Source organism: Taudactylus pleione, unplaced genomic scaffold, assembly GCF_031769625.1.
Source record: "Taudactylus pleione unplaced genomic scaffold, aTauple2 ptg000070l, whole genome shotgun sequence".
NCBI classification, from domain to species: domain Eukaryota; kingdom Metazoa; phylum Chordata; class Amphibia; order Anura; family Myobatrachidae; genus Taudactylus; species Taudactylus pleione.
This window is the reverse complement of record NW_028284472.1, coordinates 18,508,818-18,797,175: the sequence shown is the minus strand read 5'-3', so window position 1 is coordinate 18,797,175 and position 288,358 is coordinate 18,508,818. Positions and strand designations below refer to the sequence as shown.

Here is a 288,358-nt window from a genome sequence, read left to right as displayed (position 1 = left end):
TCTGTATTAGCCGCTCAGGGGCATGCTCACCCTCTGTAAAAGCTGCTCAGGGACATTCTCACCCTCTGTATAAGCTGCTCAGGGACATGCTCACCCTCTGTATTAGATGCTCAGGGGCATGCTCACCCTCTGTATTATCCGCTCAGGTACATGCTCACCCTCTGTATTATCCGCTCAGGGGCATGCTCACCCTCTGTATTATCCGCTCAGGGGCATGCTCACCCTCTGTATTATCCGCTCAGGGGCATGCTCACCCTCTGTATTAGCCGCTCAGGGACATGCTCACCCTCTGTATTAGTCGCTCAGGGGCATTCTCACCCTCTGTATTAGTCGCTCAGGGGCATGCTCACCCTCTGTATTAGCCGCTCAGGGACATGCTCACCCTCTGTATTAGCCTCTCAGGGGCATGCTCACCCTCTGTATTTGCCGCTCAGGGACATGCTCACCCTCTGTATTAGTCGCTCAGGGGCATGCTCACCCTCTGTATTAGTCGCTCAGGGACATGCTCACCCTCTGTATTATCCGCTCAGGGACATGCTCACCCTCTGTATAAGCTGCTCAGGGACATTCTCACCCTCTGTATAAGCGCTCAGGGACATGCTCACCCTCTGTATAAGCACTTAGGGACATGCTCACCCTCTGTATTAGCCACACAGAGACATGCTCACCCTCTGTATAAGCTGCTCAGGGACATTCTCACCCTCTGTATAAGCGCTCAGGGACATGCTCACCCTCTGTATTAGCCCCTCAGGGACATGCTCACCCTCTGTATTAGCAGCTCAGGGACATGCTCACCCTCTGTATTAGCCGCTCAGGGACATGCTCACCCTCTGTATTAGCCGCTCAGGGACATGCTCACCCTCTGTATTAGCCGCTATGGGGCATGCTCACCCTCTGTAGTAGATGCCATGGGGCATGCTCACCCTCTGTATTATCCGCTCAGGTGCATGCTCACCCTCTGTATTATCCGCTCAGGGGCATGCTCACCCTCTGTACTATCCGCTCAGGTGCATGCTCACCGTCTGTATTATCCGCTCAGGGGCATGCTCACCCTCTGTATTAGCCGCTCAGGGACATCCTCACCCTCCGTATTAGCCGTTCAGGGACATGCTCACCCTCTGTATTAGCAGCTCAGGGACATGCTCACCGTCTGTAATAGCCGCTCAGGGGCATGCTCACCCTCTGTATTAGCCGCTCAGGGGCATGCTCACCCTCTGTATTACCCGCTCAGGGGCATCCTCACCCTCTGTATTAGCCGCTCAGGCGCATGCTCACCCTCTGTATTAGCCGCTCAGGGGCATGCACACCCTCTGTATTAGTCACTCAGGGGCATGCTCACCCTCTGTATTAGCCGCTCAGGGGCATGCTCACCCTCTGTATTAGCCGCTCAGGGGCATGCTCACCCTCTGTATTGGCCGCTCAGGGGCATGCTCACCCTCTGTGGCCGCTCAGGGGCATGTTCACCCTCTGTATTAGCCGCTCAGGGGCATGCTCACCCTCTGTATTAGCCGCTCAGGGGCATGCTCACCCTCTGTATTAGCCGCTATGGGGCATGCTCACCCTCTGTATTAGCCGCTCAAGGACATGCTCACCCTTTGTATTAGCCACTCAGGGGCATGCTCACCCTCTGTATTAGCCGCTCAGGGGCATGTTCACCCTCTGTGTTATCCGCTCAGGGGCATGCTCACCCTCTGTATTAGCCGCTCAGGGGCATGCTCACCCTCTGTATTAGCCTTGTCAGGGGCATGCTCACCCTCTGTATTAGCTGCTCAGGGACATGCTCACCCTCTGTATTAGCCGCTCAGGGGCATGCTCACCCTCTGTATTAGCCGCTCAGGGGCATGCTCACCCTCTGTATTAGCCGCTCAAGGACATGCTCACCCTTTGTATTAGCCGCTCAGGGGCATGCTCACCCTCTGTATTAGCCGCTCAGGGGCATGCTCACCCTCTGTATTAGCCGCTCAGGGGCATCCTCACCCTCTGTATTAGCAGCTCAGGCGCATGCTCATCCTCTGTATTAGTCGCTCAGGGGCATGCTCACCCTCTGTATTAGCCTTGTCAGGGGCATGCTCACCCTCTGTATTAGCCGCTCAGGGACATGCTCACCCTCTGTATTAGCCGCTCAGGGGCATGCTCACCCTCTGTATTAGCCGCTCAGGGGCATGCTCACCCTCTGTATTAGCCGCTCAAGGACATGCTCACCCTTTGTATGAGCCGCTCAGGGGCATGCTCACCCTCTGTATTTGCCGCTCAGGGGCATGATCACCCTCTGTATTAGCAGCTCAGGGGCATGCTCACCCTCTGTATTAGCCGCTCGGGGACATGCTCACCCTCTGTATTTGCCGCTCAGGGGCATGCACACACTCTGTATTAGCCGCTCAGGGACATGCTCACCCTCTGTATTAGTCGCTCAGGGGGCATGCTCACGCTCTGTATTAGTCGCTCAGGGGCATGCTCACCCTCTGTATTAGCCTTGTCAGGGGCATGCTCACCCTCTGTATTAGCTGCTCAGGGACATGCTCACCCTCTGTATTAGCCGCTCAGGGGCATGCTCACCCTCTGTATTAGCCGCTCAGGGGCATGCTCACCCTCTGTATTAGCCGCTCAAGGACATGCTCACCCTTTGTATTAGCCGCTCAGGGGCATGCTCACCCTCTGTATTAGCCGCTCAGGGGCATGTTCACCTTCTGTATTATCCGCTCAGGGGCATGCTCACCCTCTGTATTAGCCGCTCAGGGGCATCCTCACCCTCTGTTTTAGCAGCTCAGGCGCATGCTCACCCTCTGTATTTGCCGCTCAGGGGCATGCTCACCCTCTGTATTAGTCGCTCACGGGCATGCTCACCCTCTGTATTAGCCGCTCAGAGGCATGCTCACCCTCTTTATTAGCCGCTCAGGGACATCCTCACCCTCTGTATTAGCCGTTCAGGAAAATGCTCACCCTCTGTATTAGCAGCTCAGGGACATGCTCACTGTCTGTAATAGCCGCACAGGGACATGCTCACCCTCTGTATTATCCGCTCAGGGACATGCTCACCCTCTGTATTAGTTGCTCAGGGGCATGCTCACCCTCTGTATTCTCCGCTCAGGGACATGCTCACCCTCAGTATAAGCTGCTCAGGGACATGCTCACCCTCTGTAGTAGATGCTCAGGGGCATGCTCACCCTCTGTATTATCCGCTCAGGTGCATGCTCACCCTCTGTATTATCCGCTCAGGGGCATGCTCACCCTCTGTATTATCCGCTCAGGGGCATGCTCACCCTCTGTATTTTCCGCTCAGGGGCATGCTCACCCTCTGTATTATCCGCTCAGGGGCATGCTCACCCTCTGTATTATCCACTCAGGGCATGCTCACCCTCTGTATTAGTCGCTCAGGGGCATGCTCACCCTCTGTATTAGTCGCTCAGGGGCATGCTCACCCTCTGTATTAGTCTCTCAGGGGCATGCTCACCCTCTGTATTAGCCGCTCAGGGACAGGCTCACCCTCTGTATTAGCCTCTCAGGGGCATGCTCACCCTCTGTATTTGCAGCTCAGGGGCATGCTCACCCTCTGTCTTAGCCGCTCAAGGACATGCTCACCCTCTGTATTAGTCGCTCAGGGACATGCTCACCCTCTGTATTAGTCGCTCAGGGACATGCTCCCCCTCTGTATTAGTCGCTCAGGGGCATGCTCACCCTCTGTATTAGTCGCTCAGGGACATGCTCACCCTCTGTATTATGCGTTCAGGGACATGCTCACCCTCTGTATAAGCTGCTCCGGGACATTCTTACCCTCTGTGTAAGCACTCAGGGACATGCTCACACTCTGTATAAGCGCTCAGGGACATGGTCACCCTCTGTATTAGCCACTCAGGGACATGCTCACCCTATGTATAAGCTGCTCAGGGACATTCTCACCCTCTGTGTAAGCGCTCAGGGACATGCTCACCCTCTGTATTAGCCACTCAGGGACATTCTCACCCTCTGTATTAGCCACTCAGGGACATGCTCACCCTCTGTATTAGCAGCTCAGGGACATGCTCTCCCTCTGTATTAGCCACTCAGGGACATGCTCCCCCTCTGTATTAGCCGCTCAGGGACCTGTTCACCCTCTGTATTAGCCGCTCAGGGGCATGCTCACCCTCTGTATTTGCCACTCAGGGGCATGCTCACCCTCTGTAATAGCCGCTCAGGGACATGCTCACCTTCTGTATTATCCGCTCTAGGACATGCTCACCCTCTGTATTAGCCGCTCAGGGGCATGCTCACCCACTGTATTAGCCGCTCAGGGGCATGCTCACCCACTGTATTAGCCGCTCAGGGGCATGCTCACCCTCTGTATTTGCCGCTATGGGGCATGCTCACTCTCTGTATTTTCCTCTCAGGGACATGCTCACCCTCTGTATTAGCCACTCAGGGACATGCTCACCCTCTGTATTAGCCGCTCAGGGGCATGCCCACCCTCTGTATTTGCAGCTTAGGGGCATGCTCACCCTCTGTATTAGCCGCTCAGAATCATGCTCACCCTCTGTATTAGCCGCTCAGGGACATGCTCACCCTCTGTATTAGCCGCTCAGGGGCATGCTCACCCTCTGTATTAGTCGCTCAGGGGCATGCTCATCCTCTGTATTATCCGCTCAGGGACATGTTCACCCTCTGTATTATCCGCTCAGGGACATGCTCACCCTCTGTATTAGTCGCTCAGGGGCATGCTCACCCTCTGTATTCTCCGCTCTGGTACATGCTCACCATCTGTAAAAGCTGCTCAGGGACATTCTCACCCTCTGTATAAGCTGCTCAGGGACATGCTCACCCTCTGTAGTAGACGCTCAGGGGTATGCTCACCCTCTGTATTATCCGCTCAGGTACATGCTCACCCTCTGTATTATCCGCTCAGGGGCATGCTCACCCTCTGTATTAGCCGCTCAGGGACATGCTCGACCTCTGTATTAGTCGCTCAGGGGCATTCTCATCCTCTGTGTTAGTCGCTCAGGGGCATGCTCACCCTCTGTATTTGCCGCTCAGGGACATGCTCACCCTCTGTATTAGCCTCTCAGGGGCATGCTCACCCTCTGTATTTGCCGCTCAGGGACATGCTCACCCTCTGTATTAGCCTCTCAGGGGCATGCTCACCCTCTGTATTTTCCTCTCAGGGACATGCTCACCCTCTGTATTAGCCACTCAGGGACATGCTCACCCTCTGTATTAGCCGCTCAGGGGCATGCCCACCCTCTGTATTTGCAGCTTAGGGGCATGCTCACCCTCTGTATTAGCCGCTCAGAATCATGCTCACCCTCTGTATTAGCCGCTCAGGGACATGCTCACCCTCTGTATTAGCCGCTCAGGGGCATGCTCACCCTCTGTATTAGTCGCTCAGGGGCATGCTCATCCTCTGTATTATCCGCTCAGGGACATGTTCACCCTCTGTATTATCCGCTCAGGGACATGCTCACCCTCTGTATTAGTCGCTCAGGGGCATGCTCACCCTCTGTATTCTCCGCTCTGGTACATGCTCACCATCTGTAAAAGCTGCTCAGGGACATTCTCACCCTCTGTATAAGCTGCTCAGGGACATGCTCACCCTCTGTAGTAGACGCTCAGGGGTATGCTCACCCTCTGTATTATCCGCTCAGGTACATGCTCACCCTCTGTATTATCCGCTCAGGGGCATGCTCACCCTCTGTATTAGCCGCTCAGGGACATGCTCGACCTCTGTATTAGTCGCTCAGGGGCATTCTCATCCTCTGTGTTAGTCGCTCAGGGGCATGCTCACCCTCTGTATTTGCCGCTCAGGGACATGCTCACCCTCTGTATTAGCCTCTCAGGGGCATGCTCACCCTCTGTATTTGCCGCTCAGGGACATGCTCACCCTCTGTATTAGCCACTCAGGGACATGCTCACCCTCTGTATTAGTCGCTCAGGGACATGCTCACCCTCTGTATTAGCCGCTCAAGGACATGCTCACCCTCTGTATTAGCCGCTCAGGGGCATGCTCACCCTCTGTATTAGCCGCTCAGGGGCATGCTCACCCTCTGTATTAGCCGCTCAGGGGCATACTCACCCACTATATTTTCCGCTCAGGGACATGCTCACCCTCTGTATTAGCCACTCAGGGACATGCTCACCCTCTGTATTAGCCGCTCAGGGGCATGCCCACCCTCTGTATTTGCAGCTCAGGGGCAGGCTCACCCTCTGCATTAGCCACTCAGGGACATGCTCACCCTCTGTATTAGCCGCTCAGGGACATGCTCACCCTCTGTATTAGCCGCTCAGGGGCATGCTCACCCTCTGTATTAGTCGCTCAGGGGCATGCTCACCCTCTGTATTATCCGCTCAGGGACATGTTCACTCTCTGTATTATCCGCTCATGGACATGCTCACCCTCTGTAATAGTCGCTCAGGGGCATGCTCACCCTCTGTATTCTCCGCTCTGGGACATGCTCACCCTCTGTCAAAGCTGCTCAGGGACATTCTCACCCTCTGTCTAAGCTGCTCAGGGACATGCTCACCCTCTGTATTTGCCGCTCAGGTACATGCTCACCCTCTGTATTAGCCGCTCAGGGACATGCTCACCCTCTGTATTAGCCGCTCGGGGACATGCTCACCCTCTGTATTTGCCGCTCAGGGGCATGCTCACCCTCTGTATTGGCCGCTCAGGGACATGCTCACCCTCTGTATTAGTCGCTCAGGGGCATGCTCACGCTCTGTATTAGTCGCTCAGGGGCATGCTCACCCTCTGTATTAGCCTTGTCAGTGGCATGCTCACCCTCTGTATTAGCCGCTCAGGGACATGCTCACCCTCTGTATTAGCCACTCAGGGGCATGCTCACCCTCTGTATTAGTCGCTCAGGGGCATGCTCACCCTCTGTATTATCCGCTCAGGGACATGCTCACCCTCTGTTTTATCCGCTCAGGGACATGCTCACCCTCTGTATTAGTCGCTCAGGGGCATGCTCTCCCTCTGTATTATCCGCTCAGGGACATGCTCACCCTCTGTATAAGCTGCTCAGGAACATTCTCACCCTCTGTATAAGCTGCTCAGGGACATGCTCACCCTCTGTAGTAGACGCTCAGGGGCATGCTCACCCTCTGTTTTATCCGCTCGGGGACATGCTCACCCTCTGTATTAGCCGTTCAGGGACTTGCTCACCCTCTGTATTAGCCGCTCAGGGGCATGCTCACCCTCTGTATTAGCCGCTCAGGGGCATGCTCACCCTCTGTATTATCCGCTCAGGGACATGCTCACCCTCTGTATTAGCCGTTCAGGGACATGCTCACCCTCCTAGCCGCTCAGGGGCATGCTCACCTTCTGTATTAGCCGCTCAGGGGCATGCTCACGCTGTGTAATAGCCGCTCAGGGGCATGCTCACCCTCTGTATTAGCCGCTCAGGGGCATGCTCACCCTCTGTATTAGCCGCTCAGGGGCATGCTCACACTCTGTATTAGCCGCTCAGGGGCATGCTCACCCTCTGTAAAAGCCGCTCAGGGGCATGGTCACCCTCTGTATTAGCCGCTCAGGGGCATGCTCACCCTCTGTATAAGCCGCTCAGGGGCATGCTCACCCTCTGTATTAGCCGCTCAGGTGCATGCTCACCCTCTGTATAAGCTGCTCAGGGGCATGCTCACCCTCTGTATTTGCCGCTCAGGGGCATGCACACCCTCTGTATTAGCCGCTCAGGGGCATGCTCACCCTCTGTATTAGTCCCTCAAGGGCATGCTCACCCTCTGTATTAGTCGCCCAGGGGGATGCTCACCCTCTGTATTAGCCGCTCAAGGGCATGCTCACCTCTGCATTAGTTGCCCAGGGGGATGCTCACCCTTTGTATTAGCCGCTCAGGGACATGCTCACCCTCTGTATTAGGCGCTCAGGGGCATGCTCACCCTCTGTATTAGCCGCTCAGGGGCATGCTCACCCTATGTATTAGCCGCTCAGGGACATGCTCACCCTCTGTATTGTCCACTCAGGGACATGCTCACCCTCTGTTTTGTCTACTCAGGTGCATGCTCACCCTCTGTATTACCCACTCAGGGGCATGCTCACCCTCTGTAGCTGACGCTCAGTGGCATGCTCACCCTCTGTATTAGCCGTTCAGGGGCATGCTCACCCACTGTAATAGCCACTCAGAGACATACTCACCCTCTGTATTACCCACTCAGGGGCATGCTCACCCTCTGTATTACCCACTCAGGGGCATGCTCACCCTCTGTATTAGCTGCTCAGGGGCATGCTCACCCTCTGTATTAGCCACTCAGGGGCATGCTCACCTTCTGTATTAGCCGCTCAGGGGCTTGCTCACTCACTGTATTAGCCGCTCAGGGGCATGCTCACCTTCTGTATTAGCCACTCAGGGGCATGCTCACCCTCTGTATTCGCCACTCAGGGGCATGCTCACCCTCTGTATTAGCCGCTCAGGGGCCTGCTCACCTTCTGTATTAGCCGCTCAGGGGCATGCTCACCCTCTGTATTAGCCTCTCAGCGGCATGCTCACCCTCTGTATTAGCCACTCAGGGGCATGCTCACCCTATGTATTATCCACTCAGGGACATGCTCACCCTCTGTAATTGCCGCTCAGGGGCATGCTCACCCTCTGTTTTAGCCACTCGGGGGCATGCTCACCCTCTGTATTAGCCTTGTCAGGGGCATGCTCACCCTCTGTATTAGCCGCTCAGGGACATACTCACCCTCTGTATTTGCCACTCAGAGACATACTCAACCTCTGTATTACCCTCTCAGGGGCATGCTCTCCCTCTGTATTTTCCACTCAGGGGCATGCTCACCCTCTGTATTAGCCACTCAGGGGCATGCTCACCCTCTGTATTAGCCACTCAGAGACATACTCACCCTCTGTATTACCCACTCAGGGACATGCTCACCCTCTGTATTAGCCACTCAGGGGCATGCTCACCCTCTGTATTAGCCACTCAGAGACATGCTCACCCTCTGTATTAGCCACTCAGCGGCATGCTCACCCTCTGTATTAGCCTTGTCAGGGGCATGCTCACCCTCTGTATTAGCCGCTCAGGGACATACTCACCCTCTGTATTAGCCACTCAGAGACATACTCACCCTCTGTATTACCCACTCAGGGGCATGCTCACCCTCTGTATTGTCCACTCAGGGGCATGCTCACCCTCTGTATTGTCCACTCAGGGGCATGCTCACCCTCTGTATTAGCCACTCAGGGGCATGCTCACCCTCTGTATTAGCCACTCAGATACATACTCACCCTCTGTATTGCCCACTCAGGGGCATGCTCACCCTCTGTATTACCCACTCAGGGGCATGCTCACCCTGTATTGTCCACTCAGGGGCATGCTCACCCTCTGTATTACCCACTCAGGGGCATGCTCACCCTCTGTATTGTCCACTCAGGGGCATGCTCACCCTCTGTATTAGCCACTCAGGGGCATGCTCACCCTCTGTATTAGCCACTCAGAGACTTACTCACCCTCTGTATTACCCACTCAGGGGCATGCTCACCCTCTGTATTAGCCACTCAGGGGCATGCTCACCATCTGTATTAGCCACTCAGGGGCATGCTTACCCTCTGTATTAGCCGCTCAGGGGCAAACACAGGATTTGCATGGGGGAGGTACCTTCAGAATACTTCAAGCAAGTGATTGAACACCAAGTAGACACTACATTTATTTATCACAATCTGCATCTCACTAGCCTAAATTCCCAATGCCATATTTGAATATATTGCATGAATGTATCAAATATCACATTTAGAGACAGAGCTTACACAAAAATTCCCTGAGACTGTGCCGTCGGCTACCTCTCCCCCTCCCCCCGCTCTGCTCCGCTAAGCTAATATACTTCCCTGCACCCAGGGACCAGTGATCGATGAGATCCTCAGTAATCCGGTGATCTGGTGGCTGTGCTGCTGTTCTGTGACTCCCGTCATCTGATCGGTGCCGGACAGGACTTCAAAGCATCTCAGTTCACTTTACAGATCAGATGACCGGGTCACCGAGGCGGTCACTGGATCACGATCACTGGTACCTGGGTGCAGGTAAGTGTTATATATATATAAAAATTATATAAATACTGATGTGTGTCCTTTCGTATTAATGTGTGTTCATAGCCAGAGTATAATATTGAAAAACTCCTTCCAGTACTAGAATCATTCTCAGTCTTTAGGACTGTAGCTCCCTTCTCTTACATATAGAACCACCGTAATCCCACGGATGAAAACACTAAAATAGAAGATCAGACAAGGGGCGCTCCATAGTGCATAAATGTTTAATTTCTTAAAAAGACATACAAGGGATAAAACTTGGTAACAGATGTACTCGTACCAGATATATAACGGCGTGGGCTGGTTCAATACAAGGTATCCATCGGCACAGCAGCTTGCCACCCGCTTCGAGGAGAACACCAGTCCATCATGCACGTTTACCGTTGAACGAACAGGTGCAGCGTCCGACGGCCCGCTGTCCACCAGGGTCAGAGCCAAATACCGTTGATGGAGGAAAATAGATCACCTAGACCACGTACTAACGCGTTTCGTATCTTACTTCGTCAAAGGTGAAACTACTCTTTTTAAAAGAGGCTATAGCCAATCGTATTACAAACATTCTCATTATTAATCACATTTCTGGTAACTGAACATCAGCCGCCCTACTAGTACTCTCTAGCATAAGCAAATACATAGACTTAAATGCAGTTATAGTAGCTACTTTATCCACGGAGTATACAAGGAGGTTTTTTATTTATTTAAAACTTCACTCCGTGTACGTAGTTACAAATGTAACATATAATCATAAGTGTAACGGATAATCGCTGCAAGCTTTGAAAGTTATCTACAAGTTATTACACCATAAATAACATATATATACATTATTTATATTCAGAATGACATATTAATACACTCATTATATTACATGATAATCAGTCTAAAGACTGATTGTTAGACTGATTATCATGTAATATAATCAGTAGATACGTTTCAAAGCTTGTCCCTTGTCTGATCTTCTATTTAAGTGTTATATATGTATTTTAATTCAAACTTTTGTCTCTCTCTCTCTCTGTGATCAGCCTGTGGTCAATCAGACACACAGGCTTATCACAGAAGCCTACTCCGGGCTCTATTCTGCCTGTCAGCAGGCAGGGAAGACTGAGCTGGGGTAGGTGAAATAGGGTAGGGGAGGCGGGGGCTCCCTCCCGCAATTTTTTTAGCAATTTACTAAATTTGAGCAGATCACATTTCCCATTACAAGTATGCGCAAAAGGACGCGCACTGCAGGGGGAGCTGGGAGGGATCCAATTGGATCCTTCTCAGGGGGCATCCCAATAAGAAGCCCATAGGCTTCGATTGGGTAACTCCATCTGAAGAAGACATTACCCACCGGGACGAAGCACCAGAACGCATCGCATTCCGGTGCTTAGTACATATATGAAATATAGTAAAACCCCCGACAACTGCACCCTCCAAAAAATGCATATTTTAGATGTCTGACTGTGCTGAGAAATATGTATTTTGAATACTACAGGGGATATACCTGAAGGTGAACATATCCCCCCCCTGTGTTCGCCACTGCAGCTATATGCTTTGAAAAGCCAGTGATGATTTATTTCAGTGTATATACACAAGATATTTATTTACAAGTATTCTAGCAGATGGCACATGTCTGACAGAAGCTCGCACCATACATATGTTTCATGTATGATGTATGTTTATTACAATGCACTGATGTGCAGCAACTCCTCATGTTATCTGAATGCCGTTGTCGCCAATATGTCTGCAGATCACATTTCCTCCTCCCGGAGATAACGGCCTAAAGAAAGAAGGTCCGAAATATTATTATTATCATCATCATCATCATCATCAATATACAAATGTTTGTCTTCCCAATATATGAAACGGCCAAAGAGGGACACTTATAATTGGGATATAGAAGAAGATCACACCAGGCGCTCATCGTGGTAGTTTAATAGGTACATTTTTACTCTGGTATACTCAGATATGTTCGGTTCTCATAAACGGCATCATATTGGCTACCCGGCTCTCACGTGTTATGGATAGCCAATAAAATAATCCGAACTAATCCAAACTTGCGCTAATTTGGCGATAAGAACTGAATAAAACCGAACCCGCACTTCTCTAATTTTAATTGTATGTAAAAATAAATAAATCAGTGTCAAATAAATGCAAAAAAAATGTCAAAAGACCTTTTTACAATGATATTTTCTGCCTTATATAAATACAGTATATAAGTGTTATTGGTCCACCTATAAACCTGTGCCGGAGTCCTTGAGGTAGATTTACTAACAGTTCTATAAAGGAAAAGAGAGGTGTTACCCTAATATCAACCAATGAGATTCTAGCTATCATATATTTAGTACATTCTGAGGAATGATAGCTAGAATCTGATTGGTTGCTATGAAGTGTGAGTAAATCTATTCCCTTATGTTAGACCATGACAGACATTTACTTTGCTGTCTCTGAGAAATGTGATGCAACCGGTCATAGAGGAACATTTGTGCCTGTGTATTAAACCAGGGAGTGCTGTTAGTGCTGCAGAATGTAACAATAGAAAATGCTGCATGCTCACATCAGACATTATCAGTTACATTCTGTGGGAAAAATATTATCATTCTCCCTCATTGTTAATGGTTTCATCCACCGGTGTCATCACTGTTTTAATACTGTCTGGGCAACGGCCAATCAGGGAGTGGAGAGGGGCCAAGCGCCATGTCCCGGCACATGGAGGGGGAAAAAACCCTATTGTTTAGCTCTGTGCCATCAATGGCGATGAACCATTGAATTACCGTCATTGATGCAAAACCTTTGACCATCTGTGGTTAACCATCGATGTTTGTTAATCATCGATGGTCGATGGCCATCCCTATATTTAAGCGCTATTGCTATTTTGTTCTGGTGTTAAAATCTGACACCATTAATGCTTAAGAGGACTTTTTTTTTAACTAGGCAAGGTAAAGTGGGCAGGTTTAGGTCCCATAAATGACAAGTTGATTTAAAAGTGAGAAAAATTATTTTATGCTTTTTCGATGGGCCTCTTAATGTAATTTAAAAAAAAAAAATTTCTTGAGTTCTAAGACAAGCTCACGGTATCACGGATGCAAACATTCAAAGAAACCATAGCTTCATATACACTAAAAGGTGAATAAAGCACATGATATATAACAAATAGGTCCCAAACCGTGCAAATCTGTGAACAAATTAATTAGAAGCGACCTACCTAGCGTCTCCGTGGCCTCTACGCACACACTGGGATACATGCCTTCCCGGTATGTAGTAAGCAGGATGTTGGACTTTGTTTTCACCAGCACGATTCCCTCATTATCCTGATTGGAGAAAGAGAAATTAGACTGTGGGCCTGATTCAGACCCGTTCGCTAGATGCGATCGCTCGCTCCCTGCGAATGGAAATTCAGCTAAGTGACATCAGGGCAGCCGCTCGCAGGGCAAGTCATAAGCACGCCCACTATGTCTTGGCGAGTGATCAGCCTGTCTTAAGATGCCCACTTGCGCACGTCATTTCCAGGAAGTGCATGAAACCATTGGTACATCGAGCACCATCAGATGCGATCGCAGCGCTTGAGGTTGACTATACCCTGCCGCCAGCACTGCGAGCACTTCAGTGTATTTTTCAACCAAGTGACGTGTCCTATGACGCTGGCTGTGAATTATGCACGCCTCTAAAACCGCGTTCGGATTCTCAGGCACACCTGCGTTCACACCTCCACTCCCCCAATTCCAGTGGCCTGCCCCTGTTACCACCCACAAATGGCTTGACCTGTCACTCATTCAGCTGGGCTGTCTATGCTTGGCGAGCGACAGTTTCCCCATCGCTCCTACTAGTTCACTCACGCGCAATACAAAGCGTACGCATGCGCACATTGAAAAACATCGCTCGCTCCGAGCGATCGCTTGCTAGCAAACGGGTCTGAATCAGGCCCTGTGTGTGAACTGAAAGCTCCCTCTCGTGGCACAGGCAGTTTTCTGTAGGTAAGCATATGATTAATGCTTACTGAAAGTCAGCCACCAGGGGGCACTAACAGTACAAGCAAAGGATGGCACATGTATTTAATAGTCAAGATGTACAGTACTTAATTGCCAGTTTAATTTGTACATTCAGGGGCTTACATGCAGTAAACAAATACTGGACAGCTTTAGTTTTAAACTGAAATCTAGAATTAAGCTATGACACACCACTTCCAACTACTGTATACATCTCACTGCACATTTAAAATCTTAAAAGTGAGCTGAACTATAGCTGCCGACGTTTCGCTTCACCAGAGTGGGCAGCTTGGCTGGAGGGGGGGGGGGGGGGGGGGCGTGGTGCAGCTAGACGGAAGTTGCTTGCATGCGTGCGTGTATGAGAAGAACCACTCATTCAACCACTAAGGGGTCTATTTACTAAGCAGTGTTAGGAGAAGTGAAAAGTGAAGAGTGATAAGGTGCCAACCAATCAGCTCCTAACTGTCATCTCACAGGCTGTGTTTGAAAAATGACAGTTGGGAGCTGATTGGCTGGCACCTTATCACTTTCTTATCACTTTTCACTCTGTCTCCTAACACTGCTTAGTAAATAGAGCCCTAAATCACTTAAGTAGTTCTAATTAGCTTTGTAAAATAATGGCGACAAAAATTATAGGCTTATATCAGATCTCAACGGAGGTCACATGACTGCAGGGTGCCCGAAACAGCTTCTGCCAACTCACACATTTAGCATAGAAGGAGCCTTTATCAGCGCGGATGCATTTGTAGTTCTTGTCAAGAAAATGAAGCCCTTCGCGTCTTACAGCTGGCGGGTTACTGAAAGCCCCGAGAATCACTTGGATTTGCTGAGGCTGCAGCTGCGATGAGAGAAATAGACAGCTTAGTGCACTGGCAGAAGATTCCATAATTCTAGTACAGATCAGGATCAAAGATGCCCCTAACGTGACATAAAGCAACATCATAGATGATCCCGTGTGATCACAGAGGGACCTCACATGAAATCTGGGGGGTGACGTCACTGCGATTCCCTCTTTTATCTTGATAAGAGCGGCACAGTCCACATGCTGAGTTCCTATCAGGGAATCATACAATAAGCTCTGTATCTGGCTCATGGCTGCTTGCTCCTGAAAAGTAAAATAAAGTATATTAGCAGGGCCCGGAGTCAGTGCTGAGACGCTAGAGCACTTTATCAATAGATGCTGAGGGTTTTCCCAGAATCAATTTAAATGTTCACATTGCGGTTCTTAGTGAGTATATTTACAGCCAGGGGCTGGCTCCATAATAAATGACAGGAAGGGCACCAAACTGGCACCTGGCACAGACTCAGCCACAGTGCCAAGGGCTCCTCTACCTTTCACACATATATATATATGGCACATGTGCTCCACCTGTCATTACTATACAGCAATCTGACCATCAAACAAACTCAGACGGTTTCTTCCGATGGGCATAGAGATGTATGGAAACGAAAGGCGGAGAACGTTCCATTCTAAAAACGATTGTTGCACCATACATACAAGTGGGAAGGACATTTGGTGGAAGACGTGGTGCACACGTGTGGTAATCTGGCGTGCCGCCCACAATCCTATTCTCTTTTTGTACCTTATAAACAACATTGAGATACAGGGGAAATCTACCAAAGCTTCTAAAGAGTGGAGAAGTTTCCCCTAGCAACCACTCAACTTCTAGATAGCATTTATCAAGTACATTCTATGAAATGGGGATGGGTACTGGATGCTGAAGCTCGGGATCCCAGTGGTCAGAATCCCTCCTCGGTGCCTGATCCTAACCTCCCCCTCCCTGTCCCCTAAACCTAACCCTCCCCGCTTAGTTCCTAACCCTAACCCTCTCCCTAGTGCCTTACCCCATACATGCCTACCCTCCCGGTTTTCGCGGGAGGCTCCCGATTTTTCGGGTAACCCCCCGCACCCCCGGAAGGGTAGGCATTTCTCCCGCTTTCTGCCCACTTCCTACTCGCGTGTCTCTGTGTAGGGGGCGGGGCTTAATTACGCGATTCTGCGGGAATTGCGTCATAATGATGCAAGATGTCAGGCCCCGCCCCCATCACGACCCGATCTTTCTCCTCTCTCCAAGTCTCCCGCAAAAGAGTACTACAATGTAGGCAAGTATGCCTTACCCTAACCCCTAACTATAACCGACCCCCTAACCCAGCTACTTATTCTGACAGGTGTTGGGATTCCGGAACCGGCATTCTAAGCGCCGGCATCTTGACTGTCAGGATTTTAACCGCATCCCTATGAAATGAAAGGTGCAAGCTGTTTGGTTGCTATGGGCAACTTCTCCACTCTTTAGTCGGTTTAATACATCTCCCCTTATACCCTTATTCTTCTTACCCTTTCAAGCATACTTGTCTACTTTCTTATTTTCCTCTCTGGAAGAAGCCTGGAGGAGATGCAGGTTAGCGGTGATATTGGGGCCGGACTATCTGCATCACTAGACCACGCCCCCTCGCAGTTAAATGCCATGAATCCAGCCTATTTAAAAAGCGGATGGGACCAAATGACACAATTCTCAGAGAATGGCGTCATTAGGCTCCGCCCCTTACTCGCATACCGCCAATCCCTGGGAAAATTCTCCCCATTCTGCCCACTTCACTAGGAAGGTCGCGGGATGCGGGAGAAGTGCCTACTCTGTCGGGGGTGGGGGGGAAAGTGGCAGATGGGGAGGGGGAACCCGAAAAATCGGGAGCCTCCTGCAGGTTCCCGGGAGAATAGGCAAGTATGCTTTCAAGTTGGTTTCATAGGCACCAAATGGCAGCCCTTGTTATAACCCCTGACATATAAACAGATATTTACTTTAATGTCTAAACGTGTTAGAAATATGATGGAATGTGATTGGTAGCTATATAAGATACAGATGCAAAGTGAGAATAATGTGCACTGCCGTCTGCAGGGTTAGTTTGCCCAACACAGGAGGTATCTCTACCCATACTTACCTACTCTACTGAATTTTCACCCCTGGAAGAGTATTCAGATCTCCCGCATCCCACCCACTTCGTAGTGATGCCGGCAGGATGGGGAGGTGACTGCAAGTGCCCTAGATGAGCTATGATACATAGAAAGACTTTGGGGCTATCATCAGCAGCGCATTCACCCAGCTCACACCCGGCGCACTACAACACCCAGCATTACCCTAAGCCCCAGGCAGCTATATTCCACACAGATTGTCTACCACTGTTACACCTCTGATATCCCTGTGCCCTATGTTACTTGCTCTTCTGGCAGATTACAATAAATCTAAGAGCTGGGTAAGCTGTACCACGTGTGGCCTACCCGCCACCAGCACCAGCTCCTGCGTTACACACACAGCACCATCAGCACATTGGCCAATACAAGTGTACCTGGGTGTAACTCCGTATGTGGAGGACTACTGCACCAAGCACAATCTGCAACGCATATCTGTGACAGTACACTCTGCTATTACTATCTGCTGTCACCCTACACTCTGCTATTACTATCTGCTGTCACCCTACACTCTGCTATTACTATCTGCTGTCACCCTACGCTCTGCTATTACTATCTGCTGTCACCCTACACTCTGCTATTACTATCTGCTGTCACCCTACACTCTGCTATTACTATCTGCTGTCACCCTACGCTCTGCTATTACTATCTGCTGTCACCCTACTCTCTGCTATTACTATCTGCTGTCACCCTACGCTCTGCTATTACCATCTGCTGTCACCCTACGCTCTGCTATTACTATCTGCTGTCACCCTACACTCTGCTATTACTATCTGCTGTCACCCTACGCTCTGCTATTACTATCTGCTGTCACCCTTCACTCTGCTATTACTATCTGCTGTCACCCTACACTCTGCTATTACTATCTGCTGTCACCCTTCACTCTGCTATTACTATCTGCTGTCACCCTTCACTCTGCTATTACTATCTGCTGTCACCCTACAGTCTGCTATTACTATCTGCTGTCACCCTACACTCTGCTATTACTATCTGCTGTCACCCTACATTGCATCAGGTGCAATTTATGGATAAAATAGGGGATGGTGGCAGGACAATGAGTGACTCTGCTAACAAATCAGCATTAATCTGTGGCATACTTACCGACATTTCTGCAGGGGGCTTCGGGAGAAGGCTGCCAGGTCCCGTCCAGCAGGAAGGGTGGGGGCGGTTCAGGTAAGCGGAGCGGGGACGTGCTGACACGATCACGTCATAGTGACCCCGCCCCCTGCTTTATAATGCCAATATTACCGGCATTATAAGGCAGGGGGCGGGGCTATGATGACGCAATTCAGCGCCAATTGCGTCGTCGCACCCCCGGACCACCCACTTTTGTCCCGGGTGCTGGGGTCTGTGGGGTGCCGGCGGCTGTTCCCGGGGGACTTTCCTAGTCTTGCGGGGTGTTGGGAGCGGCACCCGATTATCGGGATGCTCCCTACAGTCCCGGGAGGGCAGGCAAGTATGATCTGTGGGGGTTGGGTACAGGATAGACGCCGGCGGTCAGAATCCCAACGCTGGCATGCCGACAGGGTTAGTTTACCGACACCTGCCGGTAAGTATCCTAACTCTCCCCCTTTCCCTACTCCTATCCCTCCCTCCCTGCAGCCTAAACCTAACCCTCCCCTAGTGTCAAACCCTCCCAATCACCCCACTACTTACCATTCGGATGCCGGCGCCGGGATTCTGACAGGTCATGGGATTCCGGCACTGGCATTCTGAGCGCTGGCATCCCCTACAACCAAAATTTAAACTACATCCCCCCTGTGATTATGCCTGATCCATATCTCCACAATGAATCAGTGTGACACAATTAATGAATGAAGTGAGCATTCACGTGCCAGCAAAAACTTGACACATGTTTACTAGAGAGATAAAATGGATAGCGATAAAGTACCAACAATCAGCTCCTGTCACTTTACAGGCATTGGGGCAGATGTATGAAGCTCTGAAAAGTGATAAACTGGAGAGTGATAAACGATCAGCCACTCAGCTCCCAAATGTCATGTTACAGGCTGCGTTTGAAAAATGACAGTTGGGAGCTGAGTGGTTGGTGGTTTATCACTCTCCAGTTTATCACTTTTCAGAGCTTCATACATCTGCCCCTGTGTTTGAAAAATTACAGTTAGGAGCTGATTGGTTGGTACTTTATCGCTCTCCACTTTATCTTACTCCAAAGCTTAGTACATCTCCCTCAGCTGAAATAAGCTTTGGGGGTCTATTTACTAAGCAGTGTTAGGAGACAAAGTGAAAAGTGATAAGGTGCCAGCCAATCAGCTCCCAACTGTCATTTTTCAAACACAGCCTGTGAGATGACAGTTGGGAGCTGATTGGCTGCCACCTTATCACTTTCTTATCACTTTTCACTCTGTCTCCTAATACTGCTTAGTAACTAGACCCCTCGGTATTAGAATTACAGCCATAAGTGGCTCTGTACTGCACAGCGCTGGTTATTCGGTATCAGTCTCACCTCTCTCCCTGCTCGGCTCCTGTCCTGTGATCGCACACTGTATTTGTGTATTGTGTGTGTGACACTGGTATGAATTCAGCAATAGGGCCGGCAGGGCTCCTGGGTACGGGAACCTCCATTGGCTGCCTTTGCACATTCTCACGTTGCAGGTTAGCCGTTGCCTCTGCCACTCAGTCAGGGGACAATAGTAACTATAACAATGCGTTGCTATGTTAACCACATACACAGGGTTTCCACTTACAGGGTTTTGCCTCTGTTTACAGGGAAATGTGACCACGGTCAGGAGCCCTGTGTATACTTACTGCTGTTTTCTCCTGATTACAGGGAGATTTCATTCTGATCAAGACTCGGTTTCCCTTTAAATCTGGTCAAAATCACCTTTCCAGCTTTTTTTTCTGTACTTGGCGTTGTTGGCTCTCATGTTATGTACGTACCGCGGCACTTTCGGTGCAAATTGTGACCGGGAAGGATACCCAGCTAGTGACCGCGCAGACAGAGCACGGAGAGCTGCCAGCTGGTAGGTGCCAGTCTATCTGGTAAGTACCTGTGTTGGTGCATGAGATAATCTACATTTGCACCACTTTGCAGAGTGACCAGCGTTGTGCATTTGCAGGGGTCTGTTAGCATTCATTACAGCAATTGGAGGATTTGCCCACATACATGCAATCTATATACCTACATTAATATATTTTATATGGGACCAGCTAGCATCCTGTCTACATTCTTATACCATGGGGGACATGCAGTTAAATGTGAGGTTCTGTCTGCGCACATAGGGCCTGATTTAGAGCCGCTCGCAAAAAGTGAGCGCTCGCTCTGAGTCAGGGCGGCCGCTTTTTAAAAATAAAACGGCCTCCTGGCCACTCGCTAAGCTGTGGGTGGCAACACACAGCTTTTGCGAGCGGCCAGGTGATGGTCGTGATGGTCGCGACCATCGGGCTTGCGACCCTTGTGGTAGAGTCTCGTCTGCCGCAAGCCCCAGTGAGCTTCCGGCTCTAATAGAGCCGGAAGCTCACTACTGACATCACTGGTGATGTCAGTAAGGCCGCACTCAAACGGCAGGCGTTCCTTTGAGAGCGCCTCCATTTGACCAGACACCCCCTTCCCCGCATACAAAACGGGATGAGCTGTCGATCAACATCGACAGCCGTCCTGTTTGTAGCGAGCCCCGGAGCGAGTAAATTTCTCACTTTCTCCAGGGCTTGCGCATGCGCATTGCGCACGCCGCAAGCGTGCAATGCCCCACCATCGACACGCTTGCGAACGCATAGCGCTTGCGAGCGGGTCTGAATCAGGCCCATAGTGCCTGACTCCGTTGTATGCTGTGCTGATATTTATGCAGGTGACCGATGTTTTTATTACAGAGTCTAAGTCGCACAGCGCCTGCGTCCCGGTGTCTACGCGATGTCGCTTGCCGGATTTGGACACAGAGTGATTGACAGCCATGGGCCGTTTGTGGGTGGTAACAGGTGGTGACGGAGGGGTGGTTAGAAAAGTGCAGGCGTGTTTTATAGGTGCGTCGGATCCAGCGACGGCGCCTTTGTGCGCCATTTCACTGGTGCCAACGCCTTAGTTCCATCATCCATTCTGAGTAGCCATTATTCATAAGGCCGATGACCTACTGATACGCAATAGATGCGTCTTTGTACGAAGCTGCTGCAACTTTTTATGCAGATGCTTGGATGTGCAAAGCCGCAGGTGGGTGTCTCATACATACATAGGGGCATATTCAAATAGGTGTGCGTGAATTACAAAAATATCCGCACCTGCATGGTTTTTCACACAAGTGCGGGTTTTTTGCAATTCAATTAGGTACGGGGTTTTCAGAGCTGAAAACCCTGCAAACACAATTTTTTTACTTGAATACCGCGGGTATCGGGAAAGTGCATACCCGCGGTATTCCTAAATTAGGATAAAGAGGCGCGAGGTTTTTTCCTCGCTAAACTTCATGCCCAATCGTGTATGCCCCATAGAGGGGAGTATCAGTCCCAGACAGTGACTGATAATTTATCTTTTTACTATAGAGGTGGACACTACATTTACTCTATAATAGTCAATGATTTGTCACTGATATTAAGATGCTGGAATATTAAACTAATAAAGGACAAATAAAAACACTTTAGGTGCTAGTGCAACGTAACTGCCCTTGAATTTGTCAATAAATAAACACAGATATGTTCACTGTATATAATTGTATCACGGCAAATCTAATGAAAGACACACTCCGGCCTTTAGGAACGCCTGCCGTTTGGAGGGAGGTCTAACTGACATCAGTACTGATGTCAGTAGTGGACGTCCTGCTCTATTAGAGCAGGAAGTCCACTCGGCCTTGCGGCAGCTAGACCCTACCGCAGGGTCTCGTCGCAAGGCCAATGGTTACGATTATCGCGATGGTCTCCTGGCCGCTCGCACAAGCTGTGGGTGAGCTTTGCGAGTGGCCGGAGAAAAAAAAAGATACATTTAAGAAACGCCCACAAACCCTGCGAGCTGCCAGCGGCAGCGAGCGGGTCTGAATCAGGGCCTCAGTCCACACATGAATGATAACTGGCATTGCAGGGCCTGGGCCGGGCAGCTGGATCTCTTTCAGCTTGAATATCACAGCACATACAGGCCAATAGAGGTCATCTAAAGCCAGGTTGCGACTTTAACAGCGTCTGCTGATGGCCCCATCAATTTTGATCAGTTTGTTAACGGGCAGGCCGGCTAGTTTGGAATCAAACGTTATTGGTAATTTGACCAATATTGCTGTGGTAGTGTGTGGAATGATCATATAGTTGTCTGGAAGATAAATTTGTCTGAAGGTTTGCTTTCACTTCATGGCAGCCATGTTTTCCAGATCATCAGAAGCTGAGGTATCTTAGGGAGTCACCGTAAAAGAGCTGCCTGTGGTCGCTGGTACTTCTCCTGTGAGGAACACGAAAAAAACATCCCCTGGTCCTCTACATTAGTGCAATTCTCTCATATTCATTATAATTATCCAGTATATCTGATATGTGAGTTGCCTTTAGGGCAGAACGTGCCCACATCCTCTAGGGTAAAATAAATCACTTCTGGCTCTGAGGCAGGAACAGAACAATTGATTCTTATTGTCACTAGAGATGTGCGCCGACCCCCGTGTTTTGGTTTTGGATCTGGATTGGTTTTGCTAAACCTCATCTCCGTGTTTTGTTTTTCGGTTTTGGTTTTGGATCTGGATTTTTTCTTTAAAAATCATAAAAACAGCTAAAATCACATAAAATGGACCTGTTTTTGTTCCTACAGTATTATTAACCTCAATAACATTTATTTCCACTCGTTTCCAGTAAATTTTGACCATCTCACAGCTCACTATATTGTTTTCATCCACATGAGGCCCACAATTTGCACCAAGCTAGCTGACTGACTAAGTTAAGCGGCAGCAGTGGGCGGCACAAGCACGTGGCAGTTCAACTTCCAACATGACACATCAGGAAACAAATGTTTTTATTATTCAAGAGAGGCCTGAGGGAGTTGGAGTATGTATGTAGTTGAAGGCTGGGCGGGGACAGGAAGGGTTGATTAAATTTACTACCAATTTCATTTTTTGATTCCGAAGAAAATATATGAGGGAGAAGGAGAGTGGGGGAGGCATTTACAAAAAAAATATTTGACACATTCACATCAGTCCTTGTCCCAGAAGAATCCTTGCGCGCCATGCCTGCTGCTGCTGGAAGACTTCTAGTAGTGCTTTCCACATGAAAAAGCATTTCCCAACCTGTACAGGGACATTAAAAAAACATAGGCCCTGATTCAGACCCACTCGCAATTGGGCGTACGTACGTTCGGTGTACGTAAAAAAATATTTAAATTCAAGCACTCGCTCGTATTTTCGTACGCAGCTAAAAATCCGCCCCAAACTCAGGCGACCCCTCCTCTAACTAACGAGCGTGCCAAATAGCGAGCGTACATCCCCGAAATGGCTTGAAGGGAACGCACGCACAAGTACAAACCGGAAGTGGGCCTGTCAGATTCCGATTACCTGCTCGTTTTTGCTGCCTACCTCCCTCAATCGTATCATGCCAATCAATGTATCTATCAATTAGCTTAATTGTTTGTTTTTTGTTTGAGCAATAAAAAAAAAAAAAAAAACTGACATTGTATTCTCACATTATTGTCAAAATGGATTACATTTAATCCTGGGCCAAAAGGCACAAACTGGCAAAAACCACACTTTACATGCCCCCCCAAAAAAGGGCTCTTTAAGGAACGTTTCAAATTTAAAATAACGATGCAAATTTAACAGGCCAAAAGAAAAAGGTAAAAACCAAAAAAACATGATGACATTATTGTTACAATAGGCCCTAACCAACAAATTGAGCCCAAAAGAAACTACCACAAATGTACGTAAATTGATTGTGTAATCATCACATTAGCAGCTATGATTTCCACCTGCGTACGCTTTTGTGCTAACACAAAAAACTACTTTCTAAACACATACCAAGCCGGTTTCCAATCCACCACTTATTGCTGTTCAGACCACCCGCGATTAATCGCAGCAACATCGAGGAGTGCCGGGATGGAGGAGAAGGCCACCGCCAATGTGGTCGAGTAATCCAGACCCTAAGCTGTGCGAGCATTTTGAAGGGAAAGAGGATCATCCAGTGACGTATGAGTCGGTCCGTACACATTTTACGCTCGCATCTGCTAATGTATGTACGCCCCAAAAACGCCTCGCCTGCGTTTTTCCATCTCCACCCCCGTCAACAGCCAAAAACGCCCTGTTCTGTCAATCACATTTGACATGTCACTTCCTGTACGCTATTTGACGAACGAGACCAAAAAAACTCGCAATCTGCCGTACGCACATGCGCAGTGTTACACCGACGCAGGCGCGGTTAGTCAACGTCGGAACGCAACGAGCGTACTGCTGTTTGCGAGTGGCTCTGAATGAGGGCCATAGTTAGTTAGTGGCCTTAAAGTGCCACTGAACCAACACAGATATGTGGACAAGCGTAAGATCTATTTGCTGTGGTATCCCTTGGTTAAAAATAGAAATAATAAATCTAATACTCATACCAATAGATATAAGATATAATACATGAGGTGACAATTAACCAATAATTACAAGACCACGTATTTGGGATTAATATCCTCCCCCTTTTTCTCATCTAAACCAGAGGTATAATATCCTTAATATGCTGTGAGATATGATGCACCATACATACATTAACCATAGTACTCAATGCATTAATTATGTGTGAGATTAATATGTAGGTGGTGATTTTGTCCATATTGACATTTATAATAGGACATTCAGTGGATCAGGAGCGTACACTTTTTTAAAATACAGTCATTCACACTACACACACCAATTTCTTTTTAAATATATTTTCGCTTTTTAGTCTCTTGACACTATATAAAGTTATTAAAAGTTATGTTTTATGTATTATTTGTTCAGTGCACCACTATGGATATTTAATAATAAATAATTAACTCCACCTGTGGATCTTTTCAAATGTGTCACTGAGTAATGAATACACCTGTGCACCAGCTAGGTGGTCTGGAAAACGAGAACTGTTAGTAGCTCTCGAGGACCGAGGTTGGCTACCCCTGATTTAAGGCCTTACGGTGTTTCTTTCTTGAGAAACCTGCACCTGCTTCGGTGGCTAGGAATGGATTTTTATCATCCCAGAAGGGCACCAGGAAGAGTGCTTTCCAAAAACAATTGACTTAAATAATCCTTTGCAAACCTTCCGTAAAGGCATTTTCCAACCTGTTCAGGGACATTAAAAAAAACATAGGACCTGATTCAGAGCCGCTCGCTAGATACGATCGCTCACTCCCAGCATATGCAAATCCACCGCATGCCCAGCAAGGCAGACGATCGCACGGCAAGGCATTAGCACGCCCACTATGTCTTGGCGAGTGATCACTTTGTCTATGCAGATGCCCACCAGCCATTCATAAGACGCCTACTTGCACACGTCATCTCCTGGAAGTGCATTAAACATTGGTACATCGAGCACCATCGGATGTGATCGCAACACTTGAGGTTGACTATACCTGGCCGCAAGCACGTTCACTTCAGTGTGAAATACAACCAGGTGACGTGTACAATAACAGTGCCTGTTAATTATGCACGCCTATGAAACAGCGTTGAAACACACAGGCACGCCTGCGTTCGCACCCCCACTCCCCCGTTTCTAGTGGACTGCCCCTGTTACCACCCACAAACGACCTCTCCTGACACTCATTCAACTGGGCTGTCTATGCTGAGCGAGCGAGTGCTTCCTGATCTGTTGCTGTGATTCACGCACGCGCATTATGATGCATATGCATGCACAGAATGCAAATATCGGCCAGCTACGAGCGATCGCATCCTAGCGAGCAGGTCTGAATCAGGTCCATAGTTAGTTAGTGGCATTCGAACTGCCGTTGTTCCCACTGTCCACTTAACCAGATCAAATATGTGAACAAACGGAACAGAGCATTAAATGCAACATTTCAGATTTAAGGTTTAAGTCTTTCGTTGTGTCTTTCGTTGTGTCTTTCTTGGGAATTCTTGAGTGCCATGCCTGCTTGCTGGGAGTGGATTTTCATCCCAGAAGGGGACCAGGAAGACTGCTTTCCAAAACAATTGACTGTAAAATAATAATTTGCAAAGCTCCTACATTGAACATTTCACAACCTGTACAGGGACATGAAAAATAACATAGGTAGTTAGTGGTCTCAAAGTACCACTTAACCTGCACAAATATGTGGACAAGCATAAGCTCTATGATTTAAGGCAGGGGTAGCTAACCCTGGTCCTCGAAAGCTGCCAACAGTGCATGTATTACAGGTCTCACAGAATCACAACTGTAATAATTAACTCCACCTGTGGATCTTTTCAAATGTGGTACAGAGTAATGAATACACCTGTGCACCTGCTAGGTGGTCTGGAAAATGTGAACTGTTAGTAGCTCTCGAGAACAGAGGTTGGCTACCCCTGATTTAAGGCCTAACGTTGTGTCTTTCTTGAGAATCCTGCACCTGCTTCTGTGGCTAGGAGTGGATTTTCATCCCAGAAGGGGACCAGGAAGAGTGCTTTCCAAAAACTATTAACTGTTAAATAATTCTTTGCAAACCTTCCGAAAAAGCATTTCCCAACCTGTACAGAGACACTAAAAAAAACATAGTTAGTTAGTGGCCTACAGTTCAAACTGCCGTTGTACCCACTGTTCACTTAACCAGAGCAGATATTGTGGACAAGCGGAACAGAGTAGCAAATGCAACATTTAAGATTTAAGGTTTAAGTCTTATGTTGTGTCTTGAGCGCCATGCCTGCTGCTGGGAGTGGATTTCCATCCCAGAAGGGATGAAGACATTATTTTTTCTTCCCAATGGACACAGATCTGAAGAGATGTAAATAACTACTGACAGAAAAAAGAGGCAATTTGGAGGCCCTTACACAAAACTGCCTTTGGTTTACTTGAGCTGCCCACCTTCCAGTGTGTACTCAGAAAGAGTTTTCAGCACAGCCGGGAACCTTGTCAGTGATCGGCCTGAGACTACTTCCCCAAAATGTGGAAAAGAGGATGCCCATCAAAATGAACTACAAATTCTACGAGAAAGACCTTTGCCATCAATTACATGCAAAAATTACAGAGGCACCTGTAATGGTGGATTCCAGCGGGGACAAATTAATATTGTGTGAAGAAGATGATGTATACGTCACACCAGATTATACCATCACCCAAGTCTATATCGTCATCCCATCCTGTGTTGTGTATAAATTACAGCTGCGCTCCCTGTTTGATTGGGGATTCATGGTCCACTTTAGTGGATGTGAGCTCCATTTTAGTCCGTATCATCACCACACCCCCTACACATCTTCTGACCTGGGCTACAGGAGGAGCAGCTGCACTCTGGAATACAGTTGCATGGAGTTGCCCCTCTGTCTCGCTGAAATTCAGGTAGAGGGGTCATGGGTAGGGACTAGGGACACTATAATCAGAGAACACATGGCCTGATTCAGAGCCGCTCGTAAGCGGCCACTCGTTCGTTCCGAGCGATGTTTGCCCAACTGCGCATGTGTACGGATTTTAATATGCATGCGCGAACCAGTCAGTGCGGCCAAAAATCGTTTGTTCGCTAAATAGCGAATGCCTGCTATTTTGAGTGACAGGAGGAGGTGTATGTGGGTGGTAACAGGGGAAGGTGCTTGAAAACGGGGAGTGGAGATCAGAACGCAGGCATGCTTAAAGGTCAAAACGGGTGTTTTATGGGTGTGCATAATTAATACAGCAGCGTCATTGACCACGTCACTGGGTTATTTTATAGTCAGAACTGCTCGCAAGATTGTGGTAGGAAAAACCAACCACAAGAATAGCGAGCAGTTCATCCGCTGGTCGATGTACTCTATTAATCTAATAAATAGCGGACATGACGTAGTATGCGAGCGGCCAGGGGGCGTAGTTATCCAAAAAACGTCCGCAAGTTTTGTTCGCTCGTTCAGACATGGAGGCGTCAACAGACCGCAAAGAGCGAACGGTTCATTTGAATAGCCACCCCCTTTTCCTGAACGACCGTCCGCAAATAGCGTCCGGCTCTGAATCAGGCCCACAGTTTTAGCTGCTTTATTCCATTTTTTAAACCATATCCTCTAATTTCACCATTGAAAATGTTTATGCAAATCTCAGCAGAGGCGCTTTGTGATGCCATGGCTAACGTGCGCACAAATAGATTGATTGATTGATTGATTTAATTAATTTTTGGGGGGCACTTGGGAGGGTGAGCACCCAAACGAGGCAGCAGCCTCTTGATAAACGACACAGTCAGCACAGCACCCCTGCGCACCTACGTTGCTGATAAATGTGGCTAACACGCTCACACAAAAAAATATTTTTATTTTCTCACTGGTGGTGTAGCTAACACGCACACACAATTTTCTTTTAATTATTTTTACACTGGGGGTGAAGAAGAGCACCCCTGATGGACAGAGCACCCCTTGGACAACACTGCAGAACAGCCAGCCAGCCCCAATGGACAGGACAACCTCAAACAGCCAGCCCTTATGGACAACAGCCAGCCAGCCCCTATGGACAGGACAACAGCCAGCCCCTATGGAAAACAGCCAGCCAGTCCCTATGGACAACAGTCAGCCAGCCCCTATGGACAGGACAACAGCCAGCCCCAATGGACAACAGCCAGCCAGTCCCTATGGACAACAGTCAGCCAGCCCCTATGGACAACAGCCAGCCCCTATGGACAGGACAACAGCCAGCCCCTATGTACAGGACAACCTATTATGCACAACAGCAGCGCAGCACAGCTCCCAGCACAACCTCACAAATCACAATTATGCACAACAGCAGCACAGCTCCCAGCTCCCTTCCTCTGCACTCTCCACAGCCGGAATGAAAAATGGCGGCGATCGCTGAACCTTTATAGAATCCAAATCCCGTGAAAATGTGACAGCAGGATGATGACGTTTTGCCTCGTTTTCAGATCCGAGTCAGGCGGGAAAACCCGAGCCAACTCGTATCTGCCTCCTATCTGCTAAGTTCCGGTGGGTTCGCTCATCTCTAATTGTCCCAGGGCTGTTAGATAGACAGTACCGTTGTGAGCTGAAAGGCCTGAGTAAGAATTTAGAGGGCCTTTGTCACACCTGTCATGTAATCCTTTTCTACAGTATGTTATTTTCAGCCGTATTTTGATAGCGCTTTCTATTGGCGATGTGCACTCAGAGCCTGATTCAGCAAGGAACGCAAGTGTGCGGACCCACGCACCATCCGCTGCAAAAATATGCTAATGAATGCATGCGCACGGCAATCGTGGCAGTAAAAAGTAGACGCCCAGCACTACATAATACCACCCACTCCTATCCACTTTCACATAACCCACATTTTCTTTGTAAATTTCTTAAAACGTTATAGTCAAAAGTGATTTTGTGTAAACACCCCAATGCAGACTGCCTGACCCCAGCGGAATAATTCCGTTGCCCATTCAGCTTACTCAGATGGGCGAATACTGCGGCCATTGCGACCATCCAATGCTGCATTGTGGGACGCAGCACTCGGATCGCAGGTGCTGGAAGGAAACACCACCTGCCCTGTGGAATTACCATATGTTGGCATCTCAATGCTAACTACGTCCACCCTCTATGATGACGATTTCAATTTAGCAAACTCATTTCTCAGTGTAGTTACCTATAAAAGTCACGGTAGAATAGTATTTTGATGCCGCCTTCCTATCTCTTTTCATTATTTCTGATCTTACATTATTCCACAGGGAGTAACAGTCAGGACGCCACAGAGGATTATGCCATCACGTCCAGCAGCACTCTCTGCCATTTCCCTGAAGAAGACCAGTGACTGGCTGGCACAGAAACCACATGTCCAGGTAAAATGACTCAGATACAGTGCGTTCTTCCGCCGCCAGGACCAGTCACACAGGAGAGATCCCCCGTGTTCTAGGTGTATATAAAGCTGGCTTATACTTAGCATCAGGGCCGTAACTAGGGTAGTGCGGCCAGTGCCATGGCACAGGGCACCGCAGGGCAAGGGGCGCTGTTTGGGCCTGTCAATTTTCCTGTTTATTATCATTCTCACTTGTAGCTTCCTCTTCTTTTATCCACAGCATCTCCTGGCCTCCCCTATCTCTTCCCTTGCCCTTCCCCATGAAGCCATGGCCCCTTTTCAAGTGCATTATCTTATGTCCCTATTTAAAAAATGGAGGGGGGGGGACGACAATACTCTCTCATATAGAATCTTAATAGAATAATGGGGCTGATGCATAGTTGGCAGGACCCCAAATTGCAGGCATAAAAGACATTTACTTAAATAAAAAATGCAATTGGGTAATTAACAAAGTTGCAGATATTGCAAGATGCGTGGTCATCCAGAAAGAGGAGTGAGCTACTAGGCCGACTCCATCTTAGTGTCCCTCCAGGGAGGCTTCATTCCCTACACAAAGATGGCCACCGTAGGTAGTACTGTGCTTGCGCGGGCACCGTTATGGCACTGTGTAGGGTGACCTGATGGGAGACCTGATAGATCGTGAGAGACCCAGTGTAATACTTGCATTAAATGCTGTACCAGCATCCTGCACTGCTAGCCGCAAGTGTCATACACTTACCGGCTGGTGAGGTGTATGAAACCCCGCTCTGCTTCATCAACACTGTGCATGTAACAGTGAGTACGGCTGTACCTACTACTTATCAATAAACCAACACCACTAGTTAAATACAAGGGATGTTCGTAATTGGAATCATCTACTGGTGTGTGCTGAACAACTCTGCAATATAAACACCTGTGCACATATCCTTTCCAACAATATGTGCCCAGGTTGTGCCAGACACACGTCACATACACTTACCCACATGTCTTTAAACATCTGTTTTGTTTGCAAAATACACATTCGCCTTCAGACTTCAATAATATTAAAACAGCAGAAACAACACTCCATCCCATGTATGGGGAAAAGACAAAAACAAATCCAGAATCGTATGAGTCTGAATGTGCTGATGGGTCAAAACACATATAGGAGCAGATGTACTAAGCTCTGGAAAGTGATACATTTATAGTGATAAACTACCAACCAATCAGCTCCTAACTGTCATTTTGCAAACACAGCCTGTAACATGGCAGTTAGGAGCTGAGCGGCTGGTAATTCATCCCTTCTAATTTATCACTTTCCAGAGCTTAGTACCTTTCCCCCCATAAGCTTGTATTTTTGCAATGTACAGCCATGGCCAAAAGTTTTGAGAATGACACAAGTATTGGTTTTGACCAAGTTTGCGGCTTCAGGGGCCTATTCCTCATAACTAAAAATTCTCTGGAGGTAATTAGGTTTAGAGCTTGCATGGAGTTCTACCTAATTACTGGAGGAATCCATCATTCCTCCTCCCTATAACTATCTATTCCGAAAAGCTGTCATTTTTGCGATGACAGCTTTTTGGGAAATAGATAATTTTCCCTACCTGCTCTAACTTACCGCAGCTGTAATCAGTGCTGCGCATGCGCCGTTACATCCGTAAAAGCAGCGAATGCGCAGCACTTCCTTCTGCTGCGGTAATTGTGTCTGCACACATGAATGGTCTCAGGACACTTTTACTGTTGGCGTGACACAGGACTGATGTTTTTTCCAGATGCCCTAAACAATCTGAAAGGGGATTCATCAGAGAAAATAACTTTACCCCAGTCCTCAGCAGTCCAATCCCTGTACCTTTTGCAAAATATCAGTCTGTCCCTGATTTTCCTGGAAAGTGGCTTCTTTGCTGCCCTTCTTGACACCAGGCCGTCCTCCGAAAGTCTTTGTCCTGTGTCATGCCAACAGTAAAGCATCCTGAGACCATTCATGTGTGGGGTTGCTTCTCAGCCAAGAGAGTGGGATCACCCACAATTCTGCCTAAGAGCACATCCATGAATAAAGAATGCTACCAAAACATCCTCCAAGAGCAACTTCTCCCAACCATCCAAGAACAGTTTGGTGAGGAACAATGCCTTTTCCAGCATGATGGAGCACCTTGCCATAAGGGAAAAGTGGCTCGGGGAACAAAATGACGAAATTTTGGGTCCAGGGTCAGGAAACTCCCCAGACCTTAATCCCATTGAGAACTTGTGGTCAATCCTCAAGGGGCGGGTGGACAAACAAAAACCCACAAATTCTGACATCTCCAAGCAGGCAAGAATGGGCGGCCATCAGTCAGTATGTGGCCCAGAATCTGAGTGACAGCATGCCAGGGCGAATTGCAGAGGTCTTGAAAAAGAAGGGTCAACACTGCAAATATTGACTCTTTGCATAAACTTAATGTAATTGTAAATAAAAGCCTTTGACACTTATGAAATGCTTGTAATGTTACTTCAGTATACCATAGTAACATCTGACAAACAGGTCTAAAACCACTGAAGCAGCAAACTTTGTGAAAACCAATACTTGTGTCATTCCCAAAACTTTTGGCCATGGCTGTAGTGTGTATTGCACTTAGAAAGGAGTGATGCATTACAGAAGCTGATGGTGCACAGCAGACGCAGAAAAAGCCATCGGAGGCGCTATCATATTTATTTGTTGAGCCATTGTTCATGTGATGACATTTAGACAAAACCCTATTGCTAACGTAAGGACCCCTTCAGATCTTTCTTTACTGGATAAACTTCACTTTTGTTGTTATCCATATCGGGGGCTCCTGTCTGGCAACAACCCATCACATACTCCAACAGCAGACAACATGCTGCTATCCAGCTACTGTGGAACTACACATCCCAGCTTACCGTGCCACAGATTTGCTGTTAGGACATGTGAAAACTGTGACAGGGCATGTTGGGATGTGTAATTCCACAGCAGCTGAAGGGCCACATGTTGCATACACCTGTCACATACAATGTCGTATTGCTCTGAGATGTGATATTACTGTTTCTGCTGTAAGATTTTTCACAGTATCTGCTGTAGTAATACACAATAATTAGAAAAGTGTCCTCATCCCATGTGGACAGGTGTAGGCTACATCTTTACATGGATGTCCTTGGATTTCCTGAGGCATCAATGTTTTTTTTTTTAGGTTTCCCTTTGATTTGCTATTTACTTCATAGCTTACACAGTGGTGTAACTAGGGCAGGACCAGCGGGGCACGTGCCCTGGAGCGCCATGGGACCGGCGGCGCGGTTGGCGCACCACCGGCCACGATACTGGCCCGCTCTAGTTAGCCAGTGTAGTGCCGACCACAGTGTGTGTGGTCAGTGCTACACATTTACACGGGACCGGCGCTAGGCTTCCAGCGCCAGTCCTGTGCTGCACAGCTGAGCCCCTTCCCTCCCCCTGAGCGCTTGCCCAATAGCGCCAGGAGCAGGGTGGCAGACGGGCTCAGGCTGTGCTGACACACACATCGCCGCCAGCGCTGGCGGCGATGTGTGTGTTGACCAGCAGCCAATGAGAGTCAGACAACTCTCATTGGCTGCTGCTTCTGCACACACATCACTACCGAGCGTCAGCGATGTGTGTGTGAATCAGCAGCCAATGAGGTCAGACAGACTCTCATTGGCTGCTGCGCGCACATCACCGCCAGCGGTGATGTGTGTGTTAACCAGCAGCCAATGAGAGTCAGACGACTCTCATTGACTGCTGCTGCTGCTACTGCACACACATCACCGCCAGCGCTGGTGGCGATGTGTGTGTTAAACAGCAGCCAATGAGAGTCAGACAGACTCTCATTGGCTGCTGCTGCACACACATCACTGCCAGCTTCCGGCTCCTGCAGTGGGTAATAGGAGAGACGTCATGACATCTCTCCCATAATGCAGAGTGCGCCAGCCCGGGAGGACTGACGTGCGGACGGCGGCGTGGATTCAGGTAAGAAATTTTCCTTTATTTATTGTTTCATTTCAGTGTGTATTTATCGGGGGGGGGGGGGGGGGGGCTAAGGAGCGGGTTCAGTGGCCACAAATTGCTGATCATCAGTTACTCCCATACGTTACCAGATTTTCATTCCAACCAACTAGTTGGATGGTTGGACAGAAAATCTTACCATGTATGGCCAGCATTACACAAAATGTCCGGATTCCCCACTGTCCCGTCGTGAATCCGGACAGCACATGTGCGAGCCCAAATGCGATGGGGGTGGGACGCGGATGTGACTGGGATCAAGGACAAGCAGGTAGAGCGGCACGTCAGGCAGGTGCTGCTCAGTTTGCTAGCTGCGGGGAGGACAGGCTGCTAGGGACCATGCACATGGATGAAACAGAAACAGTTGGAAAGCAGCTCCACGGCCTGGCTGTGGGCAGCTCAGTGCAGCTTTAACTCGGATTGGATGCTATAGAGAGCAGCTGTAGTGGGGAGAGTGACAGTGAGGAGGCTACTGAGAGCTCGGAAGAAAGACTGGAGTAGAAGTGCCTGGTCCCGGAGTATCTGCGGTTTTACCCGCAGCGGCTCCATGGGCTATCACTGCCTCCTGTGTGTGTAGGCTGGCACTGCCCAGTGTGTGTGTGTAAGCTGGCACTGGCCCCAGTGTGTATAGACTGGCCCTGCCCCCAGTGTGTGTGTTTGTGTAAGTTGGCATCTGCCCCGTGTGTGTAGGCTGGCACTGTCCCCGGTGTGTGTATGTTGGATGGCACTGCCCCCCCTACTCCGTGTGTGTGTAGACTGGCATTGCCCCCCCTCCTCTGTGTGTGTAGGCTGGCACTGCCCTCCTCCTCCATGTGTGTAGGCTGGCACTGTCCCCCTCCTCCATGTGTGTAGACTGGCACTGCCCCCACCCTCCCCTTTGTGTGTAGGTTGGTACTGCTCCCCCATGTGTGTGTGTTGGATGGCACTGCCCCCACTCTCCCGTGTATGTGTAGGCTGGCATTGCCTCCCCTCCTTTGTGTGTGTGTGTGTAGGCTGGCACTGCCCCCCTCCCCCATGTGTGTATAGGCTGGCACTGGCCCCCTCCTTTCCCCCGTGTGTGTGTTGGCTGGCACTACCCCCCTCCTCCTTGTTTGTGTAGGCTGGCACTAGCACTACCCACCCTCCCCATGTGTGTGCAGGCTAGCAATGCCCCCCCTCCCCCATGTGTGTGTGTAGGCTGGCACTGCCCCCCCTCCCCATATGTGTAGGCTGGCAATTCCCTCCCCTCCCCTCCCCCATGTATGTGTAGGCTGGCACTGCACGCAGTGTGCCCAAATAGCGGAAATTTTAAAAATACTTTGTCAGGGTACTAATTTTGGCTATACCGTATGTACTACACCAAACTGATGGAATGCTAGAGGTGCACAGGAGGCTCAGATGACAAACTGGCGTTTGTATGCTACAGAAGCTGTGGGGGAGGCAAACTATCAACAAAATATAATTGATCTAATCAGCATTTAAATATATGTATTTACAGTTACACATAGACCTGGGATCTGGCCGCCATGATGCTAGCTGTGGTCGTCCCCTGATCAGGGACATTTCCTGACATTTGCTGTTTGTTTCCCCAGCTATCAGGTGATGAAGGCACCATGGAGCTGCTGGACAGGGAGAAGTGCTGGAAGCAGGTACAGGAAACTACTGCAGCGCACAGAGGCCCCTTATTCAGGGGTAAACGCTGACTGCGCGTAATGCCGATGTTCACCTAGTTAACCGATTATTTGCAACTGCGCATGTGCGGAATGTCCTGAAAACCCCTACGGCGCATGCATTACCCTGAGTGTACGCACACTGGACTGTTGCGTACGGGAGCGCTGGTATCAGAGATGGCGAGAGAAAACCATGGGCGTTCCCGGACGGTGACTGGGAGGTGGCTTGAAGTACAAAAAGATCTGCCACTTGGGCGTGTTATGGGGGCATCAGGGGCACGTCAGACACAGCGATGCAGCCACTGAGGCCATGTTCAGATGGAGACACAATGATGCGCTGAAGGTGGATTGTCCAGAACCATTGACGGTGTTACAGTGGGCACAGGCGCTAACACTGGGAGTCTCAGCACTCGCACATTCTGGCGCACGCTAGTACACAAAGGGAAGGCTGAAACGAGCATTGGCATATTATTGCCGCCGCGGCTTCATAAAAAGAGGCAGCCGCAGCCGTAACTGAGTACACCTCTAAATCAGGCCCAGACCAGGCTACATCATAATTCTCACAGACATAAGGAAGCCGGACTGCAAATGAGAGGGGGACTTTCTGCAGATACAGCTAACATAGGTGGCTGTGTATATTGGGCCTGATTCAGCAAGGATCGCAACTGCGTTTGCACACGCAATCGGCAGATTGTTGCGGTCTGCACATGCGTATGCATCGCAGTGCGCGTGCACGAACCGGCCACTGCGATCGGGTCTGCAATCGCAGTGACTACACAGACCCATCGCAGACTGATTGACAGGAAGTTCCGTTTAGAGGAGGTGACGGGGGGGTGGTCGGTGAAATGCAGGTGTGCCAGTGCGCTTGAACGCCGTTGTAGGGGCATGCATAAATTAGCCATTGCGATGCCCTACGCAGCTTGGGCTTTCACTGCATGCGATGAAGTTAGCAATTCCTGACTAAGGTCAGACCTTGTGCAAGTGTGCGTGAGGCTGCGATGGTACTCCATGTTACCGATGGTTTCGCAGACTTGCTAAGGATTACGGATGTGTGTAAGGTAAGGTGGGCGTCCTTATGTTGTGCTGCGACGGCATAGCGATCGCAGAGGCTTAGCATATCACCGCAGTTAGACTGCGTGCATAATCGCAGCCGTGATCCTTACTGAATCAGGACCATTGTGTATTAAGGGGTCTAGTTACTAAGCAGTGTTAGGAGACAAAGTGAAAAGTGAGAAGGTGCCAGCCAATCAGCTCCCAACTGTCATTTTTCAAACACAGCCTGTGAGATGACAGTTAGGAGCTGATTGGCTGGCACCTTATCACTTTTCACTCTGGACCTGATTCAGACCCGCTCGCGAGCACTGAGCGCTCGCAAGCGGGTCGATGTTGTCCTTGTGCGCATGCGCACGACGGAGGGAGCTATGGGTCTCGCACCAAAGGGGGCGCGCTGTCGATGGTGAGTGACAGCACGCCCCCTTTGGTGGGCGTGCCGGGGGCGTGGCTGCCCAGACGGAGGCGTTCCCATGGGAACGCCTAACGTCTGGGTCCGGCCCCACTGACAGTGGGAGTGCTTTTGGCTCTGATAGAGCCAAAAGCACTCCTGGGCTTTCGGCAGCGAGACCCTACTGCAGGGTCTTGTCGCAAGCCCGATGGTCGCAATGGTCTTGACCATCGCGACCATCTTTTTGGCCGCTCGCATAAGCTGTGGGTGGTCACCCACAGCTATGCGAGCGGCCAGGAGGCCGCTCCAATAATAGGTAGGATGGCCCTGATTCAGAGCGAGCGCTCTTATCAGAGCGTCCGGCTCTGAATCAGGCCCTCTGTCTCCTAACACTGCTTAGTAAATAGACCCCTGTAGTTCTGTCTCTGTACCTTTCATGCACTGTTAACTGTTTATGGTGGTCGTCCATTTTAATGTGAAGTCCCATGTGGCGGACACTAAACTGCGTCTGCTGGTACAGAAACTGGGACATGAGGGGTGATTCAGTTACTACAAGGTCATGTCAAACCGCACTGGAACTGCAGCGGCAGATTCCTGGCTGTTGCGGCATGGACATCACGCTTGTTACTGCCGGCACTTCTGGTGCGAGCTGAAACCAACAAGATTCCCTGGGAAGAACCTTGCAGCTAATTGAATTGTCCCGATGGAATGTGATCAGCCCCATGTTTTTACTTAGGCGTCATATGTCGCCGGTCTTATCCCCACTTCCGCAACTACTGACCTAACTATAATATTCAATTTCTAACATCCAGGCCATATCCATCCATTTAGGCAAATCAGTTAGAATGAATATATTGTACATACAGTATATCAAATAAGCCAAAATAATAAGTAAAGACAGTATAATAAAGTAAATAGTATCCGCGGTCCTAATTCAGAGGTGAGCGTCTTTATACGCAGTGCTACTTAGCATTTATCCTAATACTGAAACGGCGGTAATCAGTGGCGCCTCTTACCTGTGCTCTTATGGGGGGCAGCCAGCACCTCCGGCTGCTCGGTCCGCACCGCTGCCCACTGCATTGCAGCACCGTTAGGGAAGGGAATAAAGAGCAGGCTTGCGCAAGCGCAAAAGCCTCAGTCAGTGAAGGGGGGGAAAAAAAGACCGACAGACGCACACGCACTGGCTTCTACAGACTGCATCGGATGCAGCCCCTAGAAGCCCATTACGGCTGGCAGAAAGGCTTCCCATTGGGGTCCAGCATGTGATTAGCAGATAGAAGCCACTGCACTCACTATGGGCGCACTGGTGGTGGCAGATTTTTACTGGGGCGGCTGCAGCCCCTAGGTAAAATCCTCCTCTGGCTGTAATGTGTAGAAAGACCGCCACTGTCTGTGTCTCTAACCCGTCACTTGCGTACAAAGACGCACCATCGGTTAAACACCGGCCGCACATTGAACTTCTGTGCAAACCTATGGCTGCTCACAATGTCTGTCGGAAGTGAGCCGCCCAGACCAGTGATGCTGCATACAAAGACACCGGGACTGGCTGCGTCACACCCACAAAACGCTCGTGACATTGCCCGCGTTTGACTAGCCACCCCCCATTATCTCCCATAAACTAATACTGACTGTCAATCACTCTGTGTTCAAATACTCAATACGGCCGCCATCTGTAAACCGTTGCAGCACATGCGTGGTGCAACTCAGACGCATGCGCAGTACAGAAAACATTGTCCAACTGCACAGACATCGGCACTGCATCCTCCTCTGGTTCAGGCTCTGTCATCTATATGCAACTACATTACTTAAAAAAGAATAGTCCAGTCCAGACACTCCCAGGGGCCTATTCATCATCACTTCATTTTTACCAAAGCAGGTGACAATCTACATCTTCACCTGCAATTGTAAAAATTAAGTTATCAGGCCATTCATCAAGAGGGTAAAGCAGGAGATACAGATATCTCCTACTCACCTTCCTCTGGCGGAATGGCCCGCTGTTCCCATACACTAGTATCACAGATATCTCCTACTCACCTTCCTCTGGTGGAATGGCCCGCTGTCCCCATACACTAGTATCACAGATATCTCCTACTTACCTTCCTCTGGTGGAGTGGCCCGCTGTCCCCATACACTAGTATCACAGATATCTCCTACTTAACTTCCTCTGGTGGAGTGGCCCGCTGTCCCCATACACTAGTATCACAGATATCTCCTACTTAACTTCCTCTGGTGGAGTGGCCCGCTGTCCCCATACACTAGTATCACAGATATCTCCTACTTACCTTCCTCTGGTGGAATGGCCCGCTGTACTCATACACTAGTATCACAGATATCTCCTACTTACCTTCCTCTGGCGGAATGGCCGGCTGTCCCCATACACTAGTATCACAGATATCTCCTATTTACCTTCCTCTGGTGGAATGGCCCGCTGTCCCCATACACTAGTATCACAGATATTTCCTACTTACCTTCCTCTGGTGGAATGGCCCGCTGTCCTCATACACTAGTATCACAGATATCTCCTGCTTACCTTCCTCTGGTGGAGTGGCCCGCTGTCCCCATACACTAGTATCACAGATATCTCCTACTTACCTTCCTCTGGTGGAATGGCCCGCTGTCCCCATACACTAGTATTACAGGTATCTCCTACTTACCTTCCTCTGGTGGAATGGCCCGCTATCCTCATACACTAGTATCACAGATATCTCTTACTTACCTTCCTCTGGTGGAATGGCCTGCTGTCCCCACATACTAATATCACAGATATCTCCTACTTACCTTCCTCTGGTGGAATGGCCCGCTGTCCTCATAAACTAGTATCACAGATATCTCCTACTTACCTTCCTCTGGTGGAATGGCCCGCTGTCCTCATACACTAGTATCACAGATATCTCCTGCTTACCTTCCTCTGGTGGAATGGCCCGCTGTCCCCATGCACTAGTATCACAGATATCTACAGCTTACCTCTCTCTCCCGGAATCGCCCGCTGTCCCCATACACTAGTACACTAGTATCACAGATATCTCCTACTTACCTTCCTCTTGTGGAATGGCCCGCTGTCGACATACACTGGTATCACAGATATCTACTGGTTACCTTTCTCTCCCGGAATGGCCCGCTGTCCCCATACATTAGTACACTAGTATCACAGATATCTCCTGCTTACCTTTCTCTGGTGGAATGGCCCGCTGTCCCCATACACTAGTATCACAGATATCTCCTGCTTACCTTCCTCTGGTGGAATGGCCCACTGTACCCGTACACTAGTATCACAGATATCTCCTGCTTACCTTTCTCTGGTGGAATGGCCCACTGTCCCCATACACTAGTATCACAGATATCTCCTGCTTACCTTCCTCTGGTGGAATGGCCCGCTGTCCCCATACACTAGTATCACAGATATCTCCTGCTTACCTTCCACTGGTGGAATGGCCCGCTGTCCCCATACATTAGTATCACAGATATCTCCTGCTTACCTTCCTCTGGCGGAATGGCCCGCTGTCCCCATACACTAGTATCACAGATATCTCCTACTTACCTTCCTCTGGCGGAATGGCCCGCTGTCCCCATACACTAGTATCACAGATATCTCCTGCTTACCTTCCACTGGTGGAATGGCCCGCTGTCCCCATACATTAGTATCACAGATATCTCCTGCTTACCTTCCTCTGGTGGAATGGCCCGCTGTCCCCATACACTAGTATCACAGATATCTCCTACTTACCTTCCTCTGGTGGAATGGCCCGCTTTCCTCATACACTAGTATCACAGATATCTCCTGCTTACCCTCCTCTGGTGGAATGGCCCGCTGTCCCCATGCACTAGTATCACAGATATCTCCTACTTACCTTCCTCTGGTGGAATGGCCCGCTGTCCTCATACACTAGTATCACCAATATCTCCTGCTTACCTTCCTCTGGTGGAATGGCCCGCTGACCCCATGCACTAGTATCACAGGTATCTACTGCTTACCTTGCTTTCCCGGAATCGCCCGCTGTCCACATACACTAGTACACTAGTATCACAGATATCTCCTACTTACCTTCCTCTGGTGGAATGGCCCGCTGTCCCCATGCACTAGTATCACAGATATCTCCTGCTTACCTTTCTCTGGTGGAATGGCCCGCTGTCCCCATACACTAGTATCACAGATATCTCCTGCTTACCTTCCACTGGTGGAATGGCCCGCTGTCCCCATACACTAGTATCACAGATATCTACTGCTTACCTTTCTCTCCCGGAATGGCCCGCTGTCCCCATACATTAGTACACTAGTATCACAGATATCTACTACTTACCTTTCTTTCCCGGAATGGCCAGCTGTCCACATACACTAGTACACTAGTATCACAGATATCTCCTACTTACCTTCCTCTGGTGGAATGGCCCGCTGTCCCCATGCACTAGTATCACAGATATCTCCTGCTTACCTTCCTCTGGTGGAATGGCCTGCTGTCCCCATACACTAGTATCACAGATATCTCCTACTTACCTTCCTCTCGTGGAATGGCCCACTGTCCCTATACACTAGTATCACAGATATCTCCTACTTTTCTTCCTCTGGTGGAATGGCCCGCTGTCCCCATACACTAGTATCACAGATATCTCCTGCTTACCTTCCTCTGGTGGAATGGCCCGCTGTCCCCATACACTAGTATCACAGATATCTCCTGCTTACCTTCCCCTGGTGGAATGGCCCGCTGTCCCCATACACTAGTATCACAGATATCTCCTGCTTACCTTCCCCTGGCGGAATGGCCCGCTGTCCCCATACACTAGTATCACAGATATCTCCTACTTACCTTCCTCTGGTGGAATGGCCCGCTGTCCCCATACACTAGTATCACAGATATCTCCTACTTACCTTCCTCTGGTGGAATGGCCTGCTTTCCTCATACACTAGTAAATAGTATCACAGATATCTCCTGCTTACCTTCCTCTGGTGGAATGGTCCGATGTCCCCATGCACTAGTATCACAGATATCTCCTACTTACCTTCCTATGGTGGAATGGCCGGCTGTCCTCATACACTAGTATCACCGATATCTCCTGCTTACCTTCCTCTGGTGGAATGGCCCGCTGTCCCCATTCACTAGTATCACAGATATCTCCTGCTTACCTTCCTCTGGCGGAATGGCCCGCTGCCCCCATACACTGGTATCGCAGATATCTCCTGCTTATCTTTTTCTGGTGGAGTGGCCCGCTGTCCCCATACACTAGTATCACAGATATCTCCTGCTTACCTTCCTCTGGCGGAATGGCCCGTTGTCCTCATACACTAGTATCGCAGATATCTCCTGCTTATCTTTCTCTTCTGAAATGGCCTGCTGTCCCCATACACTAGTATCACAGATATCTCCTGCTTACCTTCCTCTGGTGGAATGGCCCGCTGTCCTCATACACTAGTATCACCGATATCTCCTGCTTACCTTCCTCTGGCAGAATGGCCCGCTGTCCCCATACACTAGTATCACAGATATCTCCTGCTTACCTTCCTCTGGCGGAATGGCCCGCTGTCCCCATACACTGGTATCGCAGATATCTCCTGCTTATCTTTCTCTTGTGGAGTGGCCCGCTGTCCCCATACACTAGTATCACAGATATCTCCTGGTTACCTTCCTCTGGTGGATTGGCCCGCTGTCCTCATACACTAGTATCACAGATATCTCCTGCTTACCTTCCTCTGGTGGAATGGCCCACTTTCCCAAGGAATAGTATCACAGATATCTCCTGCTTACCTTCCTCTGGTGGAATAGCCCGCTGTCTCCATACACTAGTATCACAGATATCTCCTGCTTACCTTCGTCTGGCGGAATGGCCCGCTGTCCTCATACACTAGTATCGCCGATATCTCCTGCTTATCTTTCTCTGGTGGAATGGCCTGCTGTCCCCATACACTAGTATCACAGATATCTCCTGCTTACCTTCCTCTGGTGGAATGGCCCGCTGTCCCCATACACTAGTATCACAGATATCTCCTGCTTACCTTCCTCTGGCGGAATGGCCCGCTGTCCTCATACACTAGTATCGCAGATATCTCCTGCTTATCTTTCTCTGGTGGAATGGCCTGCTGTCCCCATACACTAGTATCACCGATATCTCCTGCTTACCTTCCTCTGGTGGAATGGTCCGCTGTCCCCATACACTAGTATCACAGATATCTCCTGCTTACCTTCCTCTGGCGGAATGGCCCGCTGTCCCCATACACTGGTATCGCAGATATCTCCTGCTCAACTTTCTCTGGTGGAGTGGCCCGCTGTCCCCATACACTAGTATCACAGATATCTCCTGCTCACCTTCCTCTGGCAGAATGGCCCGCTTTCCCCATACTCTAATATGGGGACAGAATTCATCAAGCTCCAAAAATACAACATTTACGGAGCTTGATTGCGGGGCCATTCGCCATCTTCAGATGGTGGGTGCTCCAGCTACCCGCTGCTTCCTTATGGGAAGGAGTCCCAGGTTACCGCCCCTGTCTGACTCCTTCCGCTGGACGTCGGGGCACCTGTACGCATGCACACTAGTGTCACTGCTCCAAAAGGCGCATTGAAAAGTCTTTCTGCTCTGAAAGGAGCAGCTAATTTTTGGTTCAGCTGTCTCCGCGCCGGAGCAATGATGAAGTCTGCAGCAAGTTAGAATGGTAATTATAATTAACATGAATAGACTCCCCAGGGAGCTCCTCCCAAACACCAACCCAACCAGCCCAGTTCCCTAGCATTAAGCAGGCTGCCATGTCTAGATTCATGCTAGTGCCCCCATATATTGTGATATTTAGGGAGCAGGAGGGCGGCCACCTTTGACTGGATGATATGGCTAAATAGCCAGCAAAGGCTAGCCTATCACCGAGTGTCATTCCTTGTCTGTAAAAGCCCCCCTGCCCCTTACAAGTCCTCCCGGGTAAGATGTGATTTATCGCAGAGCGGTGTCTGAATGCAATAATCACTCAGTCTTCGCTCCTGTTCATTTTGCTTTCAAAAAATCATTGTTTGAGGTATTTTTGTGGCTATTGAGGTTTTACTATTTCTTTTGTTATTTGTGGTGTGCTTTCTTAGAGAATAGATGAGTATATCAGACAAGCCATGCTCACTGAGCTACGCCGCAAGGAGATGCAGCACAAGCGTTGGACGGAGCGGGTGGCGGAACCTCTACAGAGATCCATTCAGCTCTACGTTGATGGCCAATCCGATGAGGATTTAAATAAAAGGAAAAGAAGGCTTCAAGAGCAGTACCTCAATTACTTTAATAAAAAGGTACAGACCAGGCAGCTGCTTTTCTATTACACAGTAACATTGTCTAAGGAGAGATGATATATCAGTAATTGTAATACATGAGACCCTACACTCATTAGTGAGGAAACTTTGCCAAAAACTGCTGAGGTTCAAAAAGTTCAAATAAAGCCTGATCAGTTACTTACCTGGTGCATTGTTTATACATGGATTTACCATGGTCCCATTCCACACTATGGGCCTGATATAGAGATGGACGCTATAGCATAGTCGCTGAGGGGTCTATTTACTAAGCCTCGGATGGAGATAAAGTCCCAACCAATCAGTTCCTAACTGCCATGTCACAGGCTGTGTTTGAAAAATGACAGGAGGTGATTGGTTGGTACTTTATCTCTGTTCACTTTATCTCCATCCAAGGCTTAGTAAATAGACCCCTGAGTCTTTGTACGCAGCAGCTGTGCTAAAATATGCAAAATCCACAGGAGGCTTCTTAAGTTAAAAGACGCCCACCGCCGGCTTCAGTGATCTGCCGCTGCGTCCGAGGGTGCAGCATCGAATCAACAGCATGACCTTTGGACATCTGAGTGATCATCAAGTTACTAAGGGTGACTGGGAAAACTCACGCTGCCGGGGACACTGAAGCTGCGTACAAGGATGCAGCCACAGGCTCTGACACGCCCCCCACCCCGTTTTCTGGAACGCTCCCTGTCGCTACACAGAATGACCACCTCATCTCCGCTGCCAAGGCCGGTAAATCTTCATCAGAACATGAAGACACTAGCCTCGGCATGCCTTCGAAAACGGGCCGACCCTCCCCCACTTTGGAGAAAGCAACCTGCCCCCCCCCCCTCCCCTCCCCCGAAACAGCCACAGCCTGGCAACCAGGCTGCGGGGTCCGGGGCACTGCACCCAGAGACGCAGCACCATCGCTGGACATGCGCACTGCGGCTGTAATGCCCAGACGAATAATAACTGCGTAAGCGTCCACCTCTGAATCAGCCCCAATGTGTCAGCTAGTGTCCACTTTACAAATGTGATATCTGATGTCACAATACAGTGTTTTTAATCTATAATTTATCTTGGAGTATAAGCATTTGTGCTAGGCCATTGATAAGCACTTGATGTGATGTCTGTTCCCCCTCTAGGGTACTGCATTTATGAGCGACTACGATCCATCTGAATACGACCCTTATACTAATCGCCGCAGCAAGCAATATGGCCGGGTAAGAGGAGCCTAAAAGTATCATTACATCCTCCTCAGAGGCCTCAATACTCTGGGCGCCATTTATCATCGAGTGATATTCTTGTGATCACTCGTTACTAATCTTACATGGTGCTCCTTCCAATCCGCTCCTAACTGTCATGTGTTTGAAAAGTGTCAGTTAGGAGCTGATTGGTTGGAGCACCATGATGTAAGATCAGTAACGAGTGATAACAAGAACATCACTCATTGATAAATGAGGCCCTAGAGTATGTGAGCTCTTAGTAACAATGCTATAACTATCACATTGCAAAATAATCTTTAGAAAACATTCCTATACCAACAGCTCACATTGGGTAATAGAACATTGCTTCCGCATCCCGAGCAGTGAGAGTGCTCTCATCATGTTAGAGCCCAGTTCAATTTTATTTTAGAAGTCTTAAGTGGATGGTACATTTCTGTCTTTGCCATAAGAACTGTATACACATATTACCCATTCTTACTAATACGGTGACAGTGGGAAAATCTAATTTCCTAAAGCTTGGCGCACATGCTGACATATTGGATAATTGGCCTGATCATGCCAAATAAGTGAGAGCAAAATGACTGCACTACCTGATAATAAATGTAAGTTGAATGGATCGTTATTGGGCATATGTCACAAAACGCCTGTCATGTACTTACCGGGTCTGGAGCCGGATTCCTGGCTCCCCATGGGTGCTTCCTAGTCCTCTCTCTGGCTTTCAGGGCCATGCTAGGGTCATCGAATCAGTGCCATTCCACTCAGTCTGTAGCAAGATGGCCAATTATTCCTGCGGTCATGCTAATTTCACTTTGATGCCAGATTCAAACGAGATTTGAATCTGGCGCTGCTGAAACGATTTTGGCACTATATGGGCTATTCAACTTTGCAACGTCAGTATCAGTAATTATGTATGCAGTACCCACACAAATTATACCGTGGCGTTTGTTTTGGAAGACTTTGGATGGATTTACAGAACATATCATTAGTTTGCTTATTTCTCCTCACACGGCAAAGTCCATCTAGCCGAAATTGCCAAAACTAAGGGCCTGATTTAGCGCTGGCAAGAATTGCAAAGCTGCACATAAGCCATACTTGCCAACTCTCCCTCATTGTCAGGGAGTCTCCCTGAAATAATAGCAATCTCCCTGTCTCCCTGAAAAGTCCTGCAATCTCCCTGATTGCACCTTACCCCATTATGTAGCTGTTATATTTAAAAAGAGATATATACATTCAAATTGGATGATTAGTATAATTTCCCTGCATTGGTTGTAGGGCACAATGATCCCTATGGCTACATGCATTTTCTGAAAAGTATCAGTGTGTTTTCATCAACAAATAGATCTTACTAACTGCTTTGGGGGCTCATTTACATTTGGATGTAAGTCAGTATTATGATACCCCCCCTCAGATGTAGCAGTACACCTCCATCACATGTATGACACGCCTCTCAGATGTAGCAGTACACCTCCATCACATGTATGACACGCCCCTCAAATGTAGCAGTACACCTCCATCACATGTATGACACGCCCCTCAGATGTAGCAGTACACCTCCATCACATGTATGACACGCCCCTCAGATGTAGCAGTACACCTCCATCACATGTATGACACGCCCCTCAGATATAGCAGTACACCTCCATCACATGTATGACACGCCCCTCAGATGTAGCAGTACACCTCCATCACATGTATGACACGCCCCTCAGATGTAGCAGTACACCTCCATCACATGTATGACACGCCCCTCAGAAGTAGCATTACACCTCCATCACATGTATGACACGCCCCTCAGATGTAGCAGTACACCTCCATCACATGTATGACACGCCTCTCAGATGTAGCAGTACACACCCACTTTACCGTCACGCTCATAGGTGTTACTTTCACAATCTCCCTGACATGCATTTTGAAAAGTAGGAAAGCATTACATAAGCAGCTGCAGTTCCGTTTTCACCATTATGTAAATGCAGCAGGAGGCAACATGCCTCCTGCATGCATTAATGATTCGACCTGTGTCCACGGAAGCAGCATCTGATCATCTGCGTGATCCTTGGCCGGCTGAGTGACCCTGGGGTCACGCAGGCCGGCCATCGCAGATGTCCAACAGAGGCCAGGAAATCTCTGTATGCCGACGGAGATTCTGGGCCTCTTCCCTCTCCCCCAACGGCAGAAACACCCTCCTTTTTTGGAAAACGGAGGCCGTCACCGCCCCCTCCTTGCCCCCAAATGGCAGCAGACTGTCAATCACTCACAGTCTGCTGCTGCTCTGCGTCCGATCACACAGAACCCGTTCCGCACATGCGCAGAATGAGTCGTGCGCACAGCATTGCACTTACTTGTAATACTGAATCGCCCCCTAACTAAGAGCAAATGTGCATATTTTTTTTCTAACCGCTACCAAGAAATACTTTGCGGTTCTTGCCTCAGCATTAATCCTCCTTTCCAAAACGGCAACAATTGGAAGCTACACCCAGGTTTTCATAATACAATCTGAACTTGAAGATGTTAATCACATTCACAGGTGATCCCCAGACAATTATTACTAAGAGGCCACATTATTCAAACAATGGTGCCCCTGTGTTTGATGCCAGGATGGGGGAAATATTCCTGGAAGTGCCCCTATAGCAATGCCCCCTGTAGTAGTGCCCCTAAAGAAATGCCCTCTGCAGCAGTGCCCCTATAGTAATGCCCCCTGTAGTAGTGCCCCTATAGTAATGTCCCCTGCAGCAGTGCCCCTATAGTAATGCCTTCTTCAGCAGTGCCCCTAGAGCAGTCCCCCATAGTAATGCCCCTTGCAGCAGTGGCCTTATAGTAATGCACCCATAGTAATACCCCCTGCAGCATTGCCCCTATGGTAATGCCCCCATAGTAATGCTCCCTGTAGTGCTGCTTACACAGGAAAAACAAACAAACAAACCCCGCTCCTGCGTCCGCTGCAGTCCGGTCTGCCCGGCTGCTCCTCGGAACTATATTCTGTTTGCATGTGTGTGCCACTGAGTCAGTGCATTTGAACACACAATGAAATATACAGTATATGTAACACAGAGAAAATGGTGCATTATAGTGTTATTTTTGATCAAAAAATTATGGATTATCTTCATTTTTGTGGTGGACAGGTTTTCACCCCAGTGTTACACGACCCTCTTCAGCAGATCGAGGAGAAGAAGATAGTCCTGCTCTGTCAGACAGGTACCTGGACATATTTTGATCTGGCTTTTAGCTCTATGACCATAAAGAGAAAAACGAGAGATAGCGATTGTATTGAATGGGCGCACACAGAGAGTATAAGATATTCAAAAATTTTACTTTTAATTCAATTTAGATTATCTTCCCAAAGATTGGGACCATTTTAAAGTGAAATATAGAGGTTAAAAATTAGACATACATACAAAATATGTGCAAAAGCTTAAGCCACCTCATTAACCTACAAATCATATTACAGATCACACAGCGGACCTGCTGAAACGCCAATGTGCACGTTTCACTGTGTACACAGATTTATCAAGGCTGAGGTGACAATTATCCTACCTATATCATAGTATCAAGTTAGATTTCTATATATTCCACCTTCATTTGTGATTTATTGTGTTACAGGGCAATATTAATCAAGACTAATTAGTGAACCGTGCTTTTTAATATACTTACATAATTTCTATCTTTTTGCACATATTTTGTATGTATGTCTAATTTTGAACCAGAAAACATGTGAGGTGCTAAATGGCGCTTATAATACAAGATATGAACACTCCAAAATGTTAGCCGTTTAATAGTAAATACATAGAGTCACAATTGAATAACTCCCGGGAGTGAAAAATCTGAAATATGATAACATACATAAACAGAAAAAAGTATATTAGTAGTAGGTCTAAAAATGAGAATATCAATAAAAAATAATAATTAGCACAAAAATAAATGTCGCTACTATCAATAGGAAAACATGTTACTTAGAAATTGTGTCTTTAGTCTTCGTAACAAATAGATCTACTATTAAACTTGGATTTATATCAACATGTATCCCCTTTGGACTGGGAGATGACTGCCGTTTTTTTGCCTTAATCTATCTATCACCGCTAGCCAGCTCATGTGTTGCGGTGCGTTATTTTTTATTGATATTCTCATTTTTAGACCTACTAATATACTTTTATCTGTTTATGTATGTTATCATATTTCTTATTTTTCACTCCCGGGAGTTATTCAATTGTGACTCTATGTATTTACTATTAAACGGCTAACATTTTGGAGTGTTCATATCTTGTATTATAAGCGCCATTTAGCACCTCACATGTTTTCTGGTTTTTAGTTTTTATGTGTGGAGTTGGCATTCTCCACGTGGATGGTACTTAGGCAGCTATAGATACTTGATATTACTACCACAGGTGTTTCTTTTTAGCGCAAGACTTATTCTCTTGTATGTCTAATTTTGAACCTCTATTTTTCACTGTATCTTCCCAAAGATTGGGACAATTTTAATCCAAATTGAATTAAATATATGACAATATCATATTAATCATTACAGTGTGCGGACAACTCCTTTTTTATTTTATTTTAGCTGTATGACCAAGGTCAATGCGTAATTCCAGGGCACCATTTCCATGGGGTGTACAGCACAATACGTATGGAGATGGTGTCTTTCAATGACTATGGGAAGATAATTGTTGCAACAAGTAACCGTAAAGTTACAGCTTGTGGGGCCTGGATTATATATCACCAAATCTTTACCTCCTCAGTACCATCTGTGGGCAAGGTATGCAGTTGTCACAGGTTTGGGAATATGTGACATAGTGGATTTGGCTATAGGACTTGACGTTATTAGAAAAGCAACTGTATGCTTTAACGATAAAATCCGTTTCTCCAAATCCATCTGGGGGAACATCTGACATGGGTTCCGTTGAGGGCACAGGAGCTGGACGCTTAAAAGGTTAACTTTTTTCTTTGACAACTGGAGCGCCCCCCCCCCACAAAATGCTTTTTTCTCTATCATCCAATTTGGGTGACACAGCACCCTCAAGGTTGTTCCAAAGCTGCCCCTAGGGGAGGGTATGCTGACATGTGGCTGCACATAAAGCTTTGTGTCCAAAGATCTCCTCCTGTGTGGTGGGATGTACCAAAACTCTGAAATCTGCAGTCTCCTGAGGTTTGCCGCATTCCCCCATATGTATCAAGCTTCGGAAAGCAAAACTTTCCGGAGCTTGCACCTGATAGGCAACGCCATCTATAGATAGCGTTGCCTATAAATGTCCTTTTGAGAGGTTGTGTAAGCCGAAGTTTACTCCAGCCTGGCCAGTGCCTAGTCACTTGGGAGGCCAGGAAATCTTCATCCACCGGCGCAGACCCTGGCCTCTTCTGTCCAGAAAATGGGGGGAGACACGCCCCTGTTTCCGAGAATGGTGGCCAGTCACGCCCCTGCTCCACACCCAAACACTGCAGCATAAGGTGGGGACTGTGAGCAAGATCGTAAGACCCATTTGGCACCTGCGCAGACCCCTAAACATCGGTAATGTACGCTAACCATCGGGTTAGCGTGCATCTGTGGATCAGGCCCAGTGTGTATGTGTCTTATATTGGGAAATAACGTCTCTAATAGATGAGGATGGTAATATTCACAACATGTGATGTGGCAAAGATGTAAGGTCCCTGCTCCATCCCCGAAGACTTGCGCCTGTCATTAGAATGGTCCGGTTGAGGAAGAAACATGGGCAGCCCTCGCACTAGTTTTCCACCTTCAACCATTCCTTGGGGGACCGATGTGCCTCTGGTGATAATATGATGATTGGACCTCAACCAATTCCTAAGGTCCATCGAAGGACCAGCTACCCCATTAACTGTATTCAAAGGAGAATAGATGGACTCTGAAGCTTCTGATCTTGTCTTCTGGCAGGAGAACTTTCTGCAGCCTGGCACTGAATATCAGACCCAGAAACAGCCTCTTACAGGTAACCATGGTTTGACTTATGGCACAGTACTTCTGAATCCAACTACCTTGGCGGTCCATCAAAGATTCACAGTAATGGTGACCCCGTGAGATCTCAGCAAGGCTGCCATGACTTTCCCTTGGATTTGAACCCACTACCTGGTGAAAAAATAGGAACTCTTTCACCATTTGCATGACAAATCATTATGTCAAGCTCTGTCCCAAACAAAACTGGCCCTTCAAGAGGCAATACCACCAAAGATCTTTGTATCCACCTCAGTAGTCCAAGACCTGCATCTCCAAGGTAATCCCATCCTGCCAAAAGCTGAGACCTAGGACAGTTCAGCTGCAATCCAACCAGAAGTAATTCTGACCGTAAAAGCTTTTAAGTCGACATTGATGTAAGGTTAGGCCTGAGTGCTGCCATCACAAACTTGTCAGTGCTCTGATTCCTAAAAGCTTCATCTCCAGGGGAGGTAGAATGCTCTGGGCCAGAAGTACCCTGATGTTCACCCTCTTGCTGTGAGAACTCAAAACCCAGGTTTCCTGCAAAGTGGACCTGAGCACCCTGCTGTCAGTTGTGCAACCTGAAGACACCTGGAACTTCTAAGAGTCTTTCCAAAGAGGACACACTCACAACAGCCCCAACACCAAACTTTCCACTGCTCTGATCCATGATGACGGTTCATCTTTATCATGTTCCAAGGAACCTGATGCAATTAGGCAGTCGTCTGCACTGAATGGGAGAGCTTAGCTGGTGCTGACTGACAAACAGTAGGGTTCACGCCGTGGGTTCTCACCCAAGCAGGCTCATTTATCATACCTCATTGGCATTGTAAAGCATGTAGCCCACAAATGCTGGACAGCTTTACTCGCACACTGCGATTTAGATTTGAGTTTGTACAGGCCTCTCTCAGATCTAAAACTCTCTGCACCATTTTAAATCTGCCCTCACCCCCTGCGGTGCAGCATGGTTTTGCCAAAGAACAAAGGCCCTGATTCAGAGCCGCTCGCTCTGAATCAGGTCCCTCCTCCATTAAAATGGAGCATCCTCGTGGACGCTCGTATAGCTGTGGGTGACCACCCACAGCATATATATACGAGTGTCCAAAAGATGGTCGCGATGGTCTTGACCATCGCGACCATCGGACTTGCGACAGAAACCCTGCGGTAGGGTTTCCCAGCCACAAGCCCTGGAGTGATTTTGGCTCTATCAGAGCCAAAATCACTCCCACTGACATCACTAGTGATGTCAGTGGGGCCGGCTTCAGACGGTAGGCGTTCCCATGGGAACGCCTCCGTCTGGCCGCCATGCCCCTGGCACGCCCACCAAAGGGGGCGTGCTGTCAGTCACCATCGACAGCACGCCCCCTTTGGTGCGAGACCCGGAACGACAGCTTGGCTGTCGCAGTCCGGGTCTCGCTCATGCGCACGACGGAGCTCCCTCCGTCGTGCGCATGCGCAGTGGGGACCATCGACCCACTTGCCAGCGTACTGCCGCTTGCGAGTGGGTCTGAATGACCCCCAAAGTTGCTTGCTCTTTTTTTTTTGCTTTGCTCCAACCTCAGATTCAGACTCTAAACCTCCATTATACTTAAACAAAATATCCCAGAAATAAGCGTCTACAGAATGGAATAAGACGGTACCCGCTAGACAGAAAGAAAGGAGACTTTTGCTGTTGTCATTATTAAAGTTTGGTGAAAACCTGTTTGTGACCTACATAGTATGTTCTGGAGTGGAGAAAGGAGTTCATTACATTATCGTCTACTCTTCTTATGTAACCTAAGATATGTGCTGGAGTCTATTGTGAGATAAGAGATGGAGCCCAACTAATCGTATGATCTATTGTGCTGCAGCACTTCATTATACACCCGTGTCTATGAGACTCTGACGTAAGACCCGTATGACCCCTTGTACACTCGGGGCCTGATTCCTCAGAGGCAAATCCAAATGAGGGATGGTATCTGCAAACGGTGCATGCGCTGTAGATAGCGGTCACCGTTCATACGCACACAGGTGGAGAGTGTAAGCGGAGACCGATCGGTCCATACACTGACGGACCACCCTCGTAGGGGTGTCATGATGGGAATGTAGTGGGCATGTAAGTCGGCTTCCATGCTCGTTTATAGTGTGTGGATGGAGATGGGACGCCTGTTTTTCGACTGATCTTTTGCAGCCAGCATGGGGAGGGGCAAGACTTACAGGGGTATTCAATATGGGTGTGATAACATCGTTTTTGCGTTAATATCGCAATTATGATGTCATTATCGCAGGTTTTACTTTTACACCCCATTCAATTTCAAAGACTTATCGCAGTTCTGACAAGTCTTTGATAAAAAACGGTGATAAGTTTTCACCATTGAATAGGTGTCGAAAAAAAGTGCAGAATTGGGGTTTAGGGGTGCCGGCTTAAAAAAAAAATAGCCTGCACCCCTGAGAATGACATTTAAAAAAGAACTGTGTCAAAAAAAGTTTAAAAAAAAAATAGGGATACCCCAAAAAATTAACTTAAAAATTGGGGTGCAAAAAAAAAAAAAAATGGGGAAAAATTGTTAAACAATAGGGAAATAGGTTCAGGGCTATTCTGCATGTATGCGGCCGGTGTTTTCTAGAATAGAATTATAGCGGCAGGTGCACAAATGCAGAATTTTTAAAAACTAACTTTAGGGACATCAAAATATGCTAGTACCCATTTTCATGTACCCCAAATTTGATGGGACCACTTAAAAAAATGAAAAAAATAACCTAAGTGCTCTTCTGCATCACTTCTGCAACGTCGGGAAAAAAAACACCTGCTGCGGCTATTTAAATCCCCGACTTTCAATTAAAGGCTAAAACGGGGGTACCCATAGTGTTCCCCCATGTTTTTACAACTTTAGGGAGGTCTTACAATCATTTTAAGGAAAAATTCGTAACTTTACGCAAATCCAACTTCGAAGTTTCCCGTTTTCGTTAATTTTATATTGAATACGGGGATAAGCGGGAGCACACACCAGACTTAACGCAGAAAAAAACTCCGATATGAAACGTTAACTTCGACAGTGAAGTTAACGTTTCATATTGAATACCCCTCTAAGTACTACTAATGAGAACGGCTGCGGACGGCTATTTGCATGAAGACAGATGGGTAATGGGCTTAGGCCAGTAGTTCTCAAACTCTGTCAAGTTTTCCAGTTCTCCTGGCAGGTGCACAGGTGTAGTCATTACTCACTGACACATTTTTAAAAATCCACAGGTGCAGCTAATTAATTCACTTGTGATTCTGTGAGGAGACCTGGAAAACACACACGGTTTGAGGTCCTGAGGACCGAGTTTGAGAACCTGTGGCTTAGGCTGTTGTATACTCAGATCAGCATAAGATAGCATGCAGGCTGTCTGTCCATATGGAAAAACGGGTGCATATATACGGCTGGCTCAGGTGTCTGGAGCTAGTCTGGACAGAGGAAATTGGTTAGGGAGAGTTGTATCACATACACAGACACCTCATATCATATGCACAGTGCTGGGGTTACACTAGTGCAGAGGTTCCCAAACACGGTCCTCAAGGCTCCCTAACAGTTCAGGTTTTAGAGAGGTCCATGGTTAAGCACAGGTGACTTAATTAGTACCTCAGTCAATTAGATTTAACCACCTGTGCTCAGCCATGGATATCTCTAAAGCTGCATACACACACAACGATTATCTGTCAGATTTTTTAAAGTGAAATGAACGATTTTTTTGAACTACAAATGATTTTTGCATATTAACTTAATGAAAATCGTTGAGTTGGCCAGTCTGACTGAACTACAAACATGAACGCGCATGAACGATAAAAGAAGAGAAAGAAAGTGAACGATTTTTTCAACGATTGAACGATAAATGATATCGTTAACGATAATCGTTCAAAAAATCGTTGTGTGTGTGTGTATGCACCTTTAAACCTGAACTGTTGGGGAGCGTTGAGGAACCTCTACACTAGTGTGATTGAGCCCTTTGAACAAATGCTGTAAACTTACAGAATTAAAATCACAAACAGTACTAATGATTGGTGGCCGACTGCCCCCCTGCATCACCATAGCAACTCAGCTTGTGCAGGGGCTACTGAGAGGCCTGGGATGTAGACTCACTGACAAGCACAGGTAGCAACACAAGCTGCACTGAGGGACTGACCCTATAGCAGTGCTACGAGGCAGACGCCCTGAGATGACAGACACAAACAGTGCTGAGATACAGGCACACAATATATTCAGACAGTGCAGACTCACAATACAGACACACATACAGATAAGCTCACAGGATAGACACACTAGCAGTGCTGGAAGACAGGCACACAGGATAGTCCCACTACAGTACTGGAAGACAGGCTCACAGGATAGACACACACTGACAGTGCTTGAAGACAGGCTGACAGGACAGACACACTGACAGTGCTGAAGACAGGCTGACAGGACAGACAGACAGTGCTGGAAGGCAGGCTCACTGGACAGACAGACAGACATACTGATAGTGCTGAAAGGCAGGTCCCAGGACAGACAGGCACATATATAGTGCTGTAAGATAGGCCCACAGGACAGACAGACACATTGACAGTGGTGGAAAACAGGCTCATAAGATAGACACACTGACAGTGCGGGAAGACAGGTTCACAGGATAAACAGACACTGATAGTACAGGAAGACTGGCCAACAGGAGAGACAGACTGACAGTGCTGGAAGATAGGATCACACTACAGACAGACACATTGACAATGCTGGAAGACAGACTCACTGCACAGAGATACTGTTGCTGAAAGACAGGCTTGCAGGACAGAGAGACACACAGTGACAATACTGGAAGACAGACTCACAGACAGCAGCGGCTCCTGCCCTCTCACTTGAGGGGGTCTACCGCTGCTTCTGCCAAATGCCTGCACAATAAATGTCAGGCGCCAGGACATGCGCATGAGTGGCGGTAGCGCCACGCATGCGCATAACACTAGACCAGCTTCTCGGGGCTGCATTGGTAGCAGCCCCAAGAAACCTGTAGGCTTCCACTGGAAGCCGCTCTTTGCTTATGGCAGCCCGGACTGGCAGTCCCAGGCAGTGTTGCAAACTCTGAGATACAAAACAAGCAACCTATAAGCAAAAAACAAGCCCAACCCAATCCTAAAAAGCCCAATAAAAAAAGCCCAATTTATTTGGGTGTCTCTTTGTCCTCACTCTCTACCTGCCTAACTTCCTTTATTCCCCCCATTCACTACCCTAAATATGTTAGTGTATGCACAGCCTTATTATCTGCCTATATTGCTTTTCTCCCTCTACACCAGCCTCCATATTGTTACCTCCTCCCTCTTTTCATACCTCATTCCCTTGCCAGTCTTCAGCTGGGTACACACTTGCTGATGTGTGTACCCAGTGATGCGACGCCCGACCACGCAATATATATATCGGGCGGTCGATACATACTGCACAATGTGGTGTCCAAACGTCCGATATGTCGGGCATGGATCCATCCACTATGCTAGCATCGGCATCTGGGTCGTTCCATCGGCATTACATGCAGGCCGACAGAACGATCCCGATGGACGACCCGCAGGAGAGCGCAGGGTCACGCATAGTGGTTACACACTGGACGATGTGTCAGCCCAATCCGCAGGATCAGGCGACATATCGTTTAGTGTGTACCCACCTTTCCTGTACCTGACACTTCTTCTCCGCATTTTTCTCACCCTCTTCCTTACCTCCTTCATTCCTGTCACCTGTCTAATTCCATTATCCCCTCTTTTTAACAGCCTCAGTCATTTTAACTCGCCCCCATGTACCTGCCTCATTTCTGTCATCTAGTTTACCTCTCCTTCTTGCCTGCCACCTACAACTTCACCCTGTACACTGGCTGCTGCCCTCTATTCCCCAGACACAACCTTCCCCCCCTCCCTCAGTCACTACCAGTGCAAAACACACGCACACACATACATACACACACACACATACACGGGTGCCTTGGCAATGCACACAAAAAACAAGCAACCTTAAAAAAATAAGCCCAAAAACAAGCAACAAGCTACTTCCAAAAAAAAGAAGCAACTTGCAAAACAAAAAAAAGCCAAATTTGTCTTGTTATAAGCGGACTTGGCTACTATGGTCCCAGGGGGAGGAGACACCCCCCAATAGGAAGCCACCTCCAGTCACAGTGTAGCCTCACGGACTGCACTGGCTCAATGAAGTGGAGGATTTTACTGGGGGAGCTGCAGCCTCGCGGTAAAATCTGCCATGGCTCACAGGACACTAACACTGTACTGTGGCACAGGCTCACAGGTCAGACAGACACACTGGCATCACTCACCAGGGGCATATTTATAACGAGTGCAGGGTGTACGGTGCACAGGGAGCCCCTGCACCACACACCCAAATTTTATTTTTTTCATACTTACCTCTCCGATGTACCACGTTGTAGCGCTACAGAAAACGCCTGGAAAATGGCCGCCACCGCCATTTCCCCAGCGTTTTGCGCAGTAGGAAATCACATTTTCCTGGTGAACTGCTGCTGTCAGTTTGCTGACGGCAGCCGAGGAGAGAGGAGGGGGCCCCCTCCTCTCTTAATACGCCCGTCACTCACCCTCTTTCCTCTGCGGATCAGGCAGATATAGATTTTAAATCATATTATTAATTAGGGCCCTTCGACAGCTGGTTTAATCCACTTAGATCAGATCTCCAGTATGATAGATGGGAATGGCTTCTCCGGGGTAACTTTGCTCATCGCTGCTTATAGCGGCTGCGGGAGACGTAGGAATAGGAAGTACTTTCCAGTAATAGTAGGAGCGCAGGATAAAATCATGTGAGTTGACAAGTAATCTTGTGTGGTGTTGACTTTTGTCTTATTTTATTTTAATGAAGGCCGGATATTTTCTCCAAAGGAAATCCGTGAAATGAATCTGCCTCGGGTTCCACTGGGTCGTCAGACGATGAATGGACTTGAATGGTTGAAGACTCCATTTGGATACATAGAGAGTGAAACCAGGCAGAAAAGCAGGTGAGCACCCTATGGGATAAGGCTTATATAGGCACCTGTGCTTATAGCATGCACTCAAAGGGTAACTGCAATGCAGGGAGATAGTGACTTAACTAGCGGAAGCAGTAGATGACATTGAGCTTGGACTGGAGCCTTCAGCAAGTCTGTCACTGTCATTGCAGCACAAAATACTCCCCACACCAGAATATCACATTGCTGACAAGGACAATGGAACCATTGACTTAGCGGTATCTAACGCTTCAGGCTTGATTAGGGCAACTGGGAGATTTATTGGACCTAGGTACCATCGGGTATGGTCAAACATATTAAGGTGTGGCCTTGATATGCTGGAAATGCCGGGGCCTTCTTGTATGCTGCACCACTCACAGAAAGGGGGGGCGTAGTCACATTGCCTTAGGGGTGTGGCTGTGTCTTCTCATTAGCCCAGGTACTTTTTTTTTTTTTGTACTGCTTCCACTCTTCTCAGTGCCTATGTGCCTGGTTAATCCCAATACAGCAGGGATGGGGAACCTCAGGCCCGGGGGCTGTATAAGGCCCGTGGAATCATTTGGTCTGGCCCTCTGAGCTTCTTTCTGCTAGCCTCATCTGGCTATCAGGGTGCTTAGTATGACACCCTGCAGCCAGAATCTATGCAGCAGTGCCGCCTGGAGCGTCCGTAGGACGCTTCAGATGGTCACACCGCTGCCCTTATAGCTCCCCGGAGCATCCTCAGGATGCTCTGAGCATTGTTATCACCAGCGATTGTGGCTCTGTCCCCGTGTGACATCACACACAGGGGCGTGGCCTGCACCAGGCCCGCCAATAATATTATATAGATCAACGTTCCCCACCCCTGCAATACAGGGTCCAAGTGAGCGGTTGCGTAATTGTGTGCAAAATATTGTTAGATAGATCCCTTTTAAAATGGACCTGCCCCCTACACACAATGCAGACTTTTTTTTTTTTTTTTTACGAGACTGTAGCCAATGACTTCATTTGGAACCAGTACCTCATGAATATAAGTTAGATCTCATGAATATTAGCTGGTCAGTGCCTCAGTGAGATCATTGGCTCCTATCAAATTGAGAAGCAGCATACAAAATGGCTGCCTCCTCTCTTTGTATAATGACAGGTCCACTTTAAACATTGATTGCTGAGCTTTCTTTCCCTCTGATGTGTTACAGGCAGAGAGTAAGAAGCTCATTTAACCAAGGAACTCTGGATTTTAAAGTCTGGACAGACAGCCAAGGCCCACCTGATCTTGGCAGGACAGCGTTGAAGACCTTTCATAAGAGGAAGCTTCCAGAGAGATTATCATTGTCCCTCCCAGAATATTCTAAACAGAAGGGTCCTGAGCAGGCAGATAACATGGTCACTGTATGAAGAGCAGGGACTCGCCCAGCACATTCCAATGATTAGTAGGACAATAAGCTTGAGGGTGTTTGTGGTAAGATTGTGTTGGTATCCAATAAACAGGTGGTTAGATTCTCGTGCTGCCGTTGGGGAACGTACGTGTTCTTATATCCGGATTATTCCCCATCGGCAGCACAAGAATCTACCAATCAACACTACAGAACAAGGCTAGTGGAATATTCCTTTATGCATTGCAGCCTTCTATAGATTCTACTTTCTCCGGAGATGCCTTATAAGCTGATTACTGCAAAGCACGCCGCATTAGGACTACTGGCAATGCCAACCACTACATTGCATCTGGTCCTGGTGTTAATCGTGATGATCACTCAGAGTGCATCTTAATAGAGAAATGCTCACTGCCCACCAGCACACTGAATCGGTTAAAGACAATGGTGGAGGGTGTGGTCGGCTGAGAACCAATGTTCCATCCAAACTATGGTGTGAGACATCTCCGTCATTTCCTGACTCCTCCTTGTCCCGCCCTGCTTGATTTTGTGTACATGTGCGGAGCTTGGCCCAGGGCTATACTGACCGTCCTCAACCGCAGAATGTTGTGGACTCTAGACCCTAGTCGCCAAAAATGGAGAGGTAGAGGGGAATTCAATTAGAGGCGAAGTTTTCGCCTGTCCGACTTTTCGCTTCATTTGCCTGTTTCAGAGGCAAATTTATTCCGTGCTCGTCCCCGCTTTTCGCCTAATTCAATTGCAAAACAGGCAAAAACGGAAATAGGCGAAAAGTACTGAAAGATTTGGGGAAATCAGTCTGTACCCCAGAAAAAGATACATTAACATAGGGAATAAATATAGATGTGTACTAATAGCCCTAATAAGAGTATTTGGGGTACTTAAGTTGTGTAAATTGCTTGCTATTAGCGTCTTTGTAAAAGTGGTGAAAAATGGCATAAAGCTGTATTTTTTGGTGGAAATAAGTAGTCTTGTCAAATTTGGGCTACTTGAAAATGGGTGCTAGCATATTTTTATATCTCTAAAGTGAACTTTTTAAAAACATGAAAAATCCACCTGCTGCATGCACCTGCAATCCCAAAAACACCTGACCCATACCTGGGGACCCCCAAGAAGTCTATTTTGCTACTTTTTATGTTTATCCCCCCACTTTTTAAATTTTCACCCCAAAAATTACATGTCTTTTTTGGGGTGTTCATAGGTTTTTTGTTTTTGCAGATTTGTCCTTTGGGGGCTGTCCCAAGGGTTCTGAGTCGTTTGCACCTCAAAATAAAGATTTTGCATTTCTTTTCACCTGCTATTGATTGGAGACTGTGTTGGAGAACTGTTTCCGCTTAGGCGAAATTGTCCTGGAATTGAATTTGGCGAATTTTTATTAGGCAAAATTTTCGCAAACAAAACCAGGCGAAAAGGGCTTTTCGTCCCTTATTGAATATGGCATCTAGAGTGAAGTGCTCCATCTCAAAAGGCTGGCGTCTGTTGAGGTCAGTGTCCAAACAGAGAAAAAAAGGAAGGATTGCACTGGATAATTCCAGGGTATGGAGACACCACAGGAGGGATTGGCGCATCTGATCTAGTAGTCTGAAGAGTTGCTTGTCCAGATGTGATCCTGTCCTGAACCAAAGTTGTAGGCTCTACTGTATATCTGGAAGTCCTAAGGGATTGATAGATCAGATAATTAGATCCACCATAGTTTCCTGTAGAGGAAGTAGACAACTACTTGGATGATGTGGAACAAAGGCATCCTTTCCGTAGAGAACCAGTGAACAAGTAGCTACTGCCCTACTGAGCCACCAGAGAGCAAAGCTTGTAAGAGTACCATACTGAAGGCCACACACCTGCAACCCGGATACGGTCAGGGGTAAAGACTCAGACCACCAGCAGCCAGGGAAGAAAAGAACCCCTAACTTTTGACAAATAGAAGCTCTAAGTCAAAACAACTGAATAGGCCCTTAGGCCTTAGTGTGGTTATGACTTGAAGGCTTTGCATGCAAAGGCTGACCATTCAGAAGGAAGATAACCCCAAAGGTAGGAGACCAAGCGTGACCCCAGTACATTACAACTGAGAATCCAGGCAGCTGGACAGAGCTGGAGGCAAAGTCCTCTTACAAGTCACTGCTAAGAACAGCCGTTACTGTTCCGGACAGAAAAAGGTAACGCCAGGACCTGGAAAAGAGCTGTGAACCCTGAGACACACACTGTCACTGCAACTGAAAGCCTAGGAATGGGAATGGTTACACATTCTATGGCCATGCCCTTTCACGAATGGTAAGACAGAGCACCGCCCCCCCCAGTCTGAAACTCCATCTCAGCCTGAGAATACAACCTACATAATAGACACGAGAGGCTCACTGCAAGAGTAGACACCCTAAATGTGCTCCCTGTCGTGTAATGGACCATTGGGGAATCCCAGGGAGTACCCTGTAATGGAGGAGGGGGGAAGAAGAGGCGACTCAGTGTCCTTATGACCTGCCGGGAAGCCTGGACACCAACCTGCTGTCACCTAGGTAACCTCTGCTCTAACCCTTGCAGTGTCATACCGAAACTGTCCTAGCTATATGAGCTTACCTCATTGAATGTCCCCATTAGGGTCTTCATTTCCACACCTAAATCTGTGAAACTAAAAAAACCAACAATGGGGAAAATTCAATTGATCACAATGTTGAAGGGAAGGAGGTCCCAGAGCTATTCAATTGACCACAATGTTAAGCCAGCCAAGGAAGAGTTCAGCTTGCAACCTCCTGAGGGGAGAGCAGAAATCAGACTACAGTGGTGGCCGCGATGCTGTTTTACATCTTAGCATGGCGCCTACAGCATACCGGCCGCGAACTTAAGTCGGAAAATGCCGGTTCTTGCGACTAAACACCCTGCTTTAGTCGCGCTAACCAGCATTCTCCAACTTCAGGGCTTCTAGACAGATTTAACAGCGCACTGTTAAGTCCGACTAGAAGCACTTGAGTCGGTGAACTGAATAGCTCCGGGGGCTATTCACCATCGCGATCAATTGAAACCGCCCCCAATGGGGTTTGAGTGAATGGATATAGTGTTGTAGGAGTGACCAAGAATGTCCATATATAAACGTTCCTTATGTCATACATGGTAAATATAAGTATTACTATGAACCCGGGTTCCCAATTGGCTGCACAAATACTTTTCATCTCTATCTAAGTCAAGGGTGTAACGATTGAGGAAACAGATGCTGATCGTGCTACTCTGGGTCCTTCTCCCGTTGTCATTATTATTATCTAGTTTTTGCTCAATACCGATTGGTCACAAACAACAAAAGGCGTAATGAGTAGTGTACATGGCTTCTGTGGGATAATGGTCAAATTAGGGGCGTGGATCGGCTAATCATGAATGGGTTTGTATTGTCCTGACAATCCAATGCTGGGGAGGAATTTTCAGGATTCCCACATCACAACAGATTGTATAACACCCGCACAGAAGAAAAATAAAAAAGGACACGGACATCACAGTTTTGTATTTTATATACATTTTAGCATCAATACAACAGTGTGCAGGACAAACGTAAAGATTAGCTTAAAAATAGTTATGCACAAATTTTACATTTGAAACGTAGGATTGCAGATTATTACAAGTCACAGCATGTAAAATAAACCATTACCTCGATGCAACACCTGATTATCCAAACTGCCTGAGCTTCAAATGAAAGTCAAAACATTCAGTCAAAAAGAAATAAAAAAATATATATAATAGGATTAAAACCAGTGTAAATTCAGGTCAGGCCGGAAACAATGCTAATACTGTTTTCCGCCCACATTATTAAAACCCTGTTTGTCAATTAAGGCTTCATATATTCGGCAACATATTGGTTTATAAACACAGTGCAAATCAATAAACAGTATATACACATTTTCTGGCAATTTTAATATTGTAAAGCTTCTTCAACAAATTGACTAGTTTGAGCCGCTAGAAACCAATGTTTGCGTTCTATATCAGGCGGTACATTGATATAATATATCCTCATTATGGGGGTCATTCAGACTCGGTCGTTAGCGCCGATGCGCTCGGACCGGGTCGATGGCCCCCCACAGAGCATGCGCACGACGGCGCCGGCATGCGCATGCGTGAGACCCGCTATGACCGACAGCGCCGGTCATAGCGGGTCTCGATCCAAAGGGGGCGAGCTGTCGATGTTGATTGACAGCTCGCCCCGTTTGGAAGGCGGGCCGGGGGGGTGGCAGCCCAAACGGAGGCGTTCCCATGGGAACGCCTACCGTTTTGGGGTCGGCCCCACTGACATCACTAGCCAGAAGCTCTCTGGGGCTTACGACAAGGGAGACCCTACCCTAGGGTCTCGTCGTAAGCCCCGATGGTCGCGATGGTCTCTGACCACTGTGTCCATCACCGGAGCGGTCGTTAGAGCTGTGGGTGTTAACCCACAGCCTAACGACCGCAACAGAGGCGGGCGGTCAGGATGCAAGTGGCCGCCCAGTTTCTGAGCGACCGCTTGCATCCTCCGACCGCCTCTGAATGAGGCCCTATATCCCTTCCCAACGAAGAATCATCTCTATATGGCATATTCTGCTGAAATATTAATGTTATTGGACCACAGCTTCAAGTAAATGTCGATGTCTCTGATCAGAAGGATAAGATATCGTTATGAAAGGCTTTGGAGTGGAAAACATCCTAGATGAGATGTAACTAGAGCGGGATGGTGCTCACCTTGTGGATCTATGGTAGAGGTTTGTTGGCCATCTGACACTTGTAAAAAAAGAATAAAGAAGACCTTGGTGGTCTAGATAGGCCCCCTCCTTTATGCTGACCACACAACAAGAAAATGCCAAGTGCCCACTATCACCCCTACCAAGAGGTGTGGCGGGGGAAAGGCTCTCCTGTTCTCTCCAGCCAAGGCGCTAACTGTCTAATTACTGCTCTGCAGCTCATGGTCAGCTGAGAATATTTCCAGCTATCCTGTAAATGACTGACCAGTGTATGAAATACTGAAAGTGTACAGTGCGTCACATATTGGGGGCATTAAATTACCTTTAGGGGGAGAATATTTCTGTTTTTCAGTTTGTTGCTGCTAGAGAGGGGGATATATGGGGTAGAAATCAAATCATCGGGACAATGAAGCCAGTAAAATGGCACATGTACCTCCAACTTTTTGCAGCAAAATTAACAGGGTGACCAGAGGAGGACGAAAAAAAAAAGATGAAATAGAGGAAGAAGATCCCACGGAGCGAACAAAGCGAGAGATTCTCAATGCGCAAGGGGCCATCCTAATGTTAATTTCTGCCCAATCAAATACTTAGGAGATCACAAAAGGTTCAGCAGAACAGTTGTGGGGACTGGGGCACCTTGTGCCAACCTTTCCCTTCATCAAATGAAAGTCTGAGAAAGGGATCACTAAGCGTTCCCATTGCGGTTACTGCATACAGACAGCCAAATCTGCTTAACTCCTTCATTACAGAGATCTGATGTTACAGAGTCCTGCTATGAGACACACCTCTCGCATTCCTCACATTGCATTTTCACTAGGGATGGCCATCAATGGGCGATGGCGTTGCCATGGATGGTGGAGATACAATGGTTCTACACCATCGACAGCACAGAGCCTGGCAATAGTCTTTGTTCTTTCATTCTCCCTGGCGCCAGGACACGGAGCATAGTGCCATCCCTGACACATCCTGTGAAGTTTCACCCCCAACTCCGATTGGTCCGCTGCCCCGTGAGTCAGAGAACAGGGATGACCATCAGTGGGTAAGAACCATCGATGGTTTACTGCCTATGGTGTAATACCATCGATGTTAACCGCCAATGGTACCATTGATGGTTAACCTACCGATGGCCATCCGTAATTTTCAATGGTCACACAGCAGCCGTTTCTCTTTCATAGATATCGGGTACAGAGAGAGCAGCGTATAACGGTGGTGCAGTAAAACTACAGTACAGACCAATTAATGACATATTTAATAATATTAATAAATTGCTGTTAAAAGGCACAAAAGATTATTAAACATGGACAGTGATGGTTCCTGCTTATTCCCACCGTTACTACACCAGCAGATTGTTCTGCCTTTCTAGCTGTTGTACAGCGTTCTGCCCCAACAAAATTTCCTTTAGCTTCAAGTACTTTATATTCTATACATATGAGTCAGTATTTACATACTGCAACAGCTTTTTTCCCTTCACTGACAGGAGAAGGGGGGAGCCTGCAAGTTACCAACTACCATGATAAATAATAATAGTGGTTTATTATGGGAGAGACTATAGGAAGTCATACGGAGCCAAAGAGCAAAATGTGTAATTAGACAAGTTCTATTACAAAGATTCATAATAATTATTTTGGTGTAAGCGAGTGCACCCCACTATTCCCCTATAAAGCAGGGCAGGAGGATAAACAATAGGCACAGGTCACATGGACAGCTCCAGCCTCTCATTACAAACGCTGGCCTACAGGACCAATGGCCAAGTACCTGATATTGGCTTCTCCTAACCTGCGGGGTCAAGTTAGACCATGGTGCTTTGTGATCACATGTACACCAACCAAATGTCTGATTGGTTCCTGTAGCTTACAACACATGTATGCACATTGTACTATAAGTGTAATAACATAACCCTTGTCATAGGAAATTGCAGACTTTACTCTTGACCCTAGTTTTGTCCATCAGCAAAAGCAAGTCATGCTTTTGTTAATTAGCACCAGTAACTGCCCATACTGCACCCGAGTGGGGAAATATCAGATATCAGGACTTCTGCTGCATTTACTACAGGCTGGGTAACAAGGATATCCCTGAATTCTAGAAAAGCCCACCTTGATACATGTTCCAGATTACAGGTACAGCCAAGTTTTAACAGGACCTCTGTCTAAACCTCCCTTCATGCAGTGCAACAACATCTGACCAGGCTGCACACACGAGACTCCTGGATAACAAAATAAAGACAAGGTAGTGTACTACCGGTGTGCACTAAGGTGCTGTCAGGCAACAGCCATTGTAGTAACACAGACATGGCAAGCCGTGCATCAGGTATCTCATCAGCAGTACGAAAGCTTATTTTACAGCAGGCTTAGGCCACTTGTGGCTCTCTCCAGCTTTGATCAAGCTATATGCTGGGACTTGTGGTCCCACCACAACTCGCCACGCCTGCTCCTGAAGATGATCGGGCTTCCACAACCCGAATATAGACCTGTAACTTAAATCACTATCGCATTTCAGTGACGGTCGCACAGCAGCAAATGTGAATAAAGGCACAGCAGCATTAAATATGACCTTTCGTTACCTAATCTGGCTATTCAAAAGAGAATACAAACATGTGTAAATGTGTGATTCATATATTCTTATCAATTGTTTTTTAATTAAAATTTTGCCCTGTGTGTGTTTCCTGGCAGAACCCACATTACACTAACACCCTTCCCTTTTATGTTCCTAGGTGTATGGGCAACATGTCAGGAGAACAGATACGTCCACTGACAAAAACATGGGAGACAGATTAAAATAAAATAATACCAATACACGTCAAGGGATGGGCCATGGGGTATAATCTTCTGGTTACCGTGATCTATAACTGTAAAAGAAGCCCATATTATTAAAAAAAAAAAAAAAAAAAATTATAGTGTTCCTTTCAGGGTAACTACTTATTTTTAAAATAATGTTGGTAAATTTTATGATTATCAAATAGAAAAACACAAAAAAAAACCCCTGCCAGTGAGTTTGCATAGTATTATAAAAATGTACACGTGACTATTAATATATACTTCTGTTTCCGTATCGCTCGCTATGCGCTCATATTTCTACTGAATTAAAAGATATTCCCTGAATTACCACCTTATTACACAATAAACATTTACAGATCAGTGTCTTCGAGACGAGCGTTTGTAAAATGTTTTATAGATTTATATATTTTTTTTCTTTTTTTTAATAAATTTTATATAATACAAAAAAAAAATCTCCACAATTCCAATGAAATTAGGTCATAAATGATTCATTTTCCCATGGGGAAGTATTTTAGGTTCTTCGGAAACTCTCCAATGGACATGGCACCGTGTTTGATAGCTATGCCACATGTAGTGAAAAAAACAAAAACATTCGCAGATCCAAAATATACTGGTAGAACGTGACTTCTTTTCACCTGGCACCAAAATAAATTGTTAAAATGACCTTAAAATCGTCGCAAAACAAAAGCACAGCAGTTTCGCTTGGTTAAAGGCACAGTAACCGGGGAACCTGGGCTTGCATAGACAGGCAGCAGAGGACCTAGCATGCAGGTCATGTTGTGTCTGTGATGTCTGGAGTGAATGCCGAACCCGAGGTTCTAAGTGCGCACAGATAAAATCCAGCCGCATGCTGCGCGGTGCGTCCCCAACTAGAACAGCTGCAGGTCAAAGCGCACCCACACCTCCCCTGTTGGCACTTCGTGTAGTAGTAAACGTTTGGTGGATGGGCCCTTGCTCTCTTGTTCAGTCCTAATTTTCGCCACTGGGACTTCAGTTCGGCCAAGAAAGTCTGAAAAAGAAATGAAATGTAAACATTAGATTTAAATGACATTGAAAGTCTTCTTCTATGTTGAATTTAGCGATTATTTTTTCTAAACTCTCCCACACGACAATTTCAGTGGGCGTCAGTCCCAAGGCACTTTCACATACACTAAAAGATCACTGGTGGAGAGCTTCTGGAAAGGCTGTGGGAGCTGGAACAGGGGTAGATCTCGAGCACTGGCTGGAACAGCTGGCTGTGATGGTTCCGGAACTGTTCCATCTGATGAGATAACATCGGCAATATGGACTCACCATCAGGAGAAAACTGGTCTCGATCAAACACGGTGATACAAAGTACATCTTGGTACAGGTCCTTCAGGAAGAATTGGCAGTTGAAATTCCATTTTGGGCTGAGCGTATCGGTCATTGCCCGGCTCGTGTAACTCTGGGAGCCCATGCTGACTTCACAGTATGGGTTACTCTTCCCTGCATGAGAAAAGCATGTACATAGGTAAGTACAGCATTAACCCCAGAGATTACATGGACTCACTACAGCATTCTTCTCCTGCCACCTGTTCTAATTATCCAAGGGACCACCAGGAATTACACCAGCCTAGGGGCCCCACAGGGAGAAGTTTGAAGGCACACTCGTAGTCAGCTGAGGTTTGCTTTGAGACAACGGGCAAGGCAGGAGATACAGCGGACCAATAGTACACTAGCGTCAGGATTGTTACACCTCCATGAGAGAACACGTGACAGTCGCCATTACCGCTGCTGTCCCCCCCACACTACCTGGAGGGAGTTCTCTCTCCTCCAGACCTCAGCAGACACAGGGACAGGAGATTCTGCAGGACATGCGGCGATTCCGGACACCCACTAGAGAACCACTACCGAGTGCAGAGCAAGAATACCACAGCATAGGGGTGGAGCCAACTGGATGAAGATCCGAAATGCACACACCAGGACGGACGCTGTGGCCTCCTGGTAAGTGCATAGTGCGAGACGTCGCCAACACACACGAACAAGGACATCCAAAACCCTGACGACCACCTTCAGGGTGAGGTAGGCGTATGGTGTGCACACCATAATATGGCCCTGGGGACCAACTCACATCACACTAGAGCACTTGATCTCGTCTTGGCTGAGAAAACCACCAGTATATTGGGTATCTATAATAATCAATAATTCTAGAAGGAAATTGTGGTTTTTCTTTTGGACTGTTGTATATCTGTCCACTCCCTTTCGTGCAAGCAACTTCTTAAAGGGCCACTAACACCAAAATGCAAACTGATAAAGAGCCATTAATAATGTTGACAAATAAATAAGGAATAGCTTCCTGAGCTTATCAAAGTAAAACAAGTCAAGGTCTGACACTCCTTTTACAGTCACAGCCTGGCCTGAAGCCCTAATCCTGAGACTGTCATGTTCCATCGTTTCAGTTGTACTCTCAAAACTTTCATCAGGGATGAATAGATAGTTGTGGATATTAGTAGCTCTTGTCTAGAAGACATCTTCTATTTTGTGTAACATCTGTTTTATGAAATTGGGATAATGAAACAAATACAGCAATATTCTACTACACGAGAATCTTTCCCTAAATTCACAAGGCTTCCTGTATAGAAGCCAAATGAACAACTATTTACATGCATCTCTGAATGTTAGAAGGAGCCTTTCATTATCCTTGCTGGCTTCACAGGCAACAGGAGAAGACGTGCTCTTACCATTGGGTTTACAGGCCTTTAGTTCTGCTGCCTCGATGACTTGAACCATTAGACGCCCAATTCCAGATGACTTCTGAGACCTTGCTGCATATAGAAAGGCAGGTAAAATCTGTATCAACGCTACCATACTATAATAAATATACTACAGTATTAGTTCTGCAATTAACCAAACCCTAGCAACAGCCCTTGACCAAGTGGCTCCAGCTAATCTTCATACTCTTCATTGACTTTGATGTCCGCCATAGCATTAAAGTAAAAAATGCTCTCTTCTTAGTCTTCTAACCAAAAACCCCCTTTTAATACACTGAAATTTATTCTCAGCCCTCCTACACCTAGCCAGACTACAATCAGTCCCTAGGATCTTGCCTCCTAGGTTAAGAACATGTTTTACCAGAAATTTCATGAAGAGGTGTCATCGTCCTCAGCCAGCTCCACTCCACCCTCGAACACTCATATTCATTTCATCCACACATGAAGAGTATACAATCTCTCCTCTTGTTCCTATACCCTCACTAATCAGTTGGTCCCTGTCCCTGTGCTTTTTCCAAACTGAACATCTGTAATCTCTCTCGCTCTGTTGCAGACCCTTCAACAAGACCCCTTCCATCAGGTACAAAGTGCTCTGCTCCTGGGCTTCCCACCTAATGTATGATTGTCGTCCCCTGTGTTGTACTAGTCAATTGATGAGACAGACGTTTCACCACAGGTGACTGCAATCATACATTAAGTGAGAAGACCAGGAGCGGAGCATTTTGTACCTGATGGAAGGGGTCATGTTGAAGGGTCTGCTATTGGTATCTTCATATCATTATTCAAACACTCAGTGATTACCCAAAAGTGGAGACCCAAAAGCCCCCTCAAATTACTGTCCCATCCCTCAGATCCCCTCCCCCTAGAAGTTACTCATAGCACCCAATCAGCTTCTAGCCAGTACAAGCATTTGATGCAGAACGGACTCTCAGAACATTGTTGCAAGAGTGTCCAGTCTTTTAAAACATTGTTACAGGACAAGTGTTATTCATTTTTTCATTCATGTTATGCAAATATGTTTGAATTGCTTAATTAATCTGAATGTACAGTCTGCAAACCCGGAAACAGGCAAGTGACGTGTGCTGTGTGTACCTTGATAAGCTTTCTCTCTCTTCTTCTTCTCTGTGTCAATGAAATTCTCAGAGGCAGATTTGATTTTTTGAACCCAGGCGGTTCTAACAGAGATAACAGACAAAATCCATCAGATAAGTCACCCAAATGTAAGGTGAAACAAGTTTCTATATTTATTATAAAAGGCGTATTTGACACCAAAGATTTCCTACACCAATTTTTCAGTCACCTCTGGACTCGCTCTGTGCTGCTGAGGACCCTGCTTCTTACACTATGTAACTCTCAGCCTGTGGCTTCCTGCTGCCTCCATATCCCTCCTCGCATCATGTCACTGCCCCTGTCATATACAGCCCTGTCCTCACAGACACATCCCTCATCTCCTGATATACTCTGTGCTGCTGGGGACCCTGCTTCTTCCACTATATAACTCTCAGCCTGTGGCTTCCTGCTGCCTCCATTCCCCTCCTCACATCATGTCACTGCCCCTGTCATATACAGCCCTGTGCTCACTAACACATCTCTCATCTCCTGATATACTCTGTGCTGCTGGGAGACCCTGCTTCTTCCACTATATAACTCTCAGCCTGTGGCTTTCTGCTGCCTCCATTCCCCTCCTCACATCATGTCACTGCCCCTGTCACATACATCGGGGCTGATACTGAGTTGGGAGCACATAAAAAAAAATGATGTGCAGAGAGATTTAGATGTGAGAAATCTAAATTGCTGTCTAAAACTAAAGCTGTCCAGTATTTGTGGGTTACATGCAAAAGCAGCCAGTATTTACACTGCAAGCAAAAATAATAAATGGATTTGCAACCGTTGTATTGCAGCATGGTCTGTTCCAGATAAAAAGTAACTTTTTTGCTTTGCTCTCAGCACTGAATTCACACCATTATGTAATTGCCCCTATAACATACAGCCCTGTGCTCACTAACTCACTAACCATCTCCTGACATACTCTGTGCTGCTGAGGGACTCTGCTCCTTCCACTATACAAAACAAAATATACCCAAGCGCTGGAACGAAAATGTCATCAATGTATCAAACAAATGTATTTAAATCTGCCTTGGTAATGAATAATAGTAAGTGAATCCAGCTGCTGTATTAGATGGTAGCCGACCAACAAGCAGGCGAATATATAGAAAAAGGAGGGACAGCTCTACAGTCACTTAATTACTCGAATTTATAAAAGAGAATGCTTTGACCGCATTAAAAAAAAAATTGATAGTTTAATAAATAAGCAGTAAGTACACACTGATCGAAATAATGAATAATATATCTCAAAAATATAAAGACAATCTATGAGCACCTTTCAGCAGGAAAAAAGTATATAAAAAAATCCTCCATCAATAAGGTAAAAGTACTGAAACAATTAGCAGCAATGTCTCACCATAATGGTATCGATCTCCGGTGGATACTTTTGGAGATGTAAGTCTATTGTGCAAATAGTATGGTTGTTACTCTGAGCAAGAATCAGATGGAGGATATACATATATTAGTGAAGTCTCAGAACCACGATATGCTGACAGCTGCAGAAACTGGATCCACTATAAACAAGGAGCGCGATGGCCATTACTGAGCTCTCTCTTAGAGATCCCACCGCAATGTTTAAAGGTGGTGTCCGAATCCTCCGCTGTATGGGACATGCGTCGGAGTTCCACAGACCGGGAGAGATTTGCTAGCAGGTAAAGAGTCTGGTTGAGCAGCTCCTTCAGCTCTGCCCCCCTTACACTGTGCAGCAGTGTGCAAGACACAGGTGCTCGCACACAGGGGAGCACAGGAACACCGGGGCTCTATGTGCAAATCGGCATAAATGTCAGCTGGGTTCAATTGACAAAGTAGCAAAAAGGCACCAATATAAAATTCTGACGCGTTTCTCCCTGGGACCGGGATTTCTTCAGAGGGGTGTGTCAACTATATAAATCACAGTCTCTCGCTTCTTATATTCCCCCCTCCTCACTTCATAACACTGCCCATATCATATGCAGCCCTGTCCTACTTGTCCAGCTCATCCATTTTCTGAAATACATTGTGCTGCTGTGAATATTCTGATGATCTAATTGTGGCTACAGGTTGTTCTATTCCCATCCACTTCCAAATGAAGGATAACCAGAGGGGCAGGAGCGGTGATCTAAACATTGTGCTCAGCCCCTAGTAACTGTTCATTCCCAGGAAGGGCTTTACCATCCACAGGATAGATTCCTTGCCTGTGAGAGTGATCTTAGTGATATCCTGTGCTGCACTGTACAACCACACATCCATCAGTAACATGAAACCTACCTCTCATTTATGTTGTCTGTTCTTAACGTGTACACCCGGTCTATGTGGGAGATGTGGAACACGGGCTCATCGCTGGACGGGTCACTTGGCAATTTCACCAGCACCTCATTTAGAAACACCGGCTGAGGAAAAACAAATAAAATATAAATAAACACAGAAATTAGAAGTTCGCAGGCTCCGCCTTATTCATTAATTCCAACAGACGTACGCAGGTACAATGCTGCGGGTATAGGGATCAATGATTTTTTGGGTGGGCCGAGAAGTAACAATGACTAGGGGGTGCTTGGAATGTGGGGATCCCCGCTGACCGTTTAATGAGTTTCCTAAAAGTGAGCAGTTGAGCTAAGTGGCTGTTTCTCTATTCTGATAAGTTTTTAGAGAAATTAAAGAAAAAAAAAAAGTCGTCACATCATAAAGATAGCATAGAACAGATTTAGCAGTAAAGCTTTATACAAATATATAACGGGATCGGCATGAATGACCGCCAGTTCAAATCCTGACGCCGGAAGACTGGCAGCAGTGAAGATCCTGCTATGTAAGTAAACTAACTATACCTAACCCTCTCCCCCCCTTCTCCCCTAACCCTCCCAGGGGGGTGCCTAACCTAACCTCCCCCCCTAGTGCCTAACCCTCCTTCCCCTAGCCTAGCCCTAACCCTCCCCCCCCTAGTGCCTAACCCTAACCCCCCCGTCCACGGATCCTAATCCTAACCATTCTGGGGGGGTGCCTAACACCAACCTCCCCCCTTCTCCTAGCCTAACCATCCCAGAAGGGGGGTGCCTAACCCTAAGTCCCCCCCGGAAGCCCTTAACCTAACCCTCCCCCCCACGGCTGTCCGCGCTCACCATCCGGTTTACCTTCGTTTGGTAAGCAGGGCGTCTGGCTCCCGGCGTCGGGATAATGATAGGCGTCTGGATTTCACCGCCTATCATTAGTCCCGTCGGGACTGCATAGTCGGGAAGCCGGCTGTCGGCATTTCGACCGTCGGCTTCCTGACTGCATGCCATATATAACAGGCTGATTTTATATTGCTCTACATTTGCAGCTGTCTGTGGTTTCAATGCTCGTCAATCATTCAATCATGGAGAACTGAGCATTACCTGTACACTGAGGACAGGCAGACAGACGGCCGTGCACACAATAAAGGGGTCTTCATAACAAACAATGGAGCAACTCTCTTCAGCTCTGTAATCTCAGGATGTTTCAGAGGGACCCATTCTCCATTCTTACCGTTTTGTACATCCTGTACTGGGCGCTGGTTTTAGGGCTGAAAAGCTTGTCTGACCCAGAGGACACAAACTGCTTTACCATGTAAGTCAGGAGCAGGAAGTCATTGAACAGGAACCCATACAGCTCCTTGTTACTCTTGGTCTTGTACAGTTTACCGCTGTGCAGGATCTTCCGAGGCCCCAGGCAGTTTGTAAGGGAGTTAAAAATGATCTGCTGAAAAATGGACAGCACATACACAGTGACTGGCGAGGGCAATGGACATAATAAACTGTAGGTAATTACACAGGACACGGGTTAAGTGATACACGGGCAGGTAACATGGCATGAAGCAGGATTTCAGACGGAAATACAGAAAACAACCTGCTACATAGACTGTGTGACTGCACTGTGCTCCCTGTGACATCACCATACACTCACAGGCTAACCTGCTACATAGGCTGTGCAACTGCACTGTGCTCCCTGTGACATCACCATACACTCAGACTAACCTGCTACATAAACTGCGCGATTGCACTGTGCTCCCAGTGACATCACCATCCAATCACACACACACACCTGCTTCATAGACTGTGTGACTACACAGTGTTCCCTGTGACATCACCATACACTCACAGACTAACCTGCTACATAAGACTGTGCTCCCAGTGACATCACCATCCAATCACACACAAACCTGCTACATAGACTGTGTGACTGCACTGTGCTCAATCTGCATTAGGAAGATGGGTGCAGCCTGGACAGCCACACAAGACTGGTTTGAAAATCATGCTGCCACATGTTATATGGTTTGTACAGAGTGGCAAAAAAAAGTATATTGTGCTTATTCCAGGAGAGTTTGCAGTGTATAAACAATCACAGCACATTATAGGTTATAAGAAACCACAACATATAGTATGTGATGTATAAATAAGCATGGTACATTACTATTGTGTTTTTTTTGTTTTTTTAGAGAGGGGGGAGGGAAGCTGTGGTCCCCACATGTCACTGAGGTGTTGTTGGGGAACCCAAGTGTCAGTGTTTAAATGCTGGGTAATCCAAAGCATCAGTGTTAAATCGTTGGGGAACCTGAGCAGAAGTAGCTCCCAAAAGAATGTATTGCACGCTTGGTAACAATCGCATGTCCCAAACACAGATTCTTGGATGTCACTTGAAGCCCGGCCCACACGGTGCTCACGTCTGGGTTATATGTCACAGTGTGTCGCAAAGCTAAAAGGTGCACATCATGTATACGTAAAAACAGTGAAGTATATGGTATATAAGCAAGCACAGCATAAAGTTGCCAGGTGTCGGAGAACCCGCCTGTACACTTCAGACTAACATAGTGGGTGGTACATGCACTAACCTCGATAAGTCCCTCGCACTGGACGTGGGCCTGGATCCATTCCAGCCTGTCCGAGTTCTCCTTTTCTCGCACCCCTTCATTAACCTGAGAGCACAGTTCCTCTGCCCGCTCCAGGGCGAATTTCAAGTTAGCATGGTCAGGGTGGGATTCCTGGGTATTCTCCAGGATCTGGTACCAATGTAAGCAACACAGGTTAGGAGAGAGGGGACTATTTGTTTTTTTTTTTAAACAGACTATGCATGGACTTGGCTGGGTACTCACGTTCTTTATGATGAGGGGATAGCGAGTTATCCTTTGCATGGGTTTGAGCAGGAAGCTGGATAGAGGCATCCCCTTACAGCGTGGGTCAGTGGCCAGTCTCTGGGGAGCAGCCAAAATAACCCATTAGACAGAACGGTCAGGAAACGTCATAAGCCTACATTGTGTAGCAACCATTACAAACCCGTATGGGCATATGTCATGGGCATTACAAAGCAGATAAGATACAGATTGTTTCTCGACGCCCTCTTTTCCTCATCACCCAATATTGGTCATGGGTTGAGCTAGTATCATACAAAGGATACAGAATATGGGCAGGGAAATGTACATCATATTGCTCAGTTACAGTTTTGTGCCCTTTAACTATAACTCTCTTGTATTACTGCAACTTATCCCCACTGTAACCATCATTTCTCAATTAATTTTGCTACATCTGAATTGTGATCTTGATTCCCTGGCAGCCATAACTAAACTTTTTGGAGCCCTGTGCCAGAAAGAGCCCCGGCACCCACCCCCCCCCTCGCTATTTTTCAAATAAGGACATAAGACACGTGCCCGATAAAGGGACGTGGCCTCATGTGGAAGGGCCATGACAAATCTGATTTGCCCCGTACGATGTTGAAGGGGTACCGATCCTGTATTACCACTGTTATCTAAGTGTCAGTGCCAAATACAGTCTGAATCCAATGGCTGCATTGATGATGCCAGGGTGGAGATAGGGGCGGCCAGGAGATGTCGGGGATAAATGAAGAGGAAGCTACAAGTGAGAATGATTATAAACATAACATTGACAGGTCCAAACAGCGCCCCCTGCCCTGTGCCACGGCACACGTTGCACCACCCTAGTTGCGGCCCTGCCTGGCAGATATACTAGGCCCGCTTATTGCTGATGGCATTTGTGTCAGTGGGCAGACAAACTCTGGCTGGCAGTACACTTGTTTGTTTTATTAACTTTGCAATGGTTTGCTCTGTCTGACAATATACCCGTATGTCCCTACCAAAGAACACTAGGGACAGATTTTTTAAAAAAAATTTATTTTGGATACAGTTAATTAAGTTTTTGCAAGACAGAAATTTTTTTTCTTAACATACTATCACATTTGTAAAGTTTTAGATCATGTGCTGCACGGCAATTCTGCAGAACATAAAAGAAATTGAACATGTGAACAATATATTCTACCAATATTCCCAAGATCATATGGACACGCCAGCAGACAACTAGTAGGGGATCGTGTGAGGCCAAAATCTGTTCATGGAGCCTTTGCTTACAGGCTGCAAAATATACCCAGTGCATACTTATTATAGAAAAATAACTTTACAAAATAACCCCCAAGGCAATAACAGACCTTACAGTCAGGCATGACGTGCAGCTCACATTTCTAATCTTGGACTTTGGCAAATCTAATGATGACAGGTTAGCAAGTATCACGGCTTCTAAGATTTGAACATGCGTCCGGCGGTTTTTCATACCGATCCGGCGGTTACACACCCGTCGCCGGAAGACCGGCAACAAAAGATCCGTTATGTAAGCTTTTATACTATTACTATCCCCCCCCCCTAACCCTCCCCCTTAGGGGTGCCTAAACCTAACCCCCACCCTTCCCCGCAGCCTAAACTTAGCCCTCCCGAAAGGGTGCCTAACCATATCCTCCCCCCAGGGTGTGCCTAACCCTAACAGCCCCTTCCCCTAGCCTAACCCTAACCCATTTTGACCGTCGGCTTCATAAAGCAATGTCTGAATGCTACCAGATTAACGTGTGGTGTCCACGTGACCCATTAAGTCATTTAAGGATGCAACAACCTGCAGCCCTTGATTTTTTGCAGCAACAAATACAGCAACATAAGACGGTGAGGATTTTTTTTCTACATATGCAAAGAAATAAAATAGTAGTGAAGTCATAGTGATTTGTCCTCGAAATGTATCATAGGGTAAACCAACCTTTAGGTAATCTTTAAATTCTGGTTCTTCATCGGTTCTGGACTGTAACAGAGAGGCTCCATTCAGCTGACAGCTGCAGAACCGGATATAAGCCTGCAAGTGTGACAGCTCTGTCGCCAAAATGTCCCCAATCATCGGAACTGGCATCTTTTCACCCCCGGTCTTCTTACGCACCCGCAGTGCCCTGCAGCCGGAGCAATGGGCGCAGGTTATATAAGAATATCCTTTAGTAGTCAGTGTAATGACATGAAGGTGTGAAGAATACAGAAAAACACAAAGCAATACAATATTTTGGAGATGTCTGCAAAGATGCAATGCAATTCAATTATATATTTGTATATAGGTGTGTGTGTGCGCAATTTCAGGGTAAGGTGGGGCGTAATGGCGTTGAGGTGTCCTTGCTGGTGTTACCACGCCGTCGCAGTGGTCCTTTGCAAGGGTCGCAGCTAGCTGAATCGACCCCTTAGTGTTAAATAGGCCCTTCCTACCTATATACTGTATCTGTCTGTTATAACCCAGTTTTGTTTTATTAATGTTTCCAATTGTAAAGCGCAACGGAATAAGCTGAGCTATATAAGAAACGGTTAATCAATAAACAAAAGAATAAACATTTACTTGTACATGGTGACGAAATCTATTCTTTGGTCTGGACCAATTTTTACCTTAAGAAATCCTTGAGGTATTAAACGCTAATTTATACAGGTCTTCACACACAGTAGTATCATTTTGTAGGTATAACCATTCCCTGCTTGTGAGTGACATAACTTAGGCAGTCTCATGACATCACTCTGTGCCTTATACCTTGGCTATGGCACTAGTTCATAGTGAAGTGATGGTCTGAATCAAAACTCATGTGAATGTGGACTATCATATGGCTGCATCCAAGTGCAAGGTACACTTTTAAGAAGTAAAAAATACAAGACATCCAGTGTGGATCAAAATGCTATTTTATACATTAATACACAGGGTCCCAAACGCGGTGCTCAAGGCTCCCCAACAGCTTACGTTTTAGAGATATCCATGGCTGAGCACAGGTGGTTAAATCAAATTGACTGAGGTACTAATTAAGACACCTGTGCTCAACCATGGATCTCTCTAAATCTTGAACGGTTGGGGAGCCTTACTGGACTGCGTTTAGAAACCTCTGCCCTAATACCACTTTCAGACCAAAATCCCGGGTCTGATCCGGGTTTTGAACACAAGTTCAAGCCGTGTTACAGCTGCTCACACCCCTTTGACACCGCACCTTAGACCTGGGTTATTACCAGGTCGACCACTTTCACACTGGACCAGTGTCTGCCAAGTGTGCGAGTCATTAAAGTAAACGTTTTTACTGGCTCACAAAGAGGACTCATCTCCCAGTGCTCCTCCACCGCCAATGAGATGCTCTTAATGCAACCCGGGTTAATTAATCTGGGTTGCCCCTATCACACTGTAGCTGACTCCTGAATAACCCTGATCTTGACCAGGGTAGACATTCTCGGACACACAACACGTGTCGACCCTTTCACACAAACAGATGACCCCCGTTGCCATGGCACTATATAGGATCCCAGGTGCGATGTTAAAGGGGTAGAAGTTGCTAAATTCTTAGAAAGTTTATTTTAATGAGTATTAAACATTAAATACTGTAATGTTCCACTGTGAGTCCCATGTTGTCTTGCTAATGACTGGCGATTCCCGTCACTGAAGACAGATAAGACTCGGGCAGTATTGGGGTTGTACCTTGAAAAGTGCGTATTAGTCACACAAATGTCCCTACTTTAGTGCATAAATGAAATTTCAACTTATAGGAGCGATTATTTAAATAAAATAAAGGACAGGGGAGTGTACATTCACAGGGGCATTAATTGGATTACAATAGGGTGTACAGCCATTTTTCCACCTTGTGAATGGGCTTGGATTCTTCACAATTGACGCATTTCGCACATTTTAGTTGCATTTCAGACCAATTTAACAAAAACTTTAAGACACACAAAAGGGACAACTATTAATCATAACAAATTTAAGACCTAAATTATGCTAAACCAAAAAATACTTTAAGAGAAAATAGGAAACCTCAAGTTGGCGGTGATTCTAAATTCAGTAATAGGTTGGGCCTTGATGTTTTTACAGTTTCCCACCTGTGCATAGACTATGAGCTTGGCTGCCTTGTGAAATGTGCTTGGAAGACAATCAGGAAGACATATAGGAGCATCGCTGAGGGGTAGAAATGGATTTCTCTGTCCTTCTGGGCATTTTACAACAAAATAAAACAAAACTTTAACCAGCTTCAAATAAACATTGTACTCACTTGAGCAACTTTGTGTTGGACATAATGAGCTCTTTCCAGTTGACAAATATTAGGCCCATTTCAGACTCCTTTAGGACTCCGGAATTTGCCATCGGGTTCTGGAAAACCTGAAATAAACACACCCCGATAATAAGGCCATCTTTATGATAAATAAGGAGTAGAAATGACAGATTCACAAAACCTTCAAATTTAAACACAAACATGACATTTTCGAGGAAACCAGATAACCAAAAGCACGCTAACGTATGCACAACCAAACATCACACACACACACATGTGCTAGATCATCATCTCATTCTAAAACCATGAGTTGCGCCCAACCCCCCCCCCCCCCCCCCCAGCAAAACCATCAACCCAAGCTCTCAATAAAGGTACACTTGAATGGCTGACTGAGGGCCTGATTCAGAGCCGCTAGTAAGCGGCCGCTCGTTCGCTCCGAGCGATGTTTGCCCAACTGCGCATGTGTACGGATCGTTATACGCATGCGCGAACCAGTCAGTGCGGTCGAAATTCATGTGCTCGCAAAATAGCGAATGCCTGATAATTTGAGCGACAGAAAGAGGCGTATGTGGGTGGTAACGGGGGAAGGTGCTTGAAAACGGGGAGAGGAGATCCGAACGCAGGCGTGCTTAAAGGTCAAAACGGGCGTTTTATGGGTGTGCATAATTAAAACAGCAGCGTCATTGACCACGGCACTGGGTTATTTTATAGTCAGAACTGCTCGCAAAATTGTGGTAGGAAAAACCAACCCCAAGAATAGCGAGCAGTTCATACCATGGTCGATGTACTCGATTAATCTAATAAATAGCGGACATGACGTAGGATGCGAGCGGCCAGGGGGCGTATTTTTTCAAAAAACGACCGCAAGTTTTGTTCGCTCGTTCAGACCTAGAGGCGTGAACAGACTGCAAAGAGCGAACGGTTGATTTGAATAGCCACCCCTATTTTCTGGACGAGCGAGCGCTAATTGCGTCCGGCTCTGAATCAGGCCCTGAGTGAGAAGGATTGAGTTCTCCACTCAACGCTGGAAAACTGCCCCGAACGCCCTCTACTGTAATCCTCCATCGCTGAGAACTTCTGCTGGAGAGCCGCAAGAGAGAAGAGCACTGCAACAGTCACCCGTCATTACATCCTCAGCTCCTGTATGCAGGGTCACCTGACATTACACCTTCAGGTCCCATCTGTCCAATGCCGCTCTCTCACAGTCTCCAGCAGGGGGCGCCAGGATAAGTATTAAGTCAAAGGCAGCAGCAGCGCAAAAATGGTGGAGTTTTTACTTGTCTGAGCAAAGGTGATGGTGGGTATACAAACCTTTGTGCCCCCAACTTTTCTGGCGCTGCCAGCTGTAAGAGTCCTTATGGCCCCGGCCTATACTTGTACGATTTCACTGCACTCCAGGATATTTATACAGAAAGCAATTCTGTTGTAAGAGAATGAAGCTCACCTCAATCACAAGCTGAAGGTCGTCCATGTACCTCTCCTCTGTCTGGATCAGCTCATGTATGTACCCCTGTCTCTTCCTCTCCATGGGCTGCATGGTATCCAAGGACTGGAGGTCAGCACACCCTACAAGAAGGGGCAGGTGGCACAGCACAGTGTAAAGTATCATCTCAGGGGAAGAGCTACTAAACAAAATGTATTCGGAAATAATGAAAGAGTTGGCTATAAAGTTTAAAAGATAGAAGAGATGGTGATATGAAAGAAGCATTCAAATGTATTAAGGAGCTTTGGGATAGAGCAGTAGTCAGGGAACAGGGGTAAATTACCCCACATGGTGTAAAAATGAAATTCCTGGGGGTAATGGACGGACAGCTGGGCATGCATATGAATCATTCTATATGCATGCCCGGCGGTGCCGCAGGGAGGCTCTAAGCCAGTCGCCCGCTGAGTTGTTATTACCAGCGGGCGCCCGGCACCTTCCCTGCAGCGCCGCGTTAGCCGGAGGCTGGAGTTCTCTTCTGAACTCCAGCTTCCGGCTCTCTCTATGCGCACTATGGGAGAGACGTCATGACGTCTCTCCCATAGTTCCGAGGAGCTGCCGGGTGGACAGGACGGCGGCGGATGCAGGAACGGGGATTAAGGTAAGTGGGTTTTTTTGTACAAGCGGCACTACAGGGGCATTATATGGGGGCACTACTACAGGGGCATTATATGGGGGCACTACTACAGGGGCATTATATGGGGGCACTACTACAGGGGCATTATATGGGGGCACTACTACGGGGCATTATATGGGGGCACTACTACAGGGGCATTATATGGGGGCACTATTACAGGGACATTATATGGGGGCACTATTACAGGGACATTATATGGGGGCACTACTACAGGGGCATAATATGGGGGCACTACTACAGGGGCTTAACTATGGGGGCACTACTACAGGGGCTTAACTATGGGGGCACTACTACAGGGGCATAACTATGGGGGCACCACTACAGGGGCACCACTACAGGGGCATTATATGGGGGCACTACTACAGGGGCATTATATGGGGGCACTACTACAGGGGCATTATATGGGGGCACCACTACAGGGGCATTATATGGGGGCACCACTACAGGGGCATAACTATATGATTTCCTTCCTTTCAAATCAAGGGGGTATCGTCGGCGTATCTAAATATATTTTGGGGTAAAAGGTAAAAGAGTTCCCTGACCCCTGGGATAGAGGGTCCGATGCAAGTCAGACATTCTCACGTCAACAAAACATACTGAACCCCCTACTCCCCTGCACATCATTACAATAATGTAGTCCTGGGGGCAGCGTGAGGTACTGGGGGTTATTACGGGAGAACAAAAAAATCTTGCTTGGGTTTTTCTTGGCACCGCTATGGGATGTCAGCAGATACAAGCAAGGCTTTCCTGTCTGGATAATCTGCATTGTATCAGCATGTGAGCTTCTGTTGCACTTATATGTATATATAACCTCCAGTGGAGGCAGCAATTTGTACGATGAAGTAATATTCATGAGAGTGTGTGTCCCATTCCTCAGTGATGTCATTAGTTCCTGGCAAGCTGATAGGCTGCAGGCTCATGAATGTTCTCTCCACTGTGTGTAAGCGACAGGTGTACTTTCATTATCTTATTCAGAACATGTTACATAATCTATCTTACTATACACTGTAATGCATGATTACTGCTTCCTGACTGGACACAGAATGCGAGACGTGACTATTTGGAATGTTCAGGAGTTGTTACCTGGTAATCACATAAGACATTAATAGACAGGAAAGGGACAATTATTATTCTGTCAGCGCCTCTTCTACACAGACCGAAACATAACAGAACAACATGCTAATATAATTTATGGTGTATGTATATATGGTTAGAGAGGAGGACTCAGCGTGCATTCTGGTAGCTTAAAAATAATGTGATGCAACTTTTGGAAGGCAGCTTTTAAAGATCATTGTAAAAGTTACCTTTGTACATATAGATGATGTAAAATACCAGATAGCAAGTACAAGAATCCTTGCTTGTACTCACGCCTCAATTTACCAGAGCACCAAAGAATGACCTTAAAGCTTCCATGCTAAATAGTATACTGTGTAGTAAAGGAGTGCTCCAAAGGAACTCAATCACATTATACGAGGTGGCTCACTTTTGCATGGAAGACCCCATCATTCCCCCACCCCCTGGAGGAACATTCATGGCTGCACCCACCATCTACTGTCATCATTCACTATGTCATCCCCACTGTACTGTACACGTTCAGCCCCTACTGCTGTGTGTTAGAGAAGCTGTGGGGGCGTTAGGGCGGATACATTATGGGATGTGGGAGGGCTAGGCAGATACGTTACAGGGGATTTCGAAAAACAGGGGGTATGGGTTCATAAAGAACCACAATCTAAGACTCTATAAGGGTGCACTCTAATAGCTCAATAAGTATCAGTTAAAACAGAACTCTTATTAATATCTGTAACAATGTAAAAAGGACTTACACAGACATCCAAGAGATCTGACAAAAGATGTGAAAAGAAGTGAATGAATAAATCTCGGTTAAAATAACCCAGATAGAGTAGGTGAAATATAGAAAAAAACAACATATACTGGACAATACAACATAAAACATGTACTTATGATAAAAAACACCAGGTCAATTGATGTTGATGGTTGTATTCAAAAGGATATTAAAGTGACAGTGTACTCTAATAGTTCCCAATCAGGGTAATGACAGAACAATGGAAAAATAGAAAGTTTTAGGGTATTAGTTTAAAACTAGGCTCTGCTGCTCCTTTCACACTTCAATAAGTGGAGGAAGAGGAGTGAGAGATCTGCTAGTATTGTAGCCCTTAAGATGAATAGTCAACGGTGGTCCTAGTCTTCAAACCAAATTACTGCTGTTTGCCGTCATGCCCATGGTATAGGACAGCGAATGAGTGAATTTACAGGTTGAAATAGGGACCATTGGGAAAGTACAGGATATTGTAAGATGAAGCTATAGAAAACAATTGATGCGTCTCCGATGTATATGATCATAAATTGGATATATCACACTCAAGGTGTGAAAACAATAAGGGAGCTAGTAGTGACACAATCTGGAATACTGTTGGAATATAAAGTGTTGGTAAACAGAACTACAGAAAAGTGGGGGCTAAAGAGTCTACAACCAGGCTCTGCTGCTCAGTCTCATACCTAATAGTAGAGAAGGAGGAGTGAGAGATCTGCTGGTCTAGTAGTCCCGAGAAAAATAGTCAAGAAGAGGTTCACGTCATCAACCCCAATTTCTGCTGTTGGTTGTCATACCCATGGGAATTGGACACCATACCCTGTTTTACGAAATCTCTAATTTTACTCTAGGTAGCACCACCACCATGTTACATATATGGTAATGTAATACAGATATCATTGGCGGCGGTTATAACATTTTTTTCATATTATTTCCCTTCTAAATTTCTATTTAAGATCAGTGCGGTGAATTTGCCCTCCTTCCGCTTTTTTTTGATCTATAATACGTTACAGGGGAGGTAAGAGAGAATGATGTACAGAGGAGGGAAAAAAAGGAAGAATGACTTATAGGGGAGGGGAGGAAAACTGAATGGAGTACAGGGAAGGTGAGGAGAGAATGACGTACAAGAGAAGGGAAGGAGAGAGAATGACATGCAGGGGAAAAGAGGGAGAGAGAACGACGTACAGTGGTAGGGATAGAGAGACAGAGAGAGAGAGAGACTGAAGCACAGGAGAGGTGAGGGAAAAAGAATGAAGTAGTGGGGAGAGAAGAAGAGGGAGAATGAATGACAGAATTACAAGTGGGAGGGAGAGAATGAAGTAAAGGAGAGGGAAGGAAGACAAGAGGGAGAATTAATTTCAGGTAATAAAGCACTTTTGCCTACTCTCTCAGAATGTCTGGGAGACTCCTGAACATCAGAGAGCTGACTGCAAATTGTGTCATCATGACTGTGCCCCTAGCATCTGCGACATGCAGAACTGCGCAACTGCGGATGGGGCCATGATTACGCAAACTCTGGCTTCAAGTCCCATGCACTGGCCCCCTGGACCTCCCTACTGCGATCCTCCTGGATGTAAGGTCAAAAATATTATTAAGTATAGCCGGAAGAGAGAATGACATACAGGGGAGGACCACTACCTATGTGACTGGGAACCAGATCCTTGTTCTCCCCAAAGAGAGTTGGGTGTCACTACGGGAACTTCATCAGAATACTGGATTTTACTGGCTGAAAACTAATGGTTTCTAAAATGCCCGCGTTTAACCAGTCTAAGTCATTGAAACCATTAAATTAACAAGTCTACTGTAAAACAAGTACAGTAGATTACAGCATTTCCGTTCAACCTAATATATTTAGGGAAAGACAGAAATTTACAAGCAGAGAGATCCATTATAATGCCATATTGTTTTATATCATGCTATAAATGCTGAATGGATTTGAAAGATTGTAGCAATTACTACAATTAGCAATTTCAAAATGATGAGATCACTATGCACAGTACATGTGCCACTATTCACAGTACTCTGCACTGGCAGAGAGAGAGAGAGAGACCAAGAGAACAATTGTACATGCTTCATCCTGGACCCTGAATGCCATCAAAGTAACACGAAAACCTTTATCGGGACAGTATATGGAGTCACTCTCTGAGTACCCAGCATCACGCAGAGTTTTTAAAAGTCCCGGAAGGAATGGTTTACCGTAGTGACATTTTTATGCTGTGGTATAGAAACAGTTCACGTACTTGAATAGTAAATGTCCCATGCGTTACACAGAGAATCACCCTAATGCTACAACACATCCACAGGGCAGTGTATGGTGTCACATAGTAATATGTAATGCTACAACACACCACATGGCAGTGTATGGTGTCACATAGTAATAAGTAATGCTACAACACACCACAGGGTAGTGTATGGTGTCACATAGTAATAAGTAACGCTACAACACACCACAGGGCAGTGTATGGTATCACACAGTAATAAGTAATGCTACAACACACCACAGGGCAGTGTATGGTATCACATAGTAATAAGTAACGCTACAACACCCCACAGGGCAGTGTATGGTGTCACATAGTAATAAGTAACGCTACAACACACCACAGGGCAGTGTATGGTGTCACATAGTAATAAGTAATGCTACAACACACCACAGGGCAGTGTATGGTGTCACATAGTAATAAGTAATGCTACAACACACCACAGGGCAGTGTATGGTGTCACATAGTAATAAGTAACGCTACAACACACCACAGGGCAGTATATGGTATCATATGTAGAGCCGACAGTAGCATAAATGAGAATTCATTACTTACTAATAATAATCGTCAATGAGCCTAAATAGACCTCATTTCAAAACAAAACATCTATAATTATATTACTGTACTTGTATATATAATAAAAAAATTACTAAAATGTGAAAAGGAAATGATTGATGAAGAGAATTACCCAGGGATGGTAACGATTAGGCTGCTCAGACAATCAACTTTCATTCTGCAGCCAGACTAGTGCACATCACCGCCCCACCCAAAGGGTCCATCGCCTGAGCCGAAAGAATCAATCAACCGTATCTTGATTCTAAACACGTTCAACTTCAAAATCTTCAAATATAGGCAAAGCGACAAAGTCTTCTAATACCAGATATCCCTCTGACAAGTCCAATGCTAATTCACCTGCCAGTCCTATTAACAGCTCCACTTAGTTGCTCCGAAATCCAGTTGCAAATGGAGGTTTCTCCAGCCCCACTCCAAAATCAACCTATACCCACTGGAACTCCCACCATTAATATATTATCCAGTTCACCACGAACCATTACACGTTTCACATCTACTTATATCTCAAACAAACCCCTCTTTAGCCTAACTCCCACACACAAGTGCACCAACAACAAATCCTGAACACACAAACTCCATCCCACTACACCAACATAAATGGTCCAATCTTCCATATTCCCGCTCCATTGGAGCAGCGGGTTACAGGGAGTTAAGTCATGGGCATGATCTGTGGCCAAGGCAGTATAGGGGGCATCAGAATGGTAGGACGTACAGGACAGAGAGAGGCTGTTATCATATTAGTATTGTGTATTATTTATTTATTGACTACCAGTTATTTATATAGCGCACACAATTTACACAGAGCTTTATAGAGAATAGTTGGCCATTCATAACAGTCCCTGCACTCACTAGTGGGAGGGCAATTCACTTGAGGTGTCATTCAATAATAACCTTAGCAGATGGCCAGGACCGCATGGATAGACCACAAAGTTCTTACACTACCACTCGGCCCACAAGAAAGATCAATTACCCTTAAGAGAAGCCAATTGTTTCCATTTCTCAATAAAGTACATGTGAAGGCGACACTTGGGCCAAAACCCAAGCAACAGGATCACTGCACCAGCCGTTCTGAGATGGGATGAGTGGCTATATTACTTCTGGCATCAGTAGGACCTGCAAGATGACCCCGAACACATGCTGATAGAGGTCCCTTGCTGACTGCAATTATTTATATGCCTGGTAATGAGTATATCAATCTCATCAGGATCAATAATGGGCATTGCAGTTGTTTATAGGACCAATAAATAGAAGTAGGGTAATACAAAGAAGAATACTATCACCCTATATTCTGTCCCCCCTACTCCTCAAATGCTGCCAGTCACCACACTTGCAGAAAGGAGCACAGGAGACCTGTTTCACTCTGCACTCCTTCACTCCAAAATAGCCAGTAACAAGACCATCAGGTTAACGGATAGACAGCTCTCTGCAGAATTACACGAGGGTGTCTGTTCCAGATTTACACCTGACTTTCAGAAGCTGGTGGACAAGCTGGTCACCCAGAAGCCAAGTTAAATTGTCAGATTTGTTATAGCTTGTAATATATGTAATTTACAATAAAAAAAAGCCCACAGATACAGATGTGTCCTTTTATACTGTGGCTTCAGTCGATAGCCCCTTTTGGTGCAGCAGGTCGTGGGCGACTCGCCGCGCAGAGTGTCTTTCTCACTTAAAACGTGCGTCTTATTAGCACAAATTAGACTAATGAAAGTGTAATTACTGGAAGCGACTAAGCTGCATTGCTAGCGTACACGGACCACTGGGAATAGCGACATTTATACATCTGTGTGTGACAGAGTCTAAATCTGTACAAAAAAGGGCACCGATGCGAATAGCCGCAGCTCTCCTCACTCAAAGTTCCTTTGTGCGGTCAAAGTCTCAGCCCAGCTTTTCCCTGCGATGCTCCTAATGCGCAAAATTTTAAGTAAAATACTGTACACTACGAGTCTCGGATCGTCTCAGTTGTTGCGGGCATCTCGCGCCGTATGGCGTACAGACGCTTGGTGGATACACACTTGTATGTTATTAGACATATGGGTCTTTAATTTAATCAAGCATATTTCTTACAGTGCTGCCCTTTAAAGTATTAAAGGGCAGCGTACGAGTCTTTCACAACATTTATAAAATATACAGTGAGAAGAAAAAAAATCTTATTCAGGCAACAGAGGAACAACAATTCATTGCCTTTAGGTTATATCAGTCAGCCAGCATGATAAATGATACGGCGGTGAGGTGTAGACGGGATAAGTACTTACAGCTGCCGAGACTTGCCCTTAAATAAGCAACATCCTGACACAACAGCTGCAAAGCCTCCTTCTCCTTCAAGATGTACGGGTTGTTTAGAGATTTCAGAGACCGACGATACATTTCATCACCGTCCTTCTCCGCTACAATGCAGAGCATCTGCTTCATGGTGTTGTCTGACCACCGAGAAGTCCTCCTCCTCCTCCTAGAGTATTACTACATGAACATTGAAGGTGTCCACACATAGGAATGCAGCTAGAGATGTACCTGCACATTGGTATGAATCAGATTCACCTGTCTGGCAGAGGCCGGTACACGGAAACAGCACTCATGGCATCTTCAACGTGACAGCACCCAGTCATCGCTACAGGAATACATGGCATTCTAAACACTCGTCCAGGCACAGAATGTCCAGTGATTCCCATCGTTGAAGGCATTCAAGTGAAAGTGCAGTTTTGTGAACACACCATTAATAAAAATGATTCATTTCCACTTTTCGGAAAACATTTTCAATTCAAAAGAGGACAGGGGTACATATATTTTTATGGTTTAATAAATATTTATGGATTCTCGAATGTTCTTCAGCCATTTAGCTACGATCTGAATGTCTCTTCTTGGTCATGTTTTCTTCTTCCTTAGTCAACCACTCGTACTCTAAACGCAATCTCGGCACAACATTTTTTAAAGAACTATAGCAAGTTTCTGAATTCATATTCCCCAAAATATGAATAATGTATAATGTACATGTATAATATGAAACATTTATAATGTACATCAGAATGCACAGCGTATCTTGCTTGAATTCACACTGTGTTCGTCAGAGCAGGAGCACACAATTATACAGCCAAGCAAAGTCAAACACGTTATGTCCTCATTAACTTTACGACCAAAGAGGCAGAACTTGGGTGGGAAGAGGTGTTCTCAAAGAAAATTCCCACCTTCACGCAAAAAGTGGCACATATGCCCTGTAAATATTCACAAACAAGCATGCTGGAAGGCTTATTATTTAGCATCTGCTACAAGGCAGGTGCAAGCACATGCGGGTAAGGATTACTAGTCGGAAAAGATCTGTACATGCTGCCTATGTAAAGGTGAATACATTTCATTGGTATCCTGATGAAGTAGAGGTCCAACGAAACGCGTTGATGGTTCCTGTTGTATAATCACTACTTGGGAGGCACAAAAAGCATTGGAGGATCAGTATACTAAAAAAAAACCCGCTACAGCGGTGAACTTTGTTGCTGCTGTTATCCAAGTCCTGTTTCTACCCATTTTATATGATTTTTTTTTATGTTTATTATTATTAAATATCAAAATACTTGTTGTGTTTAGTGCTGGGTTCAAAGAGTGACATCAAAGGTTTCAACATCAGAGTTGGAGAGGGAGACCTTTTACCATTACAGTGAATGCAGATCAACCTCAAAGATTTTATTCCATGTACAAAGATGATTATCAATCTATACCTATTTTACACATAACTACTATACTATTAGCACTTTTCCCGTGTTGTGCATATATAGCCCAGAAACTGCACTGAATATGCAGAAGAAGGAACTTTATTGCTCAGACCATCAGTGCAGAATAATAGTGACATTTACAGCGACAAATATTTAAAATCTGGGATTGTCTCTGGAAATTAACATTAGTTGGCAGCTACAGTACTGTATGTGCAAGCTGTGAATACATTACTAGCATTTAAAGGTGTAGCGTACATTAAGGGCAATTTAACCTCAACAGGGGGAAGCATATACTGTACTAAACGCAGCTTATGTTCTCTCTAACTATGAGAAAACTTGGGGCCGCGTTTGTCATCTCTGTCTGCACATCGACTTCTGTGGACCTTTAGTACAGGTACATCGACGATGCCATTTATATCTAAAGGCGATTTTAATGAATATTAAAATCTTTTACAATAATGTACTTCCATACTAAGCAAAGACAATACAGTTTTTTTTTTCTAGATCCTGATATGTATATAGATGGGACAGAAAAACTCGCTTTAAAACAAGTAGATGACAATAATTAGACATACCCAAATGTTGCCATAACCTGTTCTGGATTAAAATATTCCTAAAGTTCAATGGAGAATTGAGAAAAAAAAATACAAATAATAATAATAATAATAATACCTTCGGGTCACAAGCAGAGTTTCTCACTAACGGTTTTCTGGAAACAGTGGTTCACCAAACTGTGCACCGTGGCACCCTGGGGTGCCTCAGGACACTTGCAGGGGTGCCTCAGGTTTGTAATCCAGCACCAAATTAAATTATTTATGGTCAATGTAATGTAAATATGTGACCAAACAGAAGTGCAAACCAGTCCACCACCACACAAATGAACTGATGACAGGTAAGCACAATTTACTTCACTTTACTATTTAACTAGATTTTGTTTCTGAATTTCTCAATAACAAACTTAAACCTAGGGGTGCTGTGAAAACAGTGCTGATACTCTAGGGCGGCGTGATTCAAAAAAGTTTGGGAACCACTGGGTTAAACTATGGTACTACATAATATCTGACTGAATGAATGTAGGACAGAAATATTTAATACTGGAAAAGGTAGCAACTAAGGAGTCACTCGTTTCTCTACTCCTCCATTTATTACACAAACGGCACGTGTTTTTAAATGATCCTATTTTAAAATCTTCACCTCCTCAAACATAATAGGGAATCATCAGCAGACCCCAAACATTATCAGTTTAGTCTATAGTACCTAAAAATTGTAAAGATGAAAACTAGCAGGGTTCCTGGAAAAACAATTTTTTTCTTGCTCCTTATGCAAATTATGAAACAATTTTGAATATTTAATAATTTACCTATTTAAGTGCCTCCCGTGACTACCAATATGTATTGAAGACGTCATGTCCATTGAAAACATGTATAATAGAAGGTTTATTTATTAACACCATGTGCCCTGTGACTGTGGTTGCCATGGTAGTCACATAATACCAGGGAATCTGAATAATTACTGATCATTTTAAGCAGTCTGAAGACACAAACCAAGGGAAAAAAAGTAATTATCAAGTGGCTTCTGTGTTCATTCTAGCACTCTGCACCTGTTAGAACCCGTGCAGTTCCTCTTTCTTGCCTGGGGTGTCGCTCTTTATTCTTGTGCTTCTAGCACACTCTGGTCTACATCTCAGCAGTTTGTTGCATCAGCTGAGTGTGCTAGAAGCACCAGAGTAGGGAGTGAAACCTCAGGCAGGAAAGAGGAACTGCACAGGTTCCGACAGGTGCAGGGTGCTAGAATGAACACTACGGCTTCTTATAGTCTGCCTCAGTGATTTATGTAGAAAAAAAAAATTACACCTAAAAATTCTCCCAGTGGTTTCAGTGGGACCTTCCTTCAGTTTCCCAAGCAACAAATGCACTGCCAAAAATTAAAAATTCTGACACATAACTTCCCGCTTGACCTTGATGTTTAACCCACAATTTCCGCCCTCTCCATGAAACTCTGGAAAAGAACAGAAACACTTAGGAGTTGGTCAGTTGGGGATATGGGGAACGATGGGTCAGTTTGCAGACATTTAGTATCGACAAAACTTTCCTGCTCAAAAATTCTGGACTTATCGTCTTAAGTTCCTCAGCAAAAAAATTATACACTGGAAAGAGATTTAACCCCGTCGTAATTGTGGTATTCCTCTAAGGAACATATTCAACATTCTATTTCTCCTATATGAATTGATAGCAGAATATCATATTACCAGAAGTTTTTCCTACTTTTATATTTTTCTTTTACATCAGTGTTTAAGTATACTTACCAGACTGTTGGAGTGGGCAGTGAAGACTTAAGCTGGGCATAAACTATACCATTTTCTGTCAGATATCTGTTCAATCTAGCTGGTTGGAATGAAAACCTGGTAATGTATGGGAGCAAATGACAATCGTCCATTTGCTCACAAACACTGGAAAATAGCCAAAAATGGTTGTTCGGACAAATTGGTTAAAAAAACACAAATGTAACCAATTTGAACAATTTTTTTTGCCCTTTTTTCAGTGTTTAAAACCATATGATCGACTGTCATTTGCTCCCATACATTACCAGGTTTTCATGCCAATCAGCCAGATTGGACAGATATCTGACAGAAAATTGTATAGTGGATGCCCAGCTTTAATATGAATGCCTGTGCGTACAAGGCTTAACCACACACACAATAAAAAATGACACGCAGACATCTACAATGAAATGACCTTTTAATAAACACATTTGCATAGTTACATAGATCTCCCTGTACAGCAGAATGCACATTAGCCCATGCCGTGAAGAAAATTGCAAGTGCGTGATTGTCACAAATAATACATTTCCAACAACAAAAGTAAATCACTAAAGCGTCACTAAGAGCCAGACACCATTAACCCGCCTGCGAGATAGCAGCGTTAGCAGAACAGCTAAATCAAAGTCACCTGCTTTTCAGGTCTTATAAATGATCAGTACAGAAACGGAATGAGGATATGGAATATCGTACAGATGGAATGTTGGGTTAAACTTTGCAGAATCATTTGGAATCTCTTATACTAAAACTGTAGCTGCGGCCAAAAATACTTTGGTGTTTTCAGGTACCTTGCAGCACCATCAATAGAATTAAATATTATAGGGGAATAATTAAAACTGGCGCACAGAAAAAAATGGGACTGTAACCCTCAGCAACCAATCAGACGCTAGTAAGCAGTATCCTAGTATAGTCTGGTGGTTCTTTTATATATAAATTTTAATATCTACTTTCCTGCTTATAACATAAATAAAAATGTAATTCCCAATAACGAGAACGATATTCTCTATGGAAGGTGTCTCAATAAACAATCATTTGTGCAACTACAAGTCCCAGCACTCTACGTCAGCCTGAAACTAGCAGGACATGCTGATATTTCCAGTTCCACAGCAGATGTAGGGCTACAAGTTACAAAATGCAATCATATAAAATATCTCCTCTCCTAATGATGACCCTAACACCCTAACATGCTTAGGGGTAGATTTACTAAAGTGCAGGTTTATAGAAGTGGAGATGTTGCCCATAGCAACTAATCAGATGCTAGCTATTATCTTCTAGAGCAGTGGTGTCAAACTCGGGTCCTCCAGCTTTTGTGAGAATACATATCCCAGCATGCCCTGCCACAGTTTTAGAATGCCCTATTAGCAAAACTGTGACACTGCATGCTGGGATGTGTAATTCCACTGCAGCTTGGAGGGCACCACTGTTCTAGAAGGTGCTAGATAATTAAGTAGAATCTCTCTGGTTGCTGTGGGCAACAACTCCACTTCTAAAAACCCGCACCTTAGTAAATACACTCCTTAACATGTAAAGTCAACTGCTTTGGCCGTCATGAATGATATTTATTATTGTACAAGCAGCTCTCGTTTACACGTTTGGAACACACGCGCTAAATTGTTCTGCCGTTGTTTATTCTGCGTGGAATGTTAATGCATGGGATTATAAAGGATAATAATATAACTATGGAAAAATTTTAGATCAAGGACCAACCCTAAGGTGTTTGGGTTTGAATACATATTATGTATAGTCCTATTTAATCGAAACATAACTGGCTCTCAGAGAAGGTCTACAAAGTGCAAATCAAATGTATTATTAACACGTACATTAATTAGTGCAGTAGCGAAGTACATTCAATATGCTGTTGGATGGTACAAAAAAAGCACACTATATAAGAGATCTGGTTACATGCTCAGTGTTTATCTTCTATTTATTACAACAATCAATGTGGGGATTTTTACGAAGAGCGTGGGCACTGGAAAAGTTGTGCGTATCTTAAGGACGATAAAAGTGTACTCACTGAATATAGACAATGGTGCTGTCTGGCCACACGATTACCTTATGTCTACATTTCAACTGGCCCCAATAGGCACCCCGATAACCTGTGTAAGCCATATGCAAACCCTTAAGTCAGCGTTCATCTGCTCATGAGGCATTTTTTGCCACTACTCAGTGCCTCAGTGTTCACTAATTCCTACTGAACGGATTTTATTGGTCGAGCACACAAACCACGGGTCTCCATGGTGTGTAGGTAAAGCTTGGACCTAAAGAAGATACATACAACAGCTGCTTTGCCCCAGAATGTGCGGACGTTTTATTTAGAATAAAACAACGCTACGAACTTCTTACTTGAGTCACAAATGGAGATTACGTTCCACCAATAATTTAAGGGCCGGACAGTCATTTTCATAAGACTCAAGATTAAGTGCTAAATTGTCAATCGACTAAAGCAAAAATAATCCTAAAAAATAACAAGGGATTTATGCAGCGATCGTGTACAAGTAGGACCGCAGCGGTAATAGACAGCCGCATTTCCTGCCCCTCTCGCATTCAATGCCAGAAAGAACAAGGAAATGTGCACTTGGGGGTCCTGCGTAGCACCCCCACAGGGTACTGGGGTATAATAACATACCTGCTGCTACTATGATGCAGGGAAAGCCTATTCACTATACAGGTCTATACAGTAATGATCAGCACTTTCCAGAGGGGCTTTCCTCACTAATAGTTACGATGTCCCATGGTTTCCATTTAACTAGACGTGAGGTAAAATTAATTATGTTTTTATAATAATCTAAAACATAGAACATTCACCAACACATTAAACATCAAAATTCATATTATATCTACTTATATCATCTCTTTTAGATCACAATCAATAATAAATTAGGAGTTTTATAAATATTCTGATTTCAGTGAGATTATTTTATCATCAAGTGCACAGAAATTTAAGGCCTTGGTACCGTCATGTTCCAGAATAGTGCAGACCCTAGTATTAGAATAGTGATAAGAACAACATTTCATACATTGGATTTCTGAGGGAATTCATAATATTTGTACACAGCGTTAAATGTCTTTCTGCGCATGATATAAAGTTTTACACGTCAGTACATGGAGCCAACACAGAGGATGTCACCTATCACAGAAGCCACCATTTTGTTGGCAGAAGCAACGCCCATCAAAATGCGGCCCATGGACTTACTATGAACCAGGGCTTTCTATGTCTCTTCCTATTATGGGAGTCATCCATGTCACTGACTCCATAGGCTGCATTTTTCATGTATATTTGTTCAGCCCACAAAATGGCTGCCTCCTCTGGGCATTGGTGACCGGGCTCACACATATGGGCGTTTCCTGCTTTACTCCATTGTTTATGGTCTGTTCTCTGCAAGAATAGCATCTTGTAGAGCTTGCAGAAGGGTGTATTAATCCCCATGAAGAGTGAATGGGACATAAGCATTCTAGTCAAAGCATTGATAAATCAGGTCGATGTGCAAATGCGTATAAAACTATAAATAGGACAGATTGTGTTTAAGCTTCACCCATTGTCCCTCAGGGGTTGCACTGGACGCCTATATGCATGGCTAGTGTGCTCCGCTGATAGAGCACCAATTTAAGTCCCATCCAAGGTGCTTTATTTTGTATATTATAAAGCAAGCTGTATAGAGCCCAGATGAAAGCAGTGTGAGCGCACATATGCCTAATCCCGTGTTCCTTGCAGGCTGAATGGTCTCAGTACACTGACAGGAAAGTTTATACTGTGATGATAGCAATGTGCAGGGGTTCAATGAACTATAACATTAATATATCTCCAGCATGATTAATGCAGAGTATGTTCCCCTAAACGACTGGATGAATTAGGGGTACACAACCTGTGGTGTGCCACCTGTGGTAGCACACTGGATCTTCTAGTTCTGCCATAGCTGGAGTTCCGCCTATACATTAATAGCAATAGAATTATATTCCTATGTTGGTGCACGTTTGATAATATCGCAAAGCACTGGGGCATCAATTTGCCGAATCTGCTCGCGAGTAATCTTGAATGAAACAAGTGAGGCAAAAACACTGACATTGAGAAGACGGGAGAGAAAGAAAAAAATGAACACGACTGAATGGGCGCAACACTACAGTGGAGGAATGCGCGGAATTTATACACCGCTGCTGTCTGCGCGTAAACGGATATGAATCTACAACACAACACGGGACGGGTAAAATACTGCTAAATAATGACAGAAACAGACAGCGGTGTTACTTGCTCCTTGGCTAGACTTATTGGATATTGTATACATCTATTTATAGTCATATAAAAATGGAATGGGTCACAACGCCCAGCAGCTGCTGGCACAAAACATTCACTAATTTTTTTTTTTTTTGGCGATATGTTTACCGTACCAATCATTCACAATAGCAAAGCCCGCAGGTCACGGAAAGTTCCTTTTTTTCAAAAAGAAAAGAAAAGAAAAAGGAAAGCAATACTATGACCATACCCCAGCACAGCAATTAATACTTCCACATTCTGAACATACAGACAAATATGACCCAGTTTATAAAGGCTGTATGCACTTCACAACCTCCTGACGCGGCCTGTGACTCTGGAAAGAGGAGAGGGGACTTTGCCGTCGGAGGAGGCGGCAGGATATTGTGAGCCCCTCACGGCCGATCACGTGTCGCCCCTTCCACGACGGCGAACGCCACCCTCTGTCGTCGGACCTCCTGCGGACGACGGTCAAAAGCAGCGTTGTCAGGAGAAGGCATGCAACCCCGTTTAACACACAATAGCGAAAACAAGATATTGCACTTGTGAAGTGCTGACACATTCACTTTGTAATAATATACATATTTTGGTTGCGACTGCGGACAAGCTAATTAAAAAGAAAAGTCGGTGACTAAACCGAACCAACGCATCTGCAAAAAAAAAAAAAAGCAGCAAAATTTTAGGCAAGCTGCCGCTCTTCAGCTGTTGGGGAACTACAAGGACCAGCACGTCCCGTCAGATGGCGGTTGCCCCAACAATTGTTGAGTAACAGCTTACTTACATGTAGGCGTCGACTGTTGTATGTGATAGTGTAGCTGTAATACAATTTTTTTTTTTTTTTTTTTAAACATTGTGCATTATTACAAAACAACATCCCCCTAAATCCCCATTCATGTCCAGTGAGATCGGACGCGTTAATTAGTGGGTCTTTGTGTGCCCAGACCCCCATAGTGCAAGCTACAGCTAAAGCCCAGGCAGCGAGTGAGGTGTGCAAAGCAGTGCCCAGCAATGCATCACAAGCTCATTCAGCAGCGTAAAGTACAGACGTTCCGTCCTGAGGTCTTGGCTTAGTATGCAGCCCGAACGAACCGCACTTAGCCAAGAGGGAAGCTATGGAAGACCCACAAAGACCCACTTTCCTTTCATACACAAAATGAATACGCAAAAGGCAACATGGTAGAATTGACGCTAGAGTTGATCTCGTCAAAGGACTAGGAATGAGCGGATTTAGCCTTCAGACGAAGCCTCTCTCCACACTATAGTCATACTGGGATAGTGGGTCTCTGTGGTGCTTTCATACAGGCAGACAAGGCTCTGTCCTAAAAATAAAGCAGAGAACATACCAAGAATGAAACCATAAAGCTTTGCATCTCGGCACAAAGCATAACACAACTGGAAAGAATATGCAGTCTTCATGCATTAACTCTGGGCGTGAAATATAAAAACAGCAGAACGCTGAGTAGCACGGAAGCCGTCTTTGTACACACTGTGCTTTTCCGTCTCTATGCTCCGAGAAACTTACAGGGAGCTAATACAAAAACCAATAGCAGGATAGATGACCATAGTCTTCTACTAGATTCTGCTAAATTGCTCCAACAAGTAACGCTGTAATATCTGGTAATCCCTCGTCCCCCCAATGTATTGGCTTAGGAGCTGTAAACTGTATCAAGGATTTTACACCGCACGCTGGGCGCATATCAATGACAAGGCTGGGGTGCCACGCACGGGACTAGATGACAAAAATTGTGCACCATAGGAGACTATTCACAGCAGAAGTTACTTGAAGGAGGTAGAGGTGAGGGGTGTTATTAACTTACTGGGGAAAAAGGCTTTAAAGTTCCCTCTGTGGGATGGGGAAATATTGATCATTAATCACTAAGTTTTCACACGGCCGTTTACAGAAGCTCAAATAGGAAAAATACACCCCCCCTGCCCCCGGTGTAAGAGAGCCCTCATTGTTCAAAGTCACTACACTAGAGAATGAGGTGTTAAAATGTTCCCCCCCATCACCTACACCAAATAAAGCAGACATTGTGTAAGCCGGGCCTAATAAGAATCCAGCCTATGAGTTTAACTAGTGACATCAATGAGGTATGAGGCATATAAAAGGTGCATTTTGGTTTAGACAACAAACAACATGAGCTAATATCAAAACTAATAGGGGGCAATTCAATTCAAAGTGATGACTGCGACGTGCTATTCCGAAAAGCCACATTGCGGCCAGCAAGACCAGAAAAGTGTCCAGGAAAACATTTTGCGGGTCCCGTTTATGCCGTATATGTGCGCAGCTGAGCGCCACATCCCACCAAACTGAATCGCCCTCTTAATCTTCAGATCAACCCCTTGAAAATTATTCAATTTAACAACAAGAACTAGTTTTAACAAACCATAACCGGTTCCCCCAGTTCACACTGCAGTCTTCTCAATTTGTTGAACTTGTCTAGGCGAATGGTCTTGGGGACACCTGTGACTGTCAGACAACCCCCACCATGGTTTCCCATACACCACAATTCATATTAGGCAAATTACAGGGACTTACTAAGGACACTATAGAAACAGACTGGTGTTCACCAAAGTCAGTCCCAAAGATGAAATCTGAGCGGCAAAGTGCGTTACACCACTATATACTAATATGGTTAAGTCAAAAAATCATTAACAAAGAAATAAAATTGTTACATTTTTGGGGGCGATTTATTCTCAATTTATAGCAATGGGAGGGCAGCACCAGCTCAGATTACTTAACGGCTCCAACACTGAAATGCCCCTTTATACATAGCAAAAGCACCAATGATACATTTGGATTTCATAACCAACCAATATATCAGATTACAAGATAAGACTCCATAAAGAGCGGAATCAGGGAACCGGTACTCACACTGCTGGCTGGGGTCACATTCCGTGGTCATCTTGACGTAGTTGGACGGGAAGAGCCCGGTCACCCCGTTGACCTCTCCTTGCCACCAGTCCACATCGTCCTTGCTGATCACGTTGATGAGCTGCCCTTTGCTGAAGTTGAGTTCGTCCTCGTTATTGGCTATGTAGTCGTACATCGCTATAACTTGACACACTAGGGAGGAGAGAGGTGGGATTTCAGGATGGAGAACGGACTTCAGTGCTCGAAACCTTTAATAAAAGCCATAAGAGCTGCCACACCAGTCACAAGACAAACGTCTACAGACGAGGACTGCTGGGACGTGGAGATCCATGGAGAAAGAGGACCACAATCCTTCAGTGTAGGCAAATAATATCCCATCAAAGAGTCTGTGCTAGGAGCATATATACAGCTAAGCAGGATCAGGATTGCCAACTGCCAACAACTAATACATTTGTAATTATACAATGTGTAACTCCTTAGCTGGTGTGTAACTACAAGTCCCAGCATGTCCTGTCAGCCAGGACAGAGGTAGTAAACTTTTGTCTCTCTTATATCTGATCTACTGTTATCACTAATCCACCTTGCGTGATTATAGGAATAGGACACGGACAATGTTTTCCAACACATCAAGGCAATCCTCACCTGTAGTGAAAGTAGGAGCTGCCTTGTCGTTACTTGGTCCTAATAATTTCACATGGGTAGCCGGGAACCAGCCCTTCTGCCTTTTCTTTCCTCTGGCCTGAAAGAGTCACATGGCATGAACATAACCCCTACGACAGGCTGTATACTACATAACAGCAACAGATTACCTTGTCACATGTATGATAATTATAATTGGAATTACTGATCAGGATTTATCCTAATTACTTCATTATTTTCCATAGGTCAAAATGTTAATTTTGTCTTTTATTATCTCCCTTTCCTTCCGTTTCTTACTTACAAGTAGGCCCCCCGAGAAGAGCAACAGGGTAATCGGAGAAACTTTGCGTTGTCAAACCACAGCTTGATTTTACTTATCACTAATGCGGGCGGCCACACATCTACGACCCCCGATTCCTTATTCGGCCAATCCACCTATCGGCGGACAATGATGATCGACAATTCATCGGCTGCTTGGGGATATTCAACTTGTTAAAAATCCCAGTTGTGCATTCCAAGCATTTTCAGGGTCAGCATCGAGGAATCGAGACTGTGCTAAATATCCCCAATTCTCGGCAGAATTGCGGTAATCAGCCGCAGATGTATGGGCCCCTTAAGTCGTACCTCTTCTACGGATGTATCCTTGCACATATTTGCTGCAGTCGCGCTAAAAACACCCTCTCAGCTCACCAGGTCCCTTGATACTATGTGTTGGCATCTTTTTTTGGGGTGAAAATTAGTCTAAGTTGCAATGTGATGAGACTAGTACGCAGCAGCAGACTGTGCTGATTAATTTTATATGCACTACTTGTATACTGTATGCGACTGAGTCTCAGAATCGGTATACGAAGTGCTACAATGTAGCGGACGCAGTTTTTTTTCATTCCAAGTTCCTTTGTTGTTCATCTAAAGACTCAAGTGCACACAGATACACAAGTGTCGTATATCTAATTAATCAGCACAGTCTGCTGGTGCTTCATAGTTCACACTAGACGATAACTATATTGTTCATCGCGTTCAATATCGTCCAGTGTGTATGCAAGATATCGTTAACGATGCGCGCTCCTGCGGATCGTTAATGTCTTTCATCGCCTGTACTTGCAGGGCAACCTGACGATATCGTCAGGTTGTGCAATTTCGGGGATGAGACAGGGTACCGTCACTGAACGATATCGTTAATGATATAGTTCAGTGTGTATGCTCAATGTCGGGAACCACATTGTACCCGGCAGTGCAGGGGAAACACCTAACGATAACGCTTATGGAGCAGATCGTTAAGTGTGTATGAGCCATTAGGCGCATTTTCGGCAAAACAAAGATGCCCGATGCTAGCAGGAGTAACACGGGACCTGGCAGCTCACTTGCACCAGGCAAGTCACGCTGCGTATCTGTCTTTCTTCTGCATTTTCAGCAAGTAAAGATATTTAGTGCACTTACATAAAAAAAAAAAAAACAGCTCAAATCAAAGCGGTTGTGTGTCGTATCCAAAGGCAACAAAAAATAACCAACGCAGCTTAAGATGATATAAAAGCTCCTGCTGGACAATAGCTGAATTGGAGCCAGAATGATGAAACAATATATGCAGTAGATGTTGCAGGAGGAGCCCAAACCAGCCACTGAATTAAAGTAATTTGAAGGTGGTGCACATCTGCATGAGGGCTGACATGATTGCACTTCTAACATTGGTAAATATCATATTGATATGTAATGAAAGATATCATATTGGTATGCAATGAAAATACAGTGTTCCATACCTCCAAGCTTAATAAATGCCTCCTTGCTTATCACCAGGCATTTGGTTGGCACAAAAGTGCATTGAATTCCTTTATAGGTCATATTCTTTCTACCACTATCTTTGTTATAATGCCAAGTCTGTATTTCAAGCAGCATTATAGCCAGTCACATTTCTAAATTATTTAAAGTGCCAGGCTCTACTCTACCACCATCTATACCCCACTGTCTGGAGCTCCAGTGTCCCGTAGTAGATCAAAGAGAAAGAAAATGGTTCTTCCGGCCAGTCTCTGGGCACGGACGCCGTTTCCATCAGTTACCTGCAGTTCCCCTTGCCACCAGCCCGACGCGTTCTTTTTTAAAATGAGTATCAGCTGCCCTGGGGCCAAGCTGAGCTGCTCCGTTCCGGTCGCTGTGTATGCTGTGGTGACCTGGGCGATCTCTGGAATAAAGAAAATCATTTTGTGACAGCATAGACAGCAAGCTCCAGCTCTGAGGCACAACAAGACTGATGCCTCTCACGTAACACAAGTTACAGGAACATAATGCATGCCGTTTCAGTGCACTGCTACGTACCAGGTCTCCTGGTTAGAGTTCCAGTTTTGCCAATGCCGCCCAATCCCTGAAAGTATGAAAACAGCAAATTATTGGCAGGGTGCAGGGTAGTAAACCAGGTTTGAGAGGTGGTGTGGGATGATGTGGTTCTATTCTCTTATTAGGACTTTTAAGGAGCTTATGGAAATGATTCTACAAAAGGAAGAAAAAAAGAGTAACGATTCGTATAGAGGATCATGCGTTCACCTCCTGATCACGGGTGCGCACGTAGTTCGATGGGAATATTCCAGTCCGGTCACCGGCGGTTCCCGTCCACCACTCGCCTTCTTTCTGTGTCACTAAGATGATGTCGCCTTCGTTAAATATTAAGTCTCCCGGTTCTGAGCTGGAATAGGAGTACAGAGCCACATGTTCTGTAAAAAGAGGACACGTTACAAATCACAGGGTTTTAATATGAAGGGTACGGGTCTTCATCATGTCTAGGGTTTTAGATCACATACTGCATATTAACCCCTAATTCTGAGGTTCTGGTCAGGTTTGTTATTAATGGATGGTTCCCACCACTATACTGTATTCGCCCAATGAGATGGGTAGAATGTCAGTACTGTGGAATACAGCGAGCCATGGGGGTAGATGTACTAAGACTTGAGGAGAGATAAAGTGGATTGAGATAAAGTACCAGCCAGTAAGCTCCTGTCACTTTTCATGACAGTTAGAAGCTGATTGGTTGGTACTTTATCTCTCTCCAAGGCTTGATACATCTCCCTCTTGACGTGATGTGAAGCAACGATGTGCCACAAACTACAGTATGAAATGCTGCCCCCTCTGCACTTCGTGCCCCTGGATTGCCATCAGGACTTTAATGATCAGAAAGCTACATATTAATAGTTGCATATTTTACCACCTCTACATGCAGAGCTACAGTCTGAGGTTTGGCAATCAGGGAGCGCCCCCCTCTGCACCCGTGTACAGCTGTTTAGTGCATCTGCCAGTTATTTGTATATTTAGATCACTTTGCGTACTGTTCCTTTTATATCTACATACCAGTAACGACTGGTTACTCTGAAAACGAAGCAGGAGCCGCTCGCTGCGGGATTTCCGCGTGCGGAATTTGTCTGTACTGGACTATGAAATGCCTGGCCAATCATTTCATCTACCTGAACGCATAATTCTAGCGATAGGATGTTGTAGGTCTGTCGGTAAAGATGCTATGGATTTATTATTTTATTGTATTGCAGATTCTTACTAACACATTTCCCGTCGCCAAACAGCAAGGACAAGCCTGAAGGAGTTAAAAGTAGATATGGAATACAAACATGAGGGCTCTAATATGCCAACAATACATCTCGGAGCGGGATCTATCTGGATAACACATTTCTAGCGGCCTCACCTTCTGCGGCGTAAGTCGGGGTTGCAGCTTTCTTCTTGAGCGCAGCGTACACAGGTTCAGGTCTGCAAGAGACAAAACAGCTATAGGTGGTATCACATTCGGTTTGAAAAGCCGGCTGCCGCATGACCGGCAGTTCGATTCCTGGCTGCGGCAGCCCGACAAAACAGCAGAGGCCGGCAGCGGAAGCCCGACAGCGCTGGAAATCCTGATCGTCCCTAAGTTAAGTATAAACTAACCTAACGAACCCCCGTAACCCCCTCCTTAGTGGTGCCTAACCTCCCCCCCAAGTGCCTAACCCTAACCCCCCCTTCCCCGCTGCCGGAATAGGTATGAAATACCGCCGGCCGCATCAGCGGCAGTCCGACATGAGCAGAGTTCTGAGCAGCGGAAGCCCGACAGAGCTGGAAATCCCGATCGTGGATAGGTGAGTATCTACTAACCTAAGCCCCCTAACCCTCCTTAGGGGTGCCTAACCCTAACTTCCCCCCCAAGTGCCTAACCCTTATCCCCCCTTCTAAGTGCCTAACCCTAACCACCCCCTTCCCCGCTGCCTAAACCTAAGTCCCCCTGGGGGGGTGCCTAACCCTGTCCCCCCCGGGGGTGCCTAACCCTAACCCTCCCTCCCCCAAGCCTGACCCTAGCCCTCCCGGGGGGGTGGCCTAACCCTAAGTCCCCCCCAGGAGCCCTAAACCTAACCCTCCCCCCCGCGGCTGTCCGCTCACGGCGCCCGGCATCAGTACGATCGGGATGCCTGGTGCCGGTCTCCCGGCGTCGGGGAAATGCGGGCGTCTACATCTAGACGCATGGCATTTCACCCTTGCCGGGATATGACAGTCGGCTTCCCGATTGCATACCCCGCTGCCTAACCCTAACCCTCCCGGGTGCCCAACCTTAATTCCCCCCGAGGTGCCCTAAACCTAACCCTCCCCCCCCCCCCCCGCAGCTGTCCGCTCGCGGCGCCCAGCATCCCTTTGACCGGTATCCTGGGCGCCTGTCTCCCGGCGTCGGGAAAATGACAGGCGTCTAGATTTTAGACGCCTGTCATTTACCCCTAGGCGGGATAGAGGATTCGGGAAGCCGGCGGTCGGGATTGCGGGATTCCTAAACGTATCCCAGTGGTATCACATGACGTGCTGACAATAACGTATATATATGCTTAATTCACGGCATAGTACAGTCTGCAGAAAGTGGATGTAATCCATAGCAGCCAATGAGATGTTGGCTTTTATTTTATAAGATACGTTACAAAAGGTCAGAATGATTTGCCGCAAAAATTGTCTGGTCACATTTGCACCAGTTTATGAAATGAATCCTATGGGGAGAATGGATTACATTTTCATCAGAAAAAGTGTCATTTTCTGTATCTACTCACTCCGGGGTTTTACTTTCACTTCCGGGAAGAATCTTCACGTAGGATTTGGGGAACCATCCCTTCTGTCCACGAACTTCCCCGAACCACCAGTTCTCCTGCTGCTCCAGCACAATGATGGTGTCGTTTTTGGTAAAATTTAAGTGGTTGTCCTTTTTTGCAGTCCAAGAGCACAGTGCTTGGGCCTTCACCTCCCCCGCTGGCTGACCCTGAATGGGGGTACAAACGGAAACATGAACCTGGATTGCATGCCAAAGGAACTTTTTTTCTGAAAAGTCTATTAATTCACAACAACTTAATATCTTATATCCTAAAGCTTCCATAAAACGGGTGGAATGCTCCCTGGAAACAGCTCCAACCTACCATCACCCGAATTGCAGTTGTTCGCACGCCCAGCCTGCTAAAGGTTCTACAATCATTACACATTCATATGACAAAAAAACACAACAGCACCAGCAAACAAGACAGATCTAAGGGTACAGACAGCTGCGAGGAGACATGCGGTTGTTGCCGACACCTACCTGACCGTGGATGGGAGAGATGGAGCCTGGGGAGACGCAAGAGGTAAAAGCAGAGGTTTTCTGCCACGTGGAGTTCAAGTTAAGGCTGGAGAAAGGTAGATTTTGATACTCCATATCCCCCTCGGAGGTCTTAGTTGGTGAAAGTGACCTGGAGGATTTAAAAACTAGATTAAACCAAATAATGCAGAAGTATATTTTAGAGGAATAAATATTGCAATTGGATATTAATATATACAAGAGCCAATTGATATTGCTGAGATAGACTAAGGCCCTCATTCAGAGCCGGACGCTATTTGCGGTCGTTCGTTTAAAAACAAGGGGTGGCTATTTAAATGATCCGTACGCACATTGCAGTGTGTTCACACCTCTAAGTCTGAACGAACGAGCAAAACATACGCTCGTTTATTTGTTAAAAACGCCCCCTGGCCGCACGCATCCTACGTCATGTCCGCTATTTATTAGATTAATCGAGTACATCGACCAGCGTATGAACTGCTCGCTATTCTTGTGGTTGGTGTTTGCTACCACAAATTTGCGTGCAGTTCTGGCTATAAAATAACCCAGTGACGTAGTCAATGACGCTGCTGTTTTAAATATACACACCCATAAAACGCCCGTTTTGACCTTTAAGCACGCCTGCGTTCGGATCTCCACTCCCCATTTTCAAGCACCTTCCCCTGTTACCACCCACATACGCCTCATTCTGTCACTCAAAATAGCAGGCACTCGCTATATAGCGTACAAAGGATTTTCGGCCGCACTGACTGGTTCGCGCATGCGTACTAAAAAGCGTACGCATGCGCAGATGTGCAAACATCGCTCGGAACGAGCGTACTGCCGCTAACGAGCGGCTCTGAATGAGGGTCTAAGTCTGCATACTAGCTATCCCATTATTTTAGTGAAAGCTGGCAAACTGTAAGAGCTGTTCAGTACGCGGGACACTGGGCCTGATTCAGATCCGCTCGCAAGCGCATCGATGTTTGGCCACTGCGCATGCACACGGCGGAACCGGCTCCCACGTGCACATGCGTGAGACCCGGCTAGCGACGGGCTCTCCATCACTCCGGGTCTCGCACCAAAAGGGGGCGGCTGTCGATTTTGATCAACAGCTCGCACCATTTTGGAGGTAGGCAGGGGGGGTTGGCTGGCCAAACGGAGGCGTTCCCAATGGAACGCCTGCCGTTTGGGGGCGGCCCCACTGACATCACGAGTGATGTCAGTGGAGAGCTTCCTGCTCTGTTACAGCAGGAAGCTCTCTGGGGCTTGCGACGGACGAGACCCTACCGCAAGCCCAGATGGTCGCGACCATCACCTGGCCGCCCGCAAAAGCTATGGGTGGTCGCCCACAGCTTAGTGAGCGGCCAGAGGGCCGGCTCTAAAAAAAAAAATAAAAAAATGCCACCATGATTCAGAGCGAGCACTCTCAGGCCCACTGAGTGTAGTGAAGCAGTGGGATACTTGCCGTCCCATTAGGGGAAATTTATCAAAGTTTAGAGAGAATTTAATTGTAGAGAGACAAAGGACCTCATTCAGAGTTGGTCGCAAGCGCCGATACGCTCGCAACCGACTCGATGGTTAGTCCTGCGCACGCGCAGTGACCGCACTGTGCGTGCGCAAGCCCCTGAGAGACAGAGAAACTCTCTCGCTCCGGAGCTTGCTACCAAAGGGGCGGCTGGCGATGTTGATCGACAGCTTGCCCCGTTTGGTAGGCAGGCCGGGCGGGGTGGTTTCCAAAACGGAGGCGTTCCTTAACGAACGCCTACCGTTTTGTGGGCGGCCGCACGGACATCATCAGTGATGTCAGTGGGGAGCTTCCTGCTCCATCAGAGCAGAAAGCTCCCTGGGGCTTGCGGTTGCTGAGACCCAACCTTAGGGTCTCGTCGCAAGCCCCGATGGTCGCGATGGTTATCACCATCGTGACCATCAAGCTGGACGGTCGTTAAGCTGTGGGTAGTAACTAACGACCAGGAGGCCACACTTCAAAAATGAAGCGGCCGCCCTCATTCAGAGAGAGCGATCGCTTCTTGCGACCGCCTCAAAATTGGGGCAATCAGCTCCTAACTGTCACTCTACAGGACATGTTTGAAAAATTACCTTTATGAGCTGATTGGTTGGTACTTTTTGCCTGATTCAGCACGGATCACGCGGCTATGTTCGCACGCAGACGGACGATGTTTGCATTCTGCGCATGTATCGCAGTGCGCGTCTGCGAACCGGCCGCTGCGATCGTGAAGCGATCGCAATAAGCACGCAGAGTCTTCACTGAGTGATTGACATGAAGTGACCATTTGGGGGTGTTCGGCGGAACGCGGGTGTGCCTGTACGTTTGAACGCAGTTACAGTGGTGTGCATAATTAAGCCCCTGCGATAGCATACGCTGGCAGAGGTCTAGATGGCAAAAAGAAGTTTAGCAGTTTGTGTGGTAGGGTCAGGTCAACAACAACTGTGCGAACGGTTCCGAAGTTACCGATGTTTTCGCTGACTTGCGGATGCATGTCATGGGAAGTGGGCAGGCTTTATACAGAGATGGGCGTATTGGTATAGTGCTGTGGTTGCCGTGCGATTACATTCATTAGCATATTTTCGCAGCTAGGTGGTGCGTGCGAACGCAGCCGTGCGACCCGTGCTGAATCAGGCCCTTTATCTCTCTCCAAGCTTTCATAAATCTCCCCCTCAGTTACAGAAGTGCTGGAAAAATCTTACAGTCACACAGAAGAGCACAGCGACATCAGGTGAAGCTTAAAGAGAACAGAAAGCACATGCTAGCCAAGCCCATCAATGCCGCATCTGGTCAGCTGCATTACAGCCCCTGGGATAGTCTGCCCCCATAGGTCATCTACAGGGATTGATTACCCTTAAACTAATGCGCTTGGTCTTACTTGGCAGGCGGTGAGGTAGCGGACACAGAGATGGTGGGAGGCAACAAGGCTTTCTTCGGAGATGGCGCCGATTTCTCAGTCTCTGGAACTCTTTCAGCATAGTTAGATGGAAACCAGCCCACATTTCCCTTTAGGCAGCCATAAAGCCACCCGGGCTCCCCTATATTCTTCTCATCCACCTGGTGATCAGAGAGAGGAACATTAGTCATCTAAATCATTTTATAATAGAGAATCAAGCTTTCTTAATAAAAAGCCGCCAACACCTAGATCCCTCATCCGGCATAGTTTACCCATTCCGGAGTGGCCGGAATTCTGACGTCAAGTTTCAGGGCAGTGACACCCGCTTAAATGCGTGGGTCATCATCAAAGTATTTGGGGGGGGGGGGGAATACGGTCTTATTCTGCCCTAGCGATTGTCCGTGTTATACTCTATATACTAGGAAGCAAACTGCAGGCATCGGCAGGTTCCAGATAAGTCTGGACGCTGTTTTAATGTACCAATCAGGATTTAAGGCAAAACCAGCCGGTTTTACCTATTAAATAATTGCTACTTTAAAACCGCGGCCAGACTGGCTGGGTACCCGCCGATGCCTGCAGGTTGTGGACTATTACATGGGTGTACACGGCATTTCCCCAAAGTCTCCTAAAGAGGAGTTGTTCACTTGTTGCAGAAGATGACCAAAAGGACCAAAACAGAGAAGCAATATAAAAAGCAAACAAAGAATTCCATAGGAATCGGGGCACAAAGCCATGACCGATAAATGGACAATGGCTTTTATCGTCTGACCCTCATAACTGGGGTCTGCTTTTACTGATTCACCTACGTTTACCTCTCCCCCTCCGGCTTTCGTCTGGGACTCTAATGCCAGGTACACACTAAATTATTATGTCGTCTAATCCCAAGGATCGGGCCGACCTATCAGGCACATTGCTAGCGTGTACCCACTACGCGCGTCCTCGCTGCCCGACACAAGTTTCGTCGTCAGTGCATGCATGGACGACCGGAGCGACCCAGCTGCCGACCCCAAGTTCAATGGTCCCAGTGAAAGGCCTATCGGACGGTCAGTCACCGGATCGTGCAGTGTGTACCGCCCGCCTGCCCAATATGTCGTTCATCTGCACCATCGCCTAATGTGTACCCACCTTATGAGGAAAGGAGGAGCCCTGGAGAAAATGCAGACCGTCCAGCAGGGCTCCATCTACAGGGGAGGGGCACATTTGGGAATATTATGTAGTAATTTATTATACATAGATTCACCTGGGGAAAATTTACCTGAAGTATATCACCAGCATTAAAGCCAAGTTCATCTGCATTTCTGGCCTCAAAAGGGTACAGGGCTGTGTAGTTCACGAACACTGAGGACTTTCTGTTCTCAGAGGCTCCCACAGCAGCGGCTGGTAAGTACAGAGAATAAGACACATTACAGAGGTCTGCGCTTTACACCAGCTGCACCGTACATGTGACTACAAGAACATGGAGGAACATGGACAATGTCAGTGAGGTTTAATCACTAGCAACGCTGAGAAGTGCAAATATGCCCCACAACAGTCAGACCGACCTTTCCTTTCCGTAAGTAACTCCACCCAAGGGTCATATTCAATTACCGGTGAAAAGTCTGGAGCTTTTGATGGGGATAAAGTATCGGGTGCGTGCCCGAGTATCCACGAATTCAATTTGGAATTGGCGACAAACGGGAGCCAGCGGAAAGGTAAGTAGTGAAAAATCCTGTCACTTTTGGAGAAATCAGCCTGTCACCCCCCAAAAGATGGTCTCACATGGGGATTCACTATGGGTACCCTCAAATTGCCGTGCTGAAAGTATTTGGGGTTTTTAAATGGTCTCAACAGGTGTGTTTTTGCGCTTTTGAGATAGTGGTGAAGAATAGCATTTAGCTTAATTTTTATTGAAAAATAACTAGCCCCATCAAATTTGGGGTACAAGCATATTTTTAAGCCCCTAGAGTGAACTTTAAAAATTCTTCAAAAAAACACCTGCCACAATCAAACTCAACCAAAAGAACACCTGCCGCATACTTGGGGACCCATCCTGAGCCTATTTCGCTAGTTTTTAAGTTTGTCCCCCAACTTTTTTTTGCCCTCAAAACGAAACCACTTTTTTTGGGGTGTCCTATGGTAGTTTTCAATTTTTTTTGAGAAACATTACTTTCAGGGGACATTCGAAGGGATGCGGGGTACTTTTTTTTTTTTTTTTTAAGTCTGTACCCCAAAACCCCAATTCTGCACTTTTTATGGCTACCTATTCTATGGTGAAAAGTTATCCACGTTTTTTGACAAAGACTTTTCGCACCTGCAAAAAGTCTTTGAAATTGAATATGAGGAAAACAGGATTTTGGTACTTACCGATAAATCCCTTTCTCCGATTCCACAGGGGACACTGGAGTTCAAGACAGTGGGGTATAGACGGTGGTAGAGCAGAGCCTGGCACTTTAAATAATTCTGAAGTGTGACTGGCTCCTCCCCCTCTATGCCCCATCAGCCCCAGTTTTAAGAACAGAGCCCGAGAGGAGACGGTAGACAACAGGAAAATGAGGAGAAGGAGAAGACCACAGAACGGAACAATACCGACTGAAGGAGAACAGAGGAACCCACTGCAGGGAACACATGCAGTCACACAACTAGATAAGGACCCAACAAAACGGCAGGAACGCAGCGCTGGGCGGGCGTCCAGTGTCCCCTGTGGAATCGGAGAAAGGGATTTATCGGTAAGTACCAAAATCCTGTTTTCTCCTTCATCCACTAGGGGACACTGGAGTTCAAGACAGTGGGGACGGCCCAAAGCCAACCTCCCGGGTGGGAAGCGCGGAGAACCTGCCGACCTTTCGGCCAACCGAAACAGGGACAGCCCAAGACTGGAGGCATGTCGTAGAGCCAGGAGACAATCAGAGCTCCTTGCTGAACAATCACAGACATTCCACAACTTACAGCGTAAATTCAATGGAATACGGCTAGAGAGTAGCCGCAGATGAGAAGCATCAGAACACCGTAAGCTCAGCCAAAAACAGACCAAGCAAGACCGCTGGGAGCAGAAAACCCCAACTAGAATCCATAGAATGGCAGTAACATGAGAACAAAACTCGAGAAAACCGTACCAGCGACAACTACAGGAAGCTGCAACAGTCTCAGACAGCAGAATCCCAGCACTGCGGGACATCAATCATATAGATAAAAGTATAATGATACCAATATACAGAGACGGAGCTGAACCCGTCCACAGACTCTTAACCAAGCAAACAAGGAGGCAAGAGTCACGACCTAACAGTCGCCCTGAACCATTCTCGAGGTCCAACTATAACTACTAAAGGGTTGGTAACCAGTGGAAGGTTTAGACCATAGAAGTTGTCAACGAGTGGCGATCCCACTGGGCATGAGACGGATACGAGAGGATTGAGACTACAATTCCTTCCAGTGGGTCAGACGGCAGTACCACCCCTCCTGTCAAACAGCAGACAACTTCCTACATGATGGTAGAGTGTAATCAGTACCAACTACTGGCCTGAACATAGTATGAAAACACCCAGGATACCCTTAGCAGAAAAAGAGCACGGATGCCACCTCCACCCAGGGAGAGTTACCAATATAGGGAAGTATCCCATCCGCAAGGCTAAAGCACTAGGACAACTATGAAGGTACCATTCAGGTACCTGTCAGTGTGCTGAATTTATCAACAGATACTGAACAGGAAACTAACCAGGCCCTCTGTATGGAACATAGAGACTGTCACACTTTATAGTAAAGATGTGCATTAGCCCATAGATGCGCTTCAGTCCATAAACCCAACAGATTCCAGTAGAATAGGGTCACAAATCTCAATGTTACAACTATGCACCTACACACCAGGAAAGCTCTAAAGTGTACAGCCAACTGATTTAAAAGAACTGAAGGCTGCTAGGACAGCAGCTAGGGTGCGTAAGAGAGAATAACAGCTATGTCAGGATGCATGAAAAGGAAGCATCTTCCGAGGCATTAGTGGGGTAAGCCCGCTTATCTGCGAGCGACCAGAAGCCCTCTGGACGCTATGTAGAATGTCACTGACCTTATTCATCTCACAGCAACCCACCACGACAGGTACAGAGAGTAGCCTCAGTGGGCAAAGATCAATGCTCTACAGCACGGACTTCAGTCTGGAGATGCTGCAGAAGAAAATACTGTAGAAACTAGCAAATTGTTAGTGGAGACAAGAAGGCCGTACAACAGGACGCTATACCTGAGCCTGTTCCATTAGGGATATGTATCCATATAGAGATTACACATACCCCAAAAACGGTCTGCTAGTGTATCCTTACATTAACACTTATAATGGTGAAGTGTGTATTACGCCCACAATCTGATACAACCCAGGCCAGACCCTGCCTATATCGGCGGGTGGCCCTAGGCCTCATGTAAATTAACTAAATAAGCCATGAGGATGGAATAGATCCAGGATTCTCTATGTACTGATAGGAAATGTACCCAAGGGACCATCAGATACCCATTTTATTGAGATATGCGACAAGACAATAATATAAAGTACCAGAATCGATGCTGGGAAAGGTACCTGTACATAGACATAGAATGCGTTAATTATCCCAAGTAAGAAGAGATATATATATATGTAGTGATAACGCCAGTCAGGGCCAAAAACAGATTTCTCCAATTATTAGGAAAATTCATACAAGGAACGGGAATATATCAGTATATATACACATACACACACATAAACATAGCTGCATGAAAAGGCAAACTCTTTGAAAGGAAGAGTTAGTACCGACATAGTAAGTCACTTGTCAAACTCCTGCACCAGGAGATCAGCACGCTACATACATATACATATATACACACACACACATATATCCCACAATAGGAGATCAGCATGCTATATCTATATATACACACACTGCATTCCTAGTGTCTTACAAGTTGGTTACTAAGTGCGCCCTAGAGTGTAGTTGTAATTAATAGGTCCCCCGAAGTGGACGCCGTAGATATAGACTGATGGAAACAGGACTATAACCCGAGGCGGGTGTAAGTACATATCCTTATATACATATGTGGACATACAGGAAGGCCCCAGGACATGTATAGAGTCCATACTAGAAGCAATGCCGTAGGAGCCTCTGACTATCCTATGTAAGCTGCAGAACATGACTCTAGTCTATAGAGCCACCATATAATATGTATGTATATAACAGACAGCTTCTGGTAAACCCTGGCAGCTTTCCAGACGTGGAATAATATGTACCTTAATGATTGTGGAAGTATAGGCATACCTACACATATCCATAATTATATACATATACACACACACCACCCAATCCCTAGGGAGAGATGGTGTAAGCGGAGTTATAGAACAAACTACCGGATCAGGAGAGTCCAGCCTCTCATCGCAGCATCCTCTTTAAATATGCTAGGTATCAGACATAAAACTGAGAAGAACAAATCCTACCCCTGCTTTAATGGTAAGGATAAGAAGCAATATATATATATATATATATATATATATATATATATATATATATATATTACATATATATACACATATACACACACAAATCCCCACATGCCTACGCGTACCTACATACAAGATTAGTAGGTGACGATATAATTTGAAAAATATAACAAGGGCAATAGTTAGAGCCATGGAAGGAACTGAGCCCCAGGTCTTAACGCCGGGTTTAGTATAAAATACAAGTATATACATACATGTGGCTTACCTCCACGCAGGGAGACTGCTCATGTGCCGCGTGTGGCCGTCATTCTGCTACGGCGTTGGGGCAGGAAATGTTAGCAACGTACTATCCCAGACTGATTGCGATCCTGGGACCCTTCCGTTACCGGTGTACTCGCCTTATCAGGTGTGCCCCAGATGATGGAAATCAAAAGATGACCTCAGTGATGCGAGACAGCAATGCCAACCACCACAATGGCCATATGTTACTACTTCGTGTTGTGTGTGCTGCCGAAGGGAATAAATAAGATATAAATCCATATAGATGCACAGATGCATACCTTCTAAGGTAAGCACCGAAGGCTGTTGAGATGTGCAGCCACATATATGCATGAGAACAGTACGGCTCATTCTTAAGGTGAGCCAATGTGAGGCATAAGCCTGAGGATGGGACGCACCCTTTTTGTAACCTTGAGTTAAAGATATTCAATAACCGTAATTTCTGGCAGCAGCCAGAACAGTGGCCCCGACTATGCATACCATACACATTTAGGCAGAGTGATCTCTGGCAGCTATAGATGCAAGAAACACACTGCATTATTCTGTTACACATCAAGCATATTTGCCCCAGATGTTCAATGTAATAAGCCTGCCGCACCTGGTATACCCAGGCGGTCTCCCATCCAAGTACTACCCAGGCCTGGTGCTGCTTAGCGTCCAAGATCAGACGAGATCGGGCGTGTGGCCATAGGCGCTGATAGATATGTGGTGGGCAAAGTGGCATGGACACAACCTCTATATTAGGCTGTGGCATGTTCCTCCCTGTGCTTCATTTTTTTTTTTTTTTAAATATAATATTAAACCAGTACACTGCCCAGTTCCGTAGGGGAACTACCGACGTGCAATATAACAGAGATGAAGCAGAGCCAGATCTATATAAAGACTGCAGGTAAATTACAAACTCCACAGTTGTGTCGTTAAACCTAATAAGACCAGGTGCTGTAGGTTTAAGTTAAGAAAAAAACGGGAGAGGCCATATGCAAGCACAGGGAGAACATACAAACTCCAAACAGCTAGGGCCGTTCTGGGAATAAAACCCCCTGTTAAGGGTTGCACCCCCCACAGAACTCCAGAGTGAGGATGCAGGAGATGCTGGCAATAAGCCCCAGCTCCTTTTAAGGCAGGTGCATATGCTGTTTTAAAATACTCGCTGGAGGTAATGGCGGCATCTGTGCACGCCAGCATGGACTAGACTCCGCCCCTTATCAATAAGCGGGCGGGGCGCAAACAATGGCTGTATAGCAGGCATAATGCGAGTGGAGGAGCGGGAACGTAATAGCCAGCGCCGGTGCATCTTCATACAAGCACCGGCGCCGCAACCAGCAGCCGAGAGCGCTGTGAATAACAGCCTCGCTCTCCGGCGGCTGTGTGCAGAAGCCAGCGCTTCTACAAGCACCAGCGCGGCAGGGAACAGCCGCTCTGGGCAGCTCCATAAGCCCCGCCATGCGGCCAATTGTAGCCAGCGCCGGTGCAATCTTCATACAAGCACCGGCGCCGCAACCAGCAGCCGAGAGCGCTGTGAATAACAGCCTCGCTCTCCGGCGGCTGTGCTCCTCCCCCTGCAGAAGCCAGCGCCAGTGCTTCTTCAAGCACCAGCGCGGCAGGGAACAGCCGCGCTGCTGCGCAATGTAGACTCCCTTTTGGGAGTAGCGGGACGCGCAGGCTCCCTCCCCGTGGGGATAGAGAAGAGGGAGGATTCGGCTCTCGTGAGAGCTGACAAACAGAGCGCTGTCAGCTCTATTAAGTCAGACAGCGCTCAGTGCAGGGATATCAGGGCTCGCTGCTAGGCAGCAACATTACAGACTGTCTGAACAGTCTCCCTGTACATGTATCCGCGCTCTATGCGCGGTAGCTCTGCCCCTTGTAATAACGCTAGCGGCGTTATAACAGGATTCCAGGAGGGGTTATACTACAGTGTATACCACCTGAGCCTGGGAGGGGGCAGAGGGGCCGCAGATTAAACTCCGTTCCCCATAAGGGGAACAGAGCTATACTTACCAGCTGCTGGCATCAGGGCTGCGGCTAGGCATTCGGAAGCACGGACACAGCCTCTATATTAAGCTGTGGCGTGTCCTCCCTGAGCTACTGCCAGGGTGCCTTGGACTCCGACACACACTCTTATTTAGTGGTGGCGGGTCTCCTGATGCCTCCATGTAGCAGGCTGACAGACGCAGCACTCTGTCAGCCTGTCCTCAATGCTTTGTGAAAGCTAGAAATTAAAATAAAGTTGAAATAAAAGAAAAAATACTAAGTGTGGGCTGGAGCTCAGCCCTATGTGACCGGCTCTCTCGGGCACATTCTAAAAACTGGGGCTGATGGGGCATAGAGGGGAAGGAGCCAGTCACACTTCAGAATTATTTAAAGTGCCAGGCTCTGCTCTACCACCGTCTATACCCCACTGTCTTGAACTCCAGTGTCCCCTAGTGGATGAAGGAGAAAAGGGAAAACAGCGAAAATGACATCATCGGCGAAAAATGATTGCCGATAACGAGTTTTCGCAGCCTAACGGAACATGGCCCCTAGACAGTGAAAAGAGAAGTGCTGATTGGCTGCTGCGGCTTCATTGCTAATGCACTCTTTAGTATAGCCTGCGCCAGCATCTAGTGTGTCTGTGGGGTAACATTACCCGACATGCCACTCAGCACTGGGCACAGCCTTTACTACTTCCACAGCTCCAGTAACATCATGGGGGTAGGCTGTGTACCTCTCATGGGGGCACACGCTGGCCCAGTGCTTGCTTTTGTGGAAGCACAAGCTGTAACCATACTATGTGCTTGGCACAGGCTAATGCAAGGTATCAGCTGCAGGCCATGTATCAAATGATGGCTATTCTGCCCACTTACCATAGTTTTTGAGCAATCTTTTGTTGTTCTATGTATAAATGGCGCTATTTCACCCCCTACAGATTTCTGCCTGTGTGAACAGAAAGCAATAAGTAGGTGTGATCTAGTTTACCTTCTCTTCCTTTGTCAATGCTTCCGTGGTTCCCACCAATAAATTTCAGCTTGTCTGCAAACTTCTCATCTAAGTTGAGTTTGGAGAAGCGCCTCTCTGGGTCTCTGGTGGTGCTGCTGTCCTTCCGTCTCTTCTCCTCCTCCTGCGCTCGGCTCTTCTCCTCCGCTTCTCTCTTCAGCTGTGCCTGCTTGCGTTTCTCCTCCTCCTGTATCCTTCTCTGCTCTGCCTCCCTCTGTACCTCTGCCCTCTTCCTCTTCTCTTCCTCCTCTCGCTGCCTCTCCTCTGCCAACTTGTGCTGCTGGGCCTCCCGCTCCTTAAGCATGGCTGCCGCTTCCTCTGCCCGCTGCTTCTCCAGGAGCATCTGCTCCTGCCTGCGCTCATCCTCCAGCCGCTTCTGCTTATCCTCTTCTTCCCGCTTCACCTTCTCCTTCCACATGTTCTCCTTCTCTTGTTTGGCTTTCCTATCGGAAACAGAATCTAACTCATTTCATTTTGTCAGACATGTTATATGAAATGTGTCAGTCATACAATACTGTACATAGGAGGTGACAGGATAATGTGTCAGTCATACAATACTGTACATAGGAGGTCACAGGATAATGTGTCAGTCATACAATCCCTGTACATAGGAGGTGACAGGATAATGTGTCAGTCATACAATCCCTGTACATAGGCAGTGACAGGAAAATGTGTCAGTCATACATACTGTACATAGGTGGTGAAAGGATAATGTGTCAGTCATACAATATTGTACATAGGAGGTGACAGGATAATGTGTCAGTCATACAATACTGTACATAGGAGGTGGCAGGATAATGTGTCAGTCACGCAATCCCTGTACATAGGAGGTGGCAGGATAATGTGTCAGTCATACAATACTGTACATAGGAGGTGACAGGATAATGTGTCAGTCATACAATACTGTACATAGGAGGTGGCAGGATAATGTGTCAGTCACGCAATCCCTGTGTATAGGAGGTGACAGGATAATCTCTGTATGTAAAAGGGGACATAAGGTGTCAGTCATGTTACCTTGCAGCCTCCTCCTCTTCCTTCTTTTTCTGTGCCAGCTGCGCTCTCTTGCTCTCCACGTCCCTCAGTTTGTCTTGCTTGATTTTCTGCAGTTGGTGAAGAGCCGTCTGCTGTTTGTTGTAACTTTCTCTCAGTTCCTAATAAAGAGAACCAAGCGATCAGACAGAGTAATTGCAGGAGACGGAACAAGGACAGGATGGAGAGCTGCGTCTGTGAGATGCACTGACATGACTGCACATGGGGAGAAGAGAAACACAGCATACAATGCATGACAAAATTAAACAGGGGTCTCCTGCGCACAGCATTACATTGGGCTTACACAGCGCAAGAAATGTGGCCTTTGTTTTGCCTTTAAGTTCTGTTCTAAATTCTATAAAACAGGATAACGAAACAGGACAGTCACAAAGCAATGTTGCATACAATGCTGAGCCTAAAAAGACAAATTTGTAAAGTAATTGTATTTTATAGCCTGAAGGTGGCGCTGTTTATACTAATGTTTCCAAGGGCTGTCAGTAAAACACCTTCTATACACAACCACTGCAACAGTGACAACTGTGTTACCATCTGCCGCTGTTGCGTAGATGGGATCAATGCGGGCAATATACCGTTATATGCCTGATTTCATCCATTTTAATAACTGGTGCATTCTACTATGATGTGAGTGCACAGGTTTTATCTTACTTAATAAAACATTTTTAGCTATTTCTTCTTCTCAGCAGACATTTTATTTTTGAGTTCTTTGGAATTCTACAGACAATTCTATGATGTGGGACCAGAATATGGTTTAAGAAGTTAAAGATACCACGAAATGCCAGGTCTACAAGCTCATCCAAGGGCACATCCAAAGGGGAAATCTAACCCCCATCAATAGATTTCTTTCCTGGAAGGTACCTTGGTATCTGAACGTCAAGACACTATTTTCTGTTTAGGACACAAAACGGTTTTATGGGGATGTAGTTTCAATCTCAGCTGTCGGGACGCTGGTGCTCAGAACCGGCAACCCGACGTTAAGTAGTGAGGTTAGGGGGAGAGTTAGGCACTAGAGGGAGGGTTAGGCTGCGGGGAGGGAGGGTTAGAATACTTACTGACTGGTGTCGGTATCCTAACCCTGTCGGGATGTCTGTATCGGGAATCTGAACGCCGGGATCCAGAGCACCAGGCACCCTGTACCCGAGCAGTGGGCAACCCTGTACCCAACCTGTTTTACGTACTAAATGACACCGCACAATGCTTGTTTTATATTTTTATTCACATATTTGAACCTGTGGAAAACTTCATGATAATTTCAATGTATGAATCTGCTGATCACTTACTATCAGAGGGAGCACCCAAATGGGAGTACTTAACCTTTTCAGAAATTGCCTATTTTAAAAGATTGGGTGATCTCTTCTAAAGTAATCACAGGCTGCACCCATCAACCGGACCTAGGGCCTGATTCAGATCCACTCGCAAGCGGCTGTCCGCTCGCAAGTGGGTCGATGTTGTGCACTGCGCATGCGCACGACGGCGGGATCTCCGTCGTGCGCATGCGCCAGACGCGACGAGCGAAGGACTTTCCTTCGCTCGTTGTGTCTGATCAAAGGGGGCGTGCTGTCGATGTTGATTGACAGCACGGCCCCTTTGGTGGGCGTGCCTCCCTGACGGGGGCGTTCCCAAGGGAACGCCTACCGTCAGAAGCCGGCCCACTGACATCACTAGTGATGTCAGTGGGAGTGATTTTGGCTCTGATAGAGCCAAAATCACTCCGGGCATTGCGGTTGAAAACCTCAACCGCAGGCTCCGGCTCGCAGTGGCGATGGTCGCGATGGTCAAGACCATCGCGGCCATCAAACTGCATGCTCGTATAGGCTGTGGGTGGTGACCCACAGCTATACGAGCGTCCAGGAGGACGCTCCATAATTATGGAGGGCGGCCCTCATTCAGAGCGTGCGCTCTGCTCAGAGCGTACGGCTCTGAATGAGGGCCCTAGTGCGCAGGAACTATTGTCATTTGTTTTCACTTCTTGTAGGGTGGGATGTATCAAAGCCATTTTAATGGTAAAAACCTCATCATTACACATACATGCAGGGACTGCAGCAGAAATCAGAGATATCCTGGGAGGAATCCTATAAGAACTGCAGTCCCGCAGCACAGCAGTCCTTATAGGATTCCGCAAAGCATAGGTCTAAGGGCATCTTATCATGAAATTCACCGGAGAGGGATCTTGTGACCGCACATGCGCATCTGGACCCCGGGTTATTAACCCAGAAGTCTATACAATATACACAGCCGGGAAAGCTCTATATCAGAAGAAAGTAATGCTGCATACTGGTGATCAAAGGGGGAGAGGATCACAATGGACTTCAGAGACTTTACACATCTTCCCCCACAGAACTATACATTTATAAAAGAAAGAAAGAAAGAAAAAACCGCCACAGTAAACCACTGTCCTTGAGTATCTCTTTGCCAGCCTCCCCCTGCCATAAACAACCATGGAGTACAGGTCGAGTCCCCCATATCCAAATATTCCGAAATACGGAATATTCTGAAATACGGAATTTTTTTGCCATGACTGAGATAATGAAACCTTTGATTTTTTGATGGTTCAATGTACACAAACTTTGTCTAAGGCACAAATTATTACAAATATTGTATAAAATTACCTTCAGGCTGTGTGTATAGGGTGTATATGAAACATAACTGAATTTTATGTATGTACACAAAAACTTTGTTTGAGCCACAAACTTATTGAAAATATTGTATGTAATGATCTGCAGGCTGTGTGTATAAGGTGTATATAATACATAAATGCATTCTGTGTGTATATTTGGGTCCCATTCCCAAGATATTTCATTATGATATGCAATTATTCCAAAATACCCCTGGTCCCAAGCATTTTGGATATCGGAGACTCAACCTGTATTAAGATGGAAACAGTAGATCTATCACTGTCTGTGTTAAAACCTGTGCTGAGCCTATTTTGTTACTTTTCACGTTGGTCACATTTCAGTATTAATATCAGTCATTTATTTATTTTTAACATGACCCAGACAAATTATACCCTGGGTTTTTTCTTTAGAAGACTTTACATTTTCATAAAATTAACACGGCAAATAAAATCAACCAGAATGTGAAAAAGTGTATATATTTCCTTTTTTATACACAACACAGACATATTATGTGGTTCTTGCTTCAGCATTAATCCACCTTTATAAAACTGCAAAATGTAAGATTTTATACCTAGTTAATTAGGCTTAGGAGGGGCACAGTCCTTGATAACAAGTCTCTATATGTGATCCTCCCTGTAGATGTGTCTCTCTATAGGTGATCCTCCCTGTAAGTATGTGATCCTTCCTGTAAATGTGTGTGTGTATCCTTTATAGGTGATCCTCCCTGTGGATGTGTGTCTCTCTATAGGCGATCCTCCCTGTAGATGTGTCTCTCTATAGGTGATCCTCCCTGTACGTATGTGATCCTCCCTGTAGATGTGTGTGTCTCTAGATGTGCGTGTCTCTATATGTGATCCTCCCTGTAGATGTGTGTATCCTCTATATGTGATCCTCCCTGTAGATGTGTGTGTCTCTATATGTGATCCTTCCTGTAAATGTGTGTGTATCCTCTATAGGTGATCCTCCCTGTAGATGTGTGTGTCTCTATAGGTGATCCTCCCTGTAGATGTGTGTGTCTCTATAGGTGATCCCCCTGTAGATGTGTGTGTCTCTATAGGTGATCCTCCCTGTACGTATGTGATCCTCCCTGTAGATGTGTGTGTCTCTAGATGTGATCCTCCCTGTAGATGTGCGTGTCTCAATATGTGATCCTCGCTGTAGATGTGTGTATCCTCTATATGTGATCCTCCCTGTAGATGTGTGTGTCTCTATATGTGATCCTTCCTGTAAATGTGTGTGTATCCTCTATAGGTGATCCTCCCTGTAGATGTGTGTGTCTCTATAGGTGATCCTCCCTGTAGATGTGATCCTCCCTGTACGTATGTGATCCTCCCTGTAGATGTGTGTGTGTCTATATGTGATCCTCCCTGTAGATGTGTGTCTCTCTATAGGTGATCCACCCTGTAGATGTGTATCTCTATATGTTATCCTCCCTGTAGATGTGCGTGTCTCTATAGGTGATCCTCCCTGTAGATGTGTGTGTCTCTATAGGTGATCCTCCCTGTAGATGTGATCCTCCCTGTACGTATGTGATCCTCCCTGTAGATGTGTGTGTCTCTAGATGTGATCCTCCCTGTAGATGTGTGTATCCTCTATATGTGATCCTCCCTGTAGATGTGTGTGTCTCTATATGTGATCCTCCCTGTAGATGTGTCTCCCCTCTGTACGTATGTGATCCTTCCTGTAAATGTGTGTATCCTCTATAGGTGATCCTCCCTGTAGATGTGTGTGTCTCTATAGGTGATCCTCCCTGTAGATGTGTGTGTCTCTATATGTGATCCTCCCTGTAGATGTGTCTCCCCTCTGTACGTATGTGATCCTTCCTGTAAATGTGTGTATCCTCTAAAGGTGATCCTCCCTGTAGATGTGTCTCTATAGGTGATCCTCCCTGTAGATGTGCGTGTCTCTATATGTGATCTTCCCTGTAGATGTGCATGGACACAATTAATAATAAGTAATAATTGTTTTTATACATGCAGGATGAGAGACAAAAGACGCAGCTGACCCTGGCATTACATACAATAAGGAAAACCCATTGGGACACATCACCAGGGCTGCTTTACTCACCTGTAATCCCTTCCCTGACCACAGACCACACTCACACCAGACATGGAAAAGCAAGAAATGGAAATACAGGGAAAGATGAAAGAGCGGACAGGTAAAGAAGACATAGAAATTGAATTAACCTTAAGCAAGAGGAAGAGATTGTTGAGACAGCTGAGGAGAGACAAAAGGCACTGCAGGACAGAGTCATCCATAGCCTCACACTGCAAGATAAGGCAGACAGAGAAGGCACATTACGTAATGCACTCCGCAGCCACTAGGGGCCGCCAGAAGCCATGAGGAACCAGAGCAGAGCTGTGTGGGGGAAGTTACTGCAATTCAGAGAATTTATTATATTAAAGAGCAAACACATTGTACACAGTTCTTGTCAACTCCTGTTCATGCAAATCAATGAGTAGGCTTTATCCTGACACATGGTACAGTCACAGAACACTGCTTCCTATTCAGCTGAGGGATTGAACAATTATTCAGTGTTAAAGAGCTGGAAAAAAACCTACAGCCAGAATAGAATATTTTACTTCCTTATATGTAATTAGTGTGAGTGGGCCTCTAAGGGTAATGATGTGACCATCAGTTTACAGCACTTTACCAGCATTTATTTTATATTATATACTTTTACCAAATACGATATAACTATATTTCACCTGTTTTATGACCCCGATCAAACTGGACTGTTCAACCCTATTTTTATTACAGCAAATTGTTTGGACATGGGACATCTCTTCTCCACCTCCATGAAGATATCATTATAGTATGCTCTATTTTCCCCCATGTAATATCTATATCGCACCGTCCCACTAACATCTACCTTCCCCACCTTGATCTGGTTGTTGAACGAGTCCATCTCCAACAGCTTTGCGGAAGTCTCTTTCTCCAGGGCGTCCAGCTGCTCCCGCAGCCTCTGGCATAGCCCGTCCTTCTCCATGGTTTTCTTCTGAAGCCCCAGCAGACCGGAGTTGGAGCCATCTGTTGGACAATGCGATCGCACGTTATCTGCAGCACCTCTAGAGCTGGCGCGGTTCTCCGGCAGGCAGACATAACGCAGAGACCACACACTAATGGTAACCCCTGATACTGGAGTGTAGTGATTGCCAATTGCAGAGTGAGAGTGATGGGTGCGCTGCCCTATGGCCTGAGCGGGCTATATTATATGTGCCTCAGTCATCTCAATGGTTCTTAGTGAACGGAAAGACTACATCCCCCCTGTCTGTGTAGCGCTAGAACCACCCAGAGATAGAGGAATGAGCTGGAGAGGAGATAACACTCACCTGAGGAGCTGACCATCTGAATCTGTTTGATCTTCTCGTTTAAAGCTTGTTTCTCCGGGACCAGACTGCTCAGCTTGTTCTGATATTCCTGAAATACAAAAGTGACCACGTGGGATAACAAGATTGAGATGAACGCCCAATTATTCTTATCTGCTACGCTGCACCCCATCTCTTTCTGCACTACGTTCCACCTCCATTATCACATCTGCACCACTGCGTTCTACTCTATAAAAGGAAAAGCCCTCACCCTACTACTGCTCATACAGATGGGTCCACATACATCTAGACGCCTTGGGTGTTAAACAGCCCTTCTAGTCGCGCCATGCCATAGCGTGACTCGGTAGCGCTAAGCGTCTTTTCGGCGTTTCTTTTTACTTACAAATGCGTCTTATGCGCACAGCGATGCGGCTAGAGCAGCACAAGCAGCTACTGCTGATTAAAATGATATGCGGCATACCTGTGTTCTGTGAGCGACTGCGGGTGTATCTGCATGCGAAATGCTGCATGCGCGAGACCCGGCTAGCGATGGGTGCTCCGTCGCTCCGGGTCTCGCACCAAAGGTGGCGAGCTGTTGATGGTGATTGACAGCTCGCCCCGTTTGGTAGGCGGGCAGGGGGGGTGGCTGGCCAAACGGAGGCGTTCCCGAAGGAACGCCTGCCGTTTGTGGGCGGCCCCACTGACATCACCAGTGATGTCAGTGGGAGAGTTTCCGGCTCTATTAGAGCCAGAAGCTCTCTGGGGCTTGCGGCCACGGGACCCTACCACAAGGGTCTCGTCGCAAGCCCGATGGTCGCGATGGTCTTGACCATCGCGACCATCATCCTGGCCGCTCAAAAAGAAACGCCCAGATTCAGAGCGAGCGCTCTTTCAGAGCGTCAGTCTCTGAATCAGGGCCTGATTTCCCAAAACATGCTCTTTATAAAATGGTACCATTATACATCTAGATGTGCCTCATGCCTCGGGGGTGTCATCTCCAGGATGTTATGTAAGGGGTATACTATGTTTAATTGTTCCTGCAGTAGGAAAAAAACTTGTCCATAACCAGTTATTGGGAGATGTAACGTTAAGACGGGTTACGTTTCCATATATACTGATTTAGAGAACTACCAGGCAGTCTGCCCTTACCTGCAGCTGCTACTGAAGTTGTCGGATCGCTATAATTATTTGCCCGTACCTGCAGCTGAAGTTGTTTGATCGCTATAATTATTTGCCCGTACCTGCAGCTGAAGTTGTTTGATCGCTATAATTATATGCCCTTACCTGCAGCTGAAGTTGTTTGATCGCTATAATTATTTGCCCGTACCTGCAGCTGAAGTTGTTTGATCGCTATAATTATATGCCCTTACCTGCAGCTGAAGTTGTTTGATCGCTATAATTATTTGCCCGTACCTGCAGCTGAAGTTGTTTGATCGCTATAATTATTTGCCCGTACCTGCAGCTGAAGTTGTTTGATCGCTATAATTATTTGCCCTTACCTGCAGCTGCTGCTGAAGTTGTCGGATCTCTATAATTCCTAGATCACATTTTTTATCTACAGCTTCCATCTCGTTTTTCTTAATTTTCTTTCGCCCCCGGATATCCTGGACTCTTAGTGTGATTTGCTGATGTTTCTCCTCCTAAAACGGGCAAAAACACCCCTTAGTCACATACAGGTATTGGCCCTATGTGGGGATTTTACACGATTTAGAGCACTGTGCCATGAAACATGCTAAATGACATAAAAAAAATTACACGTGACCTTCCCGCACTAAGATGTATGAAGATGTTTAGCAGTGCTCCTTGGCCCTAAGTTATTTATGTATTTTTCTGAACTGTACGGGTAACTGGTTTCCAGGCTAGATACATTTTGTGGGTTGGGTATTATAGAATCCCAACGCCGGAAGCCCGCTGTTTTGAATCCCGACGCCGGCTGGTAAGTACCCTAACCCTCCCTTGGAGTGCCTAACCCTAACCTCCCCGGGGGGGTGCCTAACCCTAATCTCCCCCTGATAGTGCCTAACCCTAACCCCCCCATCTTTAGCCTAACCCTAACCTCCCGCCTGAGCCTAAGCCGCCCCTGGACACCTAAACCTAACCCTCTGCCCCGTGGCTAAGAGCTACCCGGCCTCGATGTACTTTAGTTCGGGATGCCAGCTGTCAGTATTTCGGAGTCCGCATCTCCAGCTTATCGGGACCCCGGCAGTTGGCATCCTGGGCGTTGGTCAATTGACAGCATCCCACATTTTGTTACATTATGTTTCATCACTAAGAGAAGAACAGATTCTTCCTCTACCTGACAACCATCCCTCACCCTAATTTACCCCTAGACCAGCAAGGCGGGGTAGCCTCCTACAGAATTGGAGAAAAATTAATTAACACTGACCACATAAGTCAGGTGTCCTGGGCATCAGACCACTTCCGGTTAAAGTGTTTAATATGTAAAAACGTGTTCGGATGTAAGCCTTCTTTAAGGTTATGAATACAAACCACGTTCTGGCTGTCAAAATACATAAAGGCTCATTTATCAATGAGTTTTAAAACTTGTTGCGTATAATAAATGGCGCACAAGCCAATCAGCTCTCAACTGTGTTTATTTCAAACAGATGACAGTTGGGAGCCGATTGGCTGCAGCACTATTATCATACGCAACAAAATTTAAAACTTGTTGCATCTGATAAAACTTGTTACTCAATGGGCTCCATAATAGCAGATATTCATCCTGAGGCAGATTGGCAGAATAAATAATCCAAGACAAGGTACTTAGAGAAGCACCAGACATAGGGCTTGATTTAGAGACGGACGGAATGGCGATTTTTACGCACCTCGAGCGTTTGTTTGCCGTTGCACATACGTATAAGCCGCCCTGCGCGTGTGCAGCAATCGCGTTGAGATTACGGACGCATACAGGAGTCCATTGCACAGTGAGTGACAGGTTGCCAGTGTTTGGGGGTGGTAACAAGAATTGGGGGTCAGAAAAACGCAGGCGTGTCTTACGTTTGAATGCCCGTTTCATGGGCGCATATACTTTTTCCACTGAGATGGCAGCATGAGAGCGCTCTGCGTGTCAGGAGAGCTGCAGTGTCTGTGGTTGGTCAGACTTGCCGCACAGCGCAAGATGACTGTTCGTTGTGGTTTGAAGTCACCGATATTTACGCTGGTAAGTGACGTTGTACGCAGATGAGAAGGCAGCAGTGGGCGTCCCTATGCGCGGGTGATCGTTAGCATATTTTCGCAGCTGCAATCGCATTGGCGCTCATCTCTGAATTATGCCCTTAGTCTACAATCTGCTTATTTGAATTGTTTTCTGGGACATGTAAGATGTACATCACAGTATTCCCACCAGCGCTTCCAATTCCAGCTGTAGGCCCTTCTTCTTAGACTTCAGCTTCACAATCTCCTCCTGCTCCCTGTTCCTCTGGTTAAACAGCTCTTGGCGGCGGATCCTCTCCATCTCCTGTTGCCTCTGGCGTTCCAGTTCCTGCTTCGCTGCCTGTGGGAAGAGAAACAGGTCATCATCATTGAATGAGCCCCTTAAAATCAGGTGATCCTCATGTCGAGGGTTGCTTTGCTTTCCCTGACTTTAGCAGGCCATCATGGAACACTCTTATATAAAGTCCTGTGACAGTAGAGCGCAGGGGCCAAATTCTGACATTACAGCAGAAGACTGACTGACTGACGGGGTGAGTACAACAGGCAGGTCTGTGGAAAAAAGGTGTCCCAGTGATGTCTGCAAAGCTCAATAGCTTAGAGAGATAGTAATGCTGCCCACATCATCTTTAATAAAGTTATGTCAGCCAAGATCCAGGCTACAGGATCATGGTTTTATTGATAGGGGGCGCAAAACACTGTCAGAATGACGAATCATGCAGATCACAATCACACAGGAAAGAGGACTAACATAGGCGAGGCTGAACGAAGGAGGCGCTGATTTTAGAGAGAGAGCGAGCCCGGCTCATGAGAGCTTACTTTTTGTACAATTGCCCATGACAAAAATCCATCAGGATTAATTTGTGCCGGCGCCCGGGCTGGTGAGACAAGCAGATACCAGAAGGATGATATCACAACAGAGTCACAATGACTGTGCAGTCTGCAGCGTTAAGCATCTGAACGCCAAGCTCAGCAGTGACTGATGGAAGCTCACAGCACGCCTGAAACTTAAATTGCCGACGCACGCACGTTCTGAGGAAGGGAACCATCTCCAGTCTCCTAGAATATAGGGAATGGGACCCTATTAATGAACTGGCAATCAGTGAGATCAGGAAGGTATAAATGTTCAAGCTCTCTCTTTTTCTTTACTAAGATTCATCGTCATCAGTGAGAAATACGAAAGGGCCTGTGGATTTGCTAAGTAACTGCGAAACTCTGTGCCTCGTGCCTCAGTGATGTCACAGCAACCCAGTGAACCCATAGGCTGAATCTTCAGGATTATTGGTTCCGCCCATAGAAGATATCAGCATTCATTCAGGCTAGTGAATTACAGTGAGATACTAACCTCCCTCCTCTCGATTTCCTTCCTCTTCTCCTCCTCCCTCATCCGCTCCAGCTCGCGTTGTTGCTCCAGGCGCCTCTCCATCTCCAGCTGCTTCTTGCGCTCCTGCTCTTGGCGCTCTCTCTCCCGACGCTCCTGTATTTCCCTCTCCTTCTGGGCCTTCCGCTCCGCCTCCCTCTGCTGCTGCTCCTGCAGGACCTGCCGCCTCTTCTCTAGCTCCATGTTACCCCTCTCCATGTTTTCCTTCCTCCTCTCCTCGAAGGTCACTATAAATCATAAAAGCAGACTAGTATTATAAAGAACAAACCAAAGCAGAAGGGTTTAAAAAAACACAGCTGAACTGTACGGGTGTACACTGTGCCCTTCCCAAATGGCTTCACTACCGAAAGACACGTTCCATGGCGAAATGCGCCAGTATCACCTGCATCAGAACAGATCGATTTCTTACTAAATCATTATTAACTTCTCTGTTACGTACCTACCATTTTTACTCCATAAAGGGGAGATTTATTATTAAAGCACATACAGTGTTGCTAAATCAGTTCCTGCTTCACCTCTCATGGAGGAGTAACAGAGAGCAATAATGATGTATTAAAATCTCAGCCGCCGTGTGTGTGTCTGTGTGTGTGAGATGATCGAGATATATATATATATATATATATATTTATCTCAACACACACACACGAGAGAATAGGTTAATAATTTATGAAAGTATTTACAATGGGAACTATTAAATCACTTAGCACATGTTAGAGTGGCAGATTTATGATCAGCTTAATACATAGCAGGGCAATAAACCATATGTGAAAGGCTCAACTAGTGACACACGGGTAGAAATGACAGATCGCTCCTGATTGGATGTCCGCTGCACTGGACTTGCCCTGTAATTTCTGCCTATGGGACAGATCTGTCCGTACCTCTGATGCCCATAACATAACTGGACATATAGCTTTAAAGAGAGATCAGATATTACAGGATGGAAAATCCTGTCTCCCAATGGCAACATTTATTATACTGACATGTCGTCATCGTTAGAATGAGAGCTGGTTATTCTCTGCCAAATGCAGTGAAGAGAAGAAACTCCTTTTTGGGGGGACTCTTGTGTAAAGTTATTCAAATAAAATGTAAATTTTATTCAAGTAGCAGCAAAAAGCAATATTTAGATTCATACATGATACATTGTTCCTTATACAAATATATTGCAAATATATTGCAGGAAAAACTTTTTCCACTGAATTCTTGAGATGTCTTAAGGCCCCCATACACGGTGCGATATAGCAGGCAGATCGCACCATTCAGTCGGTTCGCCTGCTTTATCGCCCCGTGTATGGGGGCCTTTAGAATAAACAAATCGTGATTTTTACCATAGAGACTGCATACCCTTTGTGTGCCCACAATGACCTAAAGGAAACATGGGGCACATGAGCCAGGCCCGACCAACGTATGAGTGGGCAGCATAAGCAGAAATTCGTCAGTGGTAAAGCCATACAAGCCCCGTATCCGCTCACCTGCTGACTTTTTCTGGGGCGGCTCCTCTTCCTGCATCTTCTGGTAGTTCTGGTAGACCGGCAAAGTTCCATTAATGGGGTCAGTAGACCTGGGAGGAGACGTACCAATTAAATGAAACAACACCAAATGAACAAACTTTAACAAACATCAATAGGCATAATACAATAATACTGCAGAGAAGTGCAACAACTGCAGGGAACCTCATCAGCCAATCACATGCGTGCTCCAGACAGGTAGAGCTCACTTGTGATTAGTAGTTGTGGCCAATTTTGCCCATAACAGCATTCTAATAAAGAAGTCCTAATATTTTCCAAGAGTTTCTTTTTTGTTTACTGAAGGCGGAGGGGACTATCCAATTATGTTAACATGTAAAAGACTACTGGGAATCTTTAAGAAATCCTTAGTCTATGAAACAGTTAATACATATAGGGGGGTATTCAATTACAGGCAAAAAGTCAGAGGTCGGACTTTTCGCCATCATTGCCGTTTTTTTGGGATAAAGTACCAGGGTCGTGCCCGCTTTATCCCAGTATTCAATTAGGATTCGGCGAAAACGAGACCCGGTGGAAAGATACGTATGGAAAAGTCCAGGGAATTTTAGGGAAATCATCCTGGCACCCCCCTAAAGATGTCCAGACATGGAGGGATCACTATGGGTACCCCTGATTTGGGCTGCTGAAGGTAGTCGATTTTTTAATAGCCGCGGCAGGTGCATAAATACGGCTTTAGAAGAAGGGGTGAAGAATAGCACTTAGGGATTTTTTTTGGGAAAAAATAACTTGTTCCATCAAATTTGGGGTACATGAAAATGGGTGCAAGCATATTTTTAAGTCCCTAAACTCATTTTTTTTTAAAATTCGTCAAAAATGCACCTGCCGCATACATGGGTACACCCCCTGAATCAATATTGCTAGTTTAAAACTTTGTTACCCAATATTTTTTTTTCAACCCCAAAATTAAAGTCAATTTTTTGGGGTTTCCTGAGGATTTTTTTTTACATTTTGTTTTGCATTTTTTTTTTACACAGATTACTTGAAGAGGACCCCCCCACCAAGGCTGCAGGCTATTTATTTTAAGCCTGCACCCCTAAACCCAAATTCTGCACTTTTTTTCACCATGTATTACATGGAGAAAAGTTATCTCCGTTTTTTAACAAAGACTTTTCGCACCGGCGAAAAGTCTTTGAAATTGAACACTGGGATAATTGAAATAGGTGAAAATGACTTTTCGCCTCTATTTGAATATGGCCCATAGTCTTCATTCTAACATCCCGCACCTATCAAAAACTTTGCAGTTCCTCTTTCCTGTCTAGGGTGTCGCTCTCTGTTCTGGTGTTTCTAGCACACTCAGCTCATGTAACAAACTGCTGAGATAGGACACCCCAGGCAGGAACTGCAAGGGTTGTGAATCGGTGCAGGGTGCTAGAGTAAAGACTACACGTACATATATAACATCAATACATATTGGGAAAAATAAGTGCCCACGACACTACAAACAAAAACCCACAAATTCTGACAAACTCCAAGCATTGATTAGACAAGAATGGGCGATCGGCAGTCAGCATGTGACCCAGAAGTTGACTGACAGCATGCCAGGGCGAATTGCAGAGGTCTTGAAAAACAGGGGTCAACACTGCAAATATTGTCTCTTTGCAGAAACTTAACGTAAATAAATATATATATATATATATATATAGTTTCTTCAAAGTTTTTTAGGTGTACTTAATGCTAGATGACCCTGGCTAGGGAGTAACACACACACACACGCTATCCTATTAGGTGATACATTTCTTACATGCTACAATGTAACCAGGTATGACGGTGTTTCAGCAAGGATACATACAGCACATAACTGCACATTGTTTTTACAACTCACCACCATAGGGACAACCAAGCTTTACATAAACAGCCAGCTGGGGAATATGTCATACAGACCATAATTTCTTGCCCAGTCTCCCCAACTCTATCTTACTAATAGATATATGATGCTGCGCTACAAACTGGGGACTGGCCTCTGTTTCCTACGATAAGAGGTCGCTCATTTTCTACCTAGAGTGCGTTAGTAAGGGATAAAACCCCTTTACAGTCTTGGTGTGAGAGTACTTACCTTACCTTCCTCATAAACCCAGCACAGCCCATGCTATACAGCGGCGTCCTGCCACCTCCTGATCCATGTATCTCTATTGAGCAGGAGAAATACAGACGGTACTGAGAAGAGAGGGTGCCTTCATCTAATCTGTCCGGAGCTGGGCATCCGTTACCAACGTCTGTTGTGTAGATAAGCTGGAGGCCTGACCTCACACTGTGGCATGACTCAGGCATGTTCTGCATGGCTGGCGTCTATAGCCACACTACACCACAATAGAGAGCAGTGCTAGGGGACCTGAGATATTTGAAGTTCACTTTAGGACTTTCTTACCAGAACTAACTTCTTCCAAGTAATTCTGGGGATAAATAATATCTATCCTCTGACTGCGCCTCCCGTGTGATTGCCCATCTAATGCACTGTGTGTATGGGCACCGTGCAAGATCCGAGCGCGTTAATATTGCTCTCTCAAATTCGGACAATCGGTCCGAGCGAAACTCCTGGATCCATCAGATTTGGTCATGACCGTCCAGGTACGTGTATGGCCAAATCTGACAAAGATCAGGCTGCTGGGACGATTAAAATATTATGAGGATGAGCATCATAAAAAAAAACAAATTAAATCATCAATAAAAACATTTTTCATCATTATTAAATTTCATATATATTTTTACGGTTACGCAACATTATAAAGTATGTGCAATCATGGTAGCAAAACCACGTGTAAACACATTTATACAAAGTAAGCAAGTGTCACCCCCAGCTGCCTGAGCATCTATGCATCGTAGTTCCCTTACCGGACTGAAGGGGGCACTAGTTCAGGAGGGAGAGTCAGCGGGAGGGGCTGCCCGGCTTTTGCCATGTCCGTTAGATGCATGGCCAACACAAACTCATCCGCCTTCAGCTTCCCATCTCGGTCAACGTCAGCAAGAGACCTGAGGACAGAAGAGAAAGCCAATGGGCACTTTAAGAACTACAATCGGATTTCTTTTTTTTTTTGCATGTAATCATCTTTATTTATATAGTGCAGCTCTTTGATGGTTACTCAGATGCCCGATGGTCTGGTGAGGTTTACGCAGTGAATCCGAAACATCTTTGGATGCAGGCATCGGCTCACTGAACCCTGCAATGGGCGTCTCTTTTGACACAAGACGCCTCCTGCGGCATTTTAGCACAGGCGCTGCGAGCGGTGCCTTTACCGAACATCCGTAAATCAGGCCCTTACGAGTGCATTTACGGTGCATTTCTGCACAGCAAGTCTGGAAAGCGGTCAGTCAAACTGCCTATTAAGTTAAGAAATATGTATTGATCTATAAAATCTCCCGTTAATTCACGCATATTACAAAAAATAAACCACAAACACTAATGGTAAAACAGGGAAAAACAAACCCTGTTCTTGCAGTGCCTAACTAGTGTTACTCTACTTTCTATCCATGTGTGGCTGTGTGATTGTACATGGATAGCAAAGTGAGAGTCAGCCATGAGGACAACCATTCAGTATAGTCATAGAAAAGAGCACTGTTCCTCACACCCAGTGTCTTTTTACCCGCACTGGTTGCTGCTGTCAGTATTCCAACAACTAAACCTAGATTATTTGTTACCTCATATTTTTTTACCCTCCAGATGAGCCACCATGGGCACAGGTGGTCGGTTACCCATGTGAAAAGATCCTCAGATTACACGCCTAAAACATAGATTCACGTTGTTTTAATAGTAATCCCATAGTATGTGCTCTCTTCACCTAAGTGCATAAGTGCCCAAGATAACAAAAAAAAAATGCACAAGTCCACAGGCCCTTCTGTAAAAATAAACCAGGTCAAGAAGGCTCTGACAGGAACAAAGGTCTTTAAGGCGTCCCTGTCTCCGCAAAGCCGGTTAAAGTTTAAACATGCCACACAGCAGAACAGCCACCGATCAGATGTCGTGGCGTCTCCGGTAAAATTCCTGGGTTGGAGAAATGTGCTCTCAGGAGCAGGAATCAATGTTGAAACTCTAAATTACACTGGAATCAATGCTAGTCTCTGTTACAGACCACAATCAAATACTGGACAGAAAACGGTAAAGAAAGGCGACCTCTTATTAGCCTATATACAAAAGGTTTCTCCTAATATTGCAGACTCTTAAGGCGCACATCCACTAGCAGACTGTGAAACGGCTGCACGATTACGACATTGTTCAGTCGTTCAGTGTAGGCACAGCAATCATGCCCGAACCTGGGCAATCTGATGTTATCGGCAGATTGACCAGCATGTTCGGGTGATGATTGATGTCGGAAACTAACGGCGGGAGCGCGCAACACTGTTCGTTACCAAAATTAATGTGCACGAATTGTACCCGATTGCACGATTACGATGTCATAATCGTGCAAATCGTTCGATAATGTTGTGTAGTGTATACGCGTCATTACTTTGCTGGCAAAGCAAACCATTTCCAGTAACTCCCCAAGTAAATAGATTACATTAATCAATAAAATGGTGCTTTATCTATTGATTGATTCAGAAACTACAGCTGACTGTCTATTAAAAATCACGTTTTCATATATATATATATATATTTTTTTTTTTAACAATAATTTGATTAAAAATGATCGGCTTGTAAAGAGTAAGCAACCATTAATACAAAACATGATATTCATTTATGAAAACGACATTTATACGCACTGAATGTGAAACACTAAGCGTGCCCCCAGCAGCCCTGGGCTCAGAAACTAACAATCCATGTTGTAGCTTTGAGAGCTGCTCGCCCATTAAGATAAAAGTTAGTTTTATTGTGCATCTCTCTGCAAGAAACAGCAGAGGATTTCCCTAAGCACAGTCTGCTTTCCTTCCTCTGTTTGTAATCAAACTATGCAGCGTACAGGACACTGCCCGTCCACATCCGGTCTTGTGGCTGGGGTCTGTGACTGCTCTCGGTCCTGCTTATCGGTACAGAGAAAGAGAGCAGCACTCAGCATCCCTCTGTCTCGTCTCCACTTATTACACAGCGAATTTCCAGTGACAACTTAGGGGATAATACAAACACAGAAGAGCCAGAGATATTAATGGTTATATTGTATTATATATCCTTGTACTCTTGTTGTGCATTTAGAAAAGACAACTCTAGAGGGAAGGTTATGCAAATGGTGAGAAGGACATAGTCATGTTGGCCATAAACCCTTTGATATCACGGTGGATAATGGGACAATTGTCCCAATGTTGCCTGAAAACGGCTTGTGACTGATAATACGATCTATCGGGTCATTACAGGGTATGTTGGTTAGATGGGAGTGATCGGATCGCTTGGATCAAAGGGTTGGACTTCAACCTATTTTGGGGGGAGATGTATCAAGAGACTCCTAAAGACTGGAGAAGTGTGCCGGTGGAGAAGTTGCCCATAGCAACCAATAAACCTTCTAGCTAGTATTTATCAAAGTAAATTCTATAAAATGATAGGGGGAAGCTAATTGGTTGCTCTGGGCAACTTCTCCACTCTTTAGAATGCTTTACACATCTCCCCCCAATGTCTCATATGTGTATTGCCCACCTAGACACTAACCGCATTTGTAGCCAGTGACATCACAGGGGCATGATGCGTTTCTGTACAATCCCAGTGATGCTACTGGTCTGCAGGGAAGGCAGACAGACATTTGAATTTTATCGTGAAACTAAAGCCAATCAGCGGACTAGAAATGACTGAGATCAATGAGGCTTGAATACTGAAAATACAGCGTGAATCAAGATCCAGTATGATTGCTAAAGGCCTGACAAAGCGGCCTCTGCATTCTCTAGGTAACCATCAAACTTCATATCTCAGTGATGTCACTGGTCTATATTCTACAGTCTACAAAATGGTTGCCTCCACCGTGCAGGGATAGCTCAATGTCATCTACTACAGCACCATGGAAAAAATATATCAATGCTAGACCAGGATTACATCTCCCAGATCCTACATGACTCCAATCTAACGCCATTTTGTTAGGTGGTAGCAGAACTTACCATATCGTAGCCAGCTGAGTATGGGAGAGATTGGACTGTACTAGTGCATTCTTCACTTGGGATCCTGAAAATAGCAGAAGGAAATCTGTGACATTTTCAGACTATTGTAAAGACATGAACTTCCAGCCATGGGGACAGTTTATTAGCCCTGTCGTACTACCGTTATCTGACCCTCAATCGATTACTATTCCTGGTAGCGGAGGTTAGACAAGGAAAAACCATGGAAAAATTTTAGAGATGTTTCCATTTAAAATGGTAGACTCAAACGATGTGTGGCATTTGTGGCAAAAAGGTTAAAACACAAAAATAAAGCACCAAATTACATAACAAAAGCAGTGTATTATGGAGCTGAACAATATGTGCAAAGAAAAAGAAAAAATAAAGGTGTCCTACATGCTCGCTTTTTTATCCATCTGCAGCAGGCTAACATGTTGGGATAGAGATGCTTCTCTAACAGAGCAGGCACAGAGTGACGGACTTCCTGGAAGACTTGTCTTTGCTAAATTTTTGTTTTTCTGTGTGTGGATTAGTAGATTCATACACATGGACAGGTCCTGTTTTGGGTTTTTTTCAGAGTGCATCTGTGCTCAAAAAGTAATAGTAGGTGTAGATTTAGAAAAATTGGGTCACGTGAAACTGCTATGGCCAAAGCGAGCAGACAAATTGGCAAAGAAGGCATAGACTGAACCAAACAATAGGAAATACAAGATGGCGAGAAAAGAACTCCAATTGGAAACAGACATGTTTGTGGGCTGAATTTATGAGAAAGTAGGCTATTAGTAAGCATTTAGTGAGACTCTGTGTCTCATGTCTCAGTGATAATACTTGTGCCAGAAGAACAAATTGGCGGAATATCCGCTCAACCCACAAAATGGCCGCCACCACTGTGCGATTGTTACACTTTAAGTGATTGGATAAGAAAGTTAAAGAGAGACTCTGATATTAGATCATTTATGCCACAATTTTACCTCAACCATTCACAATGTAAAAAACAACAACATACATTTCAGTCACCAGTTACATATTACCTCGGCCTCCCACTTTAGAAGGTCCTGCTCAAACATGGAAAAACCTTAATCCCTCCTGCATGCTAGACAGGTTGCACCACACACCACGTGGTGGCAACAAGAGAAGCCTGGCTGCCGGCAAAGCCTGAGCCGTCTCATAGGGACGTGCGGACCTTCTGGGGGAAGACTAACTCAGGCTGTGTCGAATGAGCCTGCCTAGTTTAAATAGTATTTAAAAGTAGCACCTTGGTGATGTCATCGTTTCCTAGTGGATTGATATCTGCATTCTCAGGACTACTGGCACAATCCACTGGCTGTTCACACTGTGTCTGACTGGTACACTAAAAGGCCCAACCATACAGATCAGCTTCGGAGACCCTCATCTCATAGCACATTATTTATGTGCATTCATAAATTAATATAAAAAGGGAGAAGAACACACAAAGATGATTTTACAGTACAAGCACACAACAAAACTCCAGAAACAATGATAATAAGCATCTCTGTAGAAGCACTGCTATATGGCATGGTATGTAATACACAGCAGAATAAAGACGGTAATCAACAGTAACCCATGTATCTGTAACTAGGAGTCATCGTGTCACCTTAACTGGTTATAGGTTTACATCAAAGTAATATATGCATTCAGTAGAATTAATTAGGCGATTGAATTACGGTGTTCATTCTAGCAGCCTGCACCTGTCACAACCTGTGCAGTTCCTCCTTCCTGCCTGGGGTGTCACTCTCTGCTCTGGTGCTTCTAGCACACTAAACTGATGCAACAAACCGCTGAAATACAGACCAGAATGTGCTAGAAACACCAGAGCAGAGAGCAACACCCCAGGCAGGAATAAAGGAACTGCGCAGGGTTGTGACAGGCACAGGGTGCTAGAATGAACTCTGCAATAAACCCTTTTGAAATAGTTGGTTTGCTTGTTAGAGTTCATAATCATTGTTGTAGCATTATAATGCTACAGAGAGATTCCAGCGATCGAGGGATAAGAGTCAACCAGAAGCGCAAATAGTTTTACAGACCAGAAACAGAAGCATTACTCTGGAAATTCAAATATCTACACCCAGAAATTATCCAGCAACTAACATAGAAATGAGCTACTGAATTATCATTTCAAAAGGGGTTTACAAAAATTGTAGATATCAAACTAGCCTAGGACACAGATTTTAGGATCCAGAGGAACTTTACATGTAAATACCTTCTCTGTAACCCACAACTGTGCTGTTCAGTAACGCTAACAAAACATAATCTCTTCATAAAGGACGGGTAGGACCACTACCCATAAAGTCTACCCTGTAGAGCAGTTTCCCCCAACCTCGGTCCTCGAGGCACACTAACAGTCCATGTTTTAGTGATATCCATGCTTGAGCACAGATGGTTATATCAAAATAATTGAGGCACTAATTAAGTCATCTGTGCTCAAGTATGGCTATCCTTAAAACCAGGACTGCGCATGTGCCTTAAGGACTGTGATTGTGGAACACTCCTGTAGAGCATCGGGGGCTATAATACATTCTGTATAATATGTATATGACTATGCAAGTGATTAACAAAGCTTTATGCACAATAGCCACTCTACACTGAAGTGCCAAAAGTCAAGGGGTACATGCCTAGTATTATGTAGGACCCCCTATTGCCCGGGGAAGTGCAGCAACTTGACGTGGCATCGATTGCACAAGTGTCGACGGAAGACCTTTGGAGAGATGTTGACCCATGCCGTCTAGATAGCTTCCCACAGCTCCCTGATATTTGTAGGTGCAGGACCTTGGGTGCGAATGGCCCTCTCCACCACATCCTATAGATGCTCGATTGAGTTCAAGTTGGGCGAACGTGATGGCCACACCATTCGACGGAACTCTCCATCATTTTCCTCAAACAATTTCTGGACAACTTGTGACCAATGACACGGTGCAGTATCCCGCTAGAATATTCCAACGTTGTGGGGGTACATAAAGTCCAGGAAAGGCTGCAAATGATTATCAATCAATGCAGTTTAATGGTTACTGGTCAATGATATGTTCAGGCAGACCAGCGGACCCAACCCATGCCATGGGACCACACCCCACACCATTATAGAACCACCACCAGCCTGCATGGTGCCTTGTTGACAACTGGGGTCCATGGCCTCACGGGGTCTGCGCCACACCCGAACCCTACCATCAGCCCGAAACAACTGGAACCGTGACTCATTGGACCATGCCACATGTTGCCAGTCCCCCAGGGATCAAATAGCGATGTCACGAGTCCAGGTGAGGCGGTATGACCAGTGTCGTAGTGTTAACAGGGGCACTCTGGTGGGTCTTCTGCTCCCATATCCCATGGAAGCTAAAGAACGCTGCACTGACCTGCTGGATATGCATCTGGTACCTCCTATTATTGAATGTGGATGTGATTTAAGCCAGTGTCACTTGTCTGTTACCATGGACAATTCTGGCCAGACGCCGCTGGTCACGATAGTTAAGCACCCATGGTCGGTCACTGCGATGTCCGCGGTGGATGGTAATGCCTTCCATGAGGTATTCCAGGTACACACATGACACTAAGTGAAGGACAATTGAATGTCTGCACAACCTCAGAAATGGAATGTCCCATTCGTCGGGTGCCCACTATCATGCCCCGTTCTAAGTCAGATAAAATCACATTGACTGGCAACCTAGCCAGTGTTCAAACTGACTCAGAAGATGTCTGGGCATTTCCAAGACGTCACAGTAAGATGACGCCACCTACCATTACCTTAACATACTGCTATGCCATGACTTTTGGCACTCCAGTGTATATAGGAATTACTCAATAAATAGGTTACAATCTCCTTCCATTTTTCTCTTGCTGCCCACGCCACCTTTTAAAAAAACACAGTAAGCCCCTGAGGAGGTCATTTGAGCCCTTCGGTGGTCTTGCTATCTTCAGGCTTTTAAATCAATTCTTCTAATGGAGTAAAGTTTTAGCAAAACAATATCTTAGGTCTAATATCCTTTTAAGTACAAGACTCCTCCCACTTCCATGGGACTGGCCAATAGGCGCACTCACCTGTAAGGTAGCCACTCATGCCCTTGTCCAGACCGTTAAACATCTGTCTGTACTTCAATCTGGATGACTGGGGTACAGCCCAATCCTGGGTGCTAGCTTTTGGGGAGTTACCAGTCAGTGAAGTGGTAGAAGAGGAGTTGGAGCTAAACCAAACAAGAAAAATAAATTGAAAAGTTATACATGTATAAAGATATCATGCAACCTACCAATGGATTTGAAACATCACTTACAAAACCCATCCTAATTTATTTTATTTTTGTAACTCTGGGAAAGAACATACACAAGTTCTGGCATGGCCTTATCAGCCTCACATGGGAGACATTACCAATCTGGTGGGCTGCGGTAAACCCTCCTGGAGGAATCGGTATGATTAACCGCCAGACCCATGTCCGGCGGTTGGAATCCCGACAGCGGCATCCCGGCAGAGGAGGAAATTACGATCGTCCAAGTATTGTCTAAATTAATTCTACCCCCTAATCGTAACCGTCCCTTAGGGGTGCCTAACCCTAACCTTCCCCCCCAGTGCCTAACACTAACCCCCCCTCCCCGCCGCCTAAATCTAAGTCCCCCGGGTGCCTACCACCCTAACCCTTCCTCCCCCTATAGCCTAACCCTAACCTCCCGGGGGGGTGCCTAACCCTAAGTCCCCCCTGGGAGCCCCTAACCTAAACCCCGCGGCTGTTCGTGCTCAGCGTCCCTTCGATCGGGATGCCGGTCTCAGTAAGATGACAGGCGTCTAGATTTAGACGCCTGTCATTTAACCCTCGCGGCGATTAAGCAGTCAGGAAGCCGGCAGTCGGGATTAGGTCCGCCATACCTAAATGTATAGGTAAACCATTGGTGAAACTCTCAGTTGTAGTATTTGCTCTGCATAAAAAGTCTTGCACACTTTTACATTCCGCACACAATTATAGGGGGGGGGTTCTAATATTAAATTGGGATTCACAGTTCAGCAGGGTCAAGGCCTCCTCACAAGTCTAAAGAGATGCGCATATTACATTCTCCTAGGTGTAGCGCACAATCCATTGTTCAGGTGCACATTTTTCTTTTATGTACAGTGAGATAAAAGTTTTTTCTCTTTTATATGGCGCACTATGGCACGATTTAGGCGCTCTGCCGCGTATAAGGATTCCCGTGCCAGAATAACTTTCCTGAACTTTTCATCTTCATTCGCTAATAATGTATTAAGGGCCTGATTCAGACCCGGTCGCAAGCGCTGAGCGCTCGCAACCGGGTCGATGGTGGCCCAGAGCGCATGCGCACGACGGAGCCAGCTCCGTCGTGCGCATGCGCGAGACCCGGATAGCGACGGGCAAACCGTCGCTCCGGGTCTCGTACCAAAGGGGACGTGCTGTCGATGTTGAGTGACAGCACGCCCCCTTTGGTGGGCGGGCCAGGGGGGTGGCTGCCCAAACGGAGGCGTTCCCATCTTTGGGGCCGGCCCCACTGACATCATAAGTGATGCAAGTGGAGAAAATCCGGCTCTGTTAGAGCGGAAATCTCTCTGGGGCTTATGGCAACACAAGGGTCTCGTCGCAAGCCCGATGGTCACCCACAGCTATGCGAGCGGCCAGGAGGCCGTTCTACAAAAAAAAAAAAAAAGACCGTCCCTGATTCAGAGCGAGCGCTCGGTCAGAGCGTCCGGCTCTGAATCAGGGCCTAAGTACGGATGTTAGGATTAGAAAAGGAGTTGGAATAAAGTAGCAGATTAAGCATAACAATGTGTGGCGCGAATCACCCTACTCATCGTTCTGCTTAACCTGCTACTTTACACCATTTCCTTTGCGACAAAAATGCTAATTCTAACCACCATGTAGTAAAATTATTAGCGAACTAAGGGGCTGATTATCAGGAATCTGCGCGTGTGCAGAACGGGTCATGCATGACCGCACGCAGACCCTTCCATGCCTCTGCATTTAAGGGGCAGTGCGGGGACAGCCGACATTCCCGGAAATGGGGGCGTGTCTACTCAGTTTTCTTGAAGTGGCAAGGCCAGGGGCTGCTTCCACAGACTCAGTTTCCTGGCCTCGCAAGATGGCCAGCCTGACCCAGCGACCGATGGTGATCCCAGCCCGCGACCTCGGTCACAGTGCTGGGATTGCAAATGCAGCAGGGGGTGTCATACACCTCCTGCTGAATTTGCATATTAGCAAGGACGGAATTCCAAAGCTGCCTGTGTGTCTGCTTGCAGCTTTGCAATTCTGTTTTGAGCAGAATCACCCCCTAGGAAAGGAATTTCAAGAAAAAGTATGTAATCTGGGTGAAAATTATCGGACCTCTTACTTTTTCCTTTTATGCCCAGATAACCTACTTTTTCCTGGACTTTGGGCCTGGTTCAGACCCACTCGCGAGCGGCTGTCTGCTCGCAAGTGGGTCGATGTTATGGACAGAGCATGCGCACGACGGAGGGAGCTCCGTCGTGCGCATGCGCCAGACGCGACGAGCGAAGGAAAGTCCTTCGCTCGTTGTGTCCGATCAAAGGGGGCGTGCTGTCAATGTTGATTGACAGCACGCCCCCTTTGGTGGGCGTGCCGGGGGCGTTCCCACGGGAACGCCTCCCGTCAAAAGCCGGCCCACTGACATCACTAGTGATGTCAGTGGGAGTGATTTTGGCTCTGATAGAGCCAAAATCACTCCGGAGCTTGCGGTTGAAAACCTCAACCGCAGGCTCCGGCTCGCAATTTTGATGGTCGCGATGGTCACGACCATCGCGGCCATCACAATGCACGCTCGTATAGCCTGTGGGTGGTGACCCACAGCTATACGAGCGTCCAGGAGGACGCTCCATTTTCATGGAGCCCGGCCCTCATTCAGAGCGTGCGCTCTGCTCAGAGCGTACGGCTCTGAATGAGGGCCTTTGTGCCTTAATTCGCTAATAGTGTACTAAGGGCCACATTCAGAGATGTACGTGATTTGCGTACAGCTCCAATGGTGGGACCCCTGTGCAGGACCCATTCTGTGCATGTGCAGAACGAACCCTGCATTGCTGCACGCAGTGCCTCCATAGTCGCAGCGCCGTTTGGGGGCGGTGCCTATCTCTGTTCTGCAACACAGGGGCGTGTCTGCCGAGGCCAGGGTCTGCATCTTCTGATGCAGACTTCCTGGCCTCGGCTATGGAGCTGCGAGATCCAATCTGTGTTACCTCGGGGTTACTCAGATGGTTGCTGGTCTCACCGATGATCCAATGCTTCGTTTTAGGATGCTGTACTCGGATCTGCAATGCCGTCAGGAGGACGTCTTTTCTTCTCAAGTGCCTCCTGTTGCATTAGCGTATGTTAGCATGGCGCGCTGGTAACAGTGTACATCTCTGCATCAGGTCCTAGGTCGCTAATAGTGTACTAGGTATTTAAGATTAGCGAAGTACATTAAGACGCATATTTTAAGAAAAAGTTGAATGGCTAAGTCGCAAAGTTTGTGGCGCGATTTGAGGATAGGTGTATGTGGACACATCTGTGTTTTTAAATATTACCCTGGTCTTTCCCAATAGCACTATATCCTTCTTTCCTTATTAGCAGTGCTCCTCGCAGTGATTACAGTCGGGGAGTGCTGCGGATTACGTCTGTCTATGACATTAGTAGTGAACAGGGTAAATTATGATCTGGATTATTATTTTTCGTAAACATAGGTTTTTAATGAGGTCTTTTTTTGCTGTCTGGAAGATTATTATTATTATTATTATTTTTTTAAGTGTGAGTTTGATTACTTACATAGTTTCCGAGTACCTCAAACTCTTTGGGCAGTATTCAATTTGGAGCAAAAAGTTGTTATTTTTGCCTGTTTGAATTATCCCTGTATTCAATTACATTGACATTTTTCGCTGGTGCGAAAAGTCAATGTAAAAAAACAGGGATAATTTTTCTCCAGCCTTTAGCTGGCGAAAAAAAGTGCAGAATTGGGGTTTAGGGGTGCAGGCTTAAAAAAAAAAAAAAAAATAGCCTGCACCCCAGGGAATGACCCCTAAAAACGATGTGTGTAAAAAAAAAAAAAAAGACACCCCAAAAAAATATAAAACATTTTGGGGTAAAAAATATAAATAGGGAAAACACTTGTAAAATATATACAATCAATCCAGAGGGGTTCCAAAGAATGCGGCAGGTGTTTTCTTCATGGCGGGTAGTAGCGGTAGGTGCATTTTTGAAGAATTTATAAAAATAATTTTAGGGACAAAAAAAAAAAAATATGCTTGCACCCATTTTCATGTACCCCAAATTTGATGGGCACAGTTATTTTTCCCCAAAAAAAATAGGTGATGAAGATTACCAATTAGCTATTTCAAAACCCAACTTCTTCCTTCAGCAGGCAAAAACAGGGTTATCCATAGTGATCCCCCATGTCTGGACATCTTTAGGGGGGGTCCAAGGATGATTTCCTGAAAATTCCCATTTTTTTTTCGCTGCTCCCAGTTTCACCGGGTCCCGTTTTCGTGTCCTTTGCAATTGAATATGGGGAATATCTGGCACGTGCGCGATACTTTTCCGACTGGAAAACAGGCGAAAAGTCTGGATTTTTCGCCTCAAATTGAATACGGGCCTTTGCTGCAGTGAACATTCCATTTAGTTACCCAGAATCATTGCTTGCGTTATGCAAAATACTTTCAGCAGCAGTTAAACGCAAACAGAGAGACAGGCCTTACTATAATGTGTTGTTAAGCCCAGTACATAATATTTCATTAAAGAGGTAGGAACCCGCATGGTAATGTGGTTTAGAGACCCATGAGATATCCAATTTCCTTTTGTCGGCACTGATCAGCTATGCAAGCATATCCAATTCTGATTAGATTCGTGATGCTTAAGCTCATCAAACACATCTGTCTGAGAGAGAGATTTCTAGCTTCCTCATAGAAGCCAGTGTGCCTTTCAGGCTTGATCACACGTAGAGAGAGAGAGTGGCCAGCAGTAGTATCAGTGGTGCCTACATACCTGCTGGAGCCCAGGTCTATCAGAGAACGTGTCTTCTGCATGCTGGTGCTGAACCCTCCAGCCATTAGAGAAAGCGAACTGTTATGAGGCAGCGCTGAAACACATTTATACAATGATAATGAGCCATAGACACACAGACCTGTGGTGGCGTGTTCAGGACTAGTGATCTAGGAGTGCGAGAGATTGCTGTACGCTACATTCGCCTAAGTGAGATTAGATGTAAAGATAATAAAACAGAAATTGTTCTAAAGGAGGACCCCAAACCCCTATTTTTATTTCCTCAATATCAATGATGCCCCAAAATCAGATAAATGTCTCTTCGGGGGGGGGGGGGGAAAGCCATCATGTTGGGTCACATTCAGGTCCCTGTTGGGAGTCAGCTATAACATTCTATAGCTAGGACATATTTTGCCCAGTTTCAAAACCTACCCAGACCCCAACATTTACAGAATTTGGTCTTTATCTCATTGGGCGCAACTCAACTGAACGCAATGTGAATAGCGCAGAAAAGGAGTTCCTGGAGGTATTCAATTGTTTCCCCCCGCGCCCAGAACTTAGTCGAGAGATGCCGGCGAGCACGTCTTAAGCCGAATCTTTAGCAATGCAAAACGGCATATGCTAGATGCAATGATGTTGGCGCCGCGCTAAGCTGAAAAACAACATCATGGCCGGCACCTTAGTCGGATTTCTGCTCGCACCCTCAGGAGGGTGTATGGAGACATCCATAAGATCAGGCTAACAGCACGGTCAATTGAAGAGCACCCAGGACACCCTTCCCGGCACTATTCACATCGCGCTCAATTGCATTGCCCCCATTAAGGGGGAGATGTATCAAGCCTTGGAGAGAGATAAAGTGGTGAAGTTGCCCAAACCAACCAATCAGCTACTAACTGTCAGTTATCTAGCAGTGTCTATGAAATGACCGTTAGAAGCGGATTCGATTATTTTGGCAACTTCTCCATTGATCTACACTTGTTAGGACAAGAGATAATTTTTTTCATCAAGACGCCAAACATGTGACCTGCAATGAACTACCGTGACTGCGTCTACGGCCGCGCTCCAGCCGAATGTATACACATGTAACAAAACGTCTGTCAAACAGTCATTTTCAAAAACAATGTTTCAAGTAATTTTTGGTGAATTTTGGCCACATGTATCCTTTTGTTATGGAACATTGGGATGTGAGCTATGGGACAGACATTTCTCACTGCAATCTCTTGCTGATTGGCAGGCGGGTTAATTTCCTGAACTAGCACAATCACGCACTTCCACAGACACTTACTTGAAGACAAAGGCACAGGGAAGGAGGACAGGAGAGTGGATGTTCCATTTGGCAACGTTGATGATGAGCCAACAGAAGGCACCAAGGGACTAGACATAGGCAGGGGTGGCAGAGAACTCATCAAGGTGGTGGGTGCTACGGGTAACAGCGTGGGTAATGATGGCAGCATGGACAGGTTTGGCATGCTTCCCATACCTGAACGTAAAAAACACAAAAGGATGGATTTTATAAGCTCACATTCATCCAGCGATGTTTAAAAAAGTGGATCACAAAATTCTCTACTTCCACTAATTTCTATGTAGACCCTACATCAGTGCTGGCCAAATCCGGGTCACCGGGCAGAGCAAATAAATGGGGGTTTCAATTGTTAAATGATGGTTTGGCCTGTACCTACAACCCTCTTGTAACTTCTACTAAATATTATGCCAGATCATTCTGGATAAGACAGAGGTCTGCCTGCTGAGACGATTTATCGGAGTGATAAAAAAATATGCAAATCAGCTTGAGGATGTACAAACAAGGCTGAAAAGCACAGAGGGGAACTAGAAAGACTAGGATGTCAGGGTTATTTCATATAAACTGCAGTTTTGTGACATTACATGAATATTTTTCCGCAAATGCAGCAATTAATAATAGTTAAGCTGACAGACGCAAGGGCGGCAATGCGGTGCGGATTACACACACTAATGTGCTTAGCCCTATATTAAAAGTAATAAAACTGTATTCCATTTTCTGGGACATTTAAGCCAGATGGTACTGGTGTAAAGGGCACATTTAGAGAGGCGTTTTCTGTGTTCTCAGGATGGCCAGAGGTGCACTAAGGCTGGGTACACACTGGAGCCATCAGCAATCTTTCCGACTTTACTGACGATTTCTCTTGAGCCCAGAACAAGCGAGGAGTACATTCATTTTATGGAGCTTCTTCCAAACAACAAAAAATAGGCACGCAATGTAAAGCGCTCTAGGACGACAAAATAACTGCAAAAAAAAAACAAAAAAAAAACTGTGCAGGGTGCTATTTTTTATTGCTCATAAACTACCCCTAATTTACCATGTTTAGTACATTTACTGTGTTTGTTACAAGCCAGTAAATGAAACCATAGGAAGCAAAAGTAGCAATCCTACTGCACGTACACATTGGGAAAATTCAATTCAGCGCGATGGTGAATAGTCGCGGGAGGGAGCTCCCGCAGCTATACAATTCAATGCGCTGTGAGCCTTGTCGGGAAGCAAGTAAGTCAGAGAATACCGGTTCTCGCGACTTGACCTGGGTGTTAAGGCGCGGTAACCGGCATTCTCTGACTAAAGTGCCGGGTGTGCGGCTGTTAGTGCCGCGGTAAGCCGGCAAACAGCCGGAACTTTTGTTGGATTTCTCCTCGCATCCCCAGGGGGGTGCGAGAAGAAATCCTTTGCCCGCCCAAATAGCGCGTTGTATTGAATAGCTGCGGGAGCTCCCTCCCGCAGCTATTCTACATCGCACTGAATTGAATTCCCCCCAATGTGAGAATCATTGTCCCACTGACATATAACACATAACACGTATAACTATATGTTGTTCTAGATAAAGCAGCCTGTTAGCAATGACGTGTATTATCCTAGTTAAAGCAGCCTGTTAGCAATTAAATGTATTGTTCTATATAAAGCAGCCTGTTAGTAATGTAGTGTAAAGGTCTAGACCAGAGGTTCCCAAACGCGGTCCTCAAGGCTCCCCAACAGTTCTGGTTTTAGAGATATCCATGGTTGACCACAGGTGGTTAAATCAAATTGACTGAGGTACTGACTATGTCACCTGTGCTCAACCATGGATCTCTCTAAACCCTGAACTGTTGCGGAGCCTTGAGGACCGCGTTTGGGAACCTCTGGTCTAGACAAAAGGAGCCTATTAGTAATAAATTCTACTATTCCAGATATCTCAGCCTATTAGCATAATAAAGTTTAGTAAATTTAAGTGTACGGTTCTAGACAAAGCAGTCCATTAGTAATGAAGAGTACTTATATAGATAAAGGGATGTATGTTCATGTCACGGACTGTACTACGTACAGCTGCCTATTAATAATGAGGTATACTATGAAGGAAAATGTACCATAGCGGGAGGACATTAATGGCGAGAAGATTGGCGCCTGCTTCATGACAGGCGGAAGGATCATTGGCAAAGTCTGACCCTGCAGCTTGAGTTTGATCAGCTTCATTGCAATGGAAAACTCCAGCTGGTCCATCTTGCCATCTTTGTTTAGGTCTGACAGGGCCCTAAAAAAGCAGAATACGGACCATTAAAAATCATCATTTAAAAACTGCACATAGTAATATTGATTGTGGGCCCGATTCAGTACCGATCGCATGTGCAACTACGAACGCAGATCGAGTGATTGTTTGCGCATAAACCACAATGAGCGTGTGCGCTGCGATCGCACTGGGATTACGGACGCACAGAGTAATCCATCGCAGAGTGACAGACTATCAACGTTTGAGAGTAGTGACGTGGGGATGGCGGTAAAAACGCAGGCGTGCCTGTGGGTTTGAACGCCGTTTCATGGGCGTGCATAAATTAGCCACTGTGATTGCATACGCAGCATGAGAGCCCTCTGCGTGCGAGGAGACGTGCCGTGTCTGCGGCTGGTCAGACCTGGTGTAAATGCTGCGTGACTGACCGATGAGCGTCGATGGTACCGATGTTTACCCAGAAGGGCGACATTGGACGGATGTCAGAAAGCAGCACTGGGCGTCTTTATGCCGGCTGAGCTTTGGCGCGATTTAGCATACTGAATCAGGCCCTGTGATTGACACCAGAAACATTTTGGTCTTCCTGTAATGCAGGGGTTCCCAAACTTGGTCCTCAAGGCACCCTAACATTCCAGGTTTTAAGGATATCCATGCTGACTTAATTAGTGCCTCAGTCAATTTGATTTAACCACCTGTGCTCAACCATGGATATCTCTAAAAACCTGAACACTCCATGTCCAGGTGCAAAGTTACTAGCTCTTTTTTGCTTTACTCCCAACTCAGAATCAGGAGCAGTATCTTAGCGCTATGTAAATCCTTTATGGTCTCTTTGCTCTTCACATTCATAAACTGCACAGGGGTTTACATGAGATCGCAGCACTGAAGTCGTGGGTTCGATTACCACTACGGCCCTAACTGTGTGGTTTGTATATTCTCTCTGTGCTTGCGTGGGTTCCTCTGGGTGCTCCGGTTTCCTCCCACACTCCAAAAATATACTGGTAGGTTAATTGGCTCCCAACTAAAATTAACCCTAGTGTGTAAGTGTGTGTGCATGTGGCAGGGAATATAGGGGGTCATTCAGACCCGGTCGCAAGCACCGATGTGCTCGCAACCGGGTCGATGGGTAGCCCTGCGCACGCGCAGCGGCTGCGCTGCACTGCACGTGACACTCTCTCGCTCCGGAACTCGCTACAAAAGGGACGGCTGTACATGTTGATCGACAGAGCGCCCCTTTTTGTAGGCAGGCCAGGGGGGGGGTGGTAACCCACAGCTTAGCTTGCGACCAGGAGGCCGCACCAAAAAAAAAAAAGAAGCACCCGCCTTCATTCAGAGAGAGCGATCGCTTCTTGCGACAGCCTCTGAATGAGGTCCATAGATTGTAAGCTCCACTGGGGCAGGGACTGATGTGAATGGCCAAATATTCTCTGTAAAGTGCTGCGGAATATGTGTGCGCTATATAAATAACTGTTAATAAATAATTAGCGTCATTGGATTTGTTTTTCTTTGTTGATTTAACAATACTTGTGTTACAAGTCGCGGTCACGACTTGTATCTTTCAAGCAGTTTACCCGTTTAGGACGAGGTTACCCAGTCTCTCCTGTCACTAGGCGATCGGCACGCCTCAGGAAGTGATGTGTCGTCCACAGTGCTGCGTGATTGGTGCTGCCTCCTATTTGTACTCCCTGGACTTTTGCCGCCTCACCGACTATAGCGTATCTGTGAGTCCCATCGGCTTGGTTGCATGTTCAGCATTCTGGTTCTCTTCATGTCACAGAATTGGATTTCCCCGAAGTGGCTTCAGTGCTACCTCCGGCTCTCCAGCTTCTTCAACGGCTTCCAAGCAGCACTGACACCGCCGTGCTGTCATCGGGTCTCCAAGCTGCAGCACCAACCATTCACTCCTCCACCATCGGCTCTTGCCACACCTCCATCTACAGCTTCCGAGCTGTCACCGGCTCACCAGCTTCTTCTACGGCTCTCGAGCCGCATCTATATCTCCGTGCTGCCATCGTCTCTCCAAGCAGCAGCATTCACTTCAAACTACCTGTCTATCTACTAACGGCTATTGTCGCACCATCGGCACATTTGCCACACCATCGGCTCTCAAAACCACAACATACTACCCATTAATCTACCATCGGCGCACAAGCTGCACCATCGGCACGTTTGCCACACAATCGGCTCTCAAAGCCACAGCATATCATCTGACTATCTACTAAAGGCTATTGCCGCACCATCGGCACACAAGCCGCATCATCGGAACACTTGTCGTACCATCGACTCACCACATCAACGGTTTTCAAAGCCGCATCTCTCCTACTGTACTAGAGTCCTTCTCACCTCATGATTCCAGTTGGCACCCCTGTAAACTGCTACTACACCGAGCAGTAAGTCCAGGCGGCAGCCTAAGTACCGGTGGGTTTATTATCTCTAAGGGAACAACGGACGGTTGTTAGTGGTGGAAGACCTCGTGGCCTGAAGATCTAGTCGGCTTACTAGGGGTGGTCACTGGCAATCATAACATTTTGCTAGCTTGCTTCATTAATCTCTTCCCCATAAAAGTTTTATCACAGCCACCATTCCACTCCCCCTGTCACAATGAATTCTCACTTACAACTGACCCCACTGAATATTGCAATTTGTATGGATAAAATCTTGAATAAAAGGGATATCCACCTGGACACTTCCGATTGTCACACACTGTTCAGCAGACACCAAACGCAGCGCTGCACTGGAGTTACGTAAATAAAAGGTGAATTATTTCTGGGAAAGCTTTTCTGGGTAAGATTCCATACGAATAGGAAGATTAAGAAATCTCTCAGCAGAACTAGAGAAATTCAACGAAACAGCAAAACAACTTGTAAACATTTATTGCATCGTGTTTTGCACTGTGATAGGAGACGGACACAACCTGTGCAGAATACGGACATTAACCATGGTCAGACCGCACCTTCTATCCTCCTCGTTGGACAATGGTTGGCTCCTCATCAATGTAGATTGGGATTAGCTCTCTCTTTATTCCACTCCATACCGTTATTTGGTAAGGAGGTCTAAGTTTCCCTAAAGGGCCATCAATTGGCAGCATATAAGGGCACATTAGCAATGAAATACATGGTCAACACTTAGTGCCAACGTTACTTTCATAGTTCAGATATGAAACCTTCACTGCCGCGGTAATACGGTCCATTATTATTATTAACACTTCCTTATATAGCGCCAGCATATTCTGTTTTGCTTTACTTTTGCGTGCACAAAGTAGAGACAGCAATTTGGGGATGCAGACAATACTGATGAGAATTTAGTTCATCAACCCACTACTACACAGAGAGGCAAGGTTCCACCGGCACTAGTCTTTAGCGAGCCAATTCAGTCTACCTGTGTTCCTGTCATTTCCATGTTGATGTGCATTAAAAAAATATATATAATCTATACGGTACATAAAATAGGTTTGTATTTAACAGTATCATAACATATTCAGTAAGCGTTTGGGTAATGTAAAATGCCAACTGCTCTCCTCCGCTGCCATGTAAAAGTAATTAGAAAATGCCCTGTGTATATTAGCAAAGAGCCACAGAAGGATTATCGTTTCAAAACCATTACTATTGTTTTTACCGGGACCACGTAGCAGAGTTGAGCTACAGAAAAGGTTCCCTACCAATGCATGGTGCAGTGACACTGGGAGAAGGTCTGGCCGGTGGTGGCCGGTGTAATTACACAAATCGCAGTAGAGATATATATGATCTTACCATATTTCAGCTAGGACAGCCGGGGGAAGGCCTGATTGCAAGAAGAAGTTTCGTGCTTGGTCGCCTATAAGAGAGAGAGACAGAAAAGAGACTTTCATATAGAATAAAGCATGTATTATAGAATATCATCTCAAGGATATTCTAAAACCAATGCAACAACATAATGGCAGGTGGGCTAGGAGACATCATAAAGGAAACTGATCTCACAGGCGACATCTAATACTATAGTGATTTACAGTATGGGTATATTCTTCCTCGCAATACACAAATATTCAAAATTATTAAATCAGAACCCTTTATACAGGTCGAGTCTCCCATATACAAATATTCCAAAATACAGAATATTCCGAAATACAGATTTTTCTTTAGCATGACTGAGATAGTGACACCTTTGCGTTTTGATGGTTCAAATGTACATAAACTTTGTTTAAGGCACAAAATTATAAAAATATTGTATAAAATGACCGGCAGGCTGTGTGTATAAGGTGTATAGGACACACAAATGCATTCTGTGTGTATATTTGGGTCCCATTCCCAAGATATTTCATTATGGTATGCAATTATTCCAAAATACAGAATATTCCAATATCCAAAATACCCCTGGTCCCAAGCATTTTGGATATGGGAGACTGAACCTGTATAATTATTTACAGGCCTTTACACATGTGTTACAGAAGGACATGCTCCCATGGCCAGGAATTTGCAATCTCCAACGTCTCCATATAACACGAAGGTGAATACTAAACTGTTGATATTCGCAGACAGCACCACACAGGCTGCAACCAGCAGCCCCTTCATCTACATGGTGAGGAATTGTAAACGAGGGTAAAACTGCGGAAAGTGCTCTTCTGCGCTGCGCGGAGCGTTGTGGACAAATATGTATATATTACTGTACATCTGTCTGTAAGCACTGGGCCTAAATTTCAAAGCGGACTAATACTCTCTAGCAAGGGTATTCAACATGCGGGCCCTCCAGCTGTTGTGGAACTGCACATCCCAGCATGCCCTGCAACAGTTTTGGTATTAGGGCATGCTGAAACGGTGGCAAGGCATGCTGGGATGTGCAGTTCCACAACAGCTGCAGGGCCGCATGGTGAAAATCCCCGAGCTGTGCTGTAGTTATTGGACATTTCTATTTCTCTGCTGAAAACGCGGTGAGGTGTCAGTCTGAGGGCAAATGATGTAAATAACCAGTCATATGGGTCAGTGCTTCAAAGAAACACCAAAGGCACAATCTCATATACTGTAACTGTACATACACTACAATACCAGCCTACGCAGTAACGCCAGGAACGCTGTCATAGGGGATCATCACTCTAGTTTTCCACCCTTGGACCCCACAAACCGAACCATTAGTGTCTTGGTGGCTTAATGGAGTATTAGCCTTGTTTATATATCACAATGAGCCAAGCAAATACATATTGATTTTAGGACAAGATATGTTATTAATATTACCATCATTTATTTATATTGCACCAATACATTCCCACAGCACTGTACACTTACTTTATTCAGGCCTCTGCATTCTTGGGACAGTGGAGCTTACAATCTAATCTGCTTACCCCTTGCGCACAGGCACACAAAAATACTGGGGGACATTTAGCTAGAAGCCATTTCTATTACTAGTACGTCTTTTGTCCTTTGGGAGGAATCCGGACCACCCAGAGAAGACCTACACCAGGGTTGGCCACGTTTGGTCCTCAAGGACCCCTAACAGTTCATGATTTCCAGATCTCCTAGCTGGTGCACCGATGCATTCGTGACTAACTGACAAATATAAAAGATCCACAAGTGGTGCATTTAGTTACTAGCTGACACTTTTTTCTTTTTTTTTTAAATCAGGTTATCTGGGAAACATGGACTGCTATGAGTCTTTGAGGACTGAACTTAGCTACCACTGACCTACAGGATCATAACCCCACAGATAACAGCCATTCCTGTAATCGCACCCAATGCCCCATCACTGAGAGACAGGAATGCTGACCATATATACAGAGTAACACGTGAGGGCTAAATGGTAGAACCTCCGAACTGGAATACTTAAGATAATATGTGAGCGTGTGACATCGGGAACAGACCTCCGTATCAGTTATTAAAGAGGAAATGTAACTGTGACCTGTCACATGTGTACAGTACAAGGCGTACGTGAGACGTGGCGTATATCACATGGACATTATTGGAACCAGGAAAATACAAAAATTCCTTCTCCGGCGCATTTGCTACAACAAAAACGTCCTCTACTTGCAAGTAGGTGGTAAAAAAAACAACGGGAAACAATTGGAAGACAATAGGATAGAAAGCGCTAGTCTTACTGAAGATCTCCGCATCCTCTTCACGCAGGCATTGCGCATTCACGCCGTGGATTTAAATTCCAACACAAGCTGGATAGAACAGTGAAAAAAACCAGCTACCAAATGCCTGTGTCCTGCACCCTAAGAGTTATCACACCTTACAGTATATCAGGCAGCACTGACATCATAGCATTTATTCATTCGCCAAATCATAAATCAAAGCTGTATCCAGCTATAGTCATGGATAATGCGTACTGCTGACCACTAGTAGGATTTTCTTTTTATTTTAATTATTAACAAGGTGTCCAATCATCAGGGATTTGCTGAAGTAACTTCATCACGACTAATGTGTCATGACCCTAAATGGACTGAAATAATTCAATGTAAAACAGAAAATTTAATTTTGGGAAGACTTCAAGGAAATACAGATACAGGTTTTAAGACTGTCTGTATGTCATGTGTTATGGCAGAGGTGTAGGATGATGTCACAGTGTCCAGAGATCTGAGGGGCGTTCCAGAGCCTCTCTGCTCACTACCTCATGTGCCAAGTGGCTGCAGTTACATGGTACTATTGAAATGGTGCAGAATTATAACGCAGTAAGAACAGCCTGAAGAAACAAGCCAAAGGAAATATGTTTATTAACAAAAGTCTTCTTATAGACTGCTCCAGTGATTTATTTAAAAAAAAAAAATGATATATATATTTTTTTTTATCTGTTCCATGGGATTTCGGCTTTACCTTTTTCTTGGCAACTCCACATATATGTATGTGTTACACTCTTTGAAGAACACTAGTGTTCTATTGTTTCATCTATTCATAATTATTTTTGATGCAAATTAATACAGCAGATCTCGATCTATGTTTATGTAGGAGTACACAGGATATAAATAATGATCAGGTCTTCACGGTATACTTCTTGTGAAGGAAAGTTTCTAAAACTTCTGTATATAAACCATTGTACAATATTAGATGCAGAAGAGGTTTCTACAACGGTCAAACAGGACATATAATAGTACTGCTATATAGTATAAAGACGACAAATCAGATCACAAATCATCATAATCTCCGTAGAAGCAGAAAATGTCCATATGGATAGAACAGGGACATTGCTGAGCTACTCTGTACTAGTCTCTGCTGTGTTTGCGTAATACTCAGCAATGTAAAAGCTGCCTCTGACTGCACTGATATCATTAACCCTGAAACCAACTGACAGGCACAATCCCCAAGTTCATATACCTTCAACCAAGCTTAATGTATAGTCTTGTACATGCCATCTGCACGCCTGCAATTCTTTCTTACTATACATATGGTTTTTATTTCTAGCTTAATTAGGTGGGGGTTTTTCTGTCCATATCTTTAAATAATAAGACTGCGCTATTAATTTTTGTTGTCCTCTTATAGGGCACAAGACTGCTCTTTGGATACAATAGTGTTTAAGCAGCACAGTCATGTTGTACCTCGGGGTCCAATGATATGAAAGCATGGCTAAAAAGCAGAGCAACGTTGTATCCCAAAGGATAATGATATGAATACAAGGATAGCAGAGCACAGCAATGTTGTTTGCCAGGGTCTGATGATATAAACACATGGCTAAAATGCAGAGCACATGAATGTTGTTTCCAAAAGGCTAGCGATATGAATACATGGCTAAATAGCAGAGCACAGCAGTGTTGTAAGCAATGGTCTAAGGACATGAATATATGATTAAAAAGCAGAGCAGATCCAAGTTGTGTCCAAGGGTCTAATGTAGCAGCCCCCCCCCCCCAGCTGTTGTAGAACTACACATCCCTGCATGCCCTGCCACAGTTTTGCTATTTGGCCATGGTAGAACTGTTGCAAGGCATGCTGTGATTTGTAGTTCAACAACAGCTGGAGGGACGATTATTGCCCACCCTTGGTCTAATGAGATTAATACATGGCTTAGTATTCCAGAGCCTACCGATAGGATTACATGGCTAAATAGCCTATGACAGCAGTTTTGTATCTCAAGGCCTAATGATACGAATACATGGGTAAAAAGCAGAGCAAATCCGAGTTGTATCCTGGGGCCTAGAAATGAACGGTTCAGTTTGGGCTCGGATCATCCCCCAAGTTCGGATCTCAAAACAAGGCAAAACTTCAGCTTTCACGGACCTCGCGCCAAGAAGTCCATTACAGATGATGTTTTGCCTCGTTCTGAGAAATGGACCTGGTGGGAAGATTCGAGCCAAAACCAGACCGCTCATCTCTACTAAAAATATAAATGATGGATAAAAAGCACAAAAGTTATAAGTATCTGTTATATTTTTAGGACCCCTTTCACCTACATACAGCAGTGGTAACTATTTTTTGGCCTGAAAGAACATTCATGGGAAAACAACCGATCCATTCATTAGGAACCAAGACACAAAGAGGGCAATTCAATTCGACTTTTTTTTTTTTTTTTAAATAAACTAGACCTTATGTTGCATTATTTAGTGTAGTTACCAGGCTCTTCAGACAGCCAATTACTGCCTTAATGGATACATTGTTTGTGTACTCTGCAAACTGTACTGGGTACTCACTGGAGCGATGTCGGACCGATCTGCGGTTTCTTGACAAATCGCTTACATCGCTCAGTGTATACGGCCAATATGTGCGCTCCCATGGTCCACGTGCTGCGCATCATACCGGACGATAGCGCATGCGACCTAATGTATGTTAATGAAGGACGGAACATGCAATCGTTCCATTGTTCATTAACTCGTTCTACTGTGTACCCAGCTTTACTGATCCTCATCCTGTTGTGATGACATCTAAATAGAGCAACGCTGGCAGCCTGCCCTATGGACTAATTTCTGCCCATCTCAGGCTGTCTAAGCTAAAACACAGATATTGATCTCTTTTATGCTAACATATAAACACACAAAAATGGGCAATTGCACCTGTATTTTTCTATGGCACATTTATTCCTATTATCAACTAATTTCAACAGTGTTGTGTATTACATGTAGAGGTCCCTCTGAAATGAATGGACCATAGAAAAGAATAGGACATATATGGATCAGAACTAATTTTAATTTCAAATGGCCAACCAAAAAGATTAAGTATCTGGGGATTCATCTGACCTCATGTTATGACTCTCTCTTGCAGACCGAGTTAACATCCTGGAACTGTCTTATTATTTCGTGGCTGGGTAGGATCATAGCCGTTAAGATGAATATTATACCTAAATGGCTCTATCTTTTTCAGACCCTACCCATAGCTGTTCCTGCTTCATTCCTTAGTAAAATTTAAAAAAATCCTTGTCTGCTTTATTTGGAATCACAGACCCCCGCGAATTGTAGCTAAAACCTCTGGGAGGTTGGTCCCAGGAGGTGGTAGAGGGTTTCCCGATATTGAACTTTACTATCTGGCCTCCCATTTTTCCTAAATTATCGCTTTCTACTCTCCCCCCAAGTTCTATTTCTTGGCTTGATATTGAATCGGCCTATGTCAATCTCCCAGATAAGACCCCCTTATGGGGTCTATCCCATACACACCGGTCCCATGCATCTAAACTGCTCCCCACTATCAAATTTAATTCCAAACTTTGGGCCTTCTACTCTCTCAAGACGAATCTTTCCTCACCATCGTCTCCCTTGACACCCTTTTGGTATAATCCCCTGTTCCCTCCTGGATTTTCAACCACACGGTTTCGTAACTGGTGTCGAATTGCAACAAAAAACCCCATCCCAGACACTTAACCCTTTTCAATTCCTTCAAATTCGCAATATTACACTCCCTTCCTTCACACTCTGGGCCTGATTCAGAGCCGGACGCTCTCAAAGAGCGCTCGCTTTGAATCAGGGCGTTTTTATTTTTATTTTTTGTGCGGCCTCCAAGCCGCTCGCATAGCTGTGGGTGATCACCCACAGCTATTGCGAGCGGCCAGGTGATGGTCGCTATAGTCTCGACCATCGCGGCTTGCGACGAGACCCTTGTGGTAGGGTCTCGTTCCCACAAGCCCAGTGAGCTTTCGGCTCTATTAGAGCCGGAAGCTCACCCACTGGCATCACTCGTGATGTCAGTGGGGCCGCCCCCAAACGGCAGACGTTCGTTTGGGAACGCTTCCGTTTGGCCAGCCACCCCCCTTGCCCGCCTCCAAAACGGGGCAAGCTGACAATCAAAATCGTCATCTGCCCGCTTTGGTGCGAGACCCGTAGCGACGGAGCGCCCGTTGCTAGCCGGGTCTCGCGCATGCGCACGTTGGAGCCGGCGTATGCAGTGGCCAAACATTGACCCTCTGAATCAGGCCCTCTGTTCTCCGGGCCCTTACCCCTTTTGATAATCTATGTAAACACTCTCCCTTGTCCAAAGGCTTAATCTACCAGCTTTATACCCTCTTCTAAATGTCACCCTCCCTCCTCTGAGGCCCCATGAAATTCGTTTGGGAGCTAGACCTCGGATCTCCTCCAGATGATGAGGCCTGGGACGATAGGAGACTGGGAATAGCCAAAAGCTCTATTGCTACTAAACTAAAGGAGATGGCATACAAAATGTATTATCGCTCGTATTATACTCCAGAGAGACTTAACAAAATGTTTCTGTCGCCCTCACCCAATTGTTGGCGGAGTTGTGGCTGCAGGGGTACTATGATCCATGTATGGTGGACTTGTCCGAAGATTGCCCCCTCTGGGACCTGGTTCAAGTCCTTTTAAATTCCCTCCTACTTCATAACAAATTACAAGAAAAGAAAAAGGGGTGAATATAATAATAGAAGAGTATATAGAAAAGAAAGAAATGAAAGAGAGAAGGAAGGAAAGGGATGAAGGAATAGGAGGGGGGGAGAGCAGTGAGCCTGAGAAAAGGGGAAGGCCACAACTACTGAGCATACGAAATGGAATGGGATATATTTGACGACTGGAGTGAAGCGCTGTCTGAGGCTAAATGGGATTGCAGCCACTGTGTGGGCCGGAATCACTTTAGTATCAGGTTCCTTTTTGTTTTTGCATTGACCCTGGATCATGCTACAGCTGGCTAAAGGTGCGTATCCACTACGCGATTAAACATGGCAGTTTAATGTCAAAAACGCAGTTTTTGACATCTACTATGCTGGTCAACCTGACGACGTCGGCAGGTTACCCATGTTCGGTGATGATTGATGTGCCTACACTCAACGGCCGATCGTTCAGTGTAGGCACATCAGACTGTGAAACGACTGCACGGTTACGATGTCGTAATCGTGCTCTCGTTTCACAGTTGTCAAATGGATACGTATCTGAAGGCTTTCGCTATTATAGTACGACCAGCCCATTCTGACTAGCCTGAAGTTGATTATTCATGGTCGTTGTCCCTGTGTAGTGGGAACCAGGTCCCAGGTTTATGGCATTGGAAATACCATTAAAATGAATGGGAAAAGCTCTACAGTGCTAACATTCGGGAAAGCTTGCAAACATTTCCAACGTTTATCAACAGTGGGTATAACGTGTGTACCGCATGTAAAATGCATAGCCTTACCAAGTGTCCTCACATGTCCTGTGCATCATTTTTTAAGCAAGTGGACACTTGTCCAACCGTAACGCAGGTGTCCCAAGGCGAGCTCAGGGAGGACAGAATCTTCCTATGGAGCAGAACGTGTGTAGCCGGCCCCATACTCCATCTCTGCGCTCCCACAGACTAAGCTGCCCAATGTGATCCCCCCCCCCCCCAAGTCAGGTGACACCGCTTTACAATGATGGGTTATTTGTCCTTCTACAAATGAAATTGTATAGAGAAGGCTGCAGCACACTTAATATTTGATGAATCTTTGCTCTGCATACTGGCTGCGGACCGTCAATATATGCAAATGATTATGCCGATTGCTGTAATATTGGCAGTAAATAGTATTTTCAACCTTCAGCAATGTCACAAATATAATGGAGTTGAAAGCATGGAAAAACTAACTAAAGAACCAACCTTTAAAAGGCAAACATCTCATTAACAGTTGCTCAGCTTAATTACTTTTAAAGGTGTTTACATTCAGCTGTAACGATCCTCTCACATGCAAACTAACGCAATACTGAGGTATTTGCAATACAAGCTCGATGGGATAAATCTGTAATCGGCGGTAGCTTTGGCTGGACTGCAGGTCTCAGTAATGTACCCAGTTACAATACATAGAACAGCCTACTACCGCGTAATTTAGACATCGGTAATTAGACGTATAATTTACTGAGAGTCCTCCTTTCTAATTCAGCAAATAAACATCACAAGATTACAAAGACGCTCATACTTCTGTGATGTTCACAAGGGGTCATTTCTTATATTAAAATATGCAAATGTAACCAACAATCAGAGCGATGTAATGCACGAGTGACTTATAGATCATGGCGGCTCCCAGCAAGGGTAAAGCGGAGATTACAGATCTGATAAGTCAGTATTACATGCCATTTGACACCAACACATGCATGGGAGTTCCACACTAAACTAGAAGATATTCGGGAATATTCAGCAAGCTACAATAAGAAGCAATGAATATAGTTCTGGGATCAGCCGGCGTTGGTTTTGCACTTTGGGAAGGGGCCCCTGATCACATCACATCAAGGGCAGGAATGCATTACCCTGCCACAAGATAGAACGCAGTTACAGCGCCCAGCTTAGCTACCCTGCAAAGCCTCCACTGCGGAGGACAGGGAGACTAGGAGGGTATCACTGAAAACAAGAGGCCCGGGGCACGTTCCACCCCTACTGAACCATCTCTGATGTCATTTTAGCAGCCTATACAATTAGGCACCCCAGAGTGTTGCCCAGCCAGGTGGTAGCATTGGCCAGCACTGAAGCCCTCGCTAGATGCCATAACAATCTTAAGACCTCTTGCAGTCTGTATAAACACGTGCTTAATGCACAGGAACAAGGCAGTGCATAGCCATTGCCCGTAAGGGAGCAATAAATAGGGCAGACGGACGATGGTTATCTTTTCTATGCAACAGTTATATACTTGCCGACCTGCTTCTATTGTTACTAAACCGATGCTTACATTGCAGCTTGTGGGGGCTCAGAGAGGCCTCACAAACTGCACAGTTTAGTAAAATATGTTGTAAGCTTGGCACGCCAGGAGCAACAGAAGATAAGAATCCCAGAAACCCTAGCGGATTACCAATATCCACCCTGCAAGTTTAGTTTCTCTATACAATTACAAATTTCAGGGTTATTAAAGCCTCTGTTACAAGGCATAAATATAGCAGCACAGACGAAGCAATGTATATATAGCCCAATCAGTGACAGACATTCAGCCCCAGGAAACGCAGCTTCCAGGAAGAAGGGAATATTCTGGTCACAGATTTTAAAGGGAGCATTTCCACGGATGGCTCCAGAAAACCTTGTGGCCCACACAGTGACTGTTACAGAGTATTAAGCGTATGTGTTTTTATTCCCCACAGGAATGAATAGACTATTGGGCCAGAAGAAATAACCTTGTAAATAACATAGGGAGACTATGATGGGGCATGGACAAGTGTTGCACTGGGGTATGAAGAGCCTACTTCGGGAAGCAGCGGTCCACTAAATAATGACCTGCCTGAGTGTTGTAGCCAATACACGGAATGGAATGGACAGCCTTGGTGTGACAGGTACCTTCCACCCTCTCCATTATACCTGTGTGTGTGTGCGTATCAGTGTTTGTTGAGTTTGCCGATTGAAAGAAGAGCATAGGAAGTCGCATGGAGAAGTTGTGATGCAGGGTAAGGGGCCGGGCACACCAGTCGGCATCCAAGGGGGCATAAGATTGCCAAAAGTAGGATAAGTTCATGTAGGCAGTGATGCAGTTTACTAGCAAGGAGTCACCTACTAGGGTAAAAATCATAACAGACCTATAAGAAGCTGCTGTCTAAAAAAGTAAAAGGTGGTCACACTGATTATAAAACGAGCTATGTTGAATAGTTTACTGCCCTTAATTTGCTCTACACTTGTTGAAAAAAAAAAAAAAAACCCAAGTCACTTCTGCAGTGTGTGGGAATAGAATGTGCATGCTTCTCTCTATAATTACAGAACACAGCAGCTGACATATTCCTGGACCGGTGATTCATGCAAGATTAACTGGTCCATACACCCAGGCTGTTGTCAAAGCAGCTGGAAACAACCCTGATCATGGTGGGAATACCTCCCCAGCCTACTGGGACAGAGGTGACAAATTAGCTGATTTGTCTTTAGACCTCTCAGTCTATTGCTTGAAAATCCTATAAAGGTATATACAGAGATCACGTCTTGTCTGTGCCCCCTTCCCCCACCCTGGATTAAAGTGCCACAAAGTAACTCTATCAGGATAAATAAAGTGTAATAGTAAATGAAAAGTACATTCGAAACCAGATGCATTTATAGCCTATGAAATGGGTGGAGAGGACTCATCTCTACATCCCAGGTGCTGGCAGGAGCATGCTCAGTGCGCTCCAGGGACACATCCTGTGACATCATCAACCGGCCAGTTCTCAGTACATTGGCTCTAAGGGATCACATGGGATCAGGGTCACATCAACTTCTGCCCAACTCATTTAAATGATGCACAAGTGGCGGGCACAGTTTTATAGCCCATATATCCCAGGAGTAATCAGATCTAACTGGAATTGCATATGGAATTGTGGCTGCTCTGTTAAGGTTACATTTTTTTAAATCTAAATAAGTAGATTTTGAGAATCCACACAGAGGAGCTCACTAGCAGCTTTGTTAGTTTTCAAGTTTTACCAAGCACACTGTTGGGACCAAAGCCTACAGGTCACTCCCCGCAGAACTGAACATGTAAACAGCTAACCAGGTGGTAATTAAATCAAATCGCTGGAATTATTTTTATATCCATCCCAGCTATGGCTGATGGCGGAAGCGACGGCATTTTTGTCAATAATCTGATAATGTTCTCGTCTTTTAATGTGCGCTGGATCCAAGGTACCCTATTTAGTCTGTCGCACACCTCGCTGGTTCAGCAAAAGGGTAGATCTGGAGATGGGAGAGGACGCTAGGTACATTGGGCCATTATCTGGCTATTACACTCCCAGACCAGATTAGTTGCCAAAAATCAGTTGTTATGTGGCAATGTGAAGAGAAGACAAAACCTGCCGGCAAAGAGCACAATATTCACCCAAAGACGGATCTATAAAGCGATATAACTTACTCGGGCAAGCATGTAATCTTGGAGCGGATTAGGTTGATAAAAAAAAAAAAAAAAAAAAGAAGAATTCACAATTGCCACACACACTTAAAAAAAAATAATCACTGGGTACCCGTCTGTTAGGGACTATGAATAACCAAACTGACCATTCTACACCTGACTGACGCTATGTGGGTAACTAAATTCTCTATGATGTGCCGCTGCATATCACCGCGATGTTCCGCTGTGCCTAGTATGGTGAGGGACCTTTGCTCATTTTCATGCGCACCTCTATGGGGTGCGAGTAATAAAAAAGGAGTGAAGATGCGTCAACGCTGACCTCGCCACCAAACCGGCGGCACATCGCAGAGAACGGGGCTGCCACCGAAAGGATCTAAAAAAAGCAGGCAGAGAACACCAATTCATAACTAATAAAGAATTATTCTGTTCAACTGTTAATATACTTTGTTAGGCGCTGAGGAACCCTTGTGGTGCCATATAAATAAAGGATAATAATACTCCATTATTTGCTAGTTATCCGTTCTGGAAGAATTGCATTATGCCATGGTGAAGGGCAGAGATAAGCCTAACATACCTATGGGCCCTTTTGGCACACTGTATTTTCCCCAGCGCTGTCGCTGTCATGTCAAGCTATAAGGACGATTCAATACTGTATAATGATACACAGAGGGCCGACATTTCCCCTCACAGGAACCGATCTCAAAGCTTCAGTTATAAGAGAACGACATAAACAAGTTTCACATTTCAAGTGCAATAGTAAAAATAGTGTGGGCGAGAGAGGATATAATATCTGAGCGTCTATTTCGCGTGTAAACATGGGGAAGTAGGTCTCGATGACAAAGATCCTGGTGGCAGAGGAAATATATAAACAGTTTTACCCATGAAATGAACCCAAATGACTTCATGGGGGAGGCAGTGTAATCAACTACTTCTAAACTGAAACTAAGCAACAAATGTTCTGTTCATGGTTAATTTCAGACTATTTTAAAATGTTGGGCTTTAATGATCCTCTAAAGAAAGTGATAGCCTATATACTGGGTAGAGTCGCCCTAAATCAGTGTTTCCCAACTCCAGTCTTCAGAGACCTCTGTGTATAGGCCCCCATACATCAGAGATTGATTGCAGCAATCGTGCAATTTGCAATCGATTGTGTATAAAAATCTTTCCCTTTTTCAAATGATTGTGGCAATTCTGCAATCTGCAATCGATTGAAAAAGGGTAAGATTTTTATACACAATCGATTGCAAATTGCACGATTGCTGCAATCAATCTCTGATGTATGGGGGCCTTATGGTTTCCAGATCTCCTGGTTGGTGCACAGGTGTATTCATTAGTGGCTGACACATTTTAAAAGATCCACAGGTGGTGCTGATCATTTCATTTTGATACTGAAGAGATCTGTAAAACATGCACGGTTTTTAGGGGTCCATGAAGATTGGAGTTGGTAATCACTGCCTAAATGATCTCATGAGATTGGTGTATTAAGGCCCCCATACATCAGAGATTGATTGCAGCAATCGTTCAATTTGCAATCGATTGTGTATAAAAATCTTTCCCTTTTTCAATCGATTGTAGCAATTCTGCAATCGATTGAAAAAGGGAAAAGATTTTTATACACAACCGATTGCTGCAATCAATCTCTGATGTATGGGGGCCTTTAGGATGTCTTGCCTAAAGTAAAGCTGGCCACACATCTAAAGATTATCTGTCCAACCAGCCAACTAGTTGATTGGTTGGAATGAAAATCTGGTAAGGTATGAAAGCAAATGACAATCAGCAATTTGCTCCCAAACGCTGGAAAATGGAACAAAACTGTTGTTTGAACACAAAGTTTAGATCAAACATTTAACAAACTTGTCTGACGACCATTTTCATCTGTTTTCTGGCATTTAGGAGCAAATTGCTGATCATCAGTTACTCCCATACATTACCAGATTTTCATTCCAACCAATCAGCAAGTTGGCTGGTTGGATGAAAGTTGGTCTAGTGTGTGGCCAGCTTAACAGGTGCCTTATGCCTGAGGCATTATAGCAGGAGGGGCACAGATTTATAACGGATTTCTTAAATGCATTATGTGTCGATAAATGTACATTACAGTTTTTTCTGGCTATAAGATTTTATAATACTACACATGTCTGTATAATATGGCATAATATGGATGATACATTGAATAATCAAAGCTGAGCAATGAAGACAGCAGCCCCCAATACACACACAGAGGAAAATCATCATCTCTGCAGAAGAACTTGCACCCATATAAATGACGTGTAAAGTTTAGCAGTAAATCTGTATGACACACATCCTCCCCCCTTCCTCCCTCCAAGGGAACCTTTCACGTATCAGAATCGGACACGGCAATACTGAGTCTAACGATTGCAACAACCTCTTAGTAACAGGACATTCCTGTTATGCTATTGCACATCGGATTTCAATGGACTCTTATCAGTTTGCAGTGATGTCCTGTCAGCAGTTTTCCTCAAAGACCATACATGAATCACATTTACATTTTCTCATGAGAAAGGAAAAAATAAAAATAAAGTTAATTTAGCGCCAGACAACATAAGAAGACTCATAACTTCCAAATAGTCATTAGAGCTACAGAAACATTAACCAAAGTTACTTTTTATGTAATGTGGAAAACTCACCGGTGATCAGGCCACCTGCCGGATTCAGGCTGGCAAACTGCTTGTCGTGCTTGGCCCGCTCCTCCGTGGTGACTGCCCACATGTTGGGCCCACCTGTAGGCAAAGCATGGACAGTTACCTATCTTTCTCAGGAGCTGTGTCTGTTACACGTACGTCTGTGTGAGCGGCTGCCTTCAACCCTCCGAGGCAGAGCTCAGTACAAAGCTGCCGTCACCAACATTACAGCAACCAAATCACCAGATCAGCCCAATTAGTCACCAGTATAAAGAGGAAAGGGATAGGAAAACCGCTACGAGGAAAGTTACAGCTATAGAGGGTGCCTGCTGTTGGTTGGTTGCTGCAATATCCTGAAAAAGGGAGCTCTCATATCACATTATATCCTACAGCAAAGAAATTGCAGAAATAGAAGTCACAGGAGTCAGGTAATCCCATGCAACTTAAAAAAAAAAGTCTCTTCTCTGCGACAATCCAGATTCTCCCCCCCCCCTGTGCTACAACATTCGCCTCTCGATTCCTCGTGCTGGCAGCACTTTCCTGCTAGAAGTTCACTATCCACTATAGGTCAACTTTTTATATCCACGGGGATCCCAACAAAGGGGATGCATGACCTTACTTGGGAGACCCCGTACATGGAGATATGGGGGCTGTTACTGAGTCGGGAGCAAAGCAAAAAAGAGCAAGTAACTGTGCACCTTGGTAACACCATGCTGCAGTGAAGGTGGGGTGGATTTAAAATAGTACAGAGGGATTTATGGTGCATACACACGGTCAGATTTTTCTTCAGATATGAACAGTAACGATTTAAAAAATCGTTCATATCTGAAGGAAAATCTGACATATCTGACATGTTTGAAGGATGAACGATGAGCGTTCCCGATGGTCAGATAACGATATCCGACATCTGATGTGTTTGCAGTCAGTTTTGGATGATTTCAGTCATTTTAATGAAGTCAAAAATCGTTCATAGTTCAAATCGTTGGTCAAATCGTTCATCTGACCATGTGTATGTTCCATTAGATGTGGGAGGGGGGTGTCCAAACTCAAAGCTAAACATGCAGCGTTACAATAAAGCTATCCAGCATTTGTGGGCTACATGCAAAAGCAGCCAGTACTTACCCTGCATGCAAAAACCAATAAATGTATATACACCCCCTGCATTGCAGCATGGTTTGTTCCAGATACTAAGACTTGTTTTTTTTTTTTGCTCCTAACTCAAAATCGGCCCCATTGATGGTCATCATCACGTCTTCCTCCATGTGTGTCTTCACTAGAGAAATTACTTTTAAACGTTTGTCATGCTTTTGTCTCCATTCTATCCAAAGGTGACAAATCTCTGTTGAAGACAGGAGGCCAACTGGTACCACATGTTTTAGACCAGTACTCTCTCCTATGTGGTGCTCTAATTTTCGCTGTTACAGGTATACACATGCCGAACTCTGAAGCTGGGTACACACCTAAAGATTTTCTGTCCAACCATCCAACTAGTTGATTGGTTGGAATGAAAATCTGGTAAGGTATGGGAGTAACTGATGATCAGCAATTTGCTCTTAAATGCCAGAAAACAGATGAAAATGGTCGGTCAGACAAGTTTGTTAAATGTTTGATCTAAACAATTTGTTCAAACAACAGTTTTTGTCCATTTTCCGGTATTTGGGAGCAAATTGCTGATTGTCATTTGCTTTCATACCTTACCAGATTTTCATTCCAACCAATCAACTAGTTGGACAGAAAATCTTTAGGTGTGTACCCAGCCTTACATTCCCTGCTCCCCACTCCAATTACCAACTCCCCGAAAAACGAATGCAACCAAACGCCATATTGATTCGTGGAACCCAGAGGCTGTTTGGATACAACACATACGCACGTGGTCAAATACCCCCTTTACTATTGGTCACTGTTATTCTTCCATTTACAGCATTATGAATGTTTCGATACCTATGATAGAAAATGTATTAAATTTCTCAATATGGTACTTTGTATTTTCAGGGCTCATAGTGTAATAGTACTTCCATATTATCCCCTTTCCCCATTTTCAAAAATGAATATACAAAAATGTCTCTCCCCTCCAAAAAAAAAAAGAATAAAAAAAAACAAAATGTTCCTAGTGTGTGATGGGCTTTTCTATGTATGCCAATTAATTTTCCCTGGATTCATAAAACATCCTACTAGCTTCAGTCTAGAACGTACTGAGTGGCTCCTGCGTTCTACACGACATTGCCAGCCCCTGCCTACACAACTTCTCAGAGTCACTTTATTATTTTTTCTACTGTGGAGTTAAAGGAGTCCTTAGTTTGTAAGGTATATTTTTTTTATCTATTTAATTTGGTATAAGGAATCCTTGGGCACAGCATCTGTTTATTTTGATAGACGAATAATACAAACCATACACATGTGTTTCTACTTAAATACTCTATTAGAGATAAACATAGGAGGTGTAAAAGTATTTAAAGGGCAAGTGCTGCTAGTGCTGGTACTGGCAAGAGTGACAGAACGGATTGGTGGTTATATATGGGTCAATGGCAATTACCTCTATGCAATGCACAATGGGTCTGTATGCCAAGACTGTGCATCTTCAATGCACTAGAGGAATGTAATAGAAGATTAATAACTTGACAATGCAAGACGTGGGTGTAAATGAAATTGGCTGAACCTCCACGTTTTGGGAGTGGACTCTTGTGCAAAGTGTGTGATAACAGTCCCAGTCAGAAGGAGAATGAGAGCCGACAAGAATCCTGCAGTCATGAGAGGCTGCATTCTATCAGCAAGGTGCTGCAGCCTGCACAGGGAGCCAGATCCACCCCCAAAGGAGCCAGTGTGCAGTATAATTGCAGCATCTGACCCGGGAACCAAATGTATAATTTTGGAAACTATGGTCATTTCAAATGTTCTCCTTTATACTCTGTTCCCCCTTGGTAATTTCTCCCAGAATGACAGCAATGGATGGCATTTTCTTTAAATAAGAAGGTGCCCTACAGTCTTGTGTGTGTCCGTCATCCTCTCCCAGCAGTTATTCAAATGGTAACTAATCCTAATCAGCAGAACTATAGGGTTCCCATGCCCAGGAAAACTCATCTCAGCCATTGCTGTAGCCAATTTTGTCTATGCTTTTACAATCAAAACCACAGCTGCATCTCTGTCCAGCCAGCCCCCATGTCAGACCCGCAGCTCTGCAGAGCCAGCCCCCATAGACCCGCAGTTCTTCCCAGCCTGCCCCCATGTCAGACCTGCAGCTCTGCAGAGCCAGCCCCCATAGAGATGCAGCTTTGCCCAGTCAGTCCCCATAGAGCCGCAGCTCTGCCCAGCCAGCCCCCATAGAGCCGCAGCTCTGCCCAGCCAGCCCCCATAGAGCCGCAGCTCTGCCCAGCCAGCCCCCATAGTGCCGCAGCTCTGCCCAGCCAGCCCCCATAGTGCCGCAGCTCTGCCCAGCCAGCCCCCATAGAGCCGCAGCTCTGCCCAGCCAGCCCCCATAGAGCCGCAGCTCTGCCCAGCCAGCCCCCATAGAGCCGCAGCTCTGCCCAGCCAGCCCCCATAGAGCCGCAGCTCTGCCCAGCCAGCCCCCATAGAGCCGCAGCTCTGCCCAGCCAGCCCCATAGAGCCGCAGCTCTGCCCAGCCAGCCCCCATAGAGCCGCAGCTCTGCCCAGCCAGCCCCCCCATGTCAGACCTGCAGCTCTGCAGAGCCAGCCCCCATAGACCCGCAGCTCTGCCCAGCCAGCCCCCCGTGTTAGACCCGCAGCTCTGCAGAGCCAGGCCCCATAGACCCGCAGCTCTGCCCAGCCAGCCCCCCATGTCAAACCCGCAGCTCTGCCCAGCCAGCCCCATAGAGCCACAGCTCTAGTGTACCCTGTTAGGGCAGTCAAACTGTTCATACACAGTTGCAAGTCCACACAGCCAAAGGATATAAATCTGTCCAGCTAGCACCCTGTGTCAGAACAGCAGGTCTACTTAACCAGCACCCCTCACAATGATGGCTGAACATCCCTCGTGGGAAACATTGCAAAGATAAAAAATGTGGCTGCACAGGCTAGGGCAAAATCTTTTGAACATCGGGTCCCTGGGATCTAACTCCCATGGTTCAATGTTTAGTAATTGGCCACTGCCCACATACAGTTATAACCACAGAGCAGCTTTGTGCACTGTATCCATTGTGGAAAACACATTGGAGCTTTGGCACAGCCCAGTGCAATGATAACAAAATAACCCCTCTGCTCGCATAAAAACCAAGACTGAAAAGCACAGAGGGAAGCTACAAGTATAAAGCTATGCATCCTATAAAAGATACAGCTAATCTAATAGAGTTAAGTCATCTGAAGCTGGCAGACACTTGTAAATATTCTAACTATTTTAGTTATTTTCCCTTTAACCTGAACTCCTAATTGACACGCCATGACCTTTCATTTTTCCGCCTGGCCTCCTCGTACGCTCTGTCGACTATTGTGAAACATCAGTGTGTCTTAGTATGTGAGTGATAAGAGAGGAGTATTAAAGGGTTGTATTAGAGCAAATAACCATCTAGTGCATATAACGGAGAATAGAACACACCTGAATAGACTATAGCGGGAATATAAAATAATTAGGTCAGTAGAAATCGCTGGGGAATAGAACACACCACGGCAGGTTGCCATTTAGAAACCGCGGGGGATTGCAGTTTAGATATCAAAATGGACCTTTAGTAAATGCTGTCAATTGACTGCGATTTCCAGTGGTTTATAAATTATGCCAAAACCGCTGCTTAGTATATTTAGCCCTATATATTGGGCAACTAGAGCGGATCTACTCAAAAAAATCAAGGGCATGGCAACTTCCACATATACACAGATATAACCCACTCCCACTCCATTCAACAAGCGGCCCGCCAGCTGATGTGGAACTACACATCCCAGCATGCCCGTCCATTGTCTTGCAATTAGAGGTATACTAAAACTCTGGCAGGGCATGCAGGGATGTGTAGTTCCATAGCAGCTGGAGGGTCCATGCTGAAATAACCCTTCTGTAGAGGAATCCTCACTGCCACACACAGAGACATACCCCCTCTTGCAAAGTTCTCCTTTCCCTCACTGAACATCCACATGGCCGAGGATCCAGGCCGGTCAGAGACAGGAGAGCCCTTATGATATGAGACACTCAATGATCCCAGGACCTCTACGTGACTGTGACAGAAGTGGATGTCACCACAACACGGTGTGACCAGTCACCCAGGCAGAACGTTCTGTCTCTCCCATCACCTAAGACCATGGAGGACAATATTTCTCTCTTAACAGAACCCTCCCAGGACATGCTGCCTCACTACTTCCTAATGCTGTTCATGGCAATTCTCACACCTACTGAATGCTTAGGTCTAATGCCTACATAAGTAATTACTGCTTGGGGTGCCTGCCTTACTCTTGGATTGTGCCGCCAAGATACTGCCTTCCCCTATACCTGGCTGGTGCTCCCCCCCTATGCAGCATATTCGGCCTTCCTCACATTACTACTCCCTCCACCGCCCTCCTTCCTCTGATCTTTCTCTTGCTTTCTGTACTCCTCTCCCCTCTTTGCCCTTTTCTTCTTATATATGTACTTATCCCTAATATAACATTGGAATGTGCTATAGTTTTTATACAGCACTTGCATATACTACTGATTACCTTTCTGCCTCCTCGCCTTCCATTTTTTTCTCTACTTGCTGTTAAAACATTGTTGCAAAAAATGTTGATATTAAAATGTATAAAAAAAAAAAAAAACATCCAGACTCTCCTATATGCCAGATCTCCTGTATCCCAGACTCTGCACAATGTCTTAGCTCTACCAGAGCTTGCTGAAAGGCAAATAACCCATAAGAGAGATCCTCCAGCCTCCATACCATAGACCAGAGATGCAAACGTGACTGTCAGCGATGCAATATGCTCAATTAGCAAAAGATTATTTTGGGTTTCCAGAACAATGGCATGCTAACAATTGGCATCCAAGATTAATAAACAAAACATTGATCACCTCCACTTAAAACCTGCACCTTGCCCAACTCCAGGCCTTCCGGAACATATAGAATACCCGCATTCCATATCACACAGAACTTTCTCCTACACGTCCTGCACTCTATACACCACCAGATACTCTGTCAAACTTGTACTCCGGGGATGTAGTTATGAGACCCCTCAATACAGACACCCTAATCCCGGAAAGGGACTCAAAATAGGTGTCGAAATACAGTCGCATATCTTAATCCCGACGCCGGAATGCCGGACCAGACAAAAGGAGGTAAGCCCGGAGCGCCCTTAGCATTAGCCGCGGAGGGGAGGGTTAGGTTTAGGAAGCATAGCGGGGTTAGGGTTAGGCACCTCCGGGGAGAGGTTAGGATTAGGCACCCCCCCCAGGAGGGTTAGGTTTAGGGAGCAGTAAGGGGGGGGGGGTTGAGGTTAGGCACCCCCGGGGGGGGGGGGAGATTTGGGTTAGGCACTAGGGGGGGGGGGGAGGTTAGGAACCACTAAGGGAGGGTTAGGGGTAGGGTGCTTACCTACCCTTCGAGCTGCCGGCGTCGGGATACGAACCGGCGGCTATTCAGCTGCCGGGACTTCATGCCCATTCTGTACTCAGGGCCTTACAGAGTCCTGCTTCTACTGCACCCCAGATATTACAATATGTCCTTTGTCATCTGTACCCCAGGCCTTACAGTGTCCTGCTTCTCAATGCATCCAAGATATTACAGAATGTCCGGATGGACTGGCCAGCTCAGAGTCCAGATCTTAAACCCACTGAGAACCTCTTGGATAAATTAAAGCGACGGGTGCATTCTAGGCTGACTTGACCTTCTTCAGTGTTGCAGTTGGTCACTGTACTTAAGGCGAAATGGCCAAACATACCACCTGCTACTGTCTAGGAACTTGTGGGCAGTTTGCCAAGAAGGGTACCTGCAGTAATCACTGAACATGGTGGACCTATAAAGTACTAACGTCAATAAAATCTAGTTGATCCATTTGCTGTCAGCATCCAATCACTTTTGTCTACAGCCATGGCCAAAAGTTTTGAGAATGACAAAAGTATTGGTTTTCACAAAGTCTGCTGCTTCAGTTTTTATGATGGCAATTTGCATATACTCCAGAAGGTCATGAAGAGTGATCAGATGAATTGCAAAGTCCCTCTTCGCCATGACAACTAACGTAATCCCAAAAACAACATTTCCACTGCATTTCAGCCCTGCCACAAAAGGACCAGCTGACATGTCAGTGATTCTCTCGTTAACACAGGTGAGAGTGTTGACGAGGACAAGGCTGGAGATCACTCTGTCATACTGAATGAGTTAGAACAGGGTGGATCTTGAACTCATTGTTCTTCCTCTGTTAACGATGGTTACCACGTACAGTCATCATTTCTTTGCACAAAAAGCACTTCACAGGCAAGTATATTGCCGCTAGTAAGATTGCATCAATATCAACCATTTATCAGATCATCAAGAACTTCAAGGAGAGAGGTTCAATAGTTGTGAAGAAGGCTTCAGGGCACCCAAGAACGTACAGCAAGCGCCAGAACTGTCTCCTAAAGTTGATTCAGCTACGGGATCGGGGCACCACCAGTGCAGAGCTTGCTCAGGAATGGCAGCAGGTGTGAGGATGGCCTGGTGTCAAGAAGGGCAGCAAAGAAGCCACTTCTCTCCAGGAAAAACATCAGGGAAAGATGGATATTCTGCAAAAGGTACAGGGATTGGACTGCTGAGGATTGGGGTAAAGTTATTGTCTCTGATGAATCCCCTTTCAGATTGTTTGGGGAATCTGGAAAAATGCTTGTCATGTCAACAGTAAAGCATCCTGAGACCATTCATGTGGGGGTTTGCTTCTCTCTCACTCACAATTTTGCCTAAGAACACAGACATGAATAAAGAATGGTACCAAAACATCCTCCAAGAGCAACTTCTCCCAACCATCCAAGAACAGTTTGGTGAGGAACAATGCCTTTTCCAGCATGATGGAGCACCTTGCCATAAGGTAAAAGTGATAACTAAGTGGTTTGGGGAACAAAACATCACAATTTTGGGTCCAGGGCCAGGAAACTCCCCAGACCTTAATCCCATTAAGAACTTGTGGTCAATCCTCAAGAGGCGGGTGGACAAACAAAAACCCACAAATTCTGACAAACTCCAAGCATTGATTAGGCAAGGATGGGCGGCCATCAGTCAGTATGTGGCCCAGAATCTGATTGACAGCATGCCAGGGCGAATTGCAGAGGTCTTGAAAAACAAGGGTCAACACTGCAAATATTGACTCTTTGCATAAACAATGTAATTGTCAATAAAAGCCTTTGACACTTATGAAATGCTTGTTATTTTACTTCAGTATACCATAGTAACATCTGCCAAAAAGGTCTAAAAACACTGAAGCAGAAAACTTTGCGAAAACCAATACTTGTGTCATTCTCAAAACTTTTGGCCATGGCTGTACATAGTATATTACAGAATGCCCTGTCTCATCTGTACCCCAGGCCTTACAATGTCCTGCTTCTCCTGCACCCCAGATATTACAGAATGCCCTGTCTCATCTGTACCCCAGGCCTTACAATGTCCTGCTTCTCCTGCACCCCAGATATTACAGAATGTCCTGCCTCACCTGTACCCCAGGCCTTACAGTGTCCTGCTTCTCCTGCACCCCAGATATTACAGAATGTCCTGCCTCACCTGTACCCCCAGGCCTTACAGTGTCCTGCTACTCCTGTATCCTATATATTACAGAATGTCCTGCCTCACCTGTACCCCAGGCCCTACAGTGTCCTGCTACTCCTGTATCCTATATATTACAGAATGTCCTGCCTCACCTGTACCCCCAGGCCTTACAGTGTCCTGCTACTCCTGTATCCTATATATTACAGAATGTCCTGCCTCACCTGTACCCCAGGCCTTACAATGTCCTGCTACTCCTGTATCCTATATATTACAGAATGTCCTGCCTCACCTGTACCCCAGGCCTTACAGTGTCCTGCTTCTCCTGTATCCTATATATTACAGAATGTCCTGCCTCACCTGTACCCCAGGCCCTACAGTGTCCTGCTATGCCTGTAATCCTATATATTACAGAATGTCCTGCCTCATCTGTACCCCAGGCCCTACAGTGTCCTGCTTCTCCTGTATCCTATATATTACAGAATGTCCTGCCTCATCTGTACCCCAGGCCCTACAGTGTTCTGTTTCTCCTGCATCCCAGATATTACAGAACATCCTACCTCATCTAGAAACCAGTCTATGTCACCTCTATTCTTATGTCCTGTCTGAACTGTATCGCAGACCCTTAGAACATCTTGTACCGCATCCATTGTAGAATTCACATACTACAAAAAGTTTACTACAATCTGAAAATGTTTTATATGTAATAGAACTGCTTTTTAGTGGCACTGGAATATTGGATTGTATAATACATCCCTAATCTGTATAACAGAGACCAATCACTACATTCATCAGGAACCATAATGCCATCTTACGCATCGATGAAGAGAGAAACTGCCAACAGAACATATAAGTAGAAACAGCATTTAATTCCACTGAACAAATTAATTACACAAAATACAGATATCAGGACTCTGCCTCCATTTAGCCCACTGGCACGTTCTCCTGCCAGTAAAGTGCTCTGTGTCGGATACAAACACATACAGCAAATCTCTCTAGATAAACCAACGCGGGAACATAGCCAACTCACAGGAATTAAGTGACTGAGTTATGAAGCCGGGTGCGATTAAATAATCAATAGCAAGGAGGTACAATTAAATTGTCAGCAAAACCAATTCAAGAGCAGCTCCTGCAGGCTGACTTTATTTCAAACATAACAAGGAGTATACATTGAAGTACCAGAATTCATGGCATAGATGCCTAGTATCGTGTAAGACCCCCTCTAGCCCGGCGAAGTGGCATCGATTACACAAGTGGACGGAAGAGCGCTGGAGAGATGTTGACCCATGCCGTCTAGATAGCTTCCCATAGGAACTTTGGTGCGAATGGAACTCCCCACCACGTTCCATAAATGCAAGATTGGGTTCATGTCGGGCGAACGTGATGGCCACACCAATCGTCACAACTCCCCCAGAGTGCTCCTTGAACCAATTCTGGACAACTTTGGAACCAATGACAGAGTGCATTATCATTCTGGAATATTCCATCTTTGTGGGGGTACATAGTGTCCATGAAGGGCTGCAAATGGTCATCAAGCAATACAACATAGCGATTAACGGTCAATGACGTGTTCACATGGCATGGGTTGGAATCGTTGATCTTCTTGAGTGCAACCCGCACCATTATGGGGAACCACCATCAACCTGCACGGTGTGTCTTGTTGACAACTAGGGTCCATGACTCAACAGACCACGTCACAAGTAGCCAGTCCTCCAGGGTCCAATTAGCAAGGTTGCAAGCCCAGGTGAGGCCCTATGTCCGATGTCATAGGGTTAACAGGGGGCACTCTGGTGGTTCTTCTGCTCCCATATCCTATGGAAGCTAAAGAACATTGCACTGACCTGCTGGATAGGAGTCTGGAACCTCCTGTATTGAATGTGGATGTGATTTGAGCCAGTGTCGCTGTCTGTTACCACGGACAATTCTGCTGGTCACAATCATTAAGCTCTTGTGGTGAGCCACTGCGCTGTCCATTGTGGGTGGTAACGCCTTCCACGAGGTATTCGAGGAATGTTGCAAGTCCACACAATTTCAGAAATGAAATGTCCCACCCACTATCATGCCCGTTCAAACTCCGATAATTCATGTGGCCTTGCCGTAAGCGGCCTAACAGGTGTTCAAACTGACTTGTCGGATTACAATTTATGCAGGTCTGAGCATTTCCAAGACATAACCGTACGGTGACACCACCTACCATTACATACTGCTATCCCATGACTTTTGGCACTTCAGTGTATACAAGCTTCATCCAGTATTTTTTTAGCTGTATACAGTGTAAAAATTACTGAGAATTTCTCTGCATCACAGACCAGAAAATACATATGCAATCATCCACACATTGTCAGGACAATTCCCCAAAGCTTAGGAACAACAATATTTAGAAAAAAAAAAAAAAAAGTCAGCAGGGTGTTTTGCATAAATGCTTTGTGGGCGTGCCTTTGCAAATTAGGCATGCATTTAGGTGCATGAGGTGTGCCTGTACTTAGCAAGCTTACAGGGGATGCAAACACACATTCCACACTGTAGTAATACAGCATTTGCCCAGCATTAAACGCAGGTCGCAGTGACCAGCAGCTCGGGGCATAAGCTGGGGGAGCTGGTATCAATTTTAGGTACCAGCGAGGAACTTCATTTAGGATTCCAGCAACTCCAAAAATATTCTATTTATACCAGAAACACTTTTATTTTTTTTATCAAATTAACTTTCAATCTATTGCAGCCCCTTTATACAGGACAGTGCTCCCCTCCTGTTGTCAGCATAATCACATATGAGATAGGAGAGAGATTAAACGGTACATTCTAGTATTGTCAGGTTACCTAATCTATGGTCAATTTTACACTGAATTAACGGAAAAGACATAAAACCCATCAAGGTAAATCTTTATTCTAACTATTAATATGAATTTTTCATCTATGAGTGAAATAACATTATTAAGATTAAAGGAGAATTACAATGAAAGTAATAAAAAATATCTAACTAGAACTAATCAACCATATAATAGCGTAATAGTTGCTCCTCCTGGGAAATTTAAAAGTATACAGGCTACAATTAGCGGTTATCAAAGCAGCTGATTGGATGAATAATGAAGCACTTGTCCAATCAAGTGATGTGAAAATGGTGGCCCATGAAGAACACTAAATTCCAATAGCTGCGAAGTACAGGATTAGTATGAACAATGGGAAATGTCTGGCTGAGCAATTCTGCATAATTAAAAGTTGTGAACACGTTGTTAGATTTGTGACAGCAAATATAAATAAAAGAGACATCTGTGATTTTTGTGAATCATTGAAAATGACTGTATACTCCACTGAAGCAGGAACAATAACATTACAGTACCGGTATCTCATATAGATTACATTAGGATATCACATACAGGGATAACACAGAAGTGCTAGTAAAGGTTTCCTCACCATTCAGGGCCGTGGGAAAGTGATGCATGGTGTTCCGCAGCATGTTTCGTTAACTCCGGGCCATCTGCAAACACAACACACAAACAGGGTCTTGTTAATAATGTAGCCGGGCAGACAGGGGAGCATGGTCCCTGCTGAGCACTGAGAATGCTGCTTCCTAATGACTGGCTCTCCCCTACAGGAAGACAATGACGGGGCTGCCGCTGTCCGCTGAACGTGCTCATTTTGTGGATGAAGGGGGCTGGGAGAGGTCACTTGGTGCATTGGGTCGCCTGTCTAGATGTACTGAGCTGGAGCGGAATTGCTGGCTCTGGCTGACTGTGAAAGGGGCTGGCAGGATTTCACTCTGTGCACACTCCCTGCTGGTTTCTAAGTCTCTATACTGTACCAATGCCCATGCCAGTATCTCAGCTCACACGGGTGGTTACTGGGGCACTCAGAATACACATGAAATGCAAATATCTACTTGTAAAACTTTTTTCGATGGGTAAAATGCTGCCACAGAAAACAACTTGTATGCATGGCATACGGTCATTATCCCGGCGCTCAGAATACCGGCCCCAGAATCCAGATACCAGTCAGAATCTCGGCGCCGGCATCCCGAAGGTAAGTAGCAGTGATAGGGTCAGGGTTAGCGTTACGGGCGGTACACATTACACAATCGTTTGATCCGGCCGGAACGGACAACATGTCGGCAACATTGTCTAGTGTGTACACTCAATGTCGCTCAATGTGCATGCAGGTCTGACGGCCGACATGGTCAGTGAGGGCCATGCTGCATGGCCTCAGACATCGGCAAGTGTGTATTAACTTGCCGATGCCGGGACCCCCGCTAAGTCCGGTCGCATGACAGGTCGGCTGGGTACACATCGTTAAATGTGTACCCAGCTTTAGGCGCTAGGGTGAGGTTTAGGGTTAGGCATTAAGGGGGTAGGTTAGGTTTAGTATGCGGGGAGGGAGCGGTTAGGTTTAAGCACGGGGGGAGAATCAGGGTTAGGATATCTGTCGAGATACCGGCGTCGGGATTTAAACTCCCGGGATCCCTAGTGCCAGCATCCCGGTACCCATCCCGTAGGCACAGGTATCATTAATTAGGAGTATTGTAATTTAGCAAGTCTACTAAATCCCCTTCCCGATGAAAAGTGTACTTTGAGTTCTTAATGGAAAATGCATATAGTGTAAGTAACTAGCAAGACTCAAATCATCATCCAGAACTCATCAGCAAAACATCATGTGTAATTCTCAGTATTTATTCATTCTGTATAAGTATGGAGAACTGTATAGCACCACTACTACTGTTCTGTATGCTGGGTGTAATTCTCAGTATTTATTCATTCTGTAATATTATGGAGAACTGTATAGCACCACTACTACTGTTCTGTATGCTGGGTGTAATTCTCAGTATTTATTCATTCTGTAATATTATGGAGAACTGTATAGCACCACTACTACTGTTCTGTATACTGGGTGTAATTCTCAGTATTTATTCAGTCTGTAATATTATGGAGAACTGTATAGCACCACTACTACTGTTCTGTATGCTGGGTGTAATTCTCAGTATTTATTCATTCTGTATAAGTATGGGGAACTGTATAGCAGCACTACTACTGTTCTGTATACTGGGTGTAATTCTCAGTATTTATTCATTCTGTATAAGTATGGAGAACTGTATAGCACCACTACTACTGTTCTGTATGCTGGGTGTAATTCTCAGTATTTATTCATTCTGTATAAGTATGGAGAACTGTATAGCACCACTACTACTGTTCTGTATACTGGGTGTAATTCTCAGTATTTATTCATTCTGTAATATTATGGAGAACTGTATAGCAGCACCATTACTACTGTTCTGTATACTGGGTGTAATTCTCAGTATTTATTCATTCTGTATAAATATGGAGAACTGTATAGCAGCACCACTACTACTGTTCTGTATGCTGGGTGTAATTCTCAGTATTTATTCATTCTGTATAAGTATGGAGAACTGTATAGCACCACTACTACTGTTCTGTATGCTGGGTGTAATTCTCAATATTTATTCAGTCTGTAATATTATGGAGAACTGTATAGCACCACTACTACTGTTCTGTATGCTGGGTGTAATTCTCAGTATTTATTCATTCTGTATAAGTATGGAGAACTGTATAGCACCACTACTACTGTTCTGTATGCTGGGTGTAATTCTCAATATTTATTCAGTCTGTAATATTATGGAGAACTGTATGGCAGCACCACTACTACTGTTCTGTATGCTGGGTGTAATTCTCAGTATTTATTCATTCTGTAAAAGTATGGAGAACTGTATAGCACCACTACTACTGTTCTGTATACTGGGTGTAATTCTCAGTATTTATTCATTCTGTAATATTATGGAGAACTGTACAGCACCACTACTACTGTTCTGTATGCTGGGTGTAATTCTCAGTATTTATTCAGTCTGTATAAGTATGGAGAACTGTATAGCACCACTACTACTGTTCTGTATGCTGGGTGTAATTCTCAGTATTTATTCAGTCTGTATAAGTATGGAGAACTGTATAGCACCACTACTACTGTTCTGTATACTGGGTGTAATTCTCAGTATTTATTCATTCTGTATAAGTATGGAGAACTGTATAGCACCACTACTACTGTTCTGTATACTGGGTGTAATTCTCAGTATTTATTAATTCTGTAATATTATGGAGAACTGTATAGCAGCACCATTACTACTGTTCTGTATGCTGGGTGTAATTCTCAGTATTTATTCAGTCTGTATAAGTATGGAGAACTGTATAAGCTGCACCACTACTCATTATTTATTCTTATTGTATACTAGTTTAGCTGACCCAGGCGGCCGGTCCTCCTCTCCTATGGCTATCCTGTCTCCCTCACATTAGGAGCCATAGGGTGGTGCGCATTGAGAAGAGACAGCCTTTCGCAATTTTGTCGATATATGGAGCGCTGTAAGGCACCACTTCTGCTGTTCTGTATGCTGGGTGTAATTCCAAGTGTGTTCTTATCTATACACAACTGGCCATTGCATTTATCTTGTTGCTAGATTTATATTGTGTAAGGCGATAAAAGGCAGCAATGCCTGACACTACCCACCGCACCTCACTATCATCTAAGACGTGTTACGCTCTCCAGTAATCTCCCCCAGCATCCCTCATTCCTGCTGCCCATCTGCACAGTACACTGCTGTAACACATCGCCGAGAATAGCAGCACTTACAGCAGCTTCTACCTGTCATTTTTCTAGTACAGTCTATAAAAATATGAGATATGGTAAGAACTTACCCTTGTTATCTCTATTTCTACGAAGTCCATAGGGTTCCACAGGATACCTTGGGGTATAGGTGTGACGTCAGTCGCAGGGCACCAAAGAGTTAAGCTTTCAGCCTCCCAGGATGCACTAGGTCCCCCTCCTATACCCCGCCCCCGAGCCAAGGCACCTCAGTTAGTTACCAAGCCATAGGCCGGAGGAGGAGAAGGAAGAGAGAGAACAAAGATCTGGACACATACAAGAATCACATTCTCACCAGAGGGAGACGGAAACCGGTGACCAGAGCAAAGCCCATCTGCAGCACAGGTGCGACAGGGCGGGAGTCCTGTGGAACCCTATGGACTTCGTAGAAATAGAGATAACAAGGGTAAGTTCTTACCATATCTCATATTTTCTACTTCAGGGTCCATAGGGTATCCACAGGATACCTTGGGGATGTCCCAAAGCAGTATCCTTTAAGGGTGGGGACGCTCCTGTGCAGAAAGGAGAATCCGCCGCCCGAAGGAAGCATCCTGAGAGGCGAAGGTGTCAAACCTGTAATACCTCACGAAGGTATGGACAGAAGACCACGTAGCAGCCTTGCAGATCTGAACTGCCGAGGCACCACGTCGAGCTGCCCACGAAGGACCCACAGACCTAGTGGAATGAGCCTTCAGAGAAGGAGGGACCGGTAGGCCTTCATGAAGATAAGCTTCAGAAATAGCCATACGGATCCAGGCTGCCAAAGTTTGCTTTGAAGCAGGCCAACCCTTTTTACGGAAGCCAAAGAGGACAAACAAAGCGTCCGACTTCCTAAACGAAGAAGTGCGGTCAACATAAGTCCTTAAGGCCCGCACAACATCCAAAGAGGCCTCACCCACGGAAAGACCCGGTGAGTTAAAGGCCGGAACAACTATTTCCTCGTTAATATGAAACTGGGAAACAACTTTGGGAAGAAACTCGGGCCGAGTGCGGAGCACTGCCCTGTTCCCATAAAAAACCAAGAAAGGGGGTCTACAAGAAAGAGCCCCTAACTCAGAAACACGTCTGGCCGAAGCAATGGCCAGAAGGAAAACAGTCTTAGCTGTTAGCCATTTAAGATCCACTGAGCCCAGTGGTTCAAACGGCGGTCCTTGGAGAGCCCTCAGGACCACAGCCAAATCCCAAGGCGCCACAGGTGGAACAAAGGGCGGCTGAATGCGGAGAACACCCTGCATAAAGGTGCGCACATCCGGGATTGTAGCAATCCTACGGTGAAACCAGACAGATAGGGCCGAAACCTGTACCTTCAAAGAAGCAAGGCGAAGCCCATGATCTAGTCCCGCTTGCAGGAAGGCGAGAATCCGAGACAGACGAAACTCCCGCGGTGCATAACCTCTCGGTCGACACCACTGGAAGAACGTATGCCACACGCGATGGTATATCCTCGCGGAAGACGGTTTCCGAGCTCGCAACATGGTACGCACCACAGAGCTGGAAAACCCCCGGGACCTCAGCATGGCCGTCTCAACAGCCACGCCGTCAAGACAGCCGAGTCAGGTCCGGGTGAAGGCAAGGACCCTGAGACAGAAGGTCCGGTCGTAGCGGCAACCGCAGAGGAATGTCCACGGACAGACCCTGAAGGTCTGAGAACCAGTGCCGTCTGGGCCACGCGGGAGCTATCAACAGGAGCGTCCCTCCTTCCTGTTTGAATTTCCGGATTACCCGTGGAAGAAGGGAGACCGGAGGGAACAGGTATGCGAACCGGAACGTCCACCGGACGGACAGAGCATCCACCAGAGACGCCCCTTCGTCTCTTGTGCGAGACCCGTACACCGGCAACTTGTTGTTGTGCCGGGACGCCATGAGGTAGATTTCTGGAAGACCCCACCTGTCCACCAGTAGTTGAAAAACGTCCGGGTGCAGGGACCATTCCCCCGGATGAACGTCCTGGCGACTTAGAAAGTCCGCCTCCCAATTGAGCACTCCCGGGATGAAGACCGCTGATATGGCCGGAAGATTGCGCTCCGCCCAAACCAGGATCCGAGAGACCTCTACGAGAGCCGCCCGACTGCGAGTTCCTCCTTGCCTGTTTATGTAGGCCACGGTGGTAGCGTTGTCCGACTGGACCTGCACCGGGCGACCCTGGAGAAACCGCTGTGCCTGCTGGAGAGCATTGAAGACCGCACGGAGTTCCAAGATATTTATTGGAAGCTCCGCTTCTGTCGGCGTCCACCTGCCCTGGAACAAGTGTGGACCCGAAACTGCTCCCCAGCCCCGAAGACTGGCGTCCGTTGTCAACAGGACCCAATTTGGAACCCAGAACGGACGTCCCTTGTTGAGGTGGGTCGTCTGTAACCACCACGTAAGGGACAGGCGAACCTCCTGGGTGAGCACAATCGTCTGGGACTTCAGAGACTGAGTCAGCCCGTTCCACTTGGACAGGATCAGGTGCTGCAGAGGTCTGGAGTGAAACTGGGCGTATTCCACCATGTTGAACACCGACACCATGGAGCCCAGTAACCTCATCGCCGAGTGTAAGGACACCCGGCGGCTGTGCAGACAACTGCGCACCCTTGACTGTAAAGCAGAGATCTTGTCCTCCGTCACAAAGATCCTTTGCTGTCCCGAGTCCAATAAGGCTCCAAGATGCAGAATCCTCCGAGACGGGATTAGAGTGGACTTCTGCCAGTTGATTAGCCAGCCGTGCCGTTGCAGCAGTGCAATGGTCAGGTCCAAGTGGCGTAACAGGAGCTCTGGAGATCCTGCCACCAATAACAGGTCGTCCAAATACGGCAACATGCGGACTCCCTGCAGCCGCAGAGAAGCCGCCATGACCGCCATCACCTTGGTGAAAACACGTGGTGCTGTTGCCAGGCCAAAAGGTAACGCCCGAAACTGGAAGTGGTCGCTGCTGATTGCAAACCTGAGGAACTGTTGATGGCGCCAAAGAATAGGGACATGCAGGTAAGCGTCCTGTATGTCCAATGACACCAAGTAGTCCCCAGGTTCCAGCGCCAGAATGATGGACCGTAGGGTCTCCATCCGAAACTTCGGGACCCGCAAAGACTTGTTGAGTGCTTTGAGGTTGAGAATCGGACGATATGACCCATTGGGTTTCTGTACCAAAAATAGATTTGAATAGAAACCCTGGCCCCTCTGGGAGAATGGAACCGCCACTATAACTCCAGCCTGGAGCATAGTGTGCAATACCTTCCGCAGCTCCGTAGCCTTGTTCCGGTCTGATGGGAGACCCGTGGTGAAGAAGCGAGCCGGGGGTCTGTGCCGGAAGGAGAGGGCGTATCCGTGGGAAACCACCTCCAGAACCCAAGTGTCTGTCGTAGTGGTCGACCAACACTGGGCGAACTGTAGCAGGCGGCCTCCCACCCTGGGATCCCCCAAAGGGAGGCCCGGACCGTCAGGCCGCAGGCTTGTCATCTGGCTTGGGGGCCGGACGTCTGGTACTCCATGCCTGCTTCCGGGGCTTGACCGATTTCTTAGGGCCAGCCTGTCGAGGAAACGACTGTGGTTTGGGCCTGCCCTGGGCCCTAGATGACCGAAAGGACGATGGTCCCGAACCAGAAGGAGCAGCGGCCGACGGGAGACAGGCAGATTTGGCTGCCGCCAGCGTGGCCACAATCTTATCCAGATCCGGACCGAAGAGAACTTCTCCGGTAAACGGCAACGCTTCCAGACCCTTCTTGGAATCTGCGTCCGCCTTCCAGGATCGCAGCCACAAGGTGCGACGAGCAGCTACCGCTGCTGAAGAAATTCTAGACACCAGAGTACTAATGTCTAGAGCCGCCTCGTTGATGTAGGTGGCCGAATCACGGAGATTGCCAATCAACTCCGCCTGATCGGCCGGACAGTCGGATTCAAAAGAAGCCTCTAATGAATCCGCCCAGCGCTCCATCGCTCTGGCAACCCAGCAAATGGCCATAGCCGGCCGTGCTGCCCCCCCTGCAAGGGAATAAGCGGACTTCAGGCAGATTTCTACCTTGCGGTCCGTAGCATCCTTAAGGGAGGACATGGATGGCATCGGCAATGTGGCACTACGGACAAGACGGGTCACGTGAGAATCCACCTGTGGAGGGGATTCCCACTTCGCAAAATAATTATCCGCGAACGGATAAGCCACCGCCAGGCGTCTCTGCGGCTGGTATCTTTTGCCAGGGTGTTTCCACGCCTCCTCTAAATGGTCCACCAACTGACCCGAAAGAGGAAAGACTGTGGCATCGCCCTTCACATCTTTGAAAAAGGCATACTTAGATTTAGCCGCTGGGGGAACTTCGTCCTCAATCACCAAGGCTGTGCGGACCGCCCGAATAAGTCCAGGAATATATACTTTGGACTTAGCATCAGCGTCCTTAGTATGGAGAGGTTCCTGATCGTAAGGATCTAGAATCTCCCCATCATCAGACGTCCCTTCGTCATCCTCATAAGGAGCGGACAGAGACGCCACCGGCCTTTTATGAGACCGCATCACAGACTCCCCTTGCAACACATCCGACAAGTGCTGTACAGAACTCGTCAGGGAGTTAACCCACGCTGGCTCCTGAGAACCCGGGAGCGGGGAAATAGGGAGACTGTGGGGTACCACCAATTGTCGTGGGAACCCCTGCATGGGTGACGACACCACAGACTGCTGGGACAAACCCATCGGAGTAAACGCGGGCTGCGGAGCTAACTGGCCCACTAAAGCTGTTAACGCCTGAGCGAAACAAGCCCAGGGCGGCTCCTGTACCGGTGCTGTAACCGTAATAGGCCGCGCCATGGACAAACACTGCCGGCAAAGGCCCTCCGCGCTACCCTCCCCCTCCGCTAACGGTACTTTGCACGTGGTACACTGTAGCCGGAGGGGAAAATCACTTTCAGACATGATGGCACCACGTATGTGACCTCTCTCACCAATTAAGTATTAAATAGGCGAGAGACCACCCTGCAGCACCGCACCGCAAGGGCTTTAGCAGAAAGAACAGGGACAGTAATAAAGCTGACAGTTTAGAGAAGAAAAGATTACAGGCAGCAGCGCTAGCACAGTCACATACAATGCAGAAAAATAACAATTCCTGCACTAACAGCGCTGATCACTCAACTACACAGACACAGGGCCTGGTAGGACACAGCGCTGCATACACAGACCTGACCACAGCGGAGGAGAGGTATGCGGGGGGACCCAGACCACGATGCTTCCTTCCAGCGCTTCCAGCAGCGTTCACCATGCGTTCTGGAGAAGATGGCCGCCGAGGAGCAGAGAGGAGGCTGGCCTGGGGGAGGAGCGCTGCCACAGGACCAGTCGGCAGCATGCAGAGAGGGCTGTGTGCAGCGGGGGAGGCGCCGGCTGTGAGACAGGGAAGGCGCGCTCCCCTGGCATGCATTTAACCCCTGGGACGCCGCAGCGCTACCGCTCTGCTGCGGTCCGCTGTCCCAGGGGGTAGTGGAAGCGCAGGTTGGTCGCCTGGCTCCACGCTGCAGCCAGTCCCCAGGGAGCCCCCTGCCTGGGGACTTAGGACCATGTGATCAGCGGGGACCCACCGCGGGACCCCGCTGCTTACCTCTGTCCCCCTTGAATCCGGCCATGGTCCGGAGCATCTGGGGTCACCGCTAGCTGTGACCCCAGACGCCCACCAGCATCCCCGGATCAGTACCGGCGTTCTGGTACCGGCGGGGTGTAGGGAAGACAGCATGGACGTCAGGACTGACTGTCCATGCTGTTCATCCAGTTGTGCAGCCACAGCTGCATGAAGAATAAGCTTCAGGGGCTCTTCTAGCCCCCACTCCAACAGGTGCACCCGACTCCGGCCGGGCACCAAACTAAACTAAGGTGCCTTGGCTCGGGGGCGGGGTATAGGAGGGGGACCTAGTGCATCCTGGGAGGCTGAAAGCTTAACTCTTTGGTGCCCTGCGACTGACGTCACACCTATACCCCAAGGTATCCTGTGGATACCCTATGGACCCTGAAGTAGAAATGACCGTTAGAAGCTGGTTGCTATGGGTAACTTCTCCAGTCTATCTCTCTTGAAGGGTTTGATCCATCTCCCCCTATAAGTAGCTTAAATAAGGACAGAGAAAAGAGGAGAACAATAAACTGTCACATGATTCTTCCTATAGTTATTGTTACAGGGTAAGAGCACCAAAAAAAACACAAGCAAACACAACACGGGAGTAGAGTTACTAAAACTAAAAAAACAAAAGCATAGAGGTCATTACCGTACTATACTTAGTGCAGTACACTAGCACACGTAACATTCATTTATGAAACAAGCCTATGAGTACGTTATTACCGTACTAAGTGCAGTACACTAGCGCACGTAGCATTCATTTATTAAACAAGCCTATGAGTTTCTACAATACTTAATTCTTTGTTTTCAGGCAATGACTCTTTGGTTTAAATGTAATGCGCCCATTGGCTCAGCACACTGTGTAGCGCCACAAATTAGGTGCGATACACAGTAGTCACCAACAGCCCGTCAAACATAAATACAACACTACCAGGATGCAAAGCTTAGACCAGAGCTTCTGTACGCTCCCTGTAATATGCAAAGACAATGGAGAAAATGTCAGTCATTTCCTAGAAGACAAGCAAACATTCATGCAAATGTAGGTCTCCCAGACAACATACGTGTTTCCTGGTGATTACCCGGAACCTTTATTTACAGCTTCTGGCACCTGCTGCTAACGTTGACTTGTGGAGACACAATGTGTATGTGGAAAACAAATTTATTATTTTGACGGGTTGGATAATACGAAGCTGCTACATCGGATATCCACTCCCTACAACATCACACTTCTTACAGACGCTGTGCCAGCCCACACACATGAAGCCGTCCTGACCTACTGAGTGCTTCCCACAGAAACCACTGCAGTATGAAGCGTGGCTGCTGTCTTTATCTCAATGCATGTCATCCAGGGCAAGCTAACACACACACTCACACCTGGCTTCAGAGTTAAACGATGTGGCCGTGTTCGACCGATTGGTACGACAAATTGTTTAGAAAGTGCCTTTTGTGGCCACGTTAACGATGTCGATGCGCGCTCCCGCTGATCAACAACCTGCAGAAAGATATCGACCTGTCACGATTTGGCACACATCGTTTCGTTGTGTGTGTGATATGAACGATGTACGATTTGTCATCACTGATCCTGGCCACTCCCCTCCACTATTTTTAAATGTTCCAGCAGATGTATCGTGAGGTCGTTTGCAAATCGTTTACGATATATCGTTTGACAGTAGTCTTTTGTACAATTGTTCCATGTGTCGGCACAATATTGTTTATCCGGGAGTGTTTAGGAGTTCAAGGGAAATCGCAAACAAGTTTAGATCGTTTGCAAAAGCGTACCGGGTGTGGGGGCCTTTTGGCTGAAGGCTGTGAAACAAGTTATACATGTGAGTTACCAGGCATGGCCTAGGAGATGTAACGTAGCGAGTGGGCACAGGGCAGATACGGCCCAATTGCCGAACGCAAATACTGCCGTCCGATGTTTGTTATGCTCTCTCCTAGGTGAAGGGGCCATAAATACACGCAGAGTGCACAATGCGTCACCTGACAGGGCCATTTCCCCATAGGAGGCAGCTCTCTTTAATAACGTACAATTGCAGTCAGCAATAGAAACCGAATACACCAGCGACACGACTCCTTACATCTGCTGATTAGTGATGACTGTTAATGAAGGCAAAAATCACGCGTTACAAAACATAGTCCGTTTGTTGACAGTGAAAATGTCGACAAACTGTATGTGTACACGACAATGACTAGGTCAGTATGAGGACAGGGTTCTAAGATTAGTTAAACCACTTGTAGCCATGTTGCACTATCACTTTACACATGATGCATTACAGACCACAGATATTCCATCCCTATTTTAAAATAGAAGGGAAGTAACACCTGACCGCCGAGTTCTGCGCATGGGGACATGTGGCTTTATGCAGTCACATGACTTCCTGGCGGTTACTACAGGTAATATAATCACATTTTATATTATCCAGTTATTTTATTCACTTCTCAGCCACCTTTGACAATTCGGATCTTCCAGTATATGCTGCCACACAGCAAGGTTCCTTTACCGACCCATCAATGCATTACTTTTGTCATGCATATAGGTAAGCTGTGAATAGATTAGGTTTGCATCATCAGCATGTATTTATTAAAGGAAAGTAAATATGATAATATGAGATATGGTAAGAACTTACCCTTGTTATCTCTATTTCTACGAAGCCCATAGGGTTCCACAGGATACCTTGGGGTATAGGCGATGGCGGCAGACATCCAGGCACCACAGAGTTAAATTTTCAGCCTCCCAGGATGCACTGGGGTCCCTCTCCTATACCCCGCCCCCGAGCCTCAGGCCACTCAGTTTCGTAACAAGCCATAGGCCGGAGCAGGAGCAAAAAAAAAGAGAGAAGAAAGTCTGGAACACACAAGAATCACATTCTCACCAGAAGGAGACGGAGAAACCGGTGACCAGATCAAAGCCCATCTGCAGTACAGGTGCGACAAGGCGGGAGTCCTGTGGAACCCTATGGACTTCGTAGAAATAGAGATAACAAGGGTAAGTTCTTACCATATCTCATATTTTCTACTTCAGGGTCCATAGGGTATCCACAGGATACCTTGGGGATGTCCCAAAGCAGTATCCTTTAAGGGTGGGGACGCTCCTGTGCTGTAAGGAGAATCCGCCGCCCGAAGGAAGCATCCTGAGAGGCGAAGGTATCAAAAACATAATACCTTACAAAAATATGGACAGATGACCACGTGGCTGCCAATCACCGCTGAAGCGCCACGTCGAGCTGCCCACGAAGGACCCACAGACCTAGTGGAAGAGCTTTAAAAGAGGATGGAACAGGAAGACCTGTGAATCCATCCTGCCAAAGTTAGCGCAGTGGCAGGCCAACCTATTTTATGGAAACCAGAAAGGACAAAACCGAGAGTCTGATTTCTTAAATGGACTGGTACGGTCAACTTAAATTCTTAGAGCTCGTACCACATCCAAAGAGGCCTCACCAGCAGAAAGGACTGGGAAAGTAAAGGCAGGTACTATAATTTCCTCATTGATGTGGAAACTAGACACCACCGTAGGTACAAAACCAGGGCAAGTGCGAAGCACTGCCCTGTTCCTAGGAAAGATGAGAAAGAGGGAGATCTACATGACAGAGCCCCCCATTCTGAGATCCTACCGGCCAAATCAATGGCCAGAAGGAATACATTCCTAGCCGTAAGCCATTTGAAGTCCACTGAGCCCAGTGGATCAAATGGCGGTCCTCAGAGAGCCCTAAAGACCACAGCCAAATCCCAAGGAGCCACAGGAGGAACAAAGGGATGCTGAATATAACGTATACCCTGCACAAAGGTGCGGACATCAGGAAGAGTAGCAATCCTACGATGAAACCAACAGGGCAGAAACCTGAACCTTCAGGTAAGCAAGGCGAAGACCGTTATCTAAGCCCACCTGTAGGAAAGCCAACACTCTGGATATCCGGAATACCCGAGGAGCAGAGCCTGTAGGGCGACACAACTGAAAGAAAGTATGCCATACCTGATGGTAAATTCTTGCAGATAAAATCTTCCGAGCTCTTAGCATGGACATAGGCCCTGTTAACTATAGAGCTGGAAAAAGAGGGCAGTCTCCATCGCGACACCGGCAAGGACAGACAACCCAGGTCTGGGTATCAGCCAGGATCCTGAGACAACAGGTCTGGTCGTAGAGGTAACCGCTTCGGAGTGTTAACTGAAACACTCCAAAGATCTGAGTAATAGTGCCGTCTGGCCCACGCACGAGCTATCAGCAGGAGCGCGCCTCCTTCTTGCTATTACTGGAGGAAGGGATAACGGAGGGACGAGGTACACAACTTAGAAGGTCCACTGGACCAACATACGTCTACCATAAGAGTCTCATCTCTGAAAGGCTCCACTTGTTCACCAGAAGATTGAACACCTCCTGATGAAGAGGACATTTCTCTGAATGCACGTCCTGACGGCTGGGAAAGCCTGCTTTGCATCTGAGGATTTCTGAATGAACACTGCCGATGACGGCAGGGATATAGCCTTCCACCCAAGCCAGAATTCGAGACACCACTGTTAGTGTTGCCCGACTTCTGGAACCACCTAGGTGGTTTACATAAGCCATCATGATGACGTTGTCAGACCGTACCTGCACGGTATTTCCGTGGAGGACCTGTCCTGCATGCTGGAGAACCGTGAATACTGCTCAGAGTTCTCAGATGTTTATGGAAAGCGCAAAAACTACTGGAGTCCACCTGTCCTGGAACAAGTGTGGACCCGTCACTGCTTCCCAGCCACGGATACTGGCGTCCGTTGTCAGAAGGACCCGGTACGCAATCCCAAAGGGGGTGCCCTTTGTTTAGGTAAGCTTTCCGCAGCCACCAGGCCAGAGAGAGACAAACCTTCGGGGAAAGCACTATTGACTTTATCCTATGGGGCAACCCATCCCATCCGGAGAGGATCAATTTTTCTAGAGTGACACTGGGTACTCTCCACCATGTCGAACAGCGACACCCTGGAACCCAGGAACCACATTGCCGAGTGAATAGACACTCGGCGACTCTGCAGGCAACTGCGTACCTTTGCCTGTAATGCAGAGATCTTTTCCTCAATCACAAAGATCCTCAGATGTTGGGATATGGAGCATCCTCTGTGAAGAATCAGAGAGGACCATTTCCAGTGTATCAGTCAGCCCTAACGTGGCAACACAGATATTGTCCATTGCAGATGGCACTCAAGTATCTCTGGAGACTCTGGTAACACCAGGAGGTTGCCCGGATTGGGTAACAAGCGGACCCCCTGCATCTGCAGGTGGGCTGCCATAACTTCCATGACCCTGGTAAAACTGGAAATGCTTATCGACCACTGCAAACCTGAGGAAAAACACTGGTGTTCGAAGAAAATAGGGACATTCAGGTAGTCACCCTGAATATATCCAACGACACCACAAAATTCCCAGGCTCCATTGAATGATGGAATGCAGGGTCCCCCTCCTGAACCAAGGAACCCTTAAGAATTTGTTGAAGGATTCGAGGTTGAGGATGTCCAGGTATAACTCCTGCCTGTAGCATAGAGTGTAACACCCTCAAAAATTACAGAGCCTTGTCTTGAATTGACAGAAGACCTGTAATGAAAAACCGTCTGAGAGGCTTTTACCGGGAGGACAGGACATACATTCAAGAAAATACTTCTCTTACCCCAGTGTCCGTGGAGGTCAGACACCAGCACTGGGCGAACTGGAGAAGCCGGCCTCCAACTCTGGGGTCCCCCGAGAGGAGGCCCGTCCTGTGAGGCTGAAGGCTTATAGTCCAACTTGGGAGTAGGACGTCTTGTAATCCAAGCCTGTTCTTATGGCTGAGCAGATTTCCTGGCTACTGACTGTCTTGGAAAGCTATATTTTAGACTTACCCTGGCCTCAAGGGGCCGAAAAGACAAAATCCCAGACCCCGATGGGACTGTAGCCGATGGCAGACAGGCAGACGTAACTGCTGCCTGCGGGGCCACAATTGTGTCCAGATGAGGGCCAAACAGGACCTGTCCCGTAAAAGGCAAAGCATTCCAAATGGAATCTGCGTCCGCTTTCCAAGAGCGCAACCACAGGGAGCGGCGAGCCGCTACTGCTGCTGAGGAGATTCTGGAAAGGAGTAGGCTATATGTAAGACTGTCTCATTATGAACGTGGCTAAGTCTCTGTCACTATCCACCTGCTCCGCTGGAGAGTCAGTGTGCAGAGATCCAGTTACCTATCCAGCGCTCCATGAATCTGGCCCCCCAGCACACGGTCATAGCCGGCCTGGAAGCCCCTCCAGCAAGGGAATAATTGGCTTTTAGATATATTTGCACCTTGCAATGTGTAACCTCCTTCAAGGAGGACCTGGAGGGCATGGGCCACGTAACACTCCTCACTAGGCGCGTAACATGAGAATTTACCCGTAAAAGGTAACTCCCATTCGGAAAAATAATTATCCGCAAAGGGGTATGCAAAAGGTCAACCGTTTTTGAGGCTGGAACCGCTTACCCGGATTTTCCACGCCTCCTCTAAATGATCCACCTGACCAGATAGAGGAATTACAGTGGCAACACCCTTATCCTTAAAGAAGGCATAGTTGGATTTAGCCACGGGGGATATGTAATAACCAAAGCCGCACGGACTGCCCGTATAAGGCCAGGTATATAGACTTTAGACCCAGACTACGCCTCCTTTGCACTAAGGGGCTCGTGTCTGAAAAAGTCAATAATGTCACCGTCATCAGACGTCATGTCTTTACCCGTCTGAGACCCGAAAGGCCGTTTAGAAGGCCGAAATGGTGACTCCCCCTGTAAAACGTCCATCAGGTGCTATACCATTTGGACAATAAATTCACCCACACAGGCTCCTGCGAGACCTGGGGGGGCGAAAAACAGGATACACTGGGGTACCATCAACTGCCCAGGGACCCCTGCATGTGATGAGACCACCACTCTCTGCGATAACCCCTACGGGGAAACGCAGGGAGCGTTGCCCACCAGGGCTGTAAGCATCTTAGCCAGCCGAGGGCGGTCCCTTTTTTGTGCAGGCACAGTGACAGAAATGGGGCGTGATATATAATACAACATGCCCTCCATAAACCCTCAGCGTCTACATATCCCTCCGCTAACTGCACATGATATCAGTAAATTATAGCTGGAAGAGGATATCCTCGTTCACCTTCAGACATGAGGATTGTGAACGGAGCGTATGTGACATCCCACATAGAAAAACCACGTTTACTGTGAGGTAATAAACACCCTGCGACACCGCACCGCAAGGGCTGTAGCAGAAGAACAGGGATAGGAAAAAAGGCTCAGTCAGAAATGAAAGTACAGGCAAATAGCGCTAGCATTTAAGTCACATACAATGCACAGATAACATCCTGCATTACAAGCACTGCGATCAACTACACAGACCAGAGCCTGGTAGGAAACAGTGCTGCATACACTGACCTTATTGAAGGAGAGGTATGCGGGGGACCCGGACCGCAATGGCATCTGTAACAGCTTCCAGCAGCGTTTGTCATTCCCAGCACATGTAGTGAGAAAATGGCCACCGAGGAGCAGAGAGGAGGCGGGCCCGGGGGAGGAGCGCTGACACAGCCCGCTCAGACCGCTGTGGAATGGCACTGTGCAGCGGGGGAGACGCCGGCTGTGAGACAGGGAAGGCGTTCTCCCCTGGCCTGCTATTAACCCCTGGGACGCCGCGCTGTACCGCACATGCTGCGGTCCGCTGTCCCTGGTGGTCTAGTGGACGGCGCAGGATCAGTACCTGGTCCCACGCGCAGCCGGTCCCCAGGGAGCCCCTGCCAGGGGACCAAAAAGGACTGTGTTATCGGCGGGTGCCCACCGCGGGACCCCGCCGCTTACCTTGTCCCCCGTGCATCCGGCCACAGTCCAGGTAGCCGGGGATCACCGCTAGCTGTGACCCCAGCTACCAACCAGCATCCCCGGATCGGTACCGGCGTTCTGGTACCGGCGGGGTGTAGGAGTGACAGCATGGACGTAAATACTGACTGTCCTATGCTGGAGCACTCTAGTTGTGCAGCCACAGCTGCGAAGAAATATCCAGCGGCCTTGAAAAGATCCCCCCTCTGTACGGTGCGACTGGTCCGGCCAGGCACCGACGAAAACTGAGTGGCCTGAGGCTCGGGGGCGGGGTATAGGAAAGGGACCCCAGTGCATCCTGGGAGGCTGAAAATTTAACTCTGTGGTGCCTGGATGTCTGCCGCCATCGCCTATACCCCAAGGTATCCTGTGGATACCCTATGGACCCTGAAGTAGAAAAATAAAATATTAATAAGTACAAAAACAGATAAAAGCAGAAAGGAGAACGTTCGCTAGACCTGCACGTCAGTTAAAACTAAAAAATGCACATTTTAACCTGTTCGGAAACCACACTTCACGGAGGCGGTCATATTGTGGCCAGAAGCGGTACTCCTGAGATCGCAGCCAGCCTATCAGCTGAGTAAGGACCAGTGACATCGCGGAGGTCTTCCTTCTTAGTGAACAGACCAACTGAAGTCAGGTTAGCCGTCACATTTATATGTTTCGATTCCTAGAGAAACTATGAGGATATTTATCAAATCTTGGAGAGAGAAAGTGGTGAGAGATTTAAAAAAAAAAAAAAAAAATATCGGCTCCTAATGTTGGGTATACACCATCCGAGTGTTCCCGCTAGGCTGTGTTAGCCAGGTGTCACATCCTGCCCGATTTTAAAGGGGAAAAATGCACCTTGCCCTATTAGTGAGGCCCCACTAATACCGCCTGCCACGTGCCTTCCGCACAGCATCTATTATCAGTGAGGGGAGAGCTTGGGGGCAGCCGTACCTCCACAGTGCTGGACACACCCCCAAGTGTGCCAAATTGTGGGTGTATCACAAGGACTTGCTCCCTCCCTGGTCAGTCATGCCCCCTTTTCGGGAGGCTTCAACGCGCCAGAGAGACTCCCTGCCCGCACCCTCAGTGCCCTGCTCGCAAACTAGTGCGAATACTACATACTATAGTTTGTCGGATACATCGGCCCAACGCAGGTCAGAACAATTTATCGTACACATCATATAGTGTGTACGCCTGATCTATCGTTCCCGGCCATTGTTCATTGTGTGTGCTGCACATCCAATTGGGCGATTCGATGAACAACGCAGTGTAGCTCAATGCAGCACGTAACGATGCATCGCATGTCGTATGGTGGATCGGGCAGTGTGTACATCGCTCGCAATACGTTGTTACATCGCTCGCTACATCGTTGTAAAGCATGTACCCAGCTTAACTGTCATGTTCCAGGCTGTGTTTGAAAAGTGACATTTAGGAGGCGATTGGTTGGTACTTTATCTCTCTCCAAGGACTGTTAAAGCTCACCAACTTCTGCGGTACACAGGAACCCCGGTGGTTTTTGCTAGACAGGGGAAGGTGGCTGTTTCATTTTTTTTTTTAAATTAAGCTAGCTAAGGTATTGACTGCAAACATTTTTAAAATTCTTATATTAATGTTGCATCTGGGGACAACCGAATTCCTGAGCACCTCCTGGCGAGGAGACTCTGATTCTAGCTGTACAGAATCTTTAACTCTGTAAACAATTGCCTTTAGTAGTCTGCTTAAATGACAGAGTTAATGTTTCTGCACAGCAACATTTCTGAGCAGGAGGATTAGATCCATCATCAGTTACTTTCACTAACTAAGGTCATCATAATAATATATACTGACAAAAACAATACAAAAATGCAATATTTGCTATGTGGCCTGTAGTACGGCATTTCTGAAATCCCTATATACTCCGCAGCTTGTATTCCTCTATGAATAATTACAATCACGTAGGAGAATGCATACTGATCTACTGTTCCAACCTGGCCACAGGGAGATGTGCAGGTGAGGCATAGAGGTGTCTACATACACCTTTGCTCAAATAGCCCCATCTGGCACGACTTTGTGACATCGCTGCGCTAAGCGTCCCACCAGAGACACTTTTTTTCTAAAATTTGCATCTTAGTCGCAATATTGAAAACGCGTTGGATTTTTCAGCACTCCTGTGGTGTACGACTAAGTCGCTCATCTGGGTACAAAAGGCAGAGTTATGATATGAACGACTTCGCCATGCCTTGAGCCACATATCGTTATACTTAATTGGCAACTTTATACTAACTGCTTTGCCACAAAAGTACTAATGAAGTGTGCCTGGTACACTGTGAGTGACTGTGTGCAGCTACGATGCATAGAAGAAGCAACATTTAAAACAAAAAAAAAAGTACAAAAATCGGTGTCCGTGGCAGCGCATCCAAGTCGCACCAAGATTCTTGAGCTATACGGTGCAAAAAACGCTAGGTGCATGAGGACATCTGTTGTTAAAGAAGAGGTGAGAAATGTCTGATAAAGCCATTCATCCAAAAGTGAAACGCATGATGACATAATGACAACCTTACTGAGGTGAGTGGGGCTTCATAAAGCATTTCACACCACGCTCCCACCCATCCTGAAAAAGCCAAGTGCTCTCCATGAGAATTTGAGTGGTCAGAAGTCTCCTGGACATTCGGAGCCATTGTGTTCTGCTGTCCACCAGTCATCAGAATGCAGCCCAATAACACACCGCGAAGTACCAACACTGCTGAGGTCACTAGGCCCTAATGAATTGATAGGCCGATTACGGGTACACTTAAAGTAATTAAAGCAAAACGTTGAACACTGCAGAAAGTGAAGCCTTTGTCCTGCCAGCACCCGGCATTCTTGGAGTGGGTGGGAAGCAGCTGGTGTATGTGTGGGGATAGGTATGTGTGATGACATAGCGGCTCAAAAGAAACAAAAAGGCAAATAAGAGAACTTTACATCAAAACACAACCCGAGCTAATTGTTCTACAGCCGGCATGAGACCAGGAAATCCCTACCGTCACTGGAGTCATAGTATCCAAACAATTATTTATACTAGGCTAAACCCTGGAGCTCTCCGTCTGGTCAGACGCCTTAATAACAAAATACTAATGGAAAACAGGGCAGGACAAAAACAAAATCAAAATTGTATGGAGCGCAGAGGAGATGAATGGACAGAGAATAAATCCTGGAAACAATTACAAATATGACAAAGTAAAATACACAACTTCTTACAACTATAGGTGATGGCAAATTCTTCATCCAAATAGTATGTAAGTGCAGTAAAACACCCAACACTAGTGACCAGCTGGGAAAATAATCACACTCTGACCTTCAACGTTTATCAGGAGAGACGTCCTTGGGACTGGAAGTGGCGATAGTCAGCTCTTTGACTTTGATTAACAAGTGGACTGGATATTAAATACAGTATCTCTGACTGCAACAATTCAATCGCATTATTGGGGCAGCTGATTCAGAGAATTAATCTGACTGCCATTAATGGGGTCAGGAAGGTTTTTTTTTTTTTTTTTACCGCCCCCCACCCCCCCTATGCCAGAAAAAAAAAAAAAAAAAAAAATCTACATTGGTTTTGTTTTACATTCATCATAATAAACTGACCTAGAAGTTTATTTTTGTCCAAATCAGAAAGACTGAACTTGGTGATAATTTTTCAACCATCATCATAATCGTTTGTTCATTTGTAAGTTGCCAGAAACACCCAACCACTGGGCAGACAGCATTTTAAATCATACAAGTAGCACATTAATACAGACGTGTAGGAAGGGAAGGCCGTGCTCGTCAGAGCTTACACTCTAGAGCAGTGTTTCCCCAACTCCAGTCCACAGGGAACCCTAACAGAGAATAGTTCCCATACTTTGTCCTGTAGCACAGGTGTATTCATTACTACAGCTCCAAAGATCCACAGGTGATACTAATTATTTCACTTGTGCAGGGCGATAATCTGGCTTAAATCTAGCTCCGCCCATAAACATGTGACATCATGGTGGGGGGCAGAAGTCACGGGGACCAGAAAGAATTTGCTGCCTAGGCAGCAGCGTGCTGTTCCAGGCTCCCTTTCAAGCCAAATACAGGTGCCACAGGGCAGCAATGGTGCTGCCTCCTAGACCCTGCACCCTGGGGGGGGGGGGCACTGCTTGTTCACCCCTAGTTATGGGCCTGCAGTTTTGATTCTGTGAGGAGTCCTGGTAAACATGCACTGCTAGGGTCCCCCAAGGACTGGAGTTAGGAAACACTGATCTGGAGAATGCAATGTCCTAAATGTCCATGAAAGGACACAAGACTATTGTAAGCAGACACAATACATATGGACACAAATCTCTGCATGATTTCAGATACACAAAGCTGAAGGTCTTATTTACTTATTCTACCCAGTTATAAACAGCAGGGAATAGTAAAACTCACAGAGATATTCAGGATACAATATATCATTAATAAAACATTTAGGAGTCAGGCTGTAACTTGGGAGCAATAGATCTGTACAGATCTCACCATAAGGGTGACTGGGATAGGTGGACAGGGTCCTGCTGTGTATGTCAGCACCCATGAGGCTACTACCTACTAACTGCATTACATCAGGGTTCACTCTATGTTACCCACTAGGTGCAGTCACAATACAGGGTATCCACAATTATAAACTAACAGTGCACAATGAGAAGGTTAATGTATGGCACATGGGAAAATAAATACATGACTAATGACGTGCTGACAATGAAAGGAAGCCAGGCCACAAGGCAGCTGTATATGCATAATAAAATCAGTCAATACAGCGGCAATATGTATGCCGTAAATGCAGTCAATATTGTTAATTCAGTACTGGATTTAAAGTCCAATATAATGATAAACAATCCAGACATAAACCACGGCTTGTATCAGCCGAAATTAACTCCTGAGTTCCAGTCTTTTATCCATCAGTTATAGTTAAATGAAAAGTGCATGTCCGGCTAGTTAGACAGTCCAAGCAAAAGCCAGGGTAGCCAGACAGGGAAAACTTACTGTGTTCCCTGCAATGGTTGTCTCACCACAGCCGTATAGTGTCATTATTTGCCCAGATCCCGGTATACAGCAGAAGTAACTTATACCCCTTTCAGATATACAACCCGGGAAATTTCCTGCACAGACCCGGGAATTTCTCCTGTGCAAATTCCCGGGTATTTGGTCGAGACCCCCCTTTCACACTACAGCGTCTACCCGGGAAATTCCCAGGTAGACCCCTTTCAGACAAGAGCAGGGTTTTTCTGTTTACCTGCCTCTTCTCTGCTCCTCCTATCCTATCCCCTCTCTGGCTGACGATAATGATGTCATCATTCAGCAGCCGGAAGCCGGCCAATCATAATGCAGATTTATTTATTTTTATCATCTTTTTTTAATTTATTTTAATTCCCTGTTGATCCAGCGGGAGTGCGGGGGGCCCGCTGTGGCACAGCCGGCCGGCGCTGGGGGTGGTAAGCAGCAGAGCTGAGCGTCCTATAGGACGCTCTGCGCTGTCAACTACATGTAAAAGCTGCTTGGTGCTGCCCGGGAGTAGTAAATTCCCGGGTAGCACCATTCAGACAGAAGCAGGGTAATTTCCCGAGACTTAAGTACTGGGAAAAACCCTGGTCGATTGCAGGGGCGGCTACCCGGGTACGTGTTCCCTGGTAGGTACCTTTCAGACAGACACGGCTACCCGGGAATTTGGCTGAGGCAGGCTAAATTCCCGGGAATCTCGAGATGTCTGAAAGGGGTATAAGTGGACCACGGCCCAGCCGTGCAGCTCTGTGCAGTCGCTCAACTCCCCTGGAGTGCTGGTGGGGGCGGTGACAGGTGGCGTGGCTGCTACCGGTGGATTTGTAAACCGGATCACTCTGTCATTAAGCAGAGTGTCACCTATAGTCGCGGTTATCGTCCAAGACGGGGAGAGCAGCCCCCTATTCTTGCGGGCAATGGAAACAGACTGGAATCGGGTAGACACCTTGATGTCTTTGTTAAAATAAAGTACTGGATTTGTAGATAGGAGCAGCAGCAGCAACGTGTTTTGGCAATGGCCTTTATCAAGCTGGACGTGGGAGGAATGATGCTACAATAATATTACTGCAGAAACATTTGTCCTGCTTTCCCACCCTAACCCCACCATTATTTTCATTTTCAAAAACCAAATACTATCTACCTCTATATATAGGGGCATGCATATTTTTTTTTTTTTTTTTTTATTTAACTATTTTGTGGTACAAATCCATTTATATGTATGCACAATTAGACACGATTGTTTTTTACTGAAATACTACATCTAGAGGGCGCCGTTCTATCCTACTACAAAAATATATACATGCACATACATAGTGAAATGAGAATTGGGCACAACTTTCTCCATCCCTGATACACTGCCAACATGTTTAATCTGGTGTAGAGGGAGGAGAAAGAAGAAAGCTTCTGATACCAGAGGGTCTTGTGCTGGCCCACATTTAACCACTGGCTGACAGCTGTGGGTGCCATCTGGAATAGGAAAGAAAGACATCCTTCTTTTAGATAATTACTGTAATAAGGTTGCAAGTGAACATGAGGGTAAAGTTGGATAGTGTAATTCACCTTCATACCACTTCCCGCACAGAAGCCATGTAACCTATGTGCCTAAGGTAATTATTAAACTTTTGGTAGTAATTTCTATTGATGTCAATGGTCGCTCATCTTTCCTGGCTCATTGAAACGTCCTGCTGGCTACTAGATTCAACTGATTGGCCTGTACATTATTTTGTCCATCTCCTGTACTACAATAACTAGAAACAGAATGAACCTCCTCTCCCAGGCTCAGGTCCTTATACCAAAATATCACTTCTTTGCGCTGTATTATGGGCAGATGAGGGTTGTCCTGGATCTATATAGCCATTTGTGGGACCAAGAAGCCACACAGAACTGTTACAGCATTCTCCATCCTGGGTAGCTTAAAAATGTTGCAGTCATTGGGGGCAATTCAACTTTCGCCCAGGAATTACAGTACACATCGCCGCACATTTTCCTGCGCACCGGGAATGTGCGCAGTTGGTGTTCACGTTCCGACCATGAGCCATATTCAATTAGAGGTGAAGTTTTCACCTGTCCGACTTTTCGCTTCATTCGCCTGTTTCAGAGGCGAATTTATTCCGTGCTCGTCCCCGCTTTTCGCCTAATTCAATTGCAAAACAAGCGAAAACGGAGATAGGCGAATGCGGAACAGGCGGAAAATACTGAAAGAATTGGGGAAAATCAGTCTGTACCCCAGAAAGAGATATACATTAACATAGGGAATCACTATAGATGTGTACGAATAGCCCTAATAACATAGGGAATCACTATAGATGTGTACTAATATCCCTAATAACATAGGGAATCACTATAGATGTGTACTAATAGCCCTAATAACATAGGGAATCACTATAGATGTGTAATAATAGCCCTAATAAGACTATTTTGGGTACTTAAGTTGTGTAAATTGCTTGCTATTAGGCTCTTTGTAAAAGTGGTGAAGAATGGCATACAGATGTATTTTTTGGTGAAAATAAGTAGTCCTGTCAAATTTGGGGTACTTGAAAATGGGTGCTAGTATATTTTTATGTCTCTAAAGTGAACTTTTAAAAAACGTGAAAAATCCACCTGCTGCATGCACCTGCAATCCCAAAAACACCTGACCCATACTTGGGGACCCCCAAGAAGTCTATTTCGCTATTTTTAATGTTTATCCCCCCAAAAATAACACCCCAAAAATCACATGTCTTTCTTGGGGTGTTCTTCGGTTTTTGTTTCTGTTTTTTTTTTGGCAGATTTGTCCTTTGGGGGCTGTCCCAAGGGGTCTGAGTTGTTTCCCCACGTTTACACCCCAAAATAAAGATTTTGCATTTCTTTTCACCAGCTATTGATTGGAGAATCTTTTTTGGAGAATTGTTTCCGCTTAGGCGAAATTATCCTGGAATTGAATTTGGCGAATTTTCTTTAGGCGAAATTTTCGCAGAAAAAAAAAAAAACAGGCGAATATGGCTTTTCGCCTCTAATTGAATTCCCCTCCATGTCTCTGCCACTTTGTCTCTAATACCTCTTTTACACCAAAAACCCAGGTCCGACCTGGGTTTTCAGAGATGTCCAACCCAGGTCAGACACCGTTTACACAGCACCATCGATCTGGGTTATTCTCAAGTCAGCCCCGTTCACACTGAACCTGTGTCTGCCCTGCTAAACTTGTGAGGTCATAAAAAGTGGGAGGTGACTGCTCCACAGCCACCAATCAGCACATTTTAGGCATGACCAAGGTCAGATAACCCGGGTTGCTTCGTTTACACTGCACCATTACCCAGGTCCATCCTGGGTCCGACCCTGGTAGCTACCTGGGTTGGATTGCTGGGTCACTTGACCCGGGTTATTTATCAGGGACCCTTTTACACTGAGCTGCGACCCGGGTAGACCCAGCAATAACCCGGGTTTTTGCTCTGGTGTAAAAGGGGTATAACTGAATGGCCCTCAATGAATGAGTCACACTGACCACCCCCCCCCTGCGATAACACAGTATAAGTTATGGGCAGATAACAGAGCTTTATTTTTGCACTTGTTTTATTAGGCACTGCTCTATTTTCCCAACCCAACAGTGTTCTAAACAATACTGTCACTGGCTTGAAATGAATGTGTGTTGATAAAGGATCTAATTACAGGATGGTGGACTTCCTGGCACATCCCAGCTGTGGTTATGCAGTGTGAGCTCTGCTGTGCTGTATACATAAATAGAAGAGGTTTGTATTCACATGGCACAATGTAAATATCTAAGGGTACAGGACTAGAATTCAAACAGTGGCTATAAAAAGCATTCACGCCATTGTCATTGTCATTTTTCTTCCATCACAAAATGAAAAAGGGTTCATCACCATTCTATTTTAGGACCTAGAAGCATCTTTTGCTGAAATGACAGCAGTGACACTACATGGAAATGTCTCCACCAACTTTGCATATACTAGAATTATTAACATGGCTGCTGATTTGCAACGTGCCACAGTGCTCCCCAGCGTGCCACAGTGCTCCCCAGCGTGCCACAGTGGGGAGAAAAGGAAAATACATAAAACAGGGACGTGCAAGGTGGACAAAATACATGTCGACATGTAAACAGGTAGGGAGGTCTCATGAGAGCGGTTATAAGTAAGAGAATAAGGGCACAGCTGTAATAACAGGAGAACGCGTGGCTCAGAGAGGAGATAGGGTGCACTAGTGTGTGTATATTAGAAGTTGGGTAGGGTAGGTGTGAGGAGGCACTAGTGTGTGTATATTAGAAGTGTGGGTAGGGTAGGTGTGAGGAGGCACTAGTGTGTGTATATTAGAAGTGTGGGTAGGGTAGGTGTGAGGAGGCACTAGTGTGTGTATATTAGAAGTGTGGGTAGAGTAGGTGTGAGGAGGCACTAGTGTGTGTATATTAGAAGTGTGGGTAGGGTAGGTGTGAGGAGGCACTAGTGTGTGTATATTAGAAGTGTGAGTAGGGTATGTGTGAGGAGGCACTAGTGTAGGTGAAGTATAATAGCGAGTAGGGTAGATTTGAGGTGGGGATTAGGTTAGGTGTGAGGGTGTATTAATGTTAGTATAGGTGGCAGGAGGGTAGGTGCGAAGGGTTATTAGTGTGAGCAGTATAGGTGGGAGTAGGGTAGATGCGAAGGGGTATTAGGGTGAACAGTATAGGTGGGAGTAGGGTAGGTGTGAGGGGGCATTAGTGTGGGTTTAATACAGGTGAGAGTAAGATAGGTGTCAGGGTGTATTAGAGTGAGTAGTATAGGTCAGGAGTATGGTAGGTGTGAGAGGGCATTAAGGTGAGTATAGAGTAGGGTTAGCATTATAAACAGGTTTGATTGCAGAGACCATATAAAGACTTGAAGGCTATGGGGAAATCTGATTGGGGTGGTAGGACTGGGGGTTCATTAACAGCGGCTGTCAAATCAATTATTCCATAAATCCTCGGCTTCAAGGGGAAGAAAGAAAAAAAAAGGGGGGGGGGGAAGCAAATTCTCCTTAGGAATCCAATCGAATCGAAGGATCCCCCGAGATCATCCGAAGATGACTCGTAAATTCTACGCCTCTGTACTAATGTCAGAGTTCCAATATAACTTTCCCAAGTTTGGAAAAATTTTGCAACACGAGTTTCTTTCTCTAAGATAGTCTTGATCAGGAATGGGTATGAAATACGGCCGGCGGTTCGATTCCCGTCAGCGGCAGCCCGACAGGAGCAGAGTGCGACGCAGCGGAAGTCCGACAGCGCTGGAAATCCCAATCGTGGATACACAAGTATCCACTAACCCCCCCTAACCCTAACCCTCCTTAGGGGTGCCTAACCCTAACTTCCCCCCCAAGTGCCTAACCCTAACCACCCCCTTCCCCGCTACCTAAACCTAAGTCCCCCGGGGGGTGCCTAACCCCAAGTCCCCCCCGGGGGTGCCTAACCCTAACCCTCCCTCCCCCTAGCCTAACCCTCCCTCCCCCTAGCCTAACCCTAAGTCTCGCCCGGGAGCCCTAAACCTAACCCTCCCCCCCCGCGGCTGTCCGCTCGCGGCGCCCGGCATCACTACGATCGTGATGCCGGGCGCCGGTCTCCCGGCGTCGGGGAAATGCGGGCGTCTACATCTACACGCCCAGCATTTCACCCTTGCCAGGATAAGACAGTCGGGAAGCCGGCTGCCGGTATATAGGCAGTCGGCTTCCCGATTGCTTCCCCTTGATCCAGCCCATGTTAAATACATGAAAAGCAATTCCTTAAGAAGTTGCAATGTTGGTGGAGTGGTTTCAGTGGATGTCTGAAGTACAGCTTTACGGGCCACTGCACTAATAATAAGTAGTAGCCTTCTGCAACCCTTCGCCACTCGCTGACCTTCCGGAAGTATATGAAATAAAGCACATACATCAGTAGCATTCTCGCTAGGCTGTTTCAGCGCGGTGCAGCAATCTGCCCTATTTCTGAAGGGCAGAAAGCACCCTGCCCTCCAGCGCGGCACCCCGCTAAAACAGCCTGCGGGTTCTGTCCCCCACCCGTGGGCCGCAGTGTCCCGCGGGTGGGGAAACGGCAGAGCAGCAGACACCACCAGTGAATGGATTCATTCACAGTGACCGAGGCGCTTGGTGGCTGCCGGGCATGTCCATAAGAGCCAAGCACCCCCCCCCCCCCCAAGAGTGACGAAAAGGGGACACGTCATAAAGACACGCCCCTTTTAATTGGCCACGCCCCGTTTTCGGGCACGTGCGGCGTGCAGATGTGCTCTTGCTCTAGGTCCGATGCGCATGGCCTGCCACCGACCCTAGAGTGAACACTACATCAGTAAATGGTATGTGATTCACCAAGGGGGTCATTCAGACCCGGTCGCAAGCACCGATGTGCTCGCAATCGGGTCGATGGGTAGCCCTGCGCACTCGCAGCGGCCACACTGCGCTTGTGCAAGCCCCGGAGCGAAAGAGAAATTCTCCCGCTCCGGAGCTCGCTACAAAAGGGCCGGCTGTCGATGTTGATCGACAGCTCGCCCCTTTTTGTAGGCGGGGCGGGGGGTGGTTTCCAAAACGGAGGCGTTACCGTTTTGTGGGCAGCCGCACTGACATCATCAGTGATGTCAGTGTGGAGCTTCCTGCTCCATCAGAGCAGAAAGCTCCCTGGGGCTTGCGAGTGCCCAGACCCAAACCTTAAGTTCTGGTCGCAAGCCCCGATGGTCGCGATGGTGATCACCATGGCGACCACCACCCTTGTCGTTAGCTAAGCTGTGGGTGGTAACCCACAGCTTAGCTTGCAACCAGGAGGCCGCATTCAGATAGAGCGATCACTTCTTGCGACCTCCTCTGAATGAGGTCCCAAGTGCTCAAGGGCAAATTTCCTCACTTGCAGCCAAAAGACTCTCAGGAGAGGACAAGACCAGAAGTAATGATACAAGTCAGCTATAACAGGTTGGCAGTAGGGCAAGAGGCAGAAGAAGACATACCTGCTAGATACTGGCGGTTTGGGGAGAAATATGCTTCGTGAAAAATAAGAACATTTCCCGATATTGAATAGTTGGGAGTAAGTTACGTGATAGAAGTGTTTTACTAAGAATATCACATGATAATGAGGGGGATCACCTGCACCCACCTGCTCATCCCAGTACGCACCCCTTCATGCTGCATTGGTTGACGTAAAACTTAATGGTGTATTGATAGCACCTTACTAGAAGTCGGCTCTCAAAGAAGCACAGCATTAACCACTCAGCTGACGAACTCTTTTTCCAAAAACAGCTCGAAAATTGTCAGTTTCTTTTATGATTGAATTAGGTCAAGAACATAAATTTTAAAAACTTATCTATCACTATTTTATTTGAAAAAAATATTTTTTAAAAACACAGTAACACCATAAAAATAGCATTTTTTATGTTATACTGTAGTGATGGCCATTGACAGCTGTACCATCGATGGTTCAACCATTGTTAGAAGCCATCAATTGTTTAGAGATTGGTCGAGATCTGTGTAGACCACAACTGCCGATGTTTCCTAAACATTGATTGAGGGTTGCCATCGATGGTGCAATATTGATAGTCACCAGCAATGGCAAACTGCTTAGTTTCAAATCATCGATGGTCGGTTGCCATCCATAATCAGAGGCTCTGTGATAGATAGAGATATATATATATATATATATATATATATATACACACATACACACATATATATGTGTGTGTATGTATATATAATGTGTGTGTAAACAGGAGCAGATATATATATATATATATATATATATATATATATATCTCTGCTCCGGGCATCATGGGGAAGGAGGAGGAGCTGAGGCCGGAGGGGCGCAGCTAGGCTGCCTGGGCACATAGAAGCAGCAGCCAGAGCCACGGCTGCTGCATCCTGTACATAACAGTGATCACTGTAGTTCCGGAGGCCGCAGCGGGAGGGTGTCCCGCTGGCAGCCGAGATACATAGCTACTGCTTTTTACTGAAGGGGGATGGGGCCGGCTGCCCGATCACTACTGGCCACAGTGATCGGGTCACAGCAGCAGCTGCGGCTACATGAGCCGCGGCTGCTGCTTCTATGGGAGGGGGGTTGCTGACGCTGCCCAATCACTGTAGCCAGCAGTGATCGGGACACGCTGGAGAGGCAGCCACGCTTGCAGTGTAGGCGGCTGCTGGAAGATTAGCTTCCCACAGCCCCCTAGTGGGCATTTCTAACTGGTCGTATCAGATACAACCATGTCAGGGAAAGCCCAGCCTGGTGTGGTCGTATCTGATACCACTGTGCCAGGCAAGTGGTTAAGCGTGCTGTCCCAATCCAAATCTGAAAACCATCTAATGACAGACGCCACATAATGTTTAGCCTGTACAAAAGAGAAAGGGTGAATACGAAATGAGGGAAACCTGACGCCTCCGCATAAGTAAGAGCGTTTTAATGAGATATTGAGAAAAGTACCAATATTGGTCAAGCCTTCTCCATGGAGCTTGGTAAAAGGGAATGGTGCCCTACCCCCTGAAACTCCAGGTTTCTTATAAAAAGGCCAAAAAAATAGATTTATGGGAATTTAAATGTCAGAGATGGCGAAGAATATGCCACACTTTTCACGTAGACCACAAAAGAGGATTATCGCGTAGACGATTTGGAATTTCTTCATCATGCACATGCAAAAAAGCCTACTAACTTACAGCCTTCTAGAAATTGGCCCTCAATTGACGAATTAGCGTAAAGGTCTTGGTCATGAAGCCAGTCCCGGAAATACCTCATTATAGCTGCGTGATTATAATTTAGGATGTGAGGAAAGTTAATGCCCCCATTCACTTTGGTCTGCTGTCATTTGATCAGACCGATGCGCGGGCGCACAGATGTTTTTATTCTTAAAACAACTGCAACACTTTGCAAATAGGAGGACTCCAATAATTAACTTAGGAGACCTCTGAGGACAATGCATTCCTCTGGGGTTTACGTAGGACATCTCAGGGGTGAATAATCACGCAATCAAACAATACCTCATTTTGGAATAAAGTAAAACCTACCGAATGTATTTATTTTACACAACCAAGTCCTTTGTGCTAATCTGGGGTAAGGCTTTTTGAATAAATACATTCTGATTCTGTAATGTATGCAAATGAGATGTGAAAAATGTCTAACGGGTGAATATTTTAACTACTGGATGTGATAGGATTAACAACTAGATGAAAAAGGCACACAGTGCTGGCTTTCTGCACTCTAACATACATATAACAAACAAATATCTGACGATTACGTATAGCAGATTACAGACATCACACACACATGTAATATTAGCTGAACACTTAAAAGCTGTTCAGAATTTGTAGAGATTGAGTGGTCTTCAATAGGCCTGAACTCAGTTGCAGCAGGCTTGCTCAAGGCATTTTTGCTTATTAGAACTGCACAGAAAATAGTAACTAAAGTTCACAGCACATAGCCCACCCACTGTATTTTACCTTAACCCCTAGTGGCGTAAGTAAGCGGCACCAGAAAACTGTGGATTTCTTGGCTTTCGGCAGCATTGGACCAGGAACATACATTGTGGTTCCGATACTATAAAGCACTACACATGGCATACAAATAAAGAGGATAACTATGTAATCCAATGGGGGAAAAAACAAAAACATTCTCACAACAAAGAGAATGCTACACAAATATGACAACATTTTTAGTGAGTAAAGTCTAAGAGTACTCAACATGCACCCCCCTCCAGCTGCAGCGGAACTACACATCCCAGCATGACCTGCCACAGTTTTGCTATAAAGGCATGCTAAAACTGTGGGCCTAATTCAGACCCGCTCGCGAGCGCTGAGCGCTCGCAAGCGGGTCGATGGTGCCCTAATGCGCATGCGCACGACGGAGGGAGCTCAGTCGTGCGCATGCGCGAGACCCGCATAGCGACAGCCAAGCTGTCGCTATGGATCTCGCACCAAAGGGGGTGTGCTGTCGATGGTGACTGACAGCACGCCCCCTTTGGTGGGCGTGCCGGAGGCGTTGCTGCCCAGACGGAGGCGTTCCCATGGGAACGCCTACCGTCTGGGTCCGGCCCCACTGACATCACTCTGATAGAGCCAAAAGCACTCCTGGGCTTGCGGCAGCGAGACCCTACCGCAGGGTCTCATCGCAAGCCCGATGGTCGCGATGGTCATGGCCATCGCGCCCATCTTTTTGGCCGCTCCATTTTTAGGTAGGAGGACCCTGATTCAGAGCGAGCGCTCTGGTCACAGCGTCCGGCTCTGAATCAGGCCCAGTGTCAGGACATGCTGGGATGTGTAGTCTGAGAGCAGCTGGAGGGGCCACCTGTTGAATAACCCTGGTCTAAACTACTCCCGGTGATGAGGTAGTTAAACAATTTATCCACCTTAATGACGGCACATCTCGAATCTTGTTTTTCAACTGCACATCTTCCTGAGGGGGGGGCACCAGCCTGTACTGTCTGAGTACAGGCAGATGTTATATACACTATACAAGACAGCATCTGAGCAACGGCTCCGGCAAGCATGGGGGATCGACTTTGAAAAGTAAACCCCACCTGGTCAATTACATTTATTAAAAATGAAACGTACACACGAGTGTATTAATGCATTAACCGATAAAGATATTTTGAAACAATTAAATCTAAGGGTCAAATTCAATTATCCGCGAAAAGTGCATTTGGAGAAAAAGTTCTCCGATTTGCACTTTTCGCCTGTTTTCAAAGTATCTCCATAATCAATTCACTGGAGTTTTCGCCTAGGCGAAACTCCATGGGCAAAAACAGGCGAAAAAATTTCTCCAGCAAAAGGCAGGAGAAAAGAAGAGCAAAACCCATAATGACTAATAGGGAAAAATAAAACAAAGTGATGGAAAACTGAGAAAAAAAAAAAGTGGGGGGCCTGGTACTTTGGGGGGCTATATGGTTGGGACAGGTGATTTTGAGATTGTAGGAGGCTGCAGCAGGTGTCTCTTTTAGTTTTTTTAAATTTTCATTTTAGAGATATCAAAATATACTAGTACCCATTTTCAGGTACCCCAAATTTGACCTCTGTACTTATTTTGCCCAAAAACATGGCTTTCTATCATTTTTCCACACATATGCCACTATGCATATAACAGCCCATTGCAACAAAATAAGGGCCTGATTCAGAGCCGGACGCTATTTGCGCTCGCTCGTCAAGAAAAAAGGGGTGGCTATTCAAATGAACCGTTCGCTGTTTGTGGTCTGTTCACGCCTCTAGGTCTGAACGAGCGTACAAAACTTGCGGTCGTTTTTTGGGAAACTACGCCCCCTGGCCGCTCGGATCCTACGTCATGTCCGCTATTTATTAGATTAATCGAGTACATCGACCAGGGTATGAACTGCTCGCTATTCTTGTGGTTGGTTTTTGCTACCACAATTTTGCGAGCAGTTCTGGCTATAAAATAACCCAGTGACGTGGTCAATGACGCTGCTGTTTTAAATATGCACACCCATAAAACGCCCGTTTTGACCTTTAAGCACGCCTGCGATCGGATCTCCACTCCCCGTTTTCAAGCACCTTCCCCTGTTACCACTCACATACGCCTCTTTCTGTCACTCAAATTATCAGGCATTCGCTATTTTGCGAGCACATGAATTTCGGCCGCACTGAGTGGTTCGCGCATGCGTATTACGATCCGTACGCATGCACAGTTGGGCAAACATCGCTCGGAGCGAACGAGCAGCCACTTGCGTCCGGCTCTGAATCAGGGCCTAAGATCACTAATTACTTTTATTAGGGCTACTAATACTATTCTATATTGATATCCAGGGTCACTGAAGCTTTTTATGGGGTACAGACTGATTTCCCCCACCAAAAAAAATTTCCGTTTCGCTCTGTAAGACATCCGCCTATCCGCCTTTTTGCGTGTTTTACAATTGAATAGGGCAAAAAACACACATGGAGAAAACATCACGTCAAAACAGGCGGATTCAGTCCGCTTTTTGCCAGACGGCACTTTTCGTGGCAAATTGAATTCGGCCCTAAGTGACAAGCATGTTACTGGCAGGGGACCACACGGCGTAACCTATAACCTGACTTCTGACCTCTACGTGTACTTAACGGAAAGATCTGAAGGCAATATGTCACCTCTATACTAGCAGAAAACTCCCACAAGTCACGGAACCCCTGCAATAAAGCAGCATCCTCATGCTTTCACACAATTCCCTTACCTGGAGAAACACAATAACAAGTTGTTGGTTTTTTTTTTGCAGAAAATCTGTATAATTTGTGAATAAGCAAACTCACATTTTTGGGCTTTATGGTAATTGTTCTCCTAACTTAGTCCATGTATTGCTGTATACAGTAATTACGTTGTTTAATCTCAGTACGGGGCTGCAGACTCAGTGTGGCATCATATAAATATAAGATAAATCATAGAAACCAAAATGCATGCAGGACAAATCAAGCTGTCCCACAAGCCCATCCACCAGCATCACATCACAGTCTGTTCTGCCAGATGACAATATTCAGAAAAAAATGAGACATTCTGTAGTACTTAGAGTAACAGGGATCACAGACTCTAGAAATAGACGAATGGTTTCTTTTAAAGCCTAAAAAAAAACACGAATTAAAGTGGCTTTGCGGCTGCGTGTGGAATGGGGAAACTGTACGGGTTAGACTTTCCTTCACTGTCACAATACTAGAGTATACTCAATAAATGTATAAAGAAAAAATAAAGTAAGCAGATATAAATTTCATCTCCATACATCTTCCATTGCTTTCAATACATACATCACAGTATTGCCAAGTTTGGCAATCAGAACACTGACAGGATGAGAGCAACCTGTAGCCAATCAGAGCACTAGAAACACTGAAAGGACTGGTCCAACCTGTTGCCGAAGATTCAGAACACGGACAGGAATGGACCAACCTGTAGCCAATCAGAGCAATAGAACAAAGACATGATTGGACCAATCTGTAGCCAACCAGAGCAGTATAACGCTGACAGGACTGGACCAACCTGTAATCATTCATTAACCGACACGATGTTAAAAAGAGACCAGAGACTGTATCTGGCAACACACGGAGACCTAGCCTGCAGCCAGCACAGCGTTCTCACACTACAGTGTATTTGGGTGTAACATTCTCCAGCAATCACTGTTGCTATTCACAATCGCACCTCCCTCCTTTTACATCTATAATGTTTAACTCACCCTTTGCTTAGCAGGATACAGCTGAATTTAACTTCCTGCAAATATATTACACATAATCCAGAAGGAATACAGCATTGGTGACATAAAACAGAAGTCATACTATAAATAGGCATTAGCACAGGAGGGATTGAGGCACCAGCCTATATGAGCTCACAACACAAAGGAAGGAGGAAACAGGTCAGGCATAAGGTGTGACAAGACTGGGTACATCGCTAGAGAGGAAAAGCAGGTTCAGGTAGATCACTGGGGTATTAGGCACCAGCTCCAAAAAACAATGAAACTGGTTTACAATGAGGCGCAACTAAAGGCTTCTCTCTGATACTTTTACACCTACTTTGCTATAAGCTAAAACAGACCTGCCTCATTATGACGAGGCATCAAGTTGAAGGTTGAACCAGTAAGGTATAAAAATGCAGCCTATTAATTCATAACAGGATAGTGACATTAATGAGGCACGAGACACCTGCTCAAAAAAAAAATATTCTGTGTAGAATAGGGCCAAATGGAAGACTGCGCCTTTCCTTTATCATTATAACAAGGATACCTATTCAGAAATTAATTCAAATGTTGCTCTGTGCCCACAGCCATATTTCAGTGAAAGCCTGCCACAGTCAGCCGATAAGTAAATAAACTCTCCTGTTGGGTGCAATCTCATGAATGGTCATCCCACATAATTTCTGCCTTTGCTGCGTGTAGTAGGGTATAAACACTCATTATACCCTCTAGTAGAATGCAGCAGTGTGCAGCAGATGGCACCTCAAACCGGTGTCCTTATGTAAATGGAAATCAAACAAACACCTGAAAGCAGACAAGAAAGACTGAAATCATCAGAATACAGGTTGAGTCTCCCACATCCAAAATGCTTGGGACCAGGGGTGTTTTGGATATCGGAATATTCCGTATTTTGGAATATTTGCATAATATAATGAAATATCTTGGGTGTGGGACCCAAATCTAAACACATAATGCATTTACGTGTTATATACACCTTATACACACAGCCTACAGGTCATTTTTATACAATATTTGTAATAATTTTGAGCATCAAAAAAAAAGTTGATGTACATACATGAAATTCATTTATGTTTCATATACACCTTATACACACAGCTTGAAGATAATTTTAGACTGCTAATGATTTTGTGCTTTTAAAAAAGTTTGTGTACATTGAACTATCAGAAAGCAAAGGTTTCACTATATACTAAAAATATTCCCTATTTCAGAATATTGTATATGGGAGACTCAGCCTGTACGGGCCTACTAAAGCAGTATGTATTTACACATGTGAGAGTAAGGAAGAATTACAATTGCTCACATTCCTTTTAGTATGCAGTCACCTAATACTACAATCCCAGCTTGTGCCGAAAGTAAGGGACTATAGTAATGCCACAAAGTAGACGAGGCTGTATTAGGATAACGAATAAAACACTAACGGGAAAAGTTCTGTTTCGGATATTGCTTTTAGTGACATGCAAAAAATACAGAACCGTGGTCCCCTAATTATCGTGACTAATATAGAGGGAGGGTCTCTGTTTGTCAGTGAATGGATATTGCTAATCAAATGCAGAGTAACTTTAAATTCTGTGTGATAAATGGTAATGGATTACCTGGAAAGGTCTTTGAGTCCTATTGGGAGAAATGCGCTATATCAATAAAATTATTATTATTGGAACCCTAATTCTACAATACTGGGCATGGACCATGAAAAACATGGACACAACGGGTGTGATCTACACCTGGACAAACCATATTGGAATGCCAGTAGTACAAACGCAGTTTATTTATTTGCGCGTCGGCGAATGCCGCCTGCTTTTACCTGCAGTCCAGGAATGCTGACAAACTTCATCTTTATATCGCCATATACAGTTGAGCAAGGATGGTCCCCTCACAACTCTAATCCGTCAACACATTTTACATACCGCCTCCTACCACAGCCCCCACCGTGCAGCGTAACATGGTTGGGTCCAAGTACCCCTATCCCAAACTGAGGCCTAGAACCCACACAGACCGTGAAGTAAAAATTAGTGACTTGACGTTTCTAGAAGTCATCTTTGCAGAGGTTTAGTTATGGTTTATCACTGTTTTCCGGTCACTAGATATGCCCTAACCGTGCTCTCCTTTACACACGACAGCGATCTCATCCATTTTCATTATCCACTGAATTGGCCACAGCTTTACATTGTACAAATATAGTCGTTGAGATGGCGCAATAAATCCTTTTACCCGATTCCCTAATAAGCGCAATACTGGGTCGTCCGTCGCTCCTATTAAGAAGCAGGACAAACAATTCACGTCTCTTGGTAAAAAGCCAGACCTGAAATCAGACGTTGCAAACAGATGGGGGGGAGGTGGGAGAGAATGCAGAAAATGTAGCCATGCACAGTAATATACTATATAGGCATTAAACCTTAAGCATCCATCCCCCCTGGGAAAAAAAAAAAAAAAACGACATCAACCCTACATGAGGATTCCATCTTTCTGTCTTCTGCCCATGTAATAAGGTTGCGTCAACCGGGTCGTTATCTAGTTTATCACTTTCCCTCAATAAAGGGGTAAGTGAGACGGTCTATTGAGTATTTTGCAGGATAAGGGTTGAGTCTAATATGAAGCAAGGATGTTTCGGTCAGCAGAAAAGTGTGTCACAGTGCAACAGGGACTAACAGCAAAAAAGCTAAGCCTGGAGGTTCCAGGGAGCCCCGCCAGGCCGAGTCACACACGTGACTGAAAGACTAGTAGATATTTATCGGAATAAAAGCCACAATCACAATGTCTTTACTCCGCCTTAGGAGGCAACCAGGAAAAATGCAAAACCCACTGATTATTTTCAGATGGAACATCTGAAACAAAGGCCCCCCCCATACATCAGCAAATGATTGCAGCAATTGTGCAATTTGCAATCGATTGTGTATAAAAATCTTTCCCTTTTTTAATCGATTGTGCCAATTCTGCAATTGATTGAAAAAGGGAAAGATTTTTATACACAATCGATTGCAAATTGCACAATTGCTGCAATCAGTTGCTGATGTATGGGGGCCTTTAGATACATTGCATATGGAGATTATTTCACACAGAGGCTTCAGTATTTATCAGGGGCCAAGATCAGCAATATATTTTTGTGCAAAAAGGGGTATATTTACTAAAGTGAGAGAGTTTTTAGAAGAGGGGATGTTGCCCATAGCAACCAGATTCTACTTAACATTTAACTAGCAACTTCTAGAAGAGAATAGCTAGAATCTGATTGTTGCTATGGGCAACATCTCCACTTCTAAAAACTCTCACTTTAGAAAATAAACCCCAAAATATCCAAAATTATTAGTCAACTTTTGAAGTGATATTAACTCATGTTTGCTTAATTAATAATATGGCGTACAAATATGTTGTAACCCATAGCAACCAAACTCTAATACTTTTTATTGTTGTTGCTACTTAGAAAAAAGGAACGGAAACACCTGACTGGTTGCTATACACACGGCACCTCAGAAAGTTTATCCTGAGTCTTGCGTTGATGTTCTGCATGGTAGATTGCAAATTTACAATATACTTCACCCAATTTTGTCCAGTATTAAAAATATAGACTATCGGGGAAGATTTTTGGTGCGGATTGGTCCCCACCAAGGTGTATTCCAGAGGACAAGTAGCACTGGCCACAGAAACAAATCACTGCTGCCACAGATTTATGACTTATTTTCAATAACTACAAATAACGCCCCTTCTCTGGCGTCTAAAAGTCACAATGATTCATGGGTGTCCTAATTACCACATTGCCTTGTTCATTCTTGTTACAACCTGTATAATAGCTACAACAGGATCAGAACAATACAGCACTGTCTAAGTCTGCCCAGCAAGAGGGCCGGGATAGTATTATAGGCTCCTGTCTCATAGGCAAAATACTACCATCTCTGTTATGTTAAGCAGTAATCATTTGTGGCCGACTGTGGTGGGGGTCCTTGGTGGGCACGACTGCTCAAAGCAGAAACTTAAACCAGAACTACAACAGTGAGTACGCTAAGCTAAAAAATAAAAAAATATGTGGGTCCCAGGGACCCCTCAGTTTAATTAGGGTCCTACTTTACTGTTTCTGGGTCCCATAACAATGCTTTTGAGCTCACCATATGCAGGGCTGGCAACAGACATATTGGGGCCTGGAACGATCATGCTTTTGGAACCTCCATCCCCTCCCAGTAGGTACATGCGGACGGCGGTCAATCATACCGATCCTGTTAGGGAGATGGCTTTGGAGACCTGGCTGGGTCACCAGAGCTGCCTTATCCAGCACCTCCGCTAGGTCCTCCACAAAGTCTCCAACTGGGATACTACTGTCCATCTCTAGCTCGATGAGCTGGAGCCCCAAGCTTGCCCCACTAAGCTTTCTCCTGGCCCGGACAGAGGCTGGAGAGCTGGATGTAAACAGCAGAGTACTGGCTTGCCAGAGGTAGGGCGTGCAGGAGCGATGAAGGCAGCGACAATGCAGGATTGCTATTGGCTACAACGCACAGCCAGGTCATATAGGTCATCCTAGCATATCCTGCGCAACCCTCTCATTTTTCAATACTGCATCCCTCACTGCCTACAGCGCATAAAGGACACGCTATAGTACGTAAGTGCAAACACTCAAATAGTACTTATTTGCAATAATGAATAGGGAGGATTATAAAATATGGTGCAAAGCAACGAAGTGGCTCTACCCGACACATGTCACTCTCTTTATCCTCCTCTATGGGACTGCAGAAGGATCTGAAATGTTAGAAATCAATAGTTCTCATTCTTTAACCTTAGCAGTACCAGGTGTCCTCCATAATGATCTGAAAGCCAGTAACATAGAACAAAAAACATTATAGTAAACAGGACAGATTATTGCTACACCACCCGTGGTCTTCATTTACTTTGTATCACTACAGATAACTAGCGCATGGATAGAGACTCATTCCATGGCAAAGGCAACCTTACATCAGGCATCACTGATCTCTGCACAAGGTTAGTAAACAAGCATCCTTGTACACAGCAACGGTGCAGTGCGATGATACACGGTCATATCTGCATATGCTCTAAAACATGCACCACTGGTATGGTGTCTGAGAGCTTCTATTTATGTCACACAGGCCTGCTCTGCAACATACCAAGGCAGACACACACCTGCTAATCCAGGACAGGAGCAAGGCTAGGAGCAGAGAACCTCCACACACTCAGCAAAGCCACGATCACCAACCTCCAACACATATTCTACTAACACGTTCCATACGTATCGCTCAACTGAGACATGAGGGGAGATGGATCAAGCCTACTAAAGACAGTTGGAGAAGATGCCCATTGTAATTTGTAACCAATCAGCTTCTAGCTAGAATTTATCAAATACAGTCTTAACCTGTGGGTTTGCAGTCAGGGCATGCTGGGATGTGTAGTTCCACAGCAGTTGGCGTGCCACACGTTGCCTTCCCAGTTCTATAACATGAAAGCCGATTGACCTGAGGATCGAGTTTAAGAACCTCTGATCTAGTGTGTACCCGGCATTACACTCTACAGGGAAATGCGCATTCACAGAGGTCAGTAGAACTAATTAAAAATAAAGTTATATGCCAGTAAGATTATTGTTAGGCACCTGCTCCTAGAGTATGAACAGATATAATACAATGTTTCATGTTCCACAAACAGCAATTAACACAGCACCACAATACGGCCTATTACATTATCATCCAGCACAGACCATGGTGACTAGATATGAAAGTGTGTAACCCTAAACTCTGTCGAAAACACAGGGTCCTCCTAATTTATCAGAGGATGCTGCCATAGCTTGCCAGCACATGTGACATCATGACAGAACATAGCAAGCACCAGGGCAGTTACAGACAAGCAGGAAAGAGTCTGCAGGGGGGGTATTGAAGACGCCCCTGCGGCTTTCCTTGCAGCAGTGTGCCTCTGGGTGGTGGCATTGGTTACACACTTCTCGTTATGGCAAAGGCGGTAACTTCTCCATGTTATCCTATTTAAGAAGAATCCACTATAAGGATGTAATACCTCAATCCTCACAGCACTATTGCCATTTGCATGGGGTTGTAAAAGGACAAATACTTTAGTAATACACTTTTGTATGTGGACACAGAAGATTTCAATCGCTGTGATAAACAGCTCGAGAACACAATTTCTATCACATAATAATAATAATAATAATAATAATAATAGGGTTCCTGTATTCCTATAAGACATCCTATATAAGCAAACATCCTATAGGGAAGTATATATTGCTGCAATTATTACATAAGTAGTGGACAAATATCAGTTTTCTATATGTGACTGTTCTATAAGTGTCCCAAATGCTGATCACCTGGGTGCAGACTATAGGAGGCTGCTCTGATACATGCATCAGATAGGTGAGCTGTTGTGTTTAAGTAGAAGAGGGGCACTGCATACATACATACATACATACTAGAGGATAATAACATACACATACATGTTTATAAATGACATACATATCACATACAAAATAAATACATACATGTCACATATATAATAAAGGATAATATACACATATACATGCATGTCACCTACATACATGTACAGATCAAACATGACATGCACAATAAAGAATAACATACACACATACATAATACAGGGCAGTAAAAACCTATACATACATATATATATATATATATATATATATATATACACACACACACACACACACGGGAATATACATTACTAACATACATACATGTCACACATATAATCAAGGATAACATAGATATCACCTACATACATATACAGGTATACACATGACATGTATACATGTCACTTACATACACACACAGGTATACATGTCACCTACAAACATATACCGGTTACATACACATGACATGTATACATGTCACCTATCTACAGGTATACACATGACATATATAATAACATACATACATACATGTCGCCCCTCCCCTGGCTGCTCACCTCCTGTACACCTCTGGTTTCTCTCCTCCGTCTTCCTGCTGCTGCTGCCAGGCTGAGGCTCTCCGTGCCCCTAGTCTGCCTGACGCTACAGCAAGCCCCACAGGACAAACCAGCTCCCAGCGCGCAGCCGCCCGTCGCTGGCGTCACCGGTCGAGGCCCAATAATAAGGTGCGGGAACTGCGTGGTGAGAGCGGGCGGGCGGGCGCAAGCAGGTGCGGCGGCGTCGATCTGCAGGTTCAAAGATCAGCGGGCGAGTTGAATGTGTACGGCCGGTAGAATGGGAAAATGGCACTAGGAGAACAGGTGGCTGGGCAGGGAGGTGCAGGAGATAAGATGGAGATTATACAGGACATACAGTAGTAACTCACACACATGCTCATACTGATCTCCCCAGGCCTGCTATCCCTCACTGGCAGCTAGAGAGCCACAGGTTACCTAACTGTTATAGAAGTGTAATAGACACTTAGGGGTCAGTTCATTAGGAGTGATTCCAAATTGCTTGTTCCAGGGCGTACATACTGGTAGCCTCAATATGCACATTTATATATACAGGTATACGCATGATGAGATGGATAATAACATACATATACAGGAATATACATGTCACATATATAATAAAGGATAATAACATACATACATGTCACCTACATACTTATACCGGTATACACATGACATATATAATAAAGAATAATGACATACATACATGTCACCCCTCCCCCGGCTGCTCACCTCCTTGGGCTGCCGTGTCGCCTCTAATTTAAACAAATTATGAGGGACCAATTTATCAATATTCACATACTCAATGCATTCTGGGGTGGATATCAGCACAGATGATTGCATTGCAGTATGCAATATTTGCATCCAAATGTTTTAAATTGCACATTTGGGACGGGGTCCCTGCGATGCGCTCGGAGTGATGTGACCGTGTCAGCGGTCTCTTCAATCCTTTAGAGGGAGTCCTGTGCAGTCTACTGACCATGCATTTGCGGCAGCCATTGCCGGGGAGGGTGGGCCCATGGGATACAGCAGCACAACACTTGGCCCATGGGATACATCAGCACAACACTTGGAAAATCTGACAGTATCGCATCCCCCATAGAAACCTATGGGGGCTGCAGCTGCTGTTGGAATTGGAGGGATCACAGCAGATATCGGAGATACCTGTATAGTACATCTGGAGAACACTTAGTATTTGCTGATATCCCCTGAAAACGGGCGTTTTCGGAAATATGCCCTAAATATTTAATGATAAATAGGCCCCTTAACGAGTGTGATGTGTAGACTATAGTTGCCCCAAAAATCTGAGGAGATTGGCATATGTGCAGTAGACTGGCGTAGTGCCAGAGTCTACTGCTGGCGAGAGAGGGGGGGGGGTCCAGCACGGAGACTGCACAGACTGCCTTGCACACGCTCCCATCTTTTTCTTGGACCGAACTGGCCAGGTGAGAGAATGCAAGAAGAAGAAATGTCACTTCAGATTTTCACTATTTTCCTCTGGGATCACCACTTCATACATTTATAGTATTTGCCTTACCATCATTCATTAAATAGACGGAAACCGGGCTTCTGGCCTGTCTAAAGCTGGCATACACGCTACAATTATGGGGGTGATCAGCTCGATATCCGCGGATCGCCCTGATAATTGTAGCGTGTGCGTGGGCGACCGAGGGTTAAATATTGCCAAGTGCCCTAAAAATTATAAAAATGATGAAAAAACCACGTGTCAACCTTTTCTGTGTCAGCCATTTGTGTGTCGAGCTTTTGACTGTAACAGAAACATCAATCATTAAAAGTTGGTGGTTCTGTTCCTTATGTTCCGATAGTTTGATCTAGTTGCTAGATAACCGGATACATGTGACCAACTGTGCCACACATTAGGCCAGCCGTAGGACACCATTTTGGTGAATTGAGTCGGTGACTTGTCGCTGGAAACAACCTCATTGGGAATCTTACAAGCCTTACATATGAAACCAGCCTGAGCTACAGGATGCTTAGGCAGGGTATATTTCCCATTCATTATCTGTGACATCACAGAACTGATGATGTCACAATGTGGTCATAAAGGTATTGATGCTATATAAGGATCGGTATGACTAGTTCTGTTCAGATTCACACAGACTGTTTTCATTAACTAGCAGCCTCAAACACAGGAGAGAAATGAGTGACAAGAATCAGGTAATATCACTACTCATTTATACTAAGAACCATACAATCATTTGTTATACTGTATGTCACATTACAATACTATGTGTAAATATTTAATATAACAGGAGCATGGCATAGCATCCAGCAGCTGGGACTGCAGTACTCACTATTAGAATGGCAGGACAGTCCCATAATAGCCACATTTTTAGCTGGATGTATTTAGATGCTAAAATGTAACAGACAAAAATTAAAGGGCAAACTACTTTACTTTGTACATTTCTCATGCAAATAACACATAAATAAAATCTATTTTTGTCATAGAGATAGATGAACGAAGGACTTCATTTTGACATAACACAATGTCATCTTATAACATTCACTTTCCGCAGCATATATCCTAACTCCATGCTCCTTCCTCACTATCTACCCCATCTGTCTCGCCCCTGTCTGTCTGCCCCTCCCCCTTTAGAATGTAAGCTCTCACGAGCAGGGCCCTTGTCCCTCATGTGCTTTGCCTCCCGTACTTATACGATCATGTACTGCTAACTCCCCAATTGGCACCTAACACTTGGTTGCTAATGCCCTGCTGCTTGTGCTATGCAGCAATGTTTATAAACCATGTCCTTGTCCTGCATTGTTTTGTATTACTATTACTGTTTTTTCTTGTGTGCTCATTTATGTACTTTGTGAGGCGCTGCAGAACTTTTGTGGTGCCATATAAATAAAGGATGATAATAATAATATGTACTTTACGGGGAATAGCTTTGGTACACAAAATGTAACTCGACTGCCAAGAGCAATAGCACCACCACCTGGCTGTCTCATGAAGTACATTCTGGATAATCAGAACACAGAGGACTCGGGTATATTTCCTAAAGTGAGAGTTTTTAGAAGTGGAGATGTTGCCCATAGCAACCAATCAGATTTTACTTAACATTTAACTAGCACCTTCTAGAAGATAATAGCCAGGATCTGATTGTTGCTATGGGCAACATCTCCACTTCTAAAAAACAAGAGATATGGTAAGAACTTACCTTTGTTATCTCTGTTTCAACGAAGTCCATAGGGTCCACAGGGTTGACCTTAGGGGGTATAGGTTGGGAACCAAATCCGGGCACCACGCAGTTAAAGCTTTTAGCTCCCAGGATGCACTTGGGTCCACTCTCCCTATAACCCCACCCCCAAGCCAGAGGCACCTCAGTTTGTAAGTAGCCAAAGGCCGGAGGAGGAGAGAAAAAGAGAGAGAAAACTGGAACACTCGATAACCATACTCACAGAAATGGGAGACGGAAAACCGGTGACCAGCCACATAGCCCATTTGAAGCCAGGTGCGTCAGGGCGGGCGCCCTGTGGACCCTATGGACTTCGTAGAAACAGAGATAACAAAGGTAAGTTCTTACCATATCTCTTGTTTTCTACTTCAGGGTCCATAGGGGGTCCACAGGGTTGACCTTGGTGATGTCCCAAAGCAGTTCAACCAAGGGAGGGGACGCTTCTGTGCTGAGAGGAGAATCCGCCGCCAAAAAGGAAGCATCCTGAGAGGCAAAGGAAACCAATGCCCAGAACCTTAAAAAGGTGTGGACAGAAGACCACGTGGCCACCTAGCAAGGCAAAACAGCCAAGGCGCCACCGCGAGCCACCCACGAGGGTTACATGGCCCAAGGAAAAACAAGCAACAACCGAAAGGCCTACCCATGGGTAGGCCCCTGAAGAAGACATACGAGGCCGTCCAGCCAACACTTGGCCACGGGCTGGCCATCCTTTCCTGTTAAAACCAGAAATCTCAGACCACCAATAAGGAGTCCGATTTCCGTCAGGAACTTGAACGGATCACATAAATCCACAGAGGCCGGACCACAGTCAATGCCACACCAGCCGAGAGGACTGGGGACTGAATGGCCGCACCATAAGTTCCAGAATAATATGGAACCTAAAAATCACTAAGAAGAAACACAGGGTGAGAGCAACTCACACCCTGACAAGATGCCCCCCAGAAGAGGGAGCCACATGAGAACGCTCCCAATTCCGACACTCACCTGGTTGATATAAACTCCCTGAGAGAAAGAGAGAAAGCCAAAGCAACAGACCATGTAATGACTATCACAACTCGCGGTTCCATTAACTTTCCCCGGAGTTAACGAAGAACCACTACTAACTCCCAAGGAGTCCCTAGGCAGTACAAATGGAGGCATAATCCAGAAAACACTCCAAAGGATGAACTGGATACCAGAGCGGAGCAATTCCATATCTTAATCATACTGACAGTGTAGAGATCCGCACTGTCAGGAAGGCCAGGCTGAGGGTGAAACCCAAGCCAGCCGGAAGGAATGCCAGAATATCTGGAAATCCTGGACACCAGAGGATAGTATCGACAGGTATAATACCATAAGAATTATGGCTGCCACAGTTTGTGGTAGGTCCCAGCAAAAGCTGATCCATGTGCTCTAATCATTCCAACGATGACAAAGCCAGGGAAGCCGTAAGACCACTGTAGGGACGCAGTCATAAACAAACGACCCAGGTCCAAGGCAAACCCCAGGACCCTGAGACAACAGGTCTGGGCAGTGAAGCATCAGGAATGGAGTATCGATGGAGAGACTCCGAAAAACCAAGTACCCCTGACATCTGGGGCAATCTGGAGCCAACAGCAGGAAAGCATCTCCGTCTTGATTGGAACACTTCCCTCGAGGAAGAATGGAGACCGGAGAACACAGGTACACAAATTGGAAGAACCACTTCACCGACAAAGAGTCACTGAAGGTTGCTTCAGAATCCCCAGAGTTGGACTGTAACACCATAGTGTGATAGAGTCAGAAGGCCATGAGGGTCACTTCAGGAGGGCCCCCCCCCCTGCTCACCAGGAGATGAAACCTCTCTTGGGGAAGAGACTAGTCCCCGGGATGCACGTCGTGACGGCTGAGGACTCCCGCTTCCCAATGGAGAGCACCTGAAATGAACACTGTCGAGATGGTCGGGAGGAGACCCTCAGACAATGTCCGAATGTACGACATACCTGACACTGCCACCCAACGAACAGTATTGCTAAAAAGGAAGCCACTGTTCTGACCCTGTCGGACTGAACTTTTTCAGGTTCACCGGGAAACAAGGGCTATGCCAGAGTGAAGGCCCAAGACAGGCTAAAGTTCCAACAAGTTAATTGACAGGGTGGAATCGACAGACATCCAACTGCACTGAAATGGATGCGAACCAGACACTGTCCTTAGCAAAGAATACCCAGGAAGAGATGGCCATAGTCACCCGAAAAGGAACCGACTTGCCTCCGGGGAGAGCATCATCGTTTGAACAGTGAGCAGACAGAAAAAACTTGTTCCATCTGGAGATAAGCCAATTATGGAAAGGCCTGGAATGGAACTAAGCCCATTCCACCCTTCCAAAGGCAGACACTGAATAGTGGACCATGCATCCCAGAGTGTAAAGACATATGTTGACTGCGCAGACATCCATGTACTCCTAATGGAAGAGTGGAGATGCCGTCTTACGCCAGAAGAATTCTCAGATTCTGAGAATCCAGCAGGGCTCCTAGGTGAAGAATACCCAGAGAGGGATGCAGGGAGGACTTTTTCCCCATTGATTAAACGTCTGCACCCTGAAGAAGCCACAGTCAACCTGACCCGGCTGTAAAGTACCCCGGTGATCCTGCTAAGTGCAGGAGGCCATCCAGGTACAGGAGCATTGGGATATACTGAACAGAAGAACGGTCAGAAAATCCAAAACGCTGGTAACCCTCTGTGGGCCTGAGGACACTCCCAACAGGCAGAGCCCGAAAAATCGTAAGTGCTGTGATACAGCAAACCTCAGTCCATGCTGAGGCAAGGTCTCTGTAAGTACCTGTAGGCACGCGTCCTGTATATCCAGTGATACCATAAAGTCCCCATGTTCCAAACATAGTATGATGGAGCATAGGGATTGCCTCCTGAGCCCAGGTAGCTTTAGGAACTGGTTCAGGGAATTGAGACAGAGAATAGGCCAAAGAGGACCTTTCAGCCACCGCACCAGAAAGAAAGCAGAACAACCAGTCCCTCGCTGAGAAAGTGGGGATGGCCCAATTAGCTCCGCTTACCGCAACAACTGTATAGCTTTCTGGATTTGTAAGGCCCTGTTCGGGTCCGAATAAGGGCCTGCGTACCATCACATGGAAATAGGCCGCCTGAGCAAAGAGATGGCGTACCCTCCTACCCACATAGCCGCGGAAACTAGACACTAGTACCGGGCGAACTGAGAAAATCGCCATCTCTCTAATAGACTTAGTCTGAGGCCCTGTAGTGGGCATAGCTGAAGGCGGGAAATTTGTACTGCCACTGTCAAGGTCAGGACCCAACAAGATCTACCCTATAGATGGTATCTGCACCTCTGCATTCCCAGAGCGCAGCCATAGGGTATTACGGAGGATACCGTCGCAGCCGGAACTCTGAAAGTTAGGAGACTGGTATCCAATATAGGCATGTCCACCTATGACAACTGCATATATTATGTGAGCGACCAAATACATTTGAACCCCAGACGTGCATCAGCTCAGTATGCAATAGTATTAACCAACCATGCTATAGCCATGGTAGGATGGGTAACAACCCCTGAAAGCGAGTATACTGATTTCAGGCAGAGTTACCACCTACGGATCAGAAGAATCCGACCACGCAGGAATGGGATGCGTAGTAACGTCTGTAATCCGACGAGTAACACGCCCATCCACCCCAGGAGGGGCTTGTGATGACCCTCAGGGAATTTGGGACAGGAGGCCAAACACTGTTGTAATACCTCATATCTGGCAACAGCCAGAGTCCCGCCATGCGATCCACCCGCTAGTCAGCAAAAGGGAACCAGAAGGCACGTAATACTGAGGGTGTATGATACAGGTGCAGATCAACATTCACTCTAACCAGAATGGACCTGCTACCAGCCCTAAAGCAGGGATAATAATACCGTATATACTCGAGTATAAGTCGACCCGAATATAAGCCGAGGTACCTACTTTTACCCAAAAAAACTGGGAAAACTTACTGACTCGAGTATAAGCCTAGTGTTTGAAATGGCAGCAGCTGGTTGTGCCCCCAGTAGTAATCCCTCCTGGTAGTGCCCCCAGTGGTAATCCCCCCTTTCAGTGCCTCCAGTAGTAATCCCCCCCTGGTAGTACCCCCAGTAGTACTCCCCCCTTTTAGTGCCCCCTGTAGTAATCCTCCCCTGGTAGTTCCCCCAGTGGTAATCCCCCCTTTTAGTGCCCCCTGTAGTAATCCCCCCCTGGTAGTGCCCCCTGTAGTAATCCCCCCCTTTTAGTGCCCCCTGTAGTAATCGCCCCCTGATAATGCCCCTTGGTAGAGCCCCCTGTAGTCATCGCCCCCTGTATTCCCCCCCCCTAGTAGAGAGAGACGGGAAAAGAATAAAAAAAAAATAAACACTTACCTTAAACTCCCGCTCCTGGTCCCGCCGCTGTCCGCTCCTCCGGCCGCTTTGCATGGGAGAGACGTCGTCATGACGACGTGTCTCCCATCACCCACTGCAGGAGCCGGAAGATGGCTCCCGCAGTGGGAGCAGCAGCAGCCGCTGAGAGTCTGACAGACTCTCAGCGGCTGCGGATTACACCAAACACGCAGCTGCCGGCTCCGGCGGCTGTGTGTTTGGCAGTGTGTAGCGCTGACCGAACTCCGTCCGGTCAGCGCTACACTTGACTCGAGTATAAGCCGAGGGGGTACTTTTTCAGCACATTTTTTGTGCTGAAAAACTCGGCTTATACTCGAGTATATACGGTACTTGAAATAGGCTTCCCCCCGTGTAAGAGGGAAAGAGCCCAAAACAGTATCCAGTTCATGGCAGAGCCAACTAGGAAGTAACCACAGGGCGTCAACCACGTCAATTTGCGTTTCGTAGAAAAACGACATCCACCCACGGTGGCTGTTGTGGTAATCCCTGCAAGGGGCATGACAGACTATTGTGACACCAGGGAGAATTCATATACTCGAAAAACCCCTGCAGGGAGCGATAGTCTATGTCACAGGGGAAGAGTGCAAGAAACTGCGAGATACCCTGAGATGAAAAAGGGCAGTATGGTGAAGTAACCCCAAGTGAGGTACAACAATGGGGCCCGCCCGGCGATCCGCAATTAAGAGGATCCCGAGAAAACAAACCACCCAAGGGGGTTGTGAAAGGGGCCGGCACCCGATGACGCCACATACAGAACCCTTTAAGAGTTAAATCCTCCGCACTAACACCTGCAGCACATGGCTTGCAGGATAGTAAAAATGGGTGCAGTATAACGCTCCTCCAGACATATCTGACCAAGCCTTGCGATCAAGCAGCGCTATACTGGTCCTGACTGATACAAAAAATTAGCTGCAGGGACCCATTTTCAGCGTATGCAACACACAGTTCCACTCAAAATATGGCAACGTGCAGCAGGCAACAGTATGTGACAAACCTCACAAATATTAACAAGTATATAAATGTGAGGTCTCAGAACCACCCCAAGCACAGCTGTATTAGGGCAGATGAAGAAAAGGGATAGATATACACAGACAGGTGAGAGATACAGACAGTCAGCACTAGCATAAGTCACATACAATGCAGATATACACATATATACATAAACGTCATATAATATACTGCACTATTACACTGCATGCAACTTACCCAGATTCAGTGTCTGGGAAGGCTACAGCGCTGTGTACACTGACCTGATGGTGAGGTACGCAGGGGGACTGGACCAACTGCCATCTCCGGAGATTTCTGCTGCACCACAAAGGAATGGCCGCTGGAGACCTCAGAAGAAGCGTGGCCCGCGGAGGAAGCAGCTCAGCGACGCCAGACTATAGATACTGAAAGGCGCGCTGAGCTGAGGGGAGGAGCCACTGTAACAGGGAAGGCTGCCTCCCCTGGCCGGCTATTAACCCCCGGGACACCGGCTCCCTACACCGAACACTAAGTCCCTGGTGGTCTAGTGGACACACGGGGTATGGGGGGCCCGCCGCCACTGCCGGCGCCTCCGGTCTGTCCCCAGAGACCGGAGGCACAGGACTGCATTTCAAATGCGCGGATCACCGCAAGCGGTGACCCGCGCCTTACCTGCTCCCCGTGGATCCGGCAACAGTCCTGGGCGCCCGCAGAGTCCGGCTAGTACAGACTCTGGGGTCCCGCTGAGATCCCCAGATCTGTACTGGCGTCTCAGCGCCAGCGGGGTGACGGAGCGGCAGCTTGGACAGTCTGACGCTGCCGCTCTGAAGAATCCAAAGTAAAAATAAAAAACTTTGTCCTCTAGAAAAAATAAAGCTTAGCAGCTGCTAATCAGCTCCCCACTGCACTAAACGGTGACCCGACTCCGGCCGGTCACCAACTTAAACTGAGGTGCCTCTGGCTTGGGGGTGGGGTTATAGGGAAAGTGGACCCAAGTGCATCCTGGGAGCTAAAAGCTTTAACTGCGTGGTGCCCGGATTTGGTTCCCAACCTATACCCCCTAAGGTCAACCCTGTGGACCCCCTATGGACCCTGAAGTAGAAAGTCACTTTAGTAAATATACCCCTCAAAGTCAGATGTTGCAGTGTGCTCATCTTTTACCAGTTTTCAGTCTGAGACTTTATGCAAATGCCGCTCCAAGCCCTTCCCACATGTACAACTGCGCATTTGAATGTAGCCCACTGTGTGTGTCTTTAGATACTGAAATACCGTTTGGAGCGTTTTTAGACGCAGCCATCGGTCGCATCATCAACACTATCAGCAGCCATACACTAGTTGCAGATTCTCTGTGAGAGTATGGCCCCCAATGTGAGCGATTACGCATCGGAGTTCACAAGATTAGCGGCACAACCGCAACACTCCCATAACACAGACCATAAGACGGACCATTTTGAATAGCCACAGGAACACCCAGCATTTTCCAATACATTGCTGATATCGTGTCTCAATTGCGACTACGCCTCTGTGCGTACGCACCGTAAAACTAATTCTCTGCGACAAAATAGCAAAAAAAATTGCTTAAATCTGTGACCATCGGCTTCGCGGGCGACTCAGAACGCCAACTATTTCAGGTTTATAAAAGTATTTATGTCTACGTCTATATGATACGCTTGTGAGGGCTGCCCTAATTCTCCATTGGTTCTGCTCCCACAAATCCCAGCTTACCAACAGCTTTAGAACTTGTCTCTGTGACATCATAGAACTCTAATTACGTTGTCATGGAATCAGTGTGCTGCACAGGCCCTTACTTGTCACATGATCCTGCTTATTGTAGCTGCCAATTACACCCACCTTGATCATAGGTTTACGGAGCTTGGTTACAGGGTGGGTTTTATTTTTACATTTTAAATACCCCCCACTGAATGAATTCATACTTTTATAAAGCAAAGAGAATAAGAATCTTCAGCGAACAATGCATTGGAGTCACTGGTCAGTATTGAAAATAGGGACAATTTCAGATACAGCATTTCTAGGAACGGGATACGCTCAGTATCCCAACAAAAGGGATTCCAGGAGTCAGTATGGCGACGCCGGAATCCCGATACTTGTCAGAATCCCAGCGCCGGCATCCCGACCATAAGTAGCGGGGTTAGGGGGAGGGTTAGGATGCAGGGAGGGGGAAGTTAGGTTTAGGTACTAGGGAGGGTTAGGGAGAGGATTAGGTTGCCGACCGACAGGCATCAGTATCATAACCCTGTCGGGATCCTGTACCTATCTCCCCTAGGAACTGTTACTTAAAACCTGTGATTGTCATTAACAATTAGGAACAGTTTTAACAAATAGACATTGGGAACGACCAACATTTTGGCAGCATTTTTTTTATACAATAAGCAGCAGGGGTATCTTTACCTTACATGATCAATTTCCATACCAGGGGCGTTTTAAGACAGGAGGGGGGCCGTGTGCAGCCCCCTACCCCCTGGAAAAGAAAAAATGGCCTTGGCACATATACGCAGGAAGCCACATGCACAATATACCAGTGTGGTCTTCGAGAATATGGCGCCAGCCCAATATTTTTGAAGCTATCGATGTAATAACAACACGGGCGGTGGCAGGAGGTAACTGAAACAGGTGCAGGCTGTGCGGTGTGGGAACCCTGTACCCAGGGGCCTGTGTGTATCCACACCCTGCACCCATTATGGATACGCTACTGATCCATACAGATTGAGCACAGTAGAAATTCTGAATGGCACACACATGTGCCGCCATTGTTTGACTGAACTGGATGAGGCCTCCCGAGGTTCATCTTTAGATTAGTGCCGGTCGGTCCGCAACGTGTCATGTAGGGTGGTTAGCCAATGGTTGCGCACACAGGCCGATATCAGCTTACCAGATTTTGTATTTATTTTTTTCCCGTCCAATCAGAGTTGAACGGATCATCACCTGAGGCCGAAGTTAGAGCTCACATGAAAATGGATTTTACTGTACTGTAATATATATGGCAGCTGCACTACAGGCTAGGAAACACTTTTCTTCAGGTGCCCCTCCGCCTAGCCGAGACCCCATTGCTAAGAACATGCAGCCTTTGTTACAGAACCAGAAAATTCATTTTAGGGGGTCTATTTACTAAGCAGTGTTAGGAGACAGAGTGAAAAGTGATAAGAAAGTGATAAGGTGTCAGCCCATCAGCTCCCAACTGTCATGTCACAGGCTGTGTTTGAAAAATGACAGTTGGGTGCTGATTGGCTGGCACCTTATCACTTTTCACTCTGTCTCTTATCACTGCTTAGTACATAGACCCCTTAGTGTCTTATCACATGACAATAACAATAAACTTATGCTGCCACATGTTGTAAATACAAGGCCGAATAGCACAGAAAGCTATAAAGAGGAATGAGTGTATTTCATAAAGATGACAGGACAGGGATGGAAGTTACATAAAATTCTTGTTGTTTTGACACATTAAGCTTCTTGCATCTAAATTCTATGAATGATTCTCCCAGGCCGTTGGGACGTCTGATGCATCCACCAGAAATGTGTCATCGGGGACTCACCACAACCGCCTGAGAGCCCAGTTTTCCTTTCATCTGACAGAGAATGAGATTAAAAAGGTGAGATCTCTTGGAAGTCGATGGCAAGAAATAGAAGTGGGAGAAAATGACAGCGCCGCAAAAATAGCCAAGAAACTATGGAATAGTGTAGTGAGCCAAATACAATCCTGAGCTCTAAGATGATGCTCCCGAGTTACGTGGTGGCAGGAAAATAATAAACATTGTACTATTCTCACTTTTATCGTCAGCGTTTGTGCCAGAAGAACTGACCTAGGCCCCTATGTAATAGCCTGCGAGTTGCAGGAACAGAGATTTAGCCCATAGATTTAAAGCAGCAACAAATTAAAAGGCTAAAACAACCTGTAGGTATAGGGGCTAAATCACCGGCAATTGCGCCGGTTCCTTCAAGTCGCGGGCTATTACATAAGTGCTCTAGAGTCCTAAATCAGAACAAATCCAAGCTGTGTATACACGTTTCAGTATATATAGATCACTCTCGTGATTAATCTGAACACAGCCATTTATACAATGCACAACATAGCGCTTTATAGTGTAAAAGGGGTCGGTCACCTTCAGAGAACTTTAAGTTATATACTTCTGTGCGCCCTCCTACCTCTTCTACTAAATATGTGCATGCTTTTCAGTCATGTTTGTTTACGTTGTCCATGGTTACGATACAGATTTGCTTAAAACAAATAATTGTATCCAATCAGAAGTGGAGGAAATACTCTATTGTTCCTCATTGTATAAATTCATCACTAAAGAGCACAGCATAAAGCGGTAGCAGAGTGTTCAACGATAGCTGCACATACAGGACCGTTCTCAGATTACTGTGCTCAGTATTAGGGCACTCACGGCACCAGCGATGTAAAAGGTTCTGTATATGGATGTCTGGAGACTTTTGTCCAATATAAGTATAAAGTCAATTATTTTATTCCACTGTAACAGAGTTTATTTAGTTCTGTGACGTGTTGTATGGTGGAAGTTGTGCCATCGCCTAAATAGCGTAGGCAGACATTTTTGTATTCCGGATCTATAGACAGGAGTAGAGCTTTTGGATTCGCTGGAGACTAGTGACACCCATGAGGGCTGACACCGAGGTACTGTGTGTGTATGTAAGGTCAGAAAATGGGTGCAGTTTCATTAGCAAAACTTAATAACCCATGTATTCACTAGGAATCTAAAGCTGCATACACACACAACGATTTTTTGAACGATTATCGATATCGTTTATCATTCAATCGTTGAAAAAAAAACGTTCACTTTCTGAGTTAAAACGAACGATTATCGTTCATGCGCGTTCACGTTTGTAGTTCAGACTGACTAATGGTGCGTACACACTACACGATATGCTCCCTGAGCGATATTGTCTAGTGTGTCCCTGGCATGGTGTGCTCAATGTCGTTCATGACATTGAGCACAGCCGCTGAACGATATCATTAACGATATCGTTCAGCGCCGGGCTCTCTCCCCCATTCCCCAACATGCAGCAACCTGACGAGATTGTCAGGTTGGCCTGCATGTCAGCCCGATGAACGATGATGACGAACGACCTGCAGGAACGCGCGTCGTCATCGTTCATTGTTTTGGGGTTAAAAATGGACGATAAAGTCGTCCACTTTATCGCCCAGTGTGTACGCACCATAACTCAACGATTTTCAGTAAGGGAATATGCAAAAATCGTTTGTAGTTCCAAAAAAATCGTTCATTACATTTAGTAAATGAATGATTTTAGTAAACGATTTTCGTTCATTTTTCCCTTGAAAAAATTAACGAAAATAGTTTACTAAAATCGTTCACTTACTAAATCGCTGTGTGTGTATGCAGCTTTAGATTCCTAGTGAATGCATGGGTTATTAATAGTTTTGCTAATGAAACTGCACCCATTTTCTGACCTACACAACTGTAGCAGCCATTTTGTGGACTAGACCTATATACATGCAGCCAGTGGTTTCGCTAGGGACTAGAGACATGTCTGAAGCATTGTACAGAGGAGTCAGCCATTTTGTGGGCTGAGCCAATGATTCACAATAATGCAGCCTGTGAATTCACTAGTGCAATACCTCAGGGGCCTTACCAGTCTGCAATCATGTATATGGCTCCAGTCCACAAAATGTCTGACTGTAGCTACGAGGCAACAATCTCTTCCTCTGACTGAATTAATGTACAATCATCTCCCTGGAGAAAATATAGAGACAGCAGCTGTCCGTATCCATCTGCTGTGGTAGCAACTGGATCCTCTCCAGATCTCACATGAAGAACAGGAACATCAGCAAAAAAATAAATAAATTAAAAAATGCCCCTGATCTAAAAAAAAAACAAAAAAAAACAAGAAGCTGACAGCGTTCTGCTGTCAGAGAAGTGCTATAATCAAAAGCAAATAAAACATTATAATGCATTAAAGTACATTAACATCACAAAGCATCCTGCTCGCTTGAATAAAAAAAAAAAAAATGGAGGCTTTCTGGCTAGGACATATAGAAGAGGAGGAGCTCAGACTTCATTCACCCCTTTTTTTCCCCCCCTTAACTGGCAATTTCTTTCCTCCAAAACCGCACGGAAAACAAGAGATATGGTAAGAACTTACCTTTGTTATCTCTGTTTCTACGAAGTCCATAGGGTCCACAGGGTTGACCTTGGGGTATAGCTGGATCTGGATCCACGGGCACCACGCAGTTAAAGCTTTGCTGCTCCCAGGATGCACTTGGGTCCGTCCTCCTCTATACCCCGCCCCGGCCACAGGCACCTCAGTTGGTAAGCAGCTAAGGCCGGAGGAGGAGACTAAACAGAGAGAAGGAAGACTGGAACACACAAGAAACCATACTCACAGAAATGGGAGACAGAAAACCGGTGACCAGCCACACAGCCCATTTGAAGCCAGGTGCGTCAGGGCGGGCGCCCTGTGGACCCTATGGACTTTGTAGAAACAGAGATAACAAAGGTAAGTTCTTACCATATCTCTTGTTTTCTACTTCAGGGTCCATAGGGGGTCCACAGGGTTGACCTTGGGGATGTCCCAAAGCAGTTCAACTAAGGGCGGGGACGCTCCTGTGCTGAAAGGAGTACCCGGCGCCCAAAGGATGCATCCTGAGAGGCGAAGGTGTCAAACGCATAAAACCTCAAAAACGTCTGAATTGAAGACCAAGTAGCCGCCTTACACAGCTGAACAGCGGAGGCGCCACGTCTAGCAGCCCAAGAGGGACCCACAGAACGAGTGGAATGAGCCTTAACAGAGGCTGGCACAGGTAAACCCTCCTGCGCATAAGCCTCACAAATAACTGAACGAAGCCAACGGGCTATCGTTTGCTTGTTGGCAGGCCAACCCCTCTTGTGAAAACCAAAGAGGACAAACAAAGAATCCGACTTCCTAACCGAAGCAGTCCGGTCCACATAGATTCTAAGTGCCCGGACCACATCCAAGGAAGCCTCACCAGCCGAAAGATCAGGTGACTGAAAAGCTGGCACAACAAGTTCCTGATTAATGTGGAACTTTGAAACCACTTTGGGCAAAAACTCAGGATGCGTGCGGAGCACTGCCCTGTCCTGGTGAAAAATCAGAAAAGGAGGGCGACAGGAAAGCGCCCCCAATTCTGAAACCCTCCTGGCCGAAGCAATTGCCAGGAGAAAAATGGTCTTAAACGTCAGCCACTTGAGCTCCACCGACTCAAGCGGCTCAAAAGGAGGACCCTGCAAGACCCTCAGTACCACCGTCAAGTCCCACGGAGCCACCGGAGGCACGAAGGGAGGCTGGATCCTGAGAACACCTTGGAAAAAGGTGTAAACATCTGGCAGTGTAGCAATCCGTCGCTGAAACCACACGGACAAAGCAGACACATGAACCTTCAGAGAGGCCAGGCGTAAGCCGAGGTCCAAACCCGATTGAAGAAATTCCAAGATTCTGGAAACCCGGAACACCTGCGGATCATAGTTTCTGGATTCACACCATTGAAAATAAGTGCGCCACACCCTGTGGTAAATCCGCGCGGAGGCAGGCTTGCGTGCCCTAAGCATGGTACCAATCACTGAACTGGAGAAACCCCTAGACCTCAAGACGGCTGTCTCAAGAGCCACGCCGTCAAAGACAGCCGACCCAGATCCGGGTAAAGGCAGGGCCCCTGAGACAACAGGTCCCGACGCTGAGGAAGAAGGTACGGAGCGTCGATGGAGAGGCACCTCAGATCGGAGTACCAAGGACGTCTGGGCCACGCCGGAGCCACCAGCACGAGCGTGCCGCCGTCCTGCTTGAATTTCCGCAGAACCCGAGGAAGTAAGGATATCGGAGGAAACAGATACGCCAGGTGAAACGTCCATTTCACCGACAGAGCGTCTACCAGACAGGCGCCTGCGTCTCTTGTCCTTGACCCGTAAACGGGCAACTTGTGATTGTGACGGGAGGCCATCAAGTCCAGCTCCGGCAGCCCCCACCTGTCCACGAGTAGCTGAAACACCTCTGGGTGAAGCGACCATTCCCCGGGATGCACATCGTGACGGCTGAGGAAGTCCGCCTCCCAATTGAGGACTTCGGGAATGAAGACTGCCGAGATCGCTGGAGCATGACACTCCGCCCAAGCAAGAATGCGAGACACCTCCGACATTGCTGCCCGACTGCGAGTTCCCCCTTGGTGGTTGATGTACGCCACCGTGGTGGCGTTGTCGGACTGCACCTGAACCGCCCTTCCGTGAAGAGCGGGGCCGGACGACTGCAGGGCCCTGTACACAGCCCGCAGTTCCAGGATGTTGATGGGGAGAAGTGCTTCTTCCGCGGACCAACGACCCTGAAGCGATAATGAGCCGGTCACTGCCCCCCAACCCCGAAGACTGGCATCCGTCGTGAGCAGGACCCAGTCCGGGATCCAAAAGGGGCGCCCCTCGACCAGATGCACCGTCTGAAGCCACCAAGCCAAAGACTGCCGAACCTCCGCGGACAACACCAGCATCTGAGAGCGGATCCGGTGAGGTAACCCGTTCCATTCCGATAGAATCAGCCCCCTGCAGGGGCCGGGAATGGAACTGGGCAAATTCCACCATGTCGAATGTCGACACCATGGACCCCAGAACTCTCATAGCTGAATGGACCGACAGGCGGCAACTGCTCAGGCAACTGTGTATCCGCAGCTGCAGGGAGGAGACCTTCTCTGGAGTCAGGAAAATCCGCTGCTGACGAGAATCCAGCAGGGCTCCCAAATGAACCATCCGCTGTGATGGAATCAGGGAGGACTTCTTCCAGTTTATCAACCACCCGTGTGCTTGAAGACAAGCAATGGTCAGGTGGAGATGTCGAAGAAGCACCTCCGGGGAGCTCGCCAGCAGCAGAAGATCGTCCAGGTACGGCAACAGACGTAGACCCTGACCCCGAAGGTGGGCAGCCATAACCGCCATCACCTTGGTGAACACCCTCGGAGCCGTGGAAAGGCCAAAAGGCAACGCCCGAAATTGGTAGTGATGTTTCAGGATAGCAAACCTCAGATACCGCTGATGTGCCGGTGCTATGGGCACATGGAGATATGCGTCCTGGATATCGAGGGAGACCATATAATCCCCGGGTTCCATCGCCAGAATGATGGAACGTAACGTTTCCATCCTGAACCTGGGAACTCTGAGGTATCTGTTCAGAGACTTCAAATTCAGGATAGGGCGATGAGAACCATTGGGTTTCTGTACCAGAAACAGAGTAGAATAGTACCCCGTCCCGCGCTGAGACTGCGGAACGGGAACAATGACCCCTGCTTGTAGCAAGGATTCTATAGCTACCTGAATCTGACCAGCTTTGGTCTTGTCCAGAGAAGGACTCGTACAGAAAAACTGGTGGGGCGGCCTGAACCGAAAAGACAGGGCGTACCCCTGAGAGACTACTTCTCGAACCCAGGCATCCGTGGTGGTATTGTGCCAACACTGGGCGAATTGGAGAAGTCGGCCTCCCACTCTGGGGTCCCCCAGAGAGAGGCCCGTCCCATCAGGCAGCAGGCTTATCCTCCTGCTTGGAAGAAGGGCGCCGAGCACTCCATGCCTGCTTCTTGGGCTTGGGTGCGGCCTTGGTCGCCGAATGTCTCGGGAAGGACTGGCCCTTGGCCTTACCCTGAACCCGAAAGGACCGAAAGGCAGAGCTCCTCACCTTAGCCGGCGCAGAGGCCGAAGGGAGAAAAGCCGACTTGGACTTAGCCAAAGTATCCACTATTCTGTCCAAATCCGGACCAAATAGTAAATCACCATTAAAAGGCAAAGCCTCCAGACCCTTTTTTGAATCTGCATCAGCCCTCCAGGACCTCAGCCACAGGGAGCGCCGAGCAGATACCGCTGCAGCCGACACCCTAGAAGTGAGCAGGCTGGCATCCAAAGACGCTTCCCCAATATAGGAAGCTGCATCCCGCATCTGTCCCACTAACGCTCTCTGGATATCCGGAGCCTCATCAGGAAAGGTATCCTCCAAGGCATTGGCCCATGCCTCAATGGCTTTAGCCACCCAGGAGATAGCCATGGACGGGCGAGCCACCGCCCCGGAAAGAGAATAAATGGACTTTAAACAAGTCTCCACCTTCCTGTCCGTGGGATCCTTCAAAGAGGAGATAGACGGCAATGGCAACGTCGCGCTTTTGATCAAGCGGGTAACGTGGGAATCCACCGCCGGCGGAGTTTCCCATTTCCTGCAATGAGCTTCAGGAAAAGGATAGTTCGCCGCCAACCTTTTCTGTGGATGGAACCTCTTACTAGGTAATTGCCAGGCCGCCGCCATATGATCCGATAATTGATCAGACAGGGGGAACACAGTTGAGGTCACCTTGGCCTTTTTAAAATTAGGAAACTTCGACCTAGGAGCCGGCGCATCATCCTCAACATGTAGGATAGCCCGCACCGCCCTAACTAAGGCTGGAACATTAATGGAGGGACTTAGCTTCCACCTCCTGCCCCATGACATCAGAGTCAGAGTCCTCATGGATTTCTCCATCATCTGAGGACACTTCCGAGTCCGACAACTGCGCAGCTAGTGAACTCACAACCGGACGTTTAGACACCCTTGGTGGCACATCACCTTGCAACATAGACTGAAACGCCGAGGATGAAGCCGCCAGACTCTGTACGGAGCTGGATAGAACATCCACCCAAGGCGGAGGAGCCGTCGGAGCAACACTCTGCAAAGGCACTACAGACTGACACGTCCCTGGGGAAGACTGCACATACACAGGCAGTCCCGAGTAAGGACCCACAGTCTGGGCCCCGGGGGAAGACCGCAACATTTGTGGAACCCTCGGGGAATGGGAGATGGTGGGCTGCGGTAACGCCCTAGAAGGGACCGCTGATGGGACCGATAACCGGTCCGCAATAGACGCCAGCACCTGTGAAAACATCGCCCAAGGAGGGTCCTGTGATACAGGGGGGTTGGAGGGGCCCGGTACCAGCTGGCACCGCCCGCACAGACCATCCTGAGATAAGTCCTCCCCATCAACTCCAGCAGCACAGCGTCTGCAGGAAAATAACACAGGAGCCACAGAGCGCTCAGTCTCCTCATCCGACATGATACCGTAAATACACAAGAAATAGGTATCACCAGAGGAATTACGGTTTTAACACCCGCGCACTCACCAGTATGCGAAACAACAGCCCAGAAATGGTACTGTGTAGCACACAACAGTATGTGACTGACCCCACAAATACGTGTTTTATATATGTGAGGGTCTCAGAAAAACGCCCTTCCCCCACACACCTGCCGGGCCGTAGGAGAAGGAAAGGGATAGTTATAAGCTGACAGTAAGGAGAATAAGTCACAGACAGGCAGCACTAGCAATAGTCACATACAATGCAGAAAAGTTATACTCACTGCACCTTCCGCTACAATCAACCGCCCAGATTCAGTGTCTGGGAGGGCTATAGCGCTGTGTACACTGTCCTTTAGCAGGGGAGAGGTACACAGGGGGACCGGTCCACTTGATACCGCCTGGGAGTCTGCGATGTGCCAGTAAAGATGGCCGCCGGAGACCTCAGAGGAGGAGTGGCCGAGAGATAAGAGCAGCTCAGCGACGCCAGACTGCTAGTTGAAAGGCGCGCTGAGCTGAGGGGAGGAGCCGCTAGACAGGGAAGGCTGCCTCCCCTGGCTAGCAATTAACCCCCGGGTTGCCGGTCCCGCTACCAGCCTGATACCCTGGTGGTCTAGCGGACACGCGGGGTATTCCTCAATTGAGGGGGAGCCCGCCGCCGCCGCTAGCGCCTCCGGTCTGTCCCCAGAGACCGGAGGCTCCTGACTGCATTAAAGTATCCGCGGGCCGCCGCACGCGGCGACCCGCGGCTTACCTGATCCCCGTCGCGTCCGGCAGCAGTCAAGGGAGTCCCCAGAGCCCGGCTAGTACAGGCTCTGGGGTCCCGCCGCGATCCCCAGAGCTGTACTGGCGTCGCGGCGCCAGCGGGGAGAAGGAGCGGCAGCGTGGACGTCCTAAAGGACAGTCTGATGCTGCCGCTCTAAAAGTGTAAAAAAATAAAAAATTTCTCTTTTAAAATAAAGCTTAGGGGCTGCTCCTGCAGCCCCACTGCGACAGGGTGACCCGACTCCGGCCGGGCACCAACTAAAACTGAGGTGCCTGTGGCCGGGGCGGGGTATAGAGGAGGACGGACCCAAGTGCATCCTGGGAGCAGCAAAGCTTTAACTGCGTGGTGCCCGTGGATCCAGATCCAGCTATACCCCAAGGTCAACCCTGTGGACCCCCTATGGACCCTGAAGTAGAAACGGTCTTTTTTTTTTTTTTTTTTTTAAATGTAATTAAATTTAGAATGTATCTTAAAAAATTTATTTATTGAAATAAAATATTCCTGGGGGGAGGGCTCATGTTCCCCATCTCCATAAGTCCCCATTGAAATTGTACTTACCACCTCCGAGTGTTAATAGATTCCCCCAGGGGGAATAGAACCCCATAAGTATTTTCCCCACCCACTAGTGGTAATATCCAGTGGCAGAGCCCTCCCACCCACCAGTGTCCATAAGTACCCACCCTGTTAGTGACCCCCCATGTGTTATTTATATATTTATTTATAGTGGGGGCAATACCATCTCCCTGTAACACTGACCCATCAACCTCCCTCCCAAATTTGGGAGGGGGGGCGCGGACGGACGGACGGATCATCAATTCCATTCTAAGGTTGTCGACATGGTGCCTGGCGACAGTTTGAACAACGTTGGCGTTCATTCATTCATTACTGTTGACCTTCATACCAGATACCTTAGCTATGAAAGAGATGTACTTTTTTTTAAATAGGTGGGTAAAAGCATTCACAGTAAGGATGTTAGACTGCTTATTGGTCATTCTTAAATGACATTACTTTAATTCCCATTAAAAAAAACAGAAGACAAACTGTACAAACCGTAAAAACCAATCTACATTAAAAAAGTATATATATATGTTTTTCTTTCTTTTTTATTTCTTATTACGTACAAAGTGCAGAATAAAAAAAGGTCACGTGCACCAAAAAAGTTTCTAGGTCCAGTTTGTTGCAAAGTTCTTCCAGATTTGCCCAAAGTATTAGTAACTATAAACCAGGTCAGGGCTCTCAGGACGGGGAGGAAGAGCACGTTCCTGACTAAACCAGGAAGGAAACAGCTTATAAACAAAGTAAGAGGAGTCTCTGGGAGCCCAAATGAAATATGGTTCCACATATGAGCCAGTGCGGCAGCGCTGTCTGACACGTGAGGGATTGTCTGACGTAAGAAGAGTATAGAGATACTGCTGGTGCTAAACAGCATTAGAGGACATCGGCTCTTAGTCCTTCCATGTTGTATTGAGCGATAACTTCCTCTGCGCAGTTCTGAGCTTTGATCTTCATGAGCAGTGACGTAAGAAGCTCCATGTTCTTCCTGCAAGTCCAAAGTTAGAACCAGGTAAACCATTGCAATATGTACTCTTTTTTAATTTTTTCAAAAAAATTTCACCCAAGAGCCATCATCCAAAAAGACTTCAAAATTATTTGACTTACTGAAATGCTATGATTAACCCGGGGGTCAGTTCATCTATACCCTGATCCCGCCGCCCCCACCCCCCTCTCCCACCCCCACACCCCTCAAGCAAAAGACCTGAATAGTCTGTGCTCTCTCTCACCTGTCGTCCAGTTTGTGCAGTGCGTGGATGGACTGTACCAAGTGTTTGCTGAAATTTGCGAGCCGTGCAAGAGATGACCCATTCTCCAGACCTTTAAACCAGCTCTGTGGCAGACAGTCAGTTATCTGCGGGAATAAGACAACAATTGTACAATGAGAGCTAGTAATAATCCACCTTTAAATGTCATGCGCTATTACCGTCACAGCGTGTGACACACAAAGCCAATAGCTTATAGAACAGTAGAAGATACATCATGACTACACACAAACCACAGAAGCTATTGATCAATGCTGAGCACGTAGCAACCCCATGTGTTACCTTGCAGCATCTCTCCACCAGCGTAGAGTCTGGCTCTGCATTGAGAAGTACCAGCAGGAGGTAACGATTCAGCAGTCTGTCCAGGCCTAGCTCTTGCAATGTTACTTCCTCAAGAAAACCGTCCCAACATAGAACATTGCGCAACAACTGGGAAAATAAAACAGGAACATATCATCATCAAGAGACAGAAGTATTATTAAGCAGCCTGATAGTAGGGATCTCTTATCTGTAAACAAAGTCTGAGATCAACTTGATGAAATTGCTGGTGTGATCGACCGTAGCCGCCCCCTTGCAATATTCGGGCAGCATTTATTATCCCGGCTGCCGGGATTCTGACCGCCGGGATGCCGTACCCAACCCCTCCATTCTGGGTGTCACAAGTTAAAATTGAATAGTATCCAATTACTACAAAATTGGGTAACTCAGGAACATTAGGTATAGAAATTCTAGGACAATTAGCAATCTGAAATCATGTTATAAAGCGGCAAAAACCGCAATAGGATATTAGAATATTGTGTTGCAGAGAATTACAATAATATTATTTATTTATTAACAGTTTCTTATATAGCGCAGCAAATTCCGTTGCGCTTTACAATTTGAATCAACATTTTACTGGGTTGTAAAAGACAAAACGTATATACTCGAGTATAAGCCAAGTTTTTCAGCAAATTTTTTGTGCTGAAAAAGCCCCCCCTCGGCTTATACTCGAGTCATGCCCGCATGGTACGCAGCTGAGTAGCGTACCATGCGGGCCGCGGTGCAGACTGTGTCTCTGTGACACAGCCTGCACCGCGTGTGTAGTGCTGACCGGACGGAGTTCGGTCAGCACTACACACTGCCAAACACACAGCCGCCGGAGCCGGCAGCTGCGTGTTTGGTGTAATCAGCAGCCAATGAGAGTCTGTCAGACTCTCATCGGCTGCTGCTGCTCCCACTGCGGGAGCCATCTTCCGGCTCCCGCAGTGGGTAATGGGAGAGACGTCATGACGACGTCTCTCCCATAATGCAAAGCGGCCGGAGGAGCTGATAGCAGCGGCGGGACTAGGAGCGGGGTTTCAGGTAAGTGTTTTTTTTTTTTTTTTTTTATTAGAACTACTGGGGGCACTACCAGGGGGGGGGGGGGGGATTACTTCTGGGGGCACTACCAGGGGGGCATTACTACTGGGGGCACTACCAGGGGGGATTACTACTGGGGGCACTACCAGCTGCTGCATTTCCCACCCTAGGCTTATACTCGAGTCAATAAGTTTTCCCAGTTTTTTGTGGTAAAATTAGGTACCTTGGCTTATATTCGGGTCGACTTGTACTCAAGTATATACGGTACATACAAGACATACGTAAAAGACATACATTAGGGTAAGAGGGCCCTGCTCGCAAGCTTACAATCTATAGGGAAATAGGTGTTGATACACAAGGATAGGTGCTACATATTGCAAATTGGTCCAGCCCGATTGCAGATGTTCTTGGTGGGCTGTATAATCCAATCACACTGGAAAGTTGGCCTAGGGTTAGGAGGATGTTAAATTGAAGACAGAGAAGATGTGATAGGTATTTACTATAAGAAGAGAGTTAGATAGGGAGCTATAAAAGGTTAGGTGGGCGGTCCTGGAATCTGATAAGCTTGTCTGAACAGGTGAGTTTTCAGAGAACGCTTGAATGTTTGGAAACTAGTGGAAAGTCTTATTGTGCGTGGGAGGACATTCCACAGGGTGGGTGCAGCCCGAAAAAAGTCCTGTAACCGTGCATGGGAACAAGTAATGCGCGGGGATGAGAGACGCAGATCTTGTGCAGAGCGGAGATGTCGGGTTGGAAGATATTTTGAGAGAAGTGAAGAGCTAATAGTGTCACTGTCTTAATACACAACACTGTGGTTTAATGGAAAAAAAAAAAAAAAACACACCTACTTATATTTCACAGACTATCTATACTGTACCCACCTTTACGGCCGACCAAAACCGTCTGTCTTGGAATTTACAATGAGGAGAATTTCTGTCTTCTAGTAACCTGTAATAAGAACAGATGGGAATGTGCCTGAGCCCTTTATAGTCACTGCTCTGCCTCCGGCTCCCTGACCCCATATACACAATCAACACCTTCAACATGAACCTTCCTAAAAGCATAACACCCTGTTCAACCCTAAAACCTGCACCTCCGCCCCATGTGTCAGTCGCCCATAGTCTTCCTAATCCCGCCCAACGAATGGATGCCTCTATCACTCACCGCTGCTCATTTATACATAGGAGGTAACTGGCCGTACCTTTTGGGATACAGCGGTATATATACATCATCTTCAATAGCTTTCTTTAACCTGGAGACCAGACAACAGACAAGACCCTTGTACGGAAAAAAAAGTGATACAATTATAAAAAAAAAAAAAAAAAAAAACAATACAAAGTAATAAAACAATATTCACAAAAACTGAATGTAACCATATTTAGTAAGGGGATGTAGTCAGGAAGCCGACGGTCTAAAGGCTTCCCGACTGTCTAATGACAGGCGTCATCAGCCAGTGTCCAGCGTCATTCCCTACCATCTCTGCAATGAGTCCGTAAAGTACACAAGTACCGATATTTAATTTAGGGGAGCGGTGTCATTCTTCTGAAAGCGATGAGTAAACACAGAAGTCTACTTTTCAAATATGACACCACAAAGCTCAATACAAATCTGAAAATAAAAAACATCTATGGCCAACAAACTGAAGTGCTGCAGTAATGGCTTTTCCAGTTTCACCTTCTAAACCTACTACTCCCAAAATATGGGAACAATCCCATCCCAGGAGTAGCTGGAAGAGAGGCCTACAATATACAACAGCTTTACTTCTGCAATGCCGTTACTCCCATCAATGACCAAAGAGTGCCGAGGGCAACTCATAGATCAGTGATGAGGTCATCAGACACGGAGGGGACTGTGTTGTTCAACAACTGACTACTGAGTCACAGTATCAGCTCTGCTTTGTGATCAACATCACTTACAGTGGTTCACAGTTACTCCTGGGCTTCACTGTGAGTATAAGTAATATTGAAGTAGTCACACCGTGTTCTCTCACCTGCACCGCCTTGCTGGAATCATTCTCCAGTACATGCGTCTTGCAGAAATGCACCAGTCCGTCGGTTTGCACAGAGGACATGGGATCCCACACGTGTTCAACATATCCTGCAAGAATGACGGACTTAAGATTCATTGTAATGAGAAGGGTTCTCGTACACAAACACACACACAACCACAAATCAGTAACATCTACAACCTTAGATCACATGACACTCCCCCTCCCCCAAGAGCAGCGAAACCCCCTTCTTCAGGTCACATGACTCCTCATACAGCAGCACGACTATTACAGTCCTACATAGATACAAGTAAGGGGCACCTAAACTCTATAACAAGATCCCACACTGTACAAAACATACTGATATTCCCCTTCACATTTTAAAGTGTTACCACTGTAAGTCAGCAGGAAAAAGCAGACATCATGTTTGTGTTACTGATAAGCTGGTTTCCCTATAGTACATATTGCATGCTTACATTAATATTCCATACACACTAATTGTCACACCTGAAACAATGGGGATTACAGTCTTTTCAATGACAGCAGCCAGAACTTTATGGTCAGGATTGGGCTCTGTGTTGTTCTCATGCGAATCTCTGGGGAAACAGAACTCTTCCAGGTGACAGTACCAGGGCATCTGGTCCAGTTCAATGTTGTCCTGAGTGGAGGAGGAGAGTAGTCACACACAGAGAGCAGTCAGTCTGCAGCATGTATAGGCCTGGTTTACCAGCACTTTAGACCCAATGGGAAAATAATCTGTCTCCCAACATGTGATTCATTGGGGATACTGGTAAATGCAGGCCTGATACTGAGGCTCGTCAAGAAACTAATGTACACAGTGACAGTAATAGTTAACGCTACCTCCAGGGGGTCCCAGCCTATCAGTTGCACCTGGACCAGTGGAGTAAGCAGCTTGTGGAGACATAAGTTGATATATGCATCGTAATAAGACTCCGGGTACTGTTCCCTCCACACGTGGAACTTGGACAGAATGTGTTTCAGCTGAAAGAAGTCTTCATGCACGTCTTCAAAGATGGATTTACACTGGTGCAAGATGTCCTCTGGAATGGGGGAAGAGAAAATGTGTTCTACAGTGTAATGTATAAGAGGTGCCACTACCTTCCACCCATTCTGCCAGAGGCAACAATTCTATGCACTACAGGATGTCCCATGAAGATCAGACACTAAGGGCTTTATTTACGAAGCAGCGGCTTTTGTACGAGCTGCTTCCCGGCTGGTTGCAGGTGAAGATGTAAAACGGCACCCGCAGTCAGTGTAAGCATTCCGGGCTTTACTCGGACTACGGGTACAGTTTTACATCTTCACCTGCAACCCGCCAGCAAGCAGCTCTTACAAAAGCTGCTGCTTTGTAAATAAAGCCCTATATGGCAACCCTTTAATCAATGTACTGTATTCCCTGTAGACATTTATTTAAAATGTGTAACTGACACCACGGCCATGCCTAATGGATCTTTCAGGCATCTGGTTTCTAAGATACAGAATATTGCTCCATATTATATTATAAATTGTGGCCAGTATTTCACATTTTATGCTCAGACAATTGTTAGAAAGTAAGGCCGTACATTAAAGGCTGTGGGGATAGAAGATTCAAATTAACATGCAGATGAGAAAGCAATAAACGATGTTTGGGTATTATATACACTGGTGTATGTGCTCCAGATCCCCACCATCGGTTATAGTTGCATTCACAGCTTGGGCAGATGTTACCGCTGAGATACAGAGACAATATATGCAGGGGCAGCGCACACAGAGACTTTTGCAAGAGCTGTGCGGGTCAGTAACATTATATATATATTATGCAATCAGTATGATTTCCCAGCGGTCAGAAGAACGACAGCAGCATCCCCATGTTGAAGATCCCGACGGGCCGGTAAGTAGGCTAACCCTCCCCCTCCCACCCCCTAACTCTCCCCCCTTGGTGGTGCCTAACCGCCCCCCCCCTTACCGCACCCTGAACCTAAGCCTCTGCAGGAAGTGCCTAACCCTAACCCCCCCTGGTGGTGCCTAACCCCCTAACCCACCCAAGCAGGTCCCTAAACCTATCCCTGGTCTAACACTAACCTTCGGGATGCCAACGTCGATATCTTGATCCCTTCGAGATGCCTTTGTCGGCATTACGATGGGCTTTGGGATTCCAGCATTGTCCAGCATCCCGACTGCATCCCATATATTATATCGTAATCTATTTTCCCGATTCATGCTACAATTTTAACTATCCTATTCCCTGTTTCCGATGCACAGAAAAGACAGTGGGCCTGATTCAGACCTGGTCGCAAGCGCTGAGCGCTTGCAACCAGGTCGATGGTGGCCCAGAGCACATGCGCGCACGGAGGAGCCGGCTCCGTCATGCGCATGCGCGAGATCCGGATAGCGACGGGCAATCCGTCGCTCCGGGTCTCGCACCAAAGGAGGCGTGCTGTCGATGTTGAGTGACAGCACGCCCCCTTTGGTGGGCATGCCGGGGGGTGGCTGCCCAAACAGAGGCGTTCCCATGAGAACGCCTACCGTTTGGGGCCAGCCCCACTGACATCACAAGTGATGTCAGTGGAGAGATTCCGGCTCTGTTAGAGCCAAAATCTCTCTGGGGCTTGCCGCCACGAGACTCTACCATAAGGTTCTCGTCGCAAGCCCGATGGTCGCGATGGTCTTGACCATCGCGACCATCATCATGGCCGCTCGCTATAGCTGTGGGTGGTCACCCACAGCTATGCGAGCGGCCAGGAGGCCGTTCTAAAAAAAAAAAAAAAAAAAAAAAGACTGGCCCTGTTTCAGAACGAGCGGCTCTGAATCAGGCTCAGAGTCAAATAAACATCTTCCCTCTTTCCCACTGTCTGCTACCTCGGCTTATCCGGAAATCGGTCTGTTGGTCAGCGGACTGCTCATCATCACTAGACATTCCTTCATGGTGATCTTGCTGGCCAGAATCCGCCCGTGTCTGCCGTCTTCTCCTCCTGCACAGAGATAGAGAGAACGTAACCTACGTTCAAGGTAAATTCCATCACGGCTGCAGTAGATAACACATGACGACAGTAGAGAGTCCGGTTACTGGTTCTGGACCCCCATCTGGAGATACTTCTGACTGTTCATGGTCTGAAGATCGTTTCAAAGTTGAGAACCTGAAGGTCACAAGGGACCACTAATATAAATAGTACAGTGCATCCGGAAAGTATTCACAGCACTTTTTCCACATTTTGTTATTTTACAGCCTTATTGCAAAATGGAATAAATAAAATTTTCTCCTCAAAATTCCACACACAATACCCCATAATGACAACGTCTAAAAAGTTCTTTGGCGATTTTTGCAAATTTATTTAAAAAAACAACAACTAAGAAATCACATGTACATAGGTATTCACAGCCTTTGCTCAATACTTTGTTGATGCTCCTTTGGCAGCAAGTACAGCCTCAAGTCTTTTTGAATAGGATGCCACAAGCTTGGCACACCTATCTTTGGACAGTTTCGCCCATTCCTTTTTACAGCACCTCTCAAGATCCATCAGGTCGGATGGGAAGCGTCGGTGCACAGCCATTTTCAGATCTCTACAAAGATGTTCAATCAAATTCAAGTCTGGGCTCTGGCTGGGCCACTCAAGGACATTCACAGAGTTGTCCTGAAGCCACTCCTTTGATATCTTGGCTGTGTGCTTAGGGTTGTTGTCCTACTGAAAGATGAACAGTCGCCCCAGTCTGATGTCAAGAGGGCTCTGGAGCAGGTTTTCATCCAGGATGTCTCTGTACATTGCTGCATTCATCGTTCCCTCTATCCTGACTAGTCTCTCAGTTCCTGCCGCTGAAAAACATCCCCACAGCATGATGCTGCCACCACCATGCTTCACTGTAGGGATGGTATTGGCCTGGTGATGAGCAGTGCTTGGTTTCCTACAAACATAACGCCTGGCATTCACGCCAAAGAGTTCAATCTTTGTCTCTCATGGTTTGAGAGTCCTTCAGGTGCATTTTGGCAAACTCCAGATGGGCTGCCATGTGCTTTTTACTAAGGAGTGGCTTCCGTCTAGCCACTCTACCATACAGGCCTGATTGGTGGATTGCTGCAGAGATGGCTGTCCTTCTGGTAGGTTCTCCTCTCTCCACAGAGAAATGCTGTAGCTCTGACAGAGTGACCATCGGGTTCTTGGTCACCTCCCTGACTAGGGCCCTTCTCAACCAATCGCTCAGTTTAGACGACCGGCCAACTCTAGGTAGAGTCCTGGTGGTTCCGAACTTCTTCCAAATTACGGATGATGGAGGCCACTGTGCTCATTGGGACCTTCAAAGCAGCAGATATTTTTCTGTACCCTTCCCCAGATTTGTGCCTCGAGACAATCCTATCTCAGAGGTCTACAGACAATTCCTTGGACTTCATGCTTGGTTTGTGCTCTGACATGCACTGTCAAGTGTGGGACCTTATATAGACAGATGTATGCCTTTCAAAATCATGTCCAATCAACTGAATTTACCACAGGCGGTCTCCAATTAAGTTGTAGGAATATCTCAAGGATGATCAGTGGAAACAGGATGCACCTGAGCTCAATTTTGAGCTTCATAGCAAAGGCTGCGAATACTTATGTACATGTGATTTCTTAGTTTTTTATTTTTAATTAAATTTGCAAAAATTAAAAAAAAAAACCTTTTTACACGTTGTCATTATGGGGTATTGTGAGTAGAATTTTGAGGACAAAAATGAATTTATTCCATTTTGGAATAAGGCTGTAACATAACAAAATGTTGAAAAAGTGACGCGCTGTGAATACTTTCCGCATGCACTGTATGTACAAATTTAAGATTAAGAAAATGAGCCCCTTTCAGCTTCTGAACCTTGTTTGACATCAGTATCTATAATAAGTGTACGGATAATTCCTGCAAAGCATTAATTACTTTACCTCCGTAGTTCCATATCCTGCAGCTGTTGCTGTGCGATATCATCTGCTGTCTCCGCGTCACTCGCGTTTACACTTCCTGGCAGTAGAAAGGGACAAACCATTAGAAAGTACTAGGACCAACAGGAGGAGGAGATCCCAGGTACCAAGCGAAGGTTATCCAGATACTCACCAGACTGCTTCGGAATTGCAGCAGACTCTAGGCGGAGGTCGTCCTGTCTGCGTTGTACCAGAGCTCTTGTGCGATCGACCAGGATCTGGAACATCTCCGACTCCAGTTCCTTAATTTGTACTATCTACAAAAATGTGTGAAACTATTCTCAGGTGTAAAATTAGGACACAATTAGAATGTCATTTTAAAATGGTCTCAAAATGAAGTACAGTAAACAAAAATAAAAAAAAATAAAAACCGTAAAAAATGTCACAAATCTATACCATCGGATATAGGGTTATTTTTTTTAACTTGCTCTATAACTAAATGAAAGGCTAAGTAGATACTTAAAGTTATTGTGTTAGGATCTGAGTTTGTTGTGGACCCGGGGTGGAAATAGGAGCAGACACCTGAACAGATTTAAATTGAAAAGTGGGTTTTTTTTAATGGGTGAACTTGCAGACATGTACACGGATAAAATATAGTCCAGAATATTAAGAAGAGGCTGATGATTAGAAACTGAAGTGAAGTAATAATAAACAATGTCCGGGTAGTGGCAGAACTAATAAAAAGTCTTTGTAATCCAAAAGGTCACTGCAAGGCTGTAGACAGGATAACAGTTACTGATTGATACTGGTGAGATGGAATCCAGAGAGGTTATAGAGTAATTGGATTAGCAGCAGCTGATGAATTGAATGGAGAGCTGTACTGAGATGGCTCAGTGTAGAGAGCTAGGTAAATGGAGGCAGTGTAGGTACAGGGTAACTGCACACTCAGGTCCTTTGGCAGGGAAAGGGTAGATAGAAGGTGTTGGATGGTTCCAGCAGGAGACTGGGAGCAGGCAGGGCGATGTAGGCTGCTGGGAAGCTGGGATCCAGCAGGAGCACAGGCGAGCACTCAGACAGGTATTCAGGAGCACAGGAACTCTCTCACAGCAGGCGCTGTGAAACACGTTGCACTGGCAACTATGGGTAAGCCCTGAACTCCCTTAAGTACCCAGTGCACAATCGTGGTAGGTCAGAGAGAGCATGTGACACCAGGACTGGAGCAGCTAAGTCACATGATCAGAGGCAAGATGGCGGCGCCCATACCAGAGCGGAATGGAAACACCACCAGGCCTACCCCGGCCAGAATGACACAGTGCCCGCGGAACACTTCGCACAGCCAACGCCTGCCGCCAGCCCCTCCGCCGGAATGACCATGCCAAAGCGCCCTCACAGGTAATACCCGTCGTCCCCTATGCAGAGTAACCCTGGTCGTGACACATTGCTAAGAGAAAGTCTGGCAGAGCACACAATACGTTCAGAAGCACAACTGCGCCTACTGGTACAAGTTAGCACAAACCGAGGTACACAGCCTTTGGGACCGTGATTGTGCTCAATCTGTGCAATTTTGTAGTTTGTAAGTAAGAATCAAAAAATCACATTACCTTTTCATTGAGGCAGTCGACAAAGTTCTCCACATACGTTTTCATCTCCTTCAAAAATTTGTAGCTCTTTTCACTAGACGTCTTCTCCAGCATCTGAAGGGTGTTCTTTGAGCTTTCAAGATCACCTGTGTATTTTTCACTCTCCGCCACGTGCACTCGATGGACCTCCTGAATGGAGGCGATTCTGAGTAAGAGGAAGATGGAATGTCAGAACTTCTTCCGTGCCATTACTCTGGATTGCCCTACCACACCCAATCAGCTCCCAGCATTTACCATGATCTCAAAACCCTTTTCTTCATTGGATTCTTCTAATCTCCGGCCTCTGCACTCTTGAACTATGTACCGCTCATCCTCCTTGTGTCCTCCCAAAGCCCCTCTAGATTGTAGGCTGTAATTAACAGGGTCTCCTCCCTCCCCCCCTTATTCATGTAATTAAGTAATCTGAGCTCTGCAAATGTGTGTCCTGTAAAATTTTGTTATCGGCTGTATGATTTTGAGTTTGTACCTTTGCTCGGCGATGTACGTTTTACCCCTATGTACAGCACTATGGCACATGCGTGGGCCCATATAAACAAAATATAATAAGAATAACTCCACAACACATCAAATATAATGGGAGATGTATCAAACCTTGGAGAGATATTAACTGGAGAGAGAAAGTACCCACCAACCAGCTCCTGTAATTTTTCAAACATAGCCTGTAACATGGCAGTTAGGAGCTGATTGGTTGGCACTTTATCTTTCTCCATTGATACATCTCACACCATGTACAATATCTGAAGTTCTGGGAGCTTTATATATAGATCGGAGAATGTTAGTGATCGCTCTTTCATTAAAGGCAACTTGTATTTTTTAGCAGTCCTAGAAGTGTAATGAGAAGTCCCCTAGAACATTAAGTAACTACACTAATGCAAAGTATGAATCATTATGGTTCTAAAAGGGTGAAAGAGAGTTAAGGTGCGTACACACTACACGATATGCTCCCTGAGCGATGTTGTGTAGTGTGTCCCCGGCAGGCTGTGCTCAATGTCGTTCATGACATTGAGCACAGCCACTGAACGATATCATTAACGATATCGTTCAGCGCCGGGCTCTCTCCCCCATTCCCTGACATGCAGCAACCTGACGAGGTCGTCAGGTTGTGCTGCATGTTCAGGCGATGGACAATGTCGGAAACGACCAGCGGGAGTGCGCATCGCTGGTCGTTTCCGACATAAAAGTGCACGATTTGTGCACGATTACTGAGCGACTGCACGATTACGATGTCGTAATCGTGCAGTCGCTCAGTAATATCGCCCAGTGTGTACCCACCATTAGTACCGCATGGAGCAGTATGGAAAAACTTAAAAGAACAAATATATTCTTACAATAATTACCTTGCGGTCAGTTTCTTTTTGATATCTTCAACAGTCACTAGTAGCACAGAAAACTTTGGCAGGACGGGCTTCTTCCCACGCGGCGGACTCTGCCGGTGTAAGAGATCCTCATTCACAGTCTGGAACAAGTAACAAGAATATACGCTCAAGCACTGACAACGCACTGGAGGGTGCAAGTTGAGAACAGCAGTTATTCACGTGTCTTCTTGTACTCAGGCTACATAATATAAAGGGGAAGTAACCAATAAGTCCCCATGAGATAATACAGCACAAATACAATTATAGACACTTTTTCTAAAGCTTGATAAAAGGACCACAAGACTACTTGTGAGACACAAACCGCTGTAACCTTACGATAAACTGGAGACTACAGAATGTTTACAATAAACTAAATAGAACAGATCCCTTATGCTAAAACATGAGGCGTAATAAATATGTTAACATAGTACATTATATTATACAGATGATACATGCAATAAATAAAAGGCACACCTGTGGATGTTTGAGACCTTTCCTTATTTGCTGCTCCTCCCACCTGTCCTGCAAGTCATCGACTTCCCGGCCCTCGCCGTCAGAGTCACTAGAAGATGCTATAAAAACCATTTAAAAGTAGCACCGTTATTCTACAATGACGTAATACTGACAGGGGGTGTAATAAGACTACTAAACACAAAAGAGGTTTGTCCAGCAGTTATAGTATAAGTAACACAAACATATTGCACTTATAATAACTAGACAGATCTTTGCATGACTTACATAAAATACATTAAAGTAACTTTAGTTAGAAAGTAATGGATGAATGTTTGAGACTGGTTACATCTAGGGATGAGTGAAATTTATCACAGTCTCTTTTCTCTAAACAACAGGACCATTTCATATTTTGAGAACTGAAAGGAAATGCTTAGAAAAAGATGTTACATCGTAGAAACGCCATGCAGATTAATATCCAGCATGTAATACAAGCACATACATGGCGGCGCGCAATACAATGTCCTTGTGTCATGGATTCTGTAAACGACTCCTCTGGTCCCTCTTACATTTCTCATGTGGCTTGCGCAGCCCGGCTAACTGGTAGCACACAGAATCACAAAAACATGCTTTGGAGCCGGTTAGGATCTTTGCATTGGTATGAACTTACACATCTCCTCGGCCATCCGCTCCTTAATGGTTTTCACCCCAGGAGCAAATCTGATCCTTCTCTCATGATCGTCCAGCTCATCGTCACTTTCTGACCGACTTGAATCTGACCCCTCATGAGTTGTATTGAGCGATATGTAATTTCCTTGGGCTCGGGCCAGTTTCCGCTGCTTGCGAGCTGCTCGAATCTGCTTGGAATCCGGGATTTCATCTGCGCTGAACGGAAAATGCATTAAAAATAAAAAAAGACTGACGTAAAACCACCATTCAATAAATAAACTCCATATAGCCTCTAGGATATATAAAGATTGCATTCCTGGAAATTTTGTAACGTCTGGGTAGTTGTGTTCAAAGCAGCTAAAACAGCCAGCATAATTGTTCTGTGTGCGGCCAACTTTAGCTATAAGTACACATATGCTATGTATGCAAGTCAGCTTTGGTTGCTCTCCCAGCAGATTACCCAACAAAGACCCTTCATGGAGTAGATCTGTTTAGATTTAAAAAATAAATAATACTTTATTAATAAATAAACGATGTATACATATTGCGCAGCGCTTTACAGAGAATATTTTCTTACTTGACACCAGTCCCTGCCCCCAGCGGAGCTTAAAATCTATGGGGCAGATGTACAGTATTAAGCTCTGGAAAGTGATAAAGTGGTGAGTGATAAAGGATCAGCCACTTAGCTCCTAACTGTCATGTTAAGGCCCCCATACATCAGAGATTGATTGCAGCAATCGTGCAATTTGCAACAGATTGTGTATAAAAATCGTTCCCTTTTTCAATCGATTGTGGCAATTCTGCAATCTATTGAAAAAGGGAAAGATGTTTATACACAATCGATTGCAAATTGCACGATTGCTGCAATCAATCTCTGATGTATGGGGGCCTTTACAGGCTGTGTTTGAAAAATGACAGCAGCTGAGTGGTTGGTCGTTTATCACTTTGCAGACCTTAATACAACTGCCCCTATATTCCCTATGAGAGAGAGAAAGGAGAGAGAGGAGTTTTGTATCGAGTCAGATAAGGAAAACATTTAATGTACAGAAAATAAATACCATGGTTGTTCTGACTGACCTTCCAATGACATTTCAGGAGAAGTGGGTGGACTGCTGCCCTCAGTGCATGGAGACTCTTCCGTCTTAGGCCGATCGGTGTCTTCATTCTCACTGTGCTCCGACTCTGTACTGCTACTGGCATCTCCTGAACCTTACAAAAGTTAGATTGTCATTCTGTCAATTACTAATCATCATCTTTGACATACCAAAAAAACAAACAAAAAACAAAATTGCATTTCGCATCATTTCAAATACTTGTTAATAATTACATATGTAGTTGCATATATAAATGCTATTAACAGGACTTTTTTTCCATTTAAACATCAGTCATTTATAACATTTATTAACAAGTGGTCCCTCTGTCCCCATTTACTTTAGCTGAAATTACTTGCTTTAATTTTTTTAAATGCTCCTCACTCCCTAATGAAATTAGGTGTAATCGCCAGAAGCAGACTTGCAGCCTCCTAGGTAACAAATGATCTGTACAGACATGTACACACTTTGGGGCATAGCCAGCGAGGACATAAAAAGAGTAAATGAAAGTAACTGTGACACTATTATGTTTTACATTATTTTAATTTTTTTATTTATTTTTTTAAACTCTGTGGACTTGATTCAGCAAGGATCACAATTGCACAGCTGCACGCTGGAGATGCAGCAGGAAGCATCACGCCTCCTGTGCATTACTTATCCAAGCTGCGTCGTCCAACGCAGCATCGGATAACCTGCGTAACATCGGCCGGCTAAGGTGACCCACGGGGTCACGCAGCCGGCCGCAGCAGTTGAGAGGAAGAGGCCGGAAAATCTCTGCCAGCCGACGGTGTACAGGGAATGTTTACCGGCTTTGTGTGTGTATTTAAGTAAACATTTAGCACCTAAAACCTTATATGTCACAATCCATACAGACTATTTGGGCCCCAGGTAAAAGAAAAAAGTACTCTAGTAAGCTGCATTATAACAAACTAACATTATTAGGATTTTATAGAATAAATCTGATCAGGCCTAGCTTTTTTTTTGGCAATGAATCTGTCTGTGTGACTAGTTACAAACCCTTACCGGTGTCCTGCGGCTCTCCTGCACGGTCAGGATCTTCCGCCTTCCTCTGCACCTTAAATACCACAGCATTTACAGCTGGCTTCCTGACCTTAAAGGTCACCTCTTCACCTGGAGTGAGATATAGGCAAAGGAGTACCAAGTCATTAATATGTTTATCTAACCATAGGTCCATATACAATATTTCATTATAAAATGGGGCCTATTTTTTATTATTATTATTATTTTTGGATGAAAGCACCCCCAGAACAGGACTGCTATATGCTGTGGTCCCACTAGGCAATAATCGTCCCAATCCGCTCATAAACCGCGGATCGGGCCAATAATTGCCCGGCTTAAATGTTGTATTGATCAACATTAAATCAAACCAAAAACTTACAGCAGTCATCCCAATAATTTGTACATTTTAGATGTAGCACCCAAAAAGAACGCCATCTTTAGAAGGCCTAAGTCACTTTAGCCTATGTGCTACATTTCACAAATGTTATCAGGAGAGGGAGGCATGTGTAGTAAGGATGTCTGCTCCTAACCCGTAATGTCAACGCATAAGAAATTACTTTACTTATAAAGTAATTGCGTTCACATGTCCCTGCATATATTTTTTTATATATTGCCCTGATAATTAATTTCTGTTTTTTGCTATATAATAATTCTGGGGTTCATTTGCGATTGTAGATACATTTGCATCTAATGCTGGGAATACACGGTCAGATAAAATGTGAGATATATCGCCGTGTATGGCACCCGATATCTGGGTTCCTTTCCATGAGGAGGAAACATTTCCCCGTTCTTCCTCCTCTGTGAAGAAACAGGGGAATGTTGGGCGGTTAACCGTGGCAGCACATACACAGCCAGATGGGCTGACCAATGATCGGATCAGTTTGGCATATTGGAAGATTTTTCATGGCCGACTGTCCAATCATAGCCGATCGCTCTTAAACATACACTGGGGGTGATTCAGGATCGGATGGAATTGCAAAGCTGCATGCAGGCTATAGATATATGATGCATGCACGCAGGCTATAGATATATGATGTATGCACGCAGGCTATAGATATATGATGTATGCACGCAGGCTATAGATATATGATGTATGCACGCAGGCAGCTTTGCAATTCCGATCCTTGCAATAATGCAAATGCAGCAGGAGGTGTATGCATTTGCGATTCCCAGCACTGCGACTGAAGTCACAGGCTGGAATCACCATCGCAACCATTGGTGATCGATGGTAGTCATCGTGGATGACACCGGGACGCAAGCCAGCTGAGTAAGCCTCATTTTACACATGCTGGCCGGCTTGCGAGGCCAGAAACCTGCGTCGGTCGATGCAGTCCCTGGCCTTGCCACTCCCGGAAAATGGAGCAGACATGCCACCGTTTCCGGGAACGCGGCCGACCCCACACTGCTCCTTAAATGCCTCTGTCAATCAGGCAGAATCATCGAAGGGGCTGCGTGCGATTATGCAGGACCCATTCTGCACACTGTCAGAATAGGTCCTGTGCACGTGCAGATTCCCGATAATCAGGAATCTGCGTTCAGCTCAATCAGTCCCACTATGTGATAATCAGTCCAATCTTCTGATAATCTGTGGATCCAGCCAATAATTGCCCGACTTAAATGCTGCATTGAACAACAGTAAAACAAACCAAAAACTTATGGTGCGTACACACTGGGCAATTAAAGTGGCCGACTGAACGATAACGATATCGTTCAGTCGTCCACTTCAGCGTCCATTTTTAACACCAAAACGTTGAACGACAACGACCATGCGCGTTCTCGCGGGTCGTTCGTCATTATCGTTCATCAGGTAAACATGCAGGCCAACCTGAAGATATTGTCAGGTTGCTGCATGTTGGGGAATGGGGGAGAGAGCCCGGCGCTGAACGAGATCGTTAATGATATCGTTCAGTGGGTGTGCTCAATGTCATGAACGACATTGAGCACACCCTGCCGGGGACACACTAGACGATATCGCTCAGGGAACATATAGTCTAGCGTGTACGCTCCTTTAAGGTGCATACACACACAACGATTTTTTTAACGATTATCGTTAACGATATCGTTTATCGTTCAATCGTTGTACAAATCGGTTTACTTTCTGAGTTAAAACGATTAACGATTATCGTTCATGCGCGTTCACGTTTGTAGTTCAGTCAGACTGACCAACTGAACGATTTTCATTAAGGGAATATGAAAAAATCGTTTGTAGTTCAAAAAAATCGTTCATTACACTTTAAAAAAATCTGACCGATAACATGACAGAAAATCGTTCATAAAATCGGTTATAAAATTGTTGGTTACAAAATCGTTGTGTGTGTATGCAGCTTTACAGTCATCCCAATAATTTGTATATTTTGGAAGTAGCCCCCAAAACAGAAACTTTGTGCAACTGGAGAGTGGATTACATTATGGCTGCACCTGGGAAACCGTCCATTTGCACAAGATACAGCTTACTATAACAAGAACCACCAACATCTAAAAATGTGAATATTATCGTATTGAACTTAAAAAATATATACATTTCAGAGCCAACCGTTGCTTTTACCCACACCAGCCTATACATTGTCACTACAGAATAGACATCTACACGAGGGAAAACAATCCATGGGGTTTCAGATTCTGAAAGATGGTTGGTAAATGGGTTAGGGTTCGACAAAGGAAACTAAGGTTGGGTAGAGAGACAGCAGCTAAATTCTTGATTCACTGCAGTAACAGGTTGGATGGTGGCTAGTAATCAGTCAGCAAACTTGTCAATGTCATATGATGTCTGGTATGTAGGGTAAAGCCAGGTAAGTACAATCAGAATAGGTAGAGTCACACACTACCAGGAAGGGAAACATGTCAGAACAAATAGAGAATGGCTCTCATAAGTAGACTCTCTGCAGGCAGAGTCAAACTCTGTATATTATGGTGCTATTGCCAAGAGACACACATAGTTAGGTACAGTAAGTAGACACCCCAGGACAGGTAGTTACAGAACGTTCAGTGAGGAAGAAATTACAGCACAAGTAGTTACAGAAGTCAGGGATGTATATATCACCGGACAGGTAGTCACAGAGTGGTCAGGTAGGTAGACAAGTCAGGTTGTCACAGGGAGGTCAGAGAGGTAGATATCCCAGGACAGGTGGTCAAAGAGCAGTCAAGTAGGTAGACATTCCAGGACAGGTAGTCACAGAGGAGAGGTAGGCAGACATCCCAGAAAAGGTAGTCACGGAGTGGTCAGGTAGGTAGACATTCCAGGACAGGTAGTCACAGAGGACATGTAGGCTGACATCCCAGGACAGCGAGTTACGGAGCGGTCAGGTAGGTAGACATCATAGGACAGGTTGCCACCGAGAGGTCAGGTAGATAGACATCCCTGGACATGTAGTCGCAGAAAGGACCGATATATAGATAACCCAGTGCTAGTCACAGAGCGGACAGGTAGGTAGACATCCCAGAACAGGTAGTCGCAAAGCGGTCAGGTAGGTAAACATCCCAGGACAGGTAGTCACAGAGTGGTCAGGTAGACAGACATTGTAGGATAGGAAGTCACAAACCAGTCAGGTAGGTAGACAACCCAGGACAAATAGTCACAGAGCGGTTGTGTATGCGGTCAGGTAGATAGACATCTCAGGACAGGTAGTCACAGAAAGGTCAAATAGGTGCTGTAGTAACAGGTTACACAGAGGAAAAGTAGGTAGATATGCCAGGATTTAAAGTTAGGTACAGGGGACAGGTAAGTACTGTAGTAACGGTACAGGTAGTCACAGTGGACAGTTAGGTACCGTAGTTACAGTACAGGTAGGTAGTCACAGAGGAAAGGTAGGTACCATAGTTATAATACAAGCAGGTAGTCACAGAGGACATGTATGTACTGTAGTTACTGTACAGGTAGGTAGTCACAGGACAGATAGGTACTGTAGTTACAGTACAGGTAGGTAGTCACAGAGGACAGGTGGGTACTGTAGTTACTGTACAGGTAGGTAGTCACAGAGGACAGATAGGTACTGTAGTTACAGTATAGGTAGTCACAGAGGACAGATCGGTACTGTACATGTAGGTAGTCAGGGGACAGGTCGGTACTGTAGTTACAGTATAGGTAGGTAGTCACAGAGGACAGGTAGGTACTATAGTTACAGTACAGGTAGTCACAGAGGACAGATAGGTACTGTACATGTAGGTAGTCAGGGGACATGTAGGTACTGTAGTTACAGTATAGCTAGGTAGTCACAGAGGACAGGTAGGTACTGTGGTTACTGTAAAAGTAGGTAGTCACAGAGGAGCGGTAGGTACTGTGGTTACTGTACAGGTAGGTAGTCACAGAGGACAGGTAGGTACTGTGGTTACAGTACAAGTAGGTAGTCACAGAGGACAGATAGATACTGTAGGTACTGTACATGTAGGTAGTCAGGGGACAGGTCGGTACTGTAGTTACAGTATAGGTAGGTAGTCACAGGACAGATAGGTACTGTAGTTACAGTACAGGTAGGTAGTCACAGAGGACAGGTGGGTACTGTAGTTACTGTACAGGTAGGTAGTCACAGAGGACAGATAGGTACTGTAGTTACAGTATAGGTAGTCACAGAGGACAGATCGGTACTGTACATGTAGGTAGTCAGGGGACAGGTCGGTACTGTAGTTACAGTATAGGTAGGTAGTCACAGGGGACAGGTAGGTACTGTAGTTACAGTATAGGTAGTCACAGAGGACAGATAGGTACTGTACATGTAGGTAGTCAGGGGACATGTAGGTACTGTAGTTACAGTATAGGTAGGTAGTCACAGAGGACAGGTAGGTACTGCGGTTACTGTACAAGTAGGTAGTCACAGAGGAGAGGTAGGTACTGTGGTTACTGTACAGGTAGGTAGTCACAGAGGACAGATAGATACTGTAGGTACTGTACATGTAGGTAGTCAGGGGACAGGTCGGTAATGTAGTTACAGTACAGGTAGGTAGTAGGTACTGTACAGTTAGGTAGTCACAGAGGACAGGTAGGTACTGTACAGGTAGGTAGTCACAGACGACAGGTAGGTACTGTACAGTTAGGTAGTCACAGAGGACAGGTAGGTACAGTACAGTTAGGTAGTCACAGAGGACAGGTAGGTACAGTACAGTTAGGTAGTCACAGAGGACAGGTAGGTACTGGGCAGACCGTCCCCACCTTCCCTTTCTTCGCTGAAGCTGAGCTTGTTGGCCGGGGCTGCAGCACCCATAGGTAGCCGCTGGGGCTCCGCGGGAACTCCTTTAGCAGGAGCATTATCCTCTGGCTGCTCCCCGTCACTGGCCGAGCTCTCTGCGGCTTCCTTCCACCTCTTGCTTCCGTACGTCAGGCCGCGTCCCCCGGCTTTCCGTGACACCTTTGGCTGGCTGTGCTCTTTCTCCTCCTTCTCCACCTCGTCCTCGTCGCTGGCCGCCGCTCTCCTCACACGCAGGTTGCGATTCGGTTTCCTAAACATCCTCCAGGCTCAGCAGCCCTGACAGGCGCCTCTTTCTAACGTCACTCTGATGCGACAGTATGCGTTCCATCAGCAGCCAATCAGCGCTCAGCCTTCTTTTTTTTTTTTTTTTTTTTTTTTCTTCTTCATATAACTTTATCAGAGCGGGCAGGAGGTGACACCGCAGCAGTGACAACAAGACTGTGTCCAGCACAGCAGGTGCAGGGCTGGAAGCACATTGCTGCAGGTTCCACACTGTTATTATATTAGCCCCATAACTTCCAGGCTTCTACCCAGTCCTCAAATCCGCTGCGTCTCTTTTCCACCTTCAACTCCCTCCTCTGCCCACCCCCTCCTCGTCTCCCCTCCTTGTTCTCTGCCATTGACTTTACTTGCTATTTTACATCTAAAATGATTCCATACGTCAGGACATCATATCCAACCAGTCCCCCAGCTCTCCACTTCCTCCTTTCTCGGATTATCCCTCCTCATCCACTTTACCGACTTTGACATCCTTCTCCCCTGTATCTGGAAAGGAAATAATGGCCCTCATCCAGTCCTCCCCCTCTTACACCTCCCCCCCTTGACCCCACCCCTCTCGCCTTCTCCACTACCTCTCTCCTTCTGCCTGCTCCCATCTTGCCCACCTCCTTAATCTCTCCCTCTCTTCTGGCACTGTCACTACTACATTAAAGCATGGCCTTGTCTCCCCCATTATTAAAAAACCTTCCCTTGAACCTAACATTCTCTACAGCTACCGACCGATCGCTCTCCTCCCTTTTGCCTCCAAACTCCTTGAGCGTATTGTTTACAAACGCCTTACAGTAACTCTATCCTCCCACTCCGTCCTTGACCCTTTTCAGTCTGGCTTCCGTTCTCTCCACTCCACTGAAACTGCCCTCACGAAAGTCAGTAATTACCTCCTTGCTGCCAAATACAAGGGCCACTACTCCCTGCTTATTCTCCTTGATCTCTCTGCTGCTTTTGACACTGTGGACCACCCTCTCCTGCTGCATATCCTTCACTCCCTTGGTCTACATGACACTGCCCTCTCCTGGCTGTCCTCCTACCTCTCTGACCGTTCTTTCTCTGTTTCCTCTTGCGACTCCTCCTCCCCCCCACAGCCACTTACAGCAGGTGTCCCCCGAGGTTCTGTTCTTGGACCTCTCCTATTCTCCCTCTATACGTCCTCTCTAGGTAAACTCATCAGCTCTTTTGATCTCCATTATCATCTCTATGCTGATGATAGTCAGATCTACCTTTCCTCACCTGATCTTTCCCACTCTCTACTGACTCGTATCTCCAACTGTCTCTCTGCCATCTTTTCCTGGATGTCCCAGCGATTTCTTAAACTTAATATGTCTAAGACAGAGCTGATCGTCTTCCCACCCTCCCATATAACCTCACTTCCCACTATTTCTTTATCAATTGATGGCATAACTATCTCATCTAGTTCCAAAGTGTGTTGTCGGAGTCATCCTGGACTCTTCCCTCTCCTTCAAACCACATATTCAGAACCTCTCACAGTCCTGTTGTTTTCATCTCAAGAATATTTCTAAGATCAGACCCTTTCTCACCCCAGATGCCACAAAAACCCTCATACATTCACTGGTCATCTCCAGATTGGACTACTGTAACCTCCTCCTATCTGGCCTCCCCAAATCCTATCTCTCTCCTCTCCAGTCTGTCCTCATTGCTGCTTCTTGGCTCATCTTCCTCTCCAAATACTCTACATCTGCCTAGGTACAATATTTATAAAAAATTTGTGCTCCAAATCCAATAGTGCTGCAATGACTGCACGGGTGGTCACCAACACCCTATATAAAGTCAAAATATTAAGTACAGTACTTGCGGTCAATTGCGCTCCTCTGAGGTAAGTACCAATTCTCAATAACCAGACAGTTGATTACGTCCCAAGACATTCTGTAATCTTCCTTTTCTACTTCAGGGTCCATAGGGTATCCACAGGATACCTTGGGGTATAGGTGTGACGTCAGTCATCGGGCACCATAGAGTTAAGCTTTCAGCCTCCCAGGATGCACTAGGGTCCCCCTCCTATACCCCGCCCCTGAGCCAAGGCACCTCAGTTTAGTTTGGTGCCCGGCCGGAGTCGGATGCACCTGTTGGAGTGGGGGCTAAGAAGAGCCCCTGAAGTTTTCCTGCATGCAGCTGTGGCTGCACATCTGGATGTACAGCATGGACAGCCAGTCCTGACGTCCATGCTGTCTTCCCTACACCCCCGCCGGTACCGATCCGGGGATGCTGGTGAGCATCTGGGGTCACAGCTAGCGGTGACCCCAGATGTTCCGGACCATGGCCGGAATCAAGGGGGACAGCAAGGTAAGCAGCGGGGTCCCGCGGTGGGTCCCCACTGTTACATGGTCCAGAGTCCCCAGGCAGGGGGCTCCCTGGGGACTGGCTGCAGCGTGGAGCCAGGTATGTAACCTGCGCTTCCACTACCCCCCTGGGACAGCGGACCGCAGCAGAGCGGTAGCGCTGCGGCATCCCGGGGGTTAAATGTATGCCAGGGGAGCGCGCCTTCCCTGTCTCACAGCCGGCGCCTCCCCCGCTGCACACAGCCCTCTCTGCACACTGCCGACTGGCCCTGTGGCAGCGCTCCTCCTCCAGGCCAGCCTCCTCTCTGCTCCTCGGCGGCCATCTTCCTGAAACGCATGGTGAACGCTGCTGGAAGCCTGGACGGAGGCATCGTGGTCTGGGTCCCCCCGCATACCTCTCCTCCGCTGTGGTCAGGTCTGTGTATGCAGCTCTGTGTCTGCGTAGTTTATTGATCAGCACTGGTTAGTGCAGGAATTGATTTTCTTTGCATTGTATGTGACTGTGCTAGCGCTGCTGCCTGTATCTTCTATTCTGACTGTCAGCTTTATTACGGTCCCTGTTCTTTCTGCTAAGCCCTTGCGGTGCGGTGCTGCAGGGTGGTCTCTCGCCTCTTTAAAAAAAAAAAAAACAATTGGTGAGGGATCACATACTTTGTACCATCATGTCTGAAAGTGATTTTCCTCTCCGGCTACAGTGTACTACGTGTAAAGTACCTTTAGCTGAGGGGGAGGGTAGCGCGGAGGGCCTCTGCCGGCAGTGTTTGTCAATGGCGTGGCCTATTACGGTTACAGCACCGGTACAGGAGCCGCCCTGGGCTTGTTTCGCTCAGGTGGTTACAACCTTAGTGGGCCAGTTAGCTCCGCAGCCCGTGTTTACACAGATGGGTTTGTCCCAGCAGTCAGTGGTGTCGTCACCCATGCAGGGTTTCCCACGACAATTGGTGGTACCCCGCAGTCTCCCTATTTCCCCTCTCCCGGTTTCTCAGGAGCCGGCGTTGGTTAACTTCCTGACGAGTTCTGTACAGCACTTGTCGGATGTGTTGCAGGGATGCGGCCACATAAACGGCCGGTGGCGTCTCTGTCGGCTCCTTATGAGGATGACAAAGGGACGTCTGATGATGGGGAGATTCTGGATTCTTACGATCAGGAACCTCTCCATACTAAGGACGCTGACGCTAGGTCCAAGGTGTATATTCCTGGACTTATTCGGGCAGTCCGCACAGCCTTGGTGATTGAGGACGAAGTTCCCCCAGCGGCTAAATCCAAGTATGCCTTTTTTAAGGATGTGAAGGGTGACGCCACAGTCTTTCCTCTTCCGGGTCAGTTAGTGGACCATTTAGAGGAGGCGTGGAAACAGCCTGGCAAGCGATACCAGCCGCAGAGGCGCCTGGCGGTGGCTTATCCGTTCGCGGATAATTATTTTGCTAAGTGGGAATCCCCTCCACAGGTGGATTCTCACGTGACCCGTCTTCTCCGTAGTGCCACATTGCCGATGCCATCCATGTCCTCCCTTAAGGATGCTACGGACCGCAAGGTGGAGATCTGCCTGACGTCCGCTTATTCCCTTGCGGGGGGGGGCAGCGCGGCCGGCTATGGCCATTTGCTGGGTTGCCAGAGCGATGGAGCGCTGGGCGGATTCATTGGAGGTGTCCTTTGATTCCGACTGTCCGGCCGATCAGGCGGAGTTGATTGGTAATCTCCGTGATTCGGCCACTTATATCAACGAGGTGGCCTTAGACATTAGTACCCTGGTGTCTCGAATTTCTTCAGCAGCGGTGGCTGCTCGTCGCACCTTGTGGTTGCGATCCTGGAAGGCGGACGCTGATTCTAAAAAGGGTTTGGAGGCGTTGCCCTTTAACGGAGAAGTTCTCTTCGGTCCAGATCTGGACAAGATTGTGGCTACGCTGGCGGCAGCCAAATCGGCATGTCTCCTGTCGGCCGCTGTTCCTTCTGGTTCAGGACCATCGTCCTTTCGGTCTTATAGGGCCCAGGGCAGGCCCAAACCACAGTCTTTTCCCCGATAGGCTGGTCCCAAAAAATCGGCCAAGCCCTGGAAGCAGGCATGGAGTACCAGACGTCCGGCCCCTAAGCCAGATGACAAGCCTGCGGCCTGACGGTCCGGGCCTCCCTTTGGGGGATCCCAAAGTGGGAGGCCGCCTGCTGCAGTTCGCCCGGTGTTGGTCGGTCACCACGACAGACACTTGGGTTCTCGAGGTGGTCTCCCATGGGTACGCCCTCTCTTTCCGGCACAGACCCCCGGCTTGATTTTTCACCACGGGTCTACCATCAGACCGGAACAAGGCCACGGAGCTGAGGAAGGTCTTGCACACTATGCTCCAGGCTGGAGTTATAGTGCCTGTTCCATTCTCCCAGAGGGGCCAGGGTTTCTATTCCAATCTCTTTTTGGTGCAGAAACCCAATGGGTCGTATCGTCCGATTCTCAACCTCAAAGCTCTCAACAAGTCCATGCGGGTGCCGAAGTTTCGGATGGAGACCCTACGGTCCATCATTCTGGCGCTGGAACCTGGGGACTACATGGTGTCATTGGACATACAGGACGCTTACCTGCATGTCCCTATTCTTTTGCGCCATCAACAGTTCCTCAGGTTTGCATTCCGCAGCGACCACTTTCAGTTTCGGGTGTTACCTTTTGGCCTGGCGACAGCACCGCATGTGTTCACCAAGGTGATGGCGGTCATGGCGGCCTCTCTGCGGCTGCAGGGAGTCCGCATGTTGCCGTACTTGGACGACCTTTTATTAGTGGCAGGATCTCCGGAGCTCCTTCTGCACCACTTGGACCTGACCATTGCGCTACTGCAACAGCACGGCTGGTTAATAAACTGGCAGAAGTCCACTTTACTCCCGTCTCGGCGGATTCTGCACCTCGGAGCCTTATTGGACTCGGGACAGCAAAGGATCTTTGTGACGGGGGAAAAGATCTCTGCTTTACAGTCGAGGGTGCGCAGTTGTCTGCACAGCCGCCGGGTGTCTCTACACTCGGCGATGAGGTTACTGGGTTCCATGGTGTCGGTTTTCGACATGGTGGAATATGCCCAGTTTCACTCCAGACCTCTGCAGCACCTGATCCTGTCCAAGTGGAACGGGCTGCCTCAGTCTCTAAAGTCCCAGACGATGGTGCTCACCCCGGAGGTTCACCTGTCCCTTGCCTGGTGGTTACAGACGACCCATCTCAGCAAGGGACGTCGTACAACGCTACCACCGTGGCCTACATAAACATGCAAGGAGGAACCCGAAGTCGGGCGGCTCTCGTAGAGGTGTCTCGGATCCTGGTATGGGCGGAGCGCAATCTTCCGGCCATATCAGCTGTCTTCATCCCGGGAGTGCTAAATTGGGAGGCGGACTTTCTAAGTCACCAGGACGTTCATCCGGGGGAATGGTCCCTGCACCCAGATGTTTTTCAACTGCTGGTGGACAGGTGGGGTCTTCCAGAGATCGACCTCATGGCGTCCCGGCACAACAACAAGTTGCCGGTGTACTGGTCTTGCACAAGAGACGAAGAGGCGTCTCTGGTGGATGCTCTGTCCGTCCGGTGGACGTTCCGTTCGCATACCTGTTTCCTCCGGTTTCCCTTCTTCCACGGGTAATCCGGAAATTCAAACAGGAAGGAGGGACGCTCCTGTTGATAGCTCCCGCGTGGCCCAGACGGCACTGGTTCTCAGACCTTCAGGGTCTGTCCGTGGACAGTCCTCTGTTGTTGCCGCTACGACCGGACCTTCTGTCGCAGGGTCCTTGTCTTCACCCGGACCTGACTCGGCTGTCTTTGACGGCGTGGCTGTTGAGACAGCCATGTTAAGGTCCAGGGGTTTTTCCAGCTCTGTAGTGTGTACAATGTTACGAGCTCGGAAACCGTCTTCCGCGAGGATATACCATCGCGTGTGGCATACGTTCTTCCAGTGGTGCCGACCGAGAGGTTATGCACCGAGGGAGTTTCGTCTGTCTAGGATACTCACCTTCCTACAAGCGGGACTAGATCATGGGCTTCGCCTTGCTTCTTTAAAGGTACAGGTTTCGGCCCTGTCTGTCTGGTTTCACCGTAGGATTGCTACAATCCCGGATGTGCGCACCTTTATGCAAGGTGTTCTCCGCATTCAGCCGCCCTTTGTTCCACCTGTGGCACCTTGGGATTTGGCTGTGGTCCTGAGGGCTCTCCAGGGACCGCCGTTTGAACCACTGGGCTCAGTGGATCTTAAATGGCTAACAGCTAAGACTGTTTTCCTTCTGGCCATAGCTTCGGCCAGACGTGTTTCTGATTTAGGGGCTCTTTCTTGTAGACCCCCTTTCTTGATTTTTCATGGGAACAGGGCAGTGCTCCGCACTCGGCCTGAATTTCTTCCCAAAGTTGTTTCCCAGTTTCATGTTAACGAGGAAATAGTTGTTCCGGCCTTTAACTCACCTGGTCTTTCGGTGGGTGAGGCCACTTTGGATGTTGTGCGGGCCTTAAGGACTTATGTTGACCGCACTTCTTCGTTTAGGAAGTCGGACGCCTTGTTTGTCCTCTATGGCTTCCGTAAAAGGGGTTGGCCTGCTTCAAAGCAAACTTTGGCAGCCTGGATCCGTATGGCTATTTCTGAAGCTTATCTTCATGAAGGTCTGCCGGTTCCTCCTTCTTTGAAGGCTCATTCCATTAGGTCTGTGGGTCCTTCGTGGGCAGCTCGACGTGGTGCCTCTGCAGTCCAGATCTGCAAGGCTGCTACGTGGTCCTCTGTCCATACATTCGTGAGGTATTACAGGTTTGACACCTTCGCCTCTCAGGATGCTTCCTTTGGGCGGCGGATTCTCCTTTCAGCACAGAAGCGTCCCCACCCTTAAAGGATACTGCTTTGGGACATCCCCAAGGTATCCTGTGGATACCCTATGGACCCTGAAGTAGAAAATATGAGATATGGTAAGAACTTACCTTTGTTATCTCTATTTCTACGAAGTCCATAGGGTTCCACAGGACTCCCGCCCTGTCGCACCTGTGCTGCAGATGGGCTTTGGTCTGGTCACCGGTTTTCCCGTCTCCCTCTGGTGAGAGTGTGATTCTTGTGTGTATCCAGATCTTCTTTCTCTCTCTTCCTTCTCCTCCTGCGGCCTATTGCTTGGTAACTAACTGAGGTGCCTTGGCTCGGGGGCGGGGTATAGGAGGGGGACCCTAGTGCATCCTGGGAGGCTGAAAGCTTAACTCTATGGTGCCCGATGACTGACGTCACACCTATACCCCAAGGTATCCTGTGGAACCCTATGGACTTCGTAGAAATAGAGATAACAAAGGTAAGTTCTTACCATATCTCATATTTTTTCAATTCTTCACAGTCCCTAGGGTAAACTACTCCTTCCCAATGGAGTTTACGTATATCCGTTTTTCCTCAAAAAAAGGGTATATTCATATATAGTGAAGCATAGTTTTTATTCATATATTAAAACATAACTCTTAAAACATCAAATCCATCAATTAAGCAGCGTACCAGATTATGTGGGTATAGTACAGCACACACCCAAGTTGGCAAATAAAAACGGGGTACTTATGTACATGTGATTTATTAGTGTTTTTTTTAATATTACATTTGCAAAAATCGCTAAAAAAACTTTTTACATGTTGTCATTATGGGGTATTGTGAGTAGAATATTGAGGACAAAAATGAATTTATTCCATTTTGGAATAAGGCTGTAACATAACAAAATGTGGAAAAAGTGAAGCGTTGTGAATACTTTCCAGATGCACTGTATGAGATAGATAGAAGGATATATATGAGATAGAAGGATAGATAGATAAGAAAGATAGATATTAGATAGAAGGATAGATTAGAGATAGATAGATAGAAGGATAGATACTGTAGATAGTATCTCAAACTCTTGGATGGATAGTGGATGCTGCCCGTATTCAGGGAGTTGGCTAGACCTTTTCCTGAGGCGTGGAGTCTAATGTGTCGGCGGTTTTCACCAGGGACCCTACAAGAAGGTATGGACTTGGCTGCGTCCAACACACAGGTCGCGGCCTCAGGTTAGGTTCCCTATACAGGTGCTGGCAAACTGGGTTGGAATGCAGAAGACTTTAGCGTAGTCGACTTATCCGGGTCAGAACCAAACAGACGAGACGGTACCAGGGAGCAGACGTAAATGGGTCACGGAATAGCCGAGGTCAGAACCAGATATCAACGCAGAACCAGGGGTCAGGAAGAATCAGAGTCACGAACACGCCAAGGGTCAGAACCAATAATCAGGATATGCACCGGAACGCTGGAGTATGGTAATGGAGCCTATACTCTAGCACTGGAGCGCTCCCACAGACTTCTTTATATATGCAGGGCTACTCCAGTCACTTCCTGTGACGTCACTTAAGGTCGTGTGTATGGCCCTTTAATTCTTTTAGCAGGGCGGCGCGCATGCTCCTAAGGAAGTCGTGGCCGCCTGCACACAGCTGCTGGGGGAGGAGGAGAACAGCGGGCGCCGGGGATCTACCGCCCGCTGTCCCACGCCAGTCCGGACCCCAACGCCGCCGAACCAGGTTGGAGGGACCTGACTCGGCAGCGCTGTGACATTACCCCCCCTTCTAGGGGTGGGCACCGAACACCCCACAAACGGCTTGCCAGGGAAGTTTTGATTAAACTTTCGAAGGAGTTGAGGTGCATGAATATCTGAAGCCTTAACCCAACAACTTTCTTCCGGACCATATCCTTTCCAATCTACCAGAAATTGTACTGAACCCCAAGACATTCTGGAGTCCAAAATCTGTTCAACTTCATACTCCTCTTAGTGATCTACTGGAATTGCGGAAGGAGGATTGCAATGTCTCGAATATCGATTGAACACCAGAGGTTTGAGGAGAGAAATATGAAATACGTTGGGAATCTTGAGTGTACCAGGAAGTTTTAAACGAACAGCCACTGGATTGATTACCTGAAGAATCTGAAAAGGCCCAATGAATCTGGGAGCAAATTTCATGGTGGGGACTTTCAATCGCAAGTGTCTAGTGGATAACCAAACTTTGTCACCCGGGTACAATACAGGACCTCTCCTTCTCTTCCTGTCTGCCACCTGTTTATACCTGGCAGAGGCTTTACATAATTTCTTCACCTCTTTCCAAATCTTTGAGGAAGCGACTCACTGTGCCACCCACAGCTGGAAGGGATGCTGATTGAAGAGCCAGCAACTCAGGTATCACAGGATATAACCCATACTGAATGAACAACGGAGAGTACCCCGATGTCTCATGGTACAAATTATTGTGAGCAAATTCAGCCCATGGCAACAAAGAAACCCAATTATCTTGATTGGCTGAGACGTGCATCCAAATTAATTTCTCTAGATCTGGGTTCACACGCCCTGTTTGACCATTACTCTGAGGATGGTATGCAGAAGAGAAACTCAGGTTGATATCAAAACTCTTGCGTAAGGATCTCCAGAACCTAGAAGTAAATTGCACTCCACGGTCAGAGACAATGGCCCTCATTCAGAGGCGGTTGCAAGAAGCGACCGCTCGCTCTGAATGAGGGCGGCCGCTTCCCTTTTGAAGTGCGGCCTCCTGGTCGCTAGCTAAGCTGTGGGTTACCACCCACAGCTTTAGCGACCGATCGGGGCTTGCGACGAGACCCTAAGGTTGGGTCTCGGCAACCGCAAGCCCCAGGGAGCTTCCTGCTCTGATCGAGCAGGAAGCTCCCCACTGACATCACTGCTGATGTCAGTGCGGCCGCCCATAAAACGGCAGGCGTTCCATTAGGAACGCATCCGTTTGTGTAACCACCCCCCGCCCCGCCTACAAAACGGGGCGAGCTGTCGATCAACATTGACAGCCGCCCCTTCTGTAGTGAGCTCCGGAGCGAGAGATTTTCTCTCTCACTCCGGGGCTAGTGCGGCCACTGCGCGTGTGCAGTGCCGAAACACCGACCCGTTTGCGAGCGCTCAGCGCTTGCGACCGGGTCTGAATGAGACCCAATGTCCTTGGGAAATCCATGTAGCTTGAAGATTTCCTTTATAAATATATTGGCCAATTTTGGAGCCGATGGTAACCCTTTTAATGGCACAAAGTGTGCAACTTTGGAGAACCTGTACACTACTATCCAGATTGTATTGAACTCCTGACAGGAAGGTAGGTCTGTTATGAAATCCATAGAAATGTGAAACCAAGGATGATCAGGTACCAAAAGTGGACATAACCCGAGGGAAGTTGATGAAGCACCTTGTGTTGAGCACAGGTGATACAGGCTGCCAGAAAGTCTTTAACATCACGACATACCGGCGGCTACCAATACTTCCTGAGGACCAACTCCAATGTTTTTGCTACTCCTGCATGACCACAGAAGCGTGAGGAATGGGCCCATTGAAGTAATTTGGTTCGCAGTTCAGGTGCTATAAAAGTTTTCCCCGGTGGAATCTTGACCTTAGAAACTGCAACAAAACACACAGGGTTCAGAATAGGCTTATCTTCTTGTACGTTCTCCTCGGCAGAACTAAATGCTCGAGACCAAGCGCCAGCCTTCACGTTTTTACAACCTGGACGGTAAGTAATAATCAGATTAAAACGATTGGAGAACAGCGACCATCTGGATTGACGGTAATTGAGACGATGAGCGGTTTTGAGATAGATGAGATTCTTGTGATCAGTAAAACCCGTGACCAGAAATTTTGCCCCTTCCTGCAGATATCTCCACTCCTGCAAGGCCAGTTTGATGGCTAACAATTCCTTATCCCAGACTGCATAGTTCCTCTCTGGGGCTGAGAATTTACGAGAAAATAAACCACAGGAGTACCATTTGCCTCCTTTGTCCTTTTGGGACAAGACCACCCCAACACCAAATGTAGAAGCATCCACTTCTAGGAAGAAAGGCTATTCACAATTAGGTTGTCTTAAAATGGGAGCCAAAGTGAAACATTGCTTTAATCTGACAAATGCTTCCTCTGCGTCCTGTGGCCAAACCCTGGTATCCTGACCTTTCTTCGTGAGTGCAGTGATAGGGGATGCAATGGATGAATAGTTCCTGATAAACTGACGGTAGAAATTGCAGAAATCAAGGAAACGTTGTGTGGCCTTTAGTCCTGTCGAACGAGACCAGCTAATGGCGGAAATTTTCTCTGGGTCCATCTGGAGACTTGAACCTGATATTATATACCCCAAGAATTTAACTCTGTTTGGTCAAAGGAGCATTTTTCTAATTTGCAGTAGAGCTGATTATTGCGAAGCTGGAATAAAACTTCACAGACATGCTAGCGATGACTTGCCAAATCTTTAGAAAATATCAAGATATCGTCAAGATATACAACTGCATACTGGTGCAGTAGATCTCGAAAAATATGGATCATGTATTTCTGAAAAACTGCAGGTGCATTACTTAAACCAAAGGTATGACCAGGTACTCGTAGTTTCCATCTCGAGTGTTAAAGGCAGTCTTCCACTCATCCCCTGCTTGGATTCGAATCAAATTGTATGCCTTACGAAGATCTAATTTGGTAAAGATCTTTGCACCTTTTATTCAATCGAAAAGTTCTGATATTAAAGGCAGAGGATACCGGTCTTTGATAGTGATAGCGGTCAAACCCCAGTAGTCAATACATGGTCTCAAGCCTCCATCTTTTTCTTAACGAAGAAAAGACCGGCACCTGCAGGCGACTTGGATTCTTGGACAAACCCGCGTTCGAGATTCTCTTTGATGTAATCAGTTACTGCCTGGGTCTCCGGAAGCGACAGAGGAAACACTCTTCCATGGGGAGGCATTTTCCCCGGCAATAACTCTATGGCACAGTCCCACTCCCGATGGGCAGGAAGAGTCTCAGCGGCATTTTTACAGAAAACACCCCTGAAGGACTGGTACGGAGCGGGTAGAGAATCATTCGAGACGATGTTCGTATTCTGGATAACCCGATGTGGTGATCGGATTAAAGGCAGACAATTTTGAGAACACTGAGGTACCCATGACAAAATTTGAGGTTCATTCCAATCTAACGGAGGAGCATGCTTGCGTAACCATGGAAGACCCAGGATAATAGGACTGTCGGCTGATGAAATTATGTAAAAATAAATTAACTCTTTGTGAAGAGCGCCCACTTGCATGGTAATTTCTGGAGTTCTGGAGTTGATGGTGATCATAGGGAGTTTGTTGCCGTCTACCCCAATGACACTGAGTGGTGTTTGTAGGGGTAAACTACGGATCCTTAGCTCCTGAACCTCTTTGGCAATAATGAAATTTCCATCGACACCTGAATCCAGGAAAGCCTTAAGTGTCTTGGTGGGTTCTTCTTGTAGTAAGATCACATCGATCGCAAACTGTGGTATTTTCTTATCGATTGGGGTGTGCTGGAGCGCACCTAAGCTGACAACCCCCCTTTCAGTTAGGCCTTGTCGTTTCCCGGGCGATTAGGACAATGAAGGAGACGGTGATCTGGATCTCCGCAGTATAGGTATAGATTATTCTTGAATCTCCTTTCTCTTCCCACAACTGGCAAGCGTGATTTCCCGATCTGCATTGGTTCCTCAGGAGACTCTGCCGGGGCAGTGAAACGGGGTGCAAGCTTGAAGCTGAAGCGCCGGTATTGCTAGCGCTCTTGGGTTCTCTCTCTGTGGCGCCGGTCGATGTGGATGCATAAAGAGATTAAATCATCCAAAGATGTAGGCAATTCTCTGGATACTAAGACATCTTTAATTTGCTCAGAAAGTCCTTGCATGAAAGCCGCACCCAGAGCTTCATTGTTCCATCCTAATTCGAAAGCAAGGGTGCGGAACTGTACTGCGTATTGTCCAGCAGTCTGGTTTCCCTGTTTTAGTTGCTGAATAGCTGATGAAGCAGATGATACCCTGCCGGGCTCATCGAATACTTTTCTGAAGGCTTCTAAAAATTTAGTGCTGTCATTAACCACAGGATCATTCCTCTCCCACAGTGGAGACGCCCAGGCGAGAGCCTGTCCGGGACAGCAAGGAAATCAAATTTGGAGGGATTTGGAATTCGCAAGGGTGTGGATGCTCCTGCCGCAGGAACGGACACTGTAGATGGTGCTGCCGACTGTACAGGAGGAGGATGCAAACTACCCACTTGTTGCATTAACGTTTGCAGGCACTGCATGATCTGGGTCTGATCCCATTCTTGCTTTTCCACTCGGCTGAGCAAATTCTCCAGTAAAACGCGTGGCGAGGGATTACCAGCAACATCCATATTTTGGGCCAGAGTATTCTGTCACAAACTCTCGGATGGATTGTGGATGCTACCCATATTCAGGGAATTGACTAGACCTATTCCTGAGGCGCGGAGTCTAATGTGCCGGCGGTTTTCACCAGACACCCTCGCAAGAAGTTATGGACTTGGCTGCGTCCGACACATAGGTCGCGGCCCTCAGGTTAGGTTCCCTTATACAGGTGCTGGCAAACTGGGTTGGAATGCAGAAGACTTTAGCATAGTCGAACCAAACAGACAAGACGGTACCAGGGAGCAGAAGTAAACGGGTCACAAGGAATAGCCGAGGTCAGAACCAGTTATGAACGCAGAACCAGGAGTCAGGCAGAATCAGAGTCACAAACAAGCCAAGGGTCATAACCAATAGTCAGGATATGCTCAGGAACGCTGGAGTATGGTAATGGAGCCTATACTCTAGCACTGGAGCGCTCCCACAGACTTCTTTATATATGCAGGGCTACTCCAGTCACTTCCTGTGACGTCACTTAATGGCGTGTGTATGGCCCTTTAAATCTTTTAGCAAAGCGGCGCGCGCGCTCCTAAGGAGTCTGCGGCCGCCTGCACACAGCCGCCGGGGGAGGAGAACAGCTGACTGCGCCGCCGAACCAGGTAAGAGGGACCTGGACTCAGCAGCGCTGGACCAATTGGCGGATATGGAGAGTTCCTATAGTTAGTAATTACACACTGACTGAAATATCTATTCATCTATTCCCACTTCTGTATCCTATAAGAAATGTATCATTAATGCTTCGGACAATGGCCCTCATTCAGAGCCGGACGCTCTGAGCAGAGCGCTCGCTCTGAATTAGGGCCGTCCTCCATAAAAATGGAGCGTCCTCCTGGACGCTCGTATAGCTGTGGGTCACCACCCACAGCACATACGAGCGTGCAGGATGATGGTCGCGATGGTCTTGACCATCGCGACCAGAAGCCTGTGGTCGGGTTTTTCGACCACAAGCCCTGGAGTGATTTTGGCTCTATCAGAGCCAAAATCACTCCCACTGACCTCACTAGTGATGTCAGTGGGGCCGGCTTCTGACGGTAGGCGTTCCCTTGGGAACGCCTCCGTCTGGCAGGCACGCCCCCGGCACGCCCACCAAAGGGGGCGTGCTGTCAATCAACATCGACAGCACGCCCCCTTTGATCAGACACAACGAGCGAAGGAAAGTCCTTCGCTCGTCGCGTCTGGCGCATGCGCACGACGGAGCTCCCTCCGTCATGCGCATGCGCAGTGCACACCATCGACCCACTTGCGAGCGGACAGCCGCTTGCGAGTGGGTCTGAATGAGGCCCAATGGTCCTTATTTAGGTTGGTTCACACGCAGCCGGTCGATGTTTGTGCTCTGCGTATGCATCGCAGTGCCTGTGCGCGAACCGGCCGCTGCAATCGGAAAGCGATCGCAGTGAGCACTCAGTTCAATTGCATAGTGATTGACATGAATTGACCGTGGAGAGGGGGAGTGGTCGAAGGAACACTGGCATGCCTGTGCATTTGAACGCCGTTACAGGGGCGTGCATAATTGAGCCCCTGCAATAGCATACGCTGGCAGAGGTCTAGATGGCGACAGGAAGTTTAGCAGATTGTGAGGTAGGGTCAGGTCAACCAAAATTGTGCGGATGGTTCCGATGTTACCGATGTTTTCGCTGACTTGCAGTTTCCTGTCATGGGAAGCGGGCGGCTTTATACAGTAATGCGCGTCTTGGTATAGTGCTGCGGTTGCCGTGTGATTGCATTCATTAGCATATTTTCGCAGCTAGCTGCGAATGCAGCCATGCGATCCGTGCTGAATCAGACCCGATTTCCCATATATCATTAATGATCCAATGTTTCTGCTTCCCCAAATAGCTGCACCAGCTATTTCCTCTCACCTCATGCACTAAATAAATGTATTTCGAACAAAAGCAACTTGAAAGTCACCTTTTTATTTTACTATGCACTGGTGTCACCCATTTCCACATAATACAAACAAGGGATTGGGTAGCAACACTCTTACCATCAAAGTCTATGTTACAATTACATTACTTCAACCAGAACGCTGTTCAGTTCAGGAGGCGTACATTAATCTGCCCATACCTGACCTGGCGATACTGAGCTTACAACACGTAAAGCCAGAAGCTTAGGCAGAGGATGCAGAAGCGGGGATGTAACATAGACTGACGTAAATTGTATGAGCAGGTGAGGTAAATAGTACTTGCGGCACCATTCGGCACAGGGGGGGGGCACCGATCGCCCCTCAACCACGGGCAGATCCAGAGGGGCGATCAGTGCGATTACTCCCCCATGCATCGGCATCTTACCTTGCTCCAGCAAGTGGGTTACTCCTCCTTCTCGGTGCCATCTACCCAGTGACATCTTGGGGAAGATGACACCACACAGTGAAAGCAAACACTGTGCCAGAGTCTTTGTTCTCTAGTACACGTGCGCCATCTTCCAGAATAACACTAGAAACATGGCGCCGCGGAGGAGGAAGCAAGGTAACATGCTGATGCGTGAGGGAGCGATCGCACTGATAACCCCCCTTCCCCCGGATATGCCCCTGGCTGAGGGACTAATGGCGTTTCCTGTGTAGCGTGGTGCCACACATACTATTTCTACTTCAGGGTCCATAGGGTATCCGCAGGATACCTTGGGTATAGGTGATGACGTCAGGCATCGGGCACCATAGAGTTAAGTTTTCAGTCCTCCCAGGATGTACTAGGGTCCCCCTCCTATACCCCGCCCCCGAGCCAAGGCATCTCAGTTTAGTTTGGTGCCCGGCCGGAGTCGGATGCACCTGTTGGAGTGGGGGCCAAGAAGAGCCCCTGAAGTTTTCTTCAAGCAGCTGTGGCTGCACATCTGGAAGTACAGCATGGACAGTTAGTCCTGACATCCATGCTGTCTTCCCTAAACCCCCGCCGGTACCAGAACGCCGGTACTGATCCGGGGATGCTGGTAGGCATCTGGGGTCACAGCTAGCGGTGACCCCAGATGTTCAGGACCATGGCCGGAATCAAGGGGGACAGCAAGCTCCCTGGGGACTGGCTGCAGCGTGGAGCCAGGTTCTAACCTGCGCTTCCACTACCCCCCTGGGACAGCTGGACCGCGGCAGAGCGGTAGCGCTGCGGCGTCCCAGGGGTTAAATGCATGACAGGGGAGCGCGCCTTCCCTGTCTCACAGCCGGCGCCTCCCCCGCTGCACACAGCCCTCTCTGCACACGCTGACTGGTCCTGTGTCAGCGCTCCTCCCCCAGGCCGGCCTCCTTTCTGCTCCTCGGTGGCCATCTTTTGAAGAAGCATGGTGAGCGCTGCTGGACACTGAAGAACGGTGGCATCGTGGTCTGGGTCCCCCTGCATACCTCTCCTCCGTTGGATAAGGTCTGTGTATGCAGCGCTGTGTCCTACCAGGCTCTGAGTCTGTGTAGTTGAGGATCAGCGCGGATAGTGCAGGAATTGATTTCTTTGTATTGTATGTGACCTATGCTAGCGTCTGCTGCCTGTACTTTCATTTTCTATCTGGCAGCATTTAACTGTCCCTGTTCTTTCTGCTAAAGCCCTTGCAGTGCGGTGCGGTGCTTGCAGGGTGGTCTCACACTATACTAACGAGTATCAGTGAGAGGGGTCACATACTTACCATTATGTCTGAAAGTGATTTTCCTCTCCAGCTTTTATGTACTACATGCAAGGTACCTATAGTGGAGGGGGACGGCAGTGTGGAGGGACTATGTCGACGGTGTTATTCGTTGACGCGACCGATTACGGTCACGGCTCCGGTACAGGAGCCGCCCTGGGCTTATTTTGCCAAAGCGCTTACAACCCTCGTGGGCCAGTAAGCTCTGCAGCCTGCCCTCACTCAGATGGGTTTGTCCCAGCAGTCAGTGGTGTCGTCACCCATGCAGGGTTTCCCAAGACAATTGATGGTACCCCACAGTCTTCCTATTTCCCCTCGTCAGGTCTCTCATGAGCCTGCGTGGGTTAATTCGTTAACAAGCTCTGTACAGCAGTTGTCAGAAGTGTTGCAAGGGGAGTCTGTGATGCGGCCTCACAAACGGCCGGTGGCGTCTCTGTCTGCTCCTTATGAGGATGACGACGGGACGTCCGATGATGGGGAGATTCTGGATCTTTCTGACCAGGAACCTTCCCGTCCTAAAGAGTCGGACGCTAAGTCTAAGGTGTATATACCTGGCCTTATTCGTGCAGTCCGTACTGCTTTAGTTATTGAGGATGAGGAGCCTCCGGTATCAAAGTCCAAGTACGCCTTTTTCAAAGATGTTAAAGGAGATACCACAGTGTTTCCTCTTTCGGGGCAATTAGTTGACCACCTGGAGGAAGCGTGGAAACAGCCAGGCAAACGATATCAGCCTCAAAGGCGTTTAGCAGTGGCGTATCCGTTTGTGGACAATTATTTTGCCAAATGGGAATCCCCGCCTCAGGTGGATTCTCATGTGACACGCCTTGTCCGTAGTGCCACATTACCCATGCCACCCATGTCCTCCCTTAAGGATGCTACGGACCGCAAGGTGGAGATCTGCCTGAAGTCCGCCTATTCCCTTGCGGGGGGGGGCAGCGCGGCCGGCTATGGCCATTTGCTGGGTTGCCCGAGCTATGGAGCGCTGGGCTGATGCGTTGGAGGCGTCTCTTCCAGAGATCGACCTCATGGCGTCCAACAACAAGTTGCCGGTGTACGGGTCTCGCACAAGAGACGAAGAGGCGTCTCTGGTGGATGCTCTGTCCGTCCGGTGGACGTTCCGGTTTGCTTATCTCTTTCCTCTGGTTTCCCTTCTTCCACGGGTAATCCGGAAATTCAAACAGGAAGGAGGGACGCTCCTGTTGATAGCTCCCGCGTGGCCCAGACGGCACTGGTTCTCAGACCTTCAGGGTCTGTCCGTGGACAGTCCTACGACCGGACCTTCTGTCACAGGGTCCTTGTCTTCACCCGGACTTGACTCGGCTGTCTTTGACGGCGTGGCTTTTGAGACGGCCATGTTAAGGTCCAGGGGGTTTTCAAGCTCTGTAGTACGTACCATGCTAAGAGCTCGGAAACCGTCTTCCGTGAGTATATACCATCGAGTGTGGCATTCGTTCTTCCAGTGGTGTCGACCGAGAGGTTATGCACCGCGGGAGTTTCGTCTGTCTCGGGTACTCGCCTTCCTACAAGCGGGACTAGACCATGGGCTTCGCCTTGCTTCTTTGAAGGTGCAGGTTTCGGCCCTGTCTGTCTGGTTTCACCGTAGGATTGCTACATTTCCTGATGTGCGCACCTTTATGCAGGGCATTCTGCGTATTCAGCCGCCTTTTGTTCTACCTGTTGCGCCTTTGGACTTGACTGTGGTCCTGAGGGCTCTCCAAGGACCGCCGTTTGAACCACTGGGCTCAGTGGATCTTAAATGGCTAACAGCTAAGACTGTTTTCCTTCTGGCCATAGCTTCGGCCAGACGTGTTTCTGATTTAGGGGCTCTCTCTTGTAGACCCCCTTTCTTGATTTTTCATGGGAACAGGGCAGTGCTACGCACTCGTCCTGAATTTCTTCCCAAAGTTTCCCAGTTTCATGTTAATGAGGAAATAGTTGTTCCGGCTTTTAACTCACCTGGTCTTTCAGTGGGTGAGGCCACTTTGGATGTTGTGCGGGCCTTAAGGACTTATGTTGACCGCACTTCTTCGTTTAGGAAGTCGTACGCCTTGTTTGTCCTCTATGGCTTCCGTAAAAAGGGTTGGCCTGCTTCAAAGCAAACTTTGGCAGCCTGGATCTGTATGGCAATTTCTGAAGCTTATCTTCATGAAGGCCTGCCGGTTCCTCCATCTGTGAAGGCTCATTCCACTAGGTCTGTGGGTCCTTCGTGGGCAGCTCGACGTGGTGCCTCTGCAGTCCAGATCTGCAAGGCTGCTACGTGGTCCTCTGTCCATACCTTTGTGAGGTATTACAGGTTTGACACCTTTGCCTCTCAGGATGCTTCCTTCGGGCGACGGATTCTCCTTTCAGCATAGGAGCATCCCCACCCTTAAAGGATACTGCTTTGGGACATCCCCAAGGTATCCTGTGGATACCCTATGGACCCTGAAGTAGAAAATATGAGATATGGTAAGAACTTACCTTTGTTATCTCTATTTCTACGAAGTCCATAGGGTTCCACAGGACTCCCGCCCTGTCGCACCTGTGCTGCAGATGGGCTTTACTCTGGTCACCGGTTTTTCCATCTCCCTCTGGTGAGAATGTGATTCTTGTGTGTGTCCAGATCTTTTTTCTTTCTCTTCCTTCTCCTCCTCCGGCCTATGGCTTTGTAACTAACTGAGATGCCTTGGCTCGGGGGCGGGGTATAGGAGGGGGACCCTAGTGCATCCTGGGAGGACTGAAAACTTAACTCTATGGTTCCCGATGCCTGACGTCATCACCTATACCCAAGGTATCCTGTGGAACCCTATGGACTTCGTAGAAATAGAGATAACAAAGGTAAGTTCTTACCATATCTCATATTTTTTTTATGTATTTTTTTAAGGGGTGTGGCCACACCCCTGATTAGGCCATGCCCCAAACAGTACCCAGGCCCAGTGCTGCTCTCTACACTTCTGTCCAAAGGTCACACCATCGAACATTGCACCAGCCCTATGGAGGCGTAAAATGTCCATCTTAAAATGGCAACCGTAATGAGCGCAAGTGAGGCACACCCATGTCTATCCAAGTAAATGGGCAGCTGGGCGGCCATCATGCGATCACACAACTGATGCAACTTCCGTGCTGGTTTGGAGCGTGCAGGCGGAGATGGGTTGGATGTATCAGACGGATCTATTATACCCAGAATGGGGTGGGTGTAAACCTCAATACTACTGATGATGGCTGCAGCTGGAAAAACAGTGGGCGGCCCAGCCTTCTACATGAAGACGGAGGATTACTCGGATAGACGGGTGGATACCCGCATTAACATAAGGTAATAAGCAGGGTGCCGTGGCCGAACGGAAAAGCAGATGCACATGCATAATGAGGTTCTAAGGGGCCTATTTATCAACTATTATTTGCAGCTTTTTTCAAGGGGTATCCACAGATAAGCTTCCCCTGAATGTATGCACGAGGGACCGCAGGAGATATCTGCTGCAGTCTCCTGGTTTTGCTCGCAAAAGCAGCTCCCATCAGATTCTGTGGAGGCTACTTTATAGCCGAATTTACTAAGCTCCCCGTCACTCTCCACCTGCGCATGTGTGGTCAGCAGACTGCGCAAGCAAAGCGCCCAAAGTATTGCTAATGAGATCACTTCACTTCTTACAGACCTTGTTCCTGCGTGTGTATTTTAATTAATTTGGGTGAATGGCGCCTATAAGAAATTATAATTGATAATATACAAATATGCCCCTAAATGATGCTGGGAGGTGTAACAGTGAAAACTTGGCGACCCAAAGACAGGCTGTGTTATATTCTAAGTTATTTGTATAAATCCTCCTTTACATGGATTCCTTTCTGTGCTGCTGATGTCGATGATTCTAATGATGACATCACAATAGAAATGATGTCACAGAATGTTGCCGGGCATATAATAGACGCTTGTGGTTTCCTCACTGATCAGATACTCTAGCAGGGCCAGGAGGAAGTTGTGTCTTCACTCACTATGAGAATAAAACAGATGAACATGAGCTGCAGGAGGGTAACATGCTGGGCCCCTCCCAGGAAAGTCTATTTTCTTGTCCTAGTAAGTACTGAATTAAACATGACTTTAATGTATACATTATTGGGGTTATGGCACGGTGTATTAGGAGGTACACCCAGGGGCGGATTAAGCCTTCGGCGGGTCCGGTGCACTTGTCAGCAGCACAGCCCACTAGGCTGTGTCTGCTGTGGGTGCCTTCTCCTGCCGCACCTCTTTGAGGCAGCAGCGTGGGTCCTACCAGCAGAGCCTGGGAACTGAAGGAGGTTTGGACCAGGGGAGGAGCGGTGATGGCCAGCGTTCCCGTTTCCAAGGCATGCCAAGGCCAGTAGCTGCGTCTTACGCTGCAGATTCACTGGCCCCAGCAGCATGAAAAAACGCAGCCCATTCTTAGTAACCAACCAATCAGCTCCTAACTGTCATTTACAAATACAGGGGGTCATTCAAAAGTCGGTCACAAGCGCTGAGCGCTCGCAACCGAGTCGATGTTGCCCCACTGGGCATACGCACGACGGAGCCGGCTCCGTCGTGCACATGCGCGAGACCCGGCTAGCTCCGTCGCTCCGTCGCTAGGGGTCTCGCAGCAGACGGGAAGAGCTGTCGATGGTGAGTGACAGCTCGCCCCTTTTGGGAGGAGGGCAGGGGGCGTGCCTGCCCAAACAGAGGCGTTCCCGCCGGAATGCTTGCCGTTTGGGGGCGGCCCCACTGACATCATTGCTGATGTCAGTGGGGAGCTTCCTGCTCGATCGGAGCAGGAAGCTCCCTGGGGCTTACGAGTGCCCAGACCCAACCATAGGGTCTGGTCGTAAGCCCCGATGGTCGCGATGGTCTTGACCATCACGACCATCACCCATGTCGGTCGCTAGAGTTGTGGGTGTTAACCCACAGCTTAGCGATAGACAAGGAGGCGGTCGTTCAGGATGCAAGCGGCCGCCCTGATTCAGTGTGACCGCTTGCAACTAACGACCACCTCTGAATGAGGTCCACAGCTTGTAAAGTGACAGTTAGAAGCTCATTGGTTGGAGCACCATTTAAGATTAGTAACAAGTGATAACAAGCATATCACTAGTTATTAATGGGGCCCTATGTGCCAGGGCATGGCTATACACTGCCAGTCTGGTAGAGCTGTCCTATCCTTTACTCCATTGTATGGAGTCCGTGAGCATGGTCCTCGGTAGCATGCACAGAAAGCAGACCCTAGGGTGTCTATTATGCATGTGTGCTCACCTCAGGCTGGCGGCACGCCGGCAGGGGCTGTCACTGTGTGCCTCCGTCTCCTCCCTCCTCAGCAGCCGCACTGGGGCCTCCAGCTCCCCTGACTAGTCCCTCCTCCTTTCCTCCTGTTGGTGAAGAGAAGTGGTCACAGGAAGGGCGACTATTAATGTCACTAGCTGCATCCCACTAAGTAACATTAGTGTCCCCAAATTCTATAAATGCATAAATGCCAGCTACTTACGTTTCATTTAACATGACAGAAAATTACAGTATTCAATGCAAATATTAATACTCCACAATCCCATTGTCATCCTTCTGTCTCTCTACGGGAATTATAGGGATTCCTATTTCACTAATCCTCCTTTATATATCTCTGCAGGTGAAGATAAAGCAGCAGAAAAATCTGACAGACGGGAGTCGGCGGTTTAGAATCAAGTCCCGAGTCACTGTAGGCGGCACACCAGCCGATGTCATGAACACTCTGGGGAACCAGTGGAAGGAAGTCACAGTGGAAGCCGTACAGAACATCAAGCGGATAGCACTACAAATAGCTGAGAAGATTAAGCAGACTGTCTAATTAAATTAGTATATTGGTCAGGTTCTTATCAGATCAAGGAAACTGACTGGAAATAGCCCAACACAGTACAATAAATGTTACGTAACTAATCACTGACTTTGTATGATATGGTAGCTGGTCACAGAGAGTATTGTAAAAATACGAGTATTTCTGAGCCTTCATTCGCTGGGTCGCTTGGTGCTGCAGAGTTCCCCTCCCTCCCCCACACCTACGCTTTCCTATGTCCGCCCGTCTTTTGCAGTAATGGTTGCCGTTGGTGCGCACCTTGCCTACCACTACTTATGTTGGAGATGGGACAGACCATCCATGATTATTAGATTGATATGTGTAGCCAAAGAAGATTTCCCAACACACAGATGGCCCCCGATGATTAAGTATCGAACTCGCCGCACTTGCTGTGGTGGATACGTAATTACTGGAGCAATTTACTATTGTTCCGGTGCGGGGATAGCTGCACTGAAAGGAGGCTGTACCCATGATACTTGCCAGTGGCCTTCCAGACAACTGCACATGCATGTCCCCAAGTCACGTATGAGCACGGCCGCAGATGAAGGGACGCACTCGCATCCCTCTTCGCAAAACCCCGGACCTCTTTTCCTTAGGTAGGAGCAGGTCTCCAGGAATAAACGCCTGAAGATGGAGTTGGATACCAAAAGCAAACTCCGAAAAAAAAAAAAGTGTTTGGGAGTTTGCGGAATACTAGTCGCCACTATTGAGCCCCTAATAATGGGCCTGTTACAAAAACATGCATGTGTAACGTAGACGAAGAATAGGCCCCAAAGACATTGCCCAGGATTCCACAAGATAATACAAGAAATAACTGGCAGAAAATAAGCTGATAACAGACAGCCGTACTGCTCACGGCAAACTAATCTGGTTAGTGCCACCATATTGTCACAAGAAAGTTTAAAGTACCTTTTCTTCTTGTGATAATGGATAGGACTCCGTTGGCTGGTAGTAGTAGGTGGCAGTGTTTGTACACCGCGGAGTAACAAGACTGCATGTGTGGGCTGGCAGGATTCCCAAGCAGGTCAGGACACAAGGAGACTGAGATGACACAAGGCCCGATTCAAGGGAAATCCAATAAGCAGGTCTAGACACAGGCAGAAAGATGAGGCGACGCACAGTTCAAGGGCAATCCAGTAAGTGGGTGAGGACACAAAGAGAAGTCAGTACATGACATGACTGAACGGGAACCCTAGTACTAGACGTAGGGAACAATGCGACACTGGAGATACCAGGAGCTTTCTGGAATAACCAAGCACTGAGACCTAGGACTGACTACCCTAAATAGGGACCAGTTACAGTATATGGTAGAGGGAGCAGGCGGCCGGTGTAAAGGATACACATTGATTGAATTGAATTGTATTTATTGGCCAAGTATACAAAAAAGCATACCTGGAATTTAGCTCCGGTTACTGCACACCAGAAAAACACACATACATAAAAATATCACAGTCAATCATAAAAAACACATAAAACAGTACCTAAGTTATACTCACAGAACAAGCACATTATGCGCTCCAGTACTTAGATAAAGGCGACGCAGCAGAAAATTTTAAAATTTTATTTATTTTTTGTAAGGAGACGTGACCTGGGTCCACCGCTCCCCCCTCCTCCCTCCTAGTCCTGTCCAGGGGTGTATCTAGGGGTCTGTGCGCCCCTGGCAAAATAATGGACTAGCGCCCCCCTCCCTCCAAATTTTCTGAATAATTTTATTGTCTCCCCAGCCACCCCCCTTCATTCTACAGAGCCTTTCCCACTTCTCTCCCCAGCCACCCCCCTTCTGTGTCCCCAGCCATTAGCCTTCCACTTTCTGTGTCCCCAGCATTCTCTTTTCTGTGTCCCCTGCCAACCCCTTCTGTGTCCCCAGGCATCCCCCTTCATTCTCCACAGCCTTTCCCCCTTCTCTCTCCCCAGCCATCTCTTTTCTGTGTCCCCAGACATCCCCCTTCATTTTCCACAGCCTTCCCCCCTTCTCTCCCCAGACATCTCTTTTTTGTGTCCAAAGGCATCCCCCTTCTGCTTCTCCCCCCACATCCAGCCCCCGCATACCACACAGATACTTACCATATCTTCCGATGTGGTATGGCTGCGGCAGGCTCCTCAGTGAGAGCAGCAATGCAGCGCAGGTGACGTCATAACGTCCCGCGCGCCTTGTGTAAAAAAAACTTTATTAATCATCTGCTCTGTGCTCACTGCTCAGCTCCTCCACAGAGGACGAGGCCACGCAATGGTGGAGCTCCAGCCGCTGGCACACAGTGGGCTCTGTCAGAGTCATGCCGCTGCCCTCCTCCCAAAACTCCCTCCCCAGGCATCCGATCTCCGGCTCCTGCAGCATACCGACCCAGGCTCCCACACTAGAGAACACTTCCGTCTCCGCTCTGTCCCCCTTGGAGGCAGCCGCAGCATCGTGGGCCTGGCCTAGCACCCTCAGTGCCCCAGACGAGCCTCCCCCCGGCCGGTGCATGTGGGCGGCTTCAGGGGTGTATCTACCCCGTAGCTGCAGGTGACACCACCGGGCGGCGCCCCCCCTTTGGCCACCACCCCTGGCGAGTGCCATCCTGGCCAATGGGTAGATATGCCCCTGGTCCTGTCAACAGCGGTAGTGCACTGAGGGTCTGATTCAGGGCTGGGCTTTTTTTTTTT

General features: G+C 46.6%; 4 protein-coding genes across 8 annotated transcripts; 1 reads left to right on the top strand and 3 right to left on the bottom strand.

The window, feature by feature from the left end:
- Positions 1–10,934: 10,934 nt before the first annotated feature.
- On the bottom strand, positions 10,935–19,448 carry PFN4 (profilin family member 4). Its single transcript, XM_088467377.1, has 5 exons — positions 19,396–19,448; positions 14,943–15,071; positions 14,670–14,804; positions 13,186–13,291; positions 10,935–11,760 (listed from the first exon to the last, which is right to left on the bottom strand). Exons 2-5 carry the CDS (start codon positions 15,057–15,059, stop codon positions 11,732–11,734), a joined length of 387 nt encoding a protein of 128 aa, XP_088323503.1. The 5' UTR covers positions 15,060–15,071; positions 19,396–19,448; the 3' UTR covers positions 10,935–11,731.
- Positions 19,449–19,670: 222 nt separating this feature from the next.
- On the top strand, positions 19,671–60,805 carry FAM228B (family with sequence similarity 228 member B). 2 transcript variants are annotated; one of them, XM_088467375.1, is made up of 8 exons: positions 19,671–19,912; positions 29,626–29,736; positions 35,286–35,342; positions 43,857–44,054; positions 45,176–45,253; positions 48,376–48,448; positions 58,022–58,157; positions 59,321–60,805. In XM_088467375.1, exons 2-8 carry the CDS (start codon positions 29,656–29,658, stop codon positions 59,517–59,519), a joined length of 822 nt encoding a protein of 273 aa, XP_088323501.1. In that variant the 5' UTR covers positions 19,671–19,912; positions 29,626–29,655; the 3' UTR covers positions 59,520–60,805. The 2 variants fall into 2 exon arrangements, with proteins under 2 accessions (XP_088323501.1, XP_088323500.1); XM_088467374.1 differs by having other exon boundaries at positions 19,671–19,931.
- Positions 60,806–62,989: 2,184 nt separating this feature from the next.
- ITSN2 (intersectin 2) lies at positions 62,990–221,029 on the bottom strand. Of its 3 annotated transcripts, XM_088467287.1 has the most exons (40): positions 220,759–221,029; positions 179,107–179,170; positions 167,072–167,164; positions 153,059–153,122; positions 149,176–149,339; positions 147,092–147,286; positions 145,810–145,903; positions 140,891–141,033; positions 136,844–136,907; positions 133,667–133,804; positions 130,784–130,872; positions 129,279–129,541; positions 128,127–128,276; positions 126,283–126,423; positions 124,808–124,895; positions 124,357–124,505; positions 123,662–123,742; positions 118,828–118,964; positions 117,796–118,256; positions 110,389–110,510; positions 109,116–109,294; positions 106,237–106,384; positions 105,719–105,924; positions 104,347–104,408; positions 103,203–103,369; positions 102,978–103,023; positions 102,722–102,843; positions 100,674–100,770; positions 100,032–100,223; positions 81,561–81,682; positions 80,117–80,223; positions 77,824–78,007; positions 75,888–75,986; positions 75,627–75,794; positions 74,285–74,497; positions 73,055–73,176; positions 70,796–70,878; positions 69,674–69,757; positions 68,265–68,438; positions 62,990–67,980 (listed from the first exon to the last, which is right to left on the bottom strand). In XM_088467287.1, the coding sequence occupies exons 2-40, from the start codon at positions 179,147–179,149 to the stop codon at positions 67,841–67,843; spliced, it is 5,394 nt and encodes a 1,797-aa protein (XP_088323413.1). In that variant the 5' UTR covers positions 179,150–179,170; positions 220,759–221,029; the 3' UTR covers positions 62,990–67,840. The 3 variants fall into 3 exon arrangements, with proteins under 3 accessions (XP_088323413.1, XP_088323411.1, XP_088323412.1); XM_088467285.1 differs by lacking the exon at positions 123,662–123,742 and having other exon boundaries at positions 220,759–221,028; XM_088467286.1 differs by lacking the exon at positions 123,662–123,742 and having other exon boundaries at positions 74,285–74,494; positions 220,759–221,028.
- A 21,131-nt stretch (positions 221,030–242,160) lies between these two features.
- Positions 242,161–262,891, bottom strand: GCFC2 (GC-rich sequence DNA-binding factor 2). 2 transcript variants are annotated; one of them, XM_088467372.1, is made up of 18 exons: positions 262,539–262,891; positions 257,399–257,506; positions 256,362–256,493; positions 255,286–255,495; positions 254,640–254,737; positions 254,148–254,266; positions 252,772–252,955; positions 251,364–251,487; positions 251,195–251,270; positions 249,153–249,265; positions 247,155–247,354; positions 246,801–246,951; positions 246,297–246,403; positions 245,508–245,584; positions 245,188–245,254; positions 243,251–243,397; positions 242,933–243,057; positions 242,161–242,691 (listed from the first exon to the last, which is right to left on the bottom strand). In XM_088467372.1, the coding sequence occupies exons 1-18, from the start codon at positions 262,831–262,833 to the stop codon at positions 242,580–242,582; spliced, it is 2,445 nt and encodes an 814-aa protein (XP_088323498.1). In that variant the 5' UTR covers positions 262,834–262,891; the 3' UTR covers positions 242,161–242,579. The 2 variants fall into 2 exon arrangements, with proteins under 2 accessions (XP_088323498.1, XP_088323499.1); XM_088467373.1 differs by having other exon boundaries at positions 256,362–256,487.
- Between the last annotated feature and the right edge of the window lie 25,467 nt (positions 262,892–288,358).

Coding starts and splice junctions, on each gene's coding strand:
- PFN4 (XM_088467377.1), bottom strand. CDS start 15,059: ATGAGCCAGATACAGAGCTTATTGTATGATTCCCTGATAGGAACTCAG. Junction 14,805..14,942: donor CGTCACCCCCCAGATTTCAT/GTGAGGTCCCTC, acceptor CTCTCATCGCAG/CTGCAGCCTCAGCAAATCCA. Junction 11,761..13,185: donor AGAGGCCACGGAGACGCTAG/GTAGGTCGCTTC, acceptor TTCTTTCTTTAG/GCCGTTATCTCCGGGAGGAG.
- FAM228B (XM_088467375.1), top strand. CDS start 29,656: ATGCCATCACGTCCAGCAGCACTCTCTGCCATTTCCCTGAAGAAGACC. Junction 29,737..35,285: donor CACAGAAACCACATGTCCAG/GTAAAATGACTC, acceptor TTGTTTCCCCAG/CTATCAGGTGATGAAGGCAC. Junction 58,158..59,320: donor GAAACCAGGCAGAAAAGCAG/GTGAGCACCCTA, acceptor GATGTGTTACAG/GCAGAGAGTAAGAAGCTCAT.
- ITSN2 (XM_088467287.1), bottom strand. CDS start 179,149: ATGCTGCGGAACACCATGCATCACTTTCCCACGGCCCTGAATG. Junction 141,034..145,809: donor ATAGACCTGGGCTCCAGCAG/GTATGTAGGCAC, acceptor TGTTTGGTTTAG/CTCCAACTCCTCTTCTACCA. Junction 104,409..105,718: donor AGTGAAAGTAAAACCCCGGA/GTGAGTAGATAC, acceptor TGTCTCTTGCAG/ACCTGAACCTGTGTACGCTG.
- GCFC2 (XM_088467372.1), bottom strand. CDS start 262,833: ATGTTTAGGAAACCGAATCGCAACCTGCGTGTGAGGAGAGCGGCGGCC. Junction 251,271..251,363: donor TGCAATTCCGAAGCAGTCTG/GTGAGTATCTGG, acceptor TTCTACTGCCAG/GAAGTGTAAACGCGAGTGAC. Junction 243,058..243,250: donor TGGTGGAGAGATGCTGCAAG/GTAACACATGGG, acceptor TTATTCCCGCAG/ATAACTGACTGTCTGCCACA.